This window comes from Haliotis cracherodii, unplaced genomic scaffold (assembly GCF_022045235.1).
Source record: "Haliotis cracherodii isolate W230 unplaced genomic scaffold, xgHalCrac1.p SCAF_1, whole genome shotgun sequence".
In the NCBI taxonomy this organism is placed as follows: domain Eukaryota; kingdom Metazoa; phylum Mollusca; class Gastropoda; order Lepetellida; family Haliotidae; genus Haliotis; species Haliotis cracherodii.
Genome location: NW_027266264.1, coordinates 36,063,813 through 36,352,170, shown reverse-complemented (window position 1 = coordinate 36,352,170; position 288,358 = coordinate 36,063,813). Strand labels below are relative to the sequence as shown.

Here is a 288,358-nt window from a genome sequence, read left to right as displayed (position 1 = left end):
CACGCTCTATCCACTAGAACACAGAAGCAATTCCTTATTGTTGAAAAATGCCATATTGGCAGAGAATGGGAAGTCGTTTACAGTGTTTATAAAAGCCAGATGAGTGACCTTTGCAATGATTTTAAAACACTTCCATCACGATTTACAATGCAATCTGTTTAATGTATATGATCAATATAAACAGCCTGTCAGGTGTAAAACAAAAACGGGCTGTTGAGCACATTCTTTAGAGTATCAAAACTGCTAGGTATTTCAATATTATACACTCACAATATATACAACAAAACGATAATTACTAACAAACCTTAATTACTACTACTTATATAAATGATATTGGATTCCTTTTGAAATAATCCTCACAATGTACCGTTAGCTTTAATTTTCTTGTCACGCCATGAAGATCCTGGCTAGAATAGGTTTTCAGCAACCCATGCTTACCGTAAAAGGCGACTATGCTTGTCGTAAGAGGCGACTAACGGGATCGGGTGGTCAGGCTCGCTGACTTGGTTGATGCATGTCATCGATCCCAATGGCGTGAATCGATGCTCATTATGTCAATCCCTTGATTGTGTGGTCCAGGCTCGATTATTGACAGACCGCCGTTACATTGCTGAAATATTGCTGAGTGCGGCGTTAAACAACAAACAAATAAATCTTATAGCCATTACGTCGTGGGCAAGTTTATCACAAGTTTACCGAGCTCACATTAGCTTCTTTTCCGTGGACATTAAACACAGCTCAATCTACAGTATTCTTACCATGTCATAGTTTAGAACCTTTCTAATCGACATAACATCCTGGACATGGTCATACATACGAACATAGATTTCATAACTTCAGCACATTTTCTCCATGTACAGAAATAAAGTTTAATTTTATCAAAGTTCTTATTTTCTTTATCAAAGCCATTATAAGTAGGCAATCGTGCCTACATTGTTTGCCGGTCCGCATATACTAAATGCAGCTCGTTTGAGAGCTAACGGCGGAGCTACATCTACAAAGTAGGAACAATTTATGGATTACAGCTTCTTTATGACCTGCATGACAACGGTATAACGATCTACACCTAGACGCCGCTATTACAGTATAATAAATAAGTTGTTATTCATAAATTGTGTCTCCTTTGTATTTGTAACTCCGTCGCTATATTCGACTTTCTTATAATGCCATATTATAATTTGTGTGTCCTGGTGTAATATGAAGGACAGCTGAAATGTATTTCATTCAGCATTGCCATTTGTGAACACAAAGTCATTATTGTAAGTTCTTCTCTATTTCTATTAAAGCGCCAAAGGCTTGCTTGATCTATGTGCAAGACAGAGAGGTGAAAGGAGGGAGACACTTGACATTGTGCATCACATTCACCTCTAAATGTTTAATCTGACACCTGACTGACACCACGATAGAAGTTTTGTTATTGTCCAGAATCCACCTCATCAAGAATATCATAGCATTCTTTTCATGTTTGCATTGACACATTTAACTGTATTCTGCTGATCCACAGAAGTGACACTGAAGAGATAGAAACGGAAACAAATACATTGCATCTGGTTTTATCAATGGCGTCATCACAGTGCGGCCAATACGGCTTCCTGTGTCTGAAATGGCCGCACTAATCTTGATGGAGGAGAACTGACTGAGAACTTTCATCACGTAATAGACCACCAGTCAGTATGATGTAGTGCAGCCGGTAGTCTCACGGCACCCAAAGGCTACCGCCATCATCAACTTCATTTCAGATGATTCACAATGCTCACCTAATAATTTCAATGTCCACATCCTCCGTGTGTTTTTTAATTCAGGAAATAGAGGATCAGACGTTCATGGCGGAATGTTAATGAATTGAGAAGTATGCTACTTTCAGTATGCAGTGAAACTGTCCCTGACGTTCTGCCTACATTCCTAGAAGTTAAAGACAATATGATTTATATATAGTCTTTATCATAATCATATTCTACAACGTTGTGTTAACTCAACTAAATATCAATATTATTACATAGAAAATGAAAATTGTTGCAATCAGTCTACAGTGAGGCGAAATGAGGTTAAAAGTCGCGTCCACGGTGATTGCTTTTATATAACGATGTGTGTGTGATTGTGTGATTGTGTGATTGTGTGCGTGTGCGTGTGTGTGCGTGTGCGTGTGCGTGTGTTTGCTTGTACTAGTCAGGACAAAAGCCGATTTATTTAGTGCTAGTCCACTGAGATACCAAGCCCCTCAGCTTAACATGAATACCCTACTCAGACACAGTATACTGACTCCAAGCCGACCAGTCCTTGTTTTTATCCCCAAAAGGCCGAGCGCCAGGCGGGGTAACAACAAGTGCAATCCTTTAACGTATTTTGGTGTGACGCATCCGGAAATTATCAATCTGTAATTGCATGTTCCACGAATAAGGCTGTACAGTGACGCACATGTACATTATAGTGTGAGGTTGTTCCTCAAAATATACGAAAAACGATTTATGATACAATGTGTTTCTACGCAGTGTCATTTAGCATGATACAGTTTGTAATCAACAGAGTGTGGGAAGATGTCCACACGGTTTGGCGCCTTCTCAAGGGGTTGGCTATGTTTACTTATTTATTGACCAATTTGTAAAACGCTGTAAATATATAGATGTACAGATATGGAACAATAAAATCACAGCTTCTCCAAAGTTAGACATTTCTAGACATGTTTAAATAGAGTTTCATATATTTTGGAACTTATATGTATACACACTGTCAATGCTCATATCGGAACTGGATTCTACAGGGGAAAGAATTTCATTTCAGCGATTTCAGAGACACTAACATATGTCAACAGTGCAGCTTATTGTAGTTTAATCCAATGCCATGTTGTAGGTGTGTCTTGTAATGGTATGATAACACTGTGTTCAACAAATCCGAGTTGGTACAACTTCTTGGTTAAATTCCAACGAACCAAAAGAATAAGATCACTGCTCACTTTTAATTGGAAACGAAGTCTCGTTGAGGGCAAGAAACCGACGATCAGCTACAAACTTGAGTTTGGGCGGTAATTAATTAAAAAGCAAACACCCATCCCCCCACCCACACTTCCCCCATAGCCAACTTCTCCCTCAAGTACATTTCCAGGCCTCATTTATGGCGCCTTGTGTACGAAAACCAGCATTCAGTTCAGGCTGAACAAGAGCTGGAAGCAAAATGGCGTTTGTTGTATAAACAGTCGAGACTAAGTTTTTGTCCAAAGACTACACATTTAGGTATCATACTAATTGTCACCAATAACCGTAAATGTATCGGACAATGTAAGTATTTAAATACTAGATTATCAAATCCAGTACGTTAGAGGTACTTGGCAGAAGTAGCACAGTACTATTTCAGACGTCATGATGTGGTTCATTCCATGTCGATATCGATTCCGCTGGATGTATACAGCATCTTTAAAAATAGCTGGGTTAGCTTTAAGTATTATTGTTCGAATGATTTAACAACCTCCAAGACAAATGATTTATAAGCCAGTTCAAATCAAACAGTAAATCGCAATGATAATGAAAATATATCTGTTGTGGTACCTAAATCTAATGAAGAAAAAGTACTTTTGAAGATTCGGTAAAAACAACTAAATTGGATTTATTGCAAAATTGTGAAGGAAAGGTTCAGTCACGTTCATCTGTTTCAAGATAGTTCTTGGGGATTAAAGAACAGTTGTGCAATTATCAAATGTTAAGTTTCATGTGTTTTATTTAGCTTCAGAATACTGGTTGAGAATGAGTGTACAGAATACAGTGTACAGAGTATTTTATCAGTGCCATTGTATTTGAATTACAATGGTTATTGGTGATTACAGAAATTCTATAATAACACTTATTTTAGCTAATGCAGTGAAACACATCGAAATAAGATTTTGATAGCTTATCATTTAAAAAAGTGAATTTGACCCTTTTGGCAATTGTAGCATATAGGACACTGTTTTTCATTGAATTTACACAAAGCTTATACTGACATTGAACATTAGTTTACACGCTGTACCTTTTCTTAATTGATTTAGCATAATTAAACTAGTCATCTCAAGTGGCCATAGCGATCAGATGTCTTGCGTGAGTATACACAATGATCTGTCTTGGGGAAGATTTCTATGCTACCAATTGGTATCACAACTTTAAGGTCATTATACATGCTGTCCAAGACATTGGACCAAAAAGGACGATGAACCTGCTGGATGTCCAAAGAGTGGGTTAAGTCAGTGCATGGTGTTGTCATTGGTAGAATCCACAAACCGAAAAATAGGAAACAGAATTAGCATAAACCCTTTCAGTCCAAGCCATATAACCAGTATATGTAAGTATTACATTACTTGTTTGATCAAAGAACTTGGTTGAAAATAAGGCCACAAATAAGGCCAGGATGCCAACTGAGGAGGCAATATGCCACGACTCATCAGTACTATGAGCTTGACAACTTTGGCTTGAAATGTTCATGTTTGCAAAGTTTAAAAAAAGCCTAGTTTAAGTATGTATCAACATTTGATTTTTCACTTTGTACACCACTATCTCACATGACAAGTTTAAGGGAAAACTACATTCCTTGACCTATGGGGAAACTGTTTGTAAACCTCGTGACCATTGACATTTTGACGGTTATATTTGCATCGTTATGTTTTTAAGATTCAGGACAAATTTGGGGCACACAAGGCGCCACAATTCACTGAGCTGAGTTACGTCCCTTGGGCACGCCAGAAACCTATGGATTATGTTTCTGGATTTGTCAGGGTCATACCCATGGTCGTGCGTTTCACCAAAGTGGTAAACGTATGAGACCTGAGGTGAGGTGAAATGGGGTTTAACGTCGCGTCCAAGAATTTTGCACTTATATAGCGACGTGCATGCAGGTGTGTGTGTGTGTGTGTGTGTGGCTGCTGTACTAGTCCGGACTGTTTACTGAGAAAACAATGTGTGAAATATATGATTTCCTCGTTTATAACATATGTGAGATTTGGGGATAGAGCATTTGAACAAGAAGTAGGCATCCCCATTGGTACACGTGCTTCTCTCGTTGTGGACGTGATTCTTTCTACAAAACACAAAATGAGTGAGTGAGTGAGTTTGGTTTTAAGCCGCTTTTAGCAATATTTCAGCAATATCACGGCGAGCGAACGCTTTAACCACTAGGTTACCCGACCGCCCCACAAAACACAAAAAGCGAATAAGTTAAACATATCAGCTTAAGGTATATCGATGATCTAATGTCATTTAATGATGGTCAATATCACATTTTAAAAAAAATTGATGCCTACATTTAACAACCTCAAAGGTACGATCAAGCACTTTCTTAAAGATTTCAAGAAGCGTCATATGACTCTTGTTCAAAAGTTGTTTGATGAGAGTCACGTACGTCATGCAAGGCCTAAGTAAAGCTTACAAATTAGTTTATAGTAGACATGTATAGGAAAATCTCAAATGTGTTGTTTTTTCAGGTGAACACCTGGTTTTCCTGTTCATGTTTATGTTTCGCTTCTATATCAACAGTAATATGCCCATCAGTCATATTAATCAATGACGAAGAGAGGATAGTACAAGGCAGCCCAAATATACCTGTTTTCTCGATTTTATATATCAACAGTTTGAAATCTGCGTGGTGTTTGAGAGATAGTACAATTACCAAATTACCAAATGGCGCAGTCCGTCTAAACTCAAACACACATTTTTCAACAAAAGAGACTAACAAGGCTTCTAGGCCTTTTACTATAAAATCAGTATCACTGACAAGAGCTTTTCTTTGAAACATCTCACTATAAATCATTAAAAATTAGGCTTATTACCATGTTTCGAAAACAATCACATCTACGCGCACCATCCATCGGCGAGAAAGTGCGCAATTTCACTCAAAGTACATTCATATACAATTTCATTCTTTCCTTTGAATCAGCGACACTGAATACTGAAGACATTGCTGTGTTTCAAACATTACAACATGGTGTCATACTTGGCGCTCTGCCTACATGTAATGTTTCTCTCATACTTGTAGACGGTTTACTTCCTATCAGCCACAAGACCATGTATATTCATAATACGAGTTAGTAAATGCGTTTAGGTTGAACGCTGTGTTGGTGAGTCAGATCGCTCCTTTCTTGGCATTAGGCAAACCCACCACCGCTTTTGTGGTGAACGAACAGGGACCATAATTGGGAAAGAAATGGGATAAATCACATCCCCAGTCATCGTGCACTAGGTCGGGTAAGATACGCATCTTTGCACAACAATTCCACTCGGCCCATATTCAGCAAATATTACCAAGCGCCAATATTAGTGCGTTACCAAAGAAAAGACTTGACGACATGTCTTTGTTTACTTCAAGAGGAATTGGGGGCATGGGTGGCCCAGTAGTCTAAGGTGCCGCGATTCGCTGTGCAGACTTGCGTCCCTTGGGCACGTCAGAAACTGATTGTGGGTTCGAATCACGGTTAACCCCGATTATGTTTCTAGATTTGTCAGCACCATACCCGTGCTCGTGGGTTTCACCGAAGTGGTAAACGTCTGAGACCTGCATCACTTCGGGTTTTCCTCCCACATTAAGCTGACATGCGGCGATATAACTGGAATACTCTTAAAAGCAGCGTTAAACCCAACTCACTCACTAACTCACTCACTCACACTTTCATTCAGTAAACGAAATTCGAGTCAAAGTCGACATCTGTTCAAAACTCTGTCCAACAAAATAAAACAGAGCAACAATTGTTGCTATGCAATTTTCCTCAGATATTATCTTGAGATATTACATGCGTTTTAATATTTATGACACGAATATGAAATGATATTCATTAACCAACTTATGTATTTATCATCATCTGATGTGAACAAAGTCCCGTGAATGTCACCTTAAATATGTGAGCCTTTTGTCAACCATGAGATGTTTCAGTTTCGCATGAATCTTGTTCTAGTTGTTATAATTGCGCTTCCAATATCATAGCTGAATTATAACTGTCATTGTGAACACAAGCACTTTCAACAGTGTATTGCTAAATAAAACATAACGTGTATCGGCCATTCACATCGTCTTGTTACATGTGCGTTAATTAATATTTTGGTTGGTTGTTTGGTTGTTTTACGCCGCACTCAGCAATATTCCATATTATTTTAGGGCGATCTGTAAATAATCGAGTCTGGACCAGACAATCCAGTGATTTTATCATGAGCATCGATCAACGCATTTGGGATCTAATTACTATTTTGTCACGACTCTTGTGGTCAATAGCAAACAAAATATTTCGGGCTGGTTATTTTGGGTGAAAACTACGAAGATATATGTTTTACGTGAGGTGAGGTGAAATGGGGTTAACGTCGCGAATATTTCACTTACATAGCGACGCGCATAGGCGTGCGTCCCCGAGCCGACCCTTAATATTATTCCCAGTGTGTGTGTGTGTGTGTGTGTGTGTGTGTGTGTGTGTGTGTGTGTGTGTGTGTGTGTGTGTGTGTGTGTGTGTGTGCTTGTGTGTGTGCTTGTACTAGTACGGGCTAATGCCGATTTTATAGTGTTAACCCAATGTATACCATGCCGCAGTTTAACATAAATACCCTACTCCGAGCCGACCAGTTCTTCTTTTAGCCTTTTAATGCCGAGCGCCAGGCAGGGTAACAACAAGTACCATCTTTTCACGTCTTTTGGTATGACGCGGCAGGAAATCGAACCCCGGACCTCCCGCTCTACCTCTAGACCACGGAGGCGTCCTTTTGGTATGACGCGACCGGGTATCGCACCACAGATCTTCCGCTCTCGGGGCAGACGCTAAGGCCGGAGGAGAAAGAGTGCAATTATATAAATCTAACAATTCGCTTCTGGCAGTTTTTGTAATATTTACATAGGGTTTTTATAATGTGCTGTACCGCCGATATTTCGCGCCAAGGTCGTCTTGTCCGTCCATTGGTGAATACTGTTCAGCACATTACGTATATGATTAGAATTACATGACAGGATATAAATCATAACAGTCTGTATAGACTTGTATCGGCCACGTTGATCAAATGTGCCAATACTAACACACACAAACATGTACACAAACATATCATACAAAACATATGCTTTTATGGTGTAGCGCGCCGTCTGCAGCACATTTCCGTGAGAAAGCTAAATGTTATCACATTTATGTGATGGGAATACGGAAGCTCAAATAACCCAATTAGGTTATTGATGATATGATCGATCTTTGTCCGGACTATGGAGACAACGTGAACTCTTTCTTATGATCAATATGTTGGGTGGCTGGGTAGCCTATAGGTTAAGGCGCTGGCCAGTCACGTCAAAGATCAGGGTTCGAGTCCCAACAACCGGGTGTGAAGCATACCAATTCGAGTACAACGTGTGACATGACTGAAATATTGCTGAGGCCGATTTTGAACGATACCTCGGTATTAAGGGCCCCAAGCGAATTCTAGGGTAGAGTTCGTCTCCAGTAACCTTTGCTCGACTTAACAGGATTGGATGGCAAGTTGCGATGATTGTTTGTCATCGTACTCGGACAATGTGGGACATTACTCATTATATTATCTGATTTGTCTGGTTTGGACTCAATTATTTACAGGCCACCGTGGTATAGCTGGAATAATTATGTCTGACAAACAAACAAACAGTATCAATGGTCAGTTTTAACAAATATGTTCTGCATTGTGGGCTTTGTGCGTTCGGTTCCAAATTAAATTCAGGGCTGTACATTTTATTGTGAACCACAGAAAGCCCATATATGTGATATGAACAAAGGATAAATTTTGGTTCTTTATAACCAAAAAATGTAAGGATCTATTTGCATGTAGAGTCGATTCTCGTTGTGTCGAATTTTCAATTGTCTCAAACTCATTTCGGAGACCAAAGTATCCAAATTAAGCATTAAATTCCCTTATACTTAATCCTTGTCAGATGACCTTGGATATATACGCCTTGGTCCAGAGACATGTCTCTGTAACCTATGAAACATGCCCGTTGTTAATAGTACGGATCTATGAGAATAAGGATTATTCGCATTCTGCCAAAGATAAAAATAATTACCATCGACCTGCAAAACCTGCAGAACGAGAGGGATAAGTAGTGTGGTAGACCCGAGCTGAGTCACTTGCACTGTTATTAAACCTTTCAGCTTATAAACATACATTGTTACGCAATATATTACATGTTCCATGTACTCAGAGGAAAATGTAGTTTTTATTGAGACTGTCAGTTGTATCCTGCTGATCCACAGAAGTGACACTGAAGAGATAGAAACGGAAACAAATACATTGCCTCTGGTTTTATCAATGGCGTCATCACAGTGCGGCCAATACGGCTTCCTGCGTCTGAAATGACCGCACTAATCTTGATGGAGGAGAACTGACTGAGAACTTTCATCACGTAATAGACCACCAGTCAGTATGATGTAGTGCAGCCGGTAGTCTCACGGCACCCAAAGGCTACCGCCATCATCAACTTCATTTCAGATGATTCACAATGCTCACCTAATAATTTCAATGTCCACATCCTCCGAGAGTTTGTAATTCAAGAAATGGAGGATCAGTCGTCTATAGTTAGGGGGTATTGAATTGTATTCAGAGGGACGTACATTTAAGCAGCTGACATTATGGGTAGTGAAAAACATGGGCGTTACTTATATTCTATTTCATAATAATACTCTGCAGAGTACGATATATTATCAACAGTATTAAGCTGAGGATGGATTGTTGGTATCAATCAGTGGTTACATGAGATGAGGCTTTACGCTTAAACGTATGTATAGTATACCAAATAGCACTCGATGAAGAAAGAAGCTATATTATAACAGACAGATACACTGTATCTAATTAGATCTAAACTATTGATTTTGAGCTCCAATGTCACAGTGCGGAAATATCAATTTGACCAAATTCCACCAACGCTGCAACTGTAAGGAAAGGATTCCAACAGACAGAAATATTGATTTCAGCGATCATAAGTGTCAGATGAAAGCATCAATTTACTTTTTATAAAGACTCACACTGCAATGAACGTACACAAATTCCTGTCTTTTAAAAAGGATTGTCATTACATATTTTTTTGTATGGAATTTTACATAATTCCACGTGACTTAATGAGTATTCGGACTGCCGTATAACGATCAACTGTATCGTTAAATAAAATAGTTCCTCAAAACAATGAGTAATATCAGCCTAAGTATGCTCAACAACATTCAACATTAAACCTAAATTAAACTCCTAAATTTCAATAATAATCTCATTAGGTTACTATTTCTGAAAATAACTAATTCGCGAGACAGTTACAATACGTAGCAACACATTCATTGCATATACATGACGTCAAGGTAAACGACACGATGAAAATGTTTTTCAAAGTGTTTTCACTTAATGGCGACTACCTGTCAAACATCATTAGTAGATGTAAGGATAATTTAAAGGTCATTATCACAATGTGTCAAATGTGCTGAAGTACGGGGTGATGCTGATGTTGGTTCTTTGTCGAGCTAACACCATGATTCAAGATTACAGTCTCTAAGTGATCATATTTATTCACGATACCGAATCCTCAGAGGTTCCCCCGAGAATGTTGAAGTAGTTTAGTAGACTTTACTCTCGTCCATACGCGTATGAATATCAGATTTGCGGCAATGTGATCAGTCCCTCGTCCATTATAAAATCTTTATATCGTGCCAACTTCACATGAAGAAATATTGTGGTTTAACCCAACGCCACACCATGTCCTAGTTATGTTCGTAATAGTGTAACAGCATTGTGTTCAACGAGCCATGCTAGTTCAACTTCTTGGTACATTGAGATCCAACCGCAAGGAATATCGACAGGGCTGTGCTATAAAGGTGCGTGTTTTCTTTGGAGACAAAGTCATCACGGGTGCAAGAATGGGACGATAAGTCACGAACTGGCGTTAGAATTGGTTATGAATATATAAGCAAATAACTCCTAAATCAACTTTGCCTGTCTAGGAACATGTGAAGGTCTATATGGGCTCTGTGCGCATTCCGTAATGGAGGTTTATCGATGTGTAGATTGTGTTATTGTTTCAATGTCTTCAGTCTCTTTTTAAACGAGACTTGATAAACTAGTACTATTCTGGAAAATGATATTGATGATATACCAATTTCGTATTTGTAATTATAGAGCTATCATTCATTGACAATATGTATTCCCTGTATTCAATTCTGTATGTTCTTATTGCAATCATTCGTGCAAGAAGATGTTGTTCAAATGGTTTATTAACACTAATGACTTATCAGACAGTTCTAGGACGACAGACCGCACACGTAATGAAAATATATGTACCGTGCCACCTAAATCTTATGAAGAAGAACTTCTTTGGAGGAAGAGGAAACCAACCTTTGTGAGATTAAAAGATAAATCATTTTCAAAATTAAGCGTTAGTGTAATTTATGGTAAATTGTGATGCCACGGTCACCGGGGTTTCAACTATTCCTATTCCAAGAGACATTAGGCGTTTTCTAGAAGGATTCCTTTCCTTCTCATGATTAGAAAACTCCAATAATTAAGGCATTTCTGGATATCCATGTCAGTGATATCCTCCTATAAGTGTTACTCCTTACGGGGGTCAATCAAAATGACTTTGACTTATATGTACGTGTAGTTAGTCATACAGTTCTAGTTATATCAAGGTTATACACTCGTTTTTTCCACAACTCAAGATACATGTATGTTATTGGAATTAATGTCTTAGGGCTGGGCCTCGAACTGATACGGTCGTGAATGACCTCTGTCCAAGGCCAAGGTTATTGAAGGTCATTCTTAAGTTCTCATTCTGAGTACATTTTAAAGTCTATTTGCACCGGGTGGTTCTCTGACTATATTAATTGGACATATAGTATGTACGACAAGAGATGGCAAACGTGTTGTGTCAGTAGCAGAACACGATTTAATAAACATGTTCCTTATTTTGGCTGTGGTCTTCATTATATCAAAGGTGAGATGAAATGGGGTTTAATTTTGCGTTCAAGATTATTGCACTTATATATGGCGACGTGTATGCACGTGTGTGTATGTGTGTGTGCATGTGGGTGCACGCGGTCTGGACTAATGCCGGTTTTATAGTGCTGGCCCACATTGGTACCATACCGGAGTTTAACATAGAAACTCCGAGCCGACCAGTCCTTTTATTCCCCCTAATGCCAAACGCCATGCAGGATGCACAACAAGGAAAATCTTTTAATAATATGGCGCGGTCGGGATTCGAACTCCCACCTTCCGCACTTCGGTCACATGTTGTATCCACTAGATCACCAGTTGTGTATACTCTACGCAGATCGGAAGAAACTTGATCAGATAATGTGTTCAGTGACCTTCAGAACGATGTGACAGTGAAGGTCACAGCTAATGGGTTAAATTGATTAACTTACCTTCTGTTAAAAATGCTTCACGTCAGTGCCAAAATCATCGAATGCTGGCGTGACAATAATGTTAATGATCAACATACAAGTATATCCAAGTCACGTAATAATCGCTTGGTCGGGTTGGATTGGTAGCCCAATGGTCAAAGCGTTAACACGTCACGCTGAAGGTCCGGGTTCGACTCTCCACATGGGAACAATGTGTGCAACCCTTATATGGCGTCCCCTGCCTCGCCATTTATGCAATGTTGCTTAACACGGCCAAAAACAATACTCATTCAGTAATAACCGCATACTGTAGACACGGGTACAAGGTAAACCTCTAGAGCAAACGGTAATACTCATGGATGTTTTAGAAGTCTGATACTTCTTTGGATTAGAAGAATATTTAATCAAATTTCAGTTCTTCGTGTAAAACGTTCTTGGGTGCAAGTTGCAGTTTGATGAAGGTTGTATTTTCAAAACGTGCCAGGGGCTCTAACCCAGCAGGAATGGTTTCCAGCTGATGGAAAATAATTGCTTGTTATTGAAGGCACGTGTTGCTTCTATCTCGAACCTCATAAACATATTGTTCAACTGACGGTGGATGCCTCTTGTCATGAGGGATACAATTCACACGAATAAAAGGCTCACTCTGGTTTTAATTAAATATTGATCAGCTGAAATTTATTGAATCGTGGTTAGCAGTTTGCAACTATTATTTATCCAAAGGTTGCAGATAAAGCCACTTTTGCTGTAATGACCTTGGTCTTGTTCCTAAAGAGATGATGAAAGACAAATCAAAGTTGGACATGATACTATTTCAGAAATGTTTTTTTAATGTGATTCCTTGTAATTGTAGCATAATGCACATGCGTCCTGAAGTCGAATAACTGCCACAAGGTTTCCACAGATTTTGAACATTACTTGACAACATCCATCGATTTCAGCCACTCCTGCTGATGTAATACACATTGTCGTCTTCTTAAGCACCCCATCCCACATAAACTGACCTCTCCAAGTGCCCATAAGGATCAGATGTCATCCATGAGTTTAAACAATGATCGATCGACGAGAGAAGGAGCCATTCTCATAGAAAGATACACATTAGTCCTGTAAACGGGCAATGACGTGAAGAAGGAGGGTAATAGACATTCCTTTGGTCGACCAAATGTAACTTTTGTTGACGTATTTTATTAAATGAAAGAGCGCAATGGGATGTTTGAGTGATACTAGAATAACTGCCTTAACAGAAGATCGCGGTTTCTTGTCAGTTTAAGTACAAACATCAGCAGCACTGGCGGTAGTTTAACAAATATATATCAATGGACATTGGGCTTTTTACCATTCTTAGAAGTCAACAGTAGATACGCGCTTATCCATTAAGGTTCGTAATTTCAATGGAATGCAATCATACAGAATTTCATTCAGAATCAGCAGACTGAATACTGGATACAGAAGATCCATTGCCGTGTTCATAACCTTATTACAGGGTATCAAAAGTGGCGCTCTCATACGTTCGTCTTCATCAAATATTTCTCTCATCCTTCCTCCTCTTATATTCATTAATTTGTGAGTGAGAGAATACCGGGTTCCGTAAAAGTATTTAGGTAGGGTGAGGTGAACTGGGGTTTAACATCGCGTTCAAAATCGAAACCCGGACCTTCAGCTCTCAGGCAGACGCCCTACCACTAAACCACGGAGGCGGTCGTAAAGGTATTGAGACCATGTTTGTTCATATCTGAGCTTTCAATAGTCTTTCGGTTATATGACAATGTGTCAGTTTAATGTTTGAAGAAAACCCAAAGTAACGTTTGTCGTTGACGTTTGCCACTTCAGGTAATCCTCGAGCACCAATATGGAGCATACAAATCTAATTTTAAAGTCAGTCGAGCGCGTCACGGAAGATATGCAACTTTGCACATCGAACTAAAGTGCCGTATACCACCAGGCCCTGAAGCCCAAGTATTCATTTGAACAATTACAAAAATACATTGCTATATAGTTTCATGATATAACCAAATCGGGTATTTCAAGTGAAAGGGTTTTGCTGGTCAACTCAGCGTCTTTACAACGTTGTCGCCATGTAGAAATGAAATCAAGTGGCTGGTTTGAAGAGACTTACTCATTTATTGTGGGCATTTCATAAAAAAAAGTTTATATTCATGACCCCCAAAAACGTTTGGACGTTTTTCAATGATGATGGTGTATTTCTTTTTCTCTGGTTTTATATAGAGATATTCTGTGAGCGTTCTCATCACACTATATTTATAACAGGAACATAATTTCATATGCATTATTGATTTTCATCAAAATAAAGATTTGAAAATTTCGGTGCAACACACGATCTCATGAACCTAATGACGTCTCGTGTTCAATTGGTCAACCTTGAAACGTCATAGCGTTTTCCTAGTATCATGGGAATCAGTTTGTGATGTAGTAGTAGCAGTACAACCAAACAGTATATTCCACAGCAACCAATTCCAGAGCTGAATTCTTATTTCAATCAGGGAAATGGCACATAGATTCAACAGTGGAAATAATATGAAAGATTCGCACCGACTTGTTACTTGTACATGGTGTGTTCCAAGATGTGGTCAAGACAAGGGTGGTTAATACAAACACACGCTACACATTAATTATGCTTGGAGTTATACTGGTGACGTAGTTAAATACTGATACATTTGAAGCCCGGAAAATGTTAAACAACCTCGGGTTACAACATCTGTTTTGGTCCTCGAGGGTGACATCTTCAAACCAAAGGACAAGAATGTCAACTTCTATATTATGAGGAACACACTTTATTTGGTTTCTACCCTTTGTTATTTTCCACCTTTTCTTATCTTATTAATTTTGTTGTCCTTACATGTACATATATATACTCTCTTCCTCGTGGCATTTATTCACCTGGTGAAGGAGTAAGCATATACTCCGAAACGTTGTGTTCATCGTAATAAAGAAGTTGACATCCATATACATGTATTCTCTTCCTTATGGGCATCAATTCTAAATGTCTTTCAAAGACTTCTTCAAACCAGATTCTTCTTCTGAAGTTTATAATGTCCGTTCCTCGATTCCGCCAAGAGTTGCTACATTATGATATCCTATGCTCTCCTATACAGCGCCTATTCCCTTCCAGTAAGCTGATAGTACCGCCAACTGGGACGACGTGAACACCCAGAACTGATCACTCAATTCTGAAGGTGAAGATGTTGACTGGGAAGGGCATCTTATGCAAGAAAGATCTTTAATCCAGTCGCTTGATGTAAGACAACCTGTTTCCCTTAAGATATTTCATTTCCATATCTAAAGGCTCAAACGTAATAACGACGTTCGGCGGGCAATTATTCTTTTCTTCCTAGACAGTTGACTGTAGCTTTATTCATCAAAGATGAAAGACAACATGATGACAGTAACGTGTTAAGATGACGTCGAATGTACTAGCCAGTTATTAATACAGCTCATGTATGGTTGGCTCGTGTCAACAGTAAACTAATCTCGAAATGAAAGCTGCACATGTCAACATATAACCAGTGAGTGAGTGAGTGAGTGAGTGAGTGAGTGAGTGAGTGAGTGAGTGAGTGAGTGAGTGAGTGAGTGAGTGAGTGAGTGAGTGAGTGAGTGCGTGCGTGCGTGCGTGCGTGCGTGCGTGCGTGCGTGCGTGCGTGCGTGAAATGGGCTTCACAAATTGTACCCATATGGGTAATCGAAAACGGGATTACAGCGTGACGGGCAAACGCTTCAACCACTGAGCTGCCCACCTCCCTAGGAATCTCAGAAAACATTTGTCGGAACAATTGATCTAGACGACCATACTGACACAGACACACGTGTACGCTATTCTATCACAGATATATATTATCATGGTAATGCTGTCATATTAGTGTGATAGGTATCCGTACTTACTGTCATTGGTCATGGGCTATTTGATCGATCTTGTCGGGATTGTGCAGCTAACCTTGATGATGCCGTCATAATGGGGGAGGGTTGGTGAGGCGGCTGTGGAATAGGTCCTCATAAGCGGAACATGTTACTTAATCAAGCTCAGGTATCTCCAGCAGGCACATGGCTGAAGTATTGCTTACAGCTACGGTACATCCGAATCCTCGATTATTAAGCATGTATCATTTTCGTCGTATTTTGGAAATATGAAACATTCCGGGAAACCGACGTATGTATTTCTCAGTGCCTGTTCATAAAATTTTGATTTTAATTATGAGTTTATCTATTAAATTGGAGAACAGGATATTTAAATGGTTATTAGAACGATGAATAGCGTATTTTTCATTACAAATTATATCTTCCGTGAGAAAAACCTTTAAATAGAATATTATATGTTTAAACTTTATAATATTCTATCTCTTTTCAACCATAATCACAAAAGCATCGCTGAAAAATCCTAATCTGCAGTATGGTTTATGGATGAGGTATGTCATAACAGTCTTATGCAGCATCCTAGCGCCATTATGACGTTTCAGCGTGACGTCGTTCGCTGTATTCTTCTCTGGATATTCTTATGGTAATGAGCATATTGTTTTATACAGATTGCCAAAACGCGGTGAATAATAGACAATGTCTGCATTTTATTTTATTTCAGCATGCATCTATATTTTTTATCTATTTCCAAATGTCACGCCGACATACTATTTCCAAATGTCACGTTGACATTGCCTGATATCCCTTGAAACTTTAACGTCAGATCTGTCACGTACATACTTAATTGAAACTTGCTTCCAGACACAGCTTCGTGATAACCATCACTTCTCTTTCTTGGACCTTGTACTTTTCCTTGATTGCACAGAAACGTGTCTGTATATGTCGTAATCACCTATGTTCCTCCCTGTGTCAGGGAATAAAAAATATTCCAGCATTGACATTTTAGCCTAATGAATAGTCATATAGATCTAATAAGAAACATCAAGGGGGACCTATCTTCAGAAATCAATGGAACTTTGCTTTAAGGAAACGTTGATGAGAAACAAGAAACTTGTAACCCTGATCTAATGGGTAAAACGATGCACAAAGTATTTAACAAGAGATGAATCTTACAGTCGAAGTCATTACAGCAAACGACACTTGGAACGTTAACTGGGATATTAAGACAAGTTAAACACGCCTACCAATTATATCAATAACATGTGTATCCGCAATGACGCCCCACCAATCCTTGGCATCTTAACATAATTTACAACAAACACATAGGAAATATAAAGAATAGCCTTTATTGGTCCAGTGTCTTACGTAAGAGGTTCTTACCAGTTAGTTAAATTTGATCTCAGTGTCAGTGTCAGTGTGCGTGTTTGCGTGCGTGTGTGTGTGCGTGCGTGCGTGTGTGCGTGCGTGCGTGCGTGCGTGCGTGCGTGCGTGCGTGCGTGCGTGCGTGCGTGCGTGTGTGTGTGTGTGTGTGTGTGTCGTACATCGGGAGACCGGGTTAGGACGTTAATCCTGCTGGCACCCCATAGAACCATCGTAATACACTGTTGGGACGTAAATCCTATTTCCAGGCTTAGGATGTAATTCCTCCTGGGACCTCACCTAGTCACCAGAATCCAGGATTCGGATGCTCGTAAATCTCACTTGGACCTAACACAAGCTCGGTAGACGGGATTAGGATGTAAATCCTGCTTGGTCTCATACTGTGTCTGAGTGACGTATTCATGCAAACTGCGGAATGGTGTCTGAAAGGGCTAGCACTATAAATCGGCATCAGTCCGGACCAGTACAAGCAGCCAAACACACGCATGTGCTTGCGCGTAGCTATATAAGTACAATAAACTTGGAGGCGACATTAAACCCCATTTCACCCTCACCTCACCTCATACAATCAAGACTTTATGAATATGCGAAACATTTGCTGAGCTACTGTCAACATATTTTTTTTAATTATTTAAATACATTCTCTAAGATATTGTCGAGGCGACGTTAAATATTAACTCATTCGCTCACTTACTGAACTGATGAACTCAGTGAACACCTGTCAACACTGCAGGGAGAATAACCCCGAGTAGTTTATTCTCCATGCAGAGTTTTACTGTACGATAAACAACGGCCACGAGTCGTTTCTTTCTTATATGAGGTGTCAACATTATTTACAACCTCTTTAAGGATGTAAGTAAAAGATACACGCTTTAAAAATAGTTACCCGTATTAAATAATGATGACTCCTTCAATAGAATCCAATCTCGGCAATGTCGGACAAGTCTAATCTATGAGCAAGGGGGTTACGTTTGGTATTTCCGGATACCAATTTTCACGTCGATTATCTGTACCTCCCAATACCAATTGTCATACCTCTCCTACCTTTGAATGCGATCGTTCGGTCATAGCGTTCATTTGCCTTTCCCAGGGACACCTATGAGGAATAACTAACCAGGCACTTCCCTCTCAAAAATATAGACGTCCAATTAACGACGTCAAGTTGCGAGCGCATGTTCGAATCTCCAGAAATGGCGTCACGATATAGAATAAAGTTCCATCGTGAAATAAACCACGCTTCGTTCTTCATTGTTCTTTGCGATTTATCGCGTAGCTATCTTATATATACTACTCAAAAGAAGTTAAAGAACACCCAATTTTTTATATGACTATAGTTAATCTGTCATGGCCGGTTGGTCTTGCAACACACAGCCTTCCAATTGTGGGTGTTCCTTAACTTGTTTTGAGAAGTATATGACAAAACTAAACCACTCGGGCGTGCACCAAGCGTGCATATGCCACAACTGCATGTTATCATGATCTCACGTGTTCGCCATATCTGCTCTTACATTGAGCGTCCTGCGAAACTACTCAAGAATGTTAAAGTTTTAGAAATACAAAATTGGCCAGCCTTACCTGGAATGACAGAGGTCCAGAACATACAATACTTAGTTTCTATGAAGGTAATACGACTATCGGAGTTCGTGACCCTGCTCCCCAACAACCTTAAACCCCTCCCCGGAGAGCCGAGGGCGTACTTTATACTTGGTGAATAGGTGCATGGTCACGGTAGCTCACTGAGTAACCGTCGTGTCAGGTTGACATGCGAGTATTAGTTACATGTGAGTGGCGGCATGGTCATTGCTTGAAGCGACAACAGTAATCATCATATCTGACAGGATGAAACACACAACATGTTACATGTGTAATGCTTAATCTAACTGATCTTCGCCGGACGTTGAATGTGATATACATTTAATATATCCTCTATATAAAATCTTTTTATGTTATTGAAACATTGTGTAACATTGATTTTTTCTAACAATATCACGGCGGGGGACACTAGAAATGGGCTTCACACATTGTACTCGTGTGGAAGATCGCACACGGGCCTTCGGCGTGAAGAGCGAACACTTTAACAACTAAACAACTCCACCGCTCCAAATACTCTTAGAAGCAACAGAAGCGGTAAAACAGGTAGGCAGCAAGGAAGCAATGATTAAGTACCCAAAATTTGTCTCATATTGTCCAATTGTTGAAAATAAGGTGCACTTGGCAGACAAATAGCTTTGATAGGTCAATATTTAGAAACAAAGTAAATATGATATGATACTACATATTGTGTTAGTTGTTATCAACAAGATTTGTTTCGTGACGTTACAAAATGAAAACATTGTCTCGAATTACTCAATCACAAGAGTTACGAATACTTTGCAAACCGACATGGTTACGCCAGCTCTTCAAAAGAGGTTCTTTTCATGATCGAGAAAACAAAGTTTTTTTATTCATTAAACATGGAGACAGCTTTCTAAGTGTTTATGTGATAATACAAACACCGTTGTGTCGAAGCTGAAGGGACCTACGTAAATACTTCGAGTTATCCGAGGTTCGGCACAACCGAAAATGATAAATAAAGAAGGAATACGTAGGACCAAGCTTCTACTTCGAGACAACCCCTCGTTTGACACATCAAAGTTCGACACAACGGTATTTGACTGTATATATTATTATCATTTGCTTGTGTGCTGATTAGTACTTGATTGTGTTGATAAGTACTAACCTCGAAAGTCGAAGGTCGGCAAGCGAACACAAAGACTCGGTCCTATTAAGTCCTCCAGTCTTAAAGGAATCCCAGGGTTAAGGTTTCAGACCCCGATTTGTTGTTTGTACCACACATGGTATAAACTCAGCTATGTTGCTACCAATACCGCATACCTGAAGGCAGGCGTTATGTTGTACTGCACACACAAGAGGATATTAATAAGGCACTTGCGTAAAGTGTATGTAACGCTTTTCACAAAAGCATACACCTTAAGCCAATGTGTGCAAAACAAGATCTTTAAAACCTAATGTACTTGTCAACCGCGGGAAAATATATTTGACACATTCTTAAAACCCCAATACACCGAATATATGAATGGATTTGTCAATTAAAACAAGTATATATTCGAAAATTTGTACACCTGCACGGTTTTAGTTTGCATGTGTGTTTATGAAAGTTGGAAACAGACTGGCACAGTACATTGTCTGAGTGGGTTTCATGGAACTGTTTTATTGTTTTAAATCCATATTGGAATGTGTATGTGTATTAATGGTCATATGAAACTAAATACGATGAAATAATATTGTATGTAAGATAAGTTTATACACCGTGTGTTAACACTTCACAAAACATCTTCTCTTAAAAGTAAACTGATGTGACAAAATAGAGGAACATTTCCATTCAATACTCAGATTTAGTTCACAAAGACCGATGGTCCAAGTGAGATTCTGGCAGCGCGATGGCCATCGTCTATCTGTGCTCCTCATTGGACTTCTCCACAGGGAAAGGGTGAACCTCAAACTGTATGATGATGTAATGTTTCACGATGGTGATGCCTTCCTACACCATTAACCCGACACGCCGTGGTAGAGCTGAACTTATATACTTATGTCCTCTTCCTTGGACCTCCACAGGGAAAGGGTGAACCTCAAACTGTATGATGATGTAATGTTTCACGATGGCGTAAAAATACGAATTCTTTTTCACTTAAGACAGATCGAATCGTTCAAAACTTAAAATAATTTTCCTCTCAGACATCACAATGTCACGGGCTCTGATGTGAGGAGCAACCACCCACTGGAACTTAGATTTGTTTTGCTATTTTTTCTAATGCAAAGTTAAATATTCAAACTTTCAAAACATGTAAGAAACTTTTTTTGCAGAAAGCACAGATTGACTGGAATATGGAGGATGGTAAGGGACATACTGTAACTCGGACTGTTCATAGAAGGATCTATTCAGTTATTTTATTCTTTAGATTGAAATATATTCTCATTGAATGGACATATGCCACATCGTTGTTGAGCAGCATGATCTCAGCCATTAGAAGGTCCAGAGCGCTAAAATTATTATAGGATATGTAGCATTGCTTTGGAGTTTAGATATAATAATGGTACTTTGAATAAGAATTGATCTTTCAATTTCTGAAAATATGGTTTCGATCTAAAAAGCTATTTAGTTTCTTTTAGGTACCAGCATTTGCACTATACTGTGGGCAGTGTTAACTGTGTTGCAAAAATATAGCTTCCATACAAACTGGGGTGATACTTTGCATGAAAAGCAGTGAAAAAAATACATTCATACGTCATTGTCCTCTCATTACTAACAGACCATACTGCAATACCACATTCTCCTTGTTTTCCTTGATGCTGACATGTCACTGCCGTCATCACGAAGACCTTTAAATACCACCACTGAGGATCATATTGATAAAATGTGATATGATTATGGATGATCGACACGTCACGTCACGTCACGTCACGTCACGTCACTGAGTCAATAGCGTCGCTCATGGGAGAGTCGAGAACCTACTGAGGAATGAACTGGGGACGACGAGGGCTTCAGAACGCTGGGTTCCCATCTGAAATGTCCAGGTTCAACTCTCGTAAAAAAATTACGTCGTTTTAATACAGACCCATTTGATTTTGTTGAGCTATTTCTAACCAGTTTTTTTATTACTAATATATTAAATTTATGACACGGGAACATACGGTAATAATCTCCCATAATGTCATTTTTAGAATAATCAATGTTTAACCTAAAGTTACTCACTGATGTAACTTTAGAAACCGCGTACGAATACAGGAAAGAGTGAAGTGTCCCATTTGTGATATAGTGCCATATGAGTACGCAACACTAAACTTATTAGGGACGTTCAATTTAAGTTAAGAAAATAGATTATTTTGTATTTGACATCCATCCATTCTTTACAAACGTAAATTAAAGTAATATTCTTTACGAAACTTTATTCTAGATATTACTATAAGAAAGAAGAACAGAAAATCTGACCAGGAAACATATATATTTATAGTTATGGATATAAATATTTGCTTTTCTCTGATGGTGATGTTGATTATTACCTTATTTTGAAGTGAATAGTCTTTTTTTAACATGAAAAATGTGTTAGGTTGAACACCGAACATAAAGTATGTTGATATCCTCTTCGCCATTGTACTACATACAAGCCAAAAACATAAATACGTCCGTTCTTGTAGTGTTGCATCAGTGCTCTCAAATACCAAAAATATCAACTCTTGACGAATGACGTTGTACTATTTCTCTGTATGTTTCGGATAAAGTATAATTACCATTAATATGCTTTTAATAAGGAAGTTTTCCTAACAGCGACTGATCATTTACAAAGATCAGAAGTAGCTGTCTTGTTTGTAAGTACCTAAGGAACGTTTTCACAAAAAACTTCATTAAATTTGAATCAACGTCGAGAGTGATCTGTTAAGGAGAAAAGTATTCGCCATTAATTAAGAAACACGACAAATCTGTTCCTATTTTTTTTCTCAACTTCTTTGAAGAGGCTTTTGTAGTGAACAGCCCCATAACAGTTGGTATGTTTATACAAACACCGACTTACGGCCACTTAAACCCTAACATTATACATGTTCGTAGCTGACACCGGCTTTCTGTCAACGCGATAACGCTATGCCATATGTTAGCTCTGGTTGATACCAGACAGGGAAGGTTCTTCACGAGCCTCCAACACTGCAGACTGGGAACGTGTGTTTCCCAGCTTTAATCAGCTGTTGAAATTCAACATGATGCGGATGTCCATGTGTCGCATATCTGACTATTTTTTCATTCGACATTAAATGTTAAATGGAAATTCGATTTCCCAGAAACGTCAATAAAGAATTTCGTAGTGATTTACTTCAGTTTGATGGTCTCTGTTGACAAGAATGCCGCGCATGTCCTGCATCACTGCGTGCTTTCCTACAACATTAACCCAACACGCCGTGGTGTAACTGATCTTAAATACAAAGCGGCTTTGAACCTAACTCACTCACTCTGGTGGTTAGTATAACATATCTAAGAGAAACATTGCAATTGTAAGATAGTTAAGTTACCATCCATTAAACAAATTATATACAAGCTGTAAGTCGATCTATGCAAGTAGATCAACCTTGTGCATGATCAATTTTGAAACTCACTACACCTTTTTCAGGAAGTCCAGTGAGCGATATTGTTTGTGTGTAAAACCTATGACGAAATTCTTCTTTTCCGGTAGATTTAGGAACAAAATATTCCCATTCAAAGTCATAGTGCCCAGCTATTCCCCATTTTTATACTAGTCACCTCTTCTGTTCCGGAACATACTGTGAAATGTGGTATCTACGTTGGGAACTAAATGCGGTATTTTCAAAATAAAATGATTACAGTTTGGGTGTGTAAAGAATAAGTCTGTTACGTCATTCTGTACTATGTATACGTTGTGTATTCAGCTCTACAGAAAACCTTGCGTTCAAAACGTTCATATTTTCAGAAGAGTACCCGACTCCAACCGATTAAGTACTTTTAACCATCGTCACTATGCATGTGTGTTCGTGCGTGCGTGTGTGCGTGCGTGCGTGCGTGCGTGCGTGCGTGCGTGCGTGCGTGCGTATTTATGTGTGTATGTTTGTATTTATATATTTATCTGCAGAGTTGCGTTCCGTACTCGTGGGTTTCATCATAGCGGTTAACGTTTAAGTTGGTTTTTTTTGGTTGTTTTGTTGTTTAACACCGCACTCAGCAACATTCCAGCTACATGACGGTGGTCTGTAAATAATCGAATCTGGACCAGACAATCCAGTGATTAATATCATGAGCATCGATCCACAGCAATTTGGATCGATGACATGCATCAACCAAGTCAGCGAGCCTGACCACCCGATCCCGTTAGTCGCCTTTTACGACAAGCATAGTCGCCTTTTACAACAAGCATGGGTTGCTGAAGACCTATTCTACCCCGGAATCTTCACGGGTCGTGACGTTTAAGATATGCATCACTTTAGAATTTCCTCCAAAGGACTAGCTGACATGCTTATAACTGAAATACGGTTAAAGCGGCTATAAACCAAATTCTCGCACTATGTAAAATACGGAAAATTCGCAGACCTGGTCCGTTTACTGCAGAAGCATATATTCATACCTCAAGGTGTATCAACAGTAACCTTCCACTAGGTTACCGTGCCCAGATTTGATTTTCTGACTGATGGTAGATTTAAATGGTATGTTTATTTACACGCTACGATATAGGCGAGAATCACATCCGTTGCCCTTGAACACTAAAGCCAGGGAGATCATTGAATTCTATGGTTTCTCGACAGCAGTGTCACTCTGTAGTAAGCAGACGAGGGCGTAAAACATCTCTCGTGAAAACACGGGAAACTGTTAGAATGTTAAAAAATTGAGATGTTTTGTGTACGTCAACAAGTATTCACCAATCCTGTTTGCCGCAGCTTCGGACAAGAGGGAGGAGATACACCAGTTTGCTTCCAAAGATAAGATAAGCCACCTTCCCGCCTCTGACGTCGCGCAGAAGACACCCAATAGTCAACCAGCCTGTCATCATTCGTCTGTGGGATCCGCCCGCAATGATCATACTTAAATTAGAATCCTGTAGTTTGGATCATTCAGCGCCACAACTGTGTAGTGTTTGCACTTGTGTGTAGTCTTCCACGCAGTTCAACATGGCCGCCAAAGTATTCTTCATCATAACCATCTCTTACTTTGTAGTGGTGTCAGGAAGTTTGATTGGCTTGCCGTCGTCTGACTCTGGGAATAACTGCAAGTATGAGTTCGTCGTCCCGGATAAAACCGGAATGTGCAGCAATGGGAATGCAGGGCTTAACAAGAAGATTGAAGACGTGAAGGAGGATTTGGACAGGACACGCTTGCAGTACGTGTCTGGGAACACGATTCTACAAGAACAGATGTCCAAGATCCAGAACACTGTGAACACTTACGGCAGTCAGATGAACGACCTCTACGGCCATCTCCGACAACTCGAGAGTCAGGTGAGCAGTTTCCCGTCATCCCTCGGCCCTGGAGGAAGTAACGATATACAACGACTCGTCCGTACCACCAAGGACTACTTCAACCAAGCTCTCGTTGATATGCAAAACAAACTGTTTAACGTCACATACAGTTTCCAGAAAGATGCTATTGAGCAGTCAAAGGTGAACGCTGCCGTTGAGACTCAAATACGCAGTCAAGAGCAGAAAACTAAGCAAGCCGAAGCCAAGATTGAAGATCTATTGAAACTGGTTCATGCTCTACAGGGAACGCCCTCTGCAACACCAGGCACTGGCAACATCAGCCCTGCTATGTTGAGTGAAGTCAAGAGCAAGTTGCAGTCTTTCGACCAGGAGATTCAAAGATACGACCAGATGCAACAGCAACAGTTTTCGGCCCTCCAACAGAAGAGCAACACACTAGCATTGCAGCTCAGTAACCATAGCCAGGCCCTCAACGACCTCAGCACAGAGTCCCAGGCGCTCTTGGCGAGAGTTCAGACATCAGACACTAAAGCAGACCAGGTGTCGAGAAAATTCTCACAGTTCCAGACAGTCAACCAACCAAGGATCAACAACCTGGAAACTGAACTAACCCAAATCAAGAACGAAACGGATACACTCAAGAGTGAATTGTCTGGTGTTGCCACAAATGCAATGCAAGCCAAAGTTCTCAGTGGCAAGGAAATGACAGATATCAAGGACGCTCAGCAGAGCATCGACTTGCTCGAGCATCGACTCCAGCAAGTCTTGTCCAACGCCAACAATCAACCAGTGACGCAAGTCCAGCTGAAGCAGATGCATGACGATATTAAGAGACTTCAACAAACCATAGCATCTCTCCAGAAACAACCAACGACACTTGATCTGACAACCACGCTTCCAGTAACAGCGAAAACAGCGCCCGTGAAGATAGTGGCTCCCACGCTACCAGGACAACACGGGACCCAGGTCCCTCTATTACCGAAAACAGCGTCCGTGAAGTTGGTAGCTCCCACGCTCCCAGTACAACACAGGACCCAGGTCCCTCTATTACCGAAAACAGCGTCCGTGAAGATGGTGGCTCCCACGCTTCCGGTTCAACCCAGGACCCAGGTCCCTCTTTTACCGAAAACAGCGCCCGTGAAGATGGTAGTCCCCACGCTTCCTGTACAAACTGGGGCCCAGGTGCCGGTACAACCGAAAACAGAGCCCGTGAAGATGGTGGCTCCCACACTGCCACCAGGACAACCTGGGGTCCAGGTGCCGGTACGACCAAAAACAGAGCCCGTGAAGATGGTGGCCCCCACACTGCCACCAGGACAACCTGGGGTCCAGGTGCCGGTACGACCAAAAGCAGAGCCCGTGAAGATGGTGGCTCCCACGCTACCACCAGGACAACCAATGATCCCAACGCTTCCAATGGTTGTGCCGACGCTCCCAGCCGACAAGAAGTAGAGAGCAGTGTTTTGCAATTAAATCAGCGTTACTACTTAAGAGACAGATGAAATCAGACTTCTGTAAAATTAACTATCTATTGCGAGCCATTTCTTCTATTTTTGCGTGGGCTGTGTATAATGTCAGCGATTTGTGTATGGTTCGAGAAAGGAATGAATAAATAGATTCATCTCAGTAAGTATCCCTTACGCATGACATTTAATATATTTTCATTGTCCTTGGAAATTTAACTTCGAATATTTTCCTCCCGTATGTCTGTAAGTATTCCTGTTGACAAATATTTATGTAATTATTTATACAGAAGACAAATATGTTATCATTGTTGTCCTTGTGACCTGTGAAATATATAGAGGATCTACCTCTAGTGTATTTTGATATGAAATATATCAGCACTCGTCGGTTAAAGTTGTTTTTCTTATTAAATAAAATTGCACAAAATGTATTTCAAACTGGAGATTTGCAAAAATATCGTACTGTTTATATCTCGTGTGGAAAGAAAAACTTGCAGATAAAGCATCTAGTTGAACTAACGATTCAAAATGCTCGCATATGAAGAAAGTAGAGCTTCTTTGTCTGGCTTAGAAACCATTCAGAAGCAATATAATCTAAGAATCGAACTCGTTGTGGGTACATGTATGTATGTTGGTCATTATTGTTGCCGAAAACATTACTCATGCTGCATATACACCCAGTTGCTGGACCATTTGCCAGTATACGACATGTTCTGCCCCATCTTCATGCCGTAGATCCCTGTCTAATACCAATATATTGGAGCCAGCTGACGCAGATGAGCCAAGTATTCGGACGGGAGTGTAGTATGAGAAAGACTGACCCATAACCAGCTATCTATCCTATCGACCAAAACGGCGGTATCTATGATGTTTACTGATTTTAGGTTGTCTCCGTCTTGTGTCGAACTGTTTTCATTCTTTAAGGCTTTGAGTGTGAAGGAATATATTATATGACAAAATGATTATTCGTACAGCACAACCAATGAATGAAACAACCGCATACAGATTTATTGAGTGGACCCTGATATATCGAACACCTAAATAAGCATATACGCTTTACAACGCAATGGTGTTGCTATTAATTTTGGATATGATTGCAAAAAACGAACCGTCTCATATGCATATTGCTGCCCAATACATACGAAAAGAGTTGTTACAGGAAATATGGACATACAGTAAACTATGTAAATAACGAACATGCTTATAACGAACTGACGGTTATAACAAACTGTTCGTTTTGGTCCCTGCCTTTTCCTGTATATATGTTGCATATAAGCTTTTAACGAACTACGGTTATAACGAACTAAAATTAGTGGTCTCTTTTGAGTTGTTATAACCGTAGTTTACTTATTCTTACGAAATGCATGTGTATTCATACTAACCGCCATGGGACATTAACCTTGGTGAATAAAATACTAGTTCACCGGGTAAATATTCTTATTCAGGAGGCACAGGTGACCTCTAGCCGTGCCACTGGTTTGGGGGTCGAATCCCAGATTATGGAATCTCTCATTATGGTCTGACAACAAAATAACCGACCATGAATTTCTCCCAAGTCATTTGATGTCATTTGACCTTTCTTCCACCATCTTCAAACCTTCTGACACGCATTGATATAACTTAAATACTGTTCAAAGCGGCGTTCAACCAAACCCGCTCACGTACTATTGTCTTCAAAGCAACATTTAGCTTTGATAGTTTTTAACTTACTTGTTATTTTAAAAACCTTACATGACAGATCGAATACGGTTATAAAACATAACAATCACTGGTAAATTATTTTTCAATGACAATTAATTTAACTTGTTGAGAATCTCCATTACGATGTCATATTATAGTTATATACCGCAGACCTCTACAGATTATCTCTACATGTGACAACATGTTCAACTGACAGTGTGACCCCAGATTCCAGTCAGCTTGGACCACCATCACTGACATTTGGGGAAACTGCAGCGCGTTCTCACAGTTGATGAATTAATATGCCATATTCAGAGTCATATGTACATATTTACAGGTGCAATCATATTTTACGCAAATATGGTGTTTCAGTTGAAATTGTGAAATTAACACAAATCTGGGAAGAAGTTTGAGATATAAAAAAATCGATGTCACAATTGCCGCTGGACTATGTAAAAAACTTACTTCATACTAACGAATAAATAAAAACCCATGATCACAACAAAAGATATGATTTTGTGAGTGAGTTTCATCAAGGTGTCAGGTTGCCGCGTGAGGAAAGCCCGAAGTGATGCTGACCTGAACGTGTACTACTACGGACAACAACAGGTATTGGGCTACCAAACAAAGGATCCGAATTACGACGAATCTAGATCGCTTGGATAACGCTTAGATAACACCACCTACTATTACTTTCCATAACATCATTTTTAGACTGTTTTCTTTTAAGAAAAAATTTACTTCAGAACCCTTTCACGAAAGTCAGTATTTAGATATTAAATATTATTAAATCATAAGCAAGTTTTCCAATCATAATTACCCATTTCACAGTTTAGATACTCTCCGACTGTTGCGTGCACGATACAACTATAAAAATAACACCTATTTTGTAAACAAATTACATAAGAGCGCAATACTCTCAACAAGCCCTTTGTATCTACATTTATCGTGATGAAAATAAAAATACGGCAGTATTTTAAAAAAACACAGTATAATTAACAATTTATTGTCACAGAACCTGATAGCACGAAACTGTCAGTTGAACACACACGAGGGATTCCAAAGGGACTACCTTTTGATACTTGGGAGCGGGGGCTGGGATTTTGCTTGGGATTAGATTCTTTAGAAGAAAACACCTTGCAACAAGGTAAGTTTTTTTGCAGATAACCTTTCTTGTCAAGTCTGAAGCATCGTTATTTTTTTGGATAATTTAACGGGATAATATGATTGTTTCCATAAAATCCTTGGAAAACATCAAGGAAATAACTCTTGATATATCCAGATACCCTATTCCTTCACCCGCCATTTGTTTAATAGTCTACAGTTGTGGTAACCAGTCTACCCCTATCTGAGCGGGTTTCGCCTATCACTAGGCATGTTCGTGGGAACTCCGTCGTGATCAGCGTCTTCACTGCCGTATCAGGAATGAACTCGCTGATGTAAGCTCAGTATTTATAATGCCAGCAAAGTGTTGTGTAAACTTCCAAATGAAATCTTACATCGCTATAGCCAAACGATTAATATAATGAGAAATGTTTTGAAAAGGTCGCCGGAGTGGTGTGTTGGTGTCTTGGTCGACGGATATTTGAGCTTTGGATGTGTAAAACAGACATATGTGTATACCTGATTCATCATCGGTGTGTTTTATGACTTGGTGGCGTGCATAGTCATTGCATGTTTGTGTGGCATGGTAGTGCTCCAATGTAATGTTTAATGACGTTTTCATTAAATGGTTTGCTTTTATTTGCGGAAGAAAATAATTAACGAAATGCCACGCAGTGTACAGAATAACAGTGTATTAAAACACCACAGTAATTATATAATTCTGTTTGACAACTCTCGTACATCGGCAGACGAAGCAACGCGTTCACCAACGATCTATTTAAAACATTTAGATATATCCGTTATCCGTTATCCTACACAATGTAAGGGACAAATAATGCGTTTACACACAGGACACATTGTAAAATTACAATGACACCTGTCCATGAAACAATGCCTTCATAAACTGTCGGTGTAAATATCAGTTGTCAATGCAAGGAATAACCAGTCTAGATTATCTACCGAAACAGATTCACTCTGGCGTAAAGGGCAAATAGCTGTACACATTATATGAAGGACCACTGAAAATCAGTGATGACACCAGGTGTTAGCGAAAAGAGTAAGCATGCTCTACCCTACCGGTAGCACCCGCCATTTACACAATTTGCCTGCAAATACACAAAGACCAGGACTGCCACCGTCGCACTCAGATGGTTTATTTTATACAAGGTTATTACCCAGCCACTCATTCCGTGACGCGCTGCAACGATCAAGACACTGTATTTGTCCGTATAAGGATCTTTGTTCCTAAAATAGATGCGCTATCGAGGATATGTAATGGTGTATTATTGTGATATATTCGAACTGTCTTCTCGCATTGAATGATATATCGTGGTATTCATTTTCTCATATTGAATTAGGTTGGTTGGTTGGCTTGTTGTTTAACGCCGCAGTCAGCAATATTCCAGCTATATGACGGCGGTCTGTAAATAATCGATTCTGGACCAGACAATCCAGTGATTGACATCATGAGCATCGATCCACGCAATTTGGATCGATGACATGCATCAACCAAGTCAGCGAGCCTGACCACCCGATCCCGTTAGCAGCCTTTTACGACAAGCGTAGTCAACTTTTATGGCAAGCGTGGGTTGCTTATTGAATTAGGGCTGTGACGGGTAACTCGGGTACTCGGGTCGGGTGGGTCCTGAGCACGACCCTGGTACCCACAGGACTATCCGGACCCGTGGTTAGTCACATGCTATATTGTTTAATCACAAACTAACTATAGCTCAGTGGTTACACTACAAGTCGCTAATGTTCGCATTTCTTTCTGGCAATGCACACATTCCTTTTGACTTGCATATGTTTGAGTAAAGATAAAGCTTCAGTCAACATCAGTGAACGCATGATCTGATTGTTTGATACATGTATCTAAATAGCTTTAGTCAGGGCTGCGGTAAAACAATCAGACATTTTGTTCCCAACTCTTGAGACCTGCAGTGGGTACCCGGGTAGGGTCGGGTAATAGTGGATCGGATATCCGGGTAGTAAATTTGGACTCGTCCCAGGCCTATTTTGAATATATCCTGTTTATCAATAAATGCGCTTGTTTTCACTGATCGTCCATATGATAGTAGCAGTAAACAGTATTTGATACATACATACTAAGTTCAACCAGCTCAGATAAAACGACCGTCTCAAGTTAGGATATGATATCGGTGCCTGTTACTAAGATCGTTTCTTTACAGACATACCTTCGAGTGTGAAATAAGTATCGGTTTTGACAGAAATATTATCAATGCACAAAGACAGCCTTCCCCAAAACGCGTACAACATCTTACTTATTTAGATTACCCGTGAAGATCCGGGTTAGAATTGGTCTTCAGCAGTCCATGCTTGTCGTAAGAGGCGACTAACAGGATCGGGTGGTCAGGCTCGCTGACTTGGTGGATGCATGTTGTCGTATCCCAAACACTGGATTATCTGGTCCAGACTGCCGTCATACAGCTGAAATATTACTGAGTGCGGCGTTAAACAATAAACGTTCAGGTTCAATAGCATGGACGACTGTGCATATGCTTTAAAATAATTGAAATCCAACCGTGTACACATCAATTCTAACAGTGATGGTTAGAAATGCACAATACTGTTTTGCGACTGTAATGAAACAAAACTGTTCCTTCTACCTGGTAACATGAGGTTGATATTTAGATATCGGGAGGGGGATGTCACCACTAGAGAAAAGCCTTCGTAACAGTATCAATTGTCGTTGTTGTTACCGTTCTTACGACTACTGTTGCGGCCGTTGTTGCTATCAGTTGTTGCGATTGGTGTTGCGACCGTTGTTGCGACTGCTGTCGTGACCGTTGTTATCGTGGATGTTACCGTTGTTGTGGCCAAAGTTGTAACCGTTGTTGCGAATGTTGTTGTTGTTGTTACAGTTGTTGCGACTGGTGTTGTGGCCGTTGTTGCGACTGCTGCCGTGACTGTTGTTATCGTGGATGTTACCGTTGTTGTGGCCATAGTTGTAACCGTTGTTGTTACCCGTTGTTGTGAATGTTGTTGTTACAGTTGTTGCGACTGCAGTTGTAGCTGTTGTTGCTATCAGTTGTTGCGACTAGCGTTGTGACCGTTGTTGTGATCATTGTCGTGGCGGTTGTTACCCGTTGATGCGAATGTTGTTGTTGTTACAGTTGTTGCGACTGCTGTTGTGGCCATTGTTGCTATTATTGTTGCGACTAGCGTTGTGACCGTTGTTGTGATCATTGTCGTGTCTGTTGTTACCCGTTGTTGCATATGTTATTGTTGTTTTTGTTGTTACCGTTGTACAAATGCAACCGGTAATACAAATGCATATTGTTTCAGCCAGCTTTTCCACTGAAAGGAGCATCGGGATACAAGACGGATGATGTTACAATTGTTACAGACGTCCCTCTCCCTGTCTCGGAACATTCAAGACTCACAACTGGTCAGAGAACTTGGGATAAACATATCATATCATTGATATGTATAGTCAATATCAATATTGATATGATTCTATTTTTAAGAACAGTGTTTGTAAGTAAATGAAAGTACTCTGCACGTGTTTGACTATAACAGATGCAGTTAAATCACTGCAAATTTGATATGCATGTTACTCACTGATTAAGCATGAGAAAATGTTGTTCTGATGGAAATGCTGAGGAAATTCTTATTCAAAAAGGGCGGTAGGGAAGCCTAGTGGTTAGGAAGAGTTAGCTCGTCAAACTACAGGCCCAGGTTCGATTCCACTCGTGGGTACACTTTTTGAAGCCTATTTCTGTCGATCTCAGCCGTGACATTACAGGACTAGTGCTCACACCTGTTAAAATGCCATTCCGATGATCTGCTAATGCAAACAAAGCATTTTAATGCACAACATTTCTCATAGACTATTACAAAACGTGGCCATCGAATTAAGAAGGTGGAAACTTCTGGCCATATACCAACAAGCGGCTCTAAGGTTTCGCTTAGTCACGAGTGGTAAAATTACAATAAATCAATTCTTAGATTTTCAAAACTATGTGTCGTTGGGGATTTTGTTATTCAAATTTTATATTGTTTAACAAGGTTTTCAAGGCATCTGTGTAGGTCATCATTAGACAGGTGTTATTTACATGACGCGTGAATGTTTTGTAGGACTGTGTATATGGTATATTTCAGCAAGTAAACAAAGAAAGGCACACACTCAGCGACGTTTCCTGTCTGTAGGTACTCTGGAACAATCACATTACACAAGGCGCGATGTTTGGTAGAGAGGAGGGTTGGATGAAAACCTGTTTATTTAGTTATGCATTATGACCTAAGGGTGCTTCTTTTTTAGCGTGAACATTTCACAGCATTTATAGACAGTGCATGAACAGAGTTGCAGTGTAATGAATGTCAGCGAAGTCGGGGATAAGCCGGGCGACGTCGTACTTTAATTCTGTGTTTACACTTACTTCTCGCGTGGATCCCCGTGTTTGTGCGTGATGATAGCAACGTCGCTTCTCAGTAACAACATGTCACGTGACACGATGAAGGTTGTCTACGGAGGCATGTTCAGTTCGTTTCACATTCACATATTGTATTATTGAATTTACCCCAATACACATTAAAATATTAAAGATCATTTCAATATCATCTCCATATAAATATCCACATATTGAACTTTTGATTTAAAGATGAAATGAAATGAAATGAAATAGTGCTGTATCTGTAAAAATTGTGAAGATGAGATTAAACATACATTTATAATATTTAACTGCCATCTGACAACCATAATAATTCCAAGACCTATGATTTCTAAAAATAATAAAATAGATTTATTAAGTTAACTTAACACCCCATTATTACAGGAACACATACATGTATATTTATTTTGACCCGTGAAGATCCGGAGTAGAATAGGTCTTCAGCAACACATGCATGCCGTAAAAGGCGACTATGCCTGCCGTAAGAGGCGACTAACGGGATCGGGTGGTCAGGCTCGCTGACTTGGTTGATGCATATCATCGTATCCCAATTGCGTGGATCGATGCTCATGATGCTAATCACTGGATTGTCTGGTCCAGACTCGAGTATTGACAGACCGCCGTCATTTTTCTGGAATATTGCTGAGTGAGGCGTTAAACAACAAACAAACAAACAAAACATATATATTTCTTTGGTTACACCTGCTAGCAGCACAACATGTGCAGCAAATAACAGTGACATGGCATCTTGTGTTACCCATGTACCTGCAAGTGGATTTCTTTCAGTTCTACCCAGAGTTGCAATTGATTTATAAACACTGGAAAAGGAGTGTGCTCAGGATACAACCTTCTCTAACACCGGATTGTGAAAACAATTATTTTGTTCTCGTGATTACCGCTTTTAACACAACGGGGTTATTAACACTGTACATAAATTATGCACCGTTATTTGTTATTTGAGGTAACGTAATATGGATAGAATGTAAACAGAGGTCCTCTGTGGAAGAGAGGGGACACTGACATATGCATGTACGTAGAGTACGGTTTAGTACTGATATGTAAGTCGTCGAAGTTAAGGGTGTTTTAAAAACAAAACATTACAAAAAAGAATGTCTATATATGGGGTACAAAGCTGTTGGCTGTCAGGATAAGAGGTTGGAAGTTGGATGTCCGGATAAGAGGTTGGGAGTTGGATGTCCTGATAAGAGGTTAGAAGTAAGACAAATGTCTGAAAAAGAGTAGCTCAGTAATTCAACCCTTACTGAATGAGACATATTTCAAAACTTCGATACAAATAATTGTCCTATTTGGTGGCTAGATAGATGTAAAGAAATTGAAGTGATTCATTTTAGCGTTTCTTTAGCGTTCAATTCCAAGTCATATGGTAAGGGTAGAATGTGGAAGATACCCCTTATACATCTATATCTATATCTATATCTATATATGCTTACAAACGTGCTGTAAAATACTGGTGTTGAATTGTAAATTTTCTTGAAAAACGATATGTATTTTTTTAATAATATGTTATGATTTAAACGATAAAAAGGAATGCGATTGGTGAACAGATTCAACCTATTTAAACACCTCTCCCTACAAAGGACATTTAAAAATTAATGAGAGTATACTGTACAACAACAAAAAATTATGATTAATTGTACCTACTGTTGCAAATATTATGATGATATACAAGTCACACACAAATACACTCATACATATATCGGTACACAAACAAACAGCATACCAGCATATCAAATATAATGTAATATGTTATCTGTAAATAATGGAAAGATCAACTGGGTATCTAATATGAAGGACTTGCTCTACTACACATGTTTTTGGCTTTATGCGGGAACATCAATCTGTCTGTAACGTTCTTACATTTATTTCAGAATTTAAGTCTCACGTCGAATAAAACTGACAAGACGTACAGACATTCTTTGTATAAAACGTCATGTGGTCTAGAAATGTATCTAAACGTAATCAGTATCTCTAAGTCTACAAACTGTCTAGCAAAACTAAGATGTAGTTCCCATCAGTTAAGAACTGAAAAGGGACGACACTGCAAACAACCAAGACGCGAGAGAGTATGTTACTGTGTAACAAAATGTACATAGAAGATGAGTACCATTTTATCCTTGTTTGTGATATATTTATCCTTCAGGCACTGTTATATACCAGCAACATTCTGTGTCAATCCATCTATAAATAAGTTTTAATACGCTCATGTCCAGTAAATATAAATATATTTGAAAGAATCTTGCAATATATGTATCTGTTACACCCGACTGCGTGCATTGGGCAGACCGTCTGCTTCATGCGTTCAAGGGACAGTGACGTGTATGAGTTTTAAAATCTTATGCACAGAAGTCAAAAGGACAAAATTAATTTATAAGGATCTATTCACAGTTATTGTACAAAGATCTGTTCACAGAATTGTTTTCACATACGGATGCATCAACATTAATTCATTAATTACTATTTATATGACTTCTTAACTATTGTGAAACGCAAACAAAATACGGGTCGAAAATAATACGTCTTACCAAATGAGGACTTTAATGCGCTCCAAATAATGCGATCAACCATTATTATTCTTTTTGAAATTACTAAAGGATGATCTTCGCTGAACTATATCTCCTCACAAAATTGTATTCCCTGACTACAAGCATGGGTTGGGTTGTACAAATGACATACAGTATGTTGTTTTGATATCAATTTACCTGAATGTATAAAACAAGTTATCCTTTCAAAAGGTGTTCATTGTATTACATTTAGTTACAGTTAGTTTCTCCATCGTTGATAGGTGTTTTGATAACGTAACAGAGACTCTTTATATATGCAGATAGCACCGCTTGATATGTGTTTTTATTTAGAAAATAAAGTTTTGTAAAGATCAGATATTTGTTTGGTTGTTATTTATTACAGTTTATTCACTTAATAGAGTTTGCTTTATTAAAAACAAAACATGTAAAACAATACCAATTTCAGTTACGTGCTTTGGGCATAACAATTACCTGCCCATTGCGTGAAATGAGCAAACTGGTTGCCTATATTGTGAAATATTTGGAGAATTATTTTTTATTCACAACTATTGCCCATTGCATGCATTGAGCAGATATTTCCACACATTGGGGGCAGTTGCACAGATGAGGTGAAGAGCTGCGATAAAACAAAATAACACTAAGTGATATGGGCCGTTGACCTACCCACCTTTGTGAATAAAGCCGAATTGAATATATAAGTGCGTAGAAACACCTGATATCAAGATATTTTGTGTCATGTCTTTTATCCTCGCTAGTAGTTTTGTCAACTCCAACGAAACTGCAGCACCGATTAACCTCAATGTACGTCACTGACGCACAACTTGACGTATAAATTATCTTTGTTTTAGTTGTTGTTATGTCAGTGTATACGCAGTAAAGATTTCAGGAAAGAATTAGCTACGTAACACTGCCTCGTATATTTTTCTGGCGGAAGACAAGACGCGCTGAAATGTTTGTATAAAAGACAGTTAGTGCGCAACATGAAATACCCTAAAACGGGGAAACGGTGACTGTGTAGATTATGTGGTCTCTACCTTTACATTAAGGATACGTAGAGAATCATTTTTTTAAAGAAATTATTTCTCAACATTGAAAGAAAAATAAGAAATAATTGAAATGATCCCATGGTGATTAATCTTAGTGGTAGATGGACGGTATTCCATTTCAATACCAAGTACACTGGCCAGGTTCACAGCATTTTATATCGAGGACTTAACCGCAAGACTGTTCTACGTCGCCTCGAAGTCCAGGTTAAAGAGTTTATACTGTACTGTGTAGTAAAGGTGTTTACTATACTGAGTCTGGTTAAATGGGTTTATACTGTACAGAGCCTGAGTGAGTGAGTTGGGTTTAACGCCGCCTTTAACAGTATTCCAGTTATATCACGGCGTGTCAGCTTAATGTGTGAGGAAAGCCCCAAGTGATGCAGGTCATAGACGTTTACCACCTCGGTGAACCCCACGAGCATGGTGCTGACAAACCTAGAAACATAATTGGGGCGAACCGGGATTCGAACACACAATCATAGGTTTCTTGTGGACGAAAGGGACGCAACGCTGCACAGCGAATCCCGGCGCCTTAAACGACTTGGCTAACCGTACCCATGTACAGAGCTTGACAGGTTTATACAGGTATATACTAGGTATGTCTTGAGGAGGTTTAGATTGTGAAGAATCTGGAGTAAAGATTTTTGATACTGTATGAAGTCAAACAAAAAGTCCAAATGTGTTTCACAATCATGCACATATACTGATGGAAAGAAGTAAAGGACTATACAGGGAAGCGTATATTTGATGTGACATCCAGCACATGCCCCGAAATAGGCCAGATCTTGTTTAGAAAATAAAGGACAAGTCATGTATCATAATATCTACCACCGTCTTATTAAGTCAATATAATTAAATTTCCGCCGTGTTCATTGTAATTCCTGCATTTTGATTAGCTGCAAAACATACAGTCAATCCTCATATACCCTTATACATATTTTACAAGCAGTACATTGTCCCATAATGGTTAAATACTCTAGCGACTCTAACACCAGTCAGTCTCTTAGACAATACGACATATGTTGCATGTATAAATATAGAATGCCTGTGACCATGACGTACGCTGGAATAGAGAACGTGATCAATCAACCAATACTTTATTCAATAACAAGGTCATAGGTCCATATACAAATATCAGTGTAAAGTATGGTAGTGGCAATATTCAACATTTTAAGAATTATTTAATAAATACTTTCTTCTTTCATAAGCATAGTAAATGAACAAGCATAATGATTTGATTTTCAGGATCGTTTGTGGCAATTTTAGTTTTAAATCTATGCATATATATTTCAGCGATACATGTCTTTGGTCAATATTTAATTCTAAGAGCATCAAAGGTAGCACGGCTAAGACAAAATGATATTCATCCTTTGTACCTTGCTTACATAAAGGTCAGTTTATTATGCATATATCGATTCTTTTGTCACCTACCTAGCCTATTAATCCCCCTCTAAACTTTACTGAACTGTTTCCAAGCTTTAATTCACATATTACATACAGATACTTTTCTGGTTCTAATAAACTTTTATTTTCTCTACAAAGGTTATAGCTTGGATATCCAATTTTTATGAAAGATATTAATAGCACAGTCCTTCAACTTACTTATGAAACTTCTTCTTCTTTTATCTCCAACGGTTTGTGACAGCCAAACAAAACTCAGACCATAAGAAGATAATAGGTATCTTGGTTGGTTGGTTTGTTGTTTAACGCCGCCCTCAGCAATATTCCAGCTATATGACGGCGGTCTGTAAATAATCGAGTCTGGACCAGACAATCCAGTGATTAATGTCATGAGCATCGATCCACGCAATTGGGGTCGATGATATGCATCAACCAAGTCAGCGAGCCTGACCACCCGATAAAGTTAGTCGCCTTTTACGACAAGCATAGTCACCTTTTACGGCAAGCATGGGTTGCTGAAGACCCCGGAATCTTCACGGGTCTAATAGGTATATAATACTAGTATTTAAGGCCCAATTTTTATACCCTACATTATCTAAATAAGTTTGTTTGTTTGTGTGTTCGTTGTATAACGCCGCACTCAGCAATGTTCCAGCTATATGACGGTGATTTGTAAATAATCGAGTCTGGACCAGAAAATTCAGTGATCGATATCATGAAAATCGATCCACACAACTAGGATACAATGACATGCATCAACCAAGTCAGTGAGCCTGACCACCCGATCCCGTTTGTCGCCTCTTACGACAAGCATGGGTTGCTGAAGACCAATTCTACCCCGGATCTTCACGGGGAGACAAGCATGTGTTGCTGAAGACCAATTCTAACCCGGATGTTTACGGGTAATCTAAATAAGTAAGATGTTGTACGCGTTTTGGGGGAGGCTATCTTCGTGCATTGATAATATTTTACACCAGTATCCAACACTACGAACACGTGAATTGATTTACATTGGGTATCGACCTGTTCAACCTGTCGTGGCTAGTAGGAGCATATATCTGGGAACGCTGCCACAAGCCCTCCGGTCATGTCCTGGTGATGTCAATACTGAACATTCCCGTGTCCACATTGTGAACATAGTGAATACTGCTTAAGACTACTGCAGTATGCGAGATTTCACCCCGCATGTTCCCGACAGTTAAAAACAATTTCTTACGTAACATAATATAAGCTCTTTTTTTCATCCTTTGCAGTGTTGTTCGAGGAACGTTGTGCATACAAGCTCGTGAACTATGATGATACGTGATCAATGGCGCTTTAGGCCAGCTCTTTACATTCAACGGCTGTTTGAATAGTTTGTGTATTCGCGGTAACGCGATATTGTGAGGAATAATCGGTCCTGTTTGTCAGGTATTCCTTTACCTGTCACAAAGATTCGGACCAAGTACACAGCCAGTTAAATGATCGAAAATTCATTGCTATTTCATTTCTCAATTTGTGATCTGTCTTAACTAGTTTAATTGATACAACACAGGCGCTGAGATGTGTTTTTGTGCCATACTCAAATTGTCCAGGAAGCAATCATTTCGATAGCAAAGCATCCAGATTCTAAACTTTTACATTTTCTTTATCTTTGAAAAAATTCCCATAATGTCCCAACCACTACAAACACTGCCGTGAAACAAGGACTGTTGCACGCCTGTTTGACAGCTAGTAAAATGAATTTACAGTGTTGTTGTACTGGTGTTACATTAACGAAATGGATCTGTTTTACCAAAATGATAGAGAAAAGTAAATGTTACACGTTCACAAATGGTAATCAAATGTAATTTCCGTGACGTGGACAGATTTCTTGTCTCCTAATCCTTTGAACTTATCTCCTGGCGGTGATAACTGCAACACCAAGACCATGACCTTTGAGGTATGACGGCATAACTGACGTACAGAGGGTAAAAAAGTACCATCCTAGAAGATGGATATAAAACTGTGCCTGCCTTTCCTATATCTGACATGTTCTTGTACTCTTCCTGAAAGAGCTGTCTTAGTTGTGGCGGTTGCTCTCGGCTGTCAGGTACTGCCACGATGTGGGTCTTACTGTTGCTGGTCCCTTCCCTGGTAATGTCCAAAGCCGAGGATGTTTGCACGTATCATTTCCAGGTACCAAAGCCTGCTGCAGGATGTGTTGAAGGGTCGAAGACCTTGGAAGACCGGGTAGCTCGTTTGGAGAGGATGATGAACGCTGGAGAAGCAGGAGATGAGCCCGAACCATTGCTTCTACTGCAGCAGGGCATGGAACACCAGGAAACCGAATTAGCATTGCTGAAGAAGACCACAGACGGGTTGACAGACAAATTGTCAGATCTTTCGTCTAGGGCAGTGCTACAAAGTAAGTTGGACGAGGCCATACACGGCATCAATGCTGCTATCACCAGTACTGGAAGTACCAATGAAATGCGGCTTGGAAACATGACGCTTTCTATTCAGAGCTGCTTTCAAAGCCAGACCCAAATGGCACAGTCCGTTCAAAGTCAACTGCAAGGTTACGCGCAGCAGATGGGAAAGTATTTCCAGGAACTGATGGATTTGAAAGAACAGTTGGAAGAAATGGAAGAGAGTGAGAACACTTCTAGTATTTTACAGGTTGCCAGCAGACTTGATAGTGTGACAGAGAACCTCTATGTTAGTGTTGGCGTAAACAAGGCCAGATTTGAAGAACTGAACATAAAGAGAGAGAAGTTGGAGCATGATGTGTTGAACCATACAGGTGCTCTGAGCCACTTAACAAGGGATATGAGTGGGACTGCGGAGCATATCCACATCATGACTGACCAGGTCGCTGCCCTCCGTGACAAGGTGAAGATCTTCGACGACTACATAACACCCAAGATACAAGCTCTGGAGAGCCAAATAGCCGAGACGCTAAGCGGACAAGATAGGCTTTTGACAGACATTGAAATTATGGGGAGTAAAGAGATGAATCTGACAACAAGCAACGCACACAAGGATTCCATTGTCAAGGACATGCAGACAGAGCTAGACCTCCTATCACATCGCATTCTGCAGATCACAGTGGGAATTGGCGACCAGTCTAGCAAAGTTCATAATCTGGGCAGCAACCTGGAGCATTTGGATGGTGTAGACGAGATTCGACACACACTAATCAGTATCAAACAGAATGTATACCCCGCACTGAGAATGGAGTACAACCAGCTAATGGAACTCAAAGGCAAGGTTGGCACCATCCAGAAGATGTTCAAGAACCATGTTCAGATGTCAAGAAACAACACCATTGCCTGCCAGACTGAAAAACAGTAGATTTGAAATTTGAGAGGTAACACTTGCGTTTCATCATAACTGAACACGAAGAAGGTGCGCCTGGCAAGATATTTCAGGTTTGCTTTGTTGGACATGTCAGAAGACCCTTGCTGAAGAACATACTTAGTTCTGAATAATCGGTACCATACACAATTGTGCTATGAAATATTAGATGTGTTGGAACCTATATCTATTCAGATGTCAAATGGACAGCAATCAAATTTTTTCGGAGGATGAGTCGGCAGGACATGTCTCCTTATGAGTTTCATTCGGGAAAGAAGAGGTGTTTCCATGTAAAACACAGGTTTGCAAATCAAACATATGTATATGTTAAAATTATGTCGGTATGTAAATTTGAAACCAATAAAGTTCTCTTCCTATTTTTGGCTTGTATCTTGTCATGTGTGATGGAGTGAATAGTGTTACCCACTACCTGTATGTAGGGTGGGCCAGATACACCATGGGTTGATAGCATGAACAATGACCCATGTCATAGGGAACAATAACAAACATTCTGACAGCATATCTTATACCAGTCAAGCATATGGTGTCTGGTCACAAATCTGATCTGGAATCCTCATACGGATTACTGGAAGATGTGTCTTGTCATATGGTTGCCATAGTGAATGAGTGCATTGGGTTTAATGCCAATTTGAACAATATTTCATTTATATCAAGTGGTGTCGGCTTAATGCTAGAAGAAAGCCCAAAGTTATGTAGGTCTTTGATGTATTATGCCTACAATCCAATGACCATATCCAGGAGTATCTGGGATTCCAACCTACCTCTGGCATGTTCAGGGAGCACCCAAACAGCCAGGAAGCACATTGTAACCACCCAGTCCTCATTTGTCAAATATTATGTTTGTTTGTTGTTTTAATGCCGCACTCAACAATATTCCAGCTATATGACGGGGGTCTGTAAATAATCGAGTCTGGACCAGAAAATCCAGTGATTGACATCATGAACATCATTCTACACAATTTGGATACAATGACATGCATCAACCTAGTCAGCGAGCCTGACCAACCAATCCCGCCTCTTACAAATGTATAGTCGCCTTTTCCGGCAAGTATGGGATGCTGAAGACCTATACTGACTTGGATCTTCAGGGATTGCCAATTTTTATGACAAGCATGAGGAGTTGACATTATTCACACTTTGGATTAAAAGGATGGGACAAATGACCACCACATGGAGGAAACAGCTGTAATATTTATTTCAGTCACACTTCATACATCAAATAAATGGACACACTGACAAAATAGCACAACACCTTCCATCTCATGAATAATCTTGACCTGTACCATAACGCAGATCTCATAACCTAAACACTTAACTTACATATATACATATGACTTACACATCAATTATTTTTATTTCCTTTACTGAAGTGGATGTTTCAATCACTCTGCATTTTTAATCTGTACCACTTACTTTCTGAGAATTCAAACAGCCAAACCAAACTATCTGCAAAGGCTACATCAGACACTTGCTGTCAACAGAAATGACTGGGAATTTGGGGCAAAGTTTGTGCATGATATTTGTGACTTGAATTGATTTCCCTTGTCATGACCTCTTGTAAGTTCCAAATGCAGGATATGTCAGTGATGTCCTGTGTAGTATTCAAGCGGATCTATCAAATTGTTCCAAATTTCCAAATATTGTGTATTTAAGAAGAAAATGGTGGTCCTGTATATTTCTATATAAAAAACGCATTTAAGAATGAGTTTGAAGCTCCTATGAATGATTCAATTTTTCCTGTCATTATATTACAAAACAAATGATGTCTCATACAATTCTTTTTGTAATTTTGGCAAATTATAGATTTCAATTATTATAAAAAGTTCCTTTTTGACTTGGAAAACATATGAATTGCCAGCTACTTTGTAAAGGAAGGTTGCCATATTCTTGGTGTGTGTGTGTATGGGTGGGTTGGGGAAGGGTTTGAATGCAACTGAATACAAGAGTAGTCTTAAAATTATCTGCCAGACCTGCAGAAAAATCTGGAGGAAAATCTCATGCAGCCTGACGTGTTATTTCTGTTATTTCTGATGCTGACCTACATTGAATTGCTTTAGAAAAAAGCTAATGATTGAAACAAGGGACAAACAAGATGTAGTTTGTAGAAAAACAATAGCATGTTACCATGGTCACCTGAAAAAAAAGGTGGGGAAAATATTTTCTTCTCTAAAAAAAAAGTAGGAACATACAATATTTGTGTGAGTGGGCACAAGATCCGTTTAAGATGGTAATCTCCACACAAAGCAAGCATAACAATAAGCAACACCACGGAGACTTCCCCCTAGCTGGTGCTTAACCTCTTCCCACAAGGCAGAATAGTAGATGCAATATTAGGAAATGTGTTTCCGCATAAAATAGGATTAAAATATACAATGAATAAGGACTAGAAACAATAATGCCATAAGAAGAATTTCAAATAAATTCAAATCTTGGTTATTGGTTATCTTGTGACATTATGCTAAATTGGATCATGATTTGTTTACAAAATCAAACATTACCGGTACATCTGAATCATCACTGGTGACACTATGTACCTCCAACATCCATACACAAGATACTCATCACTGATACATAATCTCTCACTGTATACATGCTTCTGGCATTCTACACAGTCAAAACAGTATGGTAAAAAAGAATTCATAGCAAAATTTTCTAAATACCACCGGATTAATTATATCAGAATATCATAAGTGAAAAAGAAGATTAATTGGAAATGTTCCTTCTCCTGATATTCTACAGAATATTGGAAGTGTATATTAGCATACAGCATCAACTTAACTCCATTGGTGTCCCCTGCGTCTCCCTCTTGTTCACTCATCTCACACAACTCAACACACTCTATCCTGGGGTACACACCTGAAACTAAACACATCTCAGGCCAGCTAAATTATTTACTTGTCTCTCCATTGAGGCACCTCTGGGAATGTTGCACTTTTTTGTAAATAGATTAACTAAAACTAAATTAACAAATTAGTTTTCAACAAAAAACATTATTGTGTTTTTCAAGAACTGAATGCACCATTAATTATTGAAATGGTGACTGTATCATTTCTGGAAAACTGACATGTAACAAGTAAGAATGACACTGCTTTAAACCAGGTTGACACACGAAAGATATCTTTAAACTAAAATATAAAGCCACAAGGCAGACCTGACCTATGAAGTTCAAATTATATGACACTTCAACCTTACTTCAGTTCAAATATATGTTGTGAGCTTAACATAAAATGGTGCAAAAGATTCATGGAAAAAGAAAAAGAAAAAGAAAGTATTTCTGCAACAGTGATTAGTCCATATGGTAATGCCCTTGAACAAACTTGGAGCTAATGGTCATTACATCTACACAGAGTAAGCCCTGTGCACAGTGGTTCTAAGAAAAAGAATATAAAACTATGAAAAACGATGGCCTATTGATGGCCAGTAAAGGATTATTAATGTTTAAAATCGGATCGGAATTCTGTGATCACTTTTTAGCAAAACCATAGCTGGGATCATTCACACAGAGTTTCAGCTGCACAGACCTTGAAGCTTCACAAGAGATGTCAAAAATGAAAAAGTTAACGACAGATGGACAACATGCCACTGCATAATCTCACTTGACTTTCAATCAGGTGAGGTGAAAATTGATTTAGGCCTCTTTTTACATAGTGCCTGGATGTTCTTCACGGAGCGTCAAATTGAAAATGTAATTAGACATTTAGTGACAATGTTTTTCTTTAATTGATCTCTCAAAAGTTTTGTCTGCTGGGTGAAATGAAAATAAAAACATGCTTAGATACAATTAATTAACAGGCTCAACTGGAAGACAAAATGAGAGTTCCCAAAAATTGAAAACTTATTCCACATTTCTGAAAATTATTGATTTGAAAACCAGATTTTGAAAGTATAAAATGCTTTAGAATGCATGACACCATTTACAAAAAGTAAAAGAGGCTGTCTTGACTTGATGTACACGGACAAAACATTCAATGATCTGTGCAGAAACCAGTCATGTAATAACATCCTTGAAGCAGATATACAGAAGACATGATTCCAGTGACATGTTACATTAAATCACAGCATGACCAACTCTGTGCTGTCTGGAATGGAGTGCAGCAACCCATGACTATGCTTGTCGTAAAAGGCGACTAACGGGATCGGGTGGTCAGACTCGCTGACTTGGTTGATGCATGTCATCGATCCCAATTGCGCAGATCGATGCTCATGATATTAATCACTGGATTGTCTGGTCCAGACTCGATTAATTACAGACCGCCGTCATATAGCTGGAATATTGCTGAGTGCGTCATAAAACAACAAACCAACCAACCAACCTATAATATTTTTAAAAATCAACTGATCAAATGATAAACATTCTGCACAAGTCATATGGTCTGATCATATGCATGAATACCTCATGGGTTTGTATACACTAAATAGTCAGTGAGTTAGGTTTAACGCCGTTTTAAACAGTATTCCAGTTTTATCACGGCGTGTCAGCTTAATGTGGGAGGAAAGTCTGAAGTGATTCAGGTCTCAGATGTTTACCACTTTGGTGAAACCCATGAGCACGGGTATGGTGCTGACAAACCTAGAAACATAATCAGGGCGAACCGGGATTCGAACCCACAATCATAGGTACTCTGCACAGCAAATAGCCTTAGACGACTGGGCCACCCATGCCCCCCATATACACTAAATATACTCATTTCACCCGCATATGGCCATAAAGTAGCATAATCACTACCTTTAAACTAATGAATCAAAGAAAGGTCTGGTTTCGGTGAGAGGGAATTGGTAAGTGCTCAGAGTCATGAGCGCTCATATTAAATCACACAATCACCAATACTTCTTGTGCAACATGTTCTACAGCCTTGCAGTCATCAACTCTTCACATTCAGTATCATCCAAAGGCAGGGTTTGCAGAGTTGGACTCGTGTCATGAGTTTTATGTGGCCTCATTTTATTACTTGACTAGAAATACACACAAGTGATAACAACACCACTTTGGGCCTATGTATTCATGGGTTATAGAGTAACATGGTGTTTACAAACCTGTGCAGTGCTGATGATGAAGATGATGATACGTCGGTACCTTAAGAATTGACCTTCACTTTGTGTGAGTTCATTGGAGTATGAACCTTCATAGAGTGAGGGCCAAACTGTATGAACGTCGGAGCAATTTCTTACCTCAAAGGATGTAGGCCAAGATCTAAACACAATTTTATTTACACTGACAGCCATACAACAACCAGCTATATCGCGGAGTAAAATAGTTCCTCAAAAAGAGAGGTGACATGGGCATATGGATGCACAACTTGCTCTTCAGGAACATCTTACGCAGCACATATGTTCAAATCATATCCTCATTAGATGAAAAAGGTATGTAAAGAACTACTGGTACCTCATTAAGTCAGTCACGATGACAGCACATCGTAATACATTTACATCAAGTACAAGACGTCAAAATGGCCGACACGAAAAACGTGACGGGAGAGATTTCTGAAGTTGTTAATGAACATGTGGCGGTTACATGTGTTAGTCATCATTGATCAACTGGCCAATCATTGAAAGGTGAATAAAGATGCGTCAAACAGACACTAAGGTAAATTCATAGATTGCTGGGGATGGTCAATGTCAGCCTAGGCACGGATTGAGTTGATACTACGATTGTTTAGATGAGCATTTCTTCGTTTGTTCATTAGGATAGGCCGCAGCGAGGACAATCATGCAGTCAGGCTCTCTGACATTTCTCAAGGTATACTGAAACGCTGAGACCAAGAATAAAGGTTCTAAATGAACAGAAAGCACGCTTATGTATGTTTCCGTGCTAGGGAATTCCCAGGGGTTTCCCCAGGAATGTTGAAGTAGTTTGTCCGTGTTTACTTCATTTCAAGAACACGATCTCGTGAAGAACGTATGAACGTCAAATTGTGTCGTTCGTACACTTATGAACGTCAATTTCCCGGTCATGAGACCGACCTCTCGTCCAATGGAAAAGCTGTATATCGTGTAAACTTCAGATTAAAAAATTAATTATATGTCATTGAACTCAATTGAGGATAGCAATTAAAACTGACTTTTTTTGTAAGGATAGATGTTTGTCCAGGCTTACAAAGACAAAAAGCTGCTCACCAAATAAGCCATAAAATTGACTTGATAAATTATGTGTCAATTGCTGTACACTGTATTAAACTAGAAATATAATGTAAATGTAATTTGTGAATAAAAACATCATAAAATGATTGGTAAAGTAAAGTAATTGTCATTATTCCAGTCATTCATAAGGTCACATTCATAAAGTGGAGACAGTGTGTGATAAACAACATGATTGGTCAAACAATGAACTCGAAGGCATCTAGCATACAGATTATTGAACACGTTCTGTTCTGTTGGCGTTCTGTTCACTCTTGACATCTGACAGATGATTGACAGCTGTCATTCAAGTTGTTTTCAGTTTCTGATCTCCCAGCTTCTTCTTCCTCTGGTAATACATGTAGTTCATCATCTTGTACCCAGCTGAAACAAAGACAACCAGGATGAGAGAGCAGTGACATAAAATTCATGAGTTTATGATCTAAGCAAAGTTACTGACGAAGATATAGAGCGATGTAGTGGATATCAGTGGAAGGGATATAACCCTTTAGTCCAGATGAGCTAAACATTGTTTTTATTGAGCAAAATAAACAGAATCTTTTTTGGGTTTCTAATCTGTAACAAGTATGTCCAGTGATAAGCATGTATCATGTAAGACCTAATGGTCAGACTGTATTAAACTCATCTTATAACATATATGCGACAACACATTGAGATTTTCTACGGCTTTTCAGATTATAAAACATGTGATGTCTCCCATGGTAAGAGACTTTGGTACATGGCTGGATGAGGACACAGCCAACATCTAACAGGCAGCATGGGTTGCATGAACGAGTTGAGACAGGGCACAAATACTACTCACCTAGTGCCAGGAGAAACAGATATGTATGTAGGAACCAGGGGAAAAAGAAGGCGAAGTTGGCCGAGTTGGGTAATGTTACACTGAACCTTCCTGTCTGCTCAAACAGGGGGATGGACATTATCACTATTGTCCCTGAAAAAAGATTAATCACATTATCATTAATTCTCAACAGATCACTGATAATCAGAATAGCCTCAATAAAGCACACACACACACACACACACACACACACACACACACACACACACACACACACACACACACACACACACACACACACACACACACACACTGTATAAGTCTACATTTTCAAAAGATGTGCATGTCTGTTGAGTAAAAATTATGTGAAAGGAGTAGATGAGAGCAAAGCCCAAGATTTGTAGAGGCACAGATACGTATGAGAAAGTGAACAGACATGCTATTTATTCAGTGCTGTAGATATATCATGGCAGCATGTAGTGCAATATTGCCTGGATAAGCCAAACTAGTGATGAATAGTGTGAACATTGATCTATACCATCAAAGTATGGTCACTGACACCCATGCTGCAAGGACCTTGTGGAGCAATTATAACAAAAACATAATAATAAACAAAGCTGGCCCAGCTTTTTAAAGAGAAATGGCCTCTTTATCATATTTATACCTTCAAAAAGAATTCCAAGAGGATAGAGAGGGATCCACACAGTGTAGCGCATCCAATTGATGAATTTCACTTCCATATTTATACTGCTCAGCATGTAGAAGGGGTACCTAAAACACAGCATTGTGATGTGAAACAATGTAAATCACACCATTATACATGTCTAATAACTTCCACATATCAAATGTTCCATCATTCAGAAGATGGGGGATCTTAAGTGACGATTAAACCAAATCATAAAATTCAAAATGGATTAACACGTTTTGGTGAGGTATAAGAACTGCCCTCACCAGATATCAATGGACAATGCCTCAGATGTACCGGTAGTATATGAAATGTGAATTCATGACAGAATCAACACAATGTAACATATGCAAAATTGGTACTAGATACGATTGAATACACACCACATAATGCTGAAGACGTTATACACAGTATTGTGCCTACCATACCACATACCATAATCTCTAGTACAAAAGTCAGAAACCTTACATGCTACAGTATCATACATACCATAATCCCTAGCACACTAGTCAGAAACCTTACATACTACAGTATCATACATACCATAATCCCTAGCACACTAGTCAGAAACCTTACATACTACAGTATCATACATACCATAATCCCTAGCACACTAGTCAGAAACCTTACATACTACAGTATCATACATACCATAATCCCTAGCACACTAGTCAGAAACCTTACATACTACAGTATCATACATGATAATACATAACTTATAGTCATAAGTACATCTATCCCTGACACACTACTACCGGGGGCTGACGGGTGTACACGAACATTTAGCATATAATCGATAGTCATACATGTTACAAATATATCAATATGAGTTCACTAGTTGCAAGATTTATTTTTGGTTAATTGTGTGTGTGTGTGTGACAGTAAAGATCTGTTCTCACACCACCATTAGTATGGGAACTCAAAGTGCAATCAGGGTCACTTAACAAGCAAGAGATGTCATATCAAACAGTATCACGCCAAGATATCTGCACAGCTGACTTACAAAAAGGCAGCCAGCCATTCAGATACCTGGATTCTTTACTGAGGTACTGCTAATCTCCGTACCGAATGAGCTCTACTGCGCTCCACACAACAAACAGGTACCACACCGCTGGGGCACTGTGTAGCCGTGGCTCTTGGAGAAGTAGTCCAAATAAGATGAAGTTTCTGCCAAAGACCTGCAAGTCAAATTACAAAAGTGAAATCAATTACTTGCAAGGGGATATTTGTTTTGGTGTACATGCCAGCTACACCACACCAAACTGTCATTTACAGAGTCTGGACAAACCAGTGATTGATATTATGAGCAACCTCCCAGGCTTTCAGGGTATGATGACACGCAATCAACCAAGTAACCTAGTCCGACCACTCAATCCATTAAGTTGCCTCAACCCGACAAGCATAGGTTGCTGAGGGGGAGAGGGGTATCCTTATTCAGCATCTACATTGTTAAGGAAACGCTTCTCGGCTTTGTAAGTCAGTTTTCTCTCCAAAACTAAAACAGCAAAATACTTGTATTTACAATTTATAATTTAATCATGCTTGCGCCAACCAACTTTATAATCAGTCATTATAAGAAGATGTGAGAACATGATGCTGCTGTTTGATGATGATGATGATGATGATGATGATGATGATGATGATGATATTTAATCCTGACACATTGCTGCCTACCTGTGCTAGGGGAGCAAAGACGCCCGACTTGACAAGACCCAGCATTGGGTGTATGACCTCCAGACATGCTACTGCTTGACATACCATCAGCTGGACCCCAACAGCCTCAAATGCAGTGTGTTTGATCTCTGAAAAAAGTGTGATATGATTAAAATATACAGGCAGAGGTTTCTGAATAACTTACATCCACTAGTCTGAGATATAGTTAAGTAAAGTCAGCAAAATGACAATTCCCTTAAGACTATGGACTTTCTACTATTAGGCAGCTGGCAACTCTGAAGCAGATCATTTATACGGACTAGTGAAACTAGAAACCTATTTCTAAACCTAACAGTATCATACAGACAGATATGTAAAAGATAACTGAAATTAGCAAGATTGGGTGTGATGAAAGGAGCCATACCATAGCTTATGGTATAGGTGTTTCTTCAGTAGAAGGGTGAAAAATAACTTGAATCTTGTCAAACTTCCTGTAAATGATTTTACAACTGCTTCAAAAATGATTGGTTAAGAATTGCCTCCCTTGGTTCATAACAGAAATAAGACTGCATTCATGCTTCATTTCGAAATTATTTTTCATAGATCTTAGCATTTTAACTAATTGTGATAATGTCTTATGTTTTCCATAGTTCTTACCTTTCTACAGATAATATCATTATAAACAGTTTCACAATATAGTGGACATGACCCTTTCCTAGCTATTCTCTTTACCATTGCCTCTAACAGTACTCACGAACATACCATGTACAGTAGAACATGGATATAACAAACTACAAGGGACCAGAGCAATCAGTTTGTTACAACCCTTGTACTTTATACACGTTTTCGCTCTTCTTGGATAAGACAAAACACAATACACGTAATTACAGTGTTACACGTGAAATCTTCATGGCCTAATTTCACTGCAAGTTCGTCAGCTTTGGTCTTTCTTGTTTTTTTATGCCAGCATCAACAGCGTTAATAATTCTCAATTTCGTGTCTAAACTGATAGCTTTCCTCTTATTATTGCCCGCCATGATAGCATATGCAAGTGAACTGACACTTGGACACTATCTCGTAAAATGTATATGTTAAATGTTTGTTTTACAGACAAGATTACATGTACAGGTAAGATTAACACAATGCAAATTTAACAAGGTTGATTCGTCACCACTGCTAGTATTGATTCGCCGCCATTGTGTTGATACGCCGCTGATTGCGTACAGCCAATTGTCAGTGACACTTGACACTGAGTGAGATTTCTCTGTTCGCTATACACGTCACTAATTAGTGATAGATGGACTTGTCAGTGATCAGATATCAGTTCGCTGTATCCGTTAGTTCGCTGTAGAGAGTTCATATACATAAATTTTATATGATATTATATAGGCGATAAATCGGGGATTTTTTAACAGTTCGTTATATCCGTTTGTTTGCTATATATGGGTTCGTTATATCCGTGTTCTGCTGTATGTATCATCTAAATATTACAAAACACAATTTGATGTGAAGGCTGTAAATGTAGAATAAACTGGCTGTTGTGGTACACTTATCAATATATATACCGTACTCGACGTAATAAGTGCCCAGGGCGCTCTGAATTGGAAATAGGGGGCTCTTATTAGAATATTATTTTGGTGAAAAAAAAACAGATTTGAAAGATAAATTTTGTGGTTTATACTGACAGTCTGAAATGTTTATGTACGACAGATATATTTTTCCAGAATTTAATTGCCCATGATTAAGGGTGCATATAACACACGAGTGCGTATTATACACAAATAAATAAGTCTTGTGTACATTGATCAATCGGAAGGGGTGCCAATTGGGATTGTTCACAAGCCAATATATTAGCAAATATCACCGTGGGCACTTATTAGAGCGGGGCGCTTATTACGTCGAATACGGTACATATATTTTTAACACACTAATATTTAAATTTTGCATTCAACGGCCCATTTTCGAACCAATCAAATAAGAATAATTCATGTTCTTTTTATTATTAATTTAGTGTACCTTTACATGCTATATATTATAAAAGGATGAAATGATAATGAAAACTGTTCTTCACTCCAGACTTAGATACTTGAGGCCATTCAGACCATAAAACAATTGTAAAGTATAGTGGTCAACAGCCAAAACTATATACTTAGGGCTACTGAAAATTACCCTATGGATTGCTGTCAGACAGCTGAACCTCACTGAACTACATTCAAGAATAGACATGGCAAATTTATTTATGACGCTCCTCAACCAGATTTAAAACAAACGGGTTCAAAATCTCAACTTAATTCAAAATGATAGAAAAGGACAAAGTTACCTATATCATGCTATATGTTCATGTTGGCTGGTGCTGTGCTAGATGATAAATAACACAATTTGAGGATTCCTAAATTACCTACCTCAGCTGATTAGTTGCTACAAAGCAGTCTGAGTGATTGCATAACAATATCCTTCTAGTTAACGATCAGTTTGACTATATCATGATAAAGGTTCTACTATCACCTTTTATCTACGATTCTAGTACCGTATATTTTCTCATGGGTTAATAATTCCATACACCGATTTACAAAATGGCGCTTCATTGTTGATGGCAACATAACGATCATTATAAGATGAGATTAAAACAAGACAACAGAAACCACTTCCTACATTAGGGGAGTGGATGACTGGTTTGTTAAATCTTTATTAGAAATGATAATGACTTTTCAATATAATTACAATGTTTTTCATCTTATATTATTGACTACTGCAAGTACCAGCACAGTCTTGCAGTCCGACTTCGCGGTGTGTCTTTGCCTTTCACTTCCTGGTTCAGCACATCTACGGGTCATATCATGTTCTTTCATATTTCAATGGTCAAGTTAATACCTCGGCTTATCTACGGGGTCGGCTTATCTGCGGTCGTATATGGTAATCAAGTTTCAAATGATGAAATCAAGAAAATGGCCTTATCACGGGGCACATGGGGCACATTAGAAATTTGTACATTACAATTGGGTAATTATGGTAACAGTTCTCAGACAACCCTGCATAGGTGTTTCTATATATTGAACAGTTTCCGAGTTATGCTCCAGAAATGAATGCTATGCATATTTGAGTCTAAGTCTGGATTGTTGCCATAGAAACACAAAAAATATCTGCTTTTAGCAATACCAAAACATCAAAAGACACCAGTTTAGCATGTCTTTGATACATATGCAAAGTTTCATAACAAAATATTAATCGGTTTCTGAGTTATGCTCCGGAAAAGTAATATGACAAAGGGACGAACAGACAGACAGACAACACCCAATCCTTCATGGCAGGGGATAATAAGGCAGGATGTAGTAAGGACCAAATAAAAGCATCTTATCTGTGTAAAGAAAGCAAAAGGATGCTGGTGTCCATGACATTTGCTGCCAAGGACCCCACAATCTTTTTAAATTTTAACATTTGGGTTATTACAAAGACTGAATTACTTTCACGTTTATGCCATATATGCTCATCTCTCCTTTATAGTTCTCTTGTTTCTACTTAACAAAATTATAGAGTATATATAATAAGAATATGATGCTGCTTAGCACAAGTTATGGACAGGAAGTGTTCTTATAAGTGACTGACTGATGGACAAGATGACCTATGAAACAATTGTAATCTCACATTGTCAAGGCAGGACCAAGCAATTGATCATGTAACAATCCGCAGTATTTGCTAGTATCCTGCCCCACAGACATGTAGAGGCTGATCACAGGTGCTTACACTCTAGTCAGGACAGATTGGACATGCCTGACCAGCTCTGATATCAACCTCCCTCTGGCAAAGGGACGACAGTTCAAACACCATGACCTTCACCTCCTGTCATTAGAGATTAAGAAACTGGTTTAACATGACCAGTTCCCTAACAGAATGCTCCTTTTTAAACTATGTTATGCCCTCATGAATATCAATCACTGTTAACTTGATATTCACTACCTCACTTTACTATCCAAATGATACATCTTTGTTTCAAATAGATGAAAACCTTACATGTCAACAACAACAAAAATAAACCACCTGCCCAATATAGTTAAGGCAAATACTATTGTAAGTTTAAGAATGGAGAATCAGGGCTTGATTTAGCTATAAAAAACATGCACCAGTGTAAAAAATGCATCCTAATATTTATGTCCACATGCACCAAATGCATGTCAAATTTTGTCAAATGTGTGTCTAACCCTCACATGTCCATACAACATTGACCTTTGAACACATTTCAATACCTCTAAGCTTATTTTCCATACTAAGTCAATAACCCCTTTAAATGTGTAATTTGTCGAGCTTTTGGGGGCCTGACAGGTTAAAATGTGGGTATTTTAAGATTATATGCACGTTTCAATTCTGATATATTTATGGGTACAGGGTACAACCTGGTTTTGTCTGGTGCACATAGGTTTTCATGTCAACATGCACCTGGTGCAGGTTAAATCAAGCTCCTTAAATCAAGCCCTGAGAGTTTCTTTAAAGTATCAATAGTCACAATGTTTTCTTGGACTTCATGTCTCTGCAACAGTACTGAGGTTTACATTATTATTACCATGGTAATCCATGCACATATGATTTGTAGGGACGTCACGATTCACTAGTAGTAATACAATGGTGGATCGATAATATTCTCAGACAATACCATAGTCGATACACAATCACCTCTATCGATATTTTAAACCTGTATCAATTCATATTTTAATCCTGTATCTTTTCACACATGCAACATTTAAAACAGCATGACAATCACTGAAATACAATAATGTGTGTATTGAAGTGCATTTTGTTTGGGCAACTTCCTCATGAAATACATAAATTCATGCAAAAATTGCTGCGAATTAAGTATCATACTGTGACATGCCAAAGATTTCATGAAGATCAGAGGTAAAGCTCAAATGATATGTCAGAACTACAAAGTAGTCCAAAATATGGGCAGTCATAAACAGTGTTTGTGTAGTTCCATGTAGCAGTCAGCAATGTTCCAGCTGTGTCAAGGCAGCAGTAGAATAATGGCCTGGCCAGTAAGACAGTGTGTGATAGCATGAGCATTTATCCACACTGTTGAACAATGACACACCACAGCCAGGCAACACATTTTATCCATGCAATCCTCACTTAGTGGTATGCTACAATAGGCATGGAATGCGCCAATCCCATGGAGGGCATTCATATAGAGAGGCAACGTCCGAACTAATGTATGCACTTCTGTTGTGTGACATCAATCTGGGCAAAAAATATCTCCCTACATCTGGCATATTGGTTTGCATTTTGAAAGCTTCCACTGTATTCATGGTGTTAGTGAGTGAGTTGGTTTTGCGCTGTTTTTAGCAATATTCCAGAAATATAAAGGTGCGGGACACCAGACTTCACACATTGTATCCATGTGGGGAATCGATCCCAGGTCTTCCACATGGCAGGCGAACACTTTAACCACAAGGCTACCCCTACGCCCCTCATGGTATTAGATATGGCAGTCACTAGACAAAGACTTCAGGCAAGTTTTAGAAAGCATAGACTGTAATACTCAGTATCATGTGTTAACAAAGTGCCTAGATATAACATACCCTCTCCATATCTGAAGAACTTGTACAGCAAAATGACTGTCACGTATAAGAATCCTATAAACTGGAACAGGTTGTACATGAAGATGTAAGACAACTTGAAGTTGGGCGTTTTTGCTGCAAGAAGAAAACAGAAGAATCTGATGCACCAGTCCCTTCATCCATGTATGACTTACATATGTTATATATTATCAGCCACCACAATCACATTAACAGCATAACATGACCAATAGCCTTGTTAACGTTATACTATGTAATACTGGTAGTGTTAAAAATTAACCATGAACATGATTTATCAAGGTTATAATACTAAAATTAACAGAATCATTCTTTCATGCTGGACTTGGTCATAGACTAAACTGCTTACCTGTTGCATCACCAGTTCCAATCTCTTTTTCGATTCTATCAAGGAACTCTTTCTCACCATACTACAATAGAAAACGGAGATGATCATATCAACACCACAAGTGATAATAAATATAGTTTAGCAGGTGTTTAAGCTACATCAGAAATATTCTTGTTTGGTAGGTGCACCATGTGCACTGATGGGCCACTGATGGCAAAGCATACAAGCAACATGTTCAGGAGTGTAATAATCAATCATTGGAATATACCTAGGATACTTAGGATACCATATATCCTAATTGGAAACAATGTCATCCAAACTGATAATTTTCTTGTACAACCATCCCCAAAACATTCTAGACATTTACAAAGTGATCTAAGGTACTGAGTAGCCAATCAATCACTGATTATATTTAATCATCACAGCATAACTACCAAATATCATTGTTTGAAATAATGTCATAAGAAATAAAAATGTCCTTATTGTTCAGGGTCCAAACTTGGTATATGCCCACTAGACAGAAGCTTGTAAACATAACAAAGGACTATGGTCACATTTCTTTGTCAACAACCACTTTTACTGAATTCTTGTAAATCATTCTTATCTATCAATATAAATTATAATGACACAAAGAAGTATTACCAGCTCTTGTTCTTCCTGTTCTTTATCTGACTCATCCATGAATTTATCAAAGTCAATCTTGAGCCAGGGCAGCTTCATCTGCTTGTGAGTGAGACGGGGCCACACCTCCCCTTCCCCAACCTTCTTGATATGAAACTCCACACTGGTCTCTGTGACCCTGTACTTGCTCTCCTGCACCAATTCAAACAATAGGATTGTGTAGTAGAAGGTGAGACAAATGTCTGCAGAAAATACTTGAAACAAATTTGTTAAAAACATATACTGTAAAACTACAGAATATAACTCTATAGTATAACATGTCCAACATTTCAATATGTTCAAGCTTCAGCAAAAGTAAAGATATGAAAAGTTAAATGATTACACAAAAGCGATAATTTATTACACTTTGATAGCAAACACCATAGATATGAAATATGAAATAATCTTTGTGTTTGAGTCAACTACATTCATAGGAGGGGCGGTCGGGTAGCCTAGTGGTTAAAGCATTTGCTCGTCACACCGAAGACCCGGGTTCGATTCCCTACATGGGTACAATGTGTGAAGCCCATTTCTTGTGTCCCCATGCCGTGATTTTGCTGGAATATTGCTAAAAGCGTCTTAAAACTCACATTCATAGGACCAGCTACTTCTTAAGATCTGAACATTCTAAACTGGTGGGTATTGGTTTAAATTTGAAGATTGATCATTGGTTTGAGAAAAATATTGATAACAGATTATTTTTGAGTGATGCTGAATCATACATTAGGAAGTCATTTTCAGTATCCTTTAAAATGTTCAAATAAATAAATAAACATTACAAAATAGGAAAACCCTTAAGTGGTATCTTACAACACTCTGCAACAGTAACATATGCATTAGGAAACATTGAAATAGTAACAAGCTTTAGAACATTGTCTGTTATCAGACATTTGTAGTATATTCAATTTTAGAATCCTTTTGGAAACCGAACTCAATGATTCAATAAATCATTGACTAAACGTATTAATCGGAACAACACTAATATTCATACAAATACACACAAACATGCTTACAGAAGTTATTTTAAAATCTTAAAAATGTAGTAAATCATTTACCTCAGAATCAACTGGAAGATAAAAATCAATGTTGAAGCCATATTGGTTGTTTCCTTTCAAGCCATTCCCTTGAGCATAAAATGTCAGAGAGTCTTCTCTCAGGTCCACTACTTCATCCTGAAATTAGTTCACTTTACATAATGTACACATCACAGGTGTTAGCTACTGACATTCATCTCTACATGTATTATTTCCTCCACTTAAGAAAGAGTGCCATGTTGTGTACCATGCATATTGAAGTACTTTTATTGTATGATCTTGTGACAAGTATCCCCATGCTTGTTGCACATGGCGTAAAACAACATTCACTATGAAACAGTCCACAATGTCCAGCTCGTCTATAGTCTGGAAGGTAATTTAAGGTACAGACGTTTACTACAAAGGTCTCAACACGCATAATTCCCGTGCACCCTTTCGAGTTGAGTTGATTGGTTCAACTGTGTCATATGGCCCTGTGACGCAGGGGTAGCATTATGCAGATGGCTGTTTCAATGAATACTCGTTCCCCCGTGACGAACAGGTCTGGTTGTTGATGAAATATAGTGATAGCTAAATAGACAGATTTTTTATTCATGCACCGATTGTCTTTAAATGTAATATCCAGTTATGTATGACTGTTTAATAATCTCATACAAACTTTGACTGAAGTAGTTCCGATAGTTTTTCAGATATTGTAGTAAACGTTGGTACCTTAAAGGTGCACTGATCTAACGCAATTCCCCGGACATGTTGTTGCCTTTGTTATTATTTTTTTCCCCGTGAGTACCCGGATGATACGCAACGCAACTGAGTGTGACCAGAGACTGGGCTACCGTCTGCAAGGACAGTTAAATAAACTTGGAGGCTGGAGGCAATATTTGTTTTACGCATTTTTGCATAAACACTGATTGGTTAACTGTGATCTATAAAGATTTCGACAAAGGGCGCATGTTAACTAATTTCTTCAGCCTAAACAAACAGACAAAAAGAACGGCGGAGCTCATCGGATGTCGTCATTCGGAAATACCCCAGATGATTATACTATTAGTTTAATACTAAAAAAAGTATCCATGCAGTGAGAGCATTTTCGGATTTCATCGATAATACGACTACTACTCCCTTGTTGTCATCCACGTTTTCTCGTATTACCCTACACTTGTGTATTTGTCGTCATTCACTTGATGCTCAGTTAATGAATTTATTACAGGTACAATTAGTGGTAGCACCACTTAGATTACCTGACAAAGATTCCCATTTGGCATTTATTGTGTCTGGGGTAATTATTCAATCTAAATCCAGGTTTGAAGTGAGGTGAAATGTGTCTTATGTAATATGCACGTGGCAGACAAGCAAGAGGTGAATGATCAGTTGATTTACTTTTTTTAGTAAATCAACGGATCGTTCCTAGTCATCAAAGGATTAACAGAAAATATGTTGATTGTTTAATCACTGTTATCTTGCACAGTGGATATGTCAAAAGTGAGTGTTTACAAGTCTAGGTTTACTAAAACAAAGGGAATACACTCATGGTACACTTATGGTATTTGCTTCCTTCATTTGCTGTGGCATTGAACCGATTCGTCCTTGTTTCTCTACTTCTTGGTTGGGAAATTCTTCAATGTGCGATAGACGTTGTTTTCACAGGTCTTTTCCTTTGTAAGTGTGTATATATTACCATCAATTTGTAAAATGTGATTCTCTCAGGCAATTTAAAAATGTGTAAATATGTCCAGATTCATTAAGACGATCAAAAGGGCCTACATACCTGACAGCCGAGAGCAACCGCCACAACTAAGACAGCTCATCATCACAACAGATTATTATGTAGGATTAGAAGCCAAACAACATAGAAATGTACTTATCAACGTAATATTTTCAGTCTCTTGATGATGACATTAAACATAAAAATGTTTGGAATTTGTTATCATAATAATACAGATGGAAATGTTTTTCAGTCACTTTGTAAAATAACGGAATATTTAGGCCTTTGATAAATTTGAAAATGTTACACATTTTGACAGTAAAAAAATATACACACTATAAAAAAGGCTCAGGTGACATATTTACTTTGTGTTGCAAGTCAAAATAGTGTAAACAAAAATCGCAAAACTACCAAACAGGTGACTTATCAAAACTTCATAAACCATTACCGATGCTACCCACAAAGATACCTACATTTCGTTATTATCTCGAAAACTCTATTTCATTTTGTTCATCAATGTGATCATACGCCCTTATTACTACCAATAAAGTTACTAATGAGCTTACGAATGGCGCAACAGAGGTCGCGAACTAGTCTAGATTTCTGCTATACATCCGGGTACTCACTGGGAAAAAACAACAACAAAGGCAACAACCAGTCCGGGGAATTGCGTTAGATCAGTGCCCCTTTAAATTATCTTCCAGACTATATCTTATCTGATCAGACAGCAGTGAAACTGTGAAAGCTTATTCTATGAACTTGTAAAGGTATCTGGACAGGGGTGGAAATAGACATAATCAAATTAGGTATGCATAGTTAAACTCTAAAGATTTGATTACAATGGATGTAATATTCGAAAAACTAAAGGCTACCGGTATGTAATAAATTGTAGCAGACGATGTGTGTTCATGTGCTCATATGACCAAATATATCGAGTTATCAGATAAAAAATAATACTTGAGAACTTCCAATGACTAGCTATTTGTGACACTATATGTATTGTTCATGTTTGGATTTTTGCACACCTCAATGTCTCTTAGATCGATCTTGAGGGAAACAAAATCATTTCCCTGTCCCCAGTACACAAATGGGCTGAGAACCTCCGCCATTGTTGCAGCTTCGCAGTAATAAACTAGTGCTTTTGTTTGAATGCGCGGCCGTACACTTGACTAGACAGAGGCTCAGTCTAAGAAAATCGTGACTCAATCTCAATTGCAGTTATTATTTAAGACCTAACTACAGTTTTTAATTTACGTTATATTATTTTGTAGAAACACTTCATGTTATTTCTTCTTTATCTGAAAACACACCACAATAATGTTTTTTTATCAAACAGTTTTCACTTAAACTGTTTTCCGCTGGTCTTGTACAAAGGCTCCTGACAGGGAAGCTGTCAGCTTGAGCTTGCAGTGGCGATTCCTTTACGTCAGTGTAGGGAGATCTGTCAGCGTAGCAGATGATAAACATCGAATCGGCGAGGTGGAAGATCTGTCGTCAAACTTCATTTAGGAAACTTTGTGCGAAAATGTTGTGATTATTTACTCTCTGCGTACTTTGCTGGAGCATGGAATGCTCTTCTTACCGCAGGGACGATGAGGAAATTACCAAATCGGCCAAGTAACAGTAAAACATGGAATTTAAACAGGACCCGATCGAAGACAGCTATGAAATAGGCGAGGAAATAGGAAGGTAAGAAGCGGCAATCGGCTGCATGGTCTTTTTATCATTATCAACTCATTATTATTCATTTCTTTTGAGGGCGAGCAAGTTATATAGTCATGTCAGTTTGGAGTGTACCAATTGAGTCATTGGCGTAAAATGGAGCAAAAATGGGTTCGCTGCCTTCGGACATGACTTGTTGAATGGATTCCATTGCTGTGCTGTGATTTGGAAACAAGCAAATCTTCGCCTTGGTTCTTAGGCTGCTAGGCTGTGGGGAAAGATGCATGCTACCTGAGTGTTGTCCACACCTGTGCTGTCAACGCACTCTATACCAATGGGTATGCAGTGATTTATACAAAATTGTTCATTGATTTATTGATTTCATCTTCAGATCTGGTGAAGTGCGAAGGATCTATGAAAATTTGGTTTGTCACGAGGGCATCATTTCCCAATTCGTTGGAAAGTTAATCAAATCTTATGCCCATTGTACATTGAATGGGATATCTGTTTACCTTCAATATATATTTCATGTGTCAAAAATGATATGAATTTATACCAGTTTACAGGTCCATGGAATAGGTAATTTGACATTATACATATCCCAAAACTAAGGCCACAACAAATGAATTCTCTGGAATGGTTATTTATGCTAGTTAGTCATTGGCCCTATCCATAAAGTGATCTTAGTGCTATTACTCCAATAAGTCTATGTGAGCTGTTCCCATCTTAGTGCAGACATTGCTTTGTGGAATGGTCAATACTGTATGAACAATAATTTGGTATTAAATGTGTTTAACAAGCATGTTGCTAATGACTTAATGTAGAAGAAAGGATTACATTATCAAAAAAACAAAAAGTCTTTGTATATATGTTATTGTAAATCATAATTATTGTCCCAGTCAGCATTCAATAAGAAACATTAGTAGCTTATCAATGAATGTTCCATAAGCAATCACAGCATTGACTATTTTCAAGATTAGCACCCCACCCTACTATTTATGGATTTATCTAATTATACAGTCGTTGTGTCATTTTCACACTTGAAAGTAATTACAATGTCATGACCTAAAGTTGTCAGTAGACTTTAACAAGAGCTTGATACAAACAATTATTGTTTTTTGTTTTGCCTCCTGCATCTTGTCGCATTGAACTTTAAAGAAGTAGAAAATGATTTTAGCTGAAATTTCTTTAATTCAGTAAAATATTAGAAATAATAGTTACCCAGACCATTGATGCAACAGTGAGTAAGTTGCACTAAGTTAGATATGAACTAACAATTAGCTAAAAGTAGTTAAATTGTAAACTAACAATTAAAGTATAATTACTTAAATATTATTTCGGCCTAAGGCATGTCATTTTGTAGTGAAGTATAGTTATTTTGTGTTATCGTGAAGTGATCAAAATATGTTTATTATTTGATTTAGAAGGGGGCATCAATTTAATATCGATTAAATCTCTTTTTAATTTCTTTTGTTGTCAAGTCATCCAAGATGTCACAAAGGTGTCATGATGCTGTATCATATAATTTTGAATAATCACTTGAGAGTGCAGAGTGTGAGTTAACTTTAAGACCTTTTCAACAGATAAATACGAAACATTTTGCGCATCTATATTTGATACTATCTCACTTCAATGTTAATGTTTTCTTTGGACACACACACATTTGGTACTTCTAGGTATATGTTAACATAAATATGTGGTATTGTGTTTGCAGTGAAGCAGTGGATTAGTTAGCATGCAGACAAACTGATAATGAAAAAATGCTGATGTGTTTATTCTCTGAGAGATGACAAGTATTTCAGAATGATGTCTCTCAATCTCATTTGTGTCTTGGGGTAGTGTTAATGATGTGGTTCCATAATGATTAGTTTTGAAACAAATACTGTCATTTCCTAGCATATTTTGTCAGTAAAGATTAAGTGACAGTTTAAAACTCTTCTTCCCCTATTCCCTGAATCAAGAGATGAAGCCATTGACCGAGAATCAAATAAACAAAATGTCATGATCTTCAACATATAAACCCATACCAGTAATGTTATTTGATCTATTTTGTCAACATCTGCCATTATTAGAATAGAATAGTTGAGGAAAGTTCATATGTATATCGTTGATCAGATAGAAAGGAACAACAAAAAGTAGGTATGTTATTGCCAATCATGCAGACTAATTCACACATATCAGGAGCCATCTGCGCCCATTCCTTGAGGTTTTGCCTCTGTAAGCAATCCGTCATCTATGGGTTTTTACCTCATGCATCCTGCTTGTAGGTAGTGCTTTCTGCATTCTCTGCAAGCACTGTCATTAGGCCAATGCTATGCAGGCTGAGACAGCTGTTATAACGTACATGTACCAGTACTAACTGTATGAGTCTCTTCTCTGGCACAGGTAATTAGGAACAGTGTGTTTAGGAGAGAAGAAAGTATGCAGTAGCACCTGGAAGGTTCCAGATAAGATTAGATCATCACAGATTGTATTTTCTACAGAAAGACCATGAACAAATTTATCATGTTTATAGCTTTAGGGACAATTCTTCATACAACACATGATATGCAACGTTTGTTAAGCTACTTAGTTTGTACATTTAATTTACTGACATTTCAGATTAGCATAGTTATTTATTATTTTGTATAGGGTGCAAAATACCAAGACCGGTGACGTGACTATTCTACCGTTGGATGTACAAATCTTTTCTCTCTGCAAAAGACTGCACTGTCAGCTGTTGAACACAACACCAGATTTCAAAATTTTGAATTATGATAAAAAAAAGTTTTCTAGGGGACATTGTTATAATGTTTCTATATCATACCAAAAAAATATCTTCAGGATATTTTGGATTATCAGTGGATCAGTCAATGTCCTAGAAAATAAACCAATCTGAAACCCTGATAACGTACTTATGATGCCCTAATTTCATGATGTGGAAGTGGTGCATCAACATTCTTGGTTAACCAACTTGTGCAACAATGTGCAAGAGTATACATTATATCATATGTATGTATCCAATTTTCTTTCTAGTATCACCATATGGTTATTATTCCCCCCATAGTGATGATACATTGCCAACATGGCTGACCTTGACTTGGTTTTGACAAGTATCTCGGAATGCCCAACCCTGCTTGTAGTCCTATACTGGTTCTGTGTCAGACAGAGTACATCTTACTGCATACCATGCTGGTCCTGATTGGTATCTGATAACTTGTCACAGCAGAAACACAACGGAAATGTGTTGCATAAATAACAAGTGTTTGTGAAGTGCATCCCTTCCAATCAATGTAGTAATTCTAGGTCACAAATTGACCAAGCCAAGTTTGTACCCAACGGAAGTCTTGGCCAAAAACATTTATGGATCCTTCCAGTCTTGACAAAAATATGGCTAGGGAGTTCTTGGAAATGAAAGCCAGAAAGCCCGGATTTGCGTTACATTTATGGGAATGAACAAGGGGTAAAATTATTCTTATGATGAGATCAGTTATTTCACCACAACCAAGGTTAAGGTTAAGGACACTGACTTGAAATTGTTTGGAATATGCATCAGCATATTGATTGTGATATTGTGGTAGGTAGTGTCTACTGTAAGTGTAACACTGCACCACAGTGCTCAACACTGGGTAGGATGCCAGGATGGAGAACATAGCATAACACATTTAACAAGCCTGACCAGTTATCAGCATTGGGTAGCAAGTAGACTGTGTGCTGAATACTGAAGTGTTCCTTGAGCATGTTAAGTTTTTAGATGTTCCTTACATCTGTATTTGTTGGGAATTAACCACAGATGATGGAGGACATAGCCATCTTAGCTGCAAGCCATGTGGCATGTTATACAAACACAAACAAATCACATTATAGTTAGATATGCAAGAACCTCTACAATGTCAGAAGGAAGCCTTTCTTATTCAAGGAATCTTAAACTGTGAATCTAGGAATAAGTGTAGCAGAGATGTGTATGATTTGAAGCCAGGTTTGTGAATAGAATAAATATAGATTAGGCTTGAGTATGTCAGTTATTTCTAGCATCGTGAACTTTTACAATTTGTATGTTGTCATTTCTTTTGATGCTATATGTCTTTAGTATAAAATGTGGGTAAACAACACACAATGGCAATAATTTCAATCATGCCAAATATATTTGTGTCAACTGCAACCAGGGCTACCAAACTTATTTTATTAATAGATTTTATTATTTCACTCATAGTTTTGAAATAAAGTTAGAACTAAGTTTGGTTAAGGTGACTGGCTTTCATTGCTAAAAGCCCGACTTTGTGTGAAAGTTTTATCACTTCATGACATGCCAATCACCAGTTGATTTGTTAAAAAGTGATCGCCAACACCATGTTGAAGTATGATTACAATATTATATGTTGGCAGAAGGCATCGCGTTTCTGTTGACTGGCTGTACTCTGTGCTTAAACACACTATAACGCACTTGTTCAATTAGGACATAGGAAGTGACACGTACACGCTGTGGGATGGGTGGAAGTTACAGCATGAAAAATAGTCCCTTTACCGGTCATTAGCATGTTCAATAAACACAAACAACAGCCTTGCAGAAAATGACATGTAAAATGTTGCAGCTGTTGCCGAGCAGATCCCAACAAGGACATACAGGCAGTGTTAATGGAACAAGCCCTCTTTGTGCCCTTTGTTGCCACTTGCATGGACATGGCTTCATTATCATGGTTACATACAGTAAACATGGTGTAAATCAGGAGTGTTGTTGATATCACTGTATTACATGTGCATTTCCTACAAGTGGTGATCTCAAGTGTCCTCATATCAGTAATATGTTCCAGCTCTGGTTGTAAATAACCAAGCTTATGTAATGCATGACTTGCTCATATCACAGTGTGTATGGGAGCCTGGTCTGTCAGCAGGAGAGGATGATAATAAACAGTGACATTCATGGCAAGCTCAGACAGTACAGCAGGATCATTAGGAGAACATGGCCTTCTTGGACTTTCATGTAACATTGATAATTTCTGAGCATGCATTCAATGTTGGACCTAATATGATGTTTGGAATTAATTACTTTTAACAAGTTTGGCTTGGTTACATTTTTCTAGTGTTTGTTTGTAATATATTCTTTTATTATTATACATAAATCTCTATTTTTAAATAAGATTAAATGATGATTATTAAAGAGTAAAGTTCACTTTTGCACGAAAATGTTAAGCTTTAGGAGATGTTAATGTGATTGATGTTTGGCTTAATGGCCATGGATTATAGATAATTTTTTAGTTTTTTTAAATAGCTGGGAAGTTGTCATGTCAAATGGTGATACATCAGTAAAAGGAACTTTTCCATCATCACCATTTTGAATCAGGGATCTATCAGTACAGCAAAATGTAACCACAAGTAAAGAATTCAGCCACAGAACTGTGAGTCTCAACAGAATGGTAATATTTCTAGCATTGTAGCAATATATTGTGTTGTGTTACTTATGTGTTGCACTGAGAAAGAGACTTTCTGTCCTTCCTACTATGGTTCTGCACCATTTGGGATGTGTATGCCTCTGTGATTGTTGCAGTGAAATGGGTACTTGTTGGTGATAGTCAACAGTCAAGGTTGACAAGGTCAGATCATTAAAAGTTAATTTGGGGGCCTCAGGGATTGACCTATTTAGCAGATGAAACATCTTGAATGTAGATGCATTACTTCTGGTGATGAGCATTGAACTAGGTTACATAGTGCCAAAGGATGTTATTTAGTAGTATGATGTTCTGAATGTCTATATTTTGTAACATATGAACAAACAAAAAGCAACTTCAAAGTTTATGATTAATGTTGTTCACCATGTTCAGAGTGTAATTAGAAACTGGATATTCTGCTGAGCTTGTCATATTACACGAGAACAAGTATGAATCAGGGAGAACATGCATTGTCCAAAGTTATAGAAATGTTACTAATGATGTTAATTTCTTTACAAGATCTGCAAGTTAACTAGATTTTGTTTTTTTGCTTTTCTTGATTCAAAAGTGTGCAGGTCAGACAACTAAGCATGCTAAGTGTTATCTTGTCTTACAGATTTGCAGGAGGGGAAATAGCAGATAATTGTTGTCAGAGTTCATACTTGATGTTGATTTCCTAAAAGAAGTTCTAAATATAAATGTTAAGCTGAAAATTCAGACATATATTATGGCTGAAATGGAAAGAATTATCATTAAACCGCCCGCATGTTATCAGAAATGTGCCGACGGGCCATTATCACCCCTGTTGTTAGGTGACGTCACGTTCAATAGTGATGTCATCTGGTTTGTTCTGTGACGTTTCAATATCTGTAAAAGTGGGTCAATGAAATTTGTGTTGATTGCAGTAACTGTTTCAAAACCGATATTGGTGTTTATATTTATGTGATACCAAATGTTGTTTATATTTATGTGATAACAAATTCTATCCATTTTCACTACAAAAACGGTAACGCTATTTTTCAGGGCATTTTCATTTGCAGAAGCCCTTGATCTTTTCAACTGTCTTCCTTGGAGGGAAAACCTCGAGCTTCTGCAAATGATAATGCTCTGAAAAATAGTGTTACCCTGATATTAAATTAAACATATTTTGTACCACAAAAGGCATTTAATTTTCTTTCCTTAGCAAAATTTAGGGCAATATGATCCATAATAGAGGAGGGTATCGGGATGTCCCTGAGAGACTCCCTCGGAGCAGTGTTACCAGACATACTGCTCTACTGCATCTGTTACCCACAGTGACAATATAAACCATGGAAGTAATGTATTCAGTGGACAGTTTGCTTCTGAAAGCATCTACAAGATTGTGTTTTTTGAAACCTATGCCGAAAGATTCTCCCCAAAACAAACAATCATTTTCAAATTAGTCACTGACACTAATTTTGATAGCTTTTAGTTTGTTAGTTGTAGGACTTGTCTCATTAAACACTGAGAGTGTTGCAACCAGCCCTCTCTACCTGTGTACAGTTAGTGTATTGCTGCAGTGTTGAATTGACAGTAAGCTAGTACCTTGTTGTCAGTACTGAGTGATTTCAGGTACAGAGTGGTAGTGTTGTGTAATCAGTGCTAGGACTAGGAGGTGATTATGACAGACTGCATGCTACAGTGAGTTGTAGAGCTGAATGCTTGAAATTACTCACAAGGACATTGCTAATACGCAGGATTGATTTACGTGTTTATTCAGTGATGTGATGTCACAGACTCACTATTAAACATGTTCTGAAGGAATCACACCTAAAGTTATCTTAATAGGTGACACTGCTCAACGGTATGGTGTCCATGTCGAGACGTTGCAATGATTTTTGTGTGTGAAATGGAGATATTTTCTCTGTGTTATAATATGTACCCTTTAACAGCGAGATATATTTTCATCCTCAAATTTTAATTAGACAAAGAAAGAATGCTTTTTAGAACTTTTATTAGACTTGCTAGTTCTGCTGCTTTGCAACGGCCCAGACCTCTTTTACTGAAATAGATAGAAGAGATACAGAAAATGTCACACTTACTGTCTGCAACTTTAGCCACAAGTTCGAAGCCCAAGTCTAGTTTGAACTGTGTAAACCTAGCTAATTACAGTCCATATAATAACATTTAATTCTACTGAAAATGATGTTAGGAGTCAAGCTTGGGCTAGTAGTTTCAAACATCTTTGGCACAGACTGCATGATAATCTTACAAATATTTCATGTTATTTTGATGTATGAACTATAATTTTACAGCAAACCTTAAAAAGCTTATAGGCTGTGGCTGGCCTGGTGATGTTTTTTGAAAATATCGACTTTTGTTGCATTCCGAAACCCTGGATCCTTACAATCAATATCAGGACGACCTGACCAGGCTACAGGACTTGTCCACCTCGGTCAGGCTAATGATTTTTGGCAATGCTTTTGCAATATGGCTCTAACCACCATGTCTCAGACAAATGACACACACAAATCTAATGAAATTGATCCTTGTGTAGCTATTATGGAGATAACTTGGATTGTTAATCTCAGATCAATCGCAGATCCAGTTTCTCACAAGTTTGAAACACTTCAACTGGCAGGGAAATCTTCAATTGGGAACTATGCAGCAACAAACACTTCAGTGAGTTCTGAAACAGATCATACATGATATAGGACGAAGTTTGTTTAAACTTTCATCATAGAAATCCTTCCCACCCTATATATATATATATATATATATATATATATATATATATATATTATATATATATTTAACCACATAAAAGCTACACTATATGACCATATCGCATGCAATGTTTGTTTGAACAGACAGTCCAAGCAGTGTGTTCAATAGAGAAAGTCTATATAATAGACTCTTCAGTAAATCTTATAATATCTATTGTGGTTTCGCTATACTCGTCCGGGGTATGGCTCGATTCTATCAGTGCTTATTGTAGACAGGACAATGGGGTAAAGAGAGATAACAGGTGTAATAGTGCAGGTTATTGCACTGTTTGATGGCTCTCTCTGCTCACAAGGTACACTTGTATCGATCACGTTGTCAGGTGCCTTGTCTTGTCATCCTGCAGTCTCCCCGACCTCAACTGTTGCCCCATGCAGGCACCTGCTAGTGTTAGCAAGACAGGAATCTGCCCCTACACTGTGGTGTATTGTCCGCAACTCATACAATCTAGGGAAGACATCCATGGGCATGTACCTGTTTGTGTTTGCAAGAAAAATACAGTGTTTGTCGGTCGTGCACTTTATTATGTGTCAGAGTTGTTTAGAATATTTCTATGGGGATTGACCAGGCATGTTAACTGCTACTTGGGTCATGGCCTTGGCGAGTGTGTGTAACAAAAATCAATTGATGAAATCGAAAAACTGCTGAGTTTGCACCTTTTGTTGATCTGGCCAACCTGTCGGTGCCACTTGTGTCAACACCTGCGAGTGAACCCAGTCACATATTATACAGTTATAGGTATCACCGCTAGTTGTAGCTAGACAAAAAGGTGTTTGACATCAGAGCTCTCAGATTGGCCTCGTACAAGTCACACAAATTGATATGTTGAGGCTCACATAAAATAAGAAATGAGTGTCAAAGATGAGACAAGAAGATGTCACCAGAATTGTATTTTGCTCAGGAGTGAGGTTTAAAAATTCCCAATTTTGAAAAGTGAGGATTCATGAAAACATGTACTTATTGTGTTGTTTAAATATTGAACAGAAACAAATGAGAAAGCCAATGATGGGGTGCTGAATATTTGGGGTATATTTTGGAAGGGTAATTAGAGGAGGGTAATGTTGATTCAGTGTGATCCTCTTAGGTAAGTGAATGAGGATATCTCTCTGTAATAAACTTGTTGTGAGACTGACTATTTTATCTTATGTAGTTATGGGTTATGGCTATAGAATTGCAGTGTCCGGTGTTCAGTATTAAGAATGAAAGATGAAAGACACAAGGACCTCAGGACCAAATTTATTGAATTTGAATAAAAATACTTGATATTCAATCTGATGTGTTAACTTGGCACATTTTTGTTGTTGTTGTATATAGTTGTTGATGATGTAAGTAAAGTTCAGCTCTTTTTTATATACTTTGTACATCCTGCAGTGTTACTATGGTTTTCCATCTATTACCTATGCCAATATTTACTTATCATGATAACAGTCTAAGAACTTGCATTCAGTGTGTTGGAGATTTGACAATATATTACTTACATGCATAAGGATCAAAGTTGGAATGAGTGTGATATCATATAAAGCAGCATACATGTGCTAGCTTGTAATTGTTGATATGCCTTGAGGCACAGTATCAATCCTCCTCTTGTTCACTCATATACAATGTATAATACAAGGGTCCTGGTTGTATTGTCAGGATATTTGACAAGGAGGCAAACTGGGAATGGTTCAGTCTCGCTTGCTACGGTTGAAAATATGGACTGTCATTTCAATTTTCTGGCTATGGGGCGTTTATAAAGATTACTTATAGAGTGCACTAGAAGTTGATCAGGTGGCGCTCAATATTGCAGGGGGCACGTAATAATGGTTTGTGTTTGTTTGATTTCAACCGTCAGAAAGATTGATTTTGGCTGACTGCTTTCCTCTGGATTGCTTGGAAGTTTGTGAAACCTACTCGTATGGTATTATCAACTTTCCACTTGTCTCACAGTCCTAGACCAGTGAAAATCTGGAAGGACTACCCGTTTTCTTTCCAGATTTGACACAAACCACTGGTAATCTGCTGTGGACTTAATCTACTCCTGGTTTCTAACCCAGCTATCACTGATTACATCATTACTGGTAACCATTGCATATGCTGTTGTGTATTGCACCAATGACTGCATATTGCATGGGAGGTTGCATATTGCACTAGTGAATGTATCTTAAGCTTACCGTATTCGATGTAATAAGCGCCCCGCTCTTATAAGCGCCCACATCGAGCTATTTGATAATAGTTTGGCTAGTGAACAATCCCAATTAGCACCCCTTCTGATCGATCAATGTACACAAGACTTATTTATTCATGTATAATACGCATACATGTGTTATATGCACCCTTAATTATTGGCAATTAAATTCTGAAAAATTATATCTGTCGTATATAAACATTTTCATAATGAACAATGAAATTTATGATCATTCAACTCTGGGTTTTTTTTTTCACTAAAATGATATTCTAATAAGAGCCCCCTATTTCTAATTTTGAGAGTGCCCTGTAACATGCATTTAATCAAGGACTCGTGAAGATCCAGGTTAGAATAGGTCTTCAGCAACTCATAGTAGTAGTAGTAGCAGTCTTGAACATACACCTCACTCAGAAGACAAGCTACAATGGTATAGCTCATCAACTACTACAGAGTGTTTCATGGGGCACTTACAGGAGGTTTATGTTGACAGTAATGTCACACATCAAATGGTTCAACTACCTGACAAGGATGTGAAGATATCTCTCTGTGGTTTCCATAGATCATAAAGTTTACTCCATGAAGTTAATAGTTTGTGCTGTTATCATGTCTTGAGTAGAGCAAATCATCAGCTGAGTAGCTGATTGTGAAGTTGACTCCTGAAATAGGTTTGATAAATGAATAATTAAATCAGGTTGTGTTTATCTTGGCAATAAGGTGTAGAGCTGGGTACTGATGGTGACATTAAATGGCAACACAGTATCATATCACAGTGTTTTATGGAACTTTTTTTATGGATGACATCTTTCCTCTTTGTAACAACTTTTAAAGGGCTGCTTCTTGCCCCTTCATCGGGTGATGAAACATCATTACAAAGAAAATGGACTTTGTTATCCAGGTATTCATGTTCTGCCATCTTCTAAATGCCTGGGGGTGGTCGGGTAGCCTAGTGGGAAAAGCGTTCCCTCGTCACGCCGAAGACCCGGGTTCTATTCCCAACATGGGTACAAAGTGTGAAGCCCATTTCTAGTGATATTGTTGGAATATTGCCAAAAGCGGCGTTAAACCAAACTCACTCACTCACTCTAAATGCCTGTCTAATACTTCACAGTGTTTCAGTTGATATTTGAAATATAAATGATACTTTCTCTTATGTTTGAGAGACCCATAAATGTAAATATTAGATCAAGTTTGTAAGTTTTATTGCCTCACAAAGAGATCTCTGAGTCTGACTCATCTGCAGGGATTCAAGGTCAAAATAGGTCCCCAGCAACCCATGCTGGTTGCACAATATTTTCTAAATGGCTCACTTAACTGAAGACAGGTGGGACATAGGCCTACTTTTTATATCAAAGGCTAGGATGAACACTGCAACAGATTAACAAATCGGAGAGGACTATGATGAGGGTATCATTACAACTCCTCTACTGGCCATGTGTTGCCTGGGAGAGGGATGGGATGGCCTAGTGGTTCAAGCATTTGCTTGTCTGGACAAAGGATCAGGTTCAGTTCCCCAAGGGGCTAAACATGTGTGAAGGCCATTCTTGTGACCCTGTCATGCTGTGACTGGAATGATGGCTAAATGTATGTAAAACCAGTCATTTACTGTGTGGCATAACATCATAGGACACAGGTCAAGCAATAGTTAATGTAATGACAATTACAAGCATTTTACTTACATAAACATTATTTTACCTGTTGATGTGATCGTGACCAGTTATATATAAATATCAACAACAAAAAACATTCATGGAATAACATCTTTTATTATGCATGTTAGGGATTGTTAGAAATAATTCAATATTAACTTACACTTTGTGATGAGTTAGTTGGTTGGACTATGCATGAGTTACGAGTTATTCCAGCCTGTATGAACAATAGGAGCTTGTGATCATTTACAGTGATTGATTATACAGGATTGTCAAATATTTGCTTAACTGACGAACGTGAAGTGAAATGATGATGAGAGATACAGGAAGCCTGGACATCGCCAGAACTTGAGGCATCGTCCTGCATTTCCAGGCTAGATATGGAGAACATACCCCATCACAGAACTGCAGTTGGGATCATTGTATTATTCCACCATTTGCAAAGAAACTGATTTAAAGATTTAAATCTTGATTAAAATATTTAAGTGTGTACAGCAGGGTTTGAGATAGGTGCTTTAAAACAAAGCCTGCCAATGGCTACCAAGGTTTACCCTGATGGTATGACATGTGAATACTGATTTGGACCATGCATCCCCAATCTTGTGTGACCTGTATTAGTGTTGGCCATGAAGATAACTCCTCCACAAAACGTGCTCATGTGTTCTGCATTCAAACAACTCAAACTCTGCTCTGGATCAGTGAGTAAGCTGTACAATTGCTTCACTAGCAAGTCATGAAAAAGTACCTGAAACCCAACCAAGCTGAATAATCATCCCCAGTCCTTAATAATAGAAAGTATGTCTGAACAAGCTTCTAATGCTATGTTTACCTGAGGGAATCAAGTGACAGGACAGTCTAATATGTCTGCCTGCTTGGAAGATGAGCTGACTTTTCTGTGACATTTCTCACGACTAGAAAAACTAGCCTTTTTTGGCCCCAGAGACCTGTTGAGACTGTAAAGTCATTAATACCTCTGAATCTAAAGAGTAAACAAAGACTGAGAAGAATTGTGTAAGGGCTGGTTTGTTTGAATGACACTCTTTCTCTCTATAGGCGACTGCGACAATTGTTATGATATTACCTCCTCAATTTGCTTTAGGATCAAAGTCGACAGTGGTTGAACAAGTTTAAATATTTTTGGCTTCGGAGCAATTTTTGAAACATGTTTGGTGTAGTTTTTGTCCGAGACTACACGTGTTGCAGTAATCCTTGTCACAGCAAAACACTGGTGGGTCCTTCTTTTGTATTACTTATACTGTATAGCAAACTGCGAACTCTGGAGTAGCAAATTGAAAACATCCTGCTTGTCCTATCGATAAAGTGCTCATGGAGATATTTGCTATTTTTCCTCATCCGCAGAGGTATCTAAACATTTCTCATCTGTTTTTTATGGGTTTTTTTGTCATTTTTCCCTCCACAATAGTTTTTCAGGGCTTAAACATCCACTGTTTTATTGAGTCTGGAGTTCAATGAGCAAAGTTTGTAGGACCCTGTGTTAGAAATTTTTTGTGAAGTGGTATTTATTGGTGTTACTGGTAGCACTCTATATTTGGCCCATCTTGTGAGCGCTATCTCGATTAATGATAGTAGTACATCTAACTTTGTAGAAAGGTTGCAGTTATGAGGGGTGACTGAGAAGTTCTGGGCCTAACTACAAGGATGTATAGTAGGCCCTTTACAGTTTGCATGTACTAAGTACATTAATATTCATGCTTACTGGCTGCATTTGAACCAAATACACAAGGCAGCACAGCCAATACAGTAGGCAAGTCTCATGAGAGAGTTGAGCACATTGTGAGGAATGAACTGGGCAGAACAAGGGTTTCATCACCCTGGGTTCCAAGGTCTCTGACTCCTGATCAGAAACACTCAAGTTTCATCATATCTTTTGGGACTTTAATGTCGCCTAGCTAATTTTGTTGAGTGATTTGTAACCATGGATGAGCCTTGGGTTCTCCATTATTAGCCAGAGACTAAACAACAGTCAAAGCAGTGGAAACTCACTTAAGGTGTCTTGTTGCACCAGGACAATGTATCTGTGTACCTTATTATAAGGTATACTAAGATGCTTCCCTAAGAGATCAAAGTTTTAACTTGCGTTTACCAGACATATCAATGTGATAACCATTCTTGTGTACGGATACCGTATACGACGTAATAAGCGCCCTCAAAATTAGAAATAGGGGGCTCTTATTAGAATATTATTTTGGTGGAGAAAGCAGAATTGAAAGATAAATTTCATGCTTTCTGCTGACATCCTGAAATGTTGATATACGACAGATATATTTTTCCAGAATTTAAATGCCCATAATTAAGGCTGCTTATAACACATGAGTACGTATTATACGCGATTGAATAAGTCTTGTATACATTGATCAATTGGAAGGGGAGCTAATTGGGATTGTTCTATAGCCAATATATTAGCAATTATCGCTGTGGGCGCTTATTACGTTGAATACGGTAAGTTATGTTTCCATTTTGATCAGTTACATCATAATGTGTTACCTTGATGCAGAAGGAACGCATGTAGTGTTGCAGATTTTTACCACCTTGGTGATACCCATGAGCTGAGGATGGTGCTGACAATCTAAGAGCCATGATCAGAATGAACCCACATCATAGGTTTCTGGCACACCTCTGCAAAGCGAATTGTGACGACTGGGCCACCCGTGCCCCATGTTATGTAAGAGTCAACACAGTAGCATAATGGTTAAAGCGTATGCTCATCACAGCCATAAACTCAATTCAATACCCCACATTGATACTATAACTGAGACTGAAGCCAAATCCTGGCATCCCCTGCAGCAATAATTATAGCTAAATTATTACTTCATGCATAAACTATTCTCACTCTCAAGGTGTTCAGTAATAGGTCAGTCTGAACTGTTTTTATCATCTGTAACTGTTCTACATGTTCTTTGGATCAAGAGTACATATATCATCATTGATCTTAGTTATTAAGATATTGGCCCAAAATTAGTATTTGGTTATGTATTATTTACTCACATACAAGAATTAAATTTTTCCCACAGGTCTTTAATAGTGTTCCATCAAGCTGGGGTAAATGTAATGAAATATTGGTCAAACTCTTAAAACCAAACTTGTTTTTTACTCTTAATGCCTGGTTTCAAAGTTGCACATATCTTAGTAGCATGAACTCTACAACATTTGTTCCATCATGGCTTTCCCTGTTTATGCGCACATTACATGGGTTCAGATCAGTTCATTGTCTGGGATGTTGACTCACTGTGGCCTCGGTTTCTCATGGTTTTCAATTTGGTAATTATATTGAAGAAAAGTCCTTTCAAAATTTGCTATAACCATGAAAATGTCCTAATGCCTTTTGTCTTGAGCAAAATCACTGCTCTGTAGTAACCATTAAGTTTACTTCTTTTGTGGTGGATGCTAGTAATGAAGTCTATCTCGAAATCTAAAAGTAGACCTTGTTAGGATTAGTTGTGTGGGGTTATGTTATAAAACAATGCCATGAGATGAGTTCAGTCAGTGTCAGGTTGGAAACTGGATGCTCCTTTCATAGCTGAGATGTCAGAAGCAGGATTAAATGGAGCAGCTCCGTCAAGTTATCTTGCTGTATCTCCAAGTTCCTTTTGAAAGAAGTATCTGAGCACCAAGCACCCCATTCCCTATAATAACCTTAAACATTCGTAGTGTCACTCTTCTTATAGATCATGCCGACTGCTCTAATGTTTTTACATTTAAGAATCTGCTCTGCTGTATATAAACATGATTTACTGCCGATATCTACATGCTTCTGTTTAATCTTTCATAAACAGCTATGGCTATTTTATGACTCGGATGCAATGATCCAGTTAACTGGCAGGTTTTAGTTACAGGTTTAGTTTTGGGGTTAATCTTATTTTCTTCTGCCATTTATATTCCTCTTTTCAGCTATATACTTTCTTCTATATGCTTATTGGTAAGGTTCCGTTTAGTCCTGTTGAAATCTGTTGTGTACCCATGGATAAAGTATCCACAATGGTTTGATAGGTTGTTTTAGCTGTGTATGTATTAGGGCTGCGAATACACTACAAGGCGAATACGATTCGATTCGTATCATGAATATAGGGTAACGAATACGGATATTAAATCACAAATACAATGACATATCAGCAGTTGATTTATTATTTTTTGTATTCAGTGAAAAATTAAAAACATAAATTACTTGACATGGTTTGTTAATTATTAATATATTATACATTCATATACTGCACTTATCCAGGTACTAGTATCTGCTCAAATGTGACAATGACCCGTGACCTCAATACTGTCAAATTAAATATTATAAGAGTGTTGTCTTTGAAGAAATCTATGCATATCATATGTTCTTATGGGTATTTTTAGGGTCAGGGTATGTAAATGCACATGATTGCATATTCTTAAATATTCGATTCTAGTGGCCATGAATAACGTATTCAACTCATGAATGGATAAGGTTAGATTCCCCGAATATGCGAGTGAATCGTAACAGCCCTAGTATGTATCATTTGAGTGAGTGGTGTTTTGGTTTGTCTGATGACTGATAGGCGCATCTAATGATAGAACTAAGTTGATCTATTACAGCTAATGCAACATAACTGTACCACTTTGTAGGAAATGTACAAACCAGTCAGCACTTAAACATGTGTATTCTCACTAAATGGGACATTCAGACAGATGAGAGGAAATAGACATATGTAAAAGCTGGTTGTCACCTCAACAGTGTGATAAGGCCCCGACACAGCAGTCATGATCGATGCTGTGATAAACAACACTGCAATCCACATCAAACATGTGATCCAACATGACAATCACTGAGGTGACAACAAATAAATATCAACACCTATTAGTATCCGAGTGTCACATTCGACACTTCACCTATCCAGCACTCACATTGATAATCCCATGTTGTAAATAGGAAGTGAGCCATTCATCATTGAATTCCTCCTCCAGGCTACTTTTTCAAGGACTGCCTCCAGTTGCGTCTCTCATACGTTTAACCAGCTGGTTCCCGTTTACCATCAACATTGTCCATATTTGATGACCCGTGATGTTTGTCATGTTTTAAGTGGTCTGAATGCAACATAAGTATTGGGGGTAACCCCCAAAGTTATGGGGGCACTATGCGCTTGTCAATCCTTCTGTTTGGCATTGGGAGGAAATGCTATGTTGACTTTGGGCCACACAAACATTCTAATAGTAAAAACCTAGCAGGAGTAGCCTGGTGTTCCTTGTGTGGCCCTGTGGTACGGCTCTCGTGTTTAGATGTCACATGCCTCATTGTTGCCATACAAGAAAAGGGCGTAATACTTGCCTAGGAGCAAATTTGTTCTTCATAAAAACCAATTTTTTGTATGTTTCTCATTTTGAACATGGAGAGGATACTCACTGACAACACTTCCATGTCTGGAGCCAGACTTGACACACAGATATGCCCACAGCATGCCCAGCACTCTCTTTACTGATGCATGTAGGTCTATGTACCAGGATGCTGTTCTACAAAGCGATCTTAGCACTAACGTGATCGTAACTCACATATTTTAGCGTGGACTTATGACTGTTGTAGCAATTAATAAGATCGCTTTGTGGACCACTGCCCAAGACTGGAAGATGTTGAGCCCAGGAAGTGTGACTGTATAACATTTTTACAGTCACTATTACTGGTCATATATGAAGGAACATGTTTTTGTTCTGACTTCAGTATATTTAGACTGACCCAATGCAGTGAGCATTTAGATTCGGAATAGATGGCAAGTACACCTCACTTGTTTAGGCAGAAAAATTGGTACTGTGTGTTTGCATCATTTGATCTGATTATACCACCACACTTTGGATTGTTGGTCCTGAGTCAATCACTGGGTTGTCGTATCTAATAAGATATTGCTGTCTTGCTGATGTATTAAACCATGTTTGTTCATTTTGTTCTATAATTTGTAACAAATGTACTATTTTACAAATCTTCTTTTGAATGTAAGATTAGACAGTAGAATTGATACTCCCCAATATCTGCCTAGTTATCCCCTGCTGTCCGTCCGTCCTTCAGTTCGTCACATTTCGTTTCCGGGGCAGAACTAAAAAAACATGACATAACTAAACTGGGCACATAGAACTAGTGGTGAACTAGTGCCTTTTGATAGTTTGGGAATTTTGAAAAAAAATATATATTAAGTTCCCATGGCAATGACTTTGACTTAGATCTAGACTGAAAATGCCGGTAGTGCTGCTTTCCGGAGCAGATCTTGAAAACTGTAAATATTTCTTCACCAAACTTGGCATATAGATAGGTCTAGTGGTAAACTGGTGCCCTTTTGATAGTTTGGAATTTTTGATAAATTATTTTTTGAGTTTCCATTGCAACCAGACATGTCATATTGGCGGAGGATATGAGTATTTCATGCTTGTTTCACATAATCAACTACTCCAAAATGAGCTGTGGACTAGTTTTATATGACATCTGTGTCTACCCATGCAGTGTATAATACTTGAAAAGGAGAGAAATATGTATTAATAACCGATAATTGAATGATATATGGATGTGTTGCCAATTTCACATAGAAAGTAACCTATCCTGATGTACTATGCAATAGGGAAACCTGTAGACTCTCCCTGTCCTGCCTAGATGGTAGACATTGTGTACATGTCAGTATGGTCAATACATCCAGATAAACACAATACACAAAAAGAAATCCTTGACCCTCCTACAACAGTTGTACTGTACATGTGAACATACCCAAACACAACAAGTCACAATATATACAGCTTCATATTGATTCGCAAACCGCGTTCATATGGTGATCTGGAGTAAACATCAATGTCTCATTTATTGTTATCCAGATTTTATTTATTCTCTGACCACGTATTTGTGTGATACATAACCCAGTTATCGAAAAGGACAGTTCAAGTCCTGTCAAGTACTTAATCCATCTGTGATATTGACACAATATTGACAAGACAGCTGACTGATCTATCTCACATAGTAGCACTGACCTGTGTAGCTCAGATCATCTCTAATCTACCTGAACATGGTAACGCAAACATGTCAACTTTAGACTAATTCTGTGAATTCTTTATTGAATTACGATTAGATAAGATTGAAATAAGACCCTTTCTAGGAGGTTGATAAGTTACCAACAAGTACACTGAGTATCGGTAAATAGAATCTTTCTGTCCTACTTTAAATGCCTCTGCCTGTTGTCTTGGCTATATTGGTGGAATTATTGTTGAATTGCAGACACTTCTTCCCAGACTCCTTGATCTATGTATCAATAACAGTGATTTAGAAGTCTTTCAGGCACACAATACTTGCATCAGGCCTAGACACACAGCTCTCATTTGCTGAATCAATAAACAGGAAAGTCAAATATGCAGTGCAAAGATAGTTCAATGTTTAAGATTTCTAAACAGAGCATTCTTTCAGTCTGCGATATGGATGTAATGATTCACTGAAGATGTAGTGCAACAAAATACTGAGTGTGCCACAATCTACAATATTGTGTTGTGGGGTTGTGCATGCATGCATAGTTTCACAAACGTGTTTATGTGCAATCTGCAACTTTAGCCACTAGTTAAGACTGACATTTAGTCCCAGAAATAAAGTTATCTTATTTAAAAATATATATCTACAAAATAAACAAACTAAAATCCAAATATAAAATTGTAGGTAATTGATGGTAAAATGCTATTTTCTTGGGTATGTACAAGAGGTCTCAAGCCACTGTTAAATGAATTACCATATTCGGCGTAATAAGCGCCTCGCTCTAATAAGCACCCACGGCGATATTTGCGAATATATTCATTATTGGCTAGTAAACAATCCCAAATAGCATGATAAGCACTCTTCTGATTGATCAGTGTACACAAGACTTTTTTATTCGTGTATAATACGCACTCATGTGTTATATGCACCCTTAATTATTGGCAATTAAATTCTGGAAAAATATATCTGTCGTGCACAGACTTTTCTTTTGTAACATGTTAGGCTGTACGCATAAACCACGAAATTGACGATATTTCAACTCTTTCTTCAAAATTATATTCTAATATGAGCCCCCCTATTTCTAATTTTGAGAGCACCCTGGGCGCTTATTACGTTGAATACGGTAGCTCAAATCTACTAAATATATTTCCTGGCATGACCAGTGTTGAGTTTTCATGTATTGTACTGTGTATTGTACCGCAAACTTACCATCAAGATATATATCGTGCCTCTGTACGGACCTGGTCTGATATAGGTTCACTTTTTATATATCAAAGGTACATGTAGTATGTACCATGGTACAGAGAGGTACAGGTGATATGTACCAGCTGGCTGTCAGCACTGCAAATCCTAACAAACAAGGTTGTTGGTACACATGAGTTGTGATGTGTAATCCTTCAGCACATATTCATCTCTGTATTGACCTGACGGATTCTACAATCTAGTGATCCACTGTCAATACATATGCTGAAACTGTTCAATTAACTTCAACTGGTTCACTCCATGAAGAAAGGAGTATGGTAGTATGAGTACTACTAGAGCAGGTTGTGTGTTAGAAATAGTGGCTTATGTTGATATAGATGAAAGAGGATCTGATGGATCAATATATCAATATATACTTCATCAAAATATCAATATCTATGTACTTGATAAACATGATCAATATGTCTTTGAATTTCTGATGTTACCATCTTAACATCAATAATACTAATAAAGTTAATGCACATGATATCAGGTAATGAAAAATGGCAGATTAGCCATGTAGGTGAAGTTTGATAGCAAAGGTAATGTAGTGTAACTTTGGGAAGAATATCTATTACACTTTGCCAATCTGGAAAATACCACATTCAACCTAACAAGGCCTGATTACTATGATCAATGAAACTTTTGGTCAGTTATTATTTAGGAGGTGAGCATCAATTATGAGTCATAAAGATTGAGGAAGTCTATCCATATTGTCTTGGAAGTCATGATTGACCCCATTTTTGACCTCATCAATCACAATCAATCATAAGTTTAGCTGCTCGTCTCTAATGTCCACAGTAAATATATGCACATGCTTACATAACTTAGAGGGATGTCATCCTTTTTCAAGTATTGCAATTCTGAAGAAACCTTTTGTCACAGGTGCAGGTAATATGAATGAACGCAAATTCTCGTTGGTAAGGATAATCCTTCGTTTTCGAACAGATGAAAAATTCTCAACCAGAATTACCAACTGGAGTTAATTTCAGTCAACTGACTGCACAGATTTTACACATGACAGTGATTACAAATCCACAGCATGTCCCAGGATTTTAATCAAATTGATTCTGACAGCTGACATCAACAGCACAGGCATAGCATGAGCAATCCAGACAAGCATTTCATTACGTGGAAGCTTCCTTCCTGATCCTGCTGATTCTGATCTGACCCAGTGAGTCCTTGTGTGTTGTCTCGGGTGCAAGAGTGTAGTCCACCAGGTGTAGGGAGCCCCAAGTCATGTGCCACACGCCCTTGTCACCTGAGAGGCTAACTGAGATGTTACCTTGCCTGAGTCTGTGAGAGGTCTCTCCCAGCATAATCCCTGTAATGACAGACTGGCTGACTGTCACTGAGCCCTCTAATCTTCCCAGTAACACGATTTCTTACCAAGCCTGAGTGTTTTCTTTTAAGGCTGTTCGCTCATTTGGTGTGGCTTTCATCCAGATGGAGTGATTCAAGGGTGTAAAGAGTAAAATAAACAGATCAGAGGGAGGATAAGTGTTAAAGCATTAAAGCATTTTTTGCTGGAGATAAAACCTTGTTTTAACTCAGCTGAGATGAGGTGAAAGGTTACATCACAGAATTGTTGAATGGGAATGTTGAAATATGAAGTTACCGGCTTGTCCATTCCTAGACACTGCCTTGTTGGATTCAGATCAATATTACTGATTGCAGGTTAAAAGAAATAAGATTATTTTCATGCAAAATAATTGTAATGGAATTGATAAAAACAATCCGACAGAAACAATACAGACAGTCATTCACAACAGTTCACTACTATTAATATGAACGAAACAGTTGTTCTGGTGAAATTAGTGGACTGGAGGTTTGTCTGTCTGTGATATTGATAATAGGAAAATCTTGCACCTACACATTTATTAATGGCTGAATAATTGTTTTAGCAGTTTTGTACGGGCACCATTAGGATCAGTTTCAGGTTGATAGCTGTGGTAAGTCTCTTGTATATGTGGATTTATCCAAAGTAGCACCACAGGCATTTAGGTAAATGACAAGACAGAGGGGGTTGCTATCTTTGTTGACTGTCTCCTTATATGGCAAGACCTATGTGAGCCTTGGTGTGCAGGGCTGTATGTAGATGTGCTTGTGGCTGGTGTAGCAGTATGTAGATGTGCTTGTGACTGGTGTAGCAGTATGTAGATGTGCTTGGGGCTGGTGTAGCTGTATGTAGATGTGATTGTGACTGGTGTAGCAGTATGTAGATGTGCTTGTGACTGGTGTAGCAGTATGTAGATGTGCTTGTGGCTGGTGTAGCAGTATGTAGATGTGCTTGTGGCTGGTGTAGCAGTATGTAGATGTGCTTGTGGCTGGTGTAGCCGTATGTAGATGTGCTTGTGGCTGGTGTAGCAGTATGTAGATGTGCTTGTGGCTGGTGTAGCTGTATGTAGATGTGCTTGTGGCTGGTGTAGCAGTATGTAGATGTGCTTGTGGGTGGTGTAGCTGTATGTAGATGTGCTTGTGGCTGGTGTAGCAGTATGTAGATGTGCTTTTGACTGGTGTAGCAGTATGTAGATGTGCTTGTGGCTGGTGTAGCAGTATGTAGATGTGCTTGTGGCTGGTGTAGCAGTATGTAGATGTGCTTGTGGCTGGTGTAGCTGTATGTAGATGTGCTTGTGGCTGGTGTAGCAATATGTAGATGTGCTTGTGGCTGGTGTAGCAGTATGTAGATGTGCTTTTGACTGGTGTAGCAGTATGTAGATGTGCTTTTGACTGGTGTAGCAGTATGTAGATGTGCTTGTGGCTGGTGTAGCAGTATGTAGATGTGCTTTTGACTGGTGTAGCAGTATGTAGATGTGCTTTTGACTGGTGTAGCAGTATGTAGATGTGCTTGTGGCTGGTGTAGCAGTATGTAGATGTGCTTGTGGCTGGTGTAGCTGTATGTAGATGTGCTTTTGACTGGTGTAGCAGTATGTAGATGTGCTTGTGGCTGGTGTAGCAGTATGTAGATGTGCTTGTGACTGGTGTAGCAGTATGTAGATGTGCTTGTGGCTGGTGTAGCAGTATGTAGATGTGCTTGTGGCTGGTGTAGCAGTATGTAGATGTGATTGTGACTGGTGTAGCAGTATGTAGATGTGCTTGTGGCTGGTGTAGCAGTATGTAGATGTGCTTGTGACTGGTGTAGCAGTATGTAGATGTGCTTGTGGCTGGTGTAGCTGTATAACAACAAGACATGATGAAGGACTTCAAGCGTACAGGATGCTCCCTGACTGTGGTGATGAAATTCTGCAATGGTTATGCTATGGTCAACAAGATAATCCAACTTTTGGACACATTTCAGGGCCAAAAGAAGCTACAAATATTAGCTCAACTAAACCAACATCTTTCCCAACATTATGTTTATTGACTGGAACTTTTTGAAGTTTTGAAGTTAAGTGCTAATTTGTCATTTTACATTGCAATCATCATGATCACATTAAAGTAACAAAGAACATTTTTAAGATCTTTGAGCAGCTGCTAATATTTTGTAGAATGAGAAAATAAGGTAATAAATTTCAAACATTTGTTAAGGTAGAAGCTTTCAATTTCCTTGCCTCCATGACATTAACATGTCAAGCCATTGGATTGAGAACTTCTATTTGATGTCTGGATGCATGAACCATAGTAATACAGAAAGTATTACAGAGGCCAATCTGTGTTTCACTGCCTACTTTTATCACCCAGTGATAGCCAAGTCACCCTTAAAGAAGCAGATTGTGAAATGTTTATCAGAGAATTCAATAAAAAACTCAGTTGTCCTTCAGTTTTTACATCATGCAATCAATAAAACAACAATGCATGGAAATAGAACCATTGCAAACTGCAGTCCTTTGATGATTACAAAGACCACCCCAACTGTACCGGTAATTACGTCACCATCCTAATGCTGATCATGGCAGTGGAACAGCTGCATGTGTATTACATACTTGCATGGACACAACGCAGGTTACAGGTTGGAGCACTTCTCCACATTTGGGTCCTGAAATTGTATGCTTGTGCATGCCACTGACAGTTACTGATGTACCTAGCCTGGCAGTTCTGGGGGCCAGGCTGTTACAAAGGGCACATCAAGCTGTGCTTGTATGGATGTATACATAGGGAGCAGCATGATTGCATTAGACTGCATGTACAGGAATTATCGCTGCTAAACAATGTATGTGCAGATTCAGTGTTATTCATCAAGAGACAAAATAGAATTACAGGTTAAACTTAAGTCTGGGTGGTAAATTCTGTTGTAAGACTGAGTAATTGTAAAAAGTGTATGTGCATGAAGTAAAAGACAAGAACTGTTTCAGATATCAATGGCATACTAGTTTGGGCAATATTTTTAATGGATATGTTTTTGTGTTTCCATGTTTTGTTGCTTAAATGGTTTTATTGCTGTTTTTATTAATGATTGAATTTTTTTTCATACTGATATTGATGTCCATATGTCATATGGTAACCGAAGCACTTACTAAGCACTTGGTATCGTATATATCCAGAAAATATTTTCAGGTGAAAATGGAATCAGTCTTTTAGGATGTTTAGCTATGTTTAGCCTGTCACCGGTAGAGAGCACATTCCTTGTCTTGATGTCAGCGGAGTGCAGTTCCTTACTGTAGAGCTTTCATGACATGTTAGGATTTCAGACATGACGGTATGTGAAATCTCAACTTGTGACTTGTTTTATGGGAATATCAAAATATCATAACCCATGTTCAGAGGCTGTTAGAACTATTCGTGGATACAAACCAGGAAACTATCCATCGTAATAGTTGGGGAATGCATATATATATATTTGTCATGTTTGTAGTGTTTGTTCTTCAAGACAAAAAGAACTATTAGAAGTTGACTTCAGAAAATGCTGTATAGTTTTACTGTTCAGTAGGCAGTCAGTCATTGATATGCATGCATGTATTTCACAGTTGCATGTTGCATTACACAAGTGTCAGTGATATAAGGGCAATGCTATTTTTCTGGGCATTATCATTTGCAGAAGCCTGAGGTCTTCCATTAACTGCCCGACGAAGGAGGGCAGTTGAAAAGGCCGATTGCTTCTGCAAATGGTAATGTCCTGATAGTGTTACTGGTATTATAGCTAAAATGGATAGAATTTGTTGTCAAATAAAAATAAACAATATCAGTTTTGAAACATTTAGTGCAATCAACACGAATTTCACTGACCCACTTTTACAAATATGGAAACATCATAGAACAAACCAGATGACGTCACTATTGAACGTGACGTCACCTTTCCCTATCCCTATGACGTCACCTAACAACGGGCGTGATAATGGCCCATCGTGAAGCAATATGAGGGCATTATCAAGTTGCAGTGGCCCGCTCATTTCTGATAACATGCGGGCGGTTTAATGATAATTCTATCCATTTTAGCTATAATGTCTGATAATCGATTGTTGTTGCTGTTAGTGACTTGTACATCCTCACAACAATAAAGATTGGTGCACCCCTACTTTGTTTTATATCTGATCTGAACCATGATTGTCTTTCACTTACAATTATTTTAACAAACTGAGTTTGTAAGCTTTGTCCAGTAATGGGTTCTGCCAGATAGGGCTTGTAGCCAACAAGCAGATGTGACACAAGCACTTAGCAAGCTGGCTAAGGAGATGAACCATGCACTCCTTGTAGACTTCCTGGGAGGGAGAACGGAAGTGGGGGAGAGGTAGGAAGAGCAATGGAGAGAGAGAGTTCAGTTATGTGTGTGGTCATGGTGGCAGCCAAAGGAACTTTTTGAAGTCTGGGATTGGAATTTGACTTTCTGTATTCTTGGTTTGAGTCATTGTGTTCATTTGATGGCATATGTCTTGATTGTGACATAAGGTTGCAAAGGCTTGAAAAGACTTGGACATTGGCAGTCTGAACATCATGTAGCAAAAGAGTAGTCAGTACCTCTATCAATAACTTATTTCAAAACTACTGGTTGGGCTTGTGTGTGGAATATTTTTGTAGTGTATTTGCCTGTGCAAACTGCTATTCTGACAATGTAAGAGTATGTATTGCTTTCTTTTACTCATTTTGAAAGTGTGATCATTGCAGGCCTTAAATGTGGAGGCTCAAGTTTTGTATGAACGATGGATGTAGTGAGTTGGAGTAGGTTTGTCTCTATGAAATACTGCTCTTACATTTAACTATAAGAAGCCCCACGTTAACAGTGCACAAGGGTTTGAAAACATGTTTTATCCCAAAGGTTACATATAGCTTTACTGACAAAACCTTTGGGTGAGCAAGCATAAATAATCACAGCCGAGTGAGTAGGAGGATACATTAACTTTTTCCCGAACACCTGTTGTCATCACTATGTCATAGTGATTCATAAACACATGCTCATGATATGATTGGAATAGTACTATTGACCCTGCTTTTGGTGGAGATCTCTTATGAAGATGGAAAGGGTTTTATCGCTTTTATGATTATTCTTTCTGACATTTATTTCATTGGATAAGAATGCAACTCCAAGTTGAGACAATTTTATTAATATAACAGAGTCCCATGTTCTATGTAATTGAAAAAAAACTACTACAAAGACTTGTTTATAGAACACAAGCAACCATGCACAGATCAAACACAACTTACAAGCACAATCATAATCTGGTTCATCTGTATCGCCCAATGAGTTGGAGTATCTTACTCCGCTCACAGTTGGGAGATACTCATTAATTAAGTAGGTAAGACTAGGCAATGATACTGGTCACACTTCACTGATTGTCTGATGATTGGCACATCTGACAATTATGAGTGAACCAGGTATACATTCCAAGCATACCGGTAGTTTAATTCCGTTGCAGTAATCTGGAAGTTGTCATCAAGGCTTATGCAGTGGTCAAAATTAAGTATAAAAGTCAAGCGTATGTCTTGGCCTTAATGGTATAAGATAAGATATCCGGGGTCCCTAGATTCAAGTACTATAGGAGCAAACCTCAAGGGCCCCACTTCTTATGGGTAAGGATTAGGTGGTTTCATATTGATAAATGTTTCAAATGGAGCTTGAAACTAAATATTTTTAGATATTAATATCTCATTCTGCATATGTTCATGTAATGATAGAGCTACTGATAAAAGCTTACTGAGGATACAAGATGTTTGGCCCAAGGTGTTTTTGAGACTACGTTAGCTCCCAGAGAGCATACAGAATCAGGGTCTGGAGTAAGTGTTGGAGACAGTGGAGATCTGCAGTTGACCTGCTGGTGTTGTATGCATACAATTCTCATGCTTCATTGGTGACATGTTGTACTGTCTGGACACATGTCACACATGTTGGCATTCAGTGTGTGATCCGTGGACGCCTTTATGTCACACAGAACGAGCTGATATACATGGAGAAATGTTTCCTCCATGGTTAACTTGAAATGATTGATAGTGAGTAGCATAGTTCAGATCAGTGTCATTGGAATCCTTCTTGTCTGATGAAGGTGTGCAGCTCTGAGAAAAGTTTACTTTCATCATTTAGCATAAACTGTGACAGTACAGTACAGTACTGGTGATTATCAGAACTGACAAGTACCAGACATACTTTTTCATATCAATATGTGTTGTTCTTTTTGTTTGTATAATTGACAAAGTACTGGTATGATATTGCAATGCCACATGACCATGTGTTGTACATTCAGATTATGGTGATAGTCTAACATAAACATAACCGAGATGAGAGAATTTGTGTGTATTATTATCCAATAGCAATGCAGGATTGGGATGAATTCCATTTGCTGTCTACACGAACTGATGTAGGAAAGTTACACTTTACAATTAAGAGAATTTGTAACGTTTTGGGGAATAAATAGCAATGTACAGTAACAATTAGTATTGATATCGTATAGTATTGTTACCCTGCATCTATTATACAGTTCTAATTTGCAATCCGTCCGTATTTGACTTGTTTTCATCTGTACAATACGCTGATGCGGCATCTATCTGGAACTCTGCCTTGTTGAGACGTATGTGGAGTTTGTGTTTCTGTGATCCAAGGGCTCCTGAAACATGTTGTATGTGGCACAAGTGTAGGGGATCTGATGCTTGTAAACCGACTCAGCACACACTTTGTGATGTCAAGTATTGCATGTGTGAGATGAAAAGTATTGATTTTACAAAAGGGCTTAAACCCAAGCTTTTTTGGTGTACCCTGCTGTGGAATGTCTCAAATAGTGCTAAAAGTGGGGCAAAACCAAAAACACTTTCACCATTTGCATATTTTTCACACCTGCATCACAGTGCATGTGTAGGTAATTATCAACCTGGTTTTTTTTAAAGGGGAAGTGTACACGCAAAAATCACTTTCTTTCTTTTTCTAAACAAAACGCAATTTTAGAATTAGTTAGTATCTGTGTTTGAAAATATACACTTATTTTTTTCCACAGTGAAAGTAGGAAGCTCACAATAGTGTGAAAGTGATATGCCGTTATGAGGCCTTCGTTTTACGAGCGAAATAGGCCTGAGTTATCCCCCTTAGATTATGACGTAATTGGTGCCAATTCAACTGGGTCCCTGTCTATTCTCAACGCAAAAGATATCAAGGACCAGTTTGCGGTAAAACAACATGGTCTACGACACATTCCGGCGCAGTGGTGACTTAGCATAACACAATTCTGGATGGCATCTGAGGTGCTAGAATCACAAAACTGTACCTACACCACGTGAAGCGGCTCTAACAAAGCATGATGACGTCATAATGTTTATCAATTGGCACCAATGACGTCATATTGCAAGGGACATAAGCCATGGTGTTTTTGTTATGGAAATAGAACACTTGGTAAATGTGAAAAATATAAATAGTTTTAGTGCAAAAAATATGTTAATTAAATATGATGTTTTTATATTTTTGTCTATGACACTTCTATGTTAACACTTTTAATGTGGAAAAAGTACAAGAAAAAAAGGTTCATTTCCGTGTGAACTTGCCCTTTAAAGTAGACTTGTAAGCGGAACCAACAGTAGGAGAGATCTGCAATGTACTCATGGAGGCAGTTTCCTTGTCATGCGATGCCACATGTCCTGTCCTTCCGAGATGCCTATCTACATCCCCTGTGTTTAGGCTGTACACTATACACTAAGCTACATATGTTATAGGCATCTGGGTAAGCCGTACTGTAAGCTCCTAGCATTAGCAGCATCAGCTTCAGACCTCCTGGGACACTGCTGCAAATATACCCGCTTTTTAACACAACATACTGGTCACTGGAGGCTGAGAATTACCTGCATTTTCAGCTAAGGGCTTTCGACAGTGACTGTCCCTCAGAGATTGAATTCTGCATAGTCTGTGACAAGAGTATTGACTTACTTTTTCCCTGGTTAACAATTGGGCATGCACTTGTGTATGGTGATCATATTAGCTAACATGAGTTTTATCGATTGTTGTTTATTTTTTTAAACTCATGAAAATAATGCATTTGTTATCATGATAAAAAAAAAAAAATATACAATAATTAAAATACTTCAGTTGCTGCTTAAGTGTAATTTGAACAATGAAAAAAGAAAATATCTTTAAAATCCAAGACAAGACCACTAAGTGTCTTGATACACAGCCTTATCTGTTCACGACACACCAAGTGTTGATAAGAATAGGTAAATTATATGGGACAAATCTCTTCTTGAAAAAGGTTGACATCTAAGTGGTCTTCTGTTACCGCACATACCCTGACTTAGGCCTGTTCCTACAGCATTTATAACACTTCCCAATGTGTCTGCATTATAGGTCTGAGTAAGAGGAATCTGTTTGGTTTAATCATCAGTATAAAACCATGCAAGGTGATACATTTTTTGGCAGAAGGAACACTTTTGTATGGAGATGCTGTTATACTTGGCACTACAACAGCATGTCAAGCTTCATAGCAATATAGGATACTCATAAATTGGGAGGAAACAGTGAAGATGAGCCAAATATGAATTATTTGACCATGTGCTAAGTAACTCACTATGTTCTTCACCCCAGATCACTGTATCTGGGTTCTGTTTGCTGATCATAACAGTCACTGGGTTTCTATATCCTAGAATGATATCACTTGCATGCCTTTCTGTTTGTGGAGGGGAATGAGGAGTGTTTATTGTATGGTGTATCTGGTGTGTAGATGTTTGACCCTGTGGATCAGCTTAGAGTCAAAGTCTGGTATATATAAGCATTGGCCTACTACAGTGGTTGGAACTGAGTTTGTCCAAGATCCCCTTCTAAAACGCCTGAAACATCACATTTGTTTAATGATGGGGACTAGAGATGATGAAAAATTAATGCAGAGCATGACTACCAATGACATGACCCATTATCATGTGTTTATGATCAAATGTCCTGCTGGTGATGTCCTGCCTATTATGACCCTGAATGTCATCTATAGGTCTTAAATAAAGAAATCCCATCTTCTGTGAAACCCCTGGTGTATTTCAATTGGTTAATAAAGCCTGCAATGGTTCCACTGAACTGCTTCGATTACCTTGACTGAACGGAAAACCTAATTTCAGGGCATACGCTTATTGCCACTTATTTCACCGACCCAAATATCCTCTCCTCAGACAGATGGCCCACTGATGTCTTCCTGACCATGACACCATGTCCAGGGGGATTGTCAGGGGTGGAATTGATACAATTAATGTCTCCAGTTGACAGACATATTGAGGATAAGGTTACTTTGTTGCATTGTGTGACCTGGCTGATCATGTGACTCATTGCTCATGCTCTCAGCCATTGGTTTGCCTAGTCTGCCAGACATGGGTATTGACTAACTATAACAGCATCAGCAGCAAAGGCTCAGTGCACTTTCTGTTTACATCGAGAGTTGGACAATTATTCACATTACACTTTCCAAAAGCTTGAATCATTTTTACAAATGGTTCATGATTTGGAAATGTCATCAAGCCCGATATAAATAACTTTACATGATTTTGTATAGAATGTAAGGATTTTTGGTTATACAATCAAGTTTTTTAAAATGCATTCTATAGTAACATGACTTCAAATACCATTCAAACAAAGGATCATTCAAACAAAGAATAGAATGTGTATTACAGCACCAGCTGAAAGCCTAGCTTTAAAATCTAAATAGAAGGACTGCACAAATGGTTCTTAGTTCTACAACTATTGTATGTGGCAATTAGACTGACATTTACTCCATGAAATAAATTTATCTTATCTAAAAATATATATCTACAAAATAAAAAATATAAAATCCAAATGGAGCCCTGAACAATCCTTAATTTCAGGAGCAAGGAGCTAGAGCTGAGGCAATCTAGACTTGCCAAATCATTCTAGTCTTAATTGTTTTCTCTAAGGTCTGGGAGGCAGACTATGTGGTAATCCGTGTGTTAAAGTAGTGATGATAACTTGAGACAAACTCTTAAAGTCGTGGTGCTAAGGTTAATTTTAGTATGCTGTATCTCTTTTAGCATGATGAGGTCCAAAAAATCTGGGCCCAAAGTTGATCACAATTTAGTCTCACCATCACCACATCCAGTAACACATCTTAGATGCTGACTGTCTGCAGTGATTTGATGGAGCTGCAGAGTGCCCCTATTCATGCCCCTGCATACAACATCAAGTATAGTCCCTGAATGTTTAATATGGTCTGGATTTGATGGGACAAAAATAGCATGCTTCATGATCCTGAGAATGTGAGTCTGTTTAGACAAGCAATTAACTAAGTACAATTCAACATTGTAGCTGAGAGTTTATTTTTTGTATGGCTGTATCTGTTTTGTAACATGGTCAAGACATTCACATACATGTCTGGTAAACCTCGGAAATGGTCAGATCAAATACATTCATCTATTATGAATTATGTAAACAAATCATAGCATAAATTTGTTGATTGTTTTAAAGCGTAGAAAAGAGGATGTTTGTTATTGTTCAGATGGGTTCTTGAAAACACATGTTTTCTCCTTTATATTGTAAGAGGTCTTATGCCAATCTGAGGAAGATTGCCAGATGTTGATAAAATGTGCATCAATCTAGGCCATGTAACCATTCAGGTCACTTCCATTGCTCCCAGGTGATCTCCTGTCTTTGTACTTACCGGTAACTACCCAATAACTGCAGCCATTGTGGCTATATGTGCTTCAATACACTCATCATCGGTGACAATTTGGTTACAAGTTACTGACAAGTATCTCTTCTGATATGAAGATAATTGTTAGTATCACGATAATCATACTTCCTTTTTGTGGTAAGGACAGGGGAGGCCCAGTGGTCTTAAGGAATGCAGTTGTGTGTGCAAAAATGCACAGTCACATTAAAATCAGATCTTAGTTCTCGCTACCGCTAAACACAGATCTGAGGACATCTCATTACCAGATTACAGGTCACGCCAGAACGACCTTTCATCTGACCAATCAGAATGTCACTTACCAGATCAGTAAAGTGACAGTCGGGATCATGCACCCTTGAAAAAGTCAACATGGGGTATTCTGAACAGCAGTTACAGGATGTACTACTGAATCTGTCAAAATCATGGTCAGTCTCTTGCTTCAGTGGGATAAACATTTGAACGGAAGAGACTTTACATAGTCTGTGGGAAGTACTGCCATACAATCTCGGCCATCTATTAAACATTCCATAAAGATTTGTTCAGTTTTCAAATTTTGAATCGAAAACATTGTCAAATTATTTTTCAAGGCGTAGTCTGGAAAGGAAGTCGCCAGTTTTTTAACTAGTGTCGTGTAGCTCGAGAAAGCTACTTTCTGACTGGCTACCATTGACTTTGGTCAGTCAAAGTTCGCGAAAGGTCGTTCTGACGTGACGTTGCCATGGGATATCCACAGATCTTTGTTTAGCAGAAGTGAGATCTAAGATCTGATTTTAATGAGCTTGAGCCCTGCATCAACTCTTGCTTTCCTCACAAGTTACGCCACAATACAGCTGAAATAGTCTGAAATTAGACTAAAACCAAACTCACTCACTCATTTCTTTGGTCATTTCATTGTTGACAGAATAACATCCCTGTGGTATATAGTTTTATTCAATCATCTCAAGAAGACAATAGCCATGTACACATAGATATGGTGACATTCATATCTGTTTTTTTTTATTGCAGTGGCCACTTTGCTGTGGTGAGGAAATGCTCACACCGGCTGACAGTCGTGGAATATGCCGCCAAGTTCATCCGGAAGCGGCGTGGGGGTGGACGGCGAGGTGCCAAGATGGAGGACATACAGAAGGAGATTGATTTGCTTCAGGAGATCGACCACTCCAACATTATCAGCCTCTATGATGTGTATGAAACAAAGACAGAGGTCATCCTGGTTCTCGAACTGTAAGTATCTATGTACATGTACTTTTATGCCCCAACAAATGTGGCCAAAACTGTAACCACTGAGTTTCTCAAGCTCAGGCTACACTTTTTTTATTTCTTGGTTTACAGATGCGCCGCTTTTGTTGAGTCCAAATGTTAAAAAAATTTAAAAAATGAAAATTACCATTTTTTTTATTACCGCAGATCTTTTCGATAAAAAATTTTAAAAAAAAGTCTTTTCCTTGTCGAGCGTAAAGCAAAGGGAAGTCACTCTGATATTTCTTGCTGGGAACGCAAAGCGCAGTGGTGACCAGTTTAACTATTTCAACACTGTTGGCCGTTCAAAGCCACAAGTCACACCGCACGGTAGACCGTCCAAGCCACATCAAAATAGTTTATGATTATATCATTCATTTATTCAATCTATCAAATTTCACAATGTCTGAAATACGTATTCCATTTGATTTCATCATTTTTTTATCTATAGATTAAAAATATATTCTCTAGACACTATTTCCCGCAATGTTATTGAAAATAAAATTCTCGGACACTTCGGCAACGGGTCCTCATCGAACATGTCAAACAGCAAAATAAAGACGTTTCACGCGCTGAAACGTCTTTATTTACAAAGTAATAAAATCATCAAAAATATATACATAAAAGTTGCCAAACTGACATCTTAGTTATTATTTCCAACTTTTCGTGCGATCGCATATCGTAAGTCAAATGACTTCTCGGCTTTCGTCGCCTCAATTTCTCGGCTCGGACACGATGTCTTAATGCCAAAATATATGCATAAGAAATCTTTGTCACAGCTCGTAACCTAGCTCTATGCTTCCATAAAGTTCCATATGTTCAATATAGATCGCAATTTCATGCTAAAACGTTCAGAATAACATGATTTAACCCAAACCTTTCGCCAAAGTCTGAAAATTACCGTTGCTGTAATTTGATTAGCTGCCTTAGGTCAAAATGGCAGATTTTGTTGGTGAAACAATATAAGTTTTTTTAATGTATACTGACATGGCAGGACCTATGTGTTATTCATACGAAGCTTTGAAAACCAAGGTATTTCCTCACGTGAGTGAGCGGACAGCCACTATCATCGGGAAATGGGTGGTGACAGATATTATTTGTAATTCTTTTTAAAATAATGTTCCAACAACGTAAACAAATGAAAATTAAAAAGAAATAGGTAAGTGGATTTTATGAATTCTTATATTTGCTGAAAAAAATCGTTAAATTTTGACGTTATGAATGTTTTAGCTTACATTATTTTTTATTTAAAACAAACTTTATTTAGTTGTTCATATTATTTAAATAATGTATACACATAACTTTCATATTTATAAACAATAGGATTAATTAGACCTTTCAAATAGTGTATGGCCAAACATGTAGTAGCAAAGATGTTAATTTTAAGCAGATGATTCCTTGATAAATGTTGGTTTCATCTATCACACAACAGTCTCTGGGAACTTGGTGTCGCAGCAGTAATCTTCTGGTTGGCTGGTGTTGAAAGAGTTAAACGTTGCTGCCAAAATAGCAGCGTCTTTCATGCATTTCCACCCATGACATGAATATTGTTATGTTGCCATCCTTGCACAAGCTGAGTGTCAGGGATATAATAAAATGTTCTTGAAAAATTTAGTTATTTTACTTTTATTACGCCAGGATATTTTTTTTTATACCTACCTAACTTTTTAGGACAAAATTCAGGTAAAAAAAAAATGTGAGAGGATTTTTTTATTTTTTTAGATTGGCCTGCCTCACTTTTGAAATGAGTTTGAAATCCGTAAACCAAGAAATAAAAAAAGTGTCGCCTCATGCTCACAATGCATATTTTTGGGTAAGGGACAACTTCTGTTTTTCTATAGCTGTTTGAGATAAGTAGTTATGGGAATGAACTTGAACAGGGTATATTTTTGTAAATTTGAATTTCCTGTGAGTATGTTAATAGTTGAAGGACACTGAGGGCCAAGACAAGTCCAAATTTTTTACCCAACCCCTTCCCTGGTATCCGCTGTAGTTCTTAAGAGTTGGGTACGAAATGTCTGAACCTTAGTGACTTGTAGTGAGTGTGACCATGGAGTTTTATTGTTATTGTCATTAAACAATATATCACTTGGCGAACCACGAGTTGGTATAGTCCTGTTGGTATGTGGGTCTTACTTATCCCATCCGAGTCCCCAAGTTACCAGTCTGAGCCCTAGAGAACATGATGCATTCTTTTGAAACTGGCAGTCATTTAGAAAAATGGATTCAGTGGATTACATTATCAATCTGAGAAAGAGATCTCCGAGCTATGACCCTCTTGACTCCAACACAGATTATACTAACATAGATCTATGATAGCCATCTATTGTGGATCATCTCCTAGATCCTGTCCACGTGTTCAACATTGTCTAGCTTCCTGTAACAGTTACAGCTATGCTGGTATAAGTACACAGGTATCTCACACTACCGTGTCCCAGTCACCCCCTAGAGAGACAGATTATCTGTGATGAGAGGCAGGTAGCCACTTTTCTATTCCTGGTTCTTTATCATTGATAAATGTGAAAATTCCCCAGATCCCACTCCCCCTGATAACCCAGAGGATACCTGGTCTTTGCTCTCTTAGAAAGAAGAGATTTTTAAAATCTTCAAGTGGCTTAGATACAAGCAATGTTGGATGTTGTCCAAGGAGCTAGGAAGTGGCTTATGATCTGCTGATTGTGGGTTTTATTGCAAAGTGGCTAAATCAGATATTCCAAGAATCAATCGTGTGTATTTTAGAATAATTAATTGTGGGAGTTGGGTGATTTACTTCTCTTTTTATTAAAGGATCCACTGAGGAGTTTAATCTTATCTTTCTATTTACAGCTGAGTCCTTGTTGATTAGGAATCAGAAATACATGAAAGTGGGGTAGTCCTTCTTTATTAGGCCATTACCCGGTATCCCAGTGACAGGGGCATTCACTGTTACCTTCATCATGTTTATGTACTTTTAGTAGGGATGACATTCATTATTAACGGAACTTTCAACACAGCATCTCCCTCAAACACATTGATCAGCTTCCTGGGTCCTGGAAAAGTCATGGAGTTTTAGTTTGAGCTTCCCAGGCTTGTAATAGTTTTGGAAAATAAAACAAAAATTATGTGAGTGTTTTCTTTCTGGTGATCTATTTGTGCCAGGAAATTCAATAAAACTCAACCATCAGCCTTTTCCATGTTGTTCTGAGAGCACCTCCCAAAGTTTGTTATTTTTTTAAATTTCATTTTTTATATACAATCTTGAAAAACTGGCATAATACCATGGAAAAGTCATTGTAACGTTTCAGGCTAATATATTAAGTGTATGAACAAATGGTGACAAAAAGTGTGACAAATGTATAATTAAATATGTGCCTTTTCTAAACCTTTGGAAGGCCCTTTTCCCATCATGTTAGGTTGTAAGGTTTATAACCGTTTTGATATGGATTAGTGGTAAACTGCTAATGATCAAGAGTGATTGGGCTACTTTAAATAATATGATAGTGGATACATAACAATAGTATTGAAATCATATTGCATTACACCTTTAACACTTGAACAAAAGAACAACTATGTCAAATTCCATACAAGAAGCCTTTGCCATATTCAGTGCACACATTAAGATTCTTCTGTAGTTTTATAAAAAACTGATCATAGACCTTGATGACCCAATCTTAAGAGTCATCTCAACAATATAGCCCTTGAATTTGATCTAAACCTAACAGATTGTACCTTTCAATCATTCATTCCATAGAATACAATATTTGATGATCTGCAGTGACAGTTTGTCTCTATATATCCATCATTGAACTTGTTGGCCTTTCTTTCCTCATTTGTAAATATACATGCAGACGATAAATCTCTCATAGAATAATAACCCCTATTTGGACACCTCAATATTGAAAGATATGCAGTATATATTGTGGTTTGTTGACACAGACCAAATGTGCTGACTCCTCCGCAGCTGCCATAATGTGACCTCACTGACTGACTGCCACCTCCTACTTTAACTACTGCCTCAGATCTCAAACATTGTCAACAAATTAGCTTTGGATTTATCTCATTTCCAACCTGCAGAAATCCTGAATGGCCTATTTTCACCTTGTAATATTAAACACCCCAGTTATTTGCTTCAACAATCTTGAACACTAGTCAATAACTGACCAGCACAATTCACATGGACCCCACCGTGTCAATGGCCTATATAATATCCAAACCCACTCTGGTACTCTTCGTCAATGCTTTTTTGCCCTTTACCTGAAAGAAAGTGATTGCCCCTTGTACCCTACTTGCCCTAGCTAACTGGGCAAAGAGAATCAATATTGACTCAGCCACTCGCCTTCTTCTTTAAGCAATATGAACTTTACTCACTTAGTGTTTTCTAGAACAAACTGAGCCAAATAGGGTTAATATTTTGATACCCTGCCAAGTATTGCTGACTGCAGGCATGGATTACTGTTGTTTATATTGTTGTGAGGAGACTGTTGTAAATTACAGATATTTATCATGATTGGTGTAGTGTAATGTTGTTGACATGATCCTGAGTTGACATATTTTGACAGCTTTGTAAAGGAGGCCAGTGGTGTACATGATGTTAGCAGCTTGTTTTGTGTGGGGGATCTAGAGATCAGGTTGAAAAGAGTGACAAGCGTTTCACAATGAACTCATGGAAATAGTGACGTGTGTTTGAATGCATGATATTGTATAGATTATGCACTTTCAAACCTGTGGCCAGAATATGAGATAAGCTTGATAATAATAGCCACTGATCTGCTGGCAGCTTGTCAATAAGACAGTATACACTAGCCTGAAGCCCATGTATAGTTATTTTACTGTTGGGCAAGTGAACCTGGTTATAACTCTCCCACATCATGCCTGTATAGAGTAAACTAATACAGTACTAATTGGTTGTACAATCGAGTTCAATTCAAGTAATTCAAAACCCATCTCTACTATCTCAAATTTTATGGTGTAAATCTATCTGTCAATGAACAATTACCCTCAATGTACAGAGAAAATGTCAAAGTTTCAAATGTGCACTAATTACGTCTAGTAGCAGGACTCGTTTTATCTATATAAAACATGCACTGGTGGAACCTATTATTGAAAAATGCAACCTAATATTTATGTCTATATCCACCAAGTGCATGCCCCCAAAATTGCAAATTTGTGTCTGCCTTTCCGTTACTTGTCCACACAATCTTTGAACAAACTCAATATCTCTAAGATTTATTTACCATACTATATCATGTATATCACTAATCTATATGTTGCATCGGTTTTATGACACATGATCCATTCATCGGAGATCTGTGATTTTACTTAAATTTATGGGACCAGGGTGCAACCTGGTTTTGTCTGGTGCAGCTAGTTTTTCTCGTCAACATGCACCTGGTGCAGGTTAAATCAAGTTCCTTAAATCAAGCCCTGAGTAGACTGGAAGGACAACGGCCATGGAACAGTAAATTCAAGCATTAAATGTTGGATCAATCCGAAAAACGATCTAGGAATTTATGGAACCATGCTGGAATTATTCCAGGCAAATAAACACAATTAGCTGTATAGTATACAGCCATCTTAAAAACCAATGTTCTTAATTGTGGCTTCCATTAAACCCAGTCCCATACCGGCCATACTGGAAATCTCATCAGGAACAAGTAACTCATGCAGTGTTCAGATTTTCAGTTTTTATAGTCTATCCACTAGAGACTTGACAATGCTTTGATGAATGAGTGAGTGAGTGAGTGAATTTGATTTTTACGCCGCTTTTAGCAATATTCCAGCAACATCACGGCGGGGGACACCAGAAATGGGCTTCACACAATGTACCCATGTCGGGATTCGAACCCGGGTCTTTGGTGTGATGAGCGAACGCCTTAACCACTAGACTACCTGGCAGCCCCTTGGATGAAGCTGAAATCTTGCACACATGTTTGTACTATTGATGGCATCTAAAGAAAATATTAGCCAATTTTGATATGACTTAAAATATGTCTGGCACTTTAACCATATAATTGTAAAGTTGTTCTACTAGGGTAATACCTCAGTCTTTTCTAAGGCTGACTAAAAAGATTGATAATCGGAATCGGAATCGGAATTATCATCAATGGGAAGAAATATTAATGATTATTGATATGAAACTGTTGTCATTGATAATAATTCACATAAACTCTTGTGATGAAATAAAGTTTAGATTTACCGAAACAGACTTGAAATTGATAATTATGTCAATTGCCAAAGACGGAGAGCGACTGTTTTTGTTATATCTCAAATGTCCACAAAGTAACCATGCATAAAAGTGTCACTGCTAACCTGTGGTATGAAATCTGTTGATATTTTTAAGGACTTTCTTTTATAATTTCTTCTAGACCCTTCTCCGGTATTTATCGATAATTGATTTATATTTAGTTAGCGATTATCAATCTCTATGATGTATATCAATAGCCAGCCCTAGTTTTTCCCTAAAAACTGCATTTAGACCAACCAAAGCAATTTATAAAATATGATAAAAAATAAGCAAAATGTCAATTGATTATGTTGATTGCAAAAACATTTTAAGCAGCATTTTGTACAGGCTTTGCACACATAAATGTATAACTATCTGTCCGAATACAAGATCACCCAGCATGCAGAACTTCAGTGCAACAACTACTGCAGATGGTGTTGTGGAAAACCTCTGGCAGCTATTACTGTGAGATTGCACAGGTTTTCAGTTGCATTCTCCAATATTCAAATAACCAATTGTGTTGAAATACCTCCAACATAATCACAAGAATAATTCATCAGAATCTGGTATTGTTTCATTGCAAAACCTTTTTTCATCCCTTTTTCATCCTTTCAACTCGAAATATCTGTTGCAACTGATGAGCTCAACGGCCTCCACTTCCTCAAAATATGACATCTTCAGAAAAAAACAGCAATTCCTGCAATGCAGGTTTCATCCTAAAGTTTTGATGGCTGTGTCGTCTCTCACTACATGTCACAGATGTAAATTATTACATAGTGGAGCTGGGGCACTAAACAGAAGCTAAATGATTGTTAGTGGAATGGAATGCAAACTCGACCAGAGTCGACATCTGCTCAGTGACAGGGTGTATGATTCATATTTCAGTGTGGTGAAATGATACAGCAGTTTCTTGAAATGTACATGATGCTTTAATATGATGTGTGAAGCACCCAGGCTAAATACAGGTCTATTTCAGTTATACATCAGCAGAATGTTCATTACCCTTTGTCAGCGATGGTGGAGACTAGCAGTTAGTAGGTGTGTTGTTATACCCAGGCTGTAAACACTCATCAACTGTTAAAGGTCATGCTCTGATTGATCAGCTATTACATTAGTTCACTGATCAGTGTATAAAACTCATGATAGCTTGTTATCAGTTCAATTCCTTCCAAAACACTAAACACTTGACATGAAAGAAACATGGGAAACGGGTCGAACTTACTTTGGTGTGTTAATGATTTAATCACTGGTGATGTTTTCGACTATTGATCAATCAGTTTAAACTTGTATTTCAATTGGCAGCAAATGCCCTCTTATATCAGCAGTGTTTGACATTAATACCTCTTATCGGCAAATAATAAAATTAATTTATCAAATTAATAAATCAAATACTTAAAAGCTCCAACGACCTAACAAAAGCAGGCAAACAAATAACCTTCTTGTGGATACCCGCCCACGTAGGAATATACGGTAATGAAAACGCCGATAAAGCAGCTAAACTATCCCTCAAAATCCCAGAAATAAGCTTAAACTTACCCATCTCAAAATCAGAAATTAAAAGTGTAAACAAACAAAAAATCACAAAAAAATGGCATAACCTATATCTAAACTCAAATAGCCAAATCAAAAGAGTGCTCAGCAAACCACTAACCAAACCAAAAATTCTCCATCCATCAAAAAAAATCGACAGAGTAATCACTAAACTCCAAACAGGACACACCAACCTAAATAACCACCTAAAAAAATTTAAAAAACACACTACAGGTAACTGCCCACACTGCAAACAACCAGAAACCCCAGAACACGCACTCATCCACTGCACACACTACCTCACACACCGAACCGCATTACAAACCACCCTCAATCTAAACAAGGCTCTCACTCTAGAAGCAATACTAAACCCACAAAATAAACTAGAAAACTTCAAGGCCTTAGGCGTATTCTTAATAAAAACGGAACTAATAAAACGCATCTAAAACCATAATAACCTACCAAATCAAAATCACATAAACAAACAATCATCCACCATACCCAGCTCCCTTAGTTCTCCTCCCCAAGCCCATCGGCATCTATTCCAAATCTCAAAATTCCCAAATTCTATATAAGCAACCCCTAAAGCCCCCTCCTGGGTTGCACAGACCACCCTCGCCCCTTTCGGAAACACATTAAATGGCCTGGCCGGGCCCGTGTGCGAAATACGCATCAGTCGGAAAGCGCACGTTAAATCTCCAAAGTAAGTAAGTAAGTAAGTAATAATAAAACTCTTCACACATTCTGTGGCAGCAAATTAGAGACATAACAAGAGTGGTTTCCTTATATCATTATAAGCAGCTCCATGCACATTGGGGTGCTTTAAGTTTTGTCAGAATTTGTTCAAAGCCTGAAAGCTTGTTAGCTGCCTCAAGAATCTTTTACTGTAGATCAACAGTGCTTTGTACTTGTCATCTTTTGGGTAGGGCCTCAGTTGGTAAGGGTCATGAGTGATCTATGTATGAGGTCAAGATCACAGTGAAGATGCATAGAATTGTCTTTTTTTAATCACACTGGATATGACATGTGCTTTCCAAAACCAGAAAATTGAAGTCATTAAACTGGAAGAGCATATGACTTTCTTAATTAGATTCTTGACAGTGGCTTTCTGGTTTAAAACTGTACTGCCTTTGGAATGTGTTTTCATGGGAATTAAGGGATGCCATGAATTGAAATTTGCACACTCATGTAGCAAAAGGAATGGGACTGAAGCTTGTGTTCATGTCTTGTCTCAGACTAGAAGTACTGCCATTAGACCTGAAATACATTTGGGTTCTTTGTAATTCTAGAGGCAAGGTTCTTTAATCTAGTTTAAGGTTGTAGTAGGCATGTATTTCCCAAAACTGAATGTATATCATATTCAGTATGGTGTCATGTATGTGTGCACTATGATTTCCTGGAGGAGGAAATGGTGGTGAAGGGGCTGCTTCTGTGTTTCTCATTAGGACAATCTCTGACTCAGGACACATGTCACTGAGAACACATTTTAGTGAGATATGGATGGATGGGTGGGTAGGTGGATGGATGGATGGATGGGTGGGTGGGTGGATGGATGGATAGATGGATGGATGAGTGGGTGAGTGGGAGGGTGGATGGATGGATGGGTGGGAGGGTGGATGGATGGATGGATGGGTAGGAGGGTGGATGGATGGATGGATGGGAGGGTGGATGGATGGATGGGTAGGAGGGTTGATGGATGGGTGGGAGGGTGGATGGATGGATGGATGGGTAGGAGGGTGGATGGATGGATGGATGGGAGGGTGGATGGATGGATGCAAGGGTGTTTCTTAGTTGTGTGAGATGTGTCATACATGCTGAATACATGGTGGAACATTTTACTGATTTCATTTACTTAAATATAGCTGTCCTTGTTTGACCTCATTAGTTACAATAAATTATTACCGTTCAATTATTGACAAAATGGTCCCTTATTGATGTTTGCATATATGATACAGATAGTTCATATTAATAGTAGGTTAATATTTCTCAATGACTTGAATACATTCCAGATTTTCTGTTGTGGTCTACACACACACACATATATAAATGTATTACATTTTGTTGTAATTTTGTGCAATTAATTAGAGTCTTTAAGTGTAGCACATTTCCATTAGTTTTATACCTAGACAAAGTATAATTCATTATTTGTCAATCATATGTCATTTTGAGCTTCCAGAAATACTGCCGATACTTTAATAACACTTTCATGTTAAGTTGAGTATTAACAGTCTGTTAATAACTGTCTAATTAATATCAAGATGAGAAAAAAAGATAAAACCTAATCTCATGGTATTAAGCTGTAATGGGTCTCAGTGCAGAGAGCTATTGGGAGGAATTTGCTACCAATTAGCTGCCTGAATGAAAGCCCTCAATGGTGATTCATGAGATTTGGCTGGTGGTATGTAAGAGCCTATTGAGGCAGTATTTCTGTAATTCATGGTATCTGACCATATACAAACTGCTGGCTCTGCCTGGAGCTGTATGGAGGGTAGGTCTGACTGTGAAGTTGACCCATGTAGTGTTGATGGAGGAGCAAGTCACATATGTCATCTCACAGTTGTCTAGACTAACATATTACACACATTTATTGCATTCATGCACATTAATATCACAGCTATTAATACCCTTTGAAGTTATGTGTAGCATCTGATTTCCTGTTTTATGAAAGTGATATGTCTCCTCGAGATGCCACTAATGGACTGAGAAGGTATACAAGTACATTTCCTTAAATGAAACGCTATGAAATCCCTAATAAGAAAGGGGCTAGGGTGAACCAGTAATCTGTGGGTGCAGAGTTGTCTCCCTTTTCTGTGAGACAATCTGTGCAAAGTTATACCACCCCTTTGCTGTGTCAGGCAATTTGTAAAGAGTTATTTTCCTTTGCTGTGCCAGGCAATTTGTGCAGAGTTATTTTCCTTTGCTGTTGCCAGACAATTTGTGCAGAGTTGTATCCCTTTGCTGTGTCAGGCAATTTGTGCAGAATTTTTTTCCTTTGCGGTGCCTGTTCCACTGGACTTAGTTTCAAGCAATTATGTCAGCTATATCATGGCAGACAGTAAATATACAAGCCTGGGACAAGACAACCCAGGAACTGAATGCAGTGATCCACACCACAAGGCGTGAGAACTTTTTGACATGCAATCTGCAGAATAAATGGACTTGACCACCCTATCCTCTTTATTTGAGTCTGACAACAAGCAGCAGACACTGGGTACCCATTCTTCCCTGTAGTCCACAAGACTTCACTACCACAACTTCTCATTAGGACAATCTCAGGCTTAGGGCACAGGTCACAGAGACAACTATATAACCAGTTTTTGTGAGAATCCATCGGACCCGAACTCGCAACCTTCAGATTGTTAGCCACAGTACCGCCTGACTTCAGTCAATGTACACTTACGAATTACGCCTGTTCCATAATATACAAGTGGTAATCCCAAATGGTAAGGAATGAGCCAATAAGGTTCTAACTGAAAACGTTTCCAGGCATCAGACATTGAGTTCACAAGTATGCATGAATGACAGGGTATTCAATAACTTGTGTGATTTTTTAACAGGAAAGTGTGATAACATGGATCTTTTTTGTGAAGATTAAATGCCAGTGAAAATTTGAAAACAATGAAGAAATGAACAAGAATACTCATACAAATGCTTTTTTTTGCACACTTCAATATTCATGCTAAATATAAATATAAATATAAATATAAATTCAATATAATCTCATGAGAAGGGTGTACAACCCCTTTAGGCCCCAACACAACTCATATCCATCTTTGTCATCACAAACTTAATTGATTCACTTCAAAAGATGTCCCATGGTCTGTAGGTAGCAACATTTGGATGTGTGCAGCTAACATGCTATGTTATGACTTAAATACAGTTCAAAGTGGCATAAGCCCATGTCACTCTATCCAAACAAGGAGCCTTACTTTGTCTTCTTGAGTGCATAAAATTATATGTGATTGCTGATTCAATCCAAACCTTGAGTGAAAAATTAAGTGGGGTCCTTCAGGTCACCCTTGAGGAAAGATCAGTCTAAGGACATCCTAAATCTTAACTTTTAACAATAGAGTTATGACAAGGATCCCTTTACTTTCATGCTTAATTTTGAACACTGCAATAGATTGTCCTTGTGAAGAAACCATTTGTTATGTATATTGTTTTGGTACATGAATGTTCTCGATAGCATCTATGAAACCCATATCCCTCCAAATCCCTCCATATTGCTAGAATAGTTCTAAAAGTATTGTTAATCCTTTTTCTGTTAAAATATATGAAAGAAAAAGTCCAGATTGGTCTGTGCAGTCGGAAGTGTTTATGATAATGTTAATTGAAAATAAATAAGTATATAGGAGTATATAGTACATGAGAAAACTAGAATGCCAGTCAAACAGTTAGGAAAAGTAGTGCATACAATTTTGAAGCGATATTTTGAAAAAGAAACAACTATCAGATTGTCTACTTAGATGTTTCTGTTGATGTATATGTAATTACTGTAGGAAACGGGGGGTGAAAGTATTGGTCATGTTCTTAATAACCTACATTCTCGTCTTGGTAGACCAACAAAACCTGACCGCTGTGGAAAGGACTGATCGCTGTAAAAGGACTGACCTCTGTTGAAAAGACTGACCACTGTTGAAAGGACTGAGCTCTGTTGTAAGGACTGACCTCTGTTGAAAGGACTGACCACTGTTGAAAGGACTGACCACTGTTGAAAGGACTGACCACTGTTGAAAGGACTGACTGACCACTGTTGAAAGGACTGACCTCTGTAGAAAGGACTGACCTCTGTTGAAAGGACTGACTGTTAATTTGTCAATGCTGTGTGTTTCAGTGTGTCAGGTGGCGAGCTGTTTGACTACATCTCAGAGAAGGACCATCTAGGGGAGGAGGAGGCCTCAGCCTTCATTAAACAGATCCTGGAAGGAGTCCAACATTTACATAATAAAAACATTGCACACCTCGACCTTAAGGTAAAAAATAGACACAAATGTTGTTTCATGGGTTATCTGATCAATCCTGGATTGTATTTTTTTTTAAATGATTGCACATCTAAGCCATGCCAGAGAGAAATAGGGGACCAGGTTGATATACGGTTTAACTGATCAGCTCGGAAGGGATCTCATGCACACAGTGCACATCTTAACCTAAGTGTAGAAGATATGGTATGTTTATTTTATAGTTAACAGGAGTCACTGGGAGTTTAGTTTTGGTTAAGGAAACAGATAATTTTTTATAATATTGAAGAACACATGTAAAAAGAAATGATATGTAAATATGGACCTAACATTAGGCAATGGAATCTAGTTATTGAAACAGAATCATTATACACACTAAAAGGACGATTGGAATGTTGAAACAGGCATTTACTGACAGTAAATGGAGAATGTGTGGAATGTATTGCATAGTCTTTGTCCACAGCTGAACACCAATTAAATAAGGATTGTTCATATGTTGTTCAAAAGCAGAGTTTTATGGATATGAATGAAAGGCATGAAACATGAAATCCATGGTGTCACACATTAACATTTCTCTAGAATATAACACTAAATTTTTATATTTTTAAGTGTTAAATGTTATATTAGTTTTCAGTCAGTGGATCTGAAGTTAATGTTTGTCATAAAGCCAACATAAAGTGTTCGAATGTGGCATGGCTTTGCTTATGATTTGGGATGGAGAAGCAAAAACCAAGGTTGTGTCATAAATGTTTTACCAATTGTTGAGAGCATCCTGCTGGTCACTGGGTACTTCCCCTGGTGGGAACAGAGACAGACCTACCAAAGAAGTGAAACTGTCAGTTTTATGTGATTGAAACTAACTTGATTATCTGTAATTACTTTTTTGTGCCTTTGCTAAGTGAATTAGTGGTGCAGGTCTGTTCATGAATTACCACCATGAGATCTACTACTGTAGCTCACTTGGTTGTATTTGTATGAAACCTTTGGTAGTATTCAACATCATTGTTTTCTAAATGAATGTTTTCTGTACCATGGCTTTCTCACTTGTAATTGTAACACTGAAGTTATCTCCCCTGGGAGTATTCAACATGTCAGTTATTTCCTTTGATAGAATCCACACAATGGTATGCTCCCTTGATAGTAATCCACATAGTTGTTATCTACATTTCAAACACAATGTACACATTTCCTCCCTGGATAGAACATCTGCCTTGAGAGTGGAAGGTCAGTGGTTTGATCTCCTGAGCATGTCATACCAAAGGATGTTAAAAAATGGTACCTGCTGTTACCCTGTCTGGCACTCTTCAGCATTGTATGAAGCAAGAACTGGTCGGTTCAGAGTCAGTATCAGTCATGTTAAACTGTGGCATGGTATCTCAGTTTAAACCAGCAGAAGTCCAAACAGAGTCAGTATCAGTCATGTTAAACTGTGGCATGGTATCTCAGTTTAAACCAGCAGAAGTCCAAACAGAGACAGTATCAGTCATGTTAAACTGTGGCATGGTATCTCAGTTTAAACCAGCAGAAGTCCAAACTAGTCCTTTACTAAGCAGCCGGACACAGGTGCGCGTGTTATATATGTATGTGAAATATTCTTGGAACATAAGGTTAAATCCAATTTTGCCTCATCTAACCTAAAACACTGTAGCATTTGACATTGTGATTATCATATGCTATGAAATTCTTACTAAGACTGTCATTTTACCCTTTCTCAATAAAAACAAAACAAACCGCTGACCTGATGACCTAGGAAGTCAAATTGCTGATAGGAAACCTATCGATTTGACTTTAGTTTTCATGATGATGTGGGTCAGTTTACAGTCAGGTGAGTGTTGTGAGTCCTACAATAACACCAACTCACCATGTCCTTATTTTACAGCCTGAAAACATCATGATGCTCAACTCCAACAGTCAGGACATTAAGTTGATAGACTTTGGTCTGGCTCAGAAGATCCGACCGATGGATGAGCACCGAGCTATGATGGGAACCGCTGAGTTTGTTGGTGCGTACATACACTGTCACATGTAGACCCATTGACAATCCCTGGGGCGTGTCTTAGATCCCGATGAGCTAACTGGTGTGTAATATTCCTAGATTTTCTAGGTTCCTTCAGTCAAGGAATTAATCTGAAACATAGAATCAAGTGCTAAAAGGGTATTGATCAGAATTTCTAGTTGAAGTGAATTTACAGATGTTAAGGCAATGAAATTTAGGGAGTTGTAACTTGTAGGCCAAAGTAGAAAATGTAATTGGCCTTGAAACTAGTAATTAATGAAGTACAGCTAATGCTCATGTAACAACCCCATACTTCAATCATCTTGTGAAAAGAAGATTAGAAAAGGTGTGAAAAGTTATGCAGTTGCGCAATAGGCTATGAATGTGTAATTTAAGTCTGGATATACCCACTAAGTTGATGGTTGACGTCAATATTAAATGACATGGCAGTCTTATGAATAGATGTAGGCTACAGGTAAAACACATCAAAATTTAAGTTTATCCTCGATTTCTGTGAACATTTTTGACAATTATTGTTAGATTGACAGGAACTACTGTTGAGTAATTCTATCATAGACACAAACTAGCTTAGACTATACAGTTGTCCAAATTAAGACTGAGAGTCAAAGGGTCCTTGTCATAACCGCAATGTTAAAAGTTCAAGATTTGGGGGTCCCTAGATTAAAATACTATAACCAAAAAATCTCAAGGACCCCAGGACCTCACTAAATGTCAAACCCTGTTATCAGTCTAAGACTTATGTCACACAAGGATATGGTATTGGGACTGCATGTAGAGGGTGTGTTCTCTGTTTCAGCCCCGGAGGTGGTGAGCTACGAGCCCCTGTCCCTGGCCACAGACATGTGGAGTGTGGGAGTCATTACCTACATCCTGTGAGTTGCTTCTCCACACTGCAGCAGCAGCAGTATTTGTGTAGTATTACATACATCAATCACCACTGCTGGGTGGAACCAACCTGCCAGTACCTTATACGTATCAATCTACAAATCAACATGCTCTTACACAGTCACTTATCTTTATTGGCAATATGAAACTCATGCTTGTTCTGCTTATCTGAATTTTCTTGATATTTTTTTCAGGACTTTTTTTCATGCTTAGAGTAAATGAGTGTTGGGTTTACCGTGCTTCTAATTATCAGAAGCATCAAAGGATGTAGCATATGTCATATCTGAAGACAAATAAACAAGCGGGACAAAAAACTACACGCATATAACTACACAGTAAAGAACGCTTCAGATCTACAGGCTCTGTGGTTATGGAATCCATGTGGATATTACTGTCTCGTTCACTGTATTTTTTTCTTGGTTCAAAGTTATTCATGATTCATACATATATCTGGATAGCTTAAACTGATTTTAGTTATGGTCGATATGCTGAGATGAAGGGAGGGGAAAGGACACTGATGAAGGGAAGGTCAACTTGGGTGACATGTGAATTGTCGGTGTTTTCGATTTCCTGAATGGTTGACAATAAGCTTTAAGAGCAGCTTCCTCAATCAACTTCAACCGTTCCAGACTGTATTTAAACAGTGACCTTCTGTGGGTTAAAAAAACAAAGGGAAGCAGGCAGTTGGAGATGTGCCATCATGCAGATGGATAATGAGAATGTTTTGAAGGGGCAGGGAATTAACATCAGAGTTTGGCTAATTCATTGTTTTACACTAACCTTAATCTACCCTGTAGAGACAAATCTCTAACATTGATTTTGAGTTAAAATGATAATGCATTCAAAAGTAAATATTAGATTTTTTGTGTTTCTTTTTTGTTCAATGCCGCACTCAGCAATATTCCAGCTATATGACAGCGGTCTGTAAATAATCGAGTCTGGACCAGACAATCCAGTGATTGACATCATGAGCATCAATCCATGCAATTGGGATAAGATGACAAGGAAATATTAGAATAATACTTTTCTGAGAATGGATTCATTGCTAATTATGGTTAATTCTGAAGAAGAAAATGATTATCATCAACATTGTGACAGTCTGTATTTTGACTCTTAAATCTCGAACTCATCTGAAAACACACAAAAATATGTTTCATTTGTTTTATCTGTGTGCCTTGCTTTGATCTTATGCACAGTTTCATAGAGGTTGCTTTAGTAATTAACCTCAAACCATTTTGAAATATACAACTCTGTTGACTCTTTTTCAAACAGTGAAATATTGTGTGATATGAAAATAACAGCAAACATCCTTTGAGTGTTAGCCTGACAAATACGCTGAAATGCAAGCCAGACAGTCGAAGATGTCCATCAATCAGTGTGTGTCAACATGTGTCAACATGTGACAGTGACTGACATCCACAACCAGAGTGCAGTAATTGACACTTATTGCCAGCCAATTAAGACAAGATGTTACCTCAGGAATGTGAAGTTAGGATCCAGGATATTATTGTTTGATGACAAAATAGGCAAACCATGAAATGAGTTGGAAACAACACTTTACATTCACAAGATAGGATGTAAACAAATTATCTTTCCAGAATTGATCATGAGCGTAAATAGGAAGCAGTTAGAGAAGGAGATTGATCAATATTTGACATGTTTTCCACTCTGTCAATTTGTGCGTCAACAGTGACCAGGTCTGGTTTTCACACTGGGACAACACTTGACTCTGGTGAAAGAGCAGTTGTAGCTTCTGTCAATACAACTGTCACATCACTATCAGCATCACTATCAGCATGGACTGCCTCCGTGGTGTAGTGGGTAGATCGTGGTGTAGTGGGTAGATCCTGGTGTACTGGGTAGATCGTGGTGTAGTGGGTAGATGCTGGTGTACTGGGTAGATCGTGGTGTAGTGGGTAGATCCTGGTGTAGTGGGTAGATCGTGGTGTAATGGGTAGATCGTGGTGTAGTGGGTAGATGCTGGTGTACTGGGTAGATCGTGGTGTAGTGGGTAGATCCTGGTGTACTGGGTAGATCGTGGTGTAGTGGGTAGATCGTGGTGTAGTTGGTAGATCCTGGTGTAGTGGGTAGATCGCGGTGTAGTGGGTAGATCGTGGTGTAGTGGGTAGATCCTGGTGTAGTGGGTAGATCCTGGTGTAGTGGGTAGATCGCGGTGTAGTGGGTAGATCCTGGTGTAGTGGGTAGATCGTGTAGTGGGTAGATCCTGGTGTAGTGGGTAGATCGCGGTGTAATGGGTAGATTGTGGTCTACTGGGTAGATTGTGGTCTACTGGGTAGATTGTGGTCTACTGGGTAGATTGTGGTCTACTGGGTAGATTGTGGTCTACTGGGTAGATCCTGGTGTACTGGGTAGGTCGTGATTGCCTCGAGAGCTGATGGTCAGTGGTTAGATCCCCTGGCCGAAAGACTTTCAAAGACAGTACTTGTTATCATGCCTGGTGATCAGCATTAAAGGGAAAAATAATCTGTGCACTGGGTCTGAGTGGGGTACCCATGTTAAACTACAGTGTTGTATCTCAGTGGGCTAGCACTATAAAACTTGGTCCGGACTAGTACATGCAGCCACGCACAAAATCACGTAACTATGTAAGTACATTAATATTGAAAGCGATGTTAAAACCTGATTTCATCTCACCCCTCATTGCCTGAGTTGCTGTCAGCAGCAGGAAGGCTGCAGAGATAACATGATCTTACCTCAGTTCCTGGGTCTGGACAGATGATACCCAGTCACACTTTGCTCAGTTGTGTCAACTTTTTCTGCCATTGCATCTTTTTGTCCAAGCTCAAGTATTTGTTGGTTGGTCAGTTTACTATTTGGCTGATTGATTAGCTGGTTTACAGGTTGTTGGATGGTTGGTTGACAGGTTGTTGGATGGTTGGTTGGTTTACCAGTTTTTTTTGGTTGGTTGGTTTACTGATTGTTGAATGGTTGGTTGGTTTACAGATTGTTGGATGGATGGCTGGTTTACCTGTTTCATTTGGTTGGTTGGTTGGTTGGTTGGTTGGTTTACGGGATGCTGGATGTTTGGCTGGTTTATGGGATGTTAAATGGTTGGTTGGTTTACAGGCTGCTGGCTGGTTGGCTGGTTTAGGGGATGTTAAATGATTGGCTGGTATACAGATTGTTGGCTGGCTGGCTGGTTTACCTGTTTGATTTGGTTGGTTGGTTTACAGGATGTTGGATGGTTGGCTGGTTTATGGCATGTTAGATGGTTGGCTGATTTACCAGTTTGATATGGTAGCCTGGCTAGTAAGCTTACTTGTTGTTTGCTTTGTTTGTTTACTGGTTTTCTGTTTATCTGATTCTTGCTGATAATATTACAACCAAGCAGTCACTGTTGGCAACAAATTTATCGAAGGGTAAAGTTACAACAAATTAGTGGTGAGACTCATTTCAAGATGCCCTCTGACAATGACATTAAGTGCAGCCAATCTTGTGTTAATCTTTGGACTCTTTGACTTGAGTGTGTTCCACGATGCATGTGATCCTTTTCTGATGCAGCTCCATGCAAGTTGGGACATCCAAATGAGCGATGTTGTGATGGGAGAAAGTGCGTGGTGGGAGTGCCAAAGTGAACACATCTATCTTGTGTATGTCAACCACACATGTCTGTCATACCCAGCCAGGAAATGTATGTCAGATGCGTACACCCTCCGAGGGTCTTGTAAAGGTGCACAGCATCATTCTCATGATTCTTGGCTCTGTGCCACCCTGTACTCTTGTTTGAAGGAGGTGCACTAATAGTTTGACTACTTAGTGTGCAATGTTATGTTTTTAAAATTTTGTTTGTATTTGTAGCTTTTCACTATAATCCTACGTTGTATCCATTGCATATGGTATGAATCAGTCTTTCATGTCAACTGCCTTGAATTATCGATGGAGTGTTACTGATTTGTGTAACTATGTAGATGTCACTGTGCATGTTGGAATCATGAATAGGACAGTAAGAAAAAACAGGGAAATCAGCACATGGAAACACAAATGGATGCAGCACAGGTTTTTCAGGCCTGTGAAAGGTAAACTGGATCTGATTTCTAGAAACTTGAGTATTTGTTAAGAAGTCTGAAAATGGAACTTTAATTACGATGTAGACAATAAGCTTGTGGCGGTCAATGCTTGTGTCTGGAGCGTATATTGAATATCGGCTAAAGAAAGGGCAGCAGACAGAAAACCCATAATGATAATTTCTAATTCATTCTTTAATCTCTGATAATGATACAATGTTTCACAACATATGTATCATATTATGGAGACAATGTCTTCAGCTGCTTAACAACACACTGTTGTGTGTAACCTCCCCATGTTGTGTGTAACCTCCCCATGTTGTGTGTGACCTCCCTATGTTGTGTGTAACCTCCCCATGTTGTGTGTAACTTCCCCATGTTGTGTGTAACCTCCCCATGTTGTGTGTGACCTCCCCATGTTGTGTGTAACCTCCCCATGTTGTGTGTAACCTCCCCATGTTGTGTGTAACCTCCCTATGTTGTGTGTAACCTCCCCATGTTGTGTGTAACCTCCCCATGTTGTGTGTGACCTCCCTATGTTGTGTGTAACCTCCCTATGTTGTGTGTAACCTCCCTATGTTGTGTGTAACCTACCCATGTTGTGTGTAACCTCCCGAAGTTGTGTGTGACCTCCCTATGTTGTGTGTGACCTCCTCATGTTGTAGGTAACCTCCCCATGTTGTGTGTGACCTCCCTATGTTGTGTGTAACCTCCCCATGTTGTGTGTAACTTCCAATATGTTGTGTGTGACCTCCCCATGTTGTGTGTAACCTCTCTATGTTGTGTGTAACCTTCTCATGTTGTGTGTAACCTCCCCATGTTGTGTGTAACCTCCCTATGTTGTGTGTAACCTCTCTATGTTGTGTGTAACCTTCTCATGTTGTGTGTAACCTCCCCATGTTGTGTGTAACCTCTCTATGTTGTGTGTAACCTTCTCATGTTGTGTGTAACCTCCCCATGTTGTGTGTAACCTCCCTATGTTGTGTGTAACCTCCCTATGTTGTGTGTTAGCTGAAACCTGCAACTGTCACTCCCTGCTGCAAACAGCAAGTTCTCCAACATGTGCTGTAATTTGTTGCTCAGCTAATAAACCCAGATTCCATAGGAAAAGAACTCTTTCTCTGTAAAGCTGGGTTTTCTTGCAGGTAATGCTACCTCATCTTTACAGAGATGAGAATGGATGCCATTCTCAGCAGGTGAGGCATCCATGTACATTTCATGATGTCAGGATGTTGTCTTATCTACTCATCACAGTAATCTGTTATGAATGATTTGCTGTTTTGGGGTAACATACATACCGGTAGAGATGTTGAATTATGTGTACAAATCTTACTAAACGAGTACATCTAGGAAGTATTGCATAAATTTCCTTGACATATGTTCATGTGAGGCAGAGTAAATCTGATTTAACACAAATACCTTGATTGGTTTTAGGTGCTACATGTATTTAGAGATTTTTAGTTGAGTATGTTTCCACATTGTAAATATTTTATAATTTTGTAACAGGAATAAAAAAATATTTTTTATGTTCACCTGGCGATATGATATTTACAATAGGAAACACATGAGGGTAATAATCTCCTTGTAATAAGCGAGGTTTGACTGTAATGTAATTCTTAAAATGATCACTGTTTAGAACATTGTTTCTGTGACTGGTTCCTGTAAGCTGACCTTATTTGCCTATTTATCGGATTGTGACGCCTGGGTTATTGGATTGGTTGATCACATCATTAACACTATTCATTTTATAAATTTATTTTTGTGTTTTTTTAGAAAGATTAGAGAAACAAAAGCATTCTTTTATCACTCAGTGAGTATGTATAAAACAATATCTGATATTCCTGATATTTTCAGATCAGATAATTGTTCAGCCTGTTATAAAGTTATGAAAAAAAAAGAATAGTTATGAACGTTAAAATGATATTTTTTTATTCACCTAAGCAAAACATAAATATCACTCTCACTACTTACTCCTCACAAATGCACCATTTCGGCCTATTTTTCACTCAGGCCTACCGAAACCTGTCACCATACTGCAAAAGTGTGTGTTGGAATGACCTGTTAAATATTCAGAACAGATGAGGTGATGGTAAACAAGGCATGTGGTACAAGAGTTATGATGATGCGGCCTGTACAGCTACTGATGAAGGAAGTTGATAGTGTGTCAGCCTTCCTGTCACGGCTCTACTGACAGCCTGTCTTCCCCCATCACACAGGCGATCACACACAGCATCACCAGCTGCAGAATATGCTGCACTTTCCATAGCATTCAGCAACAACAGAGGAACGATTGTTTGGCTTTTATGTTGATTAAATGTACAGAGAATAATTATGTGGAGTTGCTTTAGGCATAAAAGTAAATGTTTTTCTTACTAATGAATATATATAAAAAAAATTGCACTGATACTAAATTTGGTCTTGAGGAACTTAATCAGTGAGTGAGTGAATAATGATTTATACAAGTCAGCAATTTTAGCTGTATTACAGCAGCCTCAGCAGCGTAAAAAAACTGGCACTAGTCCTAGAGTCCTTGCCAAACTGCCCAATGGTAAAGGTATCATAAGGACTCATAGAAATTTGCCGTTTTTAAGGGTTTTGCTATATGTTATCATTATAAGGACTAGTGGACGAAAACTGTTAGTTTCTAACCCTGAGCCTGTTAATACCGGTAATCGATTCTGCCAAGCAAAGTTGTTAAGTGCCTGAGAAACTATCAAAAGTGTCAGGGTAGGACTATACATTATAAACCAGCGGATCCTCAATTGGTTGGGTGTTATTAATCTCTCTCCCAGACCCTAGAGAATTACAAATGAATCCAACTCAAATCTGGAATGATTTGACAAGTCTTCAGCTCTATGCACTGACAAGATTACAGAAATTTCAACGAATTAGAGCCTTTCAGCAGATTTGTTTAGTCTCTGAAATTAAGCATTGTTCTGGGCTCTCATTTCGATTATATTGCTTATTTTGCAGATATAGTTATAAATATGATAAATGTATTTCTGGAACTAAATGTCAGTCTAGGGTCTTATGTCAAGCTTAATTGAGATACTGGACACCAATTCCACCTGGAATTCCCACACAACAGAAGAAGTATTACAAAAAATGTTAATACATGTCATCATCATCATCATCATCATCATCATCATCATCAAAGGTTGAACCTACCACAGTAGGAAACTTACATACTACATGTACTTTGAACTTTGAATCCAAATAAGCACATTTCCTTCTGAGATACATTTGCTTTTAAGAAGTAATTTACCTTTGGTATCTCTGTGTAGTGCATCTGTGAAGGAGGAAACGAATGCCACCTCCTCTTTAACTTAACAGCTTCATCAGACCCCAGCTGAAGTGAAAAAACAAATATTCCATTTCAGTCATGATAAGCCATTTCCTACATTATCCTAAGATGGAAACCCCATTATACAAGTTTTAAAAAGACAGCTTGCAAGAGTAGTATATTCCCCCTTATCATATCCTGATGATGTTGGAGACTGTCATGAAATACTGCAGTGTGAGTTGGTGAGAGGAAGTGGTGCAGGGCTGCGTGTGCTCATATCTCACCTGCACACACATGTGCATGAGTCACAGCATGCTGCTGGCTCTACCTGCATCCAACACCAGCAAATGCAGGCAGAAAAGTCTAAAAAGTGCACATTTATCCAAGTGTGCATATTTCCGGAGTAAGACTTTATTTTGGTTCAAAACAAATCTGTGTTTTTCCTAAAATGTTTGTTATTTTAGGGACATGGATGGTGGAACATGAGTGTTTCAGATGGAGGGTGTACTGTCAAGGGTACGGTCATGCAAGTAATATGGTGGTCAGGGTTTTAAGGATGACCAGATTTCTTTGAGAAAGAATTTGAACTTATTGCAAAGGTTGAGATATGGTATGGGGAAAATTGTATATATACTCACTGCCAAAAGAAACTTGAATACCATACATGTTGGTTAATATATATGAAGAACATAATGGTCATTTCACGGTGAGTATATATAAAAGACAAAATTCATTTTTTCTTCTTCAGAAATTCACTTTAATTAAAAAGCAGTGACTTGTCCGTGATTTCAGAACAATTTGTTTGAATCCATGTACAGATATATGTGAAAACAATAGCTTATATCATGAAATGCTAGTTGCAATCCACTGGAACAAGCCAGTAAAGTTGTTTTTTCAGTCTTGCATGATTCTAGTGTTTTACACCAAGGCCATCATTCTGAGTTGTGGCAGTTGTCTTCAGACAACAAGCTCCAAGGTCTACCCCAGAGTCTACGAGCCTACAGTTGACATGAGGCAAAAACTGTACTCGTAATGCACTCAGTGTTTGCTGTACATGTAAGATATTGTTGAGAGACTAAGCAAACACATTGGATGCATAGATGACATGATTCCTTCCACTTATGAAACAACCATCAGTGTTGTTTTTTCATCCCAAGCAATTATTTTTCTGTCTCTCGAGTTACAACTCTCAGTTACATAAGTACTTTACTACCAAGTGGGTGACATGCAATTAGCTGACAATTGCAGATGTTCAACTGTCAGTGAGTGAGTGAGTTCGGTTAAACGCCGCTTTTAACAGTTATATCCGGCATGCCAGCTTAATGTGGGAGGAAAAAACAAATTGATGCAGGTCTCAGACGTTTACCACTTGAGTGAAACCCACGAGCACAGGTATGGTGCTGACAAACCTAGAAACATAATCGGCGCGAACCGGGATTTGAACCCACAATCATAGGTTTCTGGCGTACCGAAGGGACGCAACTCTGCAGAGCGAATCGGGGCGGCTTAGACGGTTGGGCCACCCGTGCCTCCTCTGCTGATGCCATGCCTATAGGAGTTGCAATGGTAGTTGTAAGAGCTGCTGAGGTTGAGGGTAGGGTGAGTACAATTTGTTTATTGACATTTAAAGGAATTGAGTATTATACGTAAAGGTCTGGTACATTTCCTGATACATATAACACTCAATTCCTTTGAATATCAATAAACAAATTGTGCTCACCCTATTTCCTGATACATATTAGTAATTGATGTAGATGTGTAGAGTGACTTGGGCAAGACCCTCATGTCAGGATGTTAGATTTGTCTCCCTTTATCAGATATTGACATCGTGATGTACAATTTATATCCCATTGATAGGAATCAGGAGCTGTAACAGACATTGATATCAGGATGTGGGATTACTCTCTCTCTTTAACAGGCATCAGGAGGTGTAGCAGGTAGATATCCGGAATCAGGTGTAGTAAATAGACATTGACATCTGGAAACAGGATTTATCTCCCTTTATCAGGCATCAGGAGGTGTAAGTGAGATAGACAATGATGTCAGGATGTGGGATTTATCTCCATTTATCAGGCATCAGGGTGTGTAGCTGAGGTAGACAAAAATGTCAGGATGTGGGATTTATCTCACTCTATCAGGCATCAGGAGGTGTAGCGGAGGTAGACAATGATGTCAGGATGTGGGATTTATCTCACTTTATCAGGCACCAGGAGGTGTAGCTGAGGTAGACAATGATGTCAGGATGTGGGATTTATTTCCCTTTATCAGGCATCAGGAGGTGTAGCTGAGGTAGACAATGATGTCAGGATGTGGGATTTATTTCCCTTTATCAGGCATCAGGAGGTATAACAAGTGTTTGCTGATGTTAGGTTAGTGATGAGGCATGGCTAGATCTATTACCTGAAAGGAGCTAGTTAGAATGGGAGTATATGTTTTCATTCTTTTTCACATGTCACGTGCATGCTGGTATTGGCAAGTTAGGTCTGCCACAATCTGAGAATGAGTCTGGTTAAGCCAGATTCCATTACAAGGACACTTCTTGCCCTGCAAGTTTGTTCCTCTGCCAAATGGTGGCAGTCCAACAAGTTTTTTATCTTCCTGCGTAACATTTTCCAGTAAGTGACTCTGTCAACCTAGTAATAAAGATAGTAATTACATTACCAGCATTGCACACAGTTCTGTGGTTGCATCATGCTTGGGCTGGAGGTGGAGGTCAAGGATGCTGAATGAAATCTGATCGCAGTGATAGAATGATTTGAATTAGACAGTATGACCTTGTCAATCCACAGTAATCTGTGCTTTCACCTGCTGGTGGATACCCCTAACAGCCTCCCACAACCACTGTGCATTCCCCTGCTGGCAGGTACCCTAACAGCCTCCCACAACCACTGTCCATTCCCTTGCTGGCAGGTACCCCTAACAGTCTCCCACATCCGCTGTGCATTCCCTTGCTGGCAGGTACCCCTAACAGCCTCCCACATCCGCTGTGCATTCCCCTGCTGGCAGGTACCCCTAACAGTCTCCCACATCCGCTGTGCATTCCCTTGCTGGCAGGTACCCCTAACAGTCTCCCACATCCGCTGTGCATTCCCCTGCTGGCAGGTACCCCCAACAGCCTCCCACATCCGCTGTGCATTCCCCTGCTGGCAGGTACCCCCAACAGCCTCCCACAACCACTGTCCATTCCCCCGCTGGCAGGTACCCCTAACAGTCTCCCAAATCCGCTGTACATTCTCCTGCTGGCAGGTACCCTAACAGCCTCCCACAACCACTGTGCATTCCCCTGCTGGCAGGTACCCTAACAGCCTCCCACAACCACTGTCCATTCCCTTGCTGGCAGGTACCCTAACAGTCTCCCACAACCACTGTCCATTTCCCCGCTGGCAGGTACCCTAACAGTCTCCCACATCCGCTGTGCATTCCCCTGCTGAGAGGTACCCCTAACAGCTTCCCACTCTAATGACAAGCATGTGATACAGGGGACCGATTCTATCTCAATCCACATGAGGTACTAGTGCAACCTAATGTCATCTTAATACCTTCAACAGTACCTTCGACTTTCTAAATATGATCTTGCCTTGTGATATTCCATCTCACTTACAGAGGAAAATGCTACGGAAGATTCATTTCATGATGACATCTTTACAAACACTTCCTTAATGTCCTTGTTTCTTCAGGTGGACATGACATTAGCAGAATTTGCTCTTCATTTAGGAATAACATATCTGATGTATCTGACCAGACTAGTTTTCACAAGTTCCTAAACTCATAAGTCCGTCCCTCACACACATGCAACGTTCTGTGTTAATGCAGGAGGCAAAACCAGTACTAGGTATCTTATATCTCATCATCGCCATGTCCCTTTTTTGTTTAAAAGATAACCACATCAAAGCAATTCAATATGGTAGATGAACTGTTCTAATCTTGGAAAATTCCTCCTAAAATGGCCAAATATTGTTGACTCTCTGTAAGCAGCATTGTTTTCTCATTTACCCAGCGTACCTTGAGACGCTGGTATGCCTGGTCCCTATCTTGTACAAGGCAGCAGGCATCTGTTGGCTTGCCTGGAGATGGGAGTGATACACACAGATCTTGCTGCACAGGGGGTGAAGAGTAATTTTTACATTAAGGGTTGTAATAGGGGGCCATATGCTAGAGCAGCATTCTCCCGGAATAAACAGATCTCAGGCAGCAATATCAGCTCCATCTTTAACTTCTCCGTATCTGCAGATCTCTTCCGTTACCAAGGCCACACCCAGTCAATCATTTGTGTGTCAGATTTATTTCTCATAATGAGGATTGCAGCTGCAGTGTTTGTTTTTGATTTAACATAAATTTGAAGATGTGATTCAAGCTGAATTGTTTGGTTTAACATGCAGTTGTGTAACTGACGATCTCATAATTCCCATTTAAATCTAACGTAATGGGCATAATACAATATGTGTATTTAGAATGTCATAATTGACCCTCAATGCCCTATCTGCTCAGCTTTTTCTGCATGTAGGCAGTGGGGTGGCGTACACGCAAGCACGCATGCACAAACACAAACATACACACCCACCCTGATGTGATATTGCATGAATATTGCTATAAGTGGCATAAAATCATGCTCACTCACTCACTCACTCATAATTGTTACACAAATAGTATGTGAGAAAACATATACTACATTTTTGGCTTTTTACATGTATATATTTTGGCCGATGTCCTTCATGTCTACCCATTAATGTATTTTACTCCTGTTTTTGCTTGAAAGTAATTGATATAGGGTTTAAATTTTGTGAATGTGATCCCAACAAAAGTATCTCTGAGAAGGACCACTATTTTACACATATGGCTGACATGGTGGCCATATTGTAATAATATTTCAATCCAACATTGATCCCTCTAGTCATGTATCAATGTGTAAGTCAGGGAGTTACTAAGTTTTATTGCATTGAAACATATTGTTTGGTATTTGGTTCTGTACACTTTTACACATCTCTCAATGCCTTTGATAGTATAGCACAGCATTATTGCCAACTGTTGATATTTGAACCTGTCATCATTGTAGTGCCAATTGGGTAGTTCAGTTGTTGGTCATTTGTCATATAGCCTGGATCTATCTGTCTGAAAAGAGTTAATTTGTTGAGGGTGTCTGCAATATGAGTGTACACATTCACATCAATGGGTTGAGAGAAGGAGGTTCATTAAGTGGACTCCCTCCTGGCTTTGACTTGTCACGCACCACCAGGCGGGGGCTGAATTCCCCACCTGGGTGCTGTGTGTGTCCCTCTGACTGCCCCCTTGCCCAGCTGTCTTCAGGGTAGTATCGTGGCTGACGTAATGCCCGCTGCTTAACACAAACCCAGTAGCCGCTTCACTGAGTGTCACTATTCATTGTGCCCTTGATTCCCACACAGAGTAGTGAAAGTGGGTAAGGAGAATAAACATGGAAGTTGAATGTTTGCATTTGGAATGCAGACACCTAGGTTGAATGATCCTGCAATCCTCCTTCAAGTGCATGGTGACATACATGTATTTGGCAGTAGCTGGATCCCCTGTCACATCTATCAGCCTGCTCACTATATCAGCTAGTCGCATGTGTTAAATTACCCCCATGCTATACTGCAACACAAGGGATTTATGTTGTGGAATGAATCTAATCATTGACTCAACAATTCAAGGCGTATAAGTAGGTCATGTGTGTTATGTACAGATTTGCATTTGACTAGTTTATGGATATATATCTCTGATATTGATACATAGGAAGCTTCCATCACAGCTGGCAAGCATTCAAATATTAGTATTTATCTTGGCATTCTCAGAGCTGATATGGCTCCAAGTCTGCAACAAATGTTGGTGAAAGTCTAATAGGAATTAAAGATATCCTAATTTTGGTTATCATCATAACTCTTAACTTACTATTTTATACTTATTAAACTGAATCTAATGTATGAACACCTCTTCATATGTGGACCTTAAAACAATTCCCAATTTACCAAAACTGTAAAAGGTCTTTTGTTATCCCATTTGCCCACCCGGGGAACTAAGCTTAAAGTCCTACAAAAAAACCCTGGTTATACACATGGTATTTGCCAAGGAAAGTAAGGGGTTAGGTGATAATGAATCATGTCAAACACAAAGCATGATTTGTTTTAGACAAACAACAAATCTTAATTTCATAGACTATGTTCCTAATTTTAATTGAATATGATTCGTGGAATATGCAGTCATACTTGTCTGTAGATATTGTGTTACAGGGTTTTACACAATACAGAAATGTGCATTAAGTACGCACAAATGGAGAGAATAAATGCAGAAAAAATATATATTGTGTCACTAGGGATGCAGAATAATATTCCTTGTACCAAATTCTTTACAAGAAATGTACAGTTCCTGTAATTAGAGTAATTATTAGATCCTACAGTACAATAACTACACTATTTCATTACTTTACAGGACTCTCATATTTCCTGTCAGGACCCTTGAAATTAGTAATTGGGGGTCCTCTGGACTCATAGTTTTGTAGGTTGAGGTAAAACCCTGGGGTATGCTGACACTTTTCGGTTTTCAAAATTGGTAATCTAGTTGTGCTCTGTCATTCAGCTAAAGTGTATAATGTTCCAAAATACAAGGACAAGTTACTGACAAACAATGATGATAAATATTTCAGTGGCTGAGTGATTGATCATTTTGATTTTGAGTTTTTCATGTTTTTAACATGATCAGAATTGGAGTTACAAAGGTCTGTGGTTTCCAGACAGCAGTGTTTCACTGTAGATTGGGCTGGATCAATGTCGACTGCATATCCAGGCCAGACCACTGGTAACATCTGTACCCTGGAAGTGTGTGGACAGCCAGCCAGCCAGCCATGCAAATAACTATCAACACAGAATTAAAACAATCTATATATCTAACTGTTCTAGAACTGCAGACGTAGAAAGCAACTCATCAGCGATAAGCAGAGGCAGTGTTCTGCTTATTTAAAGACTACACTTGTGTTGCTTGTGTTGTCATGATGATGATGATGATGATGAGACATTTTGATAGTTTTCAGTGAAAGAAATACTCTTTGATTATTGGAAATGCTTTGGTTACTTATACAGTGAAATGAACTGAACACGCAATGTATCAGTAACTTGTAGATGTTTTCATATCATGAGTGAGTGAGTGAATGGAGAGTTATTTGTCATCATTGGCCATCATTATTCATATTTTCATCAGATGCACTCAAATTATGATACAGTAGTACATGGGTATAACTAACTAAAAAGGACTGGAGAAATCAGTTCGTTATGTATGTTGTTAATCATATATATTTTTGCTTGGAAACGTCCGCTATCTTGGACAAAAGAAAACACAATACACATAATTGCAGCATTGACTTGTTTAGCAGTGATCCCATCATAGCATTTAATTAATAACATCTAATAACATTAAATTCATAACATTTTTCATCAAATATCTATATAGCATTTCAAGGTTTACACACAGGAAGAACATTTCGTTGTATCCGTTTGTTCACTCTATCTGTGTTTGTAATATCTGTGTTCTACTGTATATTCAGGTGTGCATCAGGTGTGGTTAAACATGCTGAAAGTGTTCTTATGACACAATGGTTACAGAGACACACAGGCGTAAACAGGATTAGATTCCCCCTGAGTGGTAGTTGCCCATCCAGGCAGGACTCAGATGAAACCATATTGACCACCCAGTCCAGTCAGATGGCAAGATTTTGTCTATCCCCAAGATTTAACTCCCCAAATAATAGGCTTTTTTTAATCATTTAGTTCTTACTATTCCCTCAGTGAAAGAGAGTATGTAAAGGAGAATCGTTGTGACAGTTTCATGTTCTAGCTTGTGACAGTGGATGTTGAGTGTTGCTTTGTCTATCCACAGACTGAGCGGAGCATCCCCTTTCCTGGGCGACCACCAGCAGGAGACCTACCACAACATCACCGCTGTCAACTACACTTTTGATGAGGAGTACTTCTCGCAGACCAGTGAACTCGCTAAAGACTTCATCAGAAAACTCTTTGTCAAAAACACCAGGTAAACAGGGCAGTGAGATGTGTATACATCTTGAGACAGTTAATAGTTGGTAGTTCTTGTCTTGGCCTGTTTGTCCACTTCAGTGTGTCTACCCTTTTAAACATGATCTCTCAGAACCCAATGAAGCTGAAACATCACATACTTGATCCCTTCATTGATGACACCCCAATTTTGAAGAGGTTTGAATCCAGTTTTCAATATGTCTGCCACTGCCCTTGATTTTATAAAATGAAATAAAATTTTATACATGTGCAGGTAGTATTGGTGCTAAGCATATGTTCCGTTTGTTGCGATATTTTACATTTTGACCTTTGCACTTCTCCAACACTGAGAGCTGAACTCTTTTTTGCCATAACTCAGCCCATCAGTTCAAAATGAAATGAAATTTGGTATATGTGTAGTACTGTAGTTAGCACCAGTAATGGTGCTTATATCTTCCATTTTTGACGATATTTTCAAGTTTGACCATGATTTGACCGTGCTCAAATTCAAATTTCTATATGGCCACCTCGCCAGACATATTGAAAAAGCTAATTATGGCCATTACTTCAATGGATTTGAAGTGTATCATAATATTTTACGATGAACAAGGCCATATTTCAATAACTATCACGTTATGTTTGATCATTCTAAATTTTTTATTTCAAAAGCAATCTGAAGCATGAATGTATGATTTAAAGTTCATTAATGGAACAAAACAAATGCCGGTATAACATAATGTTTACTCATTCAATAAATACGCAGCCATCTTGGGGCCCCAGTTTCATGCTCTAGGGCAGCGAAGGTATTTGGCAAGTGTATAACATTAAACACATGATAAAAATCGATACACACCCACAAGCTTGACCACATGAATTGTCGATAGGTAACTTTGAAGTCATTGTGTTAGTGTGTCATTGTGTCTACAACAATATGTTTAGGCTACAGACATATCTTAAAGACTGTAGCTATGTGTTGTAGTACTAGGAGCACTGATCTGAAATGGGCATTAACATCAATATTTTTTAACTTGTAAAGTGGTGTGCATTCACGTGTGTGTGGTTGTTTGTACTGTTCCAAACTGTGCCAGCCAACTAAGGTACAAGGCCACAATTTAACAATTTAGCCAATCAGATTCCATCTCTCATAACACATTTGCTTCAAACAAAATGGTGGCACCCAGTCAAGACAATCGGATTGATTATCAAGATCGATATTGTAATAAGACAATTCTTACTTGATGAAGTGCATGAAATCACATGAGCACCTTCAAAAACATGTAAAGATTTGGAAAATATCTGTTGATATCAAATTGGACCGAAAACTGCAAGGGCTGTTTACGAAGCGGATGTCGTTAAGCAATTTTGATTGGACTATGCATAGCCTTGTTAGTCCAGCCAAAATATAAATCCACAACTCCAGCTCTGTTCGGCAAGGGTAGAACTGGACTTTTATAGTCAGTATTGTACGGAATCTGACAGACCTTGTTTTAGCACCATCATGGCAAGCGCTGAGAGCTTCTGCTGTATGTGCATCAAAACATTGAATTCATTTAAACTCTGTGATATGATGTAAAAGTAAACATTATTTTCGCCTTTGATTCTTAAGCAAAGTTGATATCAAAAGGAAGATTCTATTGATAATGTTTTCATAATATATTCTTAGTTCTTTTCTGTTTTCATGTGTTTGCAGAAAAAGGGCCACCGTGGAAGAGTGCCTTGCTCATCCCTGGATAAAGGTACTTTAATTATTTGTTGTTCCTGTGTGGGGGAAACTGTAGCCTTTCCTACAACGTCAAATATTTAGGCGACTGTTTTTCTTCGCGAGTTGTCTGTATGTAAGGAAGTAGCAAAAAGGAAAGCACTCTATTAAGTACTTATGAATTCTGTTGAACAGTTGAAGTAAAATCAAACAGAATAACATAATGTTACAAAATGTAACAATTCTAGGTATTGCGCTACCCAAATTCACTTCTACCTGGAAAAATATTTTCTCCAAAAGAAGAAAAGAATTGCCCCAATGTTCTTTTTATATTCATCAAATACAAACAAATGGTTGATATTTCCAAGTATGCCAAGTACAAATGTATGCCTGATCTCATTTATGCCTGCATGTTTACATTATAATAGACGAACGTGTATTCATGTGAGCAAATTCCAGTGAGGTTGTTTTATTGCAGGGTTGCTTGGAGGAGCCCTTAAATCATTGAGCAATTGATAAGGTTAAGAAGGGTTATCTCCCTTGATGTGGTTCTTGGTGCATGCCCTGTATCGTGCTGGATGATTAGTAGGGAACACAACTAAACAGTTCTGTATGCAGTTACTGCTGATGACTAAGACACTGTAGTAACATCAAGTACCTGTGCCAGTCTTACATGAACACTGTAAAATCTGCTTGTCAAAAGCGTCCTACATGTAAATGGTCTGAAAGTGTTTGTGCCCAAAAGATCTTTCCTAATAATGTTGGCAACAAGCATCTTTTGATTGATATTATGAAAAGAGTTGAGGTGGTATCTGTAAGGCTTGACATGATATGGAATGACCAAACCAAAATAAGCATTGTGGAGATTGTTTTTGTTTTCTAAAACTTTGAAAAATGTTTTATTTGTTTTGTTTTATATGCATTTATGTTCACATAATGCATGTTTGTTTGTTTGTTTCCCATTATATATATTCTGTAGTATGACTGTTGAGTGACCATGGCAACTAATCCAGATGTAACCAGTTTTGTGCTGCGCCTCCCTGCTTTCTGACTGTGTATCTAACAGTTGAAGCTGACAAACTGGAGTCCTATGTTCAACATGCTGCCAATAGTTGATCTAGTGACTTTCCTAATCCATATCCAATAGTGTCCTTCTATCCCATCCCTGTTCTTCTGCAGGAATATCTCCATGCCCCTGTGAATTGTCGCTGTTTGTCCTGTCCACAACACCGACACAGATCATGCTGTGGTGATTGAGGAATTCTCTTACACTTCAAACATTCTGCCAATATAGTCCCATCTCTCAAGTATTTTTTATGCCCAACAAAGAATATTTCATGTTAGAAAAATATATAAAAAATAATAATTATGTAATCATTTTTATAGCGGGTACATCACATGACTTATCATTGAACTGCAAAGGACTTGCAAATTTAATACAAGTAGAAGCATGACTTTGCATCTTCGTATCGTTAGCAACCAAAAAATCATTTTGTTAAAAACGTAAAATCTTTGTGGCACTCGATAGTTTTATGCACACATCAAAATCATCGAAATAGATGTATTTTAAATATTCTTACATGTTCCTAACTCGCACGAATAAGACTTCCAATGAATTTCATCTTGTTCGCAATTCTGTTTTGTTAGGACTGTTTATTTTTCATGCAAGCTAGATAAAAGATCTTTCCATGCCTTCCGTGTACTAATCAAAGCATATTAATGCAAATTGTACATGATTCTGTTTATGTGAAAATTAATTACATTTGGAGCTTGTAGAATATGTTTCTTCTGTGGTTAATCTCTGGCTATTTTATACTTTTGTTTATTAGTTTCAAGCTTAAGTGATGTGTATTGATAACATGACTAGCTGTTTTACTGTTGTAAGTTAATCCTTCTCCCTGAGTAGCAATGAAGATGACTGATAGGTTTGAAGTAATGTTTTCATGTATGTGGTTTCTGATTCAGCCCCAAGAGAAACAGCAGGAGAATGCAAGGAGGTCTGCTGTGATCAACATTGACAACTTCAAGGCTTTCATGGCAAGGAAGAGATGGAAGGTGAGGAGGATGGGGAGTAGTGTTGTTACAAGTTACTGATTTCAACAAAGGGATTGATCCATCTCCCCGAGTTTACCAACTATACGAAGCCCAGTTTCCAGTTGCGGAACTAGGCTGGAATTTCATGGTTCAATTGTAGCACCACACGTGGCTATTATGAGTTATGTTCTTAATATGTCCCTCCTTTTGACCAGTCAGTTTCCCGCTCTCATTTCAATTGCATTTTCTTCAAACAATATGGCAGGGCCCAGGCATGATAATTTGGTCAATAATCACAATCTCTGTTGTAATAATAATAATATTGTTGTAATAATATTTCGCAAAGTTCATCAAATCACGTGAGCACCTTGATTAAAACCATGAAAAGATTTGGAAAATATCTTTTCACACCAAGTCGATGGTATGCATGTGTTGTGCATCCTGGAATTGACTGAAATCTGCACACCAGTGATACATGATTTTGTTGGGACTATGCATTGCCTTGTTAGTCCAACCAAAACATAACTCTGACATTCCAGCCTAGTTCAGCAAGGGTGGAAACTGGACTTTTATAGTCAGTTAACTCCCTTGCCATGGGAAGTTGGGATCAATCATGAAATTTATTATCCACAGTACCAGTAATCAGTACAAACTAGTTTTCGGCTATTTAAGAAACACGTTTGAATCTGATTGCTTAATCAGAGGTTTCTGTTCAAAATAACACACCTCTGATTTAGAAAGCATATTTGACATCAGAATGAAAATAACCATTAAATTACCCCAAAACTGGACAGTGCTAAAATTTGTGTTTCAAACGTTATGCTACATGTTTAGTTCCAAATTCAATGTAATGCCGTCAAATATACTGGGAACATTGCTGTGAAAAAACAGCATGTTTATCGCTTTGTTTAATTGCACTTGTCTTCATGATTCTTAGACATTCTTACACAGTTTCTGAGAAATCATTAACAATCCATAAAGTGTTTTTTTTTCAAGCAGAACTTTAAAAATAGAGTTAGCTTTGTCATAGGCTTTGTTTGTTTGTTGTTTTACACCACATTCATCAGTTAAATTGTAGGAGCCAGTAAATAATCAAGTCCGGACCAGACTTTCTATAGTCCTCACCACTTGAAATAGAATCACGAAATATTGGATGATTAATCAATGAAGAAAGCTGCATGTGTGCTAATACTTATAAAGTGAAAACAAGCCATTCCGCCGGTAAGGAATATTACTTACACAGAAATGACAAGAATTGCAAAGTGTGATGTGTGATGTGTGATGTGTGCAACGTACATACTTTACCTGCACGAACTGAAAGCAAAGGATGTGCAGATTTAGTATTTGAGGTGCTATCAACCAAGGTCACTGCAAAATTTGACTGCTCACAATCACCTGACTGTTGATTCTTGCACGGATTGTAACCACGTGATCAAAACTCAATGATCATGTTTATCACTAAGAAAGTGGATATTGTGGCACTTTGCAATTTTTTCTATTATTATCCCCTGCCACGAGGTGGGGGCAGGGTATATAGGAATGTAGTTTGTCCATCCGTCTGTCCGCTGCTCAATGGGGACAAATTTTCTCAAAAGCTTTTTAGATTGGAGGAATTAAATTTCACACTGATCTTACTGGTCATGATCATAAATGAGTTTGAAAATTTGTGTATGCACATTATGGCCCTTGATTTCTTTGATTTAGTACCTAGTGTGTGCAGTGGGGATCAGACTTTCTCATGACATATAGACACCCCAGTGCCTATTTCTTCTTAGAGATATATTGGACTCTCTTTTTGTAGTTCCATGTTTTTCACTTCTATATGAATACAATTCTAATGTGCCCCATGGCCAGGGATAGTGATAGCTCTGTTTTCTTGTTGTAGGTAATATTCCTTTATCGACAGAATGACAAGTTTTCACTTTATAAGTATTAACACACATGCAGCTATCTTCGTTAATTTATCTTCGCTATGTATTCAATTTCAAGTGGGGAGGACTATAGTGATTGATATCATGAGCATCGTCAATGCAATCTGAGTCAACCCTGAACCATTTAGTGGCCCGCTAGACAAACATACGTTGTTGGGACTAGTTTAACACACAGTTCCCACAGAATTGCGTCCTAGGCCACCAGTTTTCAACTTTGTTAAAGAGAAGATGACTGTAAATTAGAAAAGGGACAGCAAGTCTTTGATACTGTGAGCCTAGCTTCTGTCATAATGCATACATGCCGTTCCTGTCACAGCCAGGGGTGTGTACATAGCACATTATCAATAAAGGACAAAGCAAACTAATGCAATGGACAATATGTTGACAGCTCTTGTAAACACTGATGTTGTTTGTGTTCCAGCAATCTATGCAAGCAGTGAGAATCTGTAATAAATTATCCCGTAGTATGCTGAGGAAGAGTGTGGATACATTAGATAGTAGAAATGGCATCAATGAAGAGGTAAGATTGGAGTTTTCTCTACATCTTTTTCAGCATTCGGTGGGAATTCATGCAAGTTTCATAAAGGATTGAAATCAACAAGGACTATTACTTTAGGTTATATCAATTAACATTTCCAGTAACAGATTTTAAATCTATCATTTCAAAAGTCATATAGCAGATTAAGTTTCAGTTTTAAATATATTGAAATCCTTGTTGAATTCTGTGGATGATCATTTATCTGTCTGCATGAGATGAAACATTTCTTTCAGGTGACAGGAACTTTGTTTATTTGAATTATTTGTGAATGTTTCTTATCATTATGATCATGTTGGATGTCTACATATCTGTCATCCGTGTGGGAGTGCATCAGTTACACAATCACATTTCATGGGAAGCAACTCTTCCTACATTGGCGTTCAGACATTCATTCTTTGTAGAAGTACCTTGCTGACAAATTGCTTTTCATCCAAGAGTGCATGTGCTGTGCTCATTATCTGGATAGTAACAGAGTTGGCTTTGTTGCTAGCTTAATGCCAGTTAAAATATTTCTATTTCAGTTCAGTAGTGTGGTGTAGTGTTTATTGCCACTTTCATCATTATAATGTACAAGCCCAAGAGTATATATACAATTTGACTGGGCGGCTGAAGACACATTTGACCCTTGGAAGTCAATTGCCGGAAATGAGCTTGAAGTCATTTCTAATGGTTATCTTCATATACAGAACATGTATCTAAGACATGGTTGTGTTGTCAAGCTAGACAGATATGATTTATGCTACAACCACTGGCATGCCACATGGAAAGTGTTTGCTGACTTGGGAAGTCATGGGAACTGCAGGGTATATGCATTGTTTAATCTACTAGCCCAACGATTTGACAGTTTCCAATTACTAGAACTGTATTAAACATGGTTAATCACCAAATTTTCAAGTGCTGACATTGAACTATGTTAATGATCATAGAAGTTTGAAGTCAACATGAGGTCTAGCACCTGTGAGCAGTCAATGGTAACATTCTTGTGAATATTTCAAAGTGGCAAACACATTACAAAGAAGTTTATATAGATTGTTCATGGAAGGCACACATGAATGGAGTGGATCACTGTATGTTTCACTGGGACAAACTAGTTATAATTATGATTATAATTACGATTAATTTTTTTTGAAAACGCAGTGATATTGTGTGATACCTGGGATATTGAGGGCCAAGATTCTCGGAGGTTGTGTTAGTTGGTTTCAGTTCAGAATAAACAGCTTCCTTGAGCACTGACATGTCATTCAGAAAACATGGACAACTTGTTGAAGATAAATTGACATAGATCTTCACACCTCAGGCATTATACAAGGGAAGTAACTTTGTAAAGCCTATCCTGATTTATAGTTACTTTCAAAATTTGTCAACAGTGCTCATTCTATTAAATATTTTCATTTGTCTTCTAGCCATAGCGCTGGTGTTTTGAATGTCTGTGCTACCTACCCTCTGTGTTAAAGGATTACACAAATGACATCAGAATGATACCACACATTGGTACAATTTCTAGCTGGCTGTGTTGTCACTGTCCCGTAGCTGTCATGTCACTGTCCCCTAGCTGTGTTGTCACTGTCCCCTAGATGTCATGTCACTGTTCCCTAGATGTCATGTCACTGTCCCCTCTCTGTGTTGTCACTGTCCCCTAGCTGTCATGTCACTGTCCCATAGCTGTCATGTCACTGTCCCATAGCTGTCATGTCACTGTTCCCTAGATGTCATGTCACTGTCCCCTAGCTGTCATGTCACTGTCCCCTAGCTGTGTTGTCACTGTCCCCTAGATGTCATGTCACTGTTCCCTAGATGTCATGTCACTGTCCCCTAGCTGTGATGTCACTGTCCCCTAGCTGTGATGTCAGTCCCCTAGCTGTGATGTCACTGTCCCCTAGCTGTGATGTCACTGTCCCCTAGCTCTGTTGTCACTGTTCCTTAGCTGGGATGTCAGTCCCCTAGCTGGGATGTCACTGTCCCCTAGCTGTGATGTCACTGTCCCCTAGCTCTGTTGTCACTGTTCCTTAGCTGGGATGTCAGTCCACTAGCTGGGATGTCAGTCCCCTAGGTGGGATGTCAGTCCCCTAGCTGGGATGTCAGTCCCCTAGCTGGGATGTCACTGTCCCCTAGCTGTGTTGTCACTGTCCCCTAGCTCTGTTGTCACTGTTCCTTAGCTGGGATGTCACTGTCTCCTAGCCGTGTTGTCACTGTCCCCTAGCTCTGTTGTCACTGTTCCTTAGCTGGGATGTCAGTCCACTAGCTGGGATGTCAGTCCACTAGCTGGGATGTCAGTCCACTAGCTGGGATGTCAGTCCCCTAGCTGTGTTGTCACTGTCCCGTAGCTGTGATGTCACTGTCCCCTAGCTCTGTTGTCACTGTCCCCTAGCTCTGTTGTCACTGTCCTCTAGCTCTGTTGTCACTGTTCCTTAGCTGGGATGTCAGTCCACTAGCTGGGATGTCAGTCCACTAGCTGGGATGTCAGTCCACTAGCTGGGATGTCAGTCCCCTAGCTGTGTTGTCACTGTCCCCTAGCTGTGATGTCACTGTCCCCTAGCTCTGTTGTCACTGTCCCCTAGCTGTCATGTCACTGTCCCCTAGCTGTGTTGTCACTGTCCCCTAGCTGTGTTGTCACTGTCCCCTAGCTCTGTTGTCACTGTCCCCTAGATGTCATGTCACTGTCCCCTAGCTGGGATGTCACTGTCCCCTAGCTGTGATGTCACTGTCCCCTAGCTGTGTTGTCACTGTCCCCTAGCTGTGATGTCACTGTCCCCTAGCTGTGTTGTCACTGTCCCCTAGCTGTGATGTCACTGTCCCCTAGCTGTGATGTCACTGTCCCCTAGCTGTGTTGTCACTGTCCCCTAGCTGTGATGTCACTGTCCCCTAGCTGGGATGTCACTGTCCCCTAGCTGTCATGTCACTGTCCCCTAGCTGGGATGTCAGTCCCCTAGCTGGGATGTCACTGTCCCCTAGCTGTGTTGTCACTGTCCCCTAGCTGTGTTGTCACTGTCCCCTAGCTGTGTTGTCACTGTCCCCTAGCTGGGATGTCAGTCCCCTAGCTGGGATGTCAGTCCGTTAGCTGTGTTGTCACTGTCCCCTAGTTCTGTTGTCACTGTCCCCTAGCTGGGATGTCACTGACCCTAGTTTTGATGTGGTGCAACCCTATGCACTCACGCACTAACTGCACTGCACAGCACAGCACTGCACTGCACTGCCCCAGGACCCCAGGACCCCCCGAAATTTAGGGGTTTAGCCAGTCACAGATGTTTTCATATTAGTATATTTAGAACATAGTCAGTGTGGATTGAGTGTGAGTAATAATCCCTGAACCATTCACCTTGCTTGTAGTCCTGCAAGTGATCCCAGTAATGCTGATATGAATATTGTCTTTTTCAAGATATCTATTTCCCGTTTTTAAAATTTGATGATGATATAGCGATATATCTAGAGAGAGAAATATTCAGATAAGCAATATTTGAAATTATTAATGACAGCAGTGGGTCTTTGTCGTAACCTTGATGTTAAAAATGTTTGATTTAGGGGACAGTAGATCAAATACTATTGTAGACCCCCCAAGGCGCCCTGTATATCCCCTTGATATCTAACACTGGATGGGATGTGCAGAGTTTCATAACTTTTTTTCCCTGAACATATTCCTGAATAAATAAAGTGAATGAAAGTCATTTGTAAAAGAACTGTCCATATCAGATAAGGACTTGATGATGATCCTGCTATAGGACTGTAGCATGTGTGGTAGTGTAGGTAGATGTTGGCTGTATTTTATTGTCAGTAGCACAGCATGGCTTGGCTTGCACACTCCGCAGAATCTGTGTGTCACTCATGTATCTATATATCTGCCAGCAGGTGATCAATATCAGGTGAAGCCCATGTGATCATCACAGTCATAGTCATGTGTTTGCATACAGTGGCTCTCTATCTCTTTACGTCATTGCTCATTTGGTGAATAGGTTTCACTGATTGGATGTTCCCATGGGTGTCACATTATACTCCTCTTTCATTGCATCTTTTGTGTTATTTTAGAATTTTGTCCTGCGTTTATGTTTTCTATTTTCACATTTTCATTTTATGGTACATCATTCTGTTTTTATTTGCTGTTTATCAGATCAATTGTTTGCTGTTGAATATCATTAAAAGGTTTATTACCTCGTTTAGTTTGGAGTAACATTTTAATATTTGAATCAAATTGATTTTAATTATAAAAGGTCTATTCCAAATGATTCAGATTGAACAATATCAGGCTAATAAACACAACACTCCACTGTCAATATTTCCTTATAAGAGTTCTTGAAAATGGACAAGAGTAAATACTATTTTTGGCCACAGAAAATCTGCTTGGTTCCATTTACCCAGAGTACATCTTTACCAATGTTTTCTCTTAAGGAAAGACAAGCATTGCAAGCATTGAAACTTCCCTAAGTTTTCTACTTTGTAACAGGAACCAGCAATTACCGGTATTTAATTTTCCTATTACTCTACTCTTGTCTATATGTCTTTCTTGATCCCAGAGTCTTGTCAACCTACTAACAATTTAAATTGAACAAGTGCATGTTTGTTTCTTCAGGGTGCTAACACAGCGAGCTCTGAACCCACGTCAAACTAACTCTGCATGCAGAGCAAGAGGGAGGGATCGAGCCAGCATGTTGTCAAAGCATCTGAGCTTTATAGTCAAGAACGTGCTAGATTCACTGGCTGAGATTAGAGGATTTTATGTGTGCTTCTTTAACTCTGAGTTTGTGATGGCTTGCAACTGTTTGTGAGGCATTGTTGTACCAAGGACTGGTTTCGCACTTTTGTCCTCTATTTGTTATACACTAAAGCAATCAGTCGGTTGCACAATGGGTAACCCACTACGTAACTGAAAAGATGATGCATTATAGAAGGTTATGCCAGGTATGGTCTGCTAGATCAGTGTGTGCAGTTATACATGATTGTACCAGTGATGGAGTACATCCAGGGTTGTAATTATGCTTGTTTTATATACTGCTACCTTTACTGGATTATATATATATTTTATGGTACCTATTCTGGGTTATTTATAGGGTGGTACCAGTGCTTTAATATGGGATGGTTCATGTGCTTGGATATATAGCATGGTAGCCTTGCTGGGTTATGTTGTTTGTTTGTTTGTTTGTTCTGTAATGTCCCACTGAGCAATATTCCAGCTATATCTGTGGTTTGTAAATAATCGAGTCTGGGCCAGACAATCCACTGATAGACATCATGAGCATCGATCTACATAATTGGGATACGATGACATCCATCAACCAAGCTTGACCAACCGATCACGTTAGTCACCTCTTACAACAAGCGTAGTTGCCTTTTACGGCAAGCATGGATTGGTGAAGACCAATTGTAAACTGGATCTTTACGGGTTGCTGGGGTATATATAGCATGGTATGTGTAGTGTGTGTGTGGGTGGGTGCGTGCGAGCGTGCGCGAGCGCATGTGTTAGTTATAGGATGTATCAGTGCTGTGTTAAATATTCGATGGTATCAATGCTGGGTTATATGCAGAAAGGTATTTATGCTGGATTATATATGGTACCTGTGCTTGGTAATTTATATAAATGTTATATCTGTGCTGGGTTATATAGGGTCTATGCTTAGTTATATAATGAGGTACATATGCCTCAAAGTAATACATGAGCGTACATATGCTCAGTCACACAGGATGGATCCTGTGTTGGGTTATATAGAATGGTACCGTTCCTTGGGTAATACAGGATGTGATCAGATGGTATTTGTGTATGTTGATGGTATATCATAAAACTGCCCAGTCATCCACTGACTTGGATGTGTGTAGTCATCCCTGAAATCATCTAGTATGCGTGTATATAGCTTCATGACAGCCCGGCAACACACCACTAGACACCACAGGTTCTTTTTGCTTACATCCAGTCAGACATGAACGCTGTGTATAGGTGGCCTCCTGGGATCTCAGGTGAGAGAAGGTCCCCAGCAACCTATGCCTGTGGTATGTGGCAACTTCATGGAATGGGTTGCCAGACTTTGTGGCTTGGTTGATTGGTTGATTGGCTTGGTTGATTGGTTGTTTGCGTAGGCCAATGGCCTGGATCGATGCTAGTGGCATCAATCACTGGTATTTCTGGTCCATACTCAATTATTTGCTGCAATATTGCTAGAGTGTGTAAAACAAGCCACTGTGTAAAGTTAAATGATTAAGTAAATCGGGTAGGACAGACAGATTAGGGGCATGGTCACCATACTGCGTTCACAGAGCGGTATTGAAAATATACATAGGGGACTGGGTCATTTAGAAAAGGGTATAGGGCAGATAAATTGAGCCAGGGATGGTCACCAAAACACACATTCACAAAGATGTTCTGAAAACATATAAACGGGGGATGATCATTTACTCTGAAAATTTAATATATGTGTGCTATTATTTCCATGGGACGTTTTTGAGCACATGACAAAACCCTGGTTTTGATGACATTTGGTATTGATGCAGTGTAGTAATGAACAGACTATAGACAGTGTCCATCATCAACTGGAAGCCTGCTGCCTCTTGTGGGGATACATAGAGAGACAGAGGAACTGTCTTGTATCTATGTAGTGACCCCAGGCGGTTTGTTCCACATCTATGTAGTCACTCACACAAATTAACTGTTTTGCATCTATAGAGACCCCAGACAGAGGAACTGTGTTTTATCTATAAGAGACCCCGGACATGAACTGTTTTGTATCTATAGACCCCAGACGGAGAAACTTTGTTTCAATGATATGAACATGTCCCTCTGTAGACATTATTACAGTAGTAAAGAAGTAGTCAGTCGACTATGGTGTGACCTTGTGGTTGTCTGACAGCAGGTAGACAACAGTGTGTGTGCGTAGACAACAGTGTGTGTGCGAGTGCTATCATACACCCCATCTTTCCTCCCCTGTAACAGAATGCTACTTGGAAGGAAATACAGGTAGCAAGAAGCACCATAAAGGTTGTTTCAAGTCTTTTGATGTAAATGTTTGTACTTGTGTTTCCTGCACTTAAGTTAACCCATGAATCTTCCTTCATTGCTACTGATGCTGACACAAGATATGTGATAGATGCATTGTTGAGAGCAGTGTTACAGAGACAACAGCTTCTCTGCAATGGTTGCACAATTCACATTTAATGAGAAGGACATGCACAGTGTTGAGTGGCACCAGAACGGTGTTAATAGACCTGTTGTGTGGTTCTGTATTAGTGATGCAGCTTGATGCTACAAACTCACAGCAGACCACTGTATCCATGAACTCATGCGCAACACTGTTAGCAATAACACACTACAGGAATTTTAAGGTTTTGTGTGTTTGTGTGTTGCCTTTCACACTTTCCATTTCATGTTTCATGAAGAGCATCTGCCACACACATGCACAGTTGAGAGGTTAGTGTACCACAGCTCAGCTAAATAGACTGAGCTTGTTGTAATTACACTGTCACACTCGGTAGGCGACTGGTGCGTTATTCAAACATTTTAGTATATTTGGATGGTTCAGATGTACACAGTTGTGTACTGGTTAAACCTTCCTCAAGGGATGGCAGTACAGGAGGTGTGTGAAGAGGAAAAAACTCCATTTAACTAGGTAATCAAAAGATGATCCGAGAAAAGCATAATTCTATCAATAATTTTGGTCCACAAGATAGCTATGTGCATAATTATATTTGTTAGCTATTTAGTTGGTTAAATTAAATGAGTGAGTTTGGTTTGTACACTGAGTTTAAAAATGTTTCAGTCAAGTCATGGAAAAGGGCTTTATATGTTTATCCATGTAGGGAATAGAACTCAGGCCTTGAGCATGATGATCCAATGCTTTGGCCACTAGGCTATCCCGCTACCTCCACAAGATGAAGCCTTCCATAGTGTAGCAGGTAATGATGTGAGACGGATGGCCCACTGTGACATGTTGACATGTCAGATGATAGCTGGACATCTATAGGAGTCTTTAGCAGGGGTATCTTGTGGTCATCTCCACCTGTGGAGACATTACTTTGTCAGTGGCATGACTAAACATCTTGACAGCAGTAATAACGTACACAAACCTAACACCTTGAAACGTCTGATATATAGACAAACGTATCTGTACACACCATCATCTGGCTATGGCGTGCTGGTATGACTGTCCAGTGGATTCCGGGATAGAGGAGGCCCCCAGCAGCCTGTGCTTGTCGCAATAGTGACTTGATAGGCTGTAAGATCAGACTCAGTGTCTTAGTGATTGCATAGAGCTAAGCTGCGTATTTGCTTAAAATACCCCCTAAAACTATTCAAAACCCAATTACTTTCAATTAACTTGTGTACAGAAATGCATTCATTAAATGGAAAACTCATTTGTTGGGAAACAGCACTCATAAATATACCCAATGAAGCTTTTTCAGCATTTGTACAGCAGAGCTAATTTCCGAAATCCCAATAGAGTGATGGACAGATTAGTGAAAAAGTATTGGCTACCCAATGAAAAATGTAATAACCCAGTTAAATTAGAAACCTTCAAGTAAAAACTCAATTGCTCAAAAAGCTATGTGGATCTCTGTTGCATATCATAGTACTGGATGGTGTCGGATGTTGCTTATAATATCAATCACTGATATGTGTTCAGACTTGGTTATTCACAGGCCGACAACATGAAGCTGGAATATATCGCTGAGTGCTGTGTAAGCAGACTTGGTTATTCACAGGCCGACAACATATAGCTGGAATATATCGCTGAGTGCTGAGTAAGCAGACTTGGTTATTCACAGGCCAACAACATGAAGCTGGAATATATCGCTGAGTGCTGTGAAAGCAGACTTGGTTATTCACAGGCCGACAACATGAAGCTGGAATATATCGCTGAGTGCTGTGTAAGCAGACTTGGTTATTCACAGGCCGACAACATGAAGCTGGAATATATCGCTGAGTGCTGTGAAAGCAGACTTGGTTATTCACAGGCCAACAACATGAAGCTGGAATATATCACTGAGTGCTGTGTAAGCAGGCAAACATTGGAACAGAACTGTTGTGATGGTGAGTCTTTCACTCACCTGTTTCGGGTAGATTATGTCTGAAGCTGCAGTACATTGTTCACTACAACTTATCAAGGGACTTCAATGGTTAACAACTTTTTATTGTTTGTAACGTTTCAGGACTACTTCTTTCCCCTTCATCAGTGACTACTAAGTAATCGCATTGAGTTAATAGATACACATGCTGATGTGTTAACACAAGGTAGGATTACAAAAATCTTTGTACATTAATCCTACCTTGTGTATATAGAACACAATACATATGTTCAGTATTGATAGGCAAGATGTAGCCCTGAAACATTGTTTCAAACAATACAGAAGTTGTTATCCATAAAAGTTTCATGTCTACTTGTTCTTCTAGCTTCTGAATGAAAGACTCAACCTTGTAATGGTAGAGCCTAGATTACACCTTGTATTACACACATCTGACATGGGTGCAAAGATTTGAACTCCCAGTTCAGCAGGATCTATGAATGTGTCACTTGCTATCATTCAGCTCAGCAAGGAAGCTTCAAGGCATTCATTTGGTTGAGCGGCCATCCAGTCAGTTTATGGCAGATATGATTCAAGTTGTATCTTGCAAGGTTGCTGTGCAGGCAAATAACTGAAGTGACTTAGCACAATTCACATATATCTGAAAATTCAAAACAAGATATTTTTGAGAAAATATTCAACTTTGGGTGTAGTTGTCATCCACAGTACCTCCTCTTCCATATGGAGCCCTGTTTATACAGTTTCACCTAATTAGTATTTAGAAGTACTTTATAATGCAGTGGAACTTGATCAAACTTCAAGCCATTACAAGGGGCGGATGGGTAGCCAAGTGGTTAAAGCATTTGCTCATCATGCCGAAGACCAGGGTTCGATTCCCGACATGGGTACAATGTATGAAGCCCATTTCTGGTGTCCCCTGCCGTGATACTGCTGGAATATTGCTAAAAGCGGCACAAAACCATACTCACTCACTCTAGTCATTACTTATGTACTTGTTAGCCGTTAAGATAATGTCATTTGGAAAATAGGATTGATTCTGCTGCCCCTTGCAACCCTGATGAGATCAGTTGTGACTGCACTGCTGATTACACCACACACTGAATACCATATATACCATAATATACCTACTAAATGGCCATTTAGATATAGAGAGACAGCTTTTCATTATTGAGGTCATAGCGTAGCACAGTTGTTTAAGCGTTTGGCCGTCGCACTAAAGGCCCTGGGTTCAATTCCCACATGTGTACAATGTCTTAAGCCCATTTCTGGTGTCTTCTGCTATGATATAGCTGGAATATTGCTAAAAGCACCATACAACCCAACTCACTCACCTTTGCCATGTAACAGTCTGTATATACTTTAAGCTGTGTATGCAGACACCATATTGTTTGTGAAAACTCAGCCCAACAAGTTTGGTTAACAAGTTTATATATAACACAAACAGCAACCTCTGGTTCTATTGTTTTCTATTCAAGACCGTCACTTTCATGAAGTGATGTATGTCATGGCTTATATAGTCTAGGACATATTGTGTATCGGAAAAACTTCTAAATCTCCTTAAGTATGGGGATCTATTTAGGGAACAAGTCTTATATCTCATGCAAGTTATGTAATGTTTATCTCATTCATTTCGTATAACATATGGCTTTAGGACATAAGCTACACAAACAAGCTTCTTCTTTTTTCAGGCCTAATTTGCATGTATGCAGTTTAAAAATATCTTTTTTAACTTTGGACTGACTACTCTCATTAAGTTTAGGCAATCTTGTCTACGGGGGGTATTTACAGCAGAATAATTTGGTTTCTTTTTTTTTGTGGTTTAATAGTTATTTGATAAACAGCAGGAAGCAGAAATTAGCTCATGGTTGAATACAGTCCCAATTACAGAGACTTAATAAACTATACTTTCAGAATATGTATTGATGATAGCTGTACTTTAAGATAAGCATACTTAAAGATAGTGTTTTCTACTTCTTTGGCTTATACTGTGGTATAGTGGTAGTATCATCTATTTCACAGGGAGAGGTATTTAGGCTAGTTTGGGGCATTACTGTGTGGTGCCAAGTATGAAGACAATTTATGGGAAATAAGAACTTTTACACATCAACTTCTTGAAGCTTCATCTGTGAAAACAGACATTTGCCTATATTTTGATGGGTAGATTATGCCCATGGCATTGATAATAAATGTGAAGTTAAATGGATGACAGCTATTTAGAAATATCACAGTTATTGATATGAATATGACAAGTTATTATGATGAGCATTTTAACATCAGATTTAAGATGTAATGCAAGAGGGAAACGGTTGTGTAACCACTGGACAATGCATGGTATAAACCTTGATGCAGATGGACATTCTGGCTGTGGTGTTGGACATCAAAATATGTTTATGTGTGTCATGTTTTACCACATTCCGCCAAAGAAACGTGGTCCTGCCTTTTGCAGGTCGGCCCCCTTTAAATGGGATGTGTCCTTCTTGGTACTGTGATATACAGTTTACTGTGTACCTGTCTGGTGATGTATGCTTGTTTGTAACAATAAAGACATGCTGGTCAACTGGTTGTTTGTGTCAGTCCTGTACCAGCCTTACAACAGCAGTAGCCAAGCATGAAGTGGACGTATGACGACCAGTTACCGATGAACAACCTGACCTAATCATATTCGGATCCAGACGAAGAATGCAAGGGTGACTCCTGGTAACCCTGTTAGAAACACTTCTACATTTTAAGTTATAGACAGTTGATTGGGTTAATGGCTAAACATGTTAAAACATCATGACTAACTCATTTTGTGATTCTTTCAATAAAAACGTGACTACCAAACACACTTTTTTCAAGGATTTTTTATGTTCATAAACTAATTGCACTTGCATCATAAAATTGTGATCACATAATACATGTATACCCCTCCTGTTTATAAAAAGCTGTATCCTTGCTTGTCTTATGTATGCATATTGTCTATCATTCCTTTACAGTGTTTAGTTCATCTTCCCGAGACAAGGGAGTTAACTGACTATAAAAGTCTAGTTTCCACCCTTGCTGAACTTGGCTGCAATTGTGGAGTTATATTTTGGGTGGACTAATGAGACCATGCATAGTCTAATCAAAATCGCATAACAAAATCAACATCCGATTCATAAAACTGCTATGCTGATTTCGGTCTATTGCAAGATTGTACTGTCAACTAGACCTCAACAGATATTTTCCAAACCTTTCATGTTTTAAATGATGGTGCTAACATGATTTGATGCACTCTGCTAGGTAAGACCCATTTTATTACAATATAGATCTTGATTATCAATAAGAATGGATGCTGCTATGTTGTTTGAAGCGAATGCATGGGATATGATTGGTCAATAGGAGGGACAGAGAAGGAACATAACTTATAATAGACACTGGTGACACTACGATCGAGCCCAGAAATCCCAGGCTCGTTCCGCAAGGATGGAAACTGGACTTTTACAGTCAGTTAACTCCCTTGATTTAGGAAGATGTGTTTAGTCACAGTAAAACATTTGAGTTCAGTTATGCCACATTCTTGTAAGTGTCTCAATAAACATGAAATGCACCCCTACCTAAAAGAACACTAACCACAGATCTAATCAGACACAACCACAAACACTCCGCACATAACCAAACTCATAGTCATACTACCAGCAATCTATCAATACACCTATCAATAAAGATTGGAATATGACTGAAATATGCTCTCACACTAAATAACAAGTTGGCTGGGTCGGTTTTGTATGTTGAGATTGGTGTGTATCTGTTCCAAGTATGTGTGATTTGATTCAGTAAGCATGTAACCGGCCCACTGTCTACTCGAAATGTTATTTGAAACAATGCAACTATAGTCAGCACGGTGGTCTAATATTGTCACCCCGCTTGGGCCCCACATGTGGTTATTCTATAAATTACAGATTTCTGCTTCCCAATAAGCATGGGTTGTCAAAATAATAATAGATTTGTATTGATATTGATCTGTAAACAAACATAAAGAAAAAAATAGAAGAAAGAAAAGTTTTGCATTATCATGAACTTGAACTATAAAAATAATTTGATGGTCCTTAGGACTGTATATGATCAAGTGTATATAATCACCAGTCCAATAATAACCGTAAAGCCCCCTACTAATCCAGCTGGCCACGGACCCTTGGACCAGCATGTTCATCGACTCCCGGATATAGACTTGCATAGGTACATAAACCTCACCATAGATCACCCACTGAAATAGTATTACTAAACAGAAAATATCAGGGTAAACATTACATTCTAGCTGAAAGCTCTTGTCACTTGTCATAATCAACATTTTGTGTCCATGACGTATAAGACAATGTTATAGTGGACTCTTAGGAACCCGTTTGGTGTGAGCACCTGCTCATTATGAGGCAGACACGATTATGAACTAGTGTGACAAAATCAATACCAAGTCGTGACAAATAAACAAGGGAGTTTTGTATTGCTAGGATGACAGCTGTTACTGAACTGAAATTTCCTATCCTGGATTGAAGTTATTGGCAATTTAAAGCAGCAGTGACCTCAAGGCTGTGCGGGTTGTCATTCTGGCTGAATACCTAAATCATTTGACGCTGTGTTTTAATATAACAGTGTTTTTATAAAAACGATAGAGTTAAATGCATTTAGAGAAATATTCAGTACAATTTCAGAAAATTGTAACAAGAGAAGAAAATTCAACAGGAGGGTCTTTTGTTTCTTTAATGTTACCCTGGCATATCAGACAGCTATGAGTGAACAATTGGCTGCTTATTAACTTGCCCTAATTCTCTACATGTACTTCTCTCTCCTTACCGTATTTGACATAATAAGCGCCCAGGGCGCTCTCAGAATTAGAAATAGGGGGCTCTTATTAGATTATTTTTAGGTGAAAAAAACAGAGTTGAAAGATAAATTTTGTGGTTTATGCTGACAGCCTGAAGTGTTTATGTCCAACAGATATATTTTCCCAGAATTTAAATGCCCATAATTAAGGGTGCATATAACACACGAGTGCTTATACGTGAATACATAAGTCTTGTGTACATTGATCAATCGGAAGGGGTGCTAATTGGGATTGTTCACTAGCCAGTTTATCAGCAAATATCGCTGTTGGCGCTTATTACGTTGAATATGGTGTACATATATTATATATGCAATATTTTGTCTGGCAGTTATGGAGAAAATCACAGATTAAAAGTTGACAGTACTTTCTAATACATGTAGTTTGCCAGCAAGACAGATGTAACGCTATGTTTTGTCAAACAAAGACTGAATGATACACTATGATATTTGTAAGATAGTAAATATTATTTAAATCCCTAAAATCAATGTAGAAACTACCTGAAAAAATGAAAAAGGAATGATTCAAGAAAAACTATCTGTCTTGGAATCTTATGTGATTGAACCTAAATAGTCCCTACATAATCCTATTGACACTGAAGATTAATGTTTGTACTTAGTTTCTTTTCTCAAACAATGGATATCACAGTATACTTTTATGGTCCAAGGGCATTTTCTTCCTATTTTTCCATGCACGCAGAAGACACGTCCTCATGTGGTGAGGACACCCTGCGCATGTGATAGTGACCCAACCAGGCTATTACATGATGCAGGAACGTCTTGTCTGCATTAACCTGCCAGTATATCAGCTTTCCTTGAAGGAAATGTGTTACACCATCAGGTTTACTCCCAAAAACACAACTTTGTTGCTCATCCAAACATCCCTGTCCATCATCTGTTCCTGCAAGTTAATATCTATCCCTGTAGGTCACATGGGGCACAGCTGCCGTGCATGAGGTTGCACGTGCAGTTCAATCCCATAGCACAGATAATTCTGGATGATATCACTGACAGAAAATTTTGAGAATGTGCATGCTATACATCAGAAACTTTCCGTGATGATAAATATGACTTGTTTGAGTATAAAATATAATATTTTTCAAATATAAAATAAACAATTGTTCATACTCTTAATTGACAGGTAATTAAAAGCAGTTTCAGTCTTTCTGAAAACATTTTGGGCAATGTTTTGTAAAGGTGACGTAGAGTGCTATAGAGTCAGTGGCAATACTGTAAGTGGAACAATCTCTACACAATAGGCATACTTCCTGCTGAGTGCTCCTCCCTGCCAGAACACCTATGTATGGAAAGAAACACCTTGTAACAATCACATGGTAAATGTATGATACTAGTACTCAAATTATTTGGATAAGAGGCTACTCTGAAAGGGTTTCTTGACCTTTTGCCAGAGCAATTCATATTACTTTCAGGTATTTATTTTCATTACATGATAGCCCTTGCTGTACTTGAAAGTGGAATCCATGCAATAAACGAGATAAAACTTCTGTCATGTACTTACAAAATGACAGTCAGTTGAAATGAATGTTATTGAATTCCGCTTTGATCTTCCTCTGCCGTTCTCTCCCACTTTGCCCTTGGATAACCTACCGTAGTTGACGACATAAGTGGTCTATAGATCTTTTCATTTTTTCATTATTCCTGTGCCTTTCTTGGCCTGGTGACCATTTCCAGTCTAGGTCTAGACGGTGAAGTTAGTAGGGCTGGATATAGATATAGAACATAGAGACTGGTAATCATCAATTAAATATCGATCAATTATCACCAATTATCAGTCTGAACGAAATCAGCATAGTTCACTTCAATGGTGAGTAGTGTCACATTTATACATGGACTACTTGGTGGACATTTGAGATAAAACAAAAACTGTCTTCAGTAGTTGACATGATTGACAATAACAAGTCTTTTTGGGTGAATTTAAAAACTTATTTCATCACAATAGTTGATGTAAGGTATTATCGATGACACAATTTTCATATCAATAATCATTAATATTTTTCCCATTGACAAATTTCAATTATCAAATTTTTAAGCCAGCCCTTGACGTTATTGCCGTCTGTGAAACTGAGATGTGTGTAATTAAGGTTATCAGAAACTGCTAGATTGAGTTACATAATAGTATTAGAGTAGAAGACAGTCAGTTAAATGTTAGCTTGAATGGTACCTGATTACCTGATTGTTAGAATAGAATGATCCAGGCAGAAAAACATAACACCAGATTGTTAAAGCATCTTTGTAATCTTTGTATCATTCCATTATAACAGTAGGTATTGTCTTCATTGATCACCTTATCATCTGTGTGACAACTTACTATGTGACAACTGAGTGTGACAACATACCATGTGACAACTTACCATTTGACAACTGACCATGTGAATACTAATTGTGTGACAACTGAGTGTGACAACAGAGTGTGTGACAGCAGATTGTGTGTCCATATACTCTGTGACAACTGAGTGTGTGACAACAGTGTGACAACTAGGTGTGTCATAACTAAGTGTGTGACAACTGAGTGTGTGACAGAAGAATGTATGACCATATCCTCTGTGTGACAACTGAGTGTGTGACAACAGTGTGACAACTAAGTGTGTCATAACTAAATGTGATAACAGAATGTGTGACAGCAGATTGTGTGTCCATATACTCTGTGACAACTGAGTGTGTGACAACTAAGTGTGTCATAACTAAGTGTGTGACAACTGAGTGTGTGACAGAAGAATGTATGACCATATCCTCTGTGTGACAACTGAGTGTGTGACAACAGTGTGACAACTAAGTGTGTCATAACTAAATGTGATAACAGAATGTGTGACAGCAGATTGTGTGTCCATATACTCTGTGACAACTGAGTGTGTGACAACTAAGTGTGTCATAACTAAGTGTGTGACAACTGAGTGTGTGACAGAAGAATGTATGACCATATCCTCTGTGTGACAACTGAGTGTGTGACAACAGTGTGACAACTAAGTGTGTCATAACTAAATGTGATAACAGAATGTGTGACAGCAGATTGTGTGTCCATATACTCTGTGACAACTGAGTGTGTGACAACTAAGTGTGTCATAACTAAGTGTGTGACAACAGAATGTGTGACCATATCCTCTGTGTGACAACAGAGTGTGTCATAACTAAGTGTGACAACAATGTTTCAACTGAGTGTTTGACAACGGAGTGTGACAACTGAGTGTGTCATAACTAAGTGTGTGACAACAGAATGTGTGACCATATCCTCTGTGTGACAACTGAGTGTGACACAACTGACCGTGACAACAATGTTTCAACTGAGTGTTTGACAACGGAGTGTGACAACTGTGGCAAACACTTGAATTAAACTGGATAAGTCTGTGGGAATAATTCAGGCAACCTAATCTTGAACTCAATACATGTTTTAATGTTCTTCCTCTGACATATTAGTAGACTTGAGAGTTTGTTTTACCTTTACCCTTGTGAGCAAATCAGTATGGTACAGTACAGTTGTATAGTTAAAGAAATTTGTTTAGCCCAAACTTCCTATGTTTATTAGTGCAAAAGAAAGCTTACAAAAGCTTACAACTGGTAAATATGCTCAGCACGAAAAAAGGTGATGCATTGCCATGTGCTTTTCCGTGTCAATTTACGAAATTAACATTTTTACGATTTTATGATACAGTAAAAGTAAAAACATTGTGATAATTCTAAATAATAATGCTTACAACATTTCCTGGCCCAAATTTCCACACATAACTTTGCTTGGTAAACCTCAGTGACCACAAAAAACGCAGATCTTCATACCTGTGTCCTGACTGCAGTGAGCACAGGAACCCTACTAAAATCTGGGTAAAATTGTTATTGTTTCAGTGCCTTAAACTAGAAACCGGATCAAAGTACCAGAAACATGCAAATGGAAATCATGTAAAATACTTCTACAAGAAAAATCCTAACAACATCTGCAAATTAGCCTGAGCCCAGTTCCCCTTAGAAGGATGAAATCAGGTGTTCAGGGTTCTGGACACATCTTTTATAGACTGACTTTCCACCCTATCCCATTGATCATCGGCTTTACGCTACACTGAATCCTACATTAGCAAATGACAGATGCTTCTAATAGGATACAGGAAATTGTCGTGGGTAGATAATAAGCATAAGTCTGGACTAATAACTAGAGGTGAGAGTTGTAATAAAAATGTTCTGCTAATCAGAATGTTAGATTGTGGTTCAGTTAGCTGTACTATTCCAGTAGTAAGTGTTGAAGAAAGGATGTAAGAGGGGTACTGAAAGATTCTTGAGAATGCTGTTGATAGCACTCAGCTGTAATCTTACACAACAGAACTATTAAAAAAAATAAATGACTTTTGCCACGCGGACAATAAGGTATTTCAGTTTTGTACTTTGCTTGTATGTAATGCAGTGTTGCCTGCACAGTTTGAATACGGTATATCAAATATGATTTGTATGGAACACATACAAATGTGGAGAATTGTCTCTCGACCCTGGCACCTGTAATCCAAGGCTTTAGTATCTATAATCTGGCATTTTTTCGCCAATGACTCATGGTGTGTAACTGGGTTATCTTTGAACCAGGGTGAAAGTTTCACACTTTCACGTTCAATATTCTTGATAGGGTGCTAACTGCAGGTATATTTTGACAACTGAGCCCAGACTTGGCTGTAATCTTTGTAAATGGAAAACTGATTCAATTTTCACAATTTGAATCATTCTGAAGTGTAGATACCAAGTTTGGGTTGCTGGGATTACAAAATTCAAATGTAATCCCTCCCTCTTTGTATTCTAAGGTTGCCTAAGTTGTATTTCATACAGTTCAAATGTGTATTCTTTGAAGACATGTTTTTTTTCTAAATTTGAGTGGGAATTTGGGGTTAGTAAAAAGTATTTCAGACGGAACTCCAGAATGACACAGATCAGTTGTTGCATCTGGAACATGATTAATGAATGGTTGTCATCATTTCCATAAGTCATCATGGATTTGATACTTCTAATTAATACATTTAAAATTCTGCAAATGTCATTTTTCACTTGATAAACAAAGAAAAAATATCAGCCGATCCAGAGGGAGTTCGGGCAGGGGTACCCACCTTTCTCAAACATATAAACATATTGATGTATGAGAAAGCATATAACTAAATGATTTTGTAACATGTTTTCAACAAAAATAACAATAAATTGACTATTTTTCTAATGAAAAAAGCAAGTTGTTTCCTGAATTATGTTCAAACTTAAAGCATGATAAAAATGGTTATGACATTATTTGTGTTATTACAGTAAGTTGGCAGTAACATCAGAAGTGAGTTATCGTATTGACCCAGCAGTACCATCAGCTGTGGAAATTGGCACTAGTCCTAGCCAAACAGCCTCATAAGTTGAAGTATTACAAGGACCAGTAGAAATTTGCCATTTTTAAGTGTTTTGCTATGTGTTATCATTTTGAGGGCTAAATATGTTAACTGATCATATTTGCTGCAATATGTCATAATAGAGCATAGGTTGATTCTCTAACACTGACAGTGTTGGCGAGTGAGTGAGTTTGGTTTTACGCCGTTTTTAGCAATATTCCAGCATTATCAACGCCGGGGACTGTTGATGGAACTCTTATGGGATGGATATCATGACTAAGTCAAAAAGTAGATAAATAAAACCTTGCAATTTTGTCCAAGCCCTTACATAAATGAAAAAAACTCTTCACTGACTCAAAGCTACTGCTTGGCCTCCAGACTAAAGCTCAGTCTCTAAAAATATATAATTTTGATGGAAGCAAATAACTCAATTTACATTAACGAGGAGCCCCAGAGAGATGGGAGATTCAGAACCTGAGGAAAATCTAGACTTGCTTCATTTAGGACTTTTGCATTACAGAAAGGGATGAACGGAAGGGAAAATAATATGGTTCAGGGACTGTGAGACCGACTACTTGGCCTCTATCTCTTAATGGATAATTTCATAAATGGTGCTTGCATGGCATGAAATGTCCAGGGGGTGAAAGCACTTTGTGTCGCCAGTGTTCACTGCAAGAACAACCTGCTGGAAAACAATTTAATAAGTCACTGTACCCCCTCTACAGACCTAATCTTAACCTTAGTTCTTTTATAAATCCTCATGAGAAAATAAGCTGGGACTATCAAGAGCTTGGTGGACACAGACAACCCTTTTCATATTGGATGTCACCGAGGAATATGAATTAGGTGGCTTTGAAATGAAATCTGTGATGAGCCGTGGTGTTGGTGACAGATGACAAAGGCGCCTTTTTTCTCCAGGTGCCTCTGTAAGGGATTACCTGTGACCCATGGCTGTTGATAGGGGATCACATTGCTTGTATAACACTTAAGTTTTGTTTCTGAGTGTTGATAGTTATGTGTCTCTGCTGATATGTACAGTTGTCTTACCCCTTGTCTGACGTTGTGCTTCATCCACACATCGTTAAGGACTTAATTGAGGTAATGTTTTGATAAAAAGTAAACATCTGTCGGATACAGGATATTATCATGTTTGTGTAAAATAAACATTACAGAAACCTGTCTGATATATTTATAACCTGAAGTCGTAGGGTTAAGATAGAACCCGAGTCCTGAAAGGTTTCTGCTCAGTCAGTGTTTTATCACCTGCAGTTTCTTATAATTGTGTCTGGGTGCTGATTTGGTAAATCTAAAAGCAGACTTTAAATCCTGGTATGTCATGACCTGAATGCTGATAAAGTTTACACAATGACGCCTCAAAGCTGGTCAAGTGAGTTGGATGTGTGTAGCCACGGCCTCAATTTCTTAGCAAGAGATACCACACCTTTTATTTCGGTTAAAAATCATTCCCATGCCCGAGTGACTTTATTGAGCCCACTGCGTGAGGAAAATCATACATCCGAGTTGTCTGTGGCTAGTGGCAAGTGTCTGGGTTAATATTAAAGACGGGTATACGGTCTGGAACAGGCTTGTTTTTTGGGCTGAGCCATATAAGGCTGTGGTGTGAAATAGTAATATGAGTGATATCTCCAATATAAAGCCCAGAGCTTTATGCATGGTCGGTGAGCGTGTGCTCTTCTTCACAGTGGGAGAATGCTGGTATCATTGAGTCTAGGTATATGAGAGACACAGCCACTTTCCCCAAGTCTGGGTGTATAAGAGAGAAGGCTATCACAGTTCATGGTTCTCTGCGTCTCTTGATTCCATGGTACAAGGAAAGAATGATTCATACATTATGGCCAGACAGGTTTCTTGCTGTGGAGGAATCTTCATTTCTTCAGTGTGAACTGCAAACGTGTAATATCATTGCTTGGTAGTACTCACTACTTACAGGAAAATTTGCTGTGTCAGATTTCCTGAGGATACTTTGAGAAACTGATTGTCAGTTTTCTTGAAAAATAGTAATCATAAAAATACATTCTGTAATTGTATTGTGGTTGTAAAAAAATGTAGATGCTAGATCAGATCTAGGCATCTTCTTCAGACAATCACAACACAGAGTTGCTACAGAGAGGGACATGGTTAAATAACAGATAGGGTAGCAATAGGAACAGACAAAGTGTTTCATAACAATCTGCAAGAAAACTACCAATATGACTGACTTGAGCATAAATGCCTGAATCAATGTGTCCACTATCCTGGATTATGCAGATAGAATTTGTTTTCAAAGATATCCAAGCTTTTGTGTGATATTGCAAAGCCAGTCAATCTGTGTGCTGGTATTGAATATTTCAGTCCTAGGTTGAACTGTTCACTGATTTGTGCATGGATTTTTCAATAGATTTATTTGTGAATCTAGAGCTGTTGGTTGGGACTGCCAGTGTTTGCTTGGATGTGTAGAATGACCATCTCCATGGACATAACCTGGATTTACCCTGATGACTAATCAGCAACTATTTGTGAGGGAAACTCACCATGACCATGTGATGAAAATGTACCCATCATCACGATATCCATAATGGAAGAGGAATTGGTACTGTTACTGTGATTTGAATGAAGAGGTTTGAAGGGTGTCTCAGATTGTTGCTGAAGGTATTGAAACAGGGAAGGATCGTTCTATCACATTAGTACTATTGGATCCTCAGATTCTGGACAGTGAAATACTGTGACATTGTAACACCATCAAGCAAGCAGACGACAGTTGTCTGTCTGATGTTTGTAATCTGCTGAAAGTGATCCACTTGCAAGAAATGTTCCTCTGGGCATTTGTCACATGACCCTGTATATCCACTGAAGTGCACATGATAATTGATTTGTGTCAATTCACTGGATTTAAAAACTTAATTTACAATTCATACTAAAGTGTTTAGGAATTCTACTTGAATTATGCAAAAATGTGCTCCTACTAAGAGTTGTGCTTTATCAGTGTCAAAGTACTTCTGCTGTTGTTTTTTTCATTCGTTTCCAAAACTTTACTTTAGCCTGTGTCCTTTGTGTTAATGATTATTTAAAGCTTGGCTGCCTTATCAAGACTGTGACTAAGTAAGGTGGTATTTTGTTCCTGTAACCTGAAAGGTTGACCGTGTCACGTTATATTGTTGAGGTGTGAAATATCATAATTTATTTGCTGGGAATTGAAAGGAATATTGACCCAGATTTTGGATTGAAAGAAGTGTGGACCAATATTTGTCCATGACAAACCTCCAAACTTAAACAGTTTCTTGACTTGTCGCAGATGAATGACACCCCAATGTTTGATCACTACCAAAAATATTTTTCATTTACAAAGTTTCGGATCAGAAATATTTCACTTATATATATATAGACTTCCAGATACAGCAATTCCAAAATCATGGAAAACTGATAGGGTCATAATAAATAAACAGTAACCGTTAACTGAGTGGATGCACAATACAGCTTGGTGAATTATCAATAAAAACTAACCTCTGGTCCAATTGATTAGGGCATTTTCACAATACTTTCAGATGTATATGTGATCATTATCTGGAATCTACCAGTAAAATATCCTATGCAAATACAGGCGAGTGAGAGCCTTGTAACATGTGGTAGCAGTTGACAGTCTCTCCACGCCACCAGCCCTGACTGTACAGCTGTTTACTGGGACCTGTGTTCCGGCCAGAGGTGTGTAGCCTACTGCCCAGCTGACGTGTTGACCAGGAAGCATATAGTCCTACCTGGAATCTACCCTCATCCACGACTGGCAACACAGGAGGACTGTATGTACCCACGGATCAGGTGGGTAGTGTGCTCTGTGGCTAAGCAGGACGTGTGCTGTGTGCACTGGGGCCTGATACCGGGACGGTATAGGCAGCTGATACCTGGTTCGTCGTCTGCTACTGGGATACGATTCACTGGATACCTCCAGCCATCTGCTTGTGTGTCGTACACTGGATACTTCCATTGATGTAACAGCAGAGGTGGATTTAAGCCATTGTGTAATTTGTACGCAACTGCCCAGAATGACGAGGTAATTCTGACTGAACAAATGTGTTTTGGTTTATAGAGGAGCTAAGTGTCACCTACCATTTGTTATATGATTACGATACACAGGACAAAGTGTTGTGGTGACAGGATTGATCTATACCGATAGTGTCTCTCCTGTGTATGCATGTCATGTGTTGTTACAGACGTGCATATATACACTGGTCATGAGATGTATGTGTCTGCTGTTTCTATCAACTGAAGCTACCTCTATACCATACAGGATGCAGTTGACGTCGATGGGGATGTAAATACTATGTTATTTTTTAACAACGTTCAATGAATATACAGTCCACCGGTATAGATTGGAAGCCTGTGGTTCTTGTGGAAGGAGTGGACCTCAAAAATGAATACTGCTTTGATAAGATTACCTTGCCCTTGAGAGTTGACTTTTCACAAATTGTTTGTGGAGAATCAACCGTGCTGGGTTGGTTTTGAGATTTGAAAGCAAGCGGATCGTATCTTATCTAACGCTGTGACTGGAGTACTTCTGATATAGGTTACCTGGATATTTGTTAATTTTTGTTAAATCGGATCAGTGAAGTGACAGTGATTTCTGTAACGTGTTGAAAGTCAATTTAATTGACAGTCATGTCATGACCGGTGATGCTAGTTATGGTCTGGAGTTTCTGAGAGTGCTGATGAGGAAACAGTGTCAGTGAGGTTGCCCAGGCTCCACCTTCCCCACTGTGGCCACTGTGGTGGGATACATTTCTCCTTGATGGACAGATGTGGTTGCACGGACTAAGAAATCAACAGGTAATGTTCAACCAGTAAAATCATGGAAAATGTAGTTGTTAGAGGAAAGTTATGTTTGAATTCCTATTTGTACTATGGGAAAGGCCATGTGGTAGAGCTATGCTTGTGTGTTGTTGATAAGACTGAAGCATGTAGGTTATGCATCCAGTCAAGTTTAGAGACAATATTGTACGGTAAAACATGATTTATTTCATAATATATGATGATCAACATGAAGACTGAATCAAATGACTTTTTCCTGGGAAACTGCATTTTATTGATGTTTACAACATCAAGCTGCAACTCGGTTCAATATTGATCATTCAGAATTTCAATGGCATGACAGATTAATTGTCACTTGAGGGTTCATAAGTCGCCATTTGTAGTATGAGCATATGGTACTATGCAAGGTTATAGCATAGCAGGTCACTAATATACAATACATACTGTACGACAGCGTATTACAAACGTAAACATATCACACCTGCCTTTCATAGAACTTGTTTCCTTTGCTGATATATGTACATACTTATTCAGCCTTGTCTGTTTTGAATCACCACGTAATAGTAAATATAGTCAGTTTTACACTGCCTGTGAATATCAGTAAGCTCAAGTTTTTAGGGTGTAACGCGTAACCTCCAAACGATCATGTGGCTCTGTATTCCCATTGTATTCTGTGTATGTCCCAGTCTTCTGCTTCAGTTCCTGTGAATAAGTATACAGGATCATTGCTTGTCTTATCTCATCAGGGGAGCATGATCTGACTGAGAGTCTTGGTTTTCGATCCCACCATAACTAATTGTAATGAATCTTTGACATACAGAGCAGTATTTGCTAGATATGAAGACAGAAGGTATTATAACTGTGACTTTATGTCTTCAGGAATACCCATTGAAAACTGGATTAACAGTGGATTGTACTTACGTGGTAGGGCCAGTGTAGAAATGTGGTTTGTTCTGCAACTTACAGGAGTCACATGTGGATAAAGTTGTCAGTGCCAAATTAAGGAATTGGCAACCTGATAGAGATAACTTTCTGCTTGACCGTTCTGACCCTGCCAATTGGATGCTGATTGGTAAAGCTGATCACTGTCTCAAGCCACAATTAATCCATACACACTACTGGAAAGATTGGGATGTTTGGACATCGTGTGAAAACTGGGATATCGACTCCATTCCTTGATGTGGGATAATACATACAAATGATATCATAAGGATCTTCATTATCACCACAATTTTTAAATATTGAGACTTAAACTGGCTTTAATGTCTGGAATATTTCCCATGCGTGAGTTCAGTAAGCATGTAGAAGACCTGGATGTGCTGCCACACCCCTTGTCTTATAGTAAGTTCGGGGGGATGTACCACCGCCCGTGGTCATCAGTGGTGGAGCTACCTGTTACTAATGCCCACAACTTCAGCTGCAATGTCCTGCACAGCATCGGGGACTACTACCAGCCCAGCAGAGACTCTGGGTCCCTGACGTCCTTCTACTCGGAGGACTCGGAGGAGGTCACCATCTCCAATGTGTTTGAGGTAGGTGTCCATGGGACAAAACATACACTTCAGGTTTAGAAATCATGTAGCATCTCTTTCATCATCACTCACTGTTCCTTTGACTGTCTGTCGTACTCTACTTGTACATCTGTCCATCTCTTCTCTTCCAGCCTCAAAGACCTTGATAATCTTTGTAAAAACTGGAAGAAAAGTATGTGCTTGAACGTCAGTGATGTTTTGTATGTATGCGGACATGAAAGTGTGTGTTCAGTTTTGAAAGTAGAGCAACTAATACTTGAATTAAATCTTAAATAAGTTTGAAAGAGTCTGGAATTTAAGATATGAGTGAGAGGAACATCATTTAGGTTACAAATCAGGTGTATTTGCGTTATTCACAAGCAACATTTTGTGTATGTTCAACATTCAGACGCTGTAAATAGCCTTCAAGCACAAGTATGTCAATGTTAGTCGCTGTTCATAAGGTCTCAGTCACAGTATTTGCAGTTATGTGCGATTATTAGCTTAGTCACCAAGGATATATGCAAAATTTAATCTGAAATGAATTAATACCTATATCATATCAACATATATAATTGACTTCTATTTGCAATTACCTATTTACAGGTTATTCAATCTGTCACTTTTTGCGCAGTTTACTATTACATGTGTATATATATTGAGCCACAACTCTCCCAGCTGTTGTTGCCTCCAACTACCATCATAAACACGTGGCTATTGTGAATACAGGTAAAATGCCTTCAGGTAGAAATCAGGTAATGCATGACAGCAATAATGTAAAGAGTGCCATGCCAGTCACAGTGTGTAGATATACTTTCCAGTTTGTATATCACCAGAAGCCAGCTTGCATCCAGCAGTGATATACTCCAGGCCAGATGGTTATTGGTGTCACCGTTGTTTACTCTTTCATGATAGCTTCATAACTCATTTCGCAGAGACTGGAAAGAGCTCACTTGCTGCAAGCTACCAACAGGTAGTGGTCTGTTTTTGTGAGTCCATCTTGGTTGAAACTCAGGTGTTTTAATCATTGATATGTATTTTCAAGAATAAGTATAACTTTGGTCGTGGATCCTAATGCTGTTGCCCTGTGACTCTTGTCAATGTCCAAGATGGAGGCACAGGTTTTGGAAATATTGTGGGAAAATGTGAAAACATGCAAAACAAATTGTGTTGTGTAATTTATTCTTAAGGGACTCGTACTTTTGGTTGCAATAATATCATATCTGATTATCTGATATTGATGAGTTGTAAATCCTTGAAACAGTGTCTCACAGATTTTGTTTAGACGACTTTTGTTTCTGAAATGATATATTATTTTTTCAATACACAATATGAAAGAGTTCAGAGAACCAGCTCCTCATTTTCGGATACTGAAGAAATCTAGACTTGCCAAACTATAACAGACTTGCATGGGATTCTTTGGATATTTTTATTTCAGGATGTGTTTGAGAGATGTCAGTCCTATTAAGTGGTTATGTGGATGAGTGTTGATGCAGGACAATGTGATCAGCAGTGGTGAACACTGACACTGACCTAAATATCGTCCTTCATGTCAGGTGAATATTCAGATCAATACATGGCCTACTTTCTAGTCTAACATATTTAATTACTGCCAGAAATCCACAGCTGGGATCACAGTAGTGTCCTGACGTGACTGTTCTGGTAAATGAAACATACCAAGACATGTTGTGTTATTGTTAAGATAGAAGTCATTCAACATTAGGCCACAGGGATAATAGCACCACTGTGAAATTATAATGTCTGAAAGAAATACCCTTCGTACATGACATAACACTGGGATATTGATATTTGTAAAAAGCTTTTCCAATTAACTGTTTTCACTTTCATTGACCTCATTAATTTGGGCAACAAAGTGCACCATCTGACCTGTCAAAAAGGATCTTTGCGATTTAATTTGAAAATAAATGTTAAATTCCACACCGATTGGGAGTGAGCGTGTTACAGTGTTAAGTTTGGCCCAGGTAAACAATCCCCTTGTTGAAACCCATTCCCTGGATGTTGAACAGACACACACTGGGGATTTCTTGTCTTTAATTGCTCCAGAAACGTCACTTTTTGCATTGTGTGAATCAAACTGAAAACATGGGATATGTTTTTAATGGAAATGGTTGTGAGATACACAGGATAAAAACTTTAGGAGGACAAGAGTTGTAACTGCTGTGGTAGATATAGTTGTGTCAGTGTCCTCATTTCACAATGAGTCAGTGGGGTATGCTTGGATTTGTAGCACAATTATTCCATGCCCTTCCTCGTGGGATTTGTATGCTGTTGTTTATGCTTATCATGTGGGTGTATATTGTGCAGCAAGAGTTTATCTGTGTACATACTTAACAGTTGGTCCATCCTGTCTCAAAATGTATTCATGGCTTGAATATATGTAGGGAAGGAAGTGATCACCACAAGGAAGTGCTGATGAAGCAATAAGCCCAGGTATCTTGTCCTGTTGGTTTCTACATGTGATATTGACCTGCAGCAGCTCCCGAAGATGTTACTTTAACCATACAGTTCTCATTCAGAAATCTTCACACTTGGTCAACTTCATGCCCTTGTTACAGCTTTTATGTTTCAGTTCATACAACTTTTACAACATGATATCAAAGTCAGAATATTGCAAGTTGTCACCTGACCACATGCATCTTTGATCTGTGTCCCACCTGAGGGTTCAGTGTGGTCAATGAGCATGTGATGATTGATTTCTGGATGGGCGTAGAAGTTCAGATAAGATGAGTAGATAAGAGATGGCGCTGTTTATGCTCCGCCCGCTTGTGTTGATGTAATGCTCATGATTATATCAGTGGAGGCAGGAGGAGGTGTCAGTCATCGCTAAAATAGATGATGGTGTATGGGTATATTGACGAGATAATGTGAGGCAATCATTTATGTATTTGTTTTAGGTCACACGGCAGTCACTGGAATAGATAGGATCTATATGACCTTGTAACAGAAAGAAACATAGTCCTGGCACACTACATTCACTTTGAGTGTAGTCAGAAACATGTATTTTTCTTTTTGTAATAAATATGTGTAGAGGTTATGTGTTAGATATTTCAATTTCAAACTTTTAAATAAACTACTTAAGTGCACCGGAAATGTATAAAAGCTATGAAAATTTCTGTCTGTTTGATTCCCAGTTGCGGGGAGCAGTAAGTGAAAATTATGTGAAAATGTATAGAGGCCAGAGCCTAACTACTGGCCTGGCCGGACATGCATGTGTACAGAATGTTATTGTCTCCTTTGATTGGATTGCATGTCATAAAGTCTGCCATGAAGCTGCTCCTGCTTGTACTTACACAGCCTGGTTGTGTTGATGAGGGATGGAGTGGGGAGTTTGTGTGACAGTAACTCTGTATATGTAGGGACCAGACCTTGTGTCTAGTGAATTGCCCAGGCACTGTTCCACCACAGGAAGCTGAAATGCTGATTAATATAATTAATTTGTGATGTCATCACTTCTAATAATTCTTGAACACATAAAACATAAGAAGATATTGCTAAAAACATCATGAAACAAAGATAAAAAATGTTACTATGTGTTATAATTCTTGATTTGTTTCATTGAAAAATGACTGGGCATGCGTTGCATATCAGGTTGGGACAAGTCCAAATTTACTACCAAATTTAGTTCAATCGTTGATTAAAACTGACCATTCCTCGGATAAAGCTTTTGATCAGTTACCACTGATGACTTGAATCTTGACCTAGTAACCTTGTGATCTAGTGGTCATTACTATTCTGGTCAGTGGTGTGTTTCCTTCAGTAGACATGTGTGGGCAGTGGTCAGTAAGATTACCTCCACCTTCTACATCCTGGTCCAGTTATGCCCACTCCGTCACCGGCCTCCCTCCAGCCACTCCAGCAACTCTGCCTCTCCAGCCACACCCAACTCACATGATGACCCCATCATTTTCCTGCTCAGCTTTATTGTGCTACTGCCCATGCTCTCTTCTGATTACCAGCTATAAATATCAGCTGCATAAACTTCACAAGGTTTATCTGTCAGAAGTCATAATTATTCACAGTAGCAGTGCTAAGTTATTAGTTTGACATATTTTTGATTGAGTATCAAATAACAAAAACTCAAGTTTAGTTTCTGGTCCAGTATTAGTCATTGATCCTGAGAAGGAGGTTCAGTGAAATCACTTGTATGGTGAACAGTTTCAGTGACAAGCTATAATTGGGCCAGATATGATTGATGTATCTTTGTGATTCTCACACTCTAGAATACTTGGTCCAGTATTATGTTCAATGGAATTGTCACTAGAACTAGGAATTTGTTCATGTATGTTTAGACCCATGAGTATCTCTACACACAAATGGGCATGGACTCATTGGGTACGATCTTATTTAATGGTACCATGAAAGCAAGTAGCTATGCCATGGTCGCCAGACCTCAAAGAATATTATGTGGGTTATGACGCTGTCTATGACACACTTCCTCCGCTTCCAACCCTCGTAGCCATACACCAACAGACTCTGAGTGGTTATTAAAGAGCCCCCAATTCATGTGGAATTGCAGTCAGTAACAAAAGTAATACATTCATTCAGAATAAATCAGCGAATCCATTTCATCCATGAATGATGATCCATGAATTCACTCAATCTTACTTAAATCAATGCCAAGAAACGTTGATGCTCCTATATAAAAATTGTTTATTGATGTATATTGACATGAGTCATTATAAAGTTCCGGTACTTTCTACAGAGATTTTTGTATGCCTTGGTACGACTTGTGTCATAAAACCAACAGGGATAGTGAATGTGAGTGTTCAGGAATATATGTTCTAATCCATATGCAGTTTACACACTTCAGATCTATTTCATTTCCTTGTTTGTGAATGAAACCAATTTACTACCTGTCAGAGTGATATCATGATTAGTTACCCTGGAATGTTTGATAGTACACTGGTATTTCCTCTCACAAGTATTTACACAGGGCTGAGTCAATGGAATAAGTTCCTTTTACAGGCACAAAGTGGAAGGGTTAATCCTTGACGTGCTCTTATGTGATTTGTGCTAATTCGTTTGTAATCCTTTTCTATTTGAACCAAAAAAGGTGTGATCGGAACATGCTGTGCTCAATGTAAAAGTAATACGGAACTTGATGGGAGGAATTTCAAATATGTATTATGAATAGGATCATTAAATTAGGGCGTACCTGTTTAATTCTTTGATAAGATGTGACCATTTTAATACTTTTCATGCTTATTGTGTATACATTTACATATAATACAGCGTACAGTATCTATTTGAAACTACTCCTAACAGCTATTTAAGATATTTCATAGCAAGAGGCATGTAATGGCAGGTGAAATGCATTAATTAGGTGATAGTTTCTATTCTGTATTATATATTTCAACAAGCAACATCCATTTCAGGATTGCCCGAATCAAGGGTATATTAATTAGCTGTCTCAATGTATCTTCAGTTCAATATATTTTGATAATTATCCTGAAACTATGTCTTCTATGAGACGCCACCCTGCGGGATATATCAGTGTATTCTTTGTGTACATATCCTGTGCTTCACATAGGCCATGTCAGTTCTATAGTTCTACTGTGACCACTAAAGACACTTCTCCACATAATGCAAACTGAGACATGTTTATGATTGACACTAGCCTGTAGCCATGATGTGCAAATAGGCTGAAATAACTCCATATAAAAGACCAACCTTTAACATATGGGCTCCGATGGGTACGGACACTGACCAACAGCTAAGAAAATATCATGTCTTTTGAAAAACACTCCTCTTTAAAAATATCGGTGTCATCTGTTCCTTCGCACATCTCAGCCGAGGAGGATCAGTCATGGAGAGTCCACAGGGCTGTGTTTACAGGGGACCAGCCCTTTTGACCACTGTCGCCAAAGTTTTCCTTTCCTTGCCTGAATGACGTTTGCAGTATGAATTGAGAGGAATTGGGGGTGTGGATGGGTCCTGACCTTTATGGGAGCTTGTTTGGTAACTCTAGCTGTAAGCAAAACCATTAATTCAGTCAGGCTTCCTCCCAATTTGCTGTGTTGAGTCTGGTCCCACTATTGTGGGTGGTAGGGTAGTCTTGTTGATGAAGCGTTCGCTTGTCATGCCGAAGACCCGGGTTCGATCCCCTACATGGGTACGATGTGTGAAGCCCATTTCTGATGTCACCTGCTGTGATATTGCTGGAATATTGTTAAAGCTAAAAGTGGCGTATAACTATGCTTGCTCGCTCACTCACTCACTCACTCACTCACTCACTCACTCACTCACATATACTGTTTCAGATAGTCAGCTCATCTAGCAGCACTCAAATGAAGCAGTTGCTATCACCAGTTAGGTTTTTATTTGTTGTAATATTTGTTTATTTGTTTAAAAATATATTTTTCTGACATGTTTAGATAACATTCACACAACCTTACTTTTCTACTCTGAAACACGGTTAAGTGGTCAAACCAAAAGGTTTCCAAAAGAAATAGAGCATATATAGAGATATATACAGTAAAATTACGGTTATAACAAACTCAAAGGGACCACTAATTTTAGTTATAGTTTAGTTTGTTATAACCGTACTTCGTTATAAGCAAATATACAGCATATACACAGCAAATGGCTGAGACAACAAAAACAGTTTGTTATATCCATCAGTTCATTATAAGCTTGTTTGTAATAGATATAGTTTACTGTATATGATACAGTAAAACATGGTTATAGCGAACTGAAAATTAAAACGACTGTTGAAATTTGTTTGTGATAACCATGGCTGCTAACTCATGAACTCTTGTCTGCCATTTTGGACTGTTCATTACAAAATAAGTGTAAAGATTACTCACAGTGTTTGACTTCTGCTAGACTTCAGTTAAAAGAGTGTGAGTTATTTATTAAGTCTCAATGCATATAACCTGAAAACTGGCGATGTCACCTTGTGACCTTCTTGGCAGTGTCTTTTCAAAAATGACCATTCACTTACAAAGACAGTTCAGTTGACACTGCTTGTAATGAACTTGGGGAGGTGACAGTTGATAATTCAGAAATAGTTTGTGACTGTTCAGGATTAAACATGTATCCTAATACCATGGAAACTGTTCAGTGGGGGTTGCAACAGTAAGCTGTGACAATGTTAAAGCTAACAGATTGGTGTCAGTATTGAGTTATTGCTGATTGTAGCTGACACTGATGGAGAGTCGCTTCTCTGGTAGTCCTGTAGTGAGAGTGGGATAATTACAGGTGCATGGTTTGATTCACTGCTGATGCTGACTGACACTGATAGGGTTTGACCAGATTATTCCACATTAAATTCGCAGTTAAATTTGTTATACAAAACATTGATTTTATGTGATAATAAAGAGTAATGTAGTCAGGGCTATTGAAGTAGTTCTTTATAGTCATAAGTATATTCTTTACCACCATGTTCTGCTGCATGTATACAGACATTCTCAGTGGTTGATGGAAAAAACAAACACTAGCTTTGTGTAAAACAGATTTGAACAGACTTATTTTGTGTCGTCACCATTTTCTTTGTTATGTCCAAACTCTGCTCCAGTGCCCTGTCCAGAACGTGAGTGACCTATGGGTTTGTAGTGTTAAGAGTGCTTGCCTCACTGGTGGATGTGTCCTCCTGTACGTGTGGTATGTAACACTGGACCTGCCCCCACTCAGCAACCACTTGATGGCCACAGTGTTAACTTTACTCAGGAATGTCTCTGTACCTTTGTAGCCTATGAAAAAGAAGAACTGGTAACATGACATGAAAGCATGTTTGTGTTTAGGGACTGACCATTTTATATTAGTAGCAATGGATGTCCGGGGATTTGGGGGAAAAGAATAATTTGTTTGGGAAAAACTGGAGGAAAAAATATTCTGTCCTTGGGTTGTAACCAAAAAATATTTTATTGTTGGATATGTCCTGAAACAAAAGTGTTGGCGAAAGAAATTAAGATGTTTGTCTCATCCTTCAGAGACAATAATGCTTGATTTGAAGCAGTGGAAAATCCCAGGCATCCCATATCCCCAATATTAATTGGTCTTGACCTTGAGTGGTAACAATGAAACAGAGAGAAACAGTGGCAAGGGAGTTGTGTGTTGATGTGTATGAATAGAGGAGACATACATGTAGACTAACATGAATCTTGTGTTACTCAATGAATTTCTCTCTTCGTAAGGTGTCTAATAAGGTAGGGAAAGTACACCTTGTCAGCAGCCTCCAGTAGTTTCTCATAATGATTGTATTTGTAGAGGAGCCTAGGTTGTGGTTTATGTTGCTGTATGAAGTGAATCACTTTTATAACCTACCCGGTAGTGAACGTTGTTCCCTACTTGGTACTCATGGGTTAATGTCGTTCTCAAGGGGACGACTGACCCAGATGGACTACACAATCTGGCATGTACAGAGCAAGTTATGTCCCACAAGTCTCACTAAATCCCTGTGTTTATGTTGTCAGTGGCAGTGCTCTCATCACAGTAGTATAGGATCTGTGTGGTCAATACACAAACACCATTAACCGAACACCTGCACTGATAACCTTCCCCAAGACTGCCAATATCCAGGACAGCAGGCACCAAGTTTCGGTTGCTCAGTGTTGTCAGGGCCTGCTAGGTTGAACTGAAGGACAAGATTTGGGTTTCACATAGTTCACACCTCTACCATTTGATCACACAAGAATTGTCAATGAGGAGGGGGATTCTATCTAAGCAGCATCTAGTCATGGTTGGGTAACGTCTCAGATAGATGATTCTATTGAAGCAGTGTATTCATAATTTGGTGAAAGGAAGAGTCTTATATGAGGATTGCACCTGTCCATCCATGAATTGTGTTTAAGGCTCACACTTGATGAGTGATAGTTATGTACACATACTATGGAGGGGGCAACTCAATGAACCTGAGGTTTTTTCCAGTATGGAGAAGTAAAAGGGAAATAATTCATGAAGGTACTTGGTGAACACTCATAAATATCAATATTGACCTTTATGTAGGATGAATGTATAATTTGATAGGGTCACTATTTAGAGAATATGCCCTGTGACAAGTATGTCAGCTTTAGTAATTTGTCCCAAGCATGGGGATTTATGATCTCCAAATCTATATTCTGTCTAACTGGTCCACTTGTACCAGACATTGAGATACTAGTATATGATCTCCAAATCTATACTCTCTCCAACTGGTCCACTTGTGCCAGACATTGGGATACTAGTATATGATCTCCAAATCTATAATCTGTCCAACTGGTCCACTTGTACCAGACATTAGGGTACTAGTATATGATCTCCAAATATATAATCTGTCCATCTGGTCCACTTGTCCTAGACATTGGGATACTAGTATATGATCTCCAAATCTATAATCTGTCCAAGTGGTCCACTTGTCCTAGACATTGGGATACTGGTATATGATCTCCAGCCCTATACAGTCTGTCCATCTGGTCCACTTGTCCCTGTCATTGGGGTACTAGTATATGATTTCTAGCCCTGATACATACCAATAAAACAAGAACATTCAAGAGTGGCACATTACAGTAACTTCTCAATGCCATCATTTTTCATGATGTACTTTGTTTCTGCACATTTGCCTCTGGGTTCTGTATGGGGTTCATGGTACCTGTGTATGAATCAGAGCCACTAATGATGTTCTGTTCCAGTGTATGTTGCCTCACATTCCTTCCATCAGTTCACTGTGCCCATGTATCTCCGATCTGCCCATCAGCTGTCTCAGGGACAACTGGATGTGACGGACAACCACTGGCTACCCCTGTTAGCAGCCCTGTAGCCCTGTGAGCTGCTCATTAGACAAGTCACAAGGGCAGCTGCAGAACAATACTTATAACAATACTCAGAACGATACTTGGTAACAAGCTGGAGGACCTTGCTCTGCCATGGGCAATCTTCACTTTGTTCTATTTGTATGTGACAGGTGTGTATGTAAATGCATTCTGTTGCATGCATAGAGGCAGCATTAGCCTCATTATGCTCATAAACAACAGATACACTTGCAGTATGAAACTGATGATGGAAAAATGTTTACTTGTTTCAGGGGTATACCCCTCCGTCAGTTCTTGTTAGATGATATATATTGACATGTTGTATTGATTGTGGTTACATCGTGACATCATTCGCTTGGCTTGGTTGCATCCTGTTAGCGAAGGACAGTTGTTGTTTTCTGTACTCTCTCTGTACTTCAACAGCTTATGCACACACAAAAAGTTGTATTGATTTGTGCCTCATAGAATATGGTGATGGTTGTTATAATAACAGTGGAAATTTTGTGTAATTGATTCGTATGAGCTTTGTTAGGCTGAGGCTGAAGTATAGCCAGGTGTAGCCAAGGTATCAGACCGGGGGAACCTGGAAAGGGGTGAGCCATTCATACAAGCCATAGATCAGGGTGGTCCTTAATCCTTCAGGTTCACATCTTCAGGGGGAGGTAGACATTTTAGTGAGAAAAGGGCTTTTAATGCATTCTGAAGACACCTTTGAAAAAAATTAAAATATATGCCTTTTCATATCAGTTTAATATGAGTGGGAAACAAAGAGTGCTTACAGTCAATCTAAATTCTACATTTAGGACCAGGGCAGGACATGGTGATCATAGATACGTTTAACTTGAATATGTGCCACATCTACAGCAAAAACAACCCATTCATTATATTGTTGATATTTCACATTCATATGTTCCACAAAATGACCCTGTGGGGATTCTGCATTAGATAGGTAGTCAGACTTGGTGACTTGGTTGATAGTGTCATCATAACCCAGTGGTGTGGGACATTGCTCATAATATCAATCACTGTTTTATCTGGTCCAGATTAGGTTATACTAATGTACACATTGCTGGAATATTGCTGACTTTCGTATAAACAACAAATACGAAAGTTCTGACTGCAGCATTAAACAACAAACAAACACAAAAAATGTAGTCTGACGTGTTATTAATTCGGTAATGTTATCAAACCTGTCAAGTGAAACTAAGAGTTTATTTCATGAGTGGCATAAGGAACTTAATACACCCAACACTGATTGTGTAATACAGCCTAGAGTACCTGTGAAGACAATTGTATAGAGGCACAATGTCGCACCTGATGGGCATGTTTGCCACAGAAAGTCACATACACAGGCAGACATGACAGTTGGCCGTCCTGCAAGTTGTGCATATCTTTAGGTACTGATCAATGCTGCATACGTTGATGTATTGTCTAGCCACAAATATACATATACTGCCCAAGGGTTTTGTCACATGTATTGTTGAAACTGGGGCATTACGTGGATATTGCTTTATCTGTGTGTAGTCATACTTCTGTTTATGCATAAATCTATTCAGTCACATCTAATCTATACTATGCACATCAGGAATATACATTCTCTATCGTGCATTTGCTTGTATATATGTATTATAGATCAAAATACTGGATCAAGAAGGTAAGAAGAAAGGGGAAAACTGTTATAAACAAGTTTTGGTCAATATCAGGAATATATTCCTAGGCATTATGATACTGGAACAGGGCTGTACTGCACACTGTATGACTTTGGGGGATTCAGTGTGCACAGTGTCACAACTGGAATCCCATGTTCAGTAGAGTGTGTCATTAAAAGGGAAATTTGCTTTTTGCTGTATAAATAAACATACTTTACAGTCATAATTTAAAAAGTTTGAGTAAAGATGAAATACAAAACAGAGACTAAAGTGATATGTTTTTCTTTTGATTTTACACTTTTGGTGCAATTCCTTTGTGGAAATACCATAACATGAAGTTTTTGAAGTTGATGTAAGGAATTCTAGCTCAATAAAAAATGTTTGTATATTAGAAGATGGTATGACAAATTCAGTAAAAGACATTTCTTGTCACTATTTGTATATAAATTCATATAGGCATATAGACATATAGGTCAGAAATTGGAACAGGTAATAAAGCCTTTGAAGTTTTTCTGTTGCCTGATACCACTATGAAGACACAATAAAGTGTTGATAGAACTTGGTGCTAGCGACCAAAGTCAATACCAACATGATGGACTTTCGAGAGCCCTAATGGGGTTGGTAGAAGGATATGATATCACCACTGTAAGAACTCATAAGGTAGTTGTACTGGTATGGCTGTATGTACCATATCTGTACACACAGTAATTGCTGTTGGCTTCATGTTGTAGGTCAGCTAATAATGTCAGGGTGTTGGGTTACAGAAAATAGAGGGTTTTGTATAGAGTGTTAGAGTTGATCCTGGGGAACTAATGATAATAAGCAGTCAGTCTGGAGTAGGATCAGCAACTTATGCCTCTTGCAGTCAGGGGCAGATGAAAGTCAGTCTAGAGACCAAAGATCAGCGACTTACCCCTCTTGAAGTCAGTCTAGAGTAGGATCAGCAACTTACCCCTCTTTTAATCAGGGACAATCAGTAGTCAGTCTAGAGTAGGATTAGCAACTTACCCCTCTTGTAGTCAGGGACATTCAGTAGTCAGTCTAGAGTAGGATCAGCAACTTACCCCTCTTTTTATCAGGGACAATCAGTAGTCAGTCTAGAGTAGGATCAGCAACTTACCTCTCTTTTTATCAGGGACAATCAGTAGTCAGTCTAGAGTAGGATCAGCAACTTACCCCTCTTTTTATCAGGGACAATCAGTAGTCAGTCTAGAGTAGGATCAGCAACTTACCCCTCTTTTAATCAGGGACAGCCAGTAGTCAGTCTAGAGTAGGATCAGCAACTTACCCCTCTTTTAATCAGGGACAATCAGTAGTCAGTCTAGAGTAGGATCAGCAACTTACCCCTCTTTTTATCAGGGACAATCAGTAGTCAGTCTAGAGTAGGATCAGCAACTTACCCCTCTTTTTATCAGGGACAATCAGTAGTCAGTCTAGAGTAGGATCAGCAACTTACCCCTCTTGTAGTCAGTCTAGAGTAGGATCAGCAACTTACCCTTCTTGCAGTTAGACACAAATCTAATTCTGAATGAGGTCATATTTATTGAAAGAAAAAAACATATAATATATTTGCTATTTCTTGTCATACACTGGTAATTAAATTTTAATTTACCTGTCAAAAAAATCTATCAAACATAAACTGCTAATCTTGAGTGTTACAGAAACAACCAATTGTCAGTTGAATCAGAAGCTGTTAAATAAACAAAGAGATTTCATGATTGTACTGTCCATCCCTTGTGTAATATTTTCATTTGGCCAAGACTTTGAGTAAACCCCACACTCTTTTATGCTTGTGTATGTTATTGCTCTATATTCCCATTCAGTTTGCTATGGGGATTTGAAAGGCCCTTTAGATAAATATCATAATGATTGCTGTAGTGTGTAGAATTTCTCGCTTCGATTTAAGGCCAAAACAGTTGCGTGTTTTGTGCAGTGTTGTTGGCAGAATGTTTGAGGATTTTGTCATTAAACTCAATTTGAATTGATTTAATGTTGGGAAAAATTAGATATTTCTTTTGAGCATATGATTAAATATTTTGTCACAAAACTCTATGAAACTATGAACAGTGATTGATTGACCTGAAAGGTTTCGAAACAATATTTTAAATTTGGTTGCATGATAAAATATGCTGTCATCAGCAACAAATGAAGCTATGAACAATGTGAGAAAATATAATAACGTTATGTTTATGATGGTTGGTTATCAACAGGAAGTATGTAATTCAGATGATGGGGAATGAATCACAGTTGCTTCTTAGCAGATTTTGTTAGACAACCTTCAGTTTTGAAAATAAAATAGGTATTGTTACAATGCATAGATATGACTACATACAACAGACAGTGACTTTTGTCCAGTGTTCCAACCATTCACCCAGGATGCAGCATCTTTTTTTTGTCATGAACTCAACCACTAAGAATTCCCAACAAGGATCAAACTAAATGAAAGCCTTTGCTTTGGTGTCCCTGTCGGGAATATAATGCATATAATGCATTCAGACGTAGGACAGCTAGGTCATTCTTTAATACATACAAGTACAACTTTGGGACAAGTTGTATTATCTGGTCTGGTTTGATTTGCACCTGGATTTCAACAATACCTGCCTAGTCATTACATCCTTGATTGCAGGGGAAAAAAACTACATACTCTAAATACCTAAGTTTAGTCAATGCGTAATGATGGACGTAGTTACAGATTTACCGAGTCAGGTGAAGAAGTCTGTAGGTCCCTGCCCAGTATACCAACATAATGTACATGTGATAATCTCATTGACAAAGACAGGGTTTTGGTAGGCCATGGTGGCATTTGTCCTGTCCAGCCAACACTGTCTTCCCCCATTCACCGAGTCTATACTGCTGTGTCTCCTGTGTGCTGCACAGGTGGGAGAGTTCACTGGGTCTGTTTGTGTAGGATATCAGTCAGTGTGGGGATAGTCGCATGCATACTGGTGAGTTACCCATGTTGAATTAGTCATCCTTTCTTTGTAAAATGTCAACCAGATAACAAGATACAATCTGTGAAATGTCCCCATTTTACCATGAAATTTGTTTAGGGTAGAAACCAATTGTTAAAACCAACTAGTCCACAATTCAGCTGGGACTAGTGGTTATTGTAACACATTATAAACTACAATTGGGAGAAAACGACCAAGTCTCCAGATTTACACTAATGTTGGTCTAGTGGCCATGTCTATCTTTGACTGACACTTACAGGATGTCTATGAAAATTGTAAAAAAAATTCAAAAGAACCTTTCCTTTTCTGCGTTTTCAAGGAAACTAGACTTTGTTTAGTTTGATCTAGACTTGCCTAGGCTTTTAGTGAAATTATATATCTTTTTTCCACAGTCATGGCACAGGACTATGTCTGTCCCTGTAGTCCGACATTTGTGTTGAATGTATTTATTTCTAAAGAGGTTTAGAGTTTTAAGTACCACAGGGGTTAAAACATCTGTAATACAATGGTAAGTGGCAGTATTCCTGGGAAATAATAGGATGAGGTGAAATGTTTGCATTTGTGCATACCGTATTCGACCCATTAAGCGCCCCTCCTCCAATAAGCGCCCCTTCCCGGTTCCGAAAATATATATAGTAATTATTTCGTTTTAAATGAAAATCGTCCAGGAACCGAGGTTTCCGGATATTTGAAGTCCGTATTTGCGGGGCATGACTGTATTCTGTTTATATTAGATATTTGTGACTTTGAATATTATGCGCAGAAAAAAATTACACCGTACCCCCTTCAGCGAAGTCCAGCAAACGAACGGGTGATGAGAAACTTCGTCAGTATACAAATTCGAAATTTGAGATAAAAAAATCACCAGACATGTTGATTTACCTTTTAAATTGTATTTTTTGTTCAGCTAGGCATCGTTTAATATCCAAGGATTAAGATTACCTTGTGTATTTTCTCATAAACTAAGCTGGACACACGTTTTCTTGGAATCTACCGGTGATTCGGTCAAGACACACCCAATGATATAACTTTACAGGATTTTAAATGCAAGGATCGGCAAAAGTTGTATCTGAAACTATTTTTTTATCAGGAATTATATATTCCAATATCTTGTTAATTTAGATGCAGCTTTTACTAAACATATTTAAAATATTAATAACCCTATGCGAAGCAGCTGATCACTATTGCCGGGTATTATTTTTTACATGGAAGCAGTCTGACCAGTCACCGTCAAGGCTCCCGTGCACGTGATCGCGTGATCGCGAGAAATACGCGTTGACATAGAATCGTCCAACAAAAACAAATATGACTTTTAACGATTCAAAGTATGGCATTTATGATATATGTATCCATTCTCTGTCAACTTAAGTTCGTTTCAAGGCGTCAATAGCGGTAATCTGACCGTGGTTGCTGTTAATAACGGTGAGTTGTGCGATCTTCCGATCGCTTCACACACGATTTCGCCGAAATTAATTAAAACAATATTAAAAGGAATTTTGAATAAAATTAATGAAATAAGTTACAAACAAAAGTCCAGATACACAAAGAACACTTTTTATAGCCAGACAGTGTAATAACATGAATAATTTGCGAACTTCAGTATGGATTTGTTGACATGGTATTTCCGGTGTTACGTGCTCACAGTAATGTCTTTCCATGGGGGAAAAAACATCAAAACTCATTAATTCGTGTATAATGCGCACCCCCTTCTACACACCTGTGTTTTTTGGAAAAATAGTGCGCACTATTCTCAAGAAAATACGGTAAGGCTTACTGATGAATTTACGCCAATTTGACCTGAATTGTCCCAAATAAACCCCACCCTTTCTGTCTTTTTTTAAGGGCCCTGGGCGCTTAATGGGTCGAATACGGTAATTTGATAGTTTTAGTGCAAAGTTGATTCACAAGAGATAAAGTAGGGATAATATGTGGTAATGTGGTTTAGGATTTCAAGGTGTGCAGTTTTGAAGAATATATTTTCCTCATGTGATAAGATTGTGCGTGTGTGGAAAGAATATCAGATGAATTATAATAAATGTTCCTTGTTTGTTGCAGTACTTAGTTCATTATCATAAAATGTTGTCACTGAAAGTTTCACAATATAAACTTTACACTTCGTAACTTCTGCTTTCTTGTCTTCTTAATGCAGAGTGCACATGATTGATGTGAATATAATAACACATGTTTGAAACTTGGCTGGATGTGGATGAAAGTGGGCGATGTGACAGGCAGACATCATGGGGCGTTCCTAACATATTGACCTGCTCCTCATATTTTCCATATCATACCTGTTCAGTGGTAGATGAGAGTTCACTTGCACTGACACTGATGAATTATTATTATTATTATTATTATTATTATATTATACATTTATATATCGCAGTTATCCAGGTGCTAGTATCTTGTCAAATGCAGTTTGTTCCCATTTTCTGTATGACACAAAGAGAACTGCTTCGTTCTTGAACCTGTAAAAACTTCAGTTGTAAGAGATTTTATGTTTACTTCCTTCAATGATCAAAGTGCTTCAAGGGAGATAACTGGCTGTATCTCATGAAGGTGTTATTGTGTGGTATGGTGGTAGAGTGCCTGATGCGTGTGACAAGTAAGATTTTTTAATACTGCCCTCATTTTCTGTACACAAAGTATGTGAGGCGGATATGTTAACTGTTACCCCATTGTATTTTTTACGAAGACTGCATTGGTGCTCCTATCCAGTATGACTGATTTATCAACATAATTTAGTCATTATGACTTGAAGGAAATGTAATATCTTATGTGAAAAGGAAATACTTTATCAGAATTAATTTTTTATACTCTTAAGTTTTTCAAAAATTGTGACAATATATGTTTTTTTCTAGAATCATACCCTTTTGAATTATTATTTTTTCAAGGGACACAACTCATGACAGCTTGATTGTTTTCCCCATTGTTCAGTCTCGACTTGCTAATGTTTACTTACATCCATTTTGTAGTTATTTTCATCTTCATTTTTTTATTTCTCATGCCTGGTGTCACTGAAATTGCACAAAATATTTAGATTTATTTAAGACTGGTAAACTCATGATGAAATTAATGATTAATCCTTCTAACTCTTCTGCAACTTCATCCAATGGTCTGAAGCCCAAATCCAGTAACATTTTCGTTTGGTCTGGTATGTTTCAATAATGACAGCCTATGCCTATGTAAGGATTTAAATCTGCTGAGAAGCATGTGAACGAGCATGTTTGGGCTAGCAGATTCAAATGTTTTGAGCTCAAACTGAGATAGGTCAGCGTAGTTCGACGCGACAATAAACCACTTGTTGATCTCTACGTTTTAATGACTATTTCGTTGAAAGAGAAAGACGCACCAGTAATAATGACCATCAAGCTAGCCTAAAGAACACAATAATTTGCATGGTTGAATATGAATTATCATTTCAGAATCTGTTAAATATTTAATTTTGAAAAAATTAGAATTAGACACAGAAAGCCTACAGGCCTCAGTTCAATTAAACACCAGTACATTGACATCTTTGTTTGAGTTTTCTGCTTTCAACAAAATAAATATGATGGATGAGAACTTGACAGTTGCAGTTACTTCTAAGCATATGTTGTAATAGCTCTGAATGCTATGTAAATACGAGGCTGAAATTGATTGTAGTCCACGAATATGGAAAGTAGGATGAGTGGAGCGCTGTGGAGCGGAATGCAACACCAGACAGATGGTGCTGCCACCAGTTCACTGCCACACTGTTGCTGGCTTATGGAAATGGCGATGTTCATTATCAATGTTCATTTGACATTTAACACTGAACCCGACCCTAGCAACAGAAGATTATCAGCTAACAGAAGCAGCATTATGTGGTGGAGGTTCCATTAGACAGACACTACGGATGAGCTCCTGGATTAGCTGCGACAAGCGGTTATAACGTTGTTTCCTATACTCAAGCTATACTTATACTGGTGTAAGTCACGTTGGCTCTGGTGTAAGTCGTGAAGGGTCTGAAACAGACTTTCCGCTGGGGTCCCTCGTCTACAAGTCTTTATTGATTTTGCGCTGAAGCCATTGTCTGCATGTGTAAACGATGTCAAAAGGAACACTTTTCGTCCTGTCAAACACAGCTGTCAGACAGAGTGGTTTCATCCTGTAGCGGCAATGACATCAACGCTTGTCAATTTAAAAAGAATCCCTGTCAATTTTGTCGATTCTGCTCTAGGTAAGTGGATTTGATTCAAATTTGATAATTATGTTTGAAGTTAAAAATGAAGTGCATAGTCAGCAGTAATATTGACTTGTTAACATAATACTGTCAGCTGACTCCAAAACAAGCATCATGCCAGCCAAGGGGCAGATAATTGATAATCAATCTCTAATGTGGATTAATTATTGTCTTCTTGTTTCTTGACACAAAATAAAACAGCTGATATTTCCAGCAGAGTACAACCCTACTTGTTTTGCATACATGCATTATAGATCTCCCAAACTGTTTCATACTAACTCAATCTGCCAATATGATATGCATTCTTTATGGTCGTGAAAGTATCCTGTGTCAGGCAGACAAGAGTTAGTCCTCATCAGAATGCTGTTGGCAGTTTGAGCTAGTTTCAGCAGGAATGTTGCAGGCTTTATTAACTATGTTCATGGATCGGATGATCTGCCAATGTATACATGAAATTATATGGATGATCAAATCTACAGCTGTCATGTCATGGAATCAATAATTCATTTACGTCATTTATACCGGTAGTATTTAATTGCACTTAAAAATGGGTTGACATATTGCTGGTATCACCAAGTAGGAAGGTTCTTCCAGAAAAACTGAAATAGTTGAGAACAGGTGAAGTGTAGGTTGTAAATAATTTGATATTTTTGTTATACGTACCAGTAGCACCTCTTATACGTATCATGGATTTATAGATAATAAGAACAATTATCCGTAGATACAGAGCTGCTTGCTTGGAATGATGTATTGTGATAACATATTATTCATATTTAGAGAGAATGTGTTTTCCAACGAGTGTTCAACTCAAAGGACTCAAAGTCTTACCACAACAGACAAGCTAGTGCATACTGGACCAAGTCCCTGCTTTCTTTTTGTCATTGTGGACATGGTAGGCAAAGAAATTTTTTAAGAGACCAACAGTTTTCAAGCATGTATTTGCTTTTGAGAAAACGACGGGTTTAAGCAGGTATTTGTTTCTAAGTATGGGAATATTTTACTAGGTATGCTGGTAAAAGTAGAAGAAGACTATTTGTGACCAATACTGCCTAGTTGGCCAGGAGCGGGCTAGTTTTGTCTGGTTTTGATCAAAGACTGGATTCATTCACACTTGGCTAGTTCAGAAGGTTTAGTTGGCATCCAGATTAAGTCCCTTACTGCAACCAATTTGTGTGTTTAGTTAATTTGGTTTTCTTATGGCTTCTAGATTCTTTCAAAAATGGAATAATCACCATTTAAGACAGAAGATTTGTTTTTGGGGTTCATGTATTCAAATGGAGATTGCATCAAGTCTATTTATCAGCAACCAAATTTGATCAAAAGCATGAAAGAGCATCGTTATTATACATTTTCTAAGCAGTTTATTAATCAGCATATCTGAATGGTAATCATTTCCTTCTCTTCAATGAAGTAAGTATAACGTTTGAGCAGCTGTATGGTGGGATATTGTGGAATTACTGAGTTGTTCAGCATGTGTGCGTGTTATGCTAGAAGGTGGCAGGTATATACAGCATGAGTTCTGTGGTCATCCACTGGTGAGTGGCACAACTTGGGTACATTGCTACAGCATGCTCAGCATGCCTCCATCAGGTGCCTCCATCGGGTGCATTCATCAGGTGCCCTCATCAGGTGCCTCCATCAGGTGCCCCCATCAGGTGCCCCCATCAGGTGCCTCCATCAGGGCCCCCATCAGGTGCCTCCATCAGGTGCCCCCATCAGGTGCCTCCATCAGGTGCCTCCATCAGGTGCCCCCATCAGGTGCCTCCATCAGGTGCCTCCTTCAGGTGCCTCCATCAGATGCCCCCAACAAAACATTCCTTCTGTAAAAAAGTGCACCATCAATTGTAAAAAGCTACATCTTTAATAATGATGCATTAGACAATGGTGTAGAATTGCAGAGGTTAATTTCTAATTTGCTTCACTAAGAGATTAAGGGCACCAACTGTTTTCAGTAAGGTCATAATGGGCTGCTGTCATGACGCTGTTCAAATTATCCCTCCACCAATTATCTTTCATATCCTTGGTCACAGGTAACATTGTTCTATCCTTCCTGTCAACAATGGTGGCGCATCCACATCACTTAGCAATCTTTAAACTTGTTTCAATATTATTATTATGGCGAATGACGTCAACCATCTCCGATGCTATGGTATTCAAGCATATACAAACCACTCTCTGTGTGGTGCCACAGCAACCACAAAGTTTTCCTCAGCAGGCGTTCATGTTCTATGAGTTATATTTTTCCCAGGCCACAGGAATAAGCAATCCTTGAAATGTTTCATAATCACATGTACACCTGTTGCTCAGCCATCGTTCATTTGCTCCTCCTCCACCAGGTGTTTGTTCCACTGCAATGCCAATTCATGCAATTTATGCCCCAAGCTATCAATCCACATCAGTTGCAACTGTCGGTTATGGTAGCATGTAGTGCATCCAAGCATTTAATGGCTTGCATTTGCTGCAGCCTGCTAACAGTAGTTGTAGAAACATAAATTTTATGTTGAAACTTTTATGACAGAAAACATCTCAACTCCAATAACCAAAATTTTGTCTGTTTACATGTGTTAGTTCAGCCCCACAATGCACTTGTGGAATGTTTTAGGTCACGAGATTAAACTGAACCAAATCTATGTAGAATAACAAACTTAAATTTAAATCCTACTTATTGCTGCTTAGGACTCTGGGTAATCACATTAAACCAATCTCATTAAAATCAGATCTAAGTTCTCGCTACCGCTAAACATAGATCTGAGGACATCCCATAACGGGTCTCGTCAGAAAAACCTTCATGAGTTTTAACCGACCAGTGGAATGACTGACAAGAAGTTGACAGTAGCTTTCTCGTGACTATGCTTTGAAACATATTTTGACAAATTCTTCATTAAAAATTTGAAACAGAACAAATGAACATTCTGCAATGGCTAATGACCTAGATTGCATGGATTTAGTCATAAACCCCATAGCTGTCATTCAGAGTACCCTGTGTTAAGTCTTTCAAGGTTGCATGATCAGAAATCACATTCCAACTGTCACTTTCATGATCTAGTAAGTGATCCCGTAATGGCTTGTCCTCATATTTTTGTAATGCGGTAAAAAAAACTAAGATCTGATTTTGATGAGATTGCACATTGAACGAACAATAATTTGTGACTTTTTTTAACCTATACTACTCATTTTAGTGGTGTTTGATATGTTTAACATAAGACTGCAGGTAATTCAGTTGAACAGCCCATCATATAGCCCTGTCCAAGCATTTTCAATTTACGGCACCTCTTATAATAGATGTGATTTGAAACCAATCTCCAATATAACACAAGGTTAGTTTTAAATTCGGCATCTTAGAAAGGTTTGTTCTACCCCTATGTATCAAAGCACTCAGACACAAGTGTCATTGTGCATTAACTATAATAGCTCAGGGCAAAACTATACCTACATACTTACTATAATTACACTTCACATCAGGGTAGAGCAGACTTTATTTCTTAAGACTATTAAGCTGCTCAAAAGGAATTCTTGAAAACAGTTAGGGGTTTTCAGGCTTTGTGAAATAAAGATATGTGAGTCCTTCACAGATATGAACATCCATCAGAAGAGATGCAGACTTTCAGTCATTGACGAAACTGTATCTCCTTTGTATTATCAGGATGGAGAATTAATGAAGGAAGATGTTTGACCTTTCAGATCAGCACATGACATTTGACTGGAAGGAGCAATATGAATTGTTTATTTGTAATTTGTTAGTAAGTTCTTATTTTACAAGTTGTTAGAGGAAAAATACTGTTGACGAGTTATGATGTTTGAGACATTTATCAGGCATAGTGTCTGCACACCCAGCCAGTGAGTTAGTACAAGTCAGATTGAACCACGCACCGCCAGTGTATTCCCCTACCTCTACCACTGTGTGTGTTGTACAAGTCAGATTGAACCATGCACCTCCAGTGTATTCCCCTACCTCTACCACTGTGTGTGTTGTACAAGTCAGATTGAACCACGCACCTCCAGTGTATTCCCCTACCTCTACCACTGTGTGTGTTGTACAAGTCAGATTGAACCATGCACCTCCAGTGTATTCCCCTACCTCTACCACTGTGTGTGTTGTACAAGTCAGATTGAACCATGCACCTCCAGTGTATTCCCCTACCTCTACCACTGTGTGTGTTGTACAAGTCAGATTGAACCACGCACCTCCAGTGTATTCCCCTACCTCTACCACTGTGTGTGTTGTACAAGTCAGATTGAACCATGCACCTCCAGTGTATTCCCCTACCTCTACCACTGTGTGTGTTGTACAAGTCAGACTGAACCATGCACCTCCAGTGTATTCCCCTACCTCTACCACTGTGTGTGTTGTACAAGTGCAGACCTGGGGAAACTCAGTGATCTTTCAGACCTTGTTTTATGCAGGATGTCACAAACAAAAAAATCAAGATGTGTGTAAAAGGAATCAAAATTTTAAAATTTTAATCTTTCCCAGATCAGATAGTTACAATAGGATTATGGCTAGCCTGTAAATAGATACAGTGGGGTTACGTGGGGATATAGGCAGATGTTGCACTCGTGGCTTCAAACAGCGACTACCTCAGCTGGCTCAGTTTTGTGTACAATATTAGCAGAGGAATGTCTTTGTTATTTCACAGCATCTGGTGTTTGTTTTAATAGAGTGGTTAACGCTTATGGACAGTGGTATCCACTGTCACATGCAGTGTAGATGGATTGTCACGTCTTTGTAACGACAGAGGTTTCCTGCAAACAAGATAGTTTTGTTCAACTTCCTTGACTCCGTCACTCACATTTTTCCAAGCTTCCCTGACAGTTGGCCAAATGCTTCATGTATTACACTGTCACTGCACTGATGTTTGCTGCAGAATCTGCCCAATCCAACAACTATGTGTATTTTGAAAAGTTTGCATAGTGTTTGTAGATGTTGCACCCAGCTTGGTATTGATCGACAGTGTGTTCTGTAGCCATTACACTTTGGGAACACACTCAGCTCAATTCAATGAAAATAATCAAAGTTTTTAACCCCATTCTGTGCAGTCTAGTCATTGCTTACATTCAGGGACTGATACAACATATTTCAAGAATTCTAACATGAAGTTGTTTTTTTACAGTATCCTTACCAACATGTCTGATTCAGATTGTCATTCCATTGCCATCTCAATTCAAGATAAAAGTTAACTTTGTTAAATATGCTTTATGGATTTTCTCTGTAGAGCTACTGTCAACATGTACAATAGCAACTGAACCAAGGCTCTTTAGAGTTAAGTTGGCCTGCTACACCCCTGACATGTAAACATCACCATGCCTTACAGTAGATGATAACCCTGCTGATCCACCCATTCCAGGGTTGTGCACTTTTGAGCAGTGAACCTAAGTTGATCACACCTTCTCCCATCCATCAAATGTTGCGCTCCACTTGCCAGGTGGGGTGACTCCCCGAGGCAAGCAGGCAGGCAGGCGGGAATTCTTGTGACGCATACCCCAGCTATTGACAGTCAGCGAGTGTCCCCTGTCACCCCAGGCCCAGGTACCAGCAGGGGTTAACAGTAAACCACAGGCTGAGCGGAGCATCAGGATCATAACAGTAAACTACTGGATTCAGGATACAGGCCTTAGTTGGAGATTGTTGGGTTTTATGCTGGACCCGTGATATGGACCGTGCACATTTGCTCAGGGGATTATCGTTGATGTAACGTGAGGGAGACGAGCCAGGCGATTGCATTCAACAAGTTACTTCCTTCTCAAGTCAGTGTTGGGAGAGCTAACTGGCCAGTGGTCGTGACATCTAATCCTGAGAACCATGGACTATAGAATGTGTAGTGTTGCCTGACTCTAGGTGTGCATGTCTGTGGTCTTATCAAATTTACAAAGGTATGTTGTCAGACGCAATGGCTGAATAACAACAATGCACATGCTGAGGGAAGTTTACAGTATACAATTGATTTGTGGGCCTCAATAGCTGCATACCTCATCTATTGACACAGACATAAGTAGTGAGCGAACGTTGAAGACTTGAGCGAGTGCAAAGCCGACCGAGTGCCCCACACTATGAATTAATTTGTGCTCAGTGGCTAGGTTGACTTTGCTCGTAGCTAAAATATTGAACCAGTGATGGATTACTTAGTGGTGTGAGTCGGGACATCGCCAGTGCGGGTGTGATGCTGATGGTATACAAACCTTTACTTGATTATCTCATTGCTTGACATTTATGGGAATTTGTTTGGCCGTCTGCTGTTGTTGATATAGGAGCAGGTACACATGCTAGTTGTCACCAGCTAACATGACTTTCTAGTCCAGGATGAGCATGGGGCTTCTGCAGTGATAAATACCGCCCGAGCAGTTGATGTGTGGCCCTCCAAGAACTCCTCTATGTAGGACGGCAGGCCCAGTTGAGTGAAGTCATCATGATCAAAGTGAGGGAGTATTCCAGGACACAGGACTGACCTGTGATTAACAGAAGACTGCCGGGACCATCCATCAGGTGGAATGAGTTGCTAGGCTTCACTGCCAAGGAATACTTGTTTCACATATTTTGACAATTCTAAATCTATCAGAATCTTCAAGGACATTATACCGAGGTGATCATTCTCCATTTGCAAGTAGAAGCAGATTCACTCTCTGTGTACAGTGAGGCAGTAACTTTTACTTCTTCCATGATATTGCAGTTTATAAGCATTACTCCGGGTGTAATTTGATTAGGAAGAATTTATCTGTTGCAGCATGTTAGGTCAGTGAAGGGACTTGCCTCAGGCTCGGTTATAAAACACTCATCTTCAAGTGATCTTTTATTGGTTGAACAAAAGGTTTGTTAACGCCTCAAACCAGAAGTGAGGCTGACATATCCAGCAGTGTATCCCAAAGCTATAGTCGGGCTGCAGGGATTAGCTCACACAAGGATCATCATCAGAAGAAGAAGATGGGGTGTGAGGTGGGTCTTTGTTTAATCAGACTGCTGTGATGAGGACTGACACTTGGGAATGACAAGTGGATTAATACAGTGGATGATTGCAAACTCAAATAAGGATTTCCTAATGACTGGATTACTTTGGTGACTTGAGACTTGGATGACACAAGATGACAATGATTTTGCAGAATTTGATTCACCAACTCTTCTTTGGTATTGAGGAATATGTTGAAAAAAGTGTAGCAGTCAGCAAATGAGTGTGACCCTCAGGAATTTCTTACTGTGTTATTTTTTTCATTTGAGGTATTTCTTTGGACATTCCTCCATAGTTTATACACAGTACCCCTTATCAACTTGAGTGCATGAAGTGTATAGTCACGTAGTCAGATTGCATATACACCCGCACCTTGTTGACAAGTGGATTACCTATGGATTGGGGCAGGATGGCTGCGTGTGTGCGCAGCAACAGCTACACCATGAAGCGGGAGAGGTTCTGTCCTCCCGTCCTCCCCACCCAGTCCATCTACAGCAGCTGCATGAACCTCGCCCAGGTAGTTGTAAAATATCCATGCTCTATATCCATTCTGTTACCTTGACTAGCCTGGTCCAGGTAGATGTAAAATATCCATGCTCTATATCCATTCTGTTACCTTGACTAGCCTGGACCAGGTAGATGTAAAATATCCATGCTCTATATCCTTTCTGTTACCTTGACTAGCCTGGTCCAGGTAGATGTAAAATATCCATGCTCTATATCCATTCTGTTACCTTGACTAGCCTGGACCAGGTAGATATAAAATATCTATGCTCTATATCCTTTCTGTTACCTTGACTAGCCTGGTCCAGGTAGATATAAAATTTCCATGCTCTATATCCTTTCTGTTACCTTGACTAGCCTGGTCCAGGTAGATATAAAATATCCATGCTCTATATCCATTCTGTTACCTTGAATAGCCTGGTCCAGGTAGATATAAAATATCTATGCTCTATATCCTTTCTGTTACCTTGACTAGCCTGGACCAGGTAGATGCAAAATATCCATGCTTGTCAGCCATTCTGTTACCTTGAATAGCCTGGTCCAGGTAGATGCAAAATATCCATGCTTGACAGCCATTCTGTTGCCTTGACTAGCCTGATCCAGGTAGATATAAAATATCTATGCTCTGTATCCGTTCTGTGTTAACTCAGTATACTTGGACCAGTTAGTTGTAAATTATGTGTTTGGTAGTGAGGAAGGGAGGCATGAAAATCTATATATAACCAATTAATGATGGCCTATGATGTGTGAGTCTAATTCTTAAATGCCACACACTGGGTTTGAAAGCTCAGTATATTAGTCCAGCTCAGTAAACACTTCATAATGTGATGCCATGGCAAAGAATAATTAAAAAATATCTACAGGAAATCCAGTCATCCCAATGGGGAAAGAATTGTTTGTGATATGTATTGATCTTGGTTACCTGTCAGTCGTACCTGATAGATTTGTATGGTATGTTGGTAGGTTTTAGTTCACTAAGAACACTATCCTGTTAGACATCTATCAGATGTTTGCAATAATAGTACATCAACTTGTCACCATTGATGAAGGTAACATTTAGCTAAGTTATTTACCAAAGATAAATTTCTTAATATGAAAGTCATTTATCCCAAATCCTGAATATTATAAACCCCGAAGTCACCAATTTCATCCATATGCATCTAATTTCATCTGTTCAGATCAAATTACTGCTTATAATGCCCATCCAAACACTACTTAATCCTGAAAGTAAATTCTCAACTTTGAAAATCATATTTGACAAGCAGGACCTAAGCATGAGTCAGGAATCAGTCATGTGATTAATGACTCCCTGTCCTAGATCGTGATGCAGTCGGCAAATAATAGGTTGCTGTATATTGAAGTTAAGCTTACACGCCCAGAAAGATGTTTTGTTGGAGGTTTCAGTGTATGTTTTGATGAGGAAAGCTTTGGTAGTGTAAAATCCTAAAGAAATGAGTACGGGGGTCCCACCCTCTGTTTAAAGACGACATGATTTAGGTAAGAGAGGAGACGGACATGTTGTCACACCTTGGTGGGAGTCATGTCCGTGTTGCCAAAAATACCCGCAGTACATGCCTGGAGACAGCATATGATGATTGTCACTGCATGGGAGGGAAAACAACCGATACGCACAATAGCCCCCATGGCGGCTTCTCACTATTTCACTTGCGTGAATAATACTGGATATATTTTCTTCCAAACAGGTTTGGGAAAGGATATGTTTACACTGCAAATATGCAAACCGGCCCACAATATAAGTACATGTTTGATAGTCAACACAGAATTTAGAAATGAGGCAAATCTAACTTGGCACAGAGTTAGTAAATGTTCCCTGATGCTTAATTCGGTCATCTCTCCTAGTATCTGATTACAGATATTGCTGTTTAAGACCATAAGAGATGATGAATATCACATTGAGGATTCCAAACACTTTGCAGATTCAGTTTAAGGACTGCGCTGGGGATGATTGGTTTAAAACAAACTAAGATGCTGCTGTAGCTTCAAATTAATAAAAGCTTCTGAACTAACACAAGTTGAAAAGAACTGTTTATCTCCTTAATGAGGAAAAGCAGGTAAAGAGGAAAGATTTATTTACATTTCCTCTTTAATCAACGTGTCACATGTAATGAGACCTGTTTCCTTATGTGAAGTGGAGATCACAGGTACTTGATATATGTCCTCTTGATTTGACATGTAATTGTATTTCACTTCTACTGCTTAACATTCAGCATGGGGTACTGTCAAATATTTTGATAAGCATACTGAATGCTTACGATTGGCTCTCTGTATTTGACCCAACTATTCAGCTAGTTTTTTCACTGTGCACCTAAGTCATGATTTTACATGGTTGAAATACATTACCCTGACTGTTTGATTGATCTGCATTGAGTCAAATTTGATTTTATGTTGATTTGTTCAACACGTTTAAATGTCAACATTAATTAACTACTTTATGTGAAAAACAAGATTCACTCGGAGCAGTTTGTTTTACTTTTTGTGACAGTATGTCAACATTGTTTCCTAACACATCCAGGTGACAAGTTCAGGTCATAAAACAGACGATTTCTGTCATAGGTGAAGTGAAATTAAATAGATGGATTCTCATTCTCATTCTCCACAAACATGAGGCAGATCTTCAGAGATATTCATGAAGGTTCTTACTGGAAGCCCTCTGGAGTTGATTGGCTTGAGAAGGGTGAATTGCCTGCCACAGATCAGTGATGTGTGGAGCCTAGGGGAGACCCAGGAGCCTGAGCTTCACTTCCCAGTCACATACTTGGCATATCTTGTTAGAGGACTTTGTATCTCAGTCAGGTGAACCACAGCCAAAAGTTTACCTATAAAATGTTTTCATAATGCGATTCCCTTCCAAAATCATGCAAACTGCCATCAAGTGTACTTATGGGGACATTAAACAATGTCCTGGAAATTGAGAACAAAAAATATTGTGGACACATTCCCCTATTGAAAAAATGTTGTTTGGGTAGGAAATGAACCTTTTAAAGTCTGCTCTCTTGTGCACTGTCTCAGTGAGATGGCTGTAGAAATGCCACAAAAAATGTATGAGAGTGCACTTTATTGGGGTGTTGATGTCAAGTTGTGGGTTAGTGTCAATGTTTGCTGGTGCCGTGTGCACCTGCCTCGCAATAAGACTGATCCTTACTTCCAATATTGACCATGCTGTAGTTCCTTCATGTCCTCACCTGCACACTCACAGTGTTGTCTACACTACAGCATGCTTCAGGTGGCAGACATCCACCAGAGTACTTTTGCACTTTGACTGTCTAAACATCAATACTCAAAGGTGCAAGATCACATTTCCAAGTATTTTTCATGGCATTTTCTCCAAGTTCTGTATGTTGGTTCAAACCTTCACAAAATGATCACTCTACACTGAGAAAAGAAATGGTGCATTAAACAAAAGGGTAATCCGACATTGCTAAAAATGGCCAGTGGATTCATCAGAATGTGTCTGCACACATCAACACAGCTGCAGTCAGGAACCAGTCTGCGTGAGAGAGGCTCCAGTGCAGTGCATGACATTCAATAGGAAATGTGGTCAAATCTGTGTACACTCAAAACAGTGAAGTCACAGTTGGTGGTGTACATCCCAACATCATAGGAATGATTGAGTGTAGAGACAAACACTTCCCCAGCAGGATATACAATTTAACATGTGTGCTTGCAATAAAGAAAAAAAGAGACCCCCTCCATGGTCTCATGGTAGAGCGTCTGCTCTAAGAGCAGAAGGTTGGGGTTTGATCCCTGGCGATGTCATATCAAAAGATGTTAAAAGATGGTACTTGTTTTTACCCTGCCTGGCGCTCAGCATAAAGGGGCCAAAACAAGGGCTGGTCCACTCGGAGTCAGTATGATGTGTCAAAGTGGGATATTCAAGACACATTAAACAGCGGCATGGTATATCTGTGGGCTTACTCTATAAAATAGGCATTAATCCGGACTAGTACAAGCAGTCACACACACATACATGCATGAATAAAAGTGCAATAATCTTGTACGCAATGTTAAACCCCATTTCACTTCCCATCCCCTCACCTCAATTCACCATAAAGGCATTATGAGACAGAATTACATTGTTATTGTTATTATCAGTCTGCGTCCAGTAACCAGACAGTTATAGAGGTGTCATAGTTGACAGCTTTGTGTGTCTGGACAGAGAGTTGTCGAGATCACTTTGATCACACAAATATCACTCCATCATCCATTTGAGAGATCAGGCCATGACTGGACTGTAGTTTCATCCAGTTTCTTTTCCTTCTTTAATACAGTGTTTGACAGGAGGAATGTTATTTGTGACACTGTTTTCTTGAGTAGTCCCTGGGCATATTAAAGAGAATACAAGATACTTCATTGTTACACACGGCAGCCAAATGGACTTTGAATCCTCATCAACCACATTAATCTTCATGTTTTCAGTCCACCATTCCACATGAACCAAAGTAACAACTATTAACATGAATTGGGCAAGGCATTGAAAAGAAATTTCTTAGCGGTGAAAGTCTAGTTATCAATTCATTCTGGCAGAAAACAGATTACATCCAAGAGGTGAGACTCACTGGGAATACTGACTGTTTGTATTGTACAGTTAAGAACGCCATGCATGATCAGCCATCGGCTTCAGCTGGCTCATTGAAGTATTCTTTACATGGCTGAACAATTTTATGATTTGATGTATCAACATTCTTTGAAGAAGTCACGAATGATCTGCAATAGTTGTCAATGTCACGTGGTTTTGATTGTCATATTTTGAAATGGTGAATTATTCCTCATGTTTTTTATTTCTGAAATAAATGTGTATGTGATCTATTGTATATATGTATATATAAAAGATTATATGCCTTTCAAACAGAAACAGTCACATGTCACAATGCCCAGCAGGGGATGGTGGGACTTTCTGTGTCCAAGTATCTCTAAAGAATGATGTTACGGTTCATGTATCATCCTATTGTGAATGATGTAGTTGACAATGACATGTTATTATATCTAGCTCCAGTACATGGCTGCACTTCCTGACAAGCAGGTGTATGTACTGTCGGATGTCAAGGAACCCTGACATACCCACAGCCCCCGGAGAGGCTTGCTTACTCATACGGCTATATAGGCTGTTTGATTAGTCCATGTGTTAACTGTATGTTCCCCTGTGTAAACATCCAGGTACAGATACTGTTCACACAGCTACAATAGTGTGTGGGCTGAGATTTAATGATCTACCATGAGTAAGTGGGTCACGGTAGTGGTAAGGGGAGATAGGGTATTTGATCTGCTGACCAGATCCCTGGATAAAATCACCATAGTCAGGTTGCCAGGAAATGGCTGCCTGTGAGGACATGATCACTGAATGGTATCAACGTTCAGATAAAAACCGCATTAGTCATTTTGTCATTCAATTTAAATTTAAGATAAGGCGATAATAGGAGGAGAGGGTTTAATAAATATGGAGACTTTTGAACGCATGGCTTCGACAAATATAATTGTCGAAAGTTCACTTAAAAGAATTTAAGTAATAATGTATGTAATATTTAACACACTTCATAAATCTTTCCCAAAATGTTTTGTCTAATGATGAGAAGTATAAGTATGTAGAGGTTTGAGTGGGGTTGTATAGGCATAGCCAGGAATTTGTCATCAATATCTGGCATACACATGCTACTTGTTAGCCTGAGACTAGCAAAATTCTGGAGAATAGTTGATTTCCAAGTTACTTTACAAAAACTACTTGTCCGAAATGAGCTGTGGCCTAGCTGGATATGACCAATGATGTCTACTTCGGAGTGTGATAGTCAAGCTGGTTACTGATCATTCCACAGCAGCCTCTGTGATGACACACTGTATCTGCCAGGGCACAGTGGAGATTCATCTGACCAGGTGCTCGTACCATGTGGTCTTTCCACCTGATCACCCTGCACTCAATCAATGTTCAGCTAGCATTGTGTCTACCTGATGCTCTTATCACTATGGGAATCAGCATTTTGAAGTTACTGAAGTAGGTGTTAAATATATGTTGAACTCAGGGGTAAGTGAACCAGCTAAAGTGAAAATAAAGACATGGTTACAATACATCAGATGAGCTCTAAGTCCTCAATATATGATTGTCCCAAACCCAACCACCTTACTGTCCATAGAATCTGTTCCCTCACGACAAACCTCCATCAATGGATCATAAACCCAGGCACCCACCCTCAATCAGTAACCTTGTTCAGATCGCACAGTCAACAAACCTATCAGAGCTAAAGCCATAAGGATTACTTTCAGGTATAAATTGAGGCAATAGTCATGCTCACGGCAGACTGCCTATCGTAAATGTGGTTTTATCAAATGATATATTGATTTGTGACCAAGGATTAAGTGAAGAGTGAGTTATTCTTCCATAAGCCAAGTCTCCCATACACATGGACTCATCTGACATTAGTAATGACGACCAGTCAAATGTGGTAATTTCCCGTAACAACTTTTCAATTACAGCTGTCATCTAACCACTACATACCAGACCTAATTGGGTTTAGTCGCGGCTGTCAGTGTGAGTGACAGTTTAGTAATATACACCCTGATTCCCCTAACAAGCATGATGACAGGAGGTCACATCCATCATATCAGAGTTGATCAGTTGTAGGAGGAAATATGGGATAATACACCTGCAAGTTCAGGGTTATCATTTTTCCATTTCAATCCACAATCTGTGTGTGTTGCATCCTTGTGTAATGCATGTGTAATTACCATTGATTTATGAGATTATTAAGTTTGTATGTAATTATGGCCATAATTATCCCATTCCAATGGTAATTGCTGTTATTGGCAGAGATCCAGATAACCAGTTTAAGTATTTTTTCTCAATATATATGTTACACCCAGTCTGTGCAACTGCCCAGCATGTATTGGGCAGGCCGTTGGCCTAATGCGTTCAATGGGCAATACAGCTTGCCCAGTGCGTGCAATGGACAGTGACGTGTATGAGTTTCAAAATCTTATGCACAGAAGTCAAAAGGATAAAGTTATGTTATAAGGATCTATTCAGCGAGTTATTGTACAAAGATCTGTTCACAGAATTGTTTTCACACACAGATGCATCAACATTAAATCATAAATTACTTGTTATATTAAATTGTTTTATCGTTGATATGAAAAACATTAAGTTAATTATATCTACTCAGATTGAGAGAGTTTGTTAAAACATATGAAGATGCTTGTTAAAACTACCGTTATAGGTTAAGTATATGTATAAGTTCTGGCCAAACAACTGTTATTTCTCACATGCCTACGGATGACTACGTGTCTGATTGTTCTGCCCTGTGGTCCTCTGAAAATGAACAGAAAGTTGTTGACGTCCTGAAGTCTCATAGTTTGGCTAGCTGACAACCGAAGGATACATAATTAATGTTACTGACAATCTTTGCTCAGGAATAAGAGTGTATCAACTACAAGGCACCGACGATATATATTTTGTCCATGTCACTGAAGATATTGACTGTGGAGAAAATGTGAGACCTTTGTCATATTAATCTGTAGTTGGTCAATAACCACAACATGTTTGGTGTAGGTATATGTATATTCAATACATTATATGACTTCATCGTGAACTGTATTAGGCATACAGTGTCACGTTTTGAGGCTCACACTGCATTTATGCAGGACTTTTTATTAGGAATAGAGTCTGTGTTAGCCAAGGACTGAATAACTGAATGTAGAATTTACATAGTTCATGTATTTATGACACTCAACATCAATATTTCGGAGTAAATAAAATCTTTGAAGAAGAATATAAACTACTAGCACAACATTTCTATAGCACATTGTGAACACTAAGTAAGGTTCTGTTTAAATCATTCTTAAGGTGTTTGCATGAATTTTCCCACTGTGATAATTGTCCAATTATTCATACTATTATGCATATATTCACAATGTAATATCCTAATACGATTATTCTATATCAATTGAGATTGGATAAGGATACTCTTGCAAGCAAGTATACCCACAGTCTTCGTATTGTCTCAGTAGAAACTACTATGTAAATGTCATCAGTTTTCATATATAATCAAGTATGACATGATCATAGCAGAATTTACATAAATATGAGTGAGAGTGAATTGGTTTTAACGCCGCTTTTAACAGTATTCCAGTTATATCACAGCTTGTCAGCATAATGTGGGAGGAAAGCCCGAAGTGATGCAGGTCTCAGACGTTTAATACTTGTTCGGTTGTTTTATTGTTTGGTAATTGTTTGAGAATTGTTTTTTATATATGCAATGTAGAGCCATAGGGTTTCGTAGTTGCCAGATTATGCCAAGGCCTAGGTTAGATTCCTTACATGGGTGAATTGTGATACCATTTATGGTGCACCCCTCTGTGACATTGCGCACTCGATACAGGGGGTATCCAATGTTATTCTGTCACCATAAACAATGGTTCCAAATTACCTTGCATCTCTCTCTCTTTTCATGAGTCAGTGAGTGAATTAAAAATTACATTGCATCAGCAATTTTTCAGCTGAACTGATTTGGGACTCCGCTTGTGACAAAAGAGTAACAGAATAATGTTGTTATATATACATGTTCAGTGGTGAACCTCAGCCCATGATATTGGTGTTTTTAGTGGACTCCAGATAAACAGTAGTATCATTTGACATTGACAAGTAGTAATTGTACTGCATTGAAACCTTTTGCAAAGTGTTATATTGTACCATGCACACTGATATGTAGATACTGTAGGGTCCTGTGACATCACAAGAGCTCAAGGCAGTGTATTTGATGCAGGAATCTCCACATGTCCCTGGGCTACAGCCTCTTTATCTACTTCAGGGTTATGATGATTTATGATTGTGAAGCAAGGAAATCAAGATTATCATAAATTCCTCCCCAGTGACTGTTATTGACCTAATTCATTAGAACTGGAGATGTTTTCTTTCACTTGATAGAAATAATTTATTGTGTTATTTTACGCATAAGTAGGTTAATATAAACAGTTCAATAGTGATTTTTTTCTGGCATTTGCCTTGAAATTTATGACACTTTTTTTTTAATTGTGAATCTTTAATATGACCAAGCTCTAGTTTTACCTACATGCTTCTTCTGTAGGTGAAGATTTTCTATTAGGAAAGCTTCATGGGGTATGTGTATCCATGAACCAGACTATGACTATCCTGTTATCAATGTTTCTGATGTGTCACTCCTTGGTGCTTTTCTTAGATGTCTGTTGTTTTTAGGAACGTAGGCTTGGTGACATGGTAAGGAAGTTAGCAGGATGCTCTCAATCAACAGGTAGATGTCACCTTGATACACAGATGTTTCAGAGTGTCTGAATAGCTGAGCTGCTAGTTATACAGTTATGTAAAATACTTCAATGGCTTAGCACAAAATGATCAATAAAAATAATGTTTCAACCAGTTGAAGTAGTTTGCTCTCAAAGGGTGTTAGTCATTCTAATGTTGCCTATAAGCTTGTTACAATGACAGACTGTATACAGTATGTGTGTTGATAATAGAAACACAGTACATTATTAGAGAATGTTGGTTACAGTGAAGTGGATGTAGTGTATGCACATTGCATGGAATAGTCCCATACTTAATAAGACCACTGTTAGTTGATCTATCTTTCTGGTGATATCTCCTGAGATCACATCTAGGAGCAAAAGAGCAAATGGCATATTAGCATCACACAATGACACTGTCCAAACTGTAGAATATAGCCTGCCCTTGAACCACTTGACAAGTGAAGATACGACATATGTTAATAAAATGCTGCCATAAGAGAGTTTTTGAAAAATATATCCAAGTTTAAGGAATATTTTAAATGTTTTCAGAGACCCAGGAATTAGGCTGTCATTGATGTCTTCCTAGAAATGTTACTATTTTGGGGTGTATGGGCTGTATTTGTCAAGTTCTTAGAATTTGACTATAACTTTATAATGTTATGAGTTGCGTATTTTGTATGTCTTATATAGAAATGATTCCCCGGAGATACAATATACAGACAATATTGACATTCAGAGATGACTAGTGAACACCAAGGGTGACCTGGCGGCAACACAAGGGACAGCAATGGAGGGAGCTGTATGTGAAACCTAATGCTAGCATACACGGAATAGAAACCCATTACTACGTACACTTCATATAGATATGTTCACTAAGACATGGGAGCACAGTCATATATCACAACCTATGCTTATGTAGTTGATATTATTTTAAGTTATATACTGTTGCCAGGGATTTTCCTGATCAAAACAATATGTACATACAGTAGTTAGTTTAACTTGGCACAACTATTTATTTCAGAATAGATGTGATGAATTGTAGGTGTTGAGACTTACACCTTAGAGAAATATTGTATTTAAGGAGATCAAACTGTACATGGTCTACAGTTTGATTTATCATCACATGAATTATATTTTATTGATTTTCCACCACACTCCATTTGTGTTTTGGAGAATTACGCCAACTATATTCAGGCCTCAGAAAGGTGTAGTTTCCTTAATGAAGACAAAAAGCCAACAAACAAAACAGCAAAGCCTTTCCTGTGAAGCAAGAAAGGATTGTTTTGATAAGGCCAGAGATCACGGCATTGAAACAAAAGGCTGGTGTCAATTCCACAAGAAAAGCATGCAAAACAAGACTACCTTTAAAAAGGTGTATCCTTGAAAGTTTGGCACAGCAAAGGCCACTGATTGTGTCTGTCTTGTGTGTGTTGTGTGAACTCCCTTGTGTAATTATGAAAGAAATATTTCCTTCAACTGTAAGTTTGGACAGAATGTAGTTTTCATTGCACTCAAGTAGATCAAGACAGTTTTTAACTTTGAACAAATTAGTTGTTGTTTTTGTGTGTGCAAGGTTACACTTTCAACAGGAAGTGGATTACACACATTATGGGACTTCTTGAAATACTTGTAATTTACTTGTGCAACATTTTCAGTACAAGCAAAAATAAAATGAAGACTGACATTTATGGACGGGAATATAGGTGTTGGATAGTCAGATAGGAATGGATGGGAATATAAGTGTTGGATAGTCAGATAGGTATGGATGGGATTATATGGTGCTGGATAGTCAGATAGGTATGGTCGGAATATAGGTGTTGGATAGTCAGATAGGCATGGATGGGAATATCGGTGTTGAATAGTCAGATAGGTATGGATGGGAATATAGATGTTGGATAATCAGATAGGTATAGATGGGAATATAAGGTGTTGGATAGTAAGATAGGTATGGATGGGAATATAAGTGTTGGATAGTCAGATAGGTATGGATGGGAATATAGATGTTGGATAGTCAGATGGATGGGAATGTCGGTGTTGAATAGTAAGATAGGTATGGATGGGAATATAAGTGTTGGATAGTCAGATAGGTATGGGTGGGAATATAGATGTTGGATAATCAGATAGGTATTAATGGGAATATAGGTGTTGGATAGTCAGATAGGTATGGGAATATCGGTGTTGGATAGTCAGATAGGTGTGGATGGGAATATCGGTGTTGGATAGTCAGATAGGTGTGGATAGGAATATCGTTGTTGGGAAAAAAGAAAGGGAGCTCTCAAATCAGACATGTGATGGAGGTTGCTATTAATGGAATCTCTTTAAGATTGAAAGGGATATTCATCTCAATGTGCAAGCGTTTAGCATGGTTCTATGTTGGAGTTTATACATGTCAGTGTAAATATCACATATCAATCAAATATGATCCATAAAGCGTATAAGTGTTTGAGGACTGATACAAGAATTCACTGGAACGTTTTTCCTTATAACTTGTCTTGTAGTAGAGCATCCGCCCGGAGAGTGGAAGGTTGGAGATTTCATCATTTCAGTAATCCCTGGCCACATCATACCAAAAGACATGTCCAAAGGTGGTACTTGTTGTTACCCTGCCTGGCCCTCAGTATTATGGGGCTAAAACATGGGCTGGTAGGCTCAGAGTCAGTATACTGTGTCTGAATGGCGTATCCATGTTAAAGTGCTGCATGGGTTTACAGTGGCAAGGATTATATATCCTACCTAAAAATTATCCCGGAAGAAGTTTTACTCTAGAGTATAGTATCCTACCTTAGTGCCACACACTGGTATGGGTTAAAATTCACTGTGGAGAATCATCCAGACACCAGAGAATTTCATCCCAGGGATAAAAAATAGAGTAGGATAATATTCACTCTTACACATACACATGGCTATGTAAGTGCAAAAATCTTGAACACGACGTTAAAGCCCATTTCACCTCACCTCCTTAACACTTGCAACTTTATGTGCTTCCCTTACATAACACTGCCTTCATCAATAATGCATCCATGATATTTCCCAATATGTCAGCCAAGGAAATGACGGAAGGACCGACAGTGATCACCACATTCAGCTGGCAGGAGTGTCAGTCTGGTATGCTTCCTGTCTCACGTCTCAAGTACCTCCATTTCTCTCAGATAAGATTATATCAAGGAGGTCATTATAGCCATGACCTCCACACTGAAATATGCAACTTTCAAATGTCATGCAACAAGAATGTGTTTTTCAATCATCTACATTGATATTATGATTGATTACTCTTTTTAGACAACAGATAGACAAGAGAAAAACATGGCTGTCTCGCAATGCAAGCATGGCATGTTCAAATAACCTGGTGGCAAATACAGAATTAACAAGAATGAAAAAGCTTGCTGACTTTACAGCTTCTGTTTGAAGGACTCACGTTTGGACACACCTATGTTTAATAAAAAAAGACAACTGAGAAACACTGTGGGTTAGCACGTAGGTTTGGAAATTGGGCCAGTTGTTTCTGTGGTTAAGATATGTATGGAAGGTATTGAGCTTAGCTTCTGTAGTGTTGTGTTGCTAGCTAGGACATGGAAGTCATTGCTATCATGACTGACACATTAAATGAAGTTGTGAAATAGGACTATAACCCTGCATGTGACTTGGTGTGTAAGAAGCAATGAAAAAGACTTTCATGTCAATACTGTTACAGGAGATTTCTATGCTATCTCAGTCAGTGAGCCCTGAACACAAGGCTTCATTGAAAAGCTATATTTAGTAAATCCTACTGTATCCGTGGCTATGCTTTAATTTACCTCTTGCAGTGGTGAGGCACTTGCTGCCCAGAAATATTTGGTCCAGTGATATATTTCCTTGAAGCGATGCAGCGCATGTGTAGCATCTTGCTGTCTGACCTGTGAAGCGCAGGTCATACCAGATCCTGGATAGTTTGTGATATATTGAGGGAATATTTGCATTTGGTCATGGCCGAGGTGTGTGCAAGTATTCTTGTGTGTGTTATGTTATTGTGTGCTTTGTAGTGAAATTGAATGCCGTTCACATGGATGTGGGTCAGTCAAGATGTGTAAATATCCCTTCAAAGGATTTCTCTCATCACTTTTGGTTGAATACACAAATACCTGTACATATTTGACAGTATTTGTATATTCAGATGTCTTAGATTTCCAAGACTATATAGGTTTTAGTGTAACCTGTAGCATTTACAGCACGATGGAAGACTGATGCACTCTCACACTGAACATGAACCTTGACATGACAGAAACAAATCTCTACAACAAATCCAATATGCAAGATTTGGCCGGATGCAGAGTATGTTATAAAAAGATGTTTGTGTTATTTTCAGGAAAAAGCTGAGAACTTTGTAATGGCTGCCCTCTTTTGTGCCTCAGAAGAGGGAAATGTGGATGGACTTAAGGATCTCTCAGAAACAGCCAATAATATAGATCTGAACACTGCAAATAAGGTATGTGAAATGATTGATTTGCCCAGCTCGTGACAACATATCTGTATTCAAATATTAATTCCCTTCACAGTCAGCAACAGTATTTGTTTGTGTATGGGGAATTGATTGTTTCACATCACAGTTTTACTTGAAATTCCTAAAATATTTTAGGACATTGGTTTGGTATGAAGGGTACCTGTTTGTTAAACATGTCAGAACCATGAAATATGTTTGTTCTTTGAGAACTAAATGGGATTTTTGTCTAAAGCTTGTTTTTGTGAATTTACTTCGTAATCTGCACAGTGTTTACATCAAATCCAGCTTTTGTATTTCATGCTAGTTCAATCTCTCTGCCTTTCTCTCAACACATGTGTTTACATTCTTGTATTTACTTTTCTGCAGTTCTTTATCTTAAAGTATCCTGTTTAAATTTAGACACTTCATGCGGTATTTAGACATATCCAGAAATAGGACAGACAAACATTTAACACACCGATTAATAAAAAGAAAAGCAATTAAAAGTTAATTCTATGGTTTAATGGTGTCTTTAATATTGGTATGCTACTCATGAGTTAAAAGACTAATAAGTCTCACTGAATTGCAGACTAGTTATGTCAGTAGATGTTACTCATATCCATAAATTCAAATGGACAGAATTTCTGCTGAAGTATGCATGTGTCATGGGTATAACACTTGAGACAGGATATATGTTCACTCAACCATGAACAGACTCACAATGCAGGGAATGTTTATACTACCCATAGATTTACAGCTTCATTGAGTTCAAGTTATTTCTCTATCAACAGTTGTAATATGGAAGAGAAGCACATTGATACATTCTTTTCATTACTTCTGTTCGTCACTTTACTTAAGTTTTGATACGTAAACTTTACCTTTTCTCTTGGGCCCCGTTCCTTTAGCAATCATATCATTAAGGTCATCGTAACTCCAGTATTTAACATAGACTTACGACTGTCGTAGCACTTCAATCCCTTTATGGAACAGGGCCCAGAAGTCTTCATCATTTTCGTAAATACTGTGTTCGACTAATAAGCACCCACAGCAATATTTGCTAATATATTGGCAAGTGAACAATCCCCAGAAGCGCTCCTTACGATTGATCAATGTACACAAAACTTACTTACCATATTTATTTGTGTATAATATGCACTTATGTATAATATACGCCCCTAATTATGGGCAATTAAATCCTGATAGAATATATCTCTCGTGTATTAATATGCCCAAACTTTTCTTTATTATCATTTTCAGACTGTCAGTATATGACGGTCATGATTCGATCGTCATCGGAAATAGAATATCTGAATTATGCAAATAAGTTAACCCCTGTTGTTACACTATTTAAGTGTTCATGCTATATCTGGACTTCATTCAATAATGTTTACATTAAATTTGGCGAAATTGTGTGTCCCTCCAATACTTACAACTTCTGTTTACCCCATTCCACAGGGCCTGCTCTACCACATTCTGTGACAGCGCCGACTCATATTATTCACAACACTGATAATATTTTCTTCTGTTTCATTTTTGACGAGTCTACACAACTAGATAAACATATGTCACGGTTAACTTTCAACGACAAAATATCTTAAAACATGAAACGTAGTTTTCCTTTTTTTTTTACATGACATGCTGTCATTAAAGCCATGGAGGTAGTGATACTGTCACTTTGATTTATAAATATATATTGCTGTGCATCTCACAATAGCAGTTTTAGTAGCATTTCTATATAACATGTAAAGCACCAGTCTGTTCTGATTTCAGCATTTGTTTAAAAATTTAAGAAAAGTCTGGTCACGTGATATGCAAATTAGCCTGTGGCAATGGTGTTGTTCAAAGTAATGTTACTTTTAAAAACAATGATTAATTAAAAACACAATGTAATTTTTAGGATATTTGCATATATTTTCTTCTGAAAATGTTTATAGATAAAGTTCAGGTAGGTAGTTGTCATATTTTCATTCTAAAGCTAGATTTGTCGATTGGTGAAGTGGTGACCTGTCATGGCCAGCAGCATAGATGACATAAAAGCAACAAACGCGTTTTGAGAAAAAATATTTTAAGTTAATTTTACAAATGAGTAGCTGAAACAAAAAAGGGGTAATAAACATTAAATATATCATCATTATCACAGAATTATAAAGGTAAGTGATATACGATAATATTTGAAAATCACAAACACAAAACGCATGTTCATATTTTATTTTTCAACTTTCCAGTACCTCCTGTTTGGAACAATGATGTTGACGACTCTTTTTACTCATTGTATTACAAATACGCAGATATGTAAGTTTATACATGCAGGCATGCACGTAGTAGTATTTGTGAGAGACATATAGATCTGAATTTAAGGGATATAATACTGAGAAAGATCGTTTTCTTTGTTTGCCAAACCACAAAATTTGCAGTCTTTCAATTCTGTTAGTTTTTTACCAGATCATATTATAGACACCCCCTATTTCTAATATAGGAATATGGTAATACTGCCTTGAATGAGATTTCTTAGTGCAGTGCAATATGGAAAGAAAGCAGATTATTTTAAATGTTTGGTGCCTGATATCTCAGAAAAGTTGACCACCTAATGTTAGAGCATCTGACCGAGAGAGGAAGGTCTGGGGTTCGATTTCTGGCTAAGTCATACCAAAAGGTGTTGAATAGATTGTACTTGTTGTTACCCTGCCTGGCATTCATTATTAAGGGGCTTAAACAAGGACTGGTCAGCTCAGAGTCAGTATACTGTCTCTACTTGGGGTATTCATGTTAAACTGCTACATGGTATCTCAGTGGACAAGCACTATAAAATTGGCATTAGTCCAGACTAGTACAAGCATCCACACACACACTCACGCACGCGCACACACATGCATGCATGTTGCCATATAAATCAATAATCTTGAACGGGATGTTAAACATCATTTCACCTCACCTTTGAAGAGTTATCAGTATCCAAGACAATACTGTTCTTCCTGTAACCAACTCCTGGAAGATCCAGAATATGATCAGTTATAATGAGCCAGCTGATACATGGTGCATGATCAATGAGAATATAATAGATCAGAGCACCATGCAGTGTGCACTGACTGAATGATGGACCTGCCTATGCACCTGACACAGACATTGACTAGGTTGTGCAGATGGTTTCTGGAGAGATGCTTTATCTGGGGTTGCCAATGTCTCTAAAGAGCTGTCACTATGAACGGTATTGAGATCAAATATAGCTACAAACATAATCAATTGTGACAACACCACTGGTATTATTACTGGAATTGAACCGACAGGAAGTCCAACCTAGCTTGTATGCTAGAAATTGATTTGAATCCCCAGAAAGTGACATTAATAGGTCAATAGGCCTGCCTAGTCTGCAAATCTTCCAAGGTAGAAACTTTCTCTATATTCAGGAAATTACATACATACATTCAATGGAAATTACAATGAACATGGTACTGGTCTTTTGAGACAACTGAAATGGCAAACAGTGGCCACAAAGGTTGCTTTTAATTCATGGCTAGGTGACTACCAGGGACTATGCAGTTCGGACTTACATTTTGCACTGATGGTGTGAATTGGTCCTCACACTATCACCCACTGGTTTACCTGATGCCATGTAACTTGCAAGGGTGGTGTGAAGAAGCTGCTAGACAGAACAGAGAAGTAAGGGATCGTGAATAGTTATAGGGATATTTATATGAAATTGTGTGCTCGGTCTACACTACAAAATATTCATCTTTCCTAATTTTCTTTGTTCAACATATTTTGCAAGGGATGGGAAAATCTTTCTTAGGTAAACTTAGGCTTGAAATACAAAGAGACAGTTGGACAATGGGTCTGGTGATCAGGAAGAGTCAACAATATTCATTGGTTTCAAAATCACATTTTGCCTAGTTGATGAAATGATGAATACGAGATTAAATATATTTTGTTTATGTTTCAAATGCAAGTGATAGTTTGAATCTTATATTATTAATGAAGTACTTTGCATGATGTAAAATTATCTTAAAATGTTAAAAACACGTGAACAGATACTAATATCAATTTAGAGACATGTTAACTCTTTCTTTTCCATCATCTTAGAATGGATGAGTAGAATAGGTCTTCAGCAACCCATGCTTGCCATAATATGGCGACTATGCTTGTCGTAAGAGGCGACTAATGGGATCGGGTGATCAGGCTAGCTCACTTGGTTGAAGCATGTCATCGATCCCAATTGCGTGGATCGATGCTCATGATAACAATCACTGGATTGTCTGGTCCAGACTCAACTATTTACAGATCGCTGTCATATAGGTTGCGGCTTAGAACAACAAACCAACCAACAATCATCTTCTATATGTAACTGAGATCGGCAGAAAAACACTTTCCAGTTGTCAATGAATTGATATTATTCATTATTGAAGCTGTACTGGCTGTGATATGCATCGATTTATTTGAGTTGTATGTATGAAAATGCATGAGTCTGTAACCAAGACGACTGACAAAACTGTTATGATATGTTCATGATAACAATGGTGGCTAAGATATAAAGAAGATGTTCAAATGAATGTGGAGTTGTGACTTAAGTCATCTGTGACTGTCACACTTTTTCGTTGAAAAGTATGTCACAAGCAAGTGATGTATACTGTCCAAACATTCTTATACACCAAATATCCACTGTTGTCATTTCATTGGGTTGAATTCAAGTACCGTATATATTTTTTTCATTACTCAGTTTCATAAGTGGTACTTATGTTCTGAATATGCATGGCATTACAAGCTGTAGCAATTGATCAGAAGCTTTTATCAAATGTTTTCAAATATAATGACAGACAGTTGTTGAGAAAATATAGTAAATGAAGAGTTGCTTTGATATCACTTTGGTTGCCTAGGAAACAGAAACCTACTGCAGTGTTTCTAGTGTTTTGTTCCATTGCTTCTGTCAGTTTTTGTGATAATATGTGACGTAGGAGCTGAAATAAACTCCTGCAGAGGAAATGTGATGCCACTGCTGGGTGTTATTGCTGCTCTCTGGGAATATGTTTTGTGAACATGAGACTGAAATATGTACAGTGTACACCTACACATCTGACATTTCTAAGTATCAAGCCCTCTTGTGAAAGTATGTCATCTTGCTAGCAAGATGAACTAGCAGTCCTTTATGGAAGTTTTGTCTTGTGTGACACAAAGAATGAACATTGCATTGGTTTCGGGGTAAGCTGGGATAGAGCAGGAAGTAGCAGCCATCACAGACATCTTGCTTTCACAGTTTCTTATATGATTGAATATGTCAGGTTTGACAGATATGTTCACCGGGGGCTTTACTTTTTGATGATGTATAGATGATGTCAGGTCTGATTTAACACATGCATGACAAAATACATGGAATGTTAGCGACCTCTCATACAATTCAATGCATGCAGCTTGTATGGAAATGAGTTCGTAAGGGCAGCAAGTATTATTGCAAAGGGGTTTATAAAAGTCTTCCTGATTTAGTTGCATTCAGCGGGTTATAAAGGTTTCGTGCACAAGGGACAGTCATTTGCAAAACATTGAAGCCTCTTCACCACTATGGGGGCAGTTCTAGGAAATAACTGAAAACAGATAAGAACTGATGTTTGTTGTTTCAGCATGGTGAGACTGCAGTACACATGGCAGCTAGCGGAGGCCACGTGGATGTCATCAAGTTCTTGCAGTCCAAGGGTGTGGATGTGGGAGTTAGAGATAAGGTGAGGATGAGGGACTCTGTTTGCTCAGACACAAAGATGATTGTGCAGAGTTAAGGGTGGGGAGGTGGGTCAGAGCTAAGGTCAAAGCTAGTGGATGAGTGTTTGGCTAACACTGTAAAGTGATTGAGATAACAGGGAGAGTCCTTTAAGACAGTTCTGAGTGATGTGTACTCCTTTTAAATGGGGTTGGCATTGGTCTATGCATTTACTTAACCCTTCACTGTCCAGTGTCAATGAAGAATGTGTGTGTCCATTAAAAGGTTTTACTTGCTCTGACTCCTTATATCTGACTTAATTAAAAGAAGAGGTGCAACTGTATTATTGTACTTTCGTACTATACTCATCAAGAGTAGTAAGTTCAATTTGAAGGAACTATGTTATGCTTGCCCTTCTGGACAGTACATGTTATTCATTCTCATGTCATGGGGGTATTTCCTGTCTCCTGATCACAGCTCTGTCAGTTGATATTTGGGGCGGTCTGGTAGCCTAGTGGTTAAAGCATTCGCTTGTCACGCCGAAGACCCGGGTTCAATTCCCAACATGGGTACAATGTGTGGAGCCCATTTCTGGTGTCCCCCGCCATGATATTGCTGGAATATTGCTAAAAGCGGCGTAATATCATACTCACTCACACACTCACTCAGTTAATATTTGCAAGATTTTCCAAGGATCAGTGTCGTACACATTTCCTCATTGGTTTCAATGAATTAGTTTTGTTGCAATTTTTTAAACAATAAGAAACTGATGTTTCTGGGAAGAAAAGCAAGGATTAAGACAGGTGTACAAGGTTTTGTCATGTCAGGACGTTCTAACACTTTCACAAAAGACAGTGTAATCCTAACTTTAGCCCGTGTTGACAGCTTGAATCATGCACAGTCCTGCCTACAAAGTATGTGGCTGCTGTCATTGTCACACCAGCCAGTTAACACAGAGGTATCAGGATATAGTAATCAGAGCCAACACTGCCAGTAATAACCTGTGTGAATGCCACACCTGTGTGTGTGTGTGTGTTGGAGGGGCGGGTAGGGTCGGGGAAGGCAGAATAGTCGAGTGGTATTGTTACATGCTCGTTCCCACTTCAGCAGAACATTGAAACATACCATTACACTATTCCCAGGCATGTGTAGCCATCTGTATTGTTGATACTGACTGGAGAAACTTTGTGACAGTTTGTAACTGTTAAGTGTTTGACCATGTTAAGAAGTCAGAAGTATTTTCAGTCATGTTCGCAGGCTGAATTCCATAAATCTATTCAAGCTGAATAGGGTCTCATAGTCAAGGGGGAGATAATTTGCCTACTGTCTTGGTTACCTGGATAGATCATTCAGATTTCAAAGATGTATTTAGGAGGCAAATTCAAGACATTTTCTACAAAAGAATTACAAGCTCCCACTTACAACATACCTAAACTATTGCAACAATCTTAAAAGTGATGAGGTTTGTCGTTGAGTGCTATGTTCATCACTAAGTTTGAAATAGAACAAGTCACTCCAGATCTGAGAAACCTGCAGCCACACTGATCTACTACTATAACCTGATCCACTACTATAGCACTGATCCATTACTATAAGCTGATCCACTACTATAAGCTGATCCACTACTATAGCTCTGATCCACTACTATAAACTGATCCACTACTATAAGCTGATCCGCTACTATAGCTCTGATCCACTACTATAACCTGATCCACTACTATAAGCTGATCCACTACTATAGCACTGATCCACTGCTATAACCTGATCCACTACTATAACACTAATCTACTACTATAACCTGATCCACTACTATAAGCTGATCCACTACTATAGCACTGATCCACTACTATAACCTGATCCACTACTATAGCACTGATCCACTACTATAACCTGATCCACTACTATAAGCTGATCCACTACTATAGCACTGATCCACTACTATAACCTGATCCACTACTATAACACTTATCTACTACTATAGCACTGATCCACTACTATAAGCTGATCCACTACTATAGCACTGATCCACTGTTATAACCTGATCCACTACTATAGCTCTGATCCACTACTATAAACTGATCCACTACTATAAGCTGATCCACTACTATAGCACTGATCCACTGTTATAACCTGATCCACTACTTTAGCTCTGATCTACTGCTATAAACTGATCCACTACTATAAGCTGATCCACTACTATAGCACTGATCCACTGTTATAACCTGATCCACTACTATAGCACTGATCCACTACTATAAGCTGATCCACTACTATAGCACTGATCCACTACTATAGCACTGATCCACTACTATAAGCTGATCCACTACTATAGCACTGATCCACTACTATAACCTGATCCACTAATATAAGCTGATCCACTACTATAGCTCTGATCCACTACGATAAACTGATCCACTACTATAAGCTGATCCACTACTATAGCACTGATCCACTACTATAACACTAATCTACTACTATAGCACTGATCCACTACTATAACCTGATCCACTACTGTAGCACTGATCCACTACTTTAACCTGATCCACTACTATAGCACTGATCCACTACTATAACCTGATCCACTACTATAGCACTGATCCACTGCTATAACCTGATCCACTACTACAGCACTGATCCAATGAAATGTCCAACACCAAGACCAGAACCTAACACAATCTATTATCTATACCATTTCTCCAACAATATGTTGCACTTTCAGCAGGGGGACAGTGCTGTGTACTGGGCGGCTCGGCAGGGCCAGCTAGACGTCATCAAGTACCTGCAGGAAGCTAACGTCCCACTGGATGGCAAAAACAAGGTACACAGCTCCTCTTTGTTTGTTGTTAAACGCTGCACTCAACAATATTCCCGCTTTATGACGGCAGTCTGTATATAATGGAATCTGGACCAGACAATCCAGTGATTGACATCATGAAGATTGATCTATGTAATTGGGGTACGATGACATACATCAACCAAGTCAGTGAGTCTGACCACCCTATCCCGTTAGTCGCCTCTTATGACAAGCATAGTCGATCGCCTTTAATGGCAAACCTGGGTTGCTAAAGACCAAGAATCTTCATGGGACAACATAATGTCTCAACTTGATATTGGTACAAGCATGAATTTGAAGCAAAAAAGATCTAAGAACTTTACCACTTTGGTGAAACTCAAGATCGATTATTGTACTGACAAATCTGAATCGTTTCAGATACTGTGGTTGAATATATTTCTATCGATAGTCAAGTTGTCCAGGGTGTTATTTTTTTTATTTCTTATGTTGGTCTTTGGGTTTTTGTCTGACTCCTGACTGAGTGATGAGAAGAAGTACCGGTAAGAAAGTGACATCTTTTGAAAATACTGAAATATTCGAAATTCTTGATGAGTATATGGATAAGAGTATATTGCATGGTGTTATTTTTTTATCACTAGGAGAAAATGTTTCATGTATGATATCTTGCATCTATTCAATTTTCGCTCACTGTATGTGACTGTTTCCACAGTCTGGCGAGAACGCCCTTCACGTTGCTGCGCGCTATGGCCACGCCCATGTGGTGGACCACCTGTGTGAAGCTGGCGTCTCCATCAACCTCCAGGACAGTGTGAGTACTGCATGGTCACCTCACTGTCATGTACAGCATGGTACTCCCACCTCTCACACTGTCTCCAGTAGTCAACACAATGTACAACCACTGAAGGAAACAGTGTCCTGTAATAGTCCCAACACTAGCCCTACTGGTGAACACTGAAACCTGAACATTGTTCTGAACTAAACATTCTAGATACAGATCTGGGGTATTTGTGTCTTGATAATGCAACCCCTTCAACGTTTATTCTTGACCTAATTTTGGCAACTCATCTTTTCATATTTGATAACCATGAATCCTACCCTCAACTAACCTTAACAGCATGTTGATATTCTCACTTGATTGAAAGAAAAAGTTGTTTTGTTGGTGCAGAACAAAGTTGTACAGCAATTTATCTATGTAAACATCAACATGTACTCAGGGCATGTGATAATGAACTTACCAGGAAGAGTTTCTTGTTTCACCTGCGTGTCAAGGGAGACAACTCAATTCAATGAAGGACTATTTCCATCAACATGTACCTTAAAGAGAGATACTTAACTTAAATTACCTGAATTTTGTAATTTGATTGTGTCAGAAAAACAGGTCCTCCAACTGAAATAACTTGGAATAACTGAGCTACCCCGGTAGCTTAATTATTGTTTGTGATCTACACTAACAAATTGTTAAACTCAAATCAGATAGTCCAGAAGTTAATATGATGTTAAATTTGCCAATTTGTGTTTCAGCATGGCCTAATCTTTCCTTTTAAAGTTTGGATATGATTATTTTTCCTTTGCGGCTTGTGTGTGTTGTGTGTACTAAATGTGAACCTCCATCTCTCTCCAGCTTGGCGAGACCCCCGCTCACAGCGCTGCTTGGCATGGGTTTTCACATATTGTTCGAAGCCTATGTTTTGCTGATGCAGTTCTTGATATTCAAAACAAGGTACAACTGCTAACAGGTTCTTTTACTTTGTGGTCAGTGTTGTACAGCATTCAGTTTAACTTCATGTTTTGAGCAACTCAGTACCCCAACTACTAATTTTCATAATTTGATTGCATCTTCATTCTCTGCTCTGATTGATCTTTTATTGCCGGTATCATTTATTATCTCATGTTAGTCTGAATGTGTCTTTCCGTTCTATTTTAGGGGTATTTAACATGTGTATTCGCTACATTAATAACTCATATTGTTACCTCATAATATAGGTCAATGCACTAGGACTTGTGGAAGCATCATTCACATGCACCCCGATGTAGTTCCCCTAGCTGCATCTATCACTATAGAATCACTATACAGTAGCTATATACAATGGCCAGGGAGGAATCCAACCGCAGGGGGTATTATTCCCACATAATTCTGACGAACACCCTACCTCCTTTACATCATTGCCATAAGTCCTGTATTTTGGCTGCAATCATACCATACTAAAACTTTCAGATTTTCAACGCGGTCCTCTTCATTGTCAACTAAACAACGCTAGTTATCTCCCCTTTCAGCACGAGCAGATCACAGCACCTTTGTGCTTGATGGCAGGAAACCTCACTTCTTTCCTGTCAACATGTCATATGTACGATCTCTTCTAACACGTTACTGTAATCACATTATAGCTAATTTTGCAGTATAGTTGCTTAATTCTACTATAATAGTAGTTTCATGGGCTTTTTTTCATGCGTGAGTATTTGGTTGTGATAGTGTTTTTCTTGCGAACCTCTCCTCCTCAATCAGCTTGTCACAAATGTGGCTGATTTATGATCTCATGCGACCCTTATCTAGAATGCTGGAAGTGTAGGGAATCTACATGTTCTGAGGAAGATCGCTGTTCCCTCTGTCTTCTCCTCTCGTAGAAAGTCTTTACCAGGATAAGAAGAAAGTGGACGATATCAACTCTCAGTTTGAGAAGCAGACCCCTCTATCTAAGCAGCTGTCAGATCCTAAACAGTCGTCTGTGCCACCAGCCCAAGATGCCTTCCCAATCGACCTTGCTTGAGCAACTTTTTGCTAAGCAAAAAAACTGAGATGACAGCATTATTTGAATCCTGTCTTTCAGCTCTATTGCTTATGATAGAGCGGCTGAAAAGATGAGATTCTGCACAGACACAGAAGAATCCCCCAGCCAGGAGGCTGTATGGGGTACTGTCCATGACGGATAATCATCAGACGTCTACCCCCAGCAGTCAACTGGCCAACTGACAAGCTTCTAACCAGCAGCCGTCAGTCTCAAGCCAGCCATCCGCCTTACCCCCATGGGGGACTGGGCTGTTCGGGTCAACCGGCGACCTAAGCCTATAGAGAAGAAGACTTCTGACCATCCCAAGTTGTCCAACGTGCTCCAGCACTACCGTTAGAGATGTATGACCACCGTCTGGTTAACACATGGACTGCACAGGCTCTACCGACTCCTGGACTACCAGTAGAGAGACAGCTTAGCCACTGTATGGTGCCTGCTTGGACAGCACGAGCCACTTAGACTACCAGCCGACTCAGCAGGATCACTGTACGGGCACACCCGTTACACATCAACAGTCCTGTGGACAGTTATTACAGGAGTCTTGGGCACCAAATCCAGCTCTCTCACATTTATTCGACATGGCTGAGGCATACAGCTGCCAGATGGAAGTGAGATCTATTCCAGGGAAATTGAACATCCTTGCAGACAACCTGTCCAAACACAGAAGGTTCGTATCCACATTTTCTTATGGATCATGACAACATGGGACTCACCGAACCTAGATTTGTTTGCGACTTGCCTGAACCATCAGCTACCAGTCTACATCAGTCCGGTTCCGGATCCAAGAGGCTTACACATCGAGCTCTGTCCATGAATTGGACCAATCTTTTTGCGTATGCCTTCCCCCCATGGATACAGAAGATTGTATCATCATTCTGATTGCCCCGATGTGGCTCAAAAGACTCTGGTTTTCTAGACTACTTACTCTGCTAATAGGAGATCTTCTCCCACTACCGTTATGCAGAGATTTGCAGCGTCAACCCAGGTAAGGTCGGACATCGTTTACAAGAACCTGTCCAACCTCAATTTCATCACCTGGAAGCTATCATGGAAAGAATACAAGCCTCCGGATTCTCTGAATCTGCCTCTGCAGCGATGGCTAAATCTTGGAGATCATATTCCTCTCTCCTTTAAGACAACAGATGGGATAAGTTCACCCAGTGTTCTGAGGGTTTTCCCCTGCAGCTTCAGAAGGTGAGTAAACCTTTCTCCCTTTGATGATAATCCTTCGAGGTACTACATATCATCACAGTTAAGTAAACTGGATGACCAGAAGTGACAACATAGGGGCCGGAAATGATGTCAAAGGAAAAAAAATGACTTCATTTCGACCGGAAGTGAAGTCATAGAAAACGGAAGTGACATCATGAACAGGAATCACATCATTTAGATTGGAAGTGTCGGTGGAAATGTATCAAAATTATGCTATCCAGGCATAAGGATAGTCATAAATGGGGATATCAGCAATGTAACAGTACTGTGTAGTTCTAGAGAAGATATCACGTATAAACTGATTATTCCGCTATACAATTTTCAAGTCCTCTGGAAATGGTTAAAGCTGTAACATCTTTTGGGGATTTGAAACAGTTATGGGATGGAAGCATGAGGATTATAGGATATTACTGTCAATGATATGGAGGCAGAACCCGCCTGGTATATTCTGGCAATGATGTAATAGAGGTAGGGTATTCGCAAGAATTATCAAACAATTGTTATCATTGTTTATAATTCTAAGAATACTTCCTCTAGTTCCTCAGAAGTACTCCCTCCCACCTCCCCTATCATCTATCGCTAGTAGACGTTTGGAAAGAAGTAGGAACTGTGAGCTACTAGTGCTGAAGGGGAGATAACTGTCGTTGTATAGTTGACAGTTGAAAATCTGAAAGTTTTAGTATGGTGTGATTGCAGCCAAAATACAGGGTTTATGGCAATGATGTAATAGAGGAAGTATTCTTAGAATTATAAACAATGATAACTATTGTTTGATGTTTTGGTGGGTCTGCATGATTGTGTTGATTGTGTACATGGTGAGTATGTGTCATTGTATTGAAGGGTGTACTTGGTGACTATGTATGGTTGTATTGACCGTGTACTTAGTGACTTATATGGTTGTATTAAAGGGTGTACTTGGTGACAGTGTATGGTTGTATTTACCATGTACTTGGTGACTTGTATGGTTGTATTTACCGTGTACTTGGTGACTTGTATGGTTGTATTTACCGTGTACTTGGTGACTTGTATGGTTGTATTAAAGGGTGTACTTGGTGACTTGTATGGTTGTATTGACCGTGTACTTGGTGACTTGTATGGTTGTATTGACCGTGTACTTGGTGACTTGTATGGTTGTATTTACCGTGTACTTGGTGACTTGTATGGTTGTATTGACCGTGTACTTGGTGACTTGTATGGTTGTACTGACCGTGTACTTGGTGACTTGTATGGTTGTACTGACCGTGTACTTGGTGACTTGTATGGTTGTATTGACCGTGTACTTGGTGACCTGTATGGTTGTACTGACGGTTGTACATGGTGTTGGCAGGAGGGGGAGACGGCCTTGCACTGTGCGTCAGTCCGTGGCAATCTACCATGTGTGAAGATCCTGCTGGAACATGGAGCACCACTCAACCACATGGACAAGGTACCACCCACACCAAGCCCTCTATCTTAGGCTCTTATAATATGTCCATCATATACATTTCGATGGTATGCATCTGCAAAAATGTTAATGTTCTGTACTTTTATGTGGATATATTCTGTTAATCTGTTACTGATATATTGTGATATATTTTTAGTGATATATTGTCGTTTACACTATTAGTTAAACTCTTACTACCAGTAGCAATGATATTCTCTGATAACCATTTTAGCCTACAAGTCTGCTTGTCTCAATGAAATGATAACTTATGGCCATACATTTTTTTGTTTTTCGTTCCATGGGCCCCGCTTCCCCTACTGAAAACCAGCCAGTCCCAGAAAAAAATGAAGCATACATTTTTTATTTTTTGGTTTCCCGTTAGTAAAATAAACCCTCATATACAGTTAAAATGTTATAAATTCCATGTCTACATCACTATCAGTGATTCAAGAAGCTAGTTTCAGTTTTCACTCATAAATAAATAAATAAAAAAATAAAAATAAATAAGTAAGTAAGTAAGTAAGTAAGTAAATAAATAAATAAATAAATAAATAAATAAATAAATAAATAAATAAATAAATAAATAAATGTTATAGCTATGTATTATTATTTTTATTTTTATCCGCCTTGTGTGGAAAAACCAAACCCAAAATTTGTCCTTCTACCTTAACACTGTGTATTGCTATCTCGAGGTATCCAGACTGTAGTTAGCATTCAGGAAATACATTCTTTTGGGATCAGTCATCACATACTAAATTTGTAAATATATTATATTACACCATACTTTTAACATATTCTTATGATGTGTCATAATAATCCAGATAATCAAGTGTAGCTCTAAATATGCTCTGACCCTGCTTAAGAGGGTCATGTGAAAGTTGTCAGTGCCCTTACCAATGCCACATGTGTGTGCTCTGCCCTGTATGCTGGTGATGCAATACCCTCGCCTGACACCCATGTGGTTCTACTTCATGTGTATGTGTGTATGACCTCCCTATTGTTCCCCACAGAGAGGAAGTACGTCTCTCCACATGGCATGTCACAGGCATCACACATCCATAGCTCTCCTCTTGCTCAACGCGGGATGTGAGATGGATCTCATGGAGAAGGTAACAATTGTGCATATAGCTATCATCTCTCTAGTATGATCTGTGTGATAAATATTTGTACATCAAGGGTTAACAAAATATGTGCTTTAAGTTTGAGTAGAAAGTCCTTTTGCTATAAGATCTGTGTAGCTCAGTGTCCCGTGGTCATTAGAACTCCAGATGAGGTGTGTGTGTCTGTTGGTAGTGATGCAGTAAGCTTGCCCTTGTTTCAGGAGACAGGAGAGAGTGCCCTGCATGCAGCGGCTCGAGAGGGACTTCTCTCCATAGTGCACACCATGTGTGAGCTGGGCTGTAAAGTGGACACAGTCAGTGTTGTAAGTACTTCATCTTGGCAACTAGACATGGGTCACATATCACACTCGATGAATCAGACTATACTTGTCTTAGGCTTTGTTAAATTTGTTTTAAGTTGGTGTTCATAGAAATTAGATGATATTCAGATTGAATTCTAGATCCTTTTTAATATCCATGTATATATAGGTAAATGCACAATGATATTGAAAAAGCAGTTTTTGAGGTAGCGTTTCTACACTTTAAAAACTACATGTATGGTATAGCAGCAAGTCTGACATACCCATGGCATTAAACCCTGTAACAATGTCATATCTCTAGAGACTGGAATTGGTTCACTGTCAAGGATCTTGTATTGGTTCCTGAGGAGGGCCTTTAATTTGTTTGGTGGTTGACAGTATTTAAGATGTCACCTAGAGGTTTTTCTGCTTTTGTTGGAACTCCTATTAATTGAGTTGAATGCAGTGTGAGGTACATGAAACGCATCCAGATGTCTTGTCTCTTGTCACCTGATAGAGAATGATCCCCTTCTGTACGCGGTATAGTGTTTGCTGTATATAACCCTCTAAGAAATGCTCTGAAATGTGAACTTGTTCTTCTCCAGGATGGTTTGACACCCCTCCATCTAGCCAGCAAGGCAGGCCATATAGACATTGTCCGGTGCCTATTGCTGGCAGGAGCTAATGCTGATATCCCCAACAAGGTATTGTCACCTGAAGCCATGTGTAGAGCTTGCCATACGTGTCTCATGATCTCTCATTACCAAATGGAACCAACAAACAATTGTTGACTAAATGTACATGCAAATTTAATGTCTGTAAAAGCTTAAGCTTACATACCTCTGATTCCACATATCTCTGCTGTTGTTGTGCATCTATCTAATGCCAGTGTTTAATGCAGGATGGGATGACAGCGGAGATCATGGCTCTGGCCCAGGGATTTTCTGGTATCGGAGATCTCCTCTCTAAAGTCCGTGGGGTGAGTATAGCTGCACATAAGGACAGACATAGGTTTCTGCAAGTGGTTTTTGAGACATTACTTGTGTTTACATTTCATCAAAATCTTTTGTATTGCCCTCTCTTTCTGTCGGAGAGCTTCTATCCTACCGTATGGATGAACAATATATTGCCCTATATTACCATCGGAGAGCTCTATGGATGAGAAATGTATTGCCCTCTATTCTCACCAGAGAGCTATATCCTACTATATGAATGAGAAATGTATTGCCCTCTATTCTCACCAGAGAGCTATATCCTACTCTATGAATGAGAAATGTATTGCCCTCTATTCTCACCAGAGAGCTATATTCTACTATATGGATGAGAAATGTATTGCTCTCTATTCTCACCGGAGAGCTATATCCTACTATATGGATGAGAAATGTATTGCCCTCTATTCTCACAAGAGAGCTATATTCTACTATATGGATGAGAAATGTATTGCCCTCTATTCTCACCAGAGAGCTATATTCTACTAAATGGATGAGAAATGTATTGCCCTCTATTCTCACCAGAGAGCTATATCCTTCTGTATGGATGAGAAATGTATTTCCCTCTAATCTCACCAGAGAGCTATATCCTACTGTATGGATGAGAAATGTATTGCCCTCTATTCTCACCGGAAAGCTATATCCTGTATGGATGAGAAATGTATTGCCCTCTATTCTTAGTGTATGCCTGTTACAGGAACGCGGCTCCATGTACATCAGTCAGCTGATTCCCCAGCCCCAGCCACTGAATCGCATCAAGCTCAAGTTGCTGGGCTCCACCGGCGTCGGCAAGTCCACCCTCATCGAGACACTCAAGTACAGCTACTTCGGAAGTTTCTTTCGGCGAAGTAGACAAGGCAGTACAAGTGGCAAAAGTAAAAGTGAGGAAAAGTTTAAAACTGGACATTTGTTGTGTTTAAACTGACCTGTATTGATGCATCTATAAGTATAATTAGTTGTCAGGGGTGTAGAAAGTCAATGTCTGACTTGCCCACCCATAATGTGAAATAGACGGACAAGCTAATCAGCTTGAGTTATCCCTGGATTTTGCAGATCTTTCGACAATCCCGTTAAATATTTTAAACGAATACTAAATATAGCTTTGAGAATGTGTAAACATTGCAATTATGACCAATCCAACTGAGGCAGTGTATTGTTCACATCCTTGTTCTGATTTCGATGACACTTTGGAACACGCTCTCTGATTGGCTCATCAGGGAACCATGTAGCCATTTGTGCAACATGTTGTTAGACATCATGGCAGGTCGTAGTGGCTGCATAAAGCAAATGGGGTTTTTTGTTTAATTACGGCCTAGCAATGGTCATACATTATTGGTGGTGGAAAAGGACACAGAGACACAGGAAAATAGTATTTTTCTTCAATAATCAAACCAACTTTGTCTCCGGATAAGTGAATTTATACTGTTTACGTCCAAGGACAAAATCAAAATATTGATAATCCATGCCCAGGTTGTATTTGGTTGAAGATAACTGTGAGTAAGGTGTCTATCAATTTCTGTTGCAGCCAAGAATAAGTTGTCTCGTCAGTTCAGCTTGCCTACCCCTCTGTGCTACACAGTCGGCAACCCCATCTACACCAAGGGAGTGGAGATACAGCAGCTGAATATCACAGGTACACTTCCCCGTAGTGTTAGATGAATATCACAGGTACACCTCCCCGTAGTGTTAGGTGAATATCACAGGTATACTTCCCCGTAGTGTTAGGTGAATATCACAGGTACACCTCCCCGTAGTGTTAGGTGAATATCACAGGTACACTTCCCCGTAGTGTTACGTGAATATCACAGGTACACCTCCCCGTAGTGTTAGGTAAATATCATAGGTACACCTCCCCGTAGTGTTACGTGAATATCACAGGTACACTTCCCCGTAGTGTTACGTGAATATCACAGGTACACTTCCCCGTAGTGTTACGTGAATATCACAGGTACACTTCCCCGTAGTGTTACGTGAATATCACAGGTACACTTCCCCGTAGTGTTAGGTGAATATCACAGGTACACTTCCCCGTAGTGTTACGTGAATATCACAGGTACACTTCCCCGTAGTGTTAGGTGAATATCACAGGTACAACCCACCGTTGTGTTAGGTGAATATCACAGGTACACTTCCCCGTAGTGTTAGGTGAATATCACAGGTACACTTCCCCGTAGTGTTACGTGAATATCACAGGTACACTTCCCCGTAGTGTTATGTGAATATCACAGGTACACTTCCCCGTAGTGTTACGTGAATATCACAGGTACACTTCCCCGTAGTGTTATGTGAATATCACAGGTACACTTCCCCGTAGTGTTACGTGAATATCACAGGTACACTTCCCCGTAGTGTTACGTGAATATCACAGGTACACTTCCCCGTAGTGTTATGTGAATATCACAGGTACACTTCCCCGTAGTGTTAGGTGAATATCACAGGTACACTTCCCCGTAGTGTTAGGTGAATATCACAGGTACACCTCCCCGTAGTGTTAGGTGAATATCACAGGTACACTTCCCCGTAGTGTTACGTGAATATCACAGGTACACTTCCCCGTAGTGTTACGTGAATATCACAGGTACACTTCCCCGTAGTGTTAGGTGAATATCACAGGTACACCTCCCGGTAGTGTTACGTGAATATCACAGGTACACTTCCCCGTAGTGTTAGGTGAATATCACAGGTACACTTCCCCGTAGTGTTAGGTGAATATCACAGGTAAACTTCCCCGTAGTGTTAGGTGAATATCACAGGTACACTTCCCCGTAGTGTTAGGTGAATATCACAGGTAAACTTCCCCGTAGTGTTAGGTGAATATCACAGGTACACTTCCCCGTAGTGTTATGTGAATATCACAGGTACACTTCCCCGTAGTGTTACGTGAATATCACAGGTACACTTCCCCGTAGTGTTACGTGAATATCACAGGTACACTTCCCCGTAGTGTTACGTGAATATCACAGGTACACTTCCCCGTAGTGTTATGTGAATATCACAGGTACACTTCCCCGTAGTGTTACGTGAATATCACAGGTACACTTCCCCGTAGTGTTATGTGAATATCACAGGTACACCTCCCCGTAGTGTTACGTGAATATCACAGGTACACTTCCCCGTAGTGTTAGGTGAATATCACAGGTACACTTCCCCGTAGTGTTAGGTGAATATCACAGGTTCACTTCCCCGTAGTGTTAGGTGAATATCACAGGTACACTACCTTCATGACAGAAATCAGGAACATACCCACTGTCCACGTAGTATTCTTAGAATTATAAACAATGATAAGTAATGTTTGATGTTTTGGTAGGTCTGCATGATTGTGTACATTATGAGTATGTGTGGTTGTATTGACTGGAGTACTTGGTGACTGTATGGTTGTATTGATGGGTGTACTTGGTGACTGTATGGTTGTATTGACTGGAGTACTTCATGACTGTATGGTTGTATTGACGGGCGTACTTGGTGACTATATGGTTGTATTGACGGGAGTACTTGGTGATTATATGGTTGTATTGATGGGAGTACTTGGTGACTATATGGTTCTATTGACTGGAGTACTTGGTGACTATATGGTTGTATTGACTGCAGTATTGGCGACTGTATGGTTGTATTGACTGGCGTACTTGGTGACTGTATGGTTGTATTGATGGATGTACTTGGTGACTATATGGTTGTATTGACTGGAGTACTTGGCGACTATGGTTGTATTGATGGATGTACTTGGCGACTGTATGGTTGTATTGATGGATGTACTTGGTGACTATATGGTTGTATTGATGGATGTACTTGGACACTGTATGGTTGTATTGACGGGAGTACTTGGCGACTGTATGGTTGTATTGATGGATGTACTTGGTGACTATATGGTTGTATTGACGGGAGTACTTGGTGACTGTATGGTTGTATTGACTGGAGTACTTGGTGACTGTATGGTTGTATTGATGGGAGTACTTGGACACCATATGGTTGTATTGATGGGTGTACTTGGTGACTGTATGGTTGTATTGACGGGTGTACTTGGTGACTGTATGGTTGTATTGACGGGTGTACTTGGTGACTGTATGGTTGTATTGACGGGTGTACTTGGTGACTGTATGGTTGTATTGATGGGAGTACTTGGACACTGTATGGTTGTATTGATGGGTGTACTTGGTGACTGTATGGTTGTATTGACGGGAGTACTTGGCGACTGTATGGTTGTATTGATGGATGTACTTGGTGACTATATGGTTGTATTGACGGGAGTACTTGGTGACTGTATGGTTGTATTGACTGGAGTACTTGGTGACTGTATGGTTGTATTGATGGGAGTACTTGGACACTGTATGGTTGTATTGATGGGTGTACTTGGTGACTGTATGGTTGTATTGACGGGTGTACTTGGTGACTGTATGGTTGTATTGACGGGTGTACTTGGACACCATATGGTTGTATTGATGGGCGTACTTGGTGACTGTATGGTTGTATTGACGGGAGTACTTGGTGACTGTATGGTTTTATTGACGGGTGTACTTGGTGACTGTATACCCACTGTCCAGTGTACATTTTTACAATCTGATTGCTTGCTCCAAGTAGTAACATTGTGAAGACCTGATATCACTTAAGAGACTATCTGCATGTCATGTATTTTAATTGAAAAATAGAAAGTAATATTATCAAAGAAATATCAATTTCATGAATATAGAAAATCTAATTGCTCCAACATCAGATAAAGAAATGTTATCATCATCTTTATGCTATCATTCACATGTCTTCTGATTTGTGTAGGTATTGGAGAGCTGAGCGTGTGGGACTACTCTGGGTATGAGCCATACTACATGCTGTATGACCACTTCCTGGGGGACACCAGCTGCATCCACATGGTGGTGTTCAGCCTCATCGACTCCTACGACGAACAGCTGGCTCAGGTCATCTTCTGGCTCAATTTCCTCAAGGCCAGGATTCCACTGCAACTGCCTATAGGTGGGTAGGGTTCAGGAAACCCTTCAGTCTTGGGAAACTCTTTCAAATGTTTCTCTATCTACCACTGTATTCTAAGAATGTCTCCATGGCCTAGTGCTAGAGCATCCGCCCGGAGAGCGGGCAGGGGTTCAATCTCTGGCCGCATCATACCAAAAGAGGTTAAAAGATTGTACTTGTTGTTACCCGGTGCTCGACAATAAGAGGCTAAAAAAAGGAGTGGTCGGCTCGGAGTCAGTATACTGTGTCTGAGTAGAGTATTCATGTTAAACTGTGGAATGGTATCTCTGTGGGCTAGCACTATAAAATCGGCATTAGTCCGGACTAGTACGAGAAGCAACACAGATGTGCATACATGTTGCTATATAATTGCAATAATCTTGAACACAACCTCATTTCACGTTACCTCACTGTATTCTGAAAACAATGCAAGTGAGGCCTTTCAGGAACATCTTTATCTCCAATACTCCAAATGTAAGACATAATACAGTAAATGTGTTGAAAAGGCTAAGTTGTCAAAGTTGTTCAGGCAACAGTAGTCAGTATTATCACCTCTCTGGGCAGGTCACTGTGGCAAGATGCCGAACACCCCAAAGGTTGTCCTTGTGGCCACACATGCAGACAAGGCAGGGTGCGTGAAGAACAGCAAGGGGGAGTACATCAGCAAGGAGGGGAGTTCACTGCTGTCCAAGGTGGCCCAGATGTTCCAGTTTGATGTGGACATTGTGGACAAGCTATTTGTTCTGGATGCAACAGTAGCTGCCACTACTGAAGTCAAAGTCCTCAAGCAGCAGCTGAGTGATATGAAGAGTGAGATTGCTGCAGTAAGTACAGACAGGATTCCATTTTAGGTTGAGCTTAGAAGGAAATAATTTAAGAGCATTGAAAAATGTGTTAGGTTTGAAAACATTATTTAACAATATTTAGTCATTACTTGACATTTATTTCAGTGCCTGCCGAAGACAACTGGATTCCTTGAAGCTGTTGTGACAAGCCTGCCTTCATGGAGGAAGTCGTCCTCTTCCTTCCCTGTGTTGTCTTGGCACCAGTTCATGGAGTACACCAGAATGAAGGTCAACCCTTTGGCAGGGGAGGGCCACATGAAGATGCTGGCAGAACAACTACAGCTCATAGGAGAGGTGAGCAGCACTGCTTCACAATAGCAGCATTACCTGAATCCTTCTTGAATTTTACCAACATTAAGATATACTTCAAGACTATCAATTAGATCATTGTATATATATAAAGATTATTATTACATCATTTAAGAAAATTGTTTTCTACTTTCTCTGATATCAGTTGGAATGTCATTAGTTACGTTTTGATCTGTTGTGCATGATCCTGTTTGTTTTTCCAGGTGATCTACCTTGAGAGTGAGTTTGTGCAGGATCTTGTTGTGTTCAACCCACAGTGGTTGTGTTCAGATGTGATCGGTCATCTCATCTCCCATGACAAGATAGTACAGACCCGCATCACCGGCTGTTTCTCAGTTGATGAATTCCAGCTGATGTACGCTGACTCAGATGCTCTTGACCTCTTGCAAGTCCTGGAGGCCTTGGAACTGTGTACACCCTGTGATAATGATGGTGATATTGAATATGAGTTTCCATGCCTGAATTTTGTGGAGACACTCAATGGATTGTGGCAGAGAGACACAAAACGCTATGCAAATGGAGTTTATGGAGGTGTTCGCCTCCACACAAGCTTCCAGTACGGTGCTCAGCTTAAATATCTGTTCCCAAGGATACAAGTGTATCTCCGGCGGAACATTGCTCAGGATACGGACGACCCATCCAATGATACGGACTTATACCAGTGGCATCATGGGACCAAGTACTGCTGTGGGGACCTGGAAGGGATGATAGATATGGACCGCCATGAACAGTACCTTGAGATCAAGGTGAGAGGTTCTCCCGAGGCACGGTCTTCCTTGTTCTATTTCCTTGAGGACCTGGTCAACATTGTAGAGCAGGTCATAGACAATGTGTGTCCTGGGCTCTGTGTGGAGAGGTACACTCTCAGTCCAAGTCAGCTGAAAGAACACAATAAGATAATCAGAAGCTACTCGCCAACAGAGATTCTGAGGATGCAGATAGACAACAGACACTCCATGGTTCTGTCTGGGGAAGTTTATGAAGACTTTGGAGACATTGTTTGCATGGGATCAGAGGAAATCATGGCCAGTATATGTTTAGGCATGGATCTTGACATTTCGCATCTATCAATCCACACACGTAGACTGCTAAGCTATCTGCTTGATCCTACTGAACATATGGGTCGGGATTGGTGTCTTTTGGCTGTGACTTTAGGTCTGAGCGATTCCCTTCCTGTGTTGGATAAGGAGGCAAATCAACAGGTGAGTCAGACAGACCGGGTCCTGGAGGAGTGGTCCAAACAACACAGTGCCTCTGTCAGACTGTTGATATCCAAGCTGAAAGAACTGAACCGTTTGGACTGTATTGAAGCTATTCTGAGGACAACCACTCCGTTCCGTGTGCCCAACTATGAGGACCAGAGTACAGAAGAGAGTGCCAGTGCCATGCAGCACACAGCTAATGCCTCCACTAACACACTCTCCAACTTGTCTCGGTAGCCGTGTGTTGGCTTCTCAGCAGGAGAAGAAAGGCCATCATTTGCAGATGCTACAAACCACACAGTGGTGTATGGTGAAAAGGGGGACAATAAGTAAAGACGAATTATCTTCCCATGCGTGAAGTCTCCACTTGCTGTTTTTCATTGCTCAATGGTGCATGTTATTTCAGTCCCATAGATTTGAGGGTGTAGAACTCTAGTAATCTGGAAAGGAATATTCTCCAAAACATATTTAGTGAAGAACCTAGTGTTGTAGGAGTAAAGTCAAAAGCAAGAATTGAAATGGTCGATTTTGCTTTGACTGTTCAACGGGGTTCCACCCATGATCCACCAGCTAAGACAATGGATTGTTGCACATCTAAGTATGAAACATGAACACCTGCAATGGCTTATTCTGTGATCTTCAAACCTCATGAAGGAGAATTGTGCATACTACTATATTAGCTGGGAATATCCCCCAAGAGATTCTGTGTGCAGTGTCTAGAATCTCAAAATGTTTAACATTGATTGTTGAAGGAACAGACAATCTGTATTACCCAGTGCTGAACTATGACATTGGACTATTTGCAATGTGCAATGCTTTTGTCGGACTACCACCCTGCTGTGTCGTCAGTAAGACAGGCAACAGTTACAAGGACAAAATGCATTTCTTTTCACGATATTATTCTAACCATCACTGTGTAAGCCTGTTACTATGATTACCATGTTACCCTAACAACCACCATATAAGTCAGTGATTTGAAATGAGATGGTGCCTATCTTCATCAAAACTGTTCTTCATGCAAGCTGATCAGGGCTTTCACAGACATGTGTATGAATAACATGCAAGAAATGTGCATGTGTCAAACATGGATAACAGTCACATTCAGCATTTCTCATTTACTGTGACCACATCAGTGCCATCAATGTCCTAAACCACAGCATTATGCCAAAACTGCTGGAGACTAGCCCAGGAAATGTGTCATTCAGGTTCTTTGCTAGATGCTTAGCCAGATAGGGCAGTGTAGGCAGATGAACTTTGTAGGCTGTAGACATGTCATATTCCTGACAACAGAAGCATCAACAGAGGCATCATTGCGGCACTTGTCTGTGTAGGTCTCTGTGTTTCTGATCTTCCTGTAAATATCTGACACGCGTCATTGTATATAGCCTGATAACCGACAAGCTGTACTGCTGGTACACATACAAGCATGCATTGATGTTTGTGTCCGTATGATGTATGTTCAACAAACTGCCTATATATGTATTTCATTAGAATGTGTTATGCACAAATGAAATCCTTTCTACCCAACACCAAGAGCACCAGGGCTTCTTCCAAGATGCTGTCAGCAAACCTCACTGCCATAGCACCAAGGGAATGCACCCAGCCAGAGCACTACATGTATTACTTTCTATGTTGAAAACCGGTACAATACAATCATGACATCATAAGGTATGTTTTGAAAAAGTAGCATTCTGTCCCACTGTCACGTGCAGTGGGGGCATGGAGGGGTGCGGCAGCCATCTTGGATACATCCCACATTCAATCCACATTAGTCTGTTCACATATGCAAATATCAACATATATGACATGTGTATGGTCTTCTGATAGTCCCAGCTCGGAGTTTTTCCAAGGTATACTGCACATACACCACCTTGTGCCTGTAAATACTTCTAACTATGTGAGACTATAGACAACAAACACAGGGTAATGAAGGGGTCTGTATATCAGGGTATGATGGTCTATAGGCTGGGAGTCCCTAATATGCTTCTGTTATGCTTCCGACCCCGACAGACACTTTGAGGAAGAGGAATACATATATTTAGTATGTAGGATTAGTGAGAACATCTGACCAACTCTTTTGGAGTTAAAGACATGGACATGATTGAATGTAGATATAGTGTGTCTTGACCAAGTCTGAGTTTAGTGACTGCTTTAACAGTATATGCGTAGACTGACAAAATACAACACTATGTAAGCTACTCCTTTCTGGACTGGTGGGAATATTTAGACTGGATTCAGTAGTGTAAGAGACATAATACTCTGCCTCATCCAACATGTTACCTCAGTGTGTGGTATGTGACGGATTCTACTAGAGAACATAGACAGCCTGACACATGGCTGGTGAGCTAGGTTAAACTTAGGTATGCAGGTTCTAGGTGATTCACAGAAACAGTTGCCAGGGTTGTGGTGAGCAAGGACAGTACTGAGACTATGTATATGATGTGCATCATCAGCCTTGTGTGATGCACACAGTGATTGAGGATGGAATGTTTGATCGGCGAAGCAGGCACACGTGCGTAGCAGTTGTGTGTTTACACATAGTTTTCTTATACTGAAGTCAAAAGGGGGTGAAGAAAGTTTTTGGCACTTGTTACTCGTCTGACAATCAGGACCAGTAGTGTATGGTAGGGAGCCACTGGTACTCATGAATACTACCATCTCCAGTTGTACACTGACAGGGTAGTCTTTTTGTAGACTCAGTATTCAGTAATGAATCAGCCTTCCATCCTTTCAAGTGGTAAAAAGTCCTTTAACTTGTAGAAAATGAGACTTTTAGATACATTTATGTTTGCCAACAAGATTGCAGTTTAATTACCTGCTCATGTCTACCGCCAAGACCATATACCTGTATATATGCAGTGTTTAATATACCGGCCTGCCCGACAGCCAGTCTATTTTGCTGACAGATGGTCACTTTTGAAAAGTTGCTCTCCTGATTGTCAGGCTATGATTGTATTCCCTATATTACCTAAGCATTCTAAGCATTCTTCTGGTAACTTTGCAAAGTTGCCTGTAAAGTTGTTTGACCGAAATTTTAGGGAATTTTATACGCTAGAATATGCATTTCTTCATAACACACAATACCTGCTCTCTGCTGAATATGACATAACGACCAGTGAACATCATCTTCTTTCCACTTCAATCTTTCCTTCCATATTTACATTACTTCTTGGGGATTTTGAAATGAGTATTGGCATCAATGCACCATGCCCTCTCTCATTGGAACTTGTAAGTCTGCATTTGTACCCCAACTTATTGGGGGCGTTGAGATAGCCATTTTGTTCGCTCATCAAACCCGGGGTCAATTCCCCACATGGGTACAATGTGTGAAGCCCATTTCTGGTGTCCCCCGCCGTGATATTGCTGGAATATTGCTTAAAGCGGTGTAAAACCATACTCACTCACTCACTCACTCACTCACCCACCCCGACATATTTATGATCCAGACAACAGTATTCTGATGCTATGAAGAAGGCTTACCATCATACAATGGTCCTTGGTGTCCTTGTCTTTTGACAACCTGTGTAATCGCAGGTACGTGTGATAAACTTATACCTGGACTGTTCTGAAATATCTGTTGCATGAGTTACTAACATTTCCTTGTATTATCCACAGCGTTCACTCACACTGTGGATAACAGTTGATACATCATGCATTCCAGTGAACTTATCCTGTCATTCATGATAGGGTTACATTTCTGCAGTATACAAATGGCAAGACAGAAATGTTATTTTCTTTGTAAGAAATGGCATGTTTACAATAAATGTTCCTGATATTGACCTAGAACTCTAGGTGTTGCATTTGTTAATGTGTTAAATCTCACAGGCATGGTGATTGTGGATCCAAATATGTAGTTCCCAGTCTGTCATTTCTCACCCAAGTACCTATCAATCAGAACCGTGTTTCATGATCAGTCTGGTGTGTATGAGAAAACAGGGTAGGCTGAAATACCTGCTTGTATCAGTAGCAGGTTGGTTCTTTATCTTGTGAGTTCATATCAAACTAAACATTTGTTTACACCCAGCTGTGATGCTTCATCTCCTGGTGTGTGCCAATTCACTCATTCTCACAATCTGATTCTTCCTGTAGTTACTGGCCTACCAATGAAAACTGACAGACTGCAACAGAAAACTGTCATATGCCTACAATACATAAGGAATCAGCAACATAAAACAATGAGAACTAAGAAACAGAATCATAAATTTGAAAGCATACTGCCGAAAACACAGAAACGGCAGCACTAATACACACAGACTGCAGCCTTCCAAACTCGGAATGCACAGAACAAAAAGGAAGTTGAAAGTCATATCATCAGGATCAACAAACAGCGAGTAAATGTGTACATCTTACAATGCCAATCTAGAATATTCGAGAGGTGTATCATTGTATTACCACTGTAAGATGTACCTGTAAATGTACTGGCTATTTGATGATCCTTATGACATGACTGTATTATGTTACCAATTCCTTGGGTATTGTAGGCATAGGACAGTTTTCTGTTGCAGTCTAAATTCATTGGAAGGCCTGAGTTAGGTGTTTTCTAATCTGTGTACTGCTCATCCATGTTTTTCCAATGAATGTAACCCATGGACCACTTGTACCATTTTATTTAAACCTCCCTCTTGGACCAAATTGATGGATTTATTCCACTTTTGATATTATTTACTGGCCTTTATTCCTATCCTCCTCAATGCTTCATTAAAACCAAAGTTTGTTTGGCATTTGACAGTGTTGTAATTTGTTGTTGTTACTTACCATCTTGTATTGAAGGTGTGTTAAATGCTTGAATTCCTAATGTATGGATGTTATCTGTATATCTGTCTGTGCTACCAACTGACACATTAAATTGATGTATTTGTTCAAGATTGTAATGAATTTTGGATACATTTCTGATGCATGATGTACTTGCTATTAATTTTCTAAGTGTTAAAAGTTTAACTGACTGTGACACAATTGTAACCAACTGATTCACAAAAACCTTAACTTTATTTCTTTAGTTGTCCAACCTCTGGTCAATGTTGTAAATGGTATGACAAGTAGATGTTTATTTTTCAACATACTCAAGTTTATTTGAGAGTATCTAATGACCTTGCAATGTAATAATGTCATGATTTTAAGTCTAATATTCAATGAAAATGTAAAAACGTCTCTTTTTTTCCACCAATTCCTAATTGTGAAAATCATTTCTTGGAACAACTTGTTTCTGTACTGGGTGTACTGGGTATGTTAAGAGTGTGATAGAAGTAGGTGAGGCACGATGTGTCGGTGTGTCACCCTGTGATCTGCATAGGCTAGAATCAGTTGCTCAGTCTGTGTTATCTGTGTCTTCCATTGAGACACATCCAATGTGTCAGGAGTGTTCTACCATTGCTTTATCCCAGTGATTTAGTACATGATGTAGCAGGTATAAAAGCAACCATGATCAATTAACAAACACTGAATATTCTTTTGGAGGAAATGTCCTATACTTTATGAAATGACCTATAAATTTGTGGAGTTTACATTATTTGTAAATATATGTTCAAAGAAGTTAAATCATGTTCAGTGAAGTCATGAATCAAAAGACTTGTGATTTATGGTTGTTTACAGTTAATGGATGATGTGAATGCTTAAAGTGTTTTTTCTATCTACTGACAGAAAGTTGCCTACCTATGACCAGTATGTCTGTGTACATGATCTTTGACATTGTTCCCTACGCTCTGTTCCTGTTGCATTGTTATTGTGATAGTTTATATGGAAGCTAGGCAAAAGGCTGTAGAACAAATGCTTCAAGCTGGCCCATGTTATTTGAAAATCTGTAAACACAAAACAAAGTTTTCCTGTCACCTTAAGACTGTTTTTTCTACAATTACTAAATTCCTTCATTGGCACTTTGGAGAAAATGATGTTGCGTGTGGCATCCTGTTAAATCCAAATTACATCCAGACTAATGGACCATCATATTGTGTTTGTTCTGCATCACTTGAGCTGGGCATGTTTGTATCTGTTGAAGATGGGCATAGAGTGGAGCACAGTGGATTATGATTTCAAGCAGATACTTGTATATGTTACTATGGACATCTTGCCTCTATGAAACCATCCTCAACAATACCACACACTGACACTAATGAAAAGAAGTGATTGCTGGTACACATCAGTGATCCTCCCCAGTGGCTGGGATGTATGTTGTCTTGTGTGTGGTGAAACTGCTGATCACTGTTCAGGCAGATGTCCACAATAACTAAATGATCACTGAAGCTTCCACAAGCCTGCCTTATGTATAACAGCTTTGTAAGTCAAATGCAACTCAATATTTTTGCTGCACTGCATTGTACATTTATTTTGGGCTATCGATTTGTACAGCATAAACCTGTATGCATATTTAATTGTATATATTTATTTATTTTTAAGAATAAAACCAACCTTTTACAAGAAACTCTCCTTGTTCTGTGTTGTATTCAGCAACTGAGGTCATAGTTTCCTGTCCTGAAATCAGTATGTGTCCCATAGGACATTCAGGTTGTACTGGAATGATGGCCAGGGCATCTTCTGTGAAACATGACAGAATCTCACTACAAGGTCAAGAGGTAAAGACAGTGTTCTGGTTGATAGGCCATGGGTACCTGTATATAGTAGTTTATACAGTGGATAGCCCGTAGGTACCTGTATGTAGTAGTTTATACAGTGGATAGCCCATGGGTACCTGTATGTAGTAGTTTATACAGTGGATAGCCCATGGGTCCCTGTATGTAGTAGTTTATACAGTGGATAGCCCATGGGTACCTGTATGTAGTAGTTTATACAGTGGATAGCCCATGTTACCTGTATATAGTAGTTTATGCAGTGGATAGTCCATGGGTACCTGTATGTAGTAGTTTATACAGTGGATAGCCCATGGGTACCTTTTGGCAGTAATTTATACAATGGATAGCCCATGGGTACCTGTATGCAGTAGATTATACAGTGTTTAGCCCATGGGTACCTGTATATAGTTGTTTATACAGTGGATAGCCCATGGTACCTGTATCTAGTAGTTTATACAGTGGATAGCCCATGGGTACCAGTTGGCAGTAGTTTCTACAGTGGATAGCCCATGGGTACCTGTATGCAGTAGATTATACAGTGTTAAGCCCATTGGTACCTGAATGTAGTTCTTTATACAGTGGATAGCTCATTGGTACCTGTATGTAGTAGTTTATACAGTGGATAGCCCATGGGTACCTTTTGGCAGTAATTTATACAATGGATAGGCCATGGTACCTGTTGGCAGTAATTTATACAGTGGATAGTCCATGGGTACCTGTATCTAGTAGTTTATACAGTGGATAGCCCATGGGTACCTTTTGGCAGTAATTTATACAATGGATAGGCCATGGTACCTGTTGGCAGTAATTTATACAGTGGATAGCCCATTGGTACCTGTATGTAGTAGTTTATACAGTGGATAGCCCATGGGTACCTGTATGTAGTAGTTTATACAGTGGATAGCCCATGGGTACCTGTATGTAGTAGTTTATACAGTGGATAGCCCATGTTACCTGTATATAGTAGTTTATACAGTGGATAGTCCATGGGTACCTGTATGTAGTAGTTTATACAGTGGATAGCCCATGGGTACCTTTTGGCAGTAATTTATACAATGGATAGCCCATGGGTACCTGTATGCAGTAGATTATACAGTGTTTAGCCCATGGGTACCTGTATATAGTTGTTTATACAGTGGATAGCCCATGGTACCTGTATCTAGTAGTTTATACAGTGGATAGCCCATGGGTACCAGTTGGCAGTAGTTTCTACAGTGGATATCCCATGGGTACCTGTATGCAGTAGATTATACAGTGTTAAGCCCATTGGTACCTGAATGTAGTTCTTTATACAGTGGATAGCTCATTGGTACCTGTATGTAGTAGTTTATACAGTGGATAGCCCATGGGTACCTTTTGGCAGTAATTTATACAATGGATAGGCCATGGTACCTGTTGGCAGTAATTTATACAGTGGATAGTCCATGGGTACCTGTATCTAGTAGTTTATACAGTGGATAGCCCATGGGTACCTTTTGGCAGTAATTTATACAATGGATAGGCCATGGTACCTGTTGGCAGTAATTTATACAGTGGATAGCCCATTGGTACCTGTATGTAGTAGTTTATACAGTGGATAGCCCATGGGTACCTGTATGTAGTAGTTTATACAGTGGATAGCCCATGTTACCTGTATATAGTAGTTTATACAGTGGATAGTCCATGGGTACCTGTATGTAGTAGTTTATACAGTGGATAGCCCATGGGTACCTTTTGGCAGTAATTTATACAATGGATAGCCCATGGGTACCTGTATGCAGTAGATTATACAGTGTTTAGCCCATGGGTACCTGTATATAGTTGTTTATACAGTGGATAGCCCATGGTACCTGTATCTAGTAGTTTATACAGTGGATAGCCCATGGGTACCAGTTGGCAGTATTTTCTACAGTGGATAGCCCATGGATACCTGTATGCAGTAGATTATACAGTGTTAAGCCCATTGGTACCTGAATGTAGTTCTTTATACAGTGGATAGCTCATTGGTACCTGTATGTAGTAGTTTATACAGTGGATAGCCCATGGGTACCTTTTGGCAGTAATTTATACAATGGATAGGCCATGGTACCTGTTGGCAGTAATTTATACAGTGGATAGTCCATGGGTACCTGTATCTAGTAGTTTATACAGTGGATAGCCCATGGGTACCTTTTGGCAGTAATTTATACAATGGATAGGCCATGGTACCTGTTGGCAGTAATTTATACAGTGGATAGCCCATTGGTACCTGTATGTAGTAGTTTATACATTGGATAGCCCATGGGTACCTGTATCTAGTAGTTTATACAGTGGATAGTCCATGGGTACCTGTATCTAGTAGTTTATACAGTGGATAGTCCATGGGTACCTGTATGTAGTAGTTTATACAGTGGATAGCCCATGGGTACCTGTATGTAGTAGTTTATACAATGGATAGCCCATGGGTACCTGTTGGCAGTACTTTATACAGTGGATAGCCCATGGGTACCTGTATGTAGTAGTTTATACAGTGGATAGCCCATGGGTACCTGTATCTAGTAGTTTATACAGTGAATAGCCCATGGGCACCTGTATGTAGTAGTTTATATGGTGGATAGTGCACAGAATGCAAAAGTATGGTAAATTAATAATTATTTGTCAAGTACATTTGTGTAAATACATTATGCCCTTCCCTTTCACCTTTAGCATAACAGATATTCCAACCATACCAACTGTAAATATTGACTACCTGGCAATAAATTGGCTATCACTCTCACTTTCAGAAACGCCCAAGGTGATCATAAGATCAAATGAGTGTCTTATGGGATCTTGATAATGAAGCATTTAATAGTGCGTTTAATGTGTTTTTCTGTAATCAACAACACCTGGCTATCTGAAGCATCGCTGACGTCAACTGATTTCTGTCATCTTACTTTTTTAATGAATGGAAACGGAAAACAATCGGAATGCAATACTTTTTATCAATCCATAAAAAAGAAGAGCAGCCTGTCCAATTGCGTGTGCAATATGCATATTGTTATTCTGGTTACATAACAATTGTCCCTACACATTACACAACGTTGAACCAGGTTTTTGAGAATATATACTAATCCTTGTGAAAGTGCTCCAAAATTACCATCTCAAATTTGCAGTTAAAAGTTCTGTTCAGAAAAGAAATACACCTAAATCAGAGATGTTGCTGGAGAAAAATGTCATCAGGAAATTTTCATGATTACAGCACAGGTTGATAAGACATTCTTGTATATCGTCACCAAAACTGAAAAATATATTCAGGACATTTTGAATAACTACCAGCAAATGTCCCAGAAAAGTAATAGTTCTGAAACCCTGTAAGTTACGGAGTTAGTGAGTTTGGCTTTACCCTGTCCTTAGCAATATCATGGCTGGGTCACCACAAATGTAGTGTGGGTGAGTTGGGCTTAGCGCCGCTTTTAACAGTATCCCAGTTATATCAGCTTAATGTGGGATGAAAGCCCGAAGTGATGCAGGTCTCAGACGTTTACCGCTTCGGTGAAACCCACGAGCACGGGTATGGTGCTGACAAACCTAGAATCACAATCGGGGCAAACCGGGATTCGACCCCACAATCATATGTTTCTGGCGTGCCCAAGGGACGCAACTCTGCACAGCGAATCTCGGCGCCTTAGACGACTTGGCCACCCGTGCCCATACAAATGTATATACAAGTCTCCAATATACGTCCCAGTCTACATCAGACCTATGTATACATACAACCTATATATTCCAGCTACACCATAGCCTTCTGTACATAATTGAATCTTGGCAAAACATACGAAATCAGTCAAGTCAGCGAGTCTCACCATCTAGACAAATGTAGTCGCCACTTTGACTGGTTAGTTCGAAGCACCAAACATGACCAGTTTCCGACATGGCATTTCCACGCCGTTATACTGTAACATAAAAAGCAAAGACAAGTATGTGTTTGTTTGATCTCCTGGAAATTAGCTGTCACTGTCATTTTCCATCTCATTAATCTTCAAAACATTTTTTTTTTCTGCTGTGCATACATTTTCAAAGAAATCACTGGACCCAAAAACATTCTATGCCAATATTCATCACACTATTAATCAAATGATAAATTAAAGACCTTGATTTTTTACTTAAACAAACCCTTGCAGGATGACGAAATGGTCTATGGAAACTAAACACATTTGACATGAGAACTCCAAGCATGTGTCTGAACTGAACTGAATTGAACTGAAATTTATTACAGTCAGCGGCATTGGAGGTACAGCACTGATCAACATACACATCACTATATACAAATATACAATACAGTAAACTACGGTTATAACGAACACGCGTATAACGAACTGACGGATATAACGAACTTGCTTTTTAGTCCAGACTATTTGCTGTAGTTATGCTGTATATAGGCTTATAGCGAACTACTGTTATAACGAATTAAACTTAGTAGTCCCTATGAGTTATAACCGTAGTTTACGTAGCAGTGGCGTCAGTAAATAAAGATACGGGAAAGTGTTCAGGTACAAGACATATTGATAGGGTTAAATTGCAGCTTTATAATTTTACAAAGTTTGGAAAAAGTGTTCCTAATCGTTTACTATTAAAAAGCAAATTCATTTTGTACATATTTGGTGAAATGTAAAAATATTTTTGAGCTTTTTTCTCTCATTTTGAAATAGTGGACAGATAGTGGAACTCAATCATTTGATCATTATCAAATGACTTACAAAATGGACATTTTCTTTCGGTTAAAGGTTCTAAACCTCTAAATCACAGCTGTGCACGGCCCGCGTGTCCTTCCAGACTGCACAAGCAAGTTGTCGAGAGATCAAGAAACCTAACGTAAACCTTCAAAGCTTGTAAAGAATCAAAGTAAAAAGCTTTCTCTTCCCAATCTCTTCGCGTACGCCTTCCGTCCATAGTCACTCCTTGACAGGGGGAGGCAGGAGATAGAATTGACAGACTGTACCATCATCCTGACCAGGCCCAAGAGACCTTGGTTCCCCGGACTACTAGCTCTACTCATGACAGATCCTCTACCGTTACCCCCACACACGGATTTTCTGCATCAACCCAGATTGGACCTCTTGTACCAGAATATTCCCAGCCTCCATCTCACCGCCTGGAAGCTATCACACAAAGAATGCAGGTCTCTGGATTCTCTAAATCTGTGGTGGCAAGGTCGTGGAGACCGTCTTCCTCTCACCTTGGACTAAGTTCATTCAGTGGCGACGACAATTGTGATTAGAAAACGTCACTGTCACTATCCCCATGGTTGCCAACTTTCTCCCACATCTCTGCCAGGATAACAATTTCCGTCGCGGGACCATCGAGGGATATCGCTCTGCTATTCATTCATTTCTCCAACATGACGGTTTATCGAGGGGCAACCTTCCTGTTTTCATTCGGCTTTTGCGTTCGTTTTTCCTCGTATCTTCCCGAAATGGAACCTCTCAGTGGTACACTCAGCTCTCCTCATACCACTTTACGATTATTATGATATCCAGGCACAGGTATACTCATAACTGATATATCAGCAATATAACTGTAGTTCTAGAGAAAGTATCACATATATTCTGATGATTACACTACACGAGTTTCAAGTCCTCTTGAAATGGTTAGACTTTATGGTTAGACATGACATCTCTCTGAGATTTGGATCAGTTATACGATGGAAGCACAAGGATTATTGGATACTTCTTTCAACTATACTGGGAGTGTACTTGAGGCAGAACCCGCCTTTTCCCTCTGGTATATTCTGGCAATGTTGTAACAGAGGTAGAAGATTAGTAAGAATTATCAAACAATAGTTATCATTGTTTATAATTCTAATAATACTACCTCTAATAGATCAGACGTACTCCCTCCCACCTCCCCAAGCATCTGGCTCTTGTAGGCTGATGTTTATTGGGAAAGAAGTGAAGGTTTTCCCGCCTTGCGAACATAAGAGTTGTAGGCTGCAGGTGCTATTTTCCGGACAATTAATGTTGTATAGATGACATTGATGAGGACCCCAGTTGAAAATCTGAATGTTTAATTATGGTGTGACTGCAGCCAAAATACAGGACTTATGGCAATGGTGTAATAGAGGTAGTATTCTTAGAATTATGAACAATGATAACTATTGTTCGACATTTCAACAGTTTATGGATTGTATAAACAATGTGATGAGGGCCTTTTAAGGGGGGGCGGTCGGGTAGCCTAGTGGTTAAAAAGTGTTTGCTCGTCACGCCGAAGACCCGGGTTCGATTCCCGACATGGGTACAATGTGTGAAGCCCATTTCTGGTGTACTCTCCGTGTTATTGCTGGAATATTGCTAAAAGCGGCGTAAAACCATACTCACTCACCTTTTAAGGGAAGATTCGTTGCAGTGTACTATCCAATGATTCTTTGAAAATGAAAATGTGCGTGTCGCTTAAGAAGGGACACCAGATAATTCAGATAAAAAGAATTTAGGTCAAAACTTTCTTTATTCACTGTCTCTATTTTCGAATGAAAAGTAAATCCTCCATTTCAAAACGTGAGTGATATTGGACAAAAGCGTTATATAGAAATATATTTGGAATCGTTTGCATGCGGCGTTCAAAATCATTTATTGCAATTTTCAGCCAATACTTTTATATGGCTCGGAAATATGGGGTGGCACAATTAAAAAATTGAAATTTTTATCACTAGATGTTGTAAAATCTTACTCTAGAAATTGGACATAGAGACTCATCAACGCAGCCCTTGGAGAATGTGCTCGATACCCAATGCATATGTACAGCAGTAAGCGGACTATAAAGTATTGGATCAGGTTTACGAAATTACCACAGAGTAGGTATGCGAGGCACTGTTACAATATGTTGCACACGTATGACAATGTAGGGGACAAAAACTGTGTATCAGTTATATGTATGGCTTTGGTTTTGAATCGATGGCGCAAGAAGCTGATGTTAAAGTTTCCATATCAGTATTTACTCAGAGATGGCAAGATAATTATGCACAAGAATGAACATCCATGATCAATAATAGTTCTACTTTAGAACAATATTTTAACCTCAAGACCCCTCTCCAACCGGAATTATATCTAACTTGCATTAAAAATCTATCATTACGCAGAAGTCTGGCAGTGTTTAGAACAGATTACGATAATCTCAAAATAAAAAAATATAGACGTTCTAAAGTAAAAGATCCAGTTGATGCTTTTTGTGAACAGTGTGGTGAATGTATTGAAGATGAATGTCATATTTTGTTTATCTGTTCAAAGTATGTTCATTTGAAGTTAAAATATATACCAAGCTATTATTATTGGGTTTTTTTTCTCCAAATCAACGAAAACATGTTAATTTAATATGTACCTCAAACGAAGAAAATATATTGTTTAATTTATCTCTCTATAAAGATAAAGTTTTCAAGCTTAGAACAATTGACGCTTGTACTTGTATTTGTGTAATACAAACATTGTACTGTGGGCCTCATACGAATAAAGTATGCCTGTCCGTCGATTTGGAATCTACGGGATTACAAAAATACATGTATTAGAGAAAGCTTGAAGGTCGAGCTCCAGTTCACCATTGTTCAATAACATGTGAAAACATAATGAAAGCCTTAAAGTCACAATTGCGATAGTGCATTGGAATTAAAATTGTGACTATGAAACGTATTCTGAAATAGCAAAAGAAGTTATATGATTTTGTTCCCGTAGTGAACTGAATATACCCGAATGAACCATCTCCTCACCACTTTTCCATGACGCCTGTAACCTCCGCGATCTCTTGTTATAGATGAGTCATAACAAATATTTTATTATTTTAGTACAGCCACGGATTTTGGGGGGAACACATACGTTAATGTAAACAGAACACTGTGTGAACCAACATTAAATCATGCTAATGAGTCCATTTCTCTTCTATCTTTACATCTACGGATACCCAATAGCTGCGTGTTTCCACAGGCTATAGCTTTTGGGGGGTATTCTGTGCAGATAAAATAGAAAACATCGGATAGGCTACTTTAGAAGGTCTATGATTTAGGACAGCTCTCTTCTTATCTCTTTCGAAAGAATGAAATGTCCAAACATAGTATAAAAAACATATTGCGTGGTTCCAGTGCACAGTGAAGTATTAATGCCAAGTGTAGGGTGTTTGAAAGTGGGACACAGAGATTTAAAACTGGCTAATCCAGAGGACGCCTGGGCTTACACTCTGATTGACCACCAAGCTAAGTAAAACATGACATTAGAATAGGGCTTTAATGATAATACTTGACTTACAACTATTTAAGTATGCAGCCTGAAATGAGAAATACAATAAATAATTCTTGATTACTGCAATATCTGAAATATACAAAATACCATTATTGACAACATACATAGTAAATTAAAAGCTAATTAATAAAACATGATTAATATATACAGAACTACTATTTAAGATATTCATTAGCTACAAGATCTTTTCCAGAAGAGTTATTCAACGATTGTATGGCGTCTTCAGTCTCAACTTTGGATATATCTGCATTTAGTATATCATCAATGTAGTCATTTGATACTTCTATTTCATATAGTAAGCCATCACTATGAATGTGAACTTTCCAAGATTGTATGGATATAAATGTATTTAGTATATCCTAATTGTTGTCATCTTATAAATTTATTTCATCTACTAAGTCATCACTATGAAAGTTACTATTTAGGCGTTTAAAAAAATCTTAAAACATTTGGTTATATTCTTCTTTCGATTTGATATTGAATTTGGGGGTATGCAAGTTCCAAAAGTCCTTTGGCAGGTTTTTCATTTTACATCTTAATTCTTTACTGACTTTGTTTATATTATTTTCTGTTTCTATTTAAACATGTTTATAAACTGAGGAGCAAAAGAAACTTTACCTCCAAGATGATTTTATTTTATCTTAATTTTCAATTGAAAATATATTAAGTTAGCGATAATATATCTAAAAAATATAATGTACTGGCGCTTAGTCAGCTATCAAAGAAATCTTCTACACGATTTTTTTTTTTAAACAAATTGATTTTTACAAAACTAAAAAATTCCCCAAAACTATTCGCATAATAGACAACTGCTTTTAGGTATCCTAGACATCTTATTTTTGAAGATCATTAAGGGGTCTTTCTTTCGGCAGGAATTTACGACATTTCAAACATTGTCGGGGTTGTGTCGTTGCACAATTTCTTAACCTAGTGTTCATTGAACCAATCTTACACAAATTTATCCAGCCACAGAATATTTTTTTCCAATCTGTTGCAGTTATGAGTGGTAGTTTAATTACATAAAAATATCGCATATCTTTGCATTCTTTTCCAAACCTAAGTTTTCCTTCAGGCGCAAACTTCAAATGTTTGTATGGGCGTGGTGTCATCTATACACAAAGAAAAACGTTAAGCACACCCCTATTTCTAAAACAATGACAAATGACAAAAATCATTGTCATCCATGTACTGAGGTCGAGTAGCAAGAGGGTGGTTGTCAAAATGAGGAACGACGAATGGCCTCAAAACATCCCGGATGTACTGAGCCCCTGTTAAATTTCCCCTTATGGTAACCAAATCCAACCTTCAATGTTGAGAGATACACCCCCAAACCATTACCGAGCCCCCGCCGTATGCAACAGTCGGTTTAATGTTCCTGGGGGTGTCGGCCGTGTTCCGGTGCCTCCAAACTCTCGTTCTTCCATCAGTGACGTGGAACAGAAAGCGACTTTCGTCTGACCAATGGATCCGTCTCCAAGGTCTCAGATTCCAGTTCTGTCGCGCAACACACCATGCTAAACGAGCAGCTTTGTGGTGATCTCTCAACAAGGGACGCTTTATGACTCGTCTAGCCCTCAGTCCTGCTGCTTTTAGCCGGTTCCTGACGGTTCTGTTGCTGACGATTGGGCAACCACAGCTGTTTCAGACGAGTACATGTTAAAAAGGGTTCTCGGCGTATGAGGTCCCTGTCTTCGCGATGTGTCGTCACAGGAGGTCTTCCGGATCTGGGACGACCCCGTACATCATCGGTCTGAGCATGTTTCTCGACTAAACGGCTTACGACAGTTTGATGATACCCCAAATTCCGACCAATAGCATTACAAGACATTCCTGCGTTATGCATTCCAATTATTTGCCATCTTGTGGCGTTTGGTTAGCGCCTTCTTGCCATGGTCACACACTGTCATGGTATAACTGTTCAAAACCGAGCTTAAGAAAGCAATTTTAATAGGGGGGGGGGGGGGGGGGGGGGGATACTGCTTTTAGAGATACTCGAGGGTAGCATGCCACGCGGACATACCATGCATGACACGTGAGCTTTCGTCACGCATGACTGAATACATCATCTCGAGAAAACATAATTCTTCTCGTAATTATATCTTTCATGACCAAACAATAATGAAATATATTAGGGTGTGCTTAACTTTTTCTTTGTGTATCGTAGCCTATCCTTCAAACCCGCTACATCTGAGGGAATACATGGATTCGGCTAACTTGGTCAATTGTATCGATGTTACAACAGACTGGTAAAGGTTTGGCTTATCATCTACACCTGCTCGTCCAGCAATATCTCTCAGGGTTAAAAGCGGAGGAGATCCAATAACATAATCAATTAAGCACCTATCCTTACACGTTGTTTTGTCACTATTTCTATCTTTCCCTGTTCGTCCATAACAGATGTGTAACTTCATTATCCTTCATCAGCCTAAAAGTTTATATCCAGAATTGTTGCTTATGCTAGTGTCTTGGCTTTTCCGATTAGCTGACACCCTCATGTGTTTATCATGACAACTTGCCACATATGGTCTGTAATCACTCGAACGTCGTGGATATGTCTATATGTATTCGCTGTCATTTTGAACTTGGTGCTGTATATATAAGAATTGAAATAAATAATCTCTGAAACCAGTGTTTCCTTTCAGCCCTCGGGGTCATGCCCTTCAACAAAGAAATTTACTTTTAGAAATGCGCTTTCTTAATCCCCATATGTAGATATACATCTATCTCGAAACACGCCAGCTTGATCACTGTATAAGAATCGACATCGAAACGTCGCTACATGCATTAAACCAGAAGTTTATCCATAAAAGTGTACGTTTTCGTATGTCTCGAAAACATGTCTGAAAACTTTAGATCAAATTGGCCCCAGAGGATTCTTAATAACACAGGTAAAACTGAGGCCGTACAACCTTGTTTAAGGTTATGGCATACCATAAATAAATTTTGATATTTCTTTTGATATTATTCAAATTGTAACACAGTTTTGCCTAAGTTAACAATCAGTGTCACTGTTGAAATAACAACACCGCAACAACTCAATACAAAGACCAAGCCTATCATGCAATTAGACTGGTCACTATGTGTCATAGTTTTAATCCCTGAAGCAAATGGCCGCCTTAATTGGCACAGCCGAGGGCTTCTTTGTTTAAATGAGTTCAAGTCTCCTTCCAATATATATTTATTAGGTTAACTATGTGAGCATTGTTAAACCCAGGAAGAACACATGAAAAGAAAGTATATGCCAATTTGACGTTGACCATAAGACTTAAACAATAAAGATACAGTTGACCAATCAGAGCAATCTGTGCGTTCTACCTTATCAATTGTTTGGGAAATGTAAGAGGAGGACAGAGCTATCCAAATCACTCTGCTCCTGTAACAAACTTTAGTTGCGCTTCGTCATCACTATCTACATGCATCCTTGTCACATGGTGCAAAAACATTGAATTATTCTGTGTATAAATTTATAGTGTGTCAGGCGTATTATGTTAAGTATATTTCTATTGTGTAGCTTTAGCAAAGTTTAGATGCAGTTCTCACCAACTAAAAATTGAGACTGGCAGCTATGCAAATGTTCCAAGAAATGAAAGGTTTTGCAGTGTTTGTAAAAAAGGATGAGTATATTTCTGGTTTGTATGCTCGGTGTATGCCGAATTGCGTGAAAAATAATTCCAAGAAACTACTATGTATTTCCCACATTACATAAATTCAATGTCTTGATGTTAAGTGATAAATGTAATATAATATGAAATTTGGCTATGTATATTTATAAGTCTATGCAATTAAGGACAAAATTTCAATTACAAGAATGGCTGCTGTACAACTGCTGTGACATGGGCCATGGCCTACGTGACCTTGCTGAATAGAGATAATGACATAATGACTCTTACGTTTACTTTATGGTGAGCCCTTTCCATGCGTTGTCACCTAAATAACATTTGAATCTCTTGGTTTGTTTTATGTTTAATATGTGTATTGATTCTGTGAACATTTGATACTTGTATTTGCTTGTTCAACGTCAGCAATATTATTTTAGTCTTATCAAAAATCGGATAGTATATATATATATATTTTTTTTTGTTAAAAGGCTTGTATAAAACACCCCTTTCGTGAGCTGTATGCTAAATGCCATTGTATGACCTGTCGTTAGGGAAGCATGGCATTTTGCATTCAGTCATTCCTATATAAGGAATTAATATAACATATATTCAGCTGGCGTTGGCAATACTTGTATTTCGTTTATATGTATTCATTTTTATATTTATTTTTATATGTAATCTATATGGCCATGTTTCATTTTTGTGTAGAGTCAGGGTTTGGTTTCTTTATTTTTAGGGGCTTAGATTTTGTTCTATTTTAAAGAGAGCGGAGTTTTTTACGGCACATTTCAAATTAAAACAATGGAAATATTGTTAAAATATCTCACTGTTAACTAAACATAATAATTGTACTGATGTAGGTGAATATAAGTCAGAACAATGACAATAGCAGTAAAGTAAAGCATTTGTATATGAGACAAGACCATTTTTTACAACATTTTTCTATGTTAGATGACATGACGAACAAAAGAAACGTCACCAAACTAAAAGTTGGACACATTTTACACAAACCCTGATTAGTGTTACAAATTTAGTTGGAAGTGAAACATTTGCTGCAATTGCGTGCCAACCTACAAAGATATGAATATAAAAGGAACGATGTACTGTTCATTCACACCCAAACCCTTGGACAGTGACAAATAATATGCTAAGACTAACTGTACAACTGAAAGAACAAGCCGGTGGCATAATGCATCAAGGAGCAACGCATGACCACGTCGAAAGTTTTGGATGTAGCCGAATGACAGTCACCAGGCTGATGGTCCATTAGAGGCACACTGGACGGACAGGAGACAGGCCCAGGAGTGGCAGACATCCTGTCCCTACCCCAACCCCCCCCCCCCCCCCCCCAGAAAAACACCACATACGCATCCTCCACCTGAGGAATCGCATTGTCACGGTGACGTCATCAGCTGCGACAGGAAATCCGTCACTCACTGGACAGTGTCCAGAAGACTGCGTCGGTACTGTCCAAGGGCGTGTTTTGCCCCCGGTTTGTAGTGCAGGCTGGACGATGGAAGACAAAACTCAGGGATGAAGTTTACGAAGACAGCAGCCATGTTCATTGTTGATGGGGAATAACGGTTGAAAGGGCACATGTTGATAGTAATCACATGACAGTAGGCACACGGGGACCAAGAGGCCAATGTTCCCAGTGCAGAGACAGCATTGTAACTTACACAGAGGCAGGTAGTCGGATGGCAGTTCTTCATCGTTGATATAGTCGTTGCTGCGGCCATGGTCATACAATCCCTCAGCTTATAGATGATCTGGGCATGTCCTGATTGACCATGTCAGTCAGGTTTTGTATGTAGAGGAATATATACAATGTAGTGCAAGGCCAGTGACCCACTTACCGTCAGTCTTGTTTGACAATGGTATAAGGAACTATAGGTATTTGGGATAAATGAGGTTTTTAAGAAACCCATTGAAGTGATTGTACTATTACAATATAGCTGAACGTTGTGAAGCTTTTGTTTCCAAAAGTGTTTTGAAAATATTGAAAGAACTAGTATACAGTAAAATGCATTTCTCCAATCACAAAGATCAGTATTTGCCTTAAATTGGTCAGAATAAGGACACACTCACTTACCCCATCTCAAAATAGAAATGATTTGACTCTTTTTTTCATTGGAAAAACGCAGCCGTTAGGAAAAAATGTTTCAGACAGGTGCAAGAATATTATTCAGTCCAGTTCTTCAATATGGGCGTCTCCCGTTGTCATGGTTAAAACACGAGATAGCACTTTCCGCCTGGCCGTAGATTATTGACGCCTCAATGCAATTACCAAGCCTATATTTTTCCCTCTACCACGTTTTTAAGATGTCGCTGATGCCGTAGGCGACAGCCATGCCCAAATGCTTTGTCCTTTTTTTGTGCTAGTGGCTTTTGGCAAAAGCCATTCCATCCAGATACAAAACACAAGTGGGCCTTCATTGTTTTTGAGTTGAATCGCCTCCTTTTCGACGTCAATGCTCCTGTGGCATTTCAGCTAACAAGCACTAAAAGAAATGAACATACTTATATAGGTAGATGACATCATAATATTTTCTAAAATGCTTCCGGAACATTTGAATCACCTCAAGACATTATTCCAAAAGATCAAAGAAGCAGGACTCCTTCAAAACCAAATGTAAATTTGCCAGACAACAAGTCACCTACTTTGGGCACATCTTCAGCAAAGATGGCATCCATGTCGATCGTTCAAAATAGATTCAGTCATATTGATCCCACCCCCTAGAAATGACCATGATGTGCATCATTTCTTAGGTTTGGCCTCCTATTTTCGCAAATTTGTGGCAAACATTTCCAACAATGGTATATATATGTTTATGTTGTTTGGATATATTCCAAGTTTATTTTGTTTGGATATATTCCAAGTAATGTTTAGTGATCTTTTCATATCACATTCAACAAATGTTATTGCCTCTTGAAATGGAAGGTTTGAAATGATTATAAATAAATAAGGGTTACAGGCATACTGTCTCTCAAGGCCATGTCTCTGTCAAGGAATATGGCTTTGCTCATGAAATACTCTGAATTGATCAGGATGGTCATATTGTGGTGGAGACTTTTTTTGAAGTGGATGGAGGTTGAGATTGAGAAATAAAATGGTCCGCCCCCAAGCGTTTACTTTTGTTCATTAGAAGTGCCACATGTCTCCTTCACTAACAGACATTCCCCGAACTATTACTGAATTTACTGAATTTGAAGAACATTGGTGCTTTTAAGTTAGGAAACAAAAATCAGTTTCCTTCAATTGGCCACAATATTTCAAATTTCAGGAACCAACAGTTTCCTATTCATATACACCAGCATTTCAAGTTTGTCAATTATAACAGCAAGGACTCATTACTTGTTGATGCCACGGCTCATCATACTTCTACCAACCCTTTGGTCCTTTATACTCACTTATTACCTATAGGGTGAGAAATAAACGAGAATCGTGAAGATCCCGGGTAGAATAGGTCTTCAGCAACCCATGCTTGCAGTAAAAGGTGATTATGCTTGTCGTAAAACGCGACTAACGGGATCGGGTGGTCAGGCTTGCTGACTTGGTTGATACATGTCATCGTATACCAATTGCGTGGATAGATGCTCATGATATCAATCATTAGATTGTCTGGTCAAGACTCAATTATTTACAGACTGCAATCATTTTGCTGGAATATTGCTGAGTTCGACGTTAAACAACAAACGCACAAGTATGTATTATTTCAGGTATCCAAACGGCAAAGTTGACGTCATTTTGGATATTATTGTGACGTAAGTTCAGAATGACGTCACTAGTAATGACTAGCTGTAGATGTCATTGCCCAAATTGTGGGTTTCTTGGACAGCAGTGGTAATCAGGGCATTTTACGAAAGGGGTGCTCAAAAGTATTAAGAAATAATGAGTAATAAAGAAATTATTACACTTCCATGTGTGTCATACTGATTTTACAAAACTCATGAAAGATTTCATGTATTACGCTTGCTCCCGCCCCGGAAATACAAGATTCTTGACACTCGTTTCGTAAACGCAGTATGACACGCATGCTCATATAATGACCCCTCTATGGTTGACAATAACAGCCTTCGTCTGTTATTTAAATATGGACCAAACCACTGTGAGCAGCCTCCAACAATTTGGGATCACAACTTTATAATCATTATGGATGCCCTCGAAGCGTGTGCCAAAAGATGGGCCAGTAGAGAAATAACCCGTTTGTCTTTCATTATTAATTAAATCAGTGCATTATGTTGACACGAGTAGACTGCAAACACCGAAACACAGGAAACAAAATAGGAACAAATCAAACGTCTGGATGTCCTACGTTAAAAGTCTGTAGTTATTCCTATTGACAAGGCCTCCAATGACATAACCATTATACTAAATCATTATACATTAAATGTCAAAGATCAGTTGTTTCAATGAGACTTGACCCAGTTGGCTTAGGCGCGGCAATTCGTTGGGCGATGCGTCCCTCGGGTGTGCCTGGAAACTAGGATCATCTGTAAACGTGATATAAGTCACATATCAATATCATAAAATGCTACATATGAGGCCAGTTTGTCAACTGAGGAAGAAATCTGCCAAACCCACGCACCAGGACAATCAGCGTTTGGCTTAACCTGAACACATGTTCATTTCTCTTTCGCTCTGGATTCCCAAATCTCCAAACTGAAACGTACAAAGAGAGGAATATTGCAGGGCCCAGCAAATGTACCACGAAATACCTATACTCAACAACAAAAGTTCCTTTGACACCAATATTTTAGTGTATTGTTCAAACAAGTAAAGTTTGGTTTTCAATATTGTAGTACATGTATGGAATCAAGTCACAAAAACGCAGCTGCTACAGAAAAGCATGCATTCCATGCAAAAGTTGACTTTCATGTAAGCCCCATGCATTTCACTACCGAAGAATGGGAATAAAAACATGTGTGTTAACGGGATTCCATATGCATTGTTTAGAATCATGCTGACGGCATCCACTCAGAGAAACAACACAATTACGCAATTATTCAACATTACGAAATGCCACGCCTGTCCGAAAATGAGCGTCTGCGAGCCATTGGTATGCTTGAAGCAGGATCGAGTCAACGTGATGTTGCAAGACAATTAAACGTCCACAGAAACACCATTTGGTGTTTATGGAAACGTTGGCAACAGACGAATGCAGTCAGAGACCATCCTCGGAGTGGCAGGCCACGCGTAACTAATAATCGACAAGACAACTGGATTCGAACAACACACCTACGAAATCGATTCCAGCCAGCAAGAGTGACTGCAAGAAGCATCCCTGGCCTTCGACGAATATCACAAACCGTTCGTCGTCGCCTCAGATGTGCAGGGTTTGTCGCCAGAAGACCCGTCAGACGTCCCATTTTGACAGGAAAACACCGTCAAGCACGTCTACAGTGGTGCAGACAGCGTCTACGCTGGACGGCCATGCAGCGGGGACAAGTTCTATTCACTGACAAGTCTCGTTCTCACCTCAGCCACAGCTATTGACGGATTCGAGTGTACCGACGCCGAGGTGAACGTTACGCCAATCATTGTGTCATGGAAGAAGATCGGTTCGGGAGCGGCAGCGTTTTGGTATGGGGTGGGATTACAGCAAGACAGAGGACACGTTTGATACTCTTAGAAGGAAATCTCAATGGACAGCGCTACCGTAACGAGATCATTGGCCCTGTTGTTCTACCGTTTTTGCATCGTCATGGCCCAGGCATTACCTTTCAACATGACAACGCCAGGCCTCATATTGCTCGACTTGTTCAGGACTTTCTTCAACAAAAACAACGTGAATGGCATCCCCTGGCCGGCTCGCTCCCCTGATCTCTCACCAATCGAGCACATGTGGGATGAGATGGATCGGCGCCTTCGACGTCAACCACGTGTTCCATAGACACTACAGGAACTTCGAAACATGCTTCAGCAGATATGGACAGATATCCCACAGGACTTTGTGCGACGCCTGGTCCATTCCATGAGACGAAGATGTGTTGCTTGCATCGCAACCAGAGGTGGACACACACGCTATTGATCTGTGAATTGACATTTTGGCATGTTCATGGTTTTTTGTTATGAAATCACGCATTTTCTGAAGTCAGTATGGCAAATTAAACCATTTGAACACTTACAGGAGTAGATTTGGTAAAAAACGCAACTTTGCATTAAATCTTATTCAATGTCACGGGGACGTTTGTTGTTCAGTATATTTCAAAGCATAACCAAAATTCTTCAAATAACCAAGGAAGGACTTTTTAATATTCATGGAGTATGGAAAGGATCACTTTTATTCCCATTACGTATTACGTATTTAAAGTATTTGACACAAGTGGAGTTGATACCAAAGACTTTTTGCAACTTCGCAAGAACCAGGATCAATTATGCCCAAACATTTGACATGACTAACTTAAGGAAGAACTTCATCCTTTGATCTACTGGGAATATGTCACAAAACGTGATGATCATAGATATATGTATCATTATCTTCAAAGATTCTGGAAAATTTGTCAAAAATGAAAGCAAATATCATCTGAAGTTTACTGAGAAAACAATTTGTCAAATGTTGGATTTCCTCATTGAAAACACCTATCTAAAATTTGGGGATAGGACATTTAGATAGGAAGTGGGCATCTCCATGGACATCCATTATACTCCCCTCTTTGTTGATCTTTTTCTTTCTGCATATGAATTTCTTCTCGGATTTGTGAAACAAGGGAATCTGGCCAATAACTATAACCGAAGCGCCTGGAATATATATGATCTGATATGTTTCGATAATGGTCAAATAGCCAATTCCCCTCAACTGGTTTACCCACCTGAGCTAGAAATTTAAGACACCAGTAAAACTACCTCTTCTGTTTCCTACTTAGATTTGTGCATGAAGATTCAGAGTGAAAAGAACCTATCCACAAGACTGTATGACTAGATCGATGACTTCCCAATAGTCAACTTTCCCTTCATGTCAAGAAATATTGAAGCCGGTCCATTCTTTCGTATCTACATTTCTACAACCTTTGAGGTACACCCGAGTCTCAAAATTGACAACATTCAAGGCCTTAGTCAAGCTTTCAAATTGTTTTGTTTTAAACGTGTGGAGGACATTTCTCAATTTGACGCACCAGTATGGAATCCAAGAAGAGACATTGTGGCGTTGTCGCATTGTCGGGCTGACAAAAACAAGCAAAATGTGTCAAAATTAACCAAGGCGACGATTGCGGGTTTCCTATCCTTGCTAATGCGAAGGTCATTGACTCGCGATTCATGTAGCACATACCCTTAAGGCCTTTGTCCTCTTAAAAGGTAGTACTGTACGAGTCGAGCCCCCCGAATCTGATACAATCTGCATGTGGCCTCGAAATGATCGATAAGATCATATCTATCTATTAAAAAACATACTTTTTTGTTTCCTCAAAAAATTTCATCGGTAACAAAGCGGTTGTTCATGCATGTCAACAGTTTTTCTGCAGTGAATATCATCATGATAGTGTGTTGGTATAGTCCAAGTTGTGCTCATTTCATGACAGATTCTCTGTTGGTACGGACATATACGCGGAGGTGAATTATTTCTAATGTTTGACCAAATGATTATTTTTATTTGCAATAAACCGTTCGATGTTCGAGCACTATATATATATGCCGTAAAGGGCGACTAACCGGATCGGGTGGTCAGGCTCGCTGACTTGGTTGATGCATGTCATCGTATCCCATTTACTTGGATCGATGCTCATGATGTCAGTCACTGGATTGTCTGGTCCAGTCTTGAATTTTTGCAGACCTCTGTCATATAGCTGGAATATTGCTGAGTGAGGCGTTAAACAACAAACCAAGAAACAAACACCGCAATGAGAAGTTACAGCAGTTAATATTTCCTAATAAATATCGACACCCCAAGGAGAAGTTAAATCGGTTAATGTCTCGTGATAATGTTGACACAAGAGGAAGTTACATCGGTTAATGTTTCCTAATGGTGTCGACACCACAAGGAGAAGTTACCCCAGTTTATGTTTCCTAATAATGTCGACACCAAAAGGAGACATTACACCGGTTAATGTTTCCTAATAGTGTCAACACCTGAAGGAGATTTTACACCGGTTAATGTTTCCTAATAGTGTCGACAGCTCAAGGAGAAGTTACAGCGGTTAATGTTTTCTAATAGTGTCGACAACTCAAGGAGAAGTTACCCCAGTTTATGTTTCCTAATAATGTCGACACCAAAAGGAGACATTACACCGGTTAATGTTTCGTAATAGTGTCAACACCTGAAGGAGATTTTACAGCATTTAATGTTTCCTAATAGTGTCGACAACTCAAGGAGAAGTTACAAAAGTTAATGTTTCCTAATAGTGTCGACAGCTCAAGGAGATGTTATACCAGTAAATGTTTCCTAATGGTGTCGACACCTCAAGGAGAAGTTACAGCGGTTAATGATTCCTAATAATGTCGACACCTCAAGGAGAAGTTACACCAGTTGACCAGTTGACAGCTCAAGGAGAAGTTACACCAGTTAATGTTTCCTAATAATATCAACACCACAAGGAGAAGTTACACCAGTTTATGTTTCCTAATAGTGTTGACATGTCAAGGAGAAGTTACAGCGGTTAATGTTTCCTAATAGTGTTGACATCTCAAGGAGAAGTTACACCAGTTAATGTTTCCTAATAATATCGACACCACAAGGAGAAGTTACACCAGTTAATGTTTCCTAATAATATCGACACCACAAGGAGAAGTTACACCAGTTAATGTTTCCTAATAGTGTTGACATCTCAAGGAGAAGTTACACCAGTTAATGTTTCCTAATAGTGTTGACATTTCAAGGAGAAGTTACACCAGTTAATGTGTACACGTGTTTATGATTTGTTTCTTTGTTGATTAAAGGCCGCATTCATATGATATGTAAATAATCGAGTCTGGACCATACGATCCGTTGATCGATATCATGAGCATCGATCTACGCAATTGGTATACGATGACATGCCTCATGACCTTCCGATCCCGTTAGTTACTTCTTACCACAAGCATAGTCGTCTTTTACGATAAAATGGGTTTGCTGAAGACCTATTCTAACCGGGTCTTCACGGGTCACGAGTTTATGAACCACTATCAAGTATCAGTATCCAGACTTTCGTTGAAAACAATATTATATAAGTGTTTTGACAGCATGTTTCATGCATTTTAGCTTGCTTTCTACTTGATGCCATTTGAGCTCAATATTTCCGTTTACACAGAAAATATTATCAGAGTTTTCAGTAACTCGGCATTCACGTACTCTAGGAAGTCATGGAGCATAAACACCAGATTCAGTTTAATCTCCTCCTTCGACAGGTATAGGTTACTGGGACCAAGTCTGTCCCTGAATCCGGTTCCAGTAAACGCAGATGAGATCCAGGGTCCCACGACTTATTGTACTGACTGTACCGACTGTCGTCTCTGATACCACCGTGATTGTTCACAAGGGTGCCTGGAGGTGTACATGAGATCATCGTTTTGTCTGGTGGGAAGGACGGAAGGTTTGGCTGTGTGTACGGCAGTCACTCCGCGCTGACCATGGCAAAGGTCGGTGTGATGGTGGGTTGGTTCCTGCTGAGTTTGACTTGCATGTCGGGTGTCGCTGGCCATGGTGCCTTGATAGATCCTCCGATGAGATCCTACCTGTGGAGAGTATACACGGGTCCGTTAAACGTAGTCCCGAATTATAACTACAATCAACTATTCTGTGGTGGGGTAAGTATTAAAAACTATTTAATTTCAAGAAGTGTTTGCTGAAATATGGATTTAATCATGAGATTGCTCTAAACGCCAGGTAATAGGTGAATTGGTAATTGTGAACGAGTATCCAAGTACATCTCACTTGAACATCTTTATAACGAAACATGATTCGATCCTGCATCGAGAAGAAGAAGACAAAACAATATATATAAGGACTACATCCGGCACAGTATAGAGCAGTCTAGTATCAAGTGAATACATATTTCTTGCCAATATTTTCAATTATGCCTTAAATGTAAACATAGTTCTATCACAAAACCGTTAAACACATTCACAAACGATAGAGTTGGACCACAAAATGCAGTAAAGAACAAAAAGGTAGCCTGCGATAAGAAGAGAGAGTGAGTCCAAATTTTAAGACAAATCGGCAATATTTCAGCCATATCGTGGCTAGCAATAAAAAGAAATCAAATAATGACTTCATTTAAATCTGTGTTACTCTCAACTTTAAGATGCTTACTTTCGGTGTAGGTTAAACGTCGTCATCAATGCCTTGTATCTAATTTATGATGGTGGTCATTTTCTGATCAAGTACCCACATTTTGAGTTGCCTCCGCTCTATGTATTTATACTTCACATGACAAGCCTGTGATTTATCTCAGGCCGAGTAAGAGTATGGTTTGAACCTGAGGGATTTTTTTTCTTTATCTGTCTATTCCATGTTCATGCAAACGTGACCACAATATTTATCTTGCATATAGTCTAACAAGCCTAAGGGTCTGGGGCGTGATCTGGGTGTATAAAACACAGTCGTTTCCAACATTCCTCTGGTACTGAGTTTCAGGGCAGTTTTTGTTTCTTAAACTGACAATGTATAGTTTGTAAGTGTAAGTACGGGAAGGCCAGGGGACAACTGGTATTAAAATGTTACTTTTTCATTTTTTTCAGTGTCAATTGTTTGGTTGACTTATTTGTTCGATTATTCATGTTACATAATTACAGTATGACATTGGTATCATCATGGCGCTATGACAAGATCTATTTAGTTAACGTTATGCTATATATAACGTTTATATAAATATACACAACATTAAAGGTTCAGATGTATTTTTTATCATTGTTTGTTCTCTGCAACAAAATAATTTTGTCTTTGTTCCTTTGAACAAGGTACGTGAAGATTCGGCTTAGAATTGGTCTTCAGTAACCCATGCTTGTCATAAGAGACGACTATGCTTGTAGGATCGGGTGGTCAGGCTCGCTGACTTGGTTGATGCATGTCATCGTATACCAATTTCGTGTATCGATGCTCATGATATCAATCACTGGGCTGTCTGGTCCAGGATCGACTATTAAGAGACGGCCATCATATAGCTGGAATATATTATAACTGGAGTACGGCGTTAAACAACAAACATACAAATCTTTTGAACAAAATAATTTTGTTTTCGTAGTTAATGTTATGTAAAATATTAGTCTTTTCGTACAAATCACAGCTGCGCTAACATCCGGAGCAATCTGGTACATGCATTACAGAACCAGAATCAGTTTGACAGAACTGTTGAAGTGTTCTAAGTTTGAGGTTATGCCTTTTCTTTGCAAATGTTTCAATAAGTTATTTGAAAATGGAGTTTTCCCCAGCAATTGGTCACGTGCTATAATAAGACAGGAGTGACCCAAATAGCTATAGAGGTATTTCATTAATGAGCATTTTAGGAAAAGTATTTACAACAATATTAAACAATAGAATTTCAAAATGGGCGACCATGCGTGATAAGATTACTGAATTTCAAGCTGGCTTCAGAAAAAGTTATTCCACCGTAGATGATGTATTCTTCCCCACACTTCATTCACTCATTCAAAAAACCTTGTCACGGCGTAAGCATAAACTGTATGTAGTATTTGCAGATTTTAAAAAGGCTTTTGATTCTGTCAATCGCTTTAAGTTATGGACATGTCTACGAAAAGCTGGTTCACGTGGGAAAATGTTTACTATTCTAAAATCAATGTATTCTATTGTGAGATCATGTGTTCGTTGTGGGGATAGTTTAAAAGATTTCTTTGATTGTCCTTTTGGCCTAAGACAAGGCTGTATTTTGAGTCCGATCTTATTTTCATTTTTCATTAATGAACTATATTACGAAATAGCCGCCAGTGGTAAACATGGTATCCAAATGTTTCCAGATTTGATAGAAATATTAATGTGACTTTTCGCAGATGATGTCATTCTAGTGTCAGATACTGTTTTGGTCTTCAAAGGCAATCAAATATTTTAAGTACATACACGAAAGAATGGAAATTATCAGTAAATTGCCATGGTTTCAGCCAAGAGAATTGCATGTAGTAAATTCCCCCCCCCCCCCCCCCCCCCCCCCCCCCACACACACACACACCAACCCCTACCCCACCCCCACCCCAACCTCCCACCCCAACATCGTTGGCAAAAGTGTTTCAATGGCGAAGGGTATAATGTTGTAACATAAGTCATTATAATGTCTCTAGGTGTATCTGAGGCTCAAAACGTATTATAAAGTGACTGGGAATCGCTGTTGTAGGAGGCTTCCTACCTTGTGGTGTAAAAGAGACGAAAAAAGACCTTTCCATTATTCATAAGAGATCAGAGTTGTGCGATTCCGACTATATCATGAAAATGTGTTGTACCCGCCAATAACACATGCAAAGGCAAGTCAATCGTTCATCTGAAAAAAACACGGGGTGCGACAAATTTGGAAATGTACATGTCTACCATAAAACTTTTTGAAAACTTTCCTGAGGCCTTGAATGTTGTAACGTTGATCTGAGCAAGAGTTGCATGACGCTCTTTGAAATCTTGGTACAAGGAGCATGCTCGATTGTACCTCAAAGGTTTTGAAATGTAGACACCAAGAGCTAGAGGCGGCAGGAATATTGCTCGACATGAAGGGAAAGTTGATCATCGGTAAGTTGAAGTCATCCCTCTTGTCATACAGTCTTGTGGAGAGTGTTTTGGCACTCTGAATCTGTATGCATCGATCAGAATATGAAACAGTAAATTCCGGTCTCACTGGTTTCCTTTATAACTAGCTCAGGCGGGTAAATCATTGAAAGGGAATGGGCTATTTGTTATTGAACGATATCAGATCATCGATATACCTGAGGCTTAAGTTTAACTTCTTGGCCAGTTAACCATCTTTTGACTTTGCCAATCCGAGCAGAAATTCTGATTCAAATGCATACAAAAACATATCAGCAAGAAGGCGAGCGCAATTGGTCCCCATTGGGGTGCCTACTTTTTTCCTAAATGTCTTACCCCCAATTTTGTTTTTCTTCAAGTTTGGGAGGGGTAGGCAGATCAGGTGAATACGGAGGATGTTCAATGAGTTTAAAGCATCAGTCACGCATTACAGCCATGACGACAACAGGCTAGTATACAACTTACTGCATTATCCGGTGAAACAACAAACCTATGGAGAGTTTGTTTTCCCCGACATTTAGCCTTGATACTATCACGCAGTTGCCTAAGCAGATTAACATAATATTGGCCATCGATGATCTCATCTTTCGGGTGGCAGTCCACCAGTAGGATTCCTTTGATAGATCTGACTTCCGAGGAAAGGCTAGATGTTTCCGCCGCTTTGATTGTTGTTTAGTCTCTCACTAATAATGGTGAACTCAAGACTCATCCATGTGTCGGCTTCATAACGACGTAGATTCTCACTGGAGATGATGACCCTTGAGCCTTTTATCATCAAGAATCTTAAGACTTCGAGACCAAGCGTCTTGTAACCTTTGTCATTCCAATTTCATTCCTCAAAAGAACTCTCTCATGAGATATGCCCACCGTATGGCTGTATGACGTGTAGTGAGTCGACTATCATACATAATCATATCACGTATTTTATCAACATTTTCCTCAGTGGTGGCACTTGTAGATCTTCGTTTTACCGGATAATCCCGGAACCTCTCTCTTACTCTCTTGTTCTTCGCTGTTCACCTCTTAAAAATGAAGAAGAAGCATCATTCTCTAAAATCGACAACATAGATGGGTGTTGGAGTTAGCCCTTTCAGTTCGGGATACTTGATGAGAGCGTAGTAGCCAATTTTGTCAATTCCCATCAACAGAGATTACCTCATGACTGCAGAAATGTGCTGCCTGATTGTGTAAATGGTTTTACTGCAACCTGTAAGCATGACAAGTAGTGCACTAAATGCACTTAATACATGAACACTGTTAATGTTACTGTTATTTAATGAACTCGCCTTAACACCAACAAAGCTTTAACAGTTGAACATTTGAAAGCGGATCATTGCATGAACCCATCAAGAAATTGGAAGAAGTGCTTTATATATATATGGTCAATTTAGGCTGAGTACGTCGTATCACAAGTGGTCAACAAGGACATTCAAATTGCTTTGCGAGATAGACAAATAAGTTAAAAGTATGCCGTTTTGGTTGTGTTCTGCAGATGACGTTCGACAACCCCAGCCAACTGTCGGACTACTGTGGAGTGTGTGGGGACAGAAAGGTTCCGGGGAGAACGGGTGACAACGTGGCCGGGGGCAAGTACGCCCTCGGCATCATCGTGGCCAGCTACGTCCAGGGCTCCGACATCGACGTCACTGTCAAATTGACGGCGAATCACAGAGGCTTCTTCGAGTTCCGCCTATGTCCACACAACAACCCAAATGTGGTGGTGTCGCAGGATTGTCTGGACAACAATAGGCTCCACATCGTGCGGGTCACCAGGGAGGATGGCAGTGTCGAGGTCGTGGGCGGACCTCACTTCTTCTTCACAGAAGCCACAAACTTCATCTACATTGTGACGCTGCGGCTCCCCAGCCACATCTCGTGTACACAGTGCATTCTACAGTGGCACTACAAGGCCGGTGAGTTAGTGTTGAATATGGGAGTGGGTAGAACGTGAGTGAATCAGATGCAAAATAGTTAGTGAGAGTCAGAGTCAGAAGAATAAAGGTGAATCAGAGTATTCACAGGGTAATAATCTGAGTAAGTAGTATGTCTGTTCGCCAGTGAGTCCATATAGAATCAGTGTGCCAGTTTGTTTGTTGTACAACGCCTCATTCAGTAATATTCCAGTTATATGACGACGGTCGGTAACTAATCGCGTCTGGAGCAGACAATCCAGTGGTTGACATCATGAGCATCGATCTACGCAATTAGGAAACGATGACATGTATCAACCAAGTTAGCGAGCGTGACCACCCGATCACCCGTTAGTCGCCTCTTACGACAGGCATAGTCGCCTGTTACGCCAAGTATGGGTTTGCTGAAGATCTATTCTACCCCCGATCTCAATGTGCCAATAGTACATCTGTAAACATGTCAATTCTTGGTCAGTGAGTCAGTGAGTCAGTCAGTATTAAATCAATGTGCCTGAAGTAGGTCTGTTAAACAGGTACAGCCATAAAACCTACATTTATATATTTATATATCGTTTCAAGCAATGGAATCAGTGGAATCAATGAAATAACTGGACGTGTAAATTCACATACGTTTTCTTATCGAGGAAAATACACATTCGTATTTCAGCTCAGCACAACAATCTGCATATGTGTAACTACATAGGGTGCGGCGATCAGGAACACTATGTAAACTGTGCCGACGTGGAAATTACACCTCTCACAAACACATCCCCAACAACGACATCACCAACTACATCCCAGACAACATCGTCAACAACCTCCCTTACGACTTCATCTCCTACTACAACGTTATCTTCAACAACCTCGGTAACAACATCGCATACGCCATCGGAAACAACTCCGGCGACATCACCAACGTCAACATCCCTAACAACCCCCACAACAACAACATCGATGGCCTTAGATGAGGAAATTATCATTGGCAATAAGATATGCAACTGGGCCAACCCTGACTTGGTCCACTGGCCAAAGCATCCTTGCAATGGTATTTGCGAGCTGAGATGTTCAACTCATTCCCCGGGTTTCCATAGTTGGTGTATGAGTAACTGCGCGCACGACCCGCCTTTCTGTCCACTTATATACTGTAATTGTCAGTGTAAATATCACAAAAGTCCTTGAAAATGCTACAACTTTAACGATAACCCAAGGCCATCTTAACGAGGACATAACAAGTGCTTACACGTATTCTGGGGTAATAACCTGTTCATCTGTGGCAAAAAGTTATATATCTCTAAATTTTCTAGCTAACGAGCAACTGTCGCGACTGCCAGTCATTACCAATGTGGGCTATAGCCTCTTGGGAACTCCTACGATTGCTATATAGCTAATGAAACGATCAAATGTCTTCCGTTTGAGTTTGTTTCCTGGTGTTGTAGCCTATTCTTGATTTCTGGATTGGTGGTCGGGATATGTCTAAAAGCGGCGTAAAACCCTACTCGTCATACTTGTTAATAGATATAATGTGCTTGAAAAATTAATAATAAAATGATATTTATGTTGTAATACACGTGTATGTCAACTGTCGGGTGTTCGTTATTTGAATAAATCGGAGCAAGTGTGTGTGTGTTGTAATACATAACTATTTTGCAGACAATTTAGGATGGTGTGGTACATTTGTGTGATGTCAGATATCGTCACCACTGACGTGTTGATGTATTGAAACAGTGGTATTAAAGCAGGGACATTTCGACAATGGCAACCAGGCTAATATTATCCTCATACCGTAAATCTAATGAGGTGAGAGAGTTGTCGTCTCTTCCTATCTTCTACATCATCCCTCCATAATGAACAACAATCTGTCACTTCGTTAAAAGGACACTCAGCAGAATGTCTACTTCTGTGTTCTCTGGCCTTCTTTGGCTCAGCGAGTCCATATAACACGCCCTACATTACATATACCAACTAACTAACGTACCAACAACTGTGCCCGAGGTTATCACGTTGCGATAACGAATATTCGCAAGAATAGAGAAATAACAACTAGGCCCCAAGGTATATTTGATCGTTAACTAAACACACACACACACACACACACACACACACACACACACACACACACACACACACACACACACACACACACACACACACACACACACACACACACACACACACACCAGTAAGAATCAACGCATATATACCCCGGGTGATACTGTTACAACGAATGTATCTTGCCGCTTTGTTTCAATCTGCCATTGGAAAGGATTTAACACAAGCTGGAAGTTGACAGTAAAACAGGTGTTCGATTGAGCAGAGGTTAACTTGTACTGTGTGGCGGGGTATGAGGCATATAATCTCCCGCTCAGAGATCCACGTGCAGCCTTTTTCTTCGTGGGGGGGCATAAGGGATTTATAATCTCGCTCAGAAATATATTTCCCTTCAAGGCGGAATTACATATTAAGATAATTCGGACATAAAGGTAAGATAATATAAATAACCTCTACACCATACATGCATCATGAGTAGAGAATGAAGTACTCCACAATATAATGGGTCAATAAGAAAGCTATGTGTAAAATGAAAATAGTGCACTTTAATATTTTAACATTTGATAAAGATATTAACCTACTTCACATACCAAACGTAGCCCATTATGTTGTTAGTGTTTCGTGTGGCCTTGTCTACAACAGTGCCTGACATGGTCCTAGTGACCTTAGGTGGGAGAAATATAAGATATAACATATGCTGTGACGTATTTGGAATAGTTGGACGTGAAGGTACGTATAGTCAATTACTTGAGATCACTTGACAATTCTAAGAAATACATATTTTTCTTCAGAATAGCTTTATTTTTCGAATATTTTATTACATGACGGATGCCTGTGTGTTGGATACACACGAGACGAAACCCTGAATTTCAGTAATCTATCTACATATGTTTATTTGGGTACATTCATACAAATGGATTTTTGTATTGTTCTCAACATACATACTGATATCAAGATCAATTTAACTTTATTGTAACGCAGAAATGTTTGTGCGGCATGGTTCCCTATCCTCCTTTATGCGGTGCACTCAATTGCCCGTGCTTTACGACGGAAATATCTTGTCCATAATAGGCTTGGTGAATCATATTATCGTAGAAGATCGGTGATAATAGGATAGTTAGTGTCACCTTCTGTAGAGGATGGGTAAGGAAACAAGCCCGCCCTACCTCTGTTCTTTGACAGCTTTTGCCCTAAATTATAGACTTTTATCAGAGGAAGACAGATTTCCTGGCACATGGTGACAAAATTATAGATATGATATATCGTATTTACTAGTCCCGAAACAGAACACCGGTCGCCAGGGTCGGTGTCTCTTATTGTAGTGTTCCTGTAAAATATGGCTAAATTTGGAAAACATTCTCCATGGTAATAAATTAGGGACTGGCTACAATCGTTTTCATCGTGCTTGAAGGTAGATCTTTCATCGGTGAAATCTTTCACAATCTAATCATTGAGTGAATGAGTTTGGTTGATGTCGACTTGCTTATTCAGTTACATCGCGGCGTGTGAGCTTGATGTGGAAGGAAAGCCCGATGTGATGCAGGACGTCAACGTTTCCCTCCTAGAAACATAATCAGGGGGAGTCTGGGATTCGAAAAGACAAAAGCGACAAACCCTTTCCATATTCAAAGCAGGGTCCTTTGTACCGTCCTGACCATATCATAAGCATGGGTTTACGAATCACTATCAAATAGTGATGACATCAGGTGTTCGCGAAAAGGTGACCGTATTCTGCCCTATCGGTGTCACCCGTCACAAAGACTTGCAGAGGCAAGTCAGTTATTCACCTAAAAAACACGAGACCATATGGTACAAATGAAAATCGTATGATTGCATGGCACATCATTTTTGTCTCTGTTGGAAATGTCCAACACATGTCGACCATAAAACCTTTTGAAAGCTTTACTAAGGCCCCTAAATTGTGTATCGCTGATCGAACAACTTCTGAGTAAGTCATACGACGCTCTTTGATATCTTCGCGGGGAGATACTACCTCAAACGTTGAACGTGACACCAAAGGCTGGAGCTACTAGGGTGAGTGAGTTGGGTTTAACGCCGATTTTAACAGTATTCCAGTTATCTCGCGGCGTGTCAGCTTAATGTGGGAGGAAAGCCCGAAGTGATGCAGGTCTCAGACGTTTACCACTTCGGTGAAACCCACGAGCACGGTGTATGGTGCTGACAAACCTAGAAACATAATCGGGGCGAACCGAGATTCGAACCCACAATCATAGGTTTCTCGCGTGGCCAAGGGACGCAACTCTGCACAGAGAATCGCGGCGCCTTAGACGACTGGGCCACCCGTGCCCCCTTGGAGCTACTAGAAAATCGTTCGTCAAAAAGGGAAAGTTGACCATTGGAAAGTTGAAGTCACCTCTCTTGTTATACCGGCTTGTGGATAGTTTTTTTTCTGTAGGATAGTGGTGATAGAGGTGAAAGATCAAATGTTTCAACTTAATTGATCTTTGTTCTTTTCTGAGATTTAAACAATTCAAACAAATCCTTTGAGTATTTGAAAATCTACACGGTACAAATTTCACTTGTCCCAAATACTTTCTGTGAATATAGATTAAACTAAATAGAACTGACAAAACCCTTTCTGTAATCCATGAAGTCCTTTCCCGGTTTTATTAAGAATAGTGGTTAATCATTTGAGATGAAGATTTGGTGGTACGGTTGTGTGGATTTTATGGAGCTTCAGTACGAAAGAGGAATGGACATTTCTTCGGGTTTTACAGTGAAGCCAAAATTAAATAGTACTGCTGCGTTGTGTGGGAAGAGTTCTTCTTCAGTAAAGCATACAGACTACACGTCAAGTTCACACACCAACATGGGCTTCGGGCACGCCAAAGAGGTGCAACGAATTGCTAGGTCTATAAATGGTGTATTGCTGTGAAGAACCGTAACGTTTTCATAACGCACACGTCTTAGCCCTACACTTTATTATATGTGCAAGACTTATTGTTTCAGATGCTGACTCTCTGCATCGTCCTAGTGCTGCTCATGGGGGTAGTGTCCGGGCTCATCATGCCTGGACCATGTCCTGTCCCCAACCCCTGCTTCTGTGGCACAGTCATCCATTGTGACAGCCGCTCCCTCACCGTTCTCCCCACCTTTACGTCCTCACCACGACACTTCCCCATATTTGATCTGTCCCACAACCGCCTCGACTTTATCCCAGCACGGGCCTTCGTCGGGGTCAACATGTCTACTCTGGACCTCACAGGCAACCCTCTCGTCCTCAACATGGATGAAGATGCATTCTTGGGACAAGAAGACATCCTGCAGCAGTTGATAGTGTCGCAAACATCTATAACGTCACTTCCTTCCTCACTGGGCAAACTCCGACGACTGACGAGGCTCAATGCCGGAAATACTTTCATAACGACAATTGATAGTTCTTTGTTTGCTGCCATTGGATATCCTTTACAACATCTGGACCTCCATGATGCTAAGCTTACACAGTGGCCGAGTGCTGTCCAAAACCTCAGATACCTGAAGTCCGTAGACTTGTCTGGTAACGTGATACAAACAGTTCCCAAGGCAGCTCTTGATATATTCGCAACATCACTCGAAGTGCTTGGTCTCAGTGGCTGTGGCCTGACAACGTTCCCTGTAGCAGTAGGGAAGCTGTCAGGTCTCCGTGAGCTATATCTCGGCGACAACCACCTTGGTGACGTCCCTCACGCCATCTTCTACTACACGATCAGACAGACACTGCAGATCCTAAACCTCTCCAACACCGACCTGACTGACATTCCCGAGGAACTCAAACACACCCGTGCCCTCACTACCCTCTATCTCAGCCACAACCCGATCGTTGCACCCAACTCCACCGGCGTCTTCACCGGCATCAGCCACACCCTAACACACCTCTTCTTCGACCACTGCCAACTCAAAGCCATCCCACCAGCATTAAGCCGATTGACAAATCTAAAACTGCTGAATCTGACGTCCAATAATCTCGACATTCTTGAAAACTACGCCTTCAATCATTTAACATCTCTCGAGACTCTTGTCCTCAACAACAATCCCTTAATGAACATTAAACACGCGGCCTTTAACAGTATGACCAGCTTGCAACACCTATACCTAGCCAACTGTGGCCTCCACTTCTTCCCTGGAGCAGCTTTACTGGGTCTCCCATCCTTGGACTATGTGGACCTCTCCAATAATAAAATCTCGATCCTGGAGGAGAGTACCGTCCCTGATCTGAAGGATCTCAAGCGGCTGTCTCTCTCGGGCAACAAGTTCACCAACATGTCTCTCGTCTCCTTCACTGGCCTCACGACACTCGACATGCTCTACCTTAACGACTGCGGCTTCACCACGGTGCCCAAGGCTATTGAGTACACCCCCAACGTCCGCTACGTGGAGCTCTACAAGAACTCTATTCCCTGCGACTGCAGGCTCAAGTGGATCTGGAGCTGGAAGCTGGCCCATGGACTTATACCTCATATCCAAGGGTTGTGCCAGGGAACCAAGTCAGACGATTTAGATATGTTTATACGATACCAACTGAAACTTTGTCCTTAACACACGAATCTTATTATAAACAGGAATATATTTCTTAACGTTTTTCTTTACTTATAAGCAGCGAAATCTCTGCACTTATACACAATAGACGTAATTCAAAATTAATGTGCCGTTTTTATTAGTTTCAACGAAATCAGTAATGGTACTCGAGTAAATGGATTTTCTGGTTCATCATTCACAGGATTGTCTGGTTTGTTTACAGGCTGACGTCGTATGGTAGGAGTACTGTTGTGCTGTGTCAGGCAATAAATACTTACTTTTTATGCAAATTGTATGAATGGCGGGTGCTACTGGTAGGGCAGACCTTTTTCGCGAACACCTGGTACCATCACTGATTTTCCGTGGTCCAATCATACAATTTCCTCAACTATTTGCCCTTTACGTCAAGTGGAATCTGTTTCGGCAGAAAATCTAGGATGGTTTTTCTTTTCCATTGACAATTTATATTTCCGAATGTGCACTGTGCCCTTATACGTGCCTATAATGTTTATAGTTATACTCAAAATATCAGTCGATATCTCTCTGAATCCTCCCAAAATGACCCTCCGAGTGCTCTGAATTTGACTAAACAGAGTTAAAATAAACCTCGCAATTACAAACCATATGGATTCTGTATCCGTGTAACAACTCAATTATATGGCGTAAACCGTCCATATGTATACAGACGAGTAATGTTGCCCCACCTACGCCCGTCTTTCAGATTCAGGCCGCCACCGTGGTCTAGTGGTAGAGCGTCCGCCCGGAGAGCGGAAGGTCCGGGGTTCGATCCCCGGCCGCGTCATGCCAAAAGACGTTAAAAGATGGTACTTGCTGTTACCCTGTCTGGCGCTCGGCATTAAGGGGCTAAAACAAGGACTGGTCGGCTCGGAGTCAGTATACTGTGTCTGAGTGGGGTATTCATGTTAAACTGCGGCATGGTATCTCAGTGGGCTAGCACTATAAATCGGCATCAGTCCGGACTAGTACAAGCAGCCACACAAACACACACACGTACATGCACGTCGCTATATAAGTGCAATAATCTTGGACGCGACGTTAAACCCAATTTCACCTCACCTCACCTTTCAGATTCATAACACCCTTTGATTATTTCTGTGATGATAATTGCCCATTTTTATGTACAAAGAACATTATAAGGTTGACGTCTGTTCTGGGACGGACATATCCTTATTGGTAAAATAGTTAAACTGTCCACCTGTAACGAGGCAAAAAGTATTTTAACATTTAGGGTACATCATGGAAGTATAGGATCGTGGCAGCTCGCGGTCCTGTGTACAGCCCACGGGTCACAAATCAGGTTAAATTAAGCAACGTCGATCGCGGAGAGTAGTTGCATGGGTGACCACATTGGGCTCCTGGGCGTTTCTAGGGCTTCGGACCTGCCCCTCATTGAGGCACATATAGGGTATGTGGTGTCTCCTCAAGCAAATGACTTTGTACGAAATGTGCCTCTGTTCACCCAGCAGTGAATGGGTACACGGTAAGATGAGATGGTATTGTGGCTGTTAACGGGCATCTTGGGTGGTATACTCCCCGGGGAGCTGAGGATAAAAAAATCTAGTGCACACTGATCCATTGACCGTGGTACTAATGTTAGCGATTTCAGCATACACCTTGTGTTAGGAGTATAGCGCAATATAAGAACACACATTATTGTTGTTGTTGTTATTATCAAGGGAGAAGATAAAAATCAAATATCCGAAGACAAAAAGTGAGATTTTTCTTACAGAATTTGTTTCCAGTAGTTTATCTGTCCTTTTTTATTCATGATAAAAATAACGATGGACGCTGAAGGTAAAACACCTATTGTCCTGGAGCAATAAGTGATGCATGGAGGAGATATTCCCCACCCTTTATTTACATTCCTATCAACCCTACTGCTACTTTCCCTTTGAGCGATATTCCCACGCACCACCCATAGTGCCTTTGTTCATTGATAGTTCTCCCTGTGTGTGAACGGAACAGATACCTGGAAAAGTGCGAGAAATTATTTTTGCAATATTCCACCAAAAGTATTTCGGCGACACCAGAAAAAGTCCTTTACGCATTATTTTGATTAATTTGATGGTTAAAACCAGGTTTTCGGACCAGTATTTGTTATTTATGTTGCAGTAAAACTGTCTGTACTTCAGATACAGGACACTAAATACACATGGCATACATCATGAGTGTCGGTGTCATATACATGTATACTGAACTTACTAAAGCAAGTGTCAGATATATAGGATGTCTAAGACGTGTTTCCTCAACTCCGTACGGAAATGAAATAAACCCTTTCATCCGTACTTTACAATAATCTGAAGCTGACAGCGTCGTAAGGGTACTACGAGTGCTGGCCATGGCATGACATGAGGGTTTTGCTGTTAGAGGAACTGGGTCAAATCCTGGCACGATAAACACGTGCATTATCATCTTAAAAAAAAGATGAAAGGTTGCCCAACACGTCGTGCAAATCTCACCACGAGTGGTGAAATGACGATTTCCAGATAGTATTGACCTGTGACTCTGCCTTGGACAATATGGAGCGCAGTTCGGCCAGTCATTGTGATACCACCACATACTATTATTGACCCCCCAACAGAACAACAACAACAAAATAGAAAACGCTGTACGACGTTAACGTCCATAAACGCTTCTTAAGTATGTCTCAAACCCCGATTCCTTCAGACATGGAAGTCGAGTGTGACCCTCGATTCGTCAGAAAACATGCCATTAGCCCAGCGTCGATTATCCCACTGCTGACGTTCCCTACACCACTGACGCCTCTGATTCAAATGACGTGCAGAAAGTTGTGGGATGACACGTGGACGTCGTGGACGTAAGTGCCATCTGTGGAAATGATGTCGCACCGTCTGGGCATGCACTCCTACACCCTTATCAGAGTGGCAGTCTGGGGCCGATTTCTTGATGTCATCGTTCTGACGAATCTGTGTGGGGTTGGAGTTGTTGTCCTTGGGCGTCCAGAGCCGCCTTGATCATGAACGTTATGGGTTTGTTGTAGGGCTGGGACGGGTAGCTCGGGTACTCGGGTCGGGTGGGTTCTGAGTAGGACCCGGATACCCACAATACTACCCGGTCCCGTGGTTAGTCACGAGACATATTGTTTAATGACGAAAACTCACTGTAGCTCAGTGGTTACACTACGAGTCGCAAGATAAAGCTTTAGCCTACTTCAGTGTACGAATGATTTGATCGTTTCATAAGAGACCATATATCTACATGATCTCTGGTTTCAAACATGTATCTGAACAGTTTTTGCCAGGGCTACAGTTACACTATTCCCAATTAGACATTGTGTTCCCAACCCTTGAGACCTACAGTGGGAACCCGGGTAGGGTCGGGGAACAGGGGGTCGGGTACCCGGGCAGTAAATTTGGGCTCGTTCCAGCCCTAGTTTGTTGGCATTGGGCCCACAATCTGCTGATGACATATTGAGAAACATGCAGTCATTGGGCGAGAATATTCTGACGTGTGCCAACATGCAACATGCCTATAGCACGTAAACGTTCAGCACGTTGCAAACGTCGCATGGTGATTAAATGTGTGTAATAAAGTGCATTTGTGCGTTTGTTTCCAAGACAACAATATGCGTCTGCTCACAACCGAGTCTGAGTGACAATGGTATACCCTCCCTTGCACGTGCTTTATGACAGTCACACTGTTGTGTTTGGGAGCTTGATTTTCTTCGGAAATGCTCTTGCCACATTAATCACTTACTTTCACTGTCAGACATTGGTGTATTTTACTATACTGTCACCTCAAAACAAAATAGCCCCTACTTATTTTGCATAGTATGTGAGCTTTAAAGCACAGGTTTGCAAAATTTTCTGTGAAGATACTTGTATGCTTTGTCTTTGGCTGAAACCCAGTCTCTTAAAATAGGAATGTTTTATCAAAAGTCTTAAAAGACTGTTTAAATGAAATTTCAAAGTTCCAAATCATCTGGAATAAGTGGTGTACCTGACTTGTTCTGCTAGGACATTGCAGGTCCTAGTCCATACAAATTTGGTGGTCACCATTAATCCTAAATATGTACAAGAATCAACTACTTCTAGTTTGGTACTATTATGGGCCCACTTTTCATATTTCGTGAAATAATCCCCATTTTTAAAGACAGTTATATTGCCGTATACTGCTAATAAGTCCAGTCTGTTTTCTAACCTTGGGGGAGTATCAACCACTACACTGAGAACATCAGCAAGGGGAAGAGCAAGAATAGAATACATTTCTTTAGAAATGTGTGAATCACAAAATCTACAAGCTCCTTTATGAAAAGAGAAAATGGTAGAGGACTTAATATGAACCGTTGACGGACGCCTACATGACAGATAAATCTGTGATATATTTCTCCATTATTTACTTCTACAGCACACGTATACACAATCATACATACTTTTAACAATATTTAAAATAGACCATAAATATTTGAAGTAATACAAACAACAATGTATCACGATTGACCATATCACATTTGCGATCAACATATATGTTTCAGTAAATATATAAATGTATTGTTTTCAGTAAAATTCTTTTAACTTACTTTCTGCATGTTTGGTATAGAGAGTATCTTTTCATATTCAATATGTCAGGCATCTTGAAATTGCCATAGCAATCTAACTAAGTTGAACTAAATGTATTTCTCCAATACCATATGTAAATTGATCTATTGCGATGGTATCCGTTCTTTTACATTGTTCACGAATACCGTTCAAAGAAAAGGTACTCTCCTGATCTGAGACTTAACAATACTAACAAATCAGTCATTTGTTCTCATAGACACAAACTAGACAAACTGCCGCCTGAAAATAGCTTTTGAGTCACATGTTTAATATCCCGTGGCAAAAAAAGATGTAACTGACTTAAACCGTATTTGCTCTAAAACTGCGCCCTCTGTGCCGAGGCTGGCATCTTGACATAATAACCAGCACCCGGGCTGCCGGACCCGCTGCCGTCTGCACGTGGGAACAGCTGTAATCAGCTGTAACTCTAGGGTTGATAATAAAATTGGATGTTTGAAACTAGATTGAGTTTATTCAATGAAAACATCATGACACTGTATATAATTTGTTAGAATAAACGAATATAATCAATAATTTAGATTCAATTATTCTGTAATTTATTAGTTTGTTCACCTTAAAATAGGAAAGAAGGTAGATAGTCTTGTGGTAAGTCATCGCCTTTGTCTTAATCGGAACTAGGAATACTCAAATATTGCTGCATAAAATTCCTGAGAGTAAGATGATGAAACACGTGAACTCGGTAGTGACGTCACAACCGGAAAAAACGATGGCTGGTATTGGTCGGGCTCCGTCTACATACATAAGAAGAAGAAGAATATGTAGAGGGCGTCAGGGAAAATGATTAATTATATATAAAATTCTTTGGAATAGGCCCGTATACAGCCTCAGATCTATCCAAGCCAACAAGGTTCTGGGAAAAAACATGGTACTTCGCTTACGAATTGTCACGCTTGCATCCCAAGTATCGTTGTTCTTGGTGCCATAGGTTTGGTATCTTCTAATCTGTTGACTGGCATTGGGAGAGTACCCAGGTTTGCTGCTAGGAATACAGCCCTTTTGCAACCCCAAGGCTGTTGGGGAGTCTTCACACTCTCCGAAAAAAATCTGGGTTTATTCGACCAGGCAGCACTTCCTGGGAGAAGTCCCATTCGCTGTCTGGGCTGCGTGTAAAGGGACGAGAGCCCTGGGCTGACGATGAGCCTATTAGTAACCAGCGTGTGCCAGGATCACCCGAACCCTCTTTGCTGCATTTATTTATTTTAATCTGTAAAACAGCAACACAAAAAATACTAATACTACTACCAATAATATTTATGATATGATGTATGATGTTCCAAATCCACACCCACACCCTAAATGGCTACATATTATCCCGGTCAATGGATCAGTGTGAACTCGAATCTCATTCCAGCTCCATAGGGAGTATACAACACAATCTGGCGAACACATTACCGCTCATCCTCACGGGTACCCATTAACTGATGGGAGAACAGATGCATGTTTCGAAAGTCACTTGGATAAGGAGACACCACATGTCTGACATGTGCTTCAATGTTGGGAAGGACCGAAGCTTTAGAAACTCTCAGGAGTCAAGATGCTGAACGCTGTCACCCATTCAACTACTCTCTGTGCTGAACTTCATCTGATTTGTATGGAATACTGTAAGGGACATTCTCGCGATCTCGCATTTTGGGCATATTTACCTCGTTTCCAAAGGCCGAGATCGCAAGAATGCGAGATCGCGAGAATGTCCACCTGCCCTCACTTGAATACCATACCGTCTTCTCCATGAAGGTCTTCTACACTGTACCTACTGCCCCCATGACCAAACGTTCTGCTCCCTACAAGCCGCTAAGGTCCAGTAAGCTTATACTTAATGCATTTCTTAGATAGTGGACAAAACTCTCATGGATAACTTCTTCATTATATTGTAATAGCGGCGTTTCGGGATAGATCCTTATACCGTTTTCAAGCAAGGATCTATACCGAAACGTCGATATTACAGTATACTAAAGAAGTTGTAATTCATAATTATTTCATCAACATTGTTAAGTATACAGTGAAAGATGCAAGATTGCATTTTCTTTATTACCCGAGAGTAAAATATTTGTCAGAATCAACTTCAGAAAGTTCTCATTTAGTATCAAAATCATTTTTTATGAAAAAGGTGGCATTTAACGAACTCATCTATATTCGACTGTTTTAGTCATACCTTCTCAGACAACTTTCATTATGAATATATTTTACCTTAAGGCATTTTTCGCTGAATACAAATTCATGGACAAATACACTTATCTTCAGCATCTGGATAGCTTTAGATGGCGACGACACATACACGCCTAATCTTAGGCATCTGGTTAGCTTTACATGACCATAAATGTGATCTCGTTATTAAATGTATTTCCTAAAGACAAACATTACATTGCTGCAATGTGTTTCAGGCTCATAGTTTTAGATAAAAAAATATCTGGTTTTGTATCTTTGAAGCTGAAAAAAATCTATTCTCGTTACAAAATCCTAGCCTCATATCACCGGATATCAATCAAATTGTCTGGTCCAGTCATTTTACAGGCTGTCGCCATATAGCTTGAATATTACAGCTCTGAGTTAAATAACAAACTTTAATAAGCGCGTCAATGATACTAGTAATTAGATTCAAGAACATTTACACATCCAAGCTATGAACCAAACAGGCTAAAATAAATAAATAATATATCATACATGACATTTTATATTTTTTCCTGTCTTGCGAAATGTGAGTACAAGGGTCTTAAGAAGCACCTTATATTACATTTCATCCGACATGTTACATGTATGTAAGCCTTTTTTTAACTCGTTCTTCAGCCTCTCCCTATGACACGAGATCAGCTCTTTCTTTGAAACCTGGGACACTACAACGTTACATGTGACTACTGACCTAGAGATTCTAACATCCTGTGAATGTAAGACAAATCCATTCGGTCATACCATCCATCTTCCCGCCGCACAGCGCAAAGGTCTGGTCGCCGTAACGTGCACCGACGTGATACACTGCCACCGTCAAACCCCGCGGTCACGACCCAAGCGGAGGTCACGATCTTGAAGTCATGTCACGCCATTGGAGGACTGATTGAACGATGGCAATATTCCAGGCATATCGCCCACTTTCAATGCTTACCATCACTGTTATGTATTGGTCGCTAACTAACCATTTCAACCATTAGACACCAGGGTGCGAGTGCTTCAGCCTATTTAAAGCATGGCCAACAGTCAAAGAAACCTACCAACATTGTTTTGATAACCGTATTTTAAAAAGATATTCACGAACTCTATGTTTAAATGTGAGAACCATGTAAGACGCCCCTCGCGTGATTGACGTAAATATGTTACTTATGCCTTTGGCACGGGAATCATTATGTGGGACTAACTCGAGCACAGTTACCAAACACATAAATATTTTTTGCTCATGTTGAAAGGACTAGTATGAGCAAATCATAGCCCCAATTAAAAAAGAGAGTAATTTTAACGGATAGCTACTAAATCAAATGTACCTTTAATGGACATAGAAACATACAGCAGTATCAAATACACAGGTTCATAAACGGATAAACCCGTGAAAATTCCGGGGTAGAATAGGTCTTCAGCAACCCATGCTTGCCGTAAAAGGTGACTAAGCTTGTCGTAAAAGGCGACTAAAGGGATCGGGTGGTCAGGCTCGCTTACTTGGTTGATGCATGTCATCGATCCCAATTGCGTGGATCGATGCTCATGATATTAATCACTGGATTGTCTGGTCCAGACTCGATTATTTACAGACCGCCGTCATATAGCTGGAATATTGCTGAGTGCGGCTTTAAACAACAAACCAACCAACCAACCATAAACGGATAAACTATTCGTTTTGATGTCAGTAAATATGTCATTGTTAAGTCCACATGATTTCCTCCATGGCGTGGCAGAAAACTACATTCGTTAGCCTTCGGGACGACTTCGGCGACACACGTTTTCCGTAAAATTGTTCGGTGATCAAAGTAAATTAAATAGAAAAAGATGCACGGCTACAAAAGTAGCCATGTTTAAAGTACATATATTATCTTTTAAGTTTCATATTCATTTGAAGTTGAAAATGATGGACTTCTACACTGAAACAGACACATATTGTTAATTTCTTGTTGACATGGACCAGTCCACTGTGACAGGAGGGTGACCCTGACAATGTTAACTTCATGTTAATTAATCACCTAATGCAACAGCAGGACCATTACGAGGCGGGGACAAACAAATAGCCCCGTCTTAGATGATGTAAAGCGCCCATGAAGCTGTCGGGAGCTCAGTAGCGTGATGAGTTTAGTATGATGGCGGCAGCCACGCTCTTACGGGTTCTGGCGGTGGTGTGTTTGGCGGCTGTGATCAGTGGGCATGGACGCATGATCGAACCCCCTCACAGGGGCAGTCTGTGGCGAGTTGGTTACAACGTTGCCAAAAACTACGATGACAACGCTTTAAACTGTGGTGGCTATCAGGTAAGGTGATCAGTTTTACCGTATATGTCAGTTTGTCCAATAACATAAGATTTATCACACTCTTGCACACATCACATTATCAATCTTTTTCAAAATACAAGCAATTACAAAAAAATGTGTTATATTTATTAGATGTGGCTTTATGTGTGTAATGATATCCAACTCAGGAAATATCATTTATATTCTCAGATTTCAAATTTACTGTTTATTCTCTCAAACCATTCCGGACAAACCTTTCTGTTATAGAATTGCAAATTATTCTTCAAAACATAGAATTTCAATATATGACATTATTCTATATTTGAAGAAATAATGTTACATCTGGTGTTTAAAGAAAAGAAATCTATACTCAGATGAGGTATTTCAGTCCTTAACACGCTAATATTCATAATAACTAGACAGATAAGGCCCTTATTCGAAAATTTAGGATATACTTATATAAATATTAGTGCACATGTACAACGTTTATTATGTATGGTGGCTGCAGGGAGGGGGCAGTCGTCTGGGGCGCCGCGAAGCGCTGTGCACGCCAGAAACCTATGATTGTGTGTTCGAATCCCGGTTCGCCCCTATTATGTTTCTAGGTTTGTCAGCACCATACCCGTGCTCGTGGGTTTTGCCGAAGTGGTAAACTCCTGAGACCTGCATCACCTCGGGCTTAACTGGAAAACTCTTAAAAGCAGCGTTACACCCAACTCTATATACTCACTCACTTATGTATGGTGCTGCAGTTTTGTTGAACAAGAATTCTTTCAACTAACAACCAAATGGCACGCACGCACGCACGCACGCACGCACGCACACACTGAGCAATGCAACTCAGTACCAGTGGTTGGCTGTATGAGCAATGCTCCATCGGGGTTGGGTCGCACTTAATCAGCCTTGTTGCATATGTGAACAGTCGTAGTTTGCAACAAGGGAAGAACGGAACAAGTAGGGGACGTTACGTCACGTTATGTTTACTTATGGCTCCGAATTTAGGCGTCAGCAGCTAACCTAAATGACTGTATGGTTGAAGTTCTTTTTGTGAAGGTCCAGTGGCTGCTTAACGCTGGACGATGCGGTCACTGTGGAGACTCCTACAGAGGCCCACGTGAACACGAGCGCGGAGGAAAGTACGCAAGTGACGTCATATCGAGAAAGTACACTTCCGGTCAGGTGATAGACGTTACAATTGACATCACGGCCAATCATGGCGGCTACTTCCAGTTCTACCTGTGCTCACAGCCCCGACTGTCAGAGGCATGTTTCCGTGAACACCCTTTGTACGTGGTCGGGGAGGGTTATAGACATAAACTGAGGACACTGAGGTCCCCACTCTTCGAGAAGGTCCAGTTACAGCTTCCACGCGGGACGAGCTGCGACCATTGTGTACTACAGTGGAGATGGAACTGCGGTGAGTGTCCTTGACCTCGGTTGACCTAATAAACAACCACAAACAATAGTCTTTAACAAAATTATTACATTGAAGCACGTGCATTTTTGTATCCCAACTGAAGCCCTCTGTATATATTCAAGAGGATGGTTCTTGACTAACATCATCTTTGGGGGGGGGGGGGGGGGGGGGGGGTCACTATTTTTTTAATAGAATTTCAAAACGTTTCGACATATCTTGCCCTCAGCTATACATAATATGAAGCCTTAGTATGTTATGTCGAAGAACATCCTAATCTTAAATTGACCCGTGAAAATCGTGGTAAGAAAAGGTCTTCAGCAACCAGTACTTGTCGTTAGAGGCGACTAACGGGATCGGGTGGTCAGGCTTTGACTTGGTTGATGCATGTCATCGATCCCATTTGCGTGGATCGATGTTCAAAGATGTCAATCACTGGATTGTCTGGTCTAGACTCGATTATTTACAGACCGCCGTCATATAGCTGGAATCTTGCTGAATGCGGCGTTAAACAATAGATAAACAAACAAACTAATAGTCTTGAATTATTTGAATAGCCCGCCCTTCAGCTACATGACTAATTGTATGCCATTCTCTTACAGCCCAGAGTTATGGTATGGACTGGGAGACAGGAGTCTACTGTAAGGGGTGTGGGCAACAGGAACAGTTCTGGAACTGTGCTGATATAGCCATAGAACCATCTCTCCGGGTCCCTCGTCCGTTCTTCAAGAAGATAAAACGGAAGCCAGAGCGCCGTGACATCAACCTCATGGACAACCCCGTCCCGGGGATCCTGCACGTGCCGTCCATGAAGATGGCGCATTTCCTTCCCTCTCCACCCCCAGTCGTGTTCCAGCAGACGGCAGGAGAGTGTCGAGGCTCCGCCACCTATGGTATCGCGCTTGATGCTTGGTGTAGGCTGCACTGTCCACTGGGCTTCTGCCCACCTACACACTGTACGTGTACGTGACGGGGGTTGATGGAGCTATGGTGACATGAGTCAGTCTAGTTCAAACAGCTCCCATGGCACATAATTATGAAAAGAATTCTCGACAGATAGACAGAAAGACATGAGGCCTATAGTACAATGTATTCACAACACATGTGCACATTGTCAGTGAACGCCATTTGTTCTCAGTTTGAAAACTTTATCAATATACATAGATAAATGTAAAAATATATTTTCCTCGTTTGTGGTACATACATTAAAACATTTTCGTTGATTTGGAAACAATAATAATAGCGTGGTACATATTTTAACCTTAAATGGACATAATTTTGAAAGATATACAAAATATGATGTACATGACACTGTTCACAAAATGCACCTGGATTTGTTTCTTCAGAACGTCCATACCTTTTAGACCTATTTAAATGTTCTAAACTTTGCCAAACTTTGCCACGTAACGATAACGATAGATTTGTTGTGCAATTTAAATATAATCCCGGTTGGAGTAAGGTCTTGATGTCACTGAATGTTTGTAAAGTAGAACTATTATTGATCCTGAACGATTCTTCAGCATGATGACTCAATGAATTTTTTTTAATTATAGTTTCCTTAGGTATTTGTAAAATTGATTTTGCTCCGCAATAAGTAATATATAAATAAGTAAAGAAATATATCGTTGGGTTAAAAGACATGCTTGAACGAAGCACACCGTGTTGAAGGAGGCTGGCCTCCCACTTGGCAGGTCAAGCAAGATGATTGAAGTCATTCTAACCAACTTCTACTTTCTGATTACTTACATTTCATGATGTATATAATGAACAACCTAGCAGTTAATGGTTACACAAACACACTATGTAAGATCCCACATGATGCCATGTCTAGACTACAATCAGGCTCCAGACCCTGTAACATGGGCCCATGTGACATCCATACACAACGTATCAACCCCTGACTGGTAGCCCTGGTTTTAGCCCCGAGACTGACTCAGATATACCATCCTTAACTCTGCGCTCAGTCTCTGAAATACTATGGAGTTTCCCTGTGTAGCTCCGAAATACTGCTATAAAACATACCTTGATGCCTTCACGCTATAGCCATGAATGCATCGAGACAAACGTTGAAATTTTAATATGTAGGAAAAGATTCCTCTTTACAATATTGCACAATCATGTTGAACAATTAAACAATAAACTTTTAAATGTATTACCATCAACGTTTTAATTATCTATAAAATGGCGCGGCCTACATCGTCCGAATGTTGTCAGGTATTCCAACTTGGACAATTGGTCATGAATTTTGAGCAACTTGTTTTCTCGCACAGTCCCTCTTTCTTATACAAACTAGCTAACAAAGTCAATATGAAAACGGTCTAAGGTCACGAAATCAATTTTAGCCTATCCTCGGGTCAATTGAAAACATGTTGATGGATTGTAAACAAATTGACAGTTTAAGTTTGATCAATATTCACAATTTCAGTGGCATTTAGAAGTTGGTGTGATGAAGTAAGACGAGTTCTATGGATGAACAACTTCTTTATTACAATTAGTGCGACGTTTCGGTGTAGATCCTAACACCTTTATCAAGCAAGTCTTGCTTCAATATTCACAATGTCAAAGGCCAAATGGTTATTAATGATACTGGCATGAGAATAAACTTACACAGAAACTTTCTTAATAGACGCTTATACATGACAACACGAACGACACTTTCATAGGTCTGCTATGTCAGTGGTTTCTAAATGTTCATGAATCTGAATATACAAATTTCTCCCAATTCAATTAGAATAAAAATAGTTCCTCAAAAACAAGAAATCTTTGCTAAAAGCAGCGTCCATTCTACGATTTGGACCATATTGCCACCACCGGTTGCACCCGTCACACATACAAGAAGATCCGGGATAGAATAGATCTTCAGTAACCCATGCTTGCCGTAAAAGGCGACTATGCTTGTTGTAGGAGGCGACTAACGGGATCGGGTGGTCAGGCTCGCTGACTTGGTTGATGCATGTCATCGATCTCAATTGCATGGATCGATGCTCATGATGTCAATCACTGGATTGTCTGGTCCAGACTCGATTATTTACAGACTGCCGTGAGTGCGGCAACAATGCATGTTACCAGACCAAGTTCCATAGACCGCTGATTCAGATCAGCTGACATCAACGTTCTCTATATAACGTGACTGTGATGGATTTATCACAAATTGAAGCAGTAGACAGGCCATAGGTAAACAAATATCAAGATTGAAAATGAATCGACTCGATTAATATACCATAAGTACTGTGAAATGTCACATGATCGTGACTAAAACAGACCTAAGATTTGTTCCAGGAGAAACCTCTCACTGATAAACTTGTGTTTAAGTTCGGTTAATATGAACAGATAGAGGTTATACAGGCTTCCGGCCTGGCTAAAATGGTTTCTGGACAATAATTCGGACATCCGTAGACACCTGTCAGAGGTACGACTAGCACTTCAGCCAATAGATGACAACTTACCATTGAAAGCATGTACAAAACGGTGTCTATCGTGTTTACGAAGAAACGTGCATAGGCAAGTAAATTTTATTGATAAAAAACTTAATATGAGAGCATAAACTTTAAAATATTATAGTGAATAAGACTGCAAAGACGACGCAGTTGTGTCATAAACAGATGAGTCGCACTTCCTGCATGGACTGTGAAGCTGTGGTAGCACAAGCATCACTTGGTTCATCATTTCATTATGCAGGCTGATTGAGCGTGCGGGAGAGAATTCACATTACTCTAAATTAAAATTTATGTTCATAACTAAGTAATTTGGAAACAAATTTAATGTGTCTATTATTTAATCATGTGTTTCATCCATACAAGCTAACTTCTTTATCAAGCCCTTGCTCCAACTGGCGTTCAAATAGCGTTGGCTATACACTAATGTCCTTTTGATTTTTTCTTATAAAAAATGCATTTAAGGCATTTTCCCATGTCAGCTTCTTTTGTTGTGATTTTTCAAAGGGTAGGATTTCAGCAAAAATTGCTAGGTGTACATTTGGACCAAAGTGCAACAGGCCTCTGAGATTGCAAGATGAAGACATCCAGTAATTCAGCAGCGTAGTTCTTCGATAGTCAATGATCGGGGGCTTGTAAGTCCCAAATCGAAGAACAAAACCCGACATTGTGTTCTCCATGGGGTGAAACAAAAACCTATATCCATCAGCAGTGAGGGGTACAGGACATAATACAACACATAATACAAGACATAATACAAGAGCTTACAGCTCAACCCACCTCCACATCCTTGTATTATTCTGTGAAGGTGTATTGTGAAGTGGGGCAAGCGAAGACTAGTATGATAAGTTCACTTAGCCATCTCTCGAGAACCGTTTGTCAGGGTTGAAAAGTGTTTTGTGTTTTAGCACATTTATCAATGTATAATACACACTGGTTGTATGTCTTATCCCGTAATGGATTGGTTACATTCCGTGGATTTCTATCGTTGTGGTTTCCGCAGATGTGTTCTTTGACAGCCCCTTATTTTCTGTAAAAGTCTGTAAAAGGAGTCAGGTGTTACAAAATACAAATATGTCAATGTTTGGAACACTCCAGCAAACGATTAATTATATCACATTAGTAAATTACGCATTGGAGATTGTTTATTAATTGTGGTTAAATATCTATTTGAACATCAGGAAATGTTTGCAGAATGCAGTGATCACTTGACAAACTTGATCACTTGTTCTAGTGACAAACACGTGCTTCGTTCAGTTTATGCTTCCACGTTTTTACTTGCATGGCTAGGATATTTTCCGTCATACACGTTCTATTGTTTAATGAACCAATCCCCCGAGTCCAAATTGATCACCACTGACGATTCTTTTACTCTCAAAATTATAATTTTAATATAAATCATAATATAAAATTTTAATATAAATATAAATATATCAAGCCGAACAAGTTTCGTGATCAGAAGGGAAAGACAGTTGGAGGTGTGAGTTTCGTTTTGACCACAATAGGTATTGGAACGTCATCATGTTAATGTTGACATGTGGTCTGCATTGCACACAATTTTACAAAAGATTAGTCTGCCAAGCCATATCGTCCATAATCATCATCATAATTTATTCCATCAGTTAATAAATTCGATGGCCAAACATTTTATTTAACTATGAGTTTTAAAATACGTTCTAAAGGAAGTGCGATAATCGAGTGTTGGCCAGACAAACCAGTGGTCAACATCATGAGCACCGATCTAAATCGCCGGAGAACGATAGCATATAATCAGCCATGGCATATTTCCGCTGCTGAGCAATAACCAAGTCGTTTCGAGGCAATCGGTATATTTTCCTTTGTATGGGTGACAGGTTCTAGAAAGACTGACAAAAAAGCTGAACTAATTTATTTCTAAAATAACCTTTTTAATCACAGTGTTTATGTTACTGTAAAGTTACTTATGTACCGGTTGGTATGAAATATATGCCCAGTAAAAGTTACGCATAATCAGAATGATCCGCTCTCCTCCCCTAACTTTCACATGGCTGAACTTGACAGTCCGTAAGTTCCGTTACTCTTCACTGTCCATGGCTGCCGTAACATATATACAATCACAACCCCGAGCTGTAATCGTGTCATTATTAACGTAATGATTTACTGGTGGAAGTACTGGCACAACCTCATTGCCAACGGAACCACCTAAGGTTTGGCTGAATACCGCCGTTTTAAGCTGAAGAAAGAAGGAGTCGGCATATTAGAACACGAGAGTCTGAGAGACTGCTCATTTTTTTAAACCGATGTTCGTATGACCATGGCAAAGTCTTAGTGTGTGTTGCAAATGTTTCCAGCTGTGTCTACCAGCATTTCAATTCTGAAAATCACTCCATCCTTTACATAAAAGTTATTAGAGAAAATCTACATCCATCTTACCTTAAATGCAGTCGACATTTAGAATGTCCAGAGAGTGACACTGGATTCAACTGCTGTGTACGGCAATGCCATTTGGATGTTGACATCGACAGCCTTTCTAACCAACGAACTACCAACGTCAATGTATTGAGTCTGTTTCAAGCACCCCTAAGACTTCGGTGCAGCCATGGTAATAAGAAAACATAAAGGCCAAATGAACTCATTCTTCTGGAAGGTGTTTTGCCTCTCCTTCAGGAACCATTGGGACAAAGTAAGAACAAGACGATACTGCGATACTCCAGCAACTTTTGCGAATGTGTGGGTCTGCAAGCAGCAAGAGCCCACGGTATCGATTAGAGATTGCTTTAAAAGGTTTAGCCAAACCACAAACTCCACGAAATCCGAAAAATACCGTGTGTTCTTGAAATTATAACTTGCAAAAACAAAAGAAATTGACGCTTTTAATTTAAGTGACATTCTCAGACAGAACTCAGTTTCTCAAGATGACCCACAATATTTCAAATTTCAAAATTCGAACACAATTTCCTCACAGTTGTTCAATGCAAGGACTATGTTGTGGAAAGAGAGTGGACTTGGCAGCTGATGATGTAAAGGGAAGACAACCAGGTTGAATGTCTTTCAGAGTGGGACAAATCAATGCATTATGTTGACATCGGTAGAATCACAAACTCAAAAAGAGGTAAGGGAATTGGAATGAAACCATTCCGACCCATCTAGCTGTCATCCTGAGTCTGGCTGTGCTACATGAAACGTTTGTAGCTATTTCAACTGACAAGGTCTCAAATTACATGACCATTATATGTAAAAGCAACACGACATTAAATCTCTAAGCAAAAACCTTGGTATGAGTGAACGAACTGAGGAAGACATCTGCCAAAACCATGCATCAGTACCATGAGCTTTTGGCTTGACATATTGCTGGGTCCAGTAAATGTACAACCAAATCCCTGTCTTAATGATTAACCATAATCCTTAATACATTCAAGGAAGGACTTTCATGATTTTAAACAGAAAGTATTTGAGAGAAGTGGAATTTATATAAGGTGGGTTTTCAAAAGCTCATTTGCTTGATGTTCTTCAATCTCGGAAAGAACCCTGTTCAAATCTGTGAAAACATTTGATTTTTCGGTTGTTCTGATGTCGAACGTATACAATTCTAGCCACTGTCATATGCATCGTGCGTAGGTCGATATATACGCAAGGTTTTTGTGTCTTGATTACATATTAATTGTGAGGTAAAATTTGAAAGATCAGTGACAATATTTTGTACTTGTACCATATGTTCCCGTGTTTTTTTAAGGTGAACAATTGACTTGCCTTTGCATGTGTCTGTGAGGTGTGCCAACAGTGGGGAAGGAGACGCTCGCCTTTTCGCAAACACCTGGTATCATTACTATTTCAGAGTGATTCATAAACACGTGCTCATGATATAGTCGGAATTGTACAATCAACTCTGCGTTATGCAGAGATTTCTATTGGATATATGGAAAGGGTTTTGTCGCTTTATATACACAATCATCCCAAACTTCATCATCACAATGTAACAAGGTTCATACTGGGGGACCGCCCCCTTGTATTTTTATGACTTATTTATATTAAATTTTAAATTTCTTTGGGTTTATACTTACCATTTAGGCGGTACCTAACCACTCGGGCCCTTTTTAAATATATAACATCTGTTTCAAGTGAAAACATTGCACCTTATCAAGATGTTCTCATTATCTATGTTGGTTAAATTGATAACTCGTGGTATCAGATTAAGGTTTGTTCACAAACACTCTTACGAGTAAAAGCCTTGGCTGCTGGCCGCTTTGGGTGAATGACTATCTCCAGGGGGTATAAAATACATTTGACAGTCGGCTCCTCTTTTGGTGAGGCGTTACTGACAACAAACACCGTCATCACCAACTCATTGATCACAAACTCAGTAATCATCAAAGTCATCATAATAAACCTCGTTATCATGAACCTCGTCATCATATACTGCATCCTCACAAACTCTAGTCAAAATGACCCTCCTCACAAACCTCGTCACCACAAACGCCATCCTCACGAACTCGGTCATCACAAATCTCATCAACATGAAGCCCGTCATCACCAACCCCTTCCATAACAAACTCAGTCATAACAAATATCATCATTATAAATGCCCTTATCAGAAACTACGTTAGCATGAACCACGTCATTTCTTCTCAGCCATCGTAAACCTTGTCGTCATGAACCCCCTCATCACAACTCAGCCATCATAAACCTCGTTATCATAAACTCCGTCATCACAAATACCTTCTACAAAAATACAAGTAAATTATTTTTTATTTGTTCTATTTACATTGACAGCCAAGTCAGAAAACAACAGAAACACATGAAGAGGCAAGTTACCCAAAATACTGAACTCAATATCCATCATACACGCAAGTTGTACTTGATATGTGTCAACACATTATTACCTTCAAGGGTTTAAGGTTTGACCATGCTCCCAGCAGTTATGGCACGGCGTGTCAGCTTTATTGGAAGTGTTGATCACATTATGAACACTGTCCCGACAACCCTAAATCGATGTGGCCACCCATGTCCCACATACGTCTTGGATGCCAGTAGAGTTCGATAGTAAACACAGACGAGACATAAACCCTTTTTCATTTAGTTTCATCTTTCTCATCAACAATCTCATCCACCATTCCACGGCTTCTGACCAGTATAGTAATTACACCCCTTTGATTTTAAACATTCATTCCGACGATATTAATGTTATTTGTTTGCATATATTATTCAGTCATCTTTGTGCCTTAACCGTGGACAATGGGAGATGGTGCGAAAAATACTTTTGTTGTAACTGTATATTAATATTCCCCTCCTTTTTTTCTAGACATTTCCTTGTTAAAAAATGCTTTTAAGGCATTTTCCCAAATCGGCTGATATTGGTTTGATTCTTCAAAGGGTAGTATTTTAGCAGAAACGCCAAGACCACATTCGGGGTTAAGTGCATCAGCGCTCGAAAATGACATGCAGAAGGATTCCTGTAACGAAAGCGGTACGACACTATGGGTCTCTGGAAAATCGAAGCTCGTGAACTTGTAATTCCCAAACTTAAGAAGAAAGCTCGACAGTGTGGTCTCCATGGGGTTAAACAAAACACCAATGTCCATCTGCAGTGTGGTGTTCAAGGTAGAGGCCAAGGAATGAAAGGTATCCCCAACTTCTCGTCGCCATATTCTATAGCCCTTTTCGTTCAGGGATATCGTGATGAACGGACTGAAGTAATATTTCACACTGAAGGCTTTGAAAAAAATATTTTGCCCGTGTCTCGAAAGGTCTGTGTCAGGGTTGTAAATAGTTTTGTTTTGCTGCACATGTATCAATGTATAATACACGCTGGTTTTCTTATCCCGGAATGGAATATTGGTCACATTCAATGGTTTCTTATCGTTGTGTTTTCTGCACGTTTGTTCCTTTGATATCCCCCAACTGTCTAAGTCTGTGAAAGGAAAGGTTACACAATACAGACAAGGCGAGAGTTGCATGAAAATATAACCGCTAAAGTGGCGTCAGAATAATGATGGCAATGTTTGAGCACAACAAAAACCGATGAATTATAATCTATTGGCAAACTACGCATTAGAGAGTGTTTATGAATTGTGGTTAAATATCTATTTGAACATGAGGAAATGTTTGCATGATGCAGTGATCACTTGAGTTTTCGTGAGAAACTATCCACATGTGTTTTGTTCCGTTCATGCTTCCACGTTTTTACTTGTGTTCCACATTACAAGGCTCTTTCCGCAGCCTAGACGAGCAGTCACGAATGGCACTGGTCATAACTACAGTAAAAGATTAATCGAAATTGGAAATAACATCGTATTGTAAAACTATATGCATTATAATAGAGATTATTGTTGTGCCTGACTTTATGTCTGGCAATCATTGGAAATTCTTTTCCCATAAATATCTAAAATTCAACTGAGGTAGATAGTAAAAACATGCTTTCCGTCAGACACGTTCTTTTTTTAATCAACCAATCCAAAGGAAAAATACATCAATTTCGAAAGACGCGTACGTCAATGGCAAACCAGAATGATGTAGAATTCTTACATTTTAGTTCCACATTACTGGGAATGTGCCTTTCACTGGCATGATATCCCATGGTTGGGACACATTTAAACTCCCCTTTCCTGGTGATCAGACACTTTTCCTCTCTACGGCAGGGTGACACACACTCTCGGCAGGGTTCCTGCAGAGTAACGACAAATGGTATACACTTTAGGCATGAGAACTAACCGATTTGTTAGAAGGGTGTAATTTGTTGGGATGTAGATTTTCTACACGTTTTGAAGCAACTCTTTTGAAATCTGAGTTTCGTACCCGTTTGACGGCTATAGACAACGTCTTACAACATAATCAAAGTCTAAAAGTGATATTTCAAGTAATAATTCAGTTGAGATGAAAAGACAATTATTATGAACAACTGATTTCCAGAGTCCCTTATTTGGTATGACGGAGCTGACCTACAATAATGTATTCACACTCCTTTCACTTTAATAAAACGATTCGTGAGGTCTTCAAACTTTACCTCTCTTTTTTTCGTCACAGCGAATAACCTAGTTAACCGTTAAGAAATTATCTTGAAAATATTACCTCGTCTGTGGCGTTCTTGGTCCACGTGATGCATCCCCTGTGAACGGACATGTCGCTCTGTCCACTGTTTAAACCATGAAGCTCACACAAGCAGTGTTCTGTGAGGTAGCTGACAGCACCGCAGCCACCGTATCTGCAGCATAGTCTTTGACACTGAAGAAATCCCAGGCGGTCGGGATAAATATAACCTCCTGACTTAATTCTTTGATTTTCAAAAGTGTTACTTTCAGTAAGAGTCACTGTTATAGATAAGTAAGCAAAGCATGCATGGATGAGATCCATCGTAGTTGTTGTCATGACCCAGGAAGAAGGGGTAAGCATTCTTATCCTTGCAGTCAGCAATATTTGGTTGGAAGTTGAGATCTAATCTCACCTGAATCCCTATGGAGACGTCAGTCACAGAACAATATCAATATGAGTTTGTGTTCCCATGCTCTGATGGGAAACAACAAGTCAATCAATATATCTCGTAAATGATTAAATAAAATCATCTAAATAAAAGCGAGGAAACCCCTTCCATTATTCATAAGGTGATAAACCCTATTCAGTGAGTGAGTGAGTGAGTGAGTGAGTGATATAATTGATCGTTGGCCAGGCAAACCAGAAGTCAATATCATGACCAACGATCTAAATCTCCAGGGAACGATGACACTTATTCTTCCTCTCTACCCCCGCTGTGCCCAACTTGGGCATAGAGGAGTTCAGGATTAGGGCATAGTCTGTATTAAACTTTGTTCAGTATGTCACAGTTGTGTGTAAGATATGTATATTCATAAAATATACGTAAGCATACAGCAAGCATATTAATACTTTGTTTATGAAACATATTTAAAACTTTCGTTAAAGTCCACAAGTGTGTCAGATGACTCACAGATGTAATCGAGAGGATTCTTCATTCGGTTGACAAGGTCGTCGTTCCTTGTCTAGAAGAGCTGGCAGAGTCGCTGGTATCTCGTGCCTTGGGGTCCCAGCTTCGCTCGGGCTTGTAGCTACAGGGTGGTCGCTTCGGGGAAATGTTTGCTGAACCTCACAGACCACGTGCTGTTCTGGAATGCTTACGTCAGAATGCCATCGACACTCTTCCTTGGCCAGCAAGAAGTCCGGATCTTAACATATGTAGGACATTTTAGACCGTCAAGTTCGACAGAGACCCATCTGTCCTCAATGTACGTGAACTTGCTGCTGGTGTGCATGCGCAATGTGCTGACTACCTCAACGTCAAGTGCAACGTCTGATTCATGGAATGAGGAGGCGTCTGGCGGCAGTCGTTCGTGTTGCAGGTCGGTTGCACCAAGTATAGACGAGAACTGTGTTTCTTGCATCTACTGATTCCGATGATACAGATTGGTTTTAAGCAGTTCAGTATTTTTTGTGCGACAATAGTAATTTCCACGTTGTTTATGGTTAATGACAACAATCATATATCATTGTTCCAAATCAAACCCTTGTTTTCTTCATTATTGATGCATCTGTTAAGCAGTAAACATCATTGGAAACTGTTATCTCGAAAGCATTTTGGACTTGGCCGCATGTGAATGGAATCATTCATGAAAATATGGATGGTGCCTAATGAATGTTCATGTATATATTTATCGATAACCTCCTCATAGACAAAGGCGACCTTTATTTCAAAGTGTCGAAACAAATTGTCATCAATAGCGCGTGTATCATAGTTTATCAAAACCTCATTTTATTTTGTATTTATTTTTGAGGAGGCAATACATCAGAGAGACTCATTTAGGTGTTATACTATATGTCAAAGATATAGTAATTGCTTACACCTTTTACAGAGGGTTCTTACCTAAGTGAAGGAAGGAACTTCGGACACATCCCTTCTGTTCGCCAAAACAAGATTGGGATCCGTCCTCTTCTGTCATATTTCCACAAAATACTTGAAATTCGTGAATTATGCGAACGGTAGTTTTTGTAAATAAAAATAGCTTGTTAGACTGATCGATGTCATGAAGTGTTTGAAAGTCTCCAAACTTGCTAGGATTGCACTCAGGGAGGCAACACACCCATTATAATATCATCCATCATAAACTCATACCTGCATTTCAAACACTACACTAAAAACTTCTTACTGAAGGACATAGTAGGAGGTTCATGAATCCCGCTCTTCATACAGTTGGAACTAATGAAGTCCCCGTGTGCGGCTATTCTTAGCGTAAGGACACAGGAGGTTCACGAATCCCGCTCTTCACACCGTAACGCAACCGTAATTTCTCAAACTTCTCTATTGATATACTTTCTTTTGTGGAAAATATTGGCTAAAATATACAACACTATGTTGTCCGTATTTATACTCTGAGAGTCGCCGTTGCGTGATGCATTTGAAATGAGTTCTCTGTTGCTGGTGCACGAGCCCCAAGCTCTGTCGTGAGTTACAATAATCTTTACAACGTATGGTGAAAGGTCATTTGCAATTTCGTTTGGTCCTACAGGAGTATTGGTATACCAATCGCTTGCATGTTAACAATATGGTCATGGGGGTTATAGGAAGTAAGCATAGAACGGGCTATCTCGTCAAACACTGTTGTGTCGAAGTTAAAGGGACCTACGTAAATACTTCCACTTATCCGAGGTTCGACACAACATTATGAATGAAGAAGGACTACGCAGGGGCCTAACTTTTACCTCGAGACAACCACAAGAAACAACAAAGTTCGACACAAAGATGTTTGACTGTATATATGTATTGGTTTCTTTACTTAACTACCAACATTGTTATATACATGTAAGACATAATGGAACACAATATACGGATTATTTGCGAAGTTTGTGATGCTTATGCAAATATTTGAAAAAAATTATTAGCTTTCATAGTTCCGACATGTGTCCGTAGTCGGGAAAACACGTCCTCAAATTATACAGTGTAGGTTCGAGCGCTTCTGGAGACATGCGTTTGGACTTTTTCATGGTGATCCTGTAGGCTTCCGTGTTTTCCTCCTCGTCGATAGATCTCCTGATAATCAAGTGATTTTCCCACGGGAACAGCGAAGTCCAGATTCCGGCCACAGAGAAACAGATCAATCATAACGAACTGCAGCATAAACCAAAGCGATAGCATGGACTATGGTCTGATATGGTTTCTTATCAGATGTTCTATATGTCACTATTGGAGACAACGGAGAGAAATCAGTTCGAATGAAAGTTTTTTCTTGGTTCATGATTTGCGTGTTAAAGGGTTTGGTTATGATGCCAAAATGTTGCAGTGAAGGATAAAGGATGTTGAAAGTGTCAATCTTGTATCCAAATATATCCGTAAAAAAATGAACCAGCTGATTATAACCTGACAAATAAAGACAATAAACGAGTATGAAACGTGTAGGGAAAAAGCAAGAAGACGTTCAGGTTTTTCAGGTATACTGCAAACTTGTTTATCGACGACTGCGGTAGGGTGGTGCTCACAGATTAGTACACCTGCGGGGCTTTTACTGCAGAGCCTAAAAAGTATTAGGGCGATTAACCTTGAAGACATATACATTCGTCAAGGGTACTATTTGTCGCTGACCCGTGACCTCGTAGTCTTAACAATACGACGTATACCAGGGGAAGTGATGTATACAAGACACAGTTGGCCTCTGAACCGAAGTATCGGAAGAAACAGTACCTTTCTCAGTGAGGCGTATGACGTCCTCGGTTCCAATGGCGCTCGTTCTGTGTATGGTTGTGTGGGATTGAGGTATAACGCTGGCTCCCGTCAGCTTTTTGTGAGAGGATTAACAAACCGACTCACGCGGTAAACGTCGGGTGAAAAACAGTTAATGTACAGAACAGTAAATTTAGCGCCTCAGTGCACTATAAACTGTAGCAAGATCACGAGGGGTACATGGGGTTTTATGCGTCCCGAGTTAGGTTTTATACCACGGGCCGGACGAATAAACCCCATGTACCCTGAGTGATCCTGCAACAACGAATCTTTCTTACCGACATGTTTTAATATGACATTGTAAAATAATTCAAATAAATTCACAATTGATAGAAAACAGCTACTCGATTGAGCTGAGGTTAGCTTGCGCTTTGTCACGTAACATACATCGGCTTGGGCGGTCGGATAGTTTAGACTAGTGGTCAAAGCGTTCACTCGTCACGCCGAAGACCCAGGTTCGATTCCCGACATGGGTACAATGTGTGAAGCCCATTTCTGGTGTTCCCTGTCGCGACATTGCTGGGATTTTGCTAAAAGCGGCTTTAAATCATACTCACTCACTCACGTGCCTGCGTCTATCTACGGCCATACGGCAACTCTCCACACACCGCTACATGTTAGAGGTAGTATCAACTGCCGGGCAAAAGACAGTCTACACCAATGTTTGATGGTGCCTAAAAATGAAACAAAAACGAAATGGCTATTCTATGGTGATGTATTTGATACGGGTATCATAGCTGTGTTTTGGACCTTAAGTTTGCAGTGTTTCGGAGACTTGTAGTGTTATGATACGTTTGTAATTTTGTGGTCAAATCCTATGTTCAAGTGTATGGTTTCTTTCGCCCGGTAGTATATATCAAATGGTTTCATGGACAACGTGAATACGATATTTGACCGCAGTAAATGTATACTTTGATCTACCAATTGATGGTTTAAAAGACTGAAGAAGAAACAATTCCATATAAAATATGGATGTAAAATATATTATATACTTGATACATTTTCATAACACCCATTTGATGGGTGTGGAACAGTAAGCTAATTTGTTGTCAGGTTAGACAATCCGCCCTTAACTTACTCTGTCAGTGCAACTTAAAGAACGCGGTGCGGTGTCTAGCAAACGGGCAAGTCAACTATTTGTAATTGATAAGTCAAGTTAAAAATTACAGTCTTCACGAATATATATTGGATCTCGAAAATCATTGGTTCACATGTATTCCTGAATAAAGCAATGAAGTTACACGCTTGTTTTTTATCCCCCGCCACGACTTGGAAGGGGGATACAGGGATGGATGCTGTCCGTCCCTCCGTCACGTTTTGTTTCCGGAGCAGAACTCACAAACTTTGAGAGACATCTTAACCAAACTTGGCACATAGATAGGTCTAGTGGTGAACTAGTACCTTTTGATTGTTGTGGGATTTAAAAAAATATATTTCTTTGCGATTCCATAGCAACTACTTTGACTTCGACTGAAAATATCGGTAGTGCTCGTTTCCAGGGCAGATTTGGAAAACCGTACAATATTTCTTCACCAAACTTGGCACATAGATAGGTCTGGTAGTACACTGGTGCTTTTTCATAGTTGGAATTTTTCCATAGCAACGACTTTGACTTAGGGCCTAATGTCTTGCACACAACCGGACATGTCATATTGACGGGTGAAATTTCATGCTTGTTAGTAATTATGGTTGACAAATACTCGCGGTACCTTCTACAGTAGGAGGCGAGGCCTACGCGGGCGGTGGTGCAGTCGTGTGCTCACCGAGGTAACTTCAGGAAACGAGTATGAACATCATGTTAATGTTACTTAACGTCAAGGTCACATATTTTCTCCGTCTCCCTACACCGAAACGCCCCATTTATTACATAGTGTCAAATTATCTGGTTTACAGAAACGCAGAAAGTAGTTCAGTCTAAGTTTCCTCATTTGCATATTTATCGGATCAGATTTGTTTTTGGCATTGGCGGTACTAACCGGTGTATAATATTGTTTGTTTGTTGTTTAACGCCGCACTTAGCGATATTCCAGCTGTAGACTAGTTTAGACCAGACTAGTGATTGACATTATTGGCATCGATGTACGCAATAGGGATACGATGACATGCATCAACCAAGTGAGCTAGCCTGACCACCCAGTCCCGTTAGTCGCCTTTTATGACAAGCATGGGTTGCTGAATACTGGATCT

At 39.2% G+C, this 288,358-nt stretch overlaps 6 protein-coding genes and 1 pseudogene across 7 annotated transcripts; 6 read left to right on the top strand and 1 right to left on the bottom strand.

The window, feature by feature from the left end:
* Nucleotides 1-20,984: 20,984 nt before the first annotated feature.
* LOC139455589 (uncharacterized) lies at nucleotides 20,985-26,998 on the top strand. The gene is made up of 2 exons (XM_071237144.1): nucleotides 20,985-21,086; nucleotides 25,232-26,998. Exons 1-2 carry the CDS (start codon nucleotides 20,985-20,987, stop codon nucleotides 26,996-26,998), a joined length of 1,869 nt encoding a protein of 622 aa, XP_071093245.1.
* A 14,315-nt stretch (nucleotides 26,999-41,313) lies between these two features.
* Nucleotides 41,314-42,510, top strand: LOC139455579 (protein Spindly-A-like). Its single transcript, XM_071237133.1, has one exon. The coding sequence runs from the start codon at nucleotides 41,314-41,316 to the stop codon at nucleotides 42,508-42,510; it is 1,197 nt and encodes a 398-aa protein (XP_071093234.1).
* Nucleotides 42,511-47,201: 4,691 nt separating this feature from the next.
* Nucleotides 47,202-62,203, bottom strand: LOC139477121 (very-long-chain (3R)-3-hydroxyacyl-CoA dehydratase 3-like). Its single transcript, XM_071259675.1, has 10 exons — nucleotides 62,120-62,203; nucleotides 59,414-59,530; nucleotides 58,341-58,511; nucleotides 57,720-57,780; nucleotides 57,356-57,469; nucleotides 51,810-51,937; nucleotides 51,201-51,313; nucleotides 50,115-50,221; nucleotides 49,472-49,603; nucleotides 47,202-49,032 (listed from the first exon to the last, which is right to left on the bottom strand). The coding sequence occupies exons 1-10, from the start codon at nucleotides 62,201-62,203 to the stop codon at nucleotides 48,956-48,958; spliced, it is 1,104 nt and encodes a 367-aa protein (XP_071115776.1). The 3' UTR covers nucleotides 47,202-48,955.
* A 333-nt stretch (nucleotides 62,204-62,536) lies between these two features.
* On the top strand, nucleotides 62,537-228,500 carry LOC139477114 (death-associated protein kinase 1-like). Its single transcript, XM_071259664.1, has 25 exons — nucleotides 62,537-62,783; nucleotides 95,945-96,163; nucleotides 108,745-108,883; nucleotides 110,748-110,871; nucleotides 111,682-111,757; nucleotides 126,960-127,112; nucleotides 128,784-128,829; nucleotides 130,758-130,847; nucleotides 133,179-133,277; nucleotides 198,386-198,505; nucleotides 204,106-204,204; nucleotides 206,899-206,997; nucleotides 207,683-207,781; nucleotides 208,595-208,693; nucleotides 212,299-212,397; nucleotides 213,405-213,503; nucleotides 213,716-213,817; nucleotides 214,399-214,497; nucleotides 214,695-214,772; nucleotides 215,480-215,663; nucleotides 216,308-216,415; nucleotides 219,550-219,744; nucleotides 220,306-220,565; nucleotides 220,692-220,880; nucleotides 221,099-228,500. Exons 1-25 carry the CDS (start codon nucleotides 62,725-62,727, stop codon nucleotides 222,332-222,334), a joined length of 4,170 nt encoding a protein of 1,389 aa, XP_071115765.1. The 5' UTR covers nucleotides 62,537-62,724; the 3' UTR covers nucleotides 222,335-228,500.
* A 21,519-nt stretch (nucleotides 228,501-250,019) lies between these two features.
* On the top strand, nucleotides 250,020-256,220 carry LOC139455568 (uncharacterized). The gene is made up of 3 exons (XM_071237122.1): nucleotides 250,020-250,040; nucleotides 254,582-255,044; nucleotides 255,709-256,220. Exons 1-3 carry the CDS (start codon nucleotides 250,020-250,022, stop codon nucleotides 256,218-256,220), a joined length of 996 nt encoding a protein of 331 aa, XP_071093223.1.
* A 1,250-nt stretch (nucleotides 256,221-257,470) lies between these two features.
* Nucleotides 257,471-261,644, top strand: LOC139464019 (leucine-rich repeat and death domain-containing protein 1-like). Of its 2 annotated transcripts, none has more exons than XM_071245543.1 (2): nucleotides 257,471-257,521; nucleotides 260,061-261,644. In XM_071245543.1, exon 2 carries the CDS (start codon nucleotides 260,061-260,063, stop codon nucleotides 261,624-261,626), a length of 1,566 nt encoding a protein of 521 aa, XP_071101644.1. In that variant the 5' UTR covers nucleotides 257,471-257,521; the 3' UTR covers nucleotides 261,627-261,644. The 2 variants fall into 2 exon arrangements, with proteins under 2 accessions (XP_071101644.1, XP_071101636.1); XM_071245535.1 differs by lacking the exon at nucleotides 257,471-257,521 and adding an exon at nucleotides 257,744-257,819.
* Nucleotides 261,645-271,460: 9,816 nt separating this feature from the next.
* LOC139464012 (uncharacterized) lies at nucleotides 271,461-273,011 on the top strand (annotated as a pseudogene).
* The last annotated feature ends 15,347 nt before the right edge of the window (nucleotides 273,012-288,358 follow it).

Bases quoted from the DNA above. Each gene is read 5' to 3' on its own strand.
- LOC139455568 (XM_071237122.1), top strand. From the start codon at position 250,020: ATGGCAAAGGTCGGTGTGATG. The intron at 250,041-254,581 runs GTGGGTTGGTTC...TTTGCGAGATAG, and splicing joins TGGCAAAGGTCGGTGTGATG to ACAAATAAGTTAAAAGTATG. The intron at 255,045-255,708 runs GTGAGTTAGTGT...TTCGTATTTCAG, and splicing joins ACAGTGGCACTACAAGGCCG to CTCAGCACAACAATCTGCAT.
- LOC139455579 (XM_071237133.1), top strand. From the start codon at position 41,314: ATGTCCAAAGCCGAGGATGTTTGCACGTATCATTTCCAGGTACCAAAG.
- LOC139464019 (XM_071245543.1), top strand. From the start codon at position 260,061: ATGCTGACTCTCTGCATCGTCCTAGTGCTGCTCATGGGGGTAGTGTCC.
- LOC139477121 (XM_071259675.1), bottom strand. From the start codon at position 62,203: ATGGCGGAGGTTCTCAGCCCATTTGTGTACTGGGGACAGGGAAATGAT. The intron at 59,531-62,119 runs GTGTGCAAAAAT...AACTAATTTCAG, and splicing joins TCGATCTAAGAGACATTGAG to GATGAAGTAGTGGACCTGAG. The intron at 57,470-57,719 runs GTAAGCAGTTTA...TTCTTCTTGCAG, and splicing joins TGGAACTGGTGATGCAACAG to CAAAAACGCCCAACTTCAAG.
- LOC139477114 (XM_071259664.1), top strand. From the start codon at position 62,725: ATGGAATTTAAACAGGACCCGATCGAAGACAGCTATGAAATAGGCGAG. The intron at 111,758-126,959 runs GTGAGTTGCTTC...GTCTATCCACAG, and splicing joins GGAGTCATTACCTACATCCT to ACTGAGCGGAGCATCCCCTT. The intron at 130,848-133,178 runs GTGAGGAGGATG...TTTGTGTTCCAG, and splicing joins TGGCAAGGAAGAGATGGAAG to CAATCTATGCAAGCAGTGAG.
- LOC139455589 (XM_071237144.1), top strand. From the start codon at position 20,985: ATGGTCCAAGTGAGATTCTGGCAGCGCGATGGCCATCGTCTATCTGTG. The intron at 21,087-25,231 runs GTAATGTTTCAC...TCTTCCACGCAG, and splicing joins ACCTCAAACTGTATGATGAT to TTCAACATGGCCGCCAAAGT.